Here is a 229,978-nt window from a genome sequence, read left to right as displayed (position 1 = left end):
ATTAGGGGCATGCAGCTCTCCCTTTTCAAGCAGAACTGTGTGACGTGGGGGCAGGGTCCAGCCACCTCAATTATACAGTGCCCCAGGCTTGGAGGGGGATTTCCAGGCGCTAGGAACCCCAACTCTGTTTGCCTATGAATATATACACAAATATATTTTTATGCTTGGTGTAAGTCTGGCGTGTATGTGACTGATTCAGAGCTGAAAGCATCCTGATATATGCGCTGATCTGGGTACAAACGAAAATGCTGTGTGCGCCATTTTGTTGAGTATAATACGGCAGATTTGCATCCGACTCTGAATCAGGCCCTTTGTGTGTGACATTACCATTGTGCTGTTTGGGCTCCCATCATTTTTAAACAGAAGCTGCACAGTACCACTTCTGCACGGGGAGTTCTCAGTCTCTGTAAAGGAAGCTTACCAAGCTGAGGTTTGAAAGAATATTTATTACAACATAAAGTGGTATTATGAGAGTGCCATGGGCAGAGTGAAATAGTTTCTGGAAATTAATTTCAAATGTTGTCAACTATTCCTTCTGGTTATTGCTCTGCTAACAGTTTCTCCATTAGATTAGTGAGGATTAAGCTGATAGACACTGGGGGTAGAGTGCAGGTCCCTTGAGAGTGAACATAACATGAACTAATAACGTTGTATCCCACATGCTTATGCCATCTAATGCCCACAGCTGCTGCTATAATGATGTGTCTGTTCCGTATACCTGTTCCCCCGTCATTACTAATGGTTTGTATGGAAACCAGTGAAGGTAGAGGAGCCGTTTGCTACGTTTTAATAAACATTGTATCTAACCAATTTAAAGACTGGTAAGTTATTAATTGAAATAGATGACTCTTAGGTCTAGGTTCACTTTACCAAATTACTTCCATTTTTTTTATACATGATCTATACAAAGCTAACTAGTTATTTTTTATTTTCATTGTTTAGCAATATTTTTTTTTTTTATTTTTTTTTTTATGCGTTTTACGTTTATCAACTATCGTGTCCTCACATTTTTAAGGTAAACTATGTCTTTGAAGTACATACCACGGATTTAGGAATGTTGGCTGCTGTTTAGTTTGCCTTTTGTCTTGTATCTCCCAAGACATTCTATTTAAAGGCATATTTTTCTTTAAACCTTTTTGTATTAGATTTTAACTAATTCCGCATGCAAATTCATGTGTTCCTGATTGTTTGACTGCAGTCTCGTGTTCAAAGGGATGTTGTAAATCTGACATATTTGGATGGGGAAGTTGATGCTCTTCCAGGATACTGTATAATTCTTCTGCTTATTTTTGTAATCAAGAAACTACAAAGCCACAGCCTATAAATGGTTGTACAAATAAATAGCTGTTCTGTGATGATAATGATGTTCCTGAATCCTTAGCTGTTGGGTACGGGAGGGAGACAGATATTTCCAGATTCATTTGATCGACTAGGAAATCTAGACTAGAACCCAGAGCTGCTTAAGAGGTCACAGGATAGGCGACGGGATTTGATATTAAATGCATTAATAATAGTACAATAAATACATTTGTTAACGCAGAGCCTTCAGTTCTGCAGTTAATGATGTGTAAATGTGGTACATATATAATGAAATGGGAAGTCTTTTGCGATTAATTATCATGGTAAATTAGCAAACCTTATTTGCGAAAACGCGCCGCGAGCATCTGTATGGTCACCCAACGCATTTCAAGGTGCAGTCTACTCCTTTCTCCCACTCTCGGATGAGGCCTCAGCAAATTAGAAATTACACCTAGGGTTGAGGGGCAGTGGACGAATCGGAAGATGAATTCTGTACAAAAGTATAAAGATCACATCAAGTCCAACCTCTCACGACATCCATTAAATTAAGTTTCTCATTTTTTTCTCGGGTTTAGCCTCACTGAATGCTTAAATTAATCATGTTCGTTAAGGAGACTTTGGAACTGACTTTTTGATTTGTGACATTTTTGTATGTGTAAAACTGTACTTTTTATTTATTTGGTAAATTGTGCTTACAAATGGGCTTCTTTGAAGAAGTGCAATTGATAGGTGCAAAATACCGGTACCTACATCATGCTGTACTTGGCTGCAGTATGCCTTGTCCGTGGGAGATCCTGCTCATTGTCCTGCAAGTTCTGGCCTGTTTCTAACTATCCTACCTTGTGTTTGCCTGACCTATGCCTGGAAATGGTTCTATCGATTGTCGCCTCCCTGGATTCTGGCTACTCTATTTGATTTTCGACTGTCCTGACCTCTGCCTGGACTTTGGACTTTATTTTGCCTTCCTTGTCGTATGTGAATACCTTCTTTTCTGCCAGTGTGTACAGTCCACCTTTTTGCTACCCCTGGGCCAGCGTCGTATCTATTTTTGGCGATCGTGAGCCTGGTTCATCAAAGGACATAACCGCCGATACGTGCCGTATTTTGCGTAAAATTCTGTTCATGGCCAGAAAAGGATTATACGCCAGTAAACGTTCAATTAATCTTCGAGCGCAAATGACACTTCCGTCAGCCTAAGATTTCATTTGCGGAACGAGGGATGGAAGGGGCGAATGCACTTAGACCAAAAAGAAAAAGCAGCGCTGAATGGTGATATATAGTTGCTGCCTTAACTAGTAAAATCAAAGGAAACCCTGGCAGGATCCATAAAACCAGAGATAATAGTATATATAAAATATATATTTTAAATATTTCAATAAATAAAATACATAGGCGTCATAAATTGTTAATTGAAAACCAAACATTTAAAAAACACTGGGACTGAAAGCTGTTTAAATGAAATCACAAATGATGTCTATAAACGGACTAAATTGATGAATATGTCCATGTATCTAGTATATGGTAGTTCATATAAATATATAATCACAATATAGAAATATATAATCACAATAAAATCCCTCCAAGATATCTAACAAATTGGCCCATAATTTGAAGTTATATATATATATATATATATATATAATTATAGCAATCACGGTAATGCTGGTATATTAATGGTATTTCACGTCCAGATCCTGATGGAATGTCACCAGCAAGGACTTGCATAGGAAGTAAATGATATAACTCATTTAATTGTGTCAGTGGTTCTAATGCTACAGGGGCGGACCTAAACGTAATTTCTAGGGGAAGGGGGTGATTTTGCATAATCACGCCCCTCCTTCATTCCGATTGGCTGGCCCCGTAAATACCTGCCCACCACCAGCGATTGGCTGCCCCTCCACCCGTTTTGATTGGCGTCTTGGACCTAAATTTAAAGGACTTGTACTGCTAGGGGGGGGGGGCAATTGCCCCGATTACCAACCCCCTTCCCCCCGCTGGATCCGTCACTGCAATGCTGCAGCTCCCAGCTTATGACTCCAGCCCGGCCGGGTGCTCTGGACACAACTGTCAGAGAACATTACCCAAAAGCACAGCAGTTTGCTCGCTATCAGTGATATTGGTATTAGCAAAGGTGAGTAGGTCTTCACATGAAAAAACTATAGAGATTGATTTCAGCATTGGTAGCAAGTTCCAATTAAATGACAAAATTGCCAGCACGCCTTCCCCTAGCTCTCCTCCTGTGGACATACTTTATATGGAAATGCATAACAAGGTCATGTAAAAATATTAATATGTATCCATGCTAGCTCTGTTATCTTGCCACAAATCCAGGCCTGCTAGTGCTTGGCTGGACTAGACTGGTAGGGATAACCAATATATACATCCATATAGTAAGGTCATTTGATAATTATAGGTCACTTGACATGAAGGAGGAGCTGTCCGACTGCAAGAGAGACCGACAGAAGAGTCTGCCTCTCCCAACACAGCTCGGATGTGTGAGGAACGGGCTCTTAATGTAATGTGGTTAGAAGGTGGGCTATTAATGTATGTGTGGAGTGATGGTGAGGTGAGGTATTTGATGTGGGTCTCAGTTTGGGAAAAAGGAGGGCTATTTATTAATATGAATATAAATTATTAAGTGTCAGAAATGGTTTTAGGAAATGGGTTTATTCATTACATGTAAAGGCTATTCATTTTATGTCTGGCTCTTTGGGGAGGGAAAGAAGCTTATTTATTAAATGTGTACACTATTAATCTTAATTAATTTTATATTTGAGGCTGGTTGCAGGGAGGAAGGCCTAATTATCAGAGCTGTTAGGGCGGTACGACCGCCCAAGGTGCAAGGCCAAGGGGGAGCAAATCCCTGACGACACATGCACTTATGTGCACGTGTAACGTCAGGACGCTGCATAGAGGAGCCTGTATGGAAACAAGAAGCAGGAAGAAGACAGACAAGAGAAGACAGCAGAGCAAAGGGAAGACAGAGCAAGAAGAAGCAGGAAGCAGAGACCAGTGAAGCTGAGGAGACCTAATGTAAGTATATTATATGCTGTAGGGGGCTGTAAAATCATGGGAGGGAGAGGAGGCTGTAAAGAATGATGGTAAGGAGAGAGGAGGCTGTAAAGAATGGGAGGAGGGAAGGGGCTGTAACGAACAGGGGAGGATGGGACTGTAAAGAACAAGGGGGTATTGGGTAAGGAGGCTTAATTATTAAACGTAAACACCAATGTACGGCTGGTTAGGGGGAAGGAGACCTAAATATTAAATGTAGGTGCTATTTAATGTTGGGGCTATATGGGGGGAAAATAAGCAATATTCATTAAATGTGAATGCCATTATTAAATATTGGGGCTGATTTATTGCACATAAACAGCTAATTATTTAATGTCGGACTGGTTGGGGTTAGGGTGGTCTAGTGTTTCGTCATTGCTCGGCTTTCCAGGAGTTGCATAGTATCAATCTCCCCAGACCTTAATCCCATTGAGAACATGTGGTCAATCCTCAAGAGGCGGGTGGACAAACAAAAACCTACAAATTCTGACAAACTCCAAGCACTGGTTAGGCAAGAATGGGCGGCCAGCAGTCAGTATGTGGCCCAGAAGTTGATTGACAGCATGCCAGGGTGAATTGCAGAGGTCTTTTCAAAACAAAGAGTCAACGCTGCCAATATTAGGTCACCATTGCTTTTATATCTTTTTTAGGAAGATATTCTTAACTGTGAACATGATATTTAATGGTAAGGTATGTGTGTTCTCCATAACACCCAGCTTGGAGGTGAGATTTACAGTCTATGGGCCTCATTCATCAAGAAATGCAAAACCAACATAATGTGCATTGTTTTCCTATTCAACAAGGAGCGGACAGAACAGAACCCTGCAGGAGACGTCCAACACATATGTGTTTCTTTTCAATATTAATTGAAAAGAAACTATTCAATTAATATGACTTGTTAATAATATAGGGCCTGATTCATTAAGGAACTTAGGCAAGAAATTTCTTACTTAAGTCTCCTGGACAAAACCATGTTAAAATGCAAGGGGTGCAAATTCATTTTCTATTTTGCACATAAGTTAAATAATGTCTGTTTTTCATGTAGCACAAACATACTTGACAGCTTATTTCTACTCTGAAATTTAAAGTTGATATTCGGGTGCTACATGGAAAAACTATTGTGCAAAATTGAAAACTAATTTGCACCCCTTGCATGGTTTTGTCCAGGAGACTTAAGTAAGAAATGTCTTGCCTAAGTTCCGTAATGAATCGGGCCCATAGTCTTTAATGATAATACATAAAAAAAAAAAAGGAGAAAATCACGTACCTTACAGTTGCCCAAAGCTTGAATCGGACACTGCTACCTGCGCTCCAGCTTGGCACGCCCTTACATTGACTACGTGTATACGCTCCTTCCCCTCCACGTTCCGCTCATGAAACCGTAGTAAGAGTCCTTTGCGCTCGAAGATGAATTGGACGTTGCTGCATTTTCTGCCGTATGGTCCGTTTCTGGGCATGCGCAGGGCAATTTTTGGCAATATGGGATGTATCGGCATTTACATTCCTTGATGGTTCAGGCCCCTTCGTTGTTATCAACCCAGTAGTGCATTAAGTCTACAGTTGGCTATGAGCAGCTCTCAAGGCGATAGCAATTTCCTTAGCCCATACTTGTAATATAATCAGCAAGGTTCATACTATAATTATTTTGCAGAACATCTCCCCAAGTTCATTGGAATATACAGCAAGACCTTAATCCCAAGCTCACACTTGTACTCCTGAATTTTGGAGGTCTGGGTCCAATTTGACCCCGTGCTTCGGGCTATCACCCCAATATAACCTGCCTCTACATATATCTTATAGTTCTACGCCACGTAGTGTTCACGCTCCAATCAGTGCTCTTCTGAGCAGACATAAGAAAACAGACAAACATAATTAAGTTATTTTGACAACTTCTTGTACTGTCTGATGCTTGTCCAGATTTAGTGCAGGTCTTTCCAAACAAATGCATTCCCATCGAATCTGCTTTCAATAATTGATGGTAACAGATAATGCCATCAAATTGGTTGGCAGAGTTCTAAACAATTATCTGGAGTTTTTCAAGTTCTAAGTATGTTGTTAAGCAACGGTCCTGCTGATGTTCAGATGACTAAAGCAGCAATATGTCTCTGAAGTGTTTGTTCGTGCAAATTAGGGATTAGTTTGCTGCAAATAGAATGAAAGATTCCAAGTAATTATTTTACATAAACAGAAATTTTGCACACAGGATTTTTAAAGGGGAACTGCAGTGAAAGTGTATTATTTAGCTTTAAGGTACTGATACATTTACAGATGTCTCCTTGTATCTCTCTTATTGCCCCTTTGTATCTCTCTCATTGCCCCAATTCTATCTCTCTCCTCGACCCCCTTATATATATCTCTTATTGTCCCACTTGCACATGTCCTCCGTGTCTCTCTCTTTGCTGCCCCCTCTGTGTCGCTGTTATTGCTGCCCCACCTCAATGTCTCTCTCATTGCTGCCCCTCCATGTTTCCCTCATTGCTGCTCCACCTCCCTGTTTCTCTCATTGCTGCTCCACCTCCGTGTTTCTCTCATTGCTGCTCCATCTCCGTGTTTCTCTCATTGCTGCTCCACCTCCATGTTTCTCTCATTGCTGCTCCATCTCCGTGTTTCTCTCATTGCTGCTCCACCTCCATGTTTCCCTCATTGCTGATCCACCTCCCTGTTTCTCTCATTGCTGCTCCACCTCCCTGTTTCTCTCATTGCTGCTCCATCTCCGTGTTTCTCTCGTTGCTGCTCCACCTCCGTGTTTCTCTCATTGCTGCTCCATCTCCGTGTTTCTCTCATTGCTGCTCCACCTCCGTGTTTCTCTCATTGCTGCTCCATCTCCGTGTTTCTCTCATTGCTGCTCCATCTCCGTGTTTCTCTCATTGCTGCTCCACCTCCGTGTTTCTCTCATTGCTGCTCCACCTCCGTGTTTCTCTCATTGCTGCTCCATCTCCGTGTTTCTCTCATTGCTGCTCCACCTCCGTGTTTCTCTCATTGCTGCTCCACCTCCGTGTTTCTCTCATTGCTGCCCCCTCCGTGTTTCTCTCATTGCTGCCCCCTCCGTGTTTCTCTCATTGCTGCTCCATCTCCGTGTTTCTCTCATTGCTGCTCCACCTCCCTGTTTCTCTCATTGCTGCTCCATCTCCGTGTTTCTCGCGTTGCTGCTCCATCTCAGTGTTTCTCTCATTGCTGCTCCACCTCCGTGTTTCTCTCATTGCTGCTCCATCTCCGTGTTTCTCTCATTGCTGCTCCATCTCCGTGTTTCTCTCATTGCTGCTCCATCTCCGTGTTTCTCTCATTGCAGCTCCATCTCCGTGTTTCTCTCATTGCTGCTCCATCTCCGTGTTTCTCTCATTGCTGCTCCACCTCCGTGTTTCTCTCATTGCTGCTCCACCTCCGTGTTTCTCTCATTGCTGCCCCATCTCCGTGTTTCTCTCATTGCTGCTCCATCTCCGTGTTTCTCTCATTGCTGCTCCACCTCCGTGTTTCTCTCATTGCTGCTCCACCTCCGTGTTTCTCTCATTGCTGCTCCATCTCCGTGTTTCTCTCATTGCTCTCTAACTTACCTGTAAACGTGACAATGGTTCTGGTACTCAGCTGTAGGCTCCTTGGAACACTCAGACAGTGCTCCGAGGAGTCTGTGCAGTCAGATTAACTTCTTGTATAGAAAAATTCATGAGAGTAATAGCGTTTTCTGGCGGCGGGAGCTAGGACCCCTGATGGGGCGCAGGGCATGTGCCCCCTGTGAACCTCCCCTTAATCCAGCTCTCTATGGGTCTGTTTGTCCACATAAGACATACATTGCCACTTACACAAACGCTGTTGTCCGGAACTGCCCCATATAAGTGTCCTGCACATCCTTTTCCCAGATTCTAAGTCACTTTAAAGTCTTGAATTAATCTTGACAGTAAGGGAACATCAGAACTGTTTCGGTTATGCGTTAAGTGCACATTTTAATATTTTTATTACATGGCTATGTATAAATTCACTTATCTGTACAGTAAGACTCCTACTGGCATCTCCAGAGCACTTATAAAACTATGGGATAAATGTATCCAACCTTCTAAAAAGGAAAAGTGGAGGTGTTGCCCATAGCAACCAGTCAGATTCTAGCTAGCATGTTCTAGAATGTACTAGATAAATAGCTAGAGTCTGATTGGTTGCTATAGGCAACACCTCCACTTTTCCTTTTTTAGAAGTTGATAAAGTTACCTCTATGTACTTTTGCATGGGGGAGGTGGGAGCGATAGAGGGCCTGCAGCCATCCACTAAACTGGGAAATCTTCTGAATGCACCCATTGAATATAATCTAAATATCTAGCCCTGCAAAACAAAGTCTTGTTTTTGCCTATGGGTATGTAAGTAGGTTCGTCCACAGTTCCTCCATTCAGAAAATGCAAACTATTAATAGCCACCACCTTGTCCCGCTAACCAATGCTCATTTGTGTCAAGCGGCACATGACGTTATAAATGGCCATGCTAATGAGGAACCACTAATTGGCAAATGCATTCCTCTGGGCAAGGCTGCTGGCAGCAGTTAATGTCATATAATGCTGAACAATGCTCTAAAACACATGTAAAATGGATAAACCAATAAAAGACACCTAAAGATATAAATACTTCAAGTAAATTTTGCCTAAATCTGTTCCGATGCAATCATAGTTTATGTATTCGCCTATCGTTTTAGATCCACCACCATGGACTCTTTTATGATTTTGAGAATAATGATAATCTCAAACAAGAGATCATCATTGCTCTCCGTTATAACTTTTGATGGCAACGAGTTCGAGAAATTAAACAGAACTTTCCCAACACCTTCAAACACTTCATCACTCACTTAATAAAACTTTTATTTTACTGCTCTCTGTCATAGAGCAATTTCAACATTAGGCAACGTTTTAAGCCAGGAAGATGAAGTGTGTCCAAGTATTGAAGGTTTCGCCCTTACACATTTTTGGAAACCTGCAACATGAGGAGCACATGGTCTTCTCTGATTACCCAAATCTATCACGTTCTTCCTTTGGCTTCACTCTGCTTTTCCCTTATCCTGTCTAGAACTGAAATTATGAACAGCCTTTGTTATTTCAAACATTCACCCTATACTATTTGATTCCTCTTGTAGCAAAAGTCAGGGACATGGGTCTACCGAGGCCATGGTACCAAATATGGTTAACTCACAATGCTTGTCATAGTTCTAAAGCAAAGGCACGAGTCTACACTGTTTTGCCCAAGGAGATAGACCAACCCCAAATACCCAAACACATCCCCCCGCAAATTACTACCAACATCCATCCATTGACATGCCCCAATCAGAATAATCAGTCCTCCTTGGACCTTCCCAACTCAGACATGCAAGATCTCTCTCCCTCTGTACCCTAAAATTTATCCCTATTCTCTAGTCTCTGTCCTGTCTCCTCATCTTCTCTCCAACCACGCTGCTCTCATCTTTCCCTCCCAATGGGATTTTATTACTAATTTAGTCTGTGTTTTGAGACTAGCCCTCAGCCATGGTCCAAGAACAGCTCATCATAGTCACAGGGCTTGGCTCCTCTATCTTAAAACTCCTGCATGGTCCCTCGTCCCCACACACTGTGTCTGCTCCCGTCCTTCCTTTTCCTCCGCTCTCGCCCACCCTGGCTGTGGCAGCTCCCTTGACTCTTAGTTATTACACAATGGTCCTGATTCATTAAGGAAAGTAAGGTAAAAAAATGAGTACGTTTTCTCCTGGACAAAACCATGTTACAATGCAAGGGGTGCAAATTCGTTTATTATTTTGCACATAAGTTAAATACTGTCTGTTTCTTCATGTAGCACAGAAATACTTGAAAGCTTATTTGTACACTGAAATTTAATGTTGATCTTGGACATGCCCTTCCCCAAATATAAATCTGCCATCCCATTTTAAATTGACTTCCCTCTCCGATGCAACATGGTTTTGCCAAGGTGAAAAGTTACTCATTATTCTTTACTTTCCGTAATATGTCTGGTTGTCACTCCGTGGTTCCCTGCTCCGTGGTTTCCTTCTCTGGTCTCACTCAGATTTCATCCACTCTCTCCATTGTCTCCATCGGAGTCTCTTTTTCTCTCCCCCTCCTGCTACGTCCGGTGCCAGTTTCCTCATCCTACACTATGATTACACCAGTTGTGCCCAGCGCCTCTTCTTCTATCCAGCGTATCCAGTCCGTCCCTTTATTCAGATCCTGAGATCTTCTCACCAGCTCCGCAACATAAGTAGTCACTGGGCGGTGACATTCTTAAGGAGTATCTGACTACCCTAGTTGTGGTACCACGTGTCACACTGGAACTTGTAGTTCCACAGCTACTGGAAAGCCAGATGTGTGGTCTATCTCTGGTTTGCATGGGGGTCACTTTGCTGAACTTATAAGTCATTCACCTGACAGGTGAACACACATCTGTATAGAGAAAATCCAAGACCAACTTGGGTATAGATTACAATAATTGTATTATTCCATTTGGCACTTAAAAAAGAAGTAGGTGTAGATATTGCCCACTACACCAGGTGCACACCACGACCAGTTGTATTTTTACATGAACACCATGTGTAGAGGTGTACACGTCTCGAAATACTTCCACCTTGGCATCAGCAACATATGTGCCTGTTTTATCAGTCATCATCATCATTATCTATCATGCTCAGATCAAGAGGGGATCTACAAAAGGAGAAGTAACGAAAATGTTCCCTGAACTAGCCTTTAAGATTGTCCTTCCAGTGCTCCATATTCTATGACGTTATATCATTGTTTTTTTTACAGAACTGTATGTCGTGTGGTCACTTTTTGCACATGTTTCTGCCGACAAAATTAGTACCCCACATTAGAGTAAGAAATGATCCTATCTGCGGAGAATAAAGAATTACTAAGAAAGTGTCTATTTTCTTAAGGAAGCACACTAACCTAGTTTTATAACAACAAAACATGAATTTTTACAAATACTTCTTAACAGAATATGGTGTAAAATGTTATAGTCGTTAAATCAAAGGAGGAAATTTCTGAAGCACAGAACTGCCGATCAGAGCCAGATTAAGGTCCACATTGGCCTGGGGTTGAAAATTATAAAGGGCCTATTGTGAGAAGTGCTGTCACAATGGAGGTGTGGTCAGTGATGTGTGGGTGTGGCCAGCTGTGTGTGGGCGTAGCCAGCACCATGGAGGACGTAGCTTACACTTCCCCCCAGCCACCTTCATCTCCCTTCCATAAAGAGTGCACCACCAACTGGATCACACAGCTTGTATGTAACGTAAAGAGTGGAAATGCGTCCCAGCTGTCCCTCATCGCGGGACAAGCTCCTGGTTAATCAGGATAGTCCCCTAAAATCAGGACTATCCTGATGGAATCGGGACAGTTGAGAGGTAAAGGTATGTTATTTTATTGACCGTTGAAGACAATAATACATACAATGTTTTATTATTTATATATATATATATATATATATATATATATATATATATATATATATATATATATATATATATATACACATACTGTCCATTGTGTGTTTCTATATTGATCCTAATATATAAACATTCACTGTCCACTTTATTCGGTATACCTGAACACCTCTAGTTAATGCAAATATCTGATCAGCCAATCATGTAGCAGAAACTCAATGCATAAAAGCATGCGGACATCAGGGGCTGGCTGGGCGGCAGGGGGGCATCTGCTCCCCGGACCAGTCCCATAGTGGGCTACTTTGGTTCCTTTAAAATGTTCCAAATAGGCTGCTGAGTTGAGTCTTGCCCCCCCCCCCGAGCTAAAATTTGCCAGCCCTCCCCTGTCATCAAATCCCTGTTGTCACATATCCCCTGTTAAAAATAAATTGTTCCTACCTGTTGTGTTGAGCGCTGCTAAACTCCGTCTGGGACTGGGTGAAAGTGGGTACAGCAGAGTCACACACAGCTTCTGTAGGCACAGCCCCCACTCCACTCATCAACAGACAACCTCGCGATTGGCTGCCTGTTGCTCTCCAACTACGGAGCCACCCCCTGGCAACCAGGGAAGCCGCCAGTGGTCCACCAACCCGCACCTGCAAGTAACTTGTTTTGTAAAATGATTTAATTTATTATTACATCTTGATTAACTTTGTCAGATTTTGCCGAACCTTTTTATTGATGAATGACATAATTGTTTTAGAGCACACTGTTAATTAGGATTGCTTGAGATAAACGGGCTGCTTCTGACATGTTCCGTATTCATAGGACGATTGCCAGTTTGATCAATTGAGCCAATGGTTAATGTTGAACAGACCAATCATGATAAAGATAAGCTAAATGTTTAAACAAATTTAGGATCTTGTGTAGAGTGAGGTGCAAGTCCATTTGTGTAGAGTAAAATATGAATTTTACTACTACGCGTGCGCACACAAAAAAACTCTGTATGCCGTGTAAATCGCATTCTGCATATTAGACTCCTTACACTTATAGAGGCGAATCGAGGGAGGCAAGAAGCGTAGAGCAGGTACAGTAAGGGCACGTTCAAGTGTTATAAACTGGAGGGGTTAATACACAATTAGCTAATCATCGTCATTGCTTATCTTGTTGTCATAATGCAAATATACTCCTCTTTGATAGCCGTATCTGCGTAAGTGTCCACGTCTAATTGAGTCACATTTATGTAATCACACCCTTACTGAATGCTTGCCCCCTTCTTCTCCCCTGGTGTAGGGAGACGAATGTCAACGATAACCAGAAATCTGCAAACAGGATACTATTTTTTGGAGTTGGTAATAATATTTAACGTAGTCATCCCAAGGTTGCTTTTCAGCCGATCGTGACATCTATTAGTGGGATAAAGTCTTCGACCAGGTAGGTCACACTGTTGCCAAATCCCGAGGCCAATCTCAATGCAGCTGAGGTTTCCTGTCCTTTTAAAAATAGCAAACTGCTTTACAATATTTATAACGATATTTCCCTTACAAAATACAGCATACTATGAATACAACTTTATACATCTTCCTTTTTACTTGAAGTTGTGAAAATCTGTGTTTAATATTTTCAGAAGCTCCAATATCTTGTTTCCCTTGGCTGTAAAGAGATCTGGTTTAAAGTCTCGCCCATGTGTGTAATTGTACTGGTATTTTTTAATTTTTCAGTTCTCCACAATTCTTTACAATGTCCCTGAAAAACTTATTTATCCAGAGCTCTGATCTTCCTGGTAATAACACTAATCCCTGAATCCTCTGCCTGTAAGTCAGAGAAGGTAGCACATGGGGTGTGAAGCATGAGGCATAGAGGTGGTATTAGAGGCTGAAGAAACATATTAGTTCACCAAGATATAATCTATAAAGAGAGTGAAGCAGAGAACTTAAGAACAAAGGCTTAATGAGTCTTTAGTCGCGACAAAGAGTGTGAGTGGAGGGGAGGATGTTCCAGCAGTAGAGACACTGAAAGAGCATTCAGAAAGGTAGGAGGTGAACCAGAAGATTACAATGTCACAATGGTCAAGGTAGTGGAAAGTATACAGGAGAATAGGGTGTTCAACTGGATCAAACTCAACAGAGAGGTCAAGCAGGATGAGTATGGAGAAGTGATCCTTCGGCTGTGAGCAGATCATTGGTCACTTCAGTGAGGACAGCCTCAGTGGAAAGTAGGTGGTGAAAGCCTATATACAAAGAGCTGAGGATCAATGAGAAGACAGAAGCTGTCAGATTTCGTGCTTATTCAGTCCTTGACCCTGTGGTTGGTCCATAAGTTTCATATGCTCTGACATCTACACTGCCTGCACGCTGGGGTTTCCATTTGGGTTTGCGTCTCTTTTCCTACATGGCGGTACCAATCCGCAGCCACAGACACAGGGTTTCTCATATTACCTGATAACTCTGCTGGACTTTGTGCAGTGAAACACAGGCTCGGTTAATAGGCTGCTGCATCCTTTTCATCACTTCTGTGTAAACGTGCATCAGAGCATGGACTAATGACCTGCTGCTAGTAATAAGTTGCCAGCAACTGAGGCTTCATCCACGTGTTCATGCCTATATAAGCAGCTTCCTGGGAGCAACACACTACCAGTTTATTGAGCATCTCTCCTTAAACCAGCACTCTGTATCCTGTTGTCACCTGGCTGCATTACTCTGTCTGTCCCTTGGCTGGCAGATGACTGCCCTCTCTACCTTTAACCTTTGGCTATTGAATGACTTCTTCACTGGGTTTGACCCATGGCTCTTGGACATCTACCTTCTCTGTCTCTGGATGTCTGGCTAATCCCTGGACTTGCTGCTACATGAGACTCACTCTCTCTATTTAAAAGTACAGTACCTCTTCTCCTAAAGTCTCTTCCTGTGTTTTCCTGCTACTGGAATCCAACAACCTGATATTTACAAACATACATCCTAGAGTCCTGACACAAGCCTCTCAAGTGGTTTGAAAGCAAAGGGGAGGAGAGTAAACCATCGGTAGTTGGAGACACAGGTAGGATTGCAAGATTATTGAGGGTAGGTGTAACATTTTAGCTGAATATGCCACACAGGTCTTATATGGAACTTACAACTTGGCACCTAAGACTGTAGGAATTCATCTGAGTAACATTGTTGATTTGTAACCACATCTACCTACAATAAGGACTTTAGTTGAACTTCCTTTTGGTCTTATTCAATGTTTTTATCCCACATTTTATATATGAGCTGTTTCAGGTGTTATATAAATTGAGAAATACATTTACCTTGTGATCTATAGACTGTGTATTATTGGATTGTCTATTGTTCCTATTAGCAGAAGAGACACATTTCTCTTATTCTGTGCAACACAGACCTTCAGATATGTTTATGTTAAAGGAAAATTCTATTGGATTAAATGAACTGAGGTCACACTCACACATACTCCTATCCACACTGTGGCTATTATTAGCAGTGAGCACTCACCCTGACATGACTGTGCGGCATTACTTATCCTCCACTCACACAATGACATAACCGTAACTCATCAGAATTATTTATATATGAGTTTATGTCTTGCAAATATATCTTTGACCCACTTCCGGGTCCTTCTCATGATCGTATAAAGCAGGATTCTTCATGACACACAAGTTACGTCATTTTACTTAGATGTTTTACAGCTATTTCAGGCAATCCCATTATATACTTATATCATTTTTATTAGAATAACTTTTGAAATGTCTCATACTGTATCTGATCCCACTAAACCCAAACCTTCCACTTCTTCTCTCCTCCACTTTTAAACAAAAAACGAAACAAAGAAGAAACCCTATCTAACTTAGTGCTGAAAAATTAATACTGGCTATGATAGAAAGATGTCAGTGCACACTGTACATCGCTGCTTGCTGCGTATGAGCTGCGTAGCTGCAGACCGGTCAGAGTGCCCATGCTGACCCTTGTCCATGGCTGAAACTGTCTACAACTGGTACCTCAGCACCAAAACTGGACCATGGAGCAATAGAATAAGGCAAGCCGACGGAGGCAGTATGATTCACTGGGTAATGTTCTGTTGGGAATCCTTAGACCATGACATTCATGTAGAAGTTACTTTGACAAGTACCATCTACCTAAACATTGTTGCATACCATGTGCACCCCTTCATGATAACGGTATTCCCTGATGGCAGTGGCCTCTTTCAGAAGGATAATGCGCCCTGCCACACTGCAAAAATCATTCATTAATTATTGAGGAACATGACGAGAGTTCAAAGTGTTCAATATGTCTCTCGTTGTACCGGCTGATCCCTTTTAATTGGGGCATCCTTGTTCTCCTTATTCAACTCAATGAACTGTGCCTGAGACAGCCATATCTCTGCTGGGGATTGGAGAGTTACTAGCTGAGTAGCAGAAAGGAGTAAGATACCTCTGTCCAGGTTTGAATACACAGGCAGTAGTAGAGACTCTGGTTTGATTTTGCAGGTACACTTACTTTTAGCATCTTGGATGTTGCACTAGTCTCTGATGACATTGAGAAGCTAGACTCATTGATGGCATTGAGAAAAGCCTCTACACTAACATGTCTAACAAGTTGGTTTAGTGGGTTAGTAGCTTGGAGCTCTACTGACAGCGATGGAAGAGTTCTTGGTTTGAGTCCTAAGGCAGGTTTCATTTTTAGGCATTTAAAAGTTGCACCAGGCTGGTTTAAACCATTGAGAAAAGTATCCAGAAACACTGACAGAAAAAGCTAGTTTAGCTGTCAAGAAGCCCAGTACGTACCTGGCAATGATGGAGATGTCTAGAAGCCAGGTTGTCATGGTGGAGCTTGTTACTTGAATCCCTAGGTGTGTTCTCTCTTACTACCATGAATGTTGTACCAAGCTGGTTTGTGACATTGAGAAAAGTACATGAGCTGGCCCAGCAAGCCACCACCAGTGATGATAGAGTCCCAGGTTTGAATCTGCACAAGTATTGTTTTAGTATTTAGGATATTGCACATGCTTGGTGTCATTTAGAAAAGTCTTACCTCCTAAAGATACTGTGCTGGGTCACTGGACACCCATGTGCTCTACTAACAGAGATGTTGAAGTCCTGGTTTATGTTCCCCCAGACAGCATTCTGTTAGTACCTTGGATGTTGCTCCAGGCTGGTTGATGACCTTAAGCATAATCTCTCCCCACCTTATCTAGCAAGCAAGATAGCTCTGTAGACTTGTGTCCAGATTCTCTGTTCATAGCTAATGGCGGAGCCTCTGGTTTGATCCCCAAGACAGACTTCTTTTAAATACCTTGCCTTATGCACCAGAATGAATTATGACACTGAGAAATCTTTACTTTCTATAAGCTTAAATCTGGCTCAGAGGACTTGTATCCAGGTTCTCTCCTTGTAGAGAAGATTGTGGTCTTAGTTCAAATCTGCAAACAGATGTAACTATTTTTTCATTGGACTTTACACCTGTCTTGTTAAAGACATTGAGAAAAGTCTCTGCAGTTACTTAAGTCATGTGTTGGCTCAAATGACTAGTAGTCAGCTGCGTAGCTAACATTAGGTGGCTGAGGTCCTGGTTCAAATCCCCCTTTGTACATTGTTTGGTGCACCTGGTTGGTCACATTGAGAAGAGTCTTCCTACTTACCTGAAGGATCATCTGTCTTTAGTCACACTGAGGGCATAAGTTAGTAGGCAATCAGTAAAGTGCTCAACTGACAGCAGTTACGTTCCTAACAATGTTAGGAATGTAGTTACGTTCCTAACAATGTTAGGAATGTAGTTACGTTCCTAACAATGTTAGGAACGTAACAATGTTGAGAAAGTATAGTAGCAAGTTAAGTATGTAAAAAACAAAAGTTAGTATTTTTATAGTTTGGCTGTTGTACCACAACAGCCAAGTTTATTAAACAATGCTAGACAATCAAATTAACACATCATTACTTTCAGAAGGGAACCCAACAATCAGCCCAGTGAGCAGGATGACAAGGGGGGAAAGACAGTCAAGCCTGTGCCGGGGATTTGAACTGGGACCTTCACCATCATAGTCAGCAATCTGGCTATTAGTCAACTGAGCCAACCAGCCATTACATAATGTGAGCAGCAGTAAGACTTTATCAATACCATCAAGGGGCCTGGAGCAAAATCAAAAGAGCTGTAAATGTTACCTGGTTGGGGATTCAAACTAAGGGACCCACATAAGCCATAAACAGATCACCTATCTGCTGAGCCACCAAGCTAGACCAGATGGAGCTGATATGGAGAGACTTTTCTCATGAACTTCATCAAGCTTGTTGTAACATCAAATGTGCTAAAAAAGGAAGCCACTCGGAATTCCAAGCAGAGTCTCTACTATGACTGTCCACGGGCACCTCACTATTAGGCAGCTGAGCTAACTTATACTTTGCTCAATGTCGTCATTCAGCCTGTTGAAACATTCAATTTACAAAACCTTTAGACGGACAGGGGATTCAAACCAGAGACTTCTCCATCTCTGTAAATAAAGAACCTGGCAACTAACCCACTGAGCCATTTCTTTCTTTAAGTGGTTTGGGAGATGTTGAAGTCCTGGTTTATGTTTCCCCAGACAGCATTCTGTTATTACCTTGGATCAGATGGTAGAGGGTGGTAATAGGGTAATCTAGGGAGAGTAAGATGATGCTCCAGTATGGTTGATTACATTGAGAATAATCTTCAAATTTCTCTAGCAAACAAGGTGGCTCTGTAGACTTGTGACCAGATTCTCTTTTCACAGCTAATGGTAGAGTCTTAGGTTTGAACCCCCAGACAGGTTTCTTTTTAACTACCTTGCTTGACGCACCAAGATGAATTATGACATTGAGGAAAGCAGCTTATATAAGCTTAAGCTGGCTCAGAGGGTTAGTATCCTGGTTCTCTGCTTGTAGAGATGCTTGAGGTGTTAGTTCAAATCCACAAACAGCTGTAGCTTTTGTACCTTGGCTTTTACACCTGGCTTGTTGAAGACATTGAGAAAAGTCTCTGCAGTTACTTAAGTCATGTGTTGGCTCAAATGACTAGTAGTCAGCTGCGTAGCTGACATTAGGTGGCTGAGGTCCTGGTTCAAATCCCCCTTTGTACATTGTTTGGTGCACCTGGCTGGTCACATTGAGAAGAGTCTTCCTACTTACCTGAAGGATCATCTGTCTTTAGTCACACTGAGGGCATAAGTTAGTAGGCAATCAGTAAAGTGCTCAACTGACAGCAGTTACGTTCCTAACAATGTTAGGAACGTAACAATGTTGAGAAAGTATAGTAGCAAGTTAAGTATGTAAAAACAAAAGTTAGTATTTTTATAGTTTGGCTGTTGTACCACAACAGCCAAGTTTATTAAACAATGCTAGACAATCAAATTAACACATCATTACTTTCAGAAGGGAACCCAACAATCAGCCCAGTGAGCAGGATGACAAGGGGGGAAAGACAGTCAAGCCTGTGCCGGGGATTTGAACTGGGACCTTCAACCATCACAGTCAGCAATCTGGCTATTAGTCAACTGAGCCAACCAGCCAGTACATGATGTGAGCAGGAGTAAGACTTTATCAATACCATCAAGGGGCCTGGAGCAAAATCAAAAGAGCTGTAAATGTTACCTGGTTGGGGATTCAAACTAAGGGACCCACATAAGCCATAAACAGATCTCCTATCTGCTGAGCCACCAGGCTAGAACAGATGTTGTTGATATGGAGAGACTTTTCTCATGAACTTCATCAACTTGTTGCAACATGAAATGTGCTAAAAAGGAAGCCACTCGGTATTCCAAGCAGAGTCTCTACTATGACTGTCCACGGGCACCTCACTATTAGGCAGCTGAGCTAACTTATACTTTGCTCAATGTCGTCATTCAGCCTGTTGAAACATTCAATTTACAAAACCTTAAGACGGACAGGGGATTCAAACCAGAGACTCCTCCATCTCTGTAAATAAAGAACCTGGTAACTAACCCACTGAGCCATTTCTTTCTTTAAGTGAGTGGTGAGACTTTTCTCAATGTCTTCAATCAGTAACTTAACTTTGTATCAGGACTGGCCCCTCCCAGCACCAGGGGCCCTCACAGAAAAAAAAAAATCTCTCCTATTACTGTGGATATGCCTGGGGGCCGCAGTCCCATCAGGCCCATTGTTAATCTGGCCTTGCTGCCGTTGCAGCTTTGATTAAGATTTGTCTGTGAGCAGCAATGGGACAGGGACTGACGTGAGTGAGGTCTCTGTACAGCGCTGTGGAATTAGTTGCGTTATATAAATAGCTGATGATGACTATTTTTAAAGGACAAACGAGCACCAACCTTTGCAGAGCTGTACCAAAGTAACATTTCCCAGAGTTAGATTATTGAGATGAAAGGATGGTGAAGGGCGCTATGTAGCTGTGTTCATTGCTTCACAGTCCACTTGTACTCCACAAAGGACTTTGGTTCCAACTCAGAGCAGGCGGCATTCGATCTTGTCCTATACTCTTAATGGGACCTACGCTACACCTCCATGTGGCACTTCTGCGGAGAAGCAATCTCTAGGTGCCTTCAGAGTAACGCAATAAAAAGCTACACAGATGAAAAAGTGACACATAATTAGGGAACCAACTGACTTAGGAAAAACAAGTCTGTCTGGGGATTTGAACTGGGACCTCCAGCATCACAGTCAGCAATCTGGCTACTAATCAACTGAGCCAACAAAGCCAGTACATGATATGAACAGCAGTAAGATCTTATCAATGTCATCCAGGGGCCTGGAGCATAATAAAAGGATCTGTAAATGTTACCCGGTTGGGGATTCAAACTAGAGAACCCATAAAAACTGCAAACAGATCACCAATCTGCTGCGCCACCAGGCTAGAACAGACACAGATGATATGGAGAGACTTTTCTCATGAACTTAATCAAGCTTGTTGCAACATGAAATGTGCTAAAAAGGAAGCCACTCGAAATTCCAAGCAGAGCCTCTACTATGACTGTCCATGGGCACCTCACTACTAGTCAACTTGTACTTTTCTCAGTGTCATCAAATAGGCTGCTGCAACATTCAATTTACTAAAGGGAGAGCAGACAGGGGACTCAAATCAGAGTCTTCGCTATCAGTGCAAGTAAAGAACCTGGCTACTAACCCACTGAGCCATTTCATTCTTTAAGGGAGAGGTGAGACTTTTCTCAATGTCTTCAATCAGTAAGTTTGTATCAGGAATGGCCCCTCCCAGCACCAGGTGACCTCACAGAAAAAAAGAAAAATCCCTCCTGGCTGGCCTGGGTCTAATACTGTGGAGAGGCCCGGGGGCCGCAGTCCCATCAGGCCCATTGTTAATCTGTCCTTACTGCCGTTGCAGCTTTGAATCAGATTTGACCAGTCATTTGTCTGCATTTGTACCAGTGCGTCAAGGTTTATGCCAAAGTGCATGGTTCTATGGAGCCAGATGGTGTGCTCACAGAGGAGAAGGAGTCTGCACAGAGCCAGCATGGTGGCTCACAGAGGAGAAGGAGTCTGCACAGAGCCAGCATGGTGGCTCACAGAGGAGAAGGAGTCTGCACAGAGCCAGCATGGTGGCTCACAGAGGAGAGAAAGTCTGCACAGAGGCAGCATGGTGTGCTCACAGAGGAGAAGGAGTCTGCACAGAGCCAGCATGGTGGCTCACAGAGGAGAAGGAGTCTGCACAGAGCCAGCATGGTGGCTCACAGAGGAGAAGGAGTCTGCACAGAGCCAGCATGGTGGCTCACAGAGGAGAGAAAGTCTGCACAGAGCCAGCATGGTGTGCTCACAGAGGAGAAGGAGTCTGCACAGAGGCAGCATGGTGGCTCACAGAGGAGAAGGAGTCTGCACAGAGCCAGCATGGTGGCTCACAGAGGAGAAGGAGTCTGCACAGAGGCAGCATGGTGGCTCACAGAGGAGAAGGAGTCTGCACAGAGCCAGCATGGTGGCTCACAGAGGAGAAGGAGTCTGCACAGAGCCAGCATGGTGGCTCACAGAGGAGAAGGAGTCTGCACAGAGCCAGCATGGTGGCTCACAGAGGAGAGAAAGTCTGCACAGAGGCAGCATGGTGTGCTCACAGAGGAGAAGGAGTCTGCACAGAGCCAGCATGGTGGCTCACAGAGGAGAAGGAGTCTGCACAGAGCCAGCATGGTGGCTCACAGAGGAGAAGGAGTCTGCACAGAGCCAGCATGGTGGCTCACAGAGGAGAGAAAGTCTGCACAGAGCCAGCATGGTGTGCTCACAGAGGAGAAGGAGTCTGCACAGAGGCAGCATGGTGGCTCACAGAGGAGAAGGAGTCTGCACAGAGCCAGCATGGTGGCTCACAGAGGAGAAGGAGTCTGCACAGAGGCAGCATGGTGGCTCACAGAGGAGAAGGAGTCTGCACAGAGCCAGCATGGTGGCTCACAGAGGAGAAGGAGTCTGCACAGAGGCAGCATGGTGGCTCACAGAGGAGAAGGAGTCTGCACAGAGCCAGCATGGTGGCTCACAGAGGAGAAGGAGTCTGCACAGAGCCAGCATGGTGGCTCACAGAGGAGAAGGAGTCTGCACAGAGCCAGCATGGTGGCTCACAGAGGAGAGGAAGTCTGCACAGAGCCAGCATGGTGGCTCACAGAGGAGAGGAAGTCTGCACAGAGCCAGCATGGTGGCTCACAGAGGAGAAGGAGTCTGCACAGAGCCAGCATGGTGGCTCGGTGTTTAGCACTTCAGCCTCACAGCACTGGGATCATTAATTCAATTGTCAACTATGGAGCTTGTGTGGGTTTGCTCCCATATGCCAAAGACGTAATGGTAGGTTTTATTGGTTGCTGAAAAAAATGAACCCAAGTCTTTTTATGTGTGTTAGGGAATTTAGACTGTGAGCAGCAATGGGACAGGGACTGACGTGAGTGAGGTCTCTGTACAGCGCTGTGGAATTAGTTGCGTTATATAAATAGCTGATGATGACTAATTTTAAAGGACAAACAAGCACCAACCTTTGCAGAGCTGTACCAAAGTAACATTTCCCAGAGTTAGATTATTGAGATGAAAGGATGGTGAAGGGCGCTATGTAGCTGTGTTCATTGCTTCACAGTCCACTTGTACTCCACAAAGGACTTTGGTTCCAACTCAGAGCAGGCGGCATTCAATCTTGTCCTATACTCTTAATGGGACCTACGCTACGCCTCCATGTGGCACTTCTGCGGAGAAGCAATCTCTAGGTGCCTTCGGAGTAACACAATAAAAAGCTACACAGATGAAAAAGTGACACATAATTAGAGAACCAACTGACTTAGGAAAAACAAGTCTGTCTGGGGATTTGAACTGGGACCTCCAGCATCACAGTCAGCTATGTGGCTACTAATCAACATTTGCCAACCAAGCCAGTACGTGCTGTGAGCAGCAGTGAGACTTCATCAATGTCATCAAGGGGTCTGGAGCAAATTAAAATGATCTGTAAATGTTACCTGGTTGGGGATTTAAACTAGAGGACCCATATAGACTGTAAACAGATCTCCTATCTGCTGGGCCACCAGGCTAGCACAGATGTTGTTGATATGGAGAGACTTTTCTCATGGACTTCATCAAGCCTGTTGCAATATGAAATGTGCTAAAAAGGAAGCCACTCGGAATTCCAAGCAGAGCCTCTACTATGACTGTCCACGGGCACCTCACTACTAGTCAACTGAGCTAACTTGTACTTTTCTCAATGTCTTCAATTAGCCTGCTGCAACATTTAATTTACTAAAAGGAAACCAGACAGGGGATTCAAACCTGAGATTTCTCTATCACTGTAAGTAAAGAACCTGACTTCTAACCCACTGAGCCATTTCTTTCTTTAAGCAAGTGTGCAGACTTTTCTCAATGTCTTCAATCAGTAACTTTGTATCAGGAATGGCCCCTTCCAGCACCAGGTGCTCTCACTGAGAATTTTGTTTTCCCCGTCTTGGCTGGCCTGGGTCTATTACTGTGGAGAGGCCTGGGGGCTGCAGTCCCATCAGGCCCATTGTTAATCCGGCCCTGTGCTGCCGTTGCAGCTTTGAATCAGATTTGGCCAATCGTTCATCTCCGTTTGCAGTTTGCACCAGTGCATCTAGGTTTCTGCAAAAAAGAATGGCTCTATGGAGCCTGATGCTGTGCTCACAGAGGAGAAGAAGTCTGCACAGACCTGGCATGGTGGCTCAGTGTTTAGCACTTCTGTCTGACAGCAATGGGGTCATAAGTTCAATTGGCAGCCATGTCCTTATCTATGTGGAGTTTGTGTGGATTTCCTCCCACATGTCAAAAACATAGTGATAGCTTTTATTGCTGGCTGAAAAAATTAACCCTAGTCTAAGTATTTGTGTGTTAGACTGTAAGCACCAATGGGGCAGGGACTGATCTGAATGACATATGAAACATTCTCTGTACAGCAATGCAGAATTGGTGGCACTGGATAAATAAACGATAATAATGACAACCTCAGGAGGAATTGGGCATTGCGAGGGGATTCCTTGCAAAGTACGAACGAGCACCAGCCTTTGTGCAGCGGTACCAAAATAATGTTTCATTTCCCCGGAGAGAGATTGTTGAGGTTAAAAGATGGCGAAGGGCGCTATTTAGCGGTGTTCATTGCTTCACAGTCCATTTTCACTCACCAAAGGATTTTGGTTCCAACTCAGAGCTGGCGGCATTCGGTCTTGTCCTATACTCTTATTTGGACCTGCGTTATGCCTCCATGTTGCATTTCTGCAGAGAAGAAATTTCTGTGTGTTTATCCAGATTGTTCTGTCCCTCCTGCACTTCTAAGTTGTGACCGTGTCTCCTAAACGTGGAGAGTTACTGTACATTTTGTCGATCATGGGACGGGCCATCTAGGAGCCCCAGGTCAAACCTGAGTCAGATGTAAAACTTGCCTGTATATCGTAGACACCAGGTTATTCTGGTTTAACAAACTGGCACCAGATTTCATTTCCATCCAGAGACACTGAGCCTGAGGAAATTGAGTCTTTGAAGTTTAAAAAATTGTAGTCTATTATTGAGATAAGTACCACAAGAACACTTGGGTGCATGCCATTAACCCAGGTGTCTTATGGATACTAATATTATCCAGCTTTCCTTTAGTTTCTTTCCGTGTCAGCCAAGTATTTCATACAGGTAATTTTGCAGTACTTTTTTATGTATACTTTGAAAAAAAAATGTTTTTTATTTCCAACATAACTAACTATTCCATAACCCTGATATGCGATGCATTAAGTTAACTTTGTAAGATCCAGTGTTTCCAAAAGGCGTAAGTAGCATAAGTGTAGGGTGGTGAAGCTGAGGGGGCCGCATTCTTTGTCAAAGCGCAATGTGTATATGTGAGTTTTATAGACAGTGACCCAGTGTTTAGGGAGCTGGTCTCTATTACTTTAGCATTAGGGTCAGCAGTAAACTGTGTACAACTATATGCTATGAATTACTTTGCCATACTGACAAAGTAAAAGCAAGAAGGTGTTCATGTTTGCCTCGACTGAAATACTGAAATTTGCCCATGTCACTATATATATATATATATATATATATATATATAAAGCTGTGTGTTACTAAGCTTAATAATATACATGAAAGAATTGGAATGTTTGACCCTAACTAAATATATCCGTCTTGCTCTCTGTCACTAGCCTGGAGCAGTATGCCAGTGACTGACAGATTTGCAGACTTGCTCTTAATATGTCTTTGATGTAATGATTACATAATTGTACACAATATTCTAGTCAAAAATCTTTATTTAGGAAGTGAAATGCCCCTTTTTGTCCTTGTTTAGTTCTTAAATGTGCTTTATTTCTGTACTTTTTTAAGAAAATAGACATTTTTTTTTATAGTGTTTTCTATTCTCTCCAGAAAGGATATTTCCTACATATGTAGTATGTATAGCTCACTAGCATGGAAGACACAATAACTATTCTATAAAAGTGATGTTTCATTGTGACTTTAAGAAACCACGCCCACATTCTACTCATTAGCATAACAATAGGCAGTACCCGTTATAGAATATGGAGTACAGAGAAGACAAATCTTAAAGACAAATTAAGGCAACATTTCCATTCCTCTCCTTTTATAGAATACACCTTGGTCAGGTCATAATGGTAAATGCCTGTGTTGTATAGAGATCTCTGTGCATCCTTAGCACCCGAGTGTCCTGGATTCCCTGAGATAATCGTATTCGACGGATGGTCCATTAACTCACGCTGTTCCTGTTAGTCCTCGGCTCCTGGTCCATATTTCATTATACTACGAAAGGATCATATAGGTTAAAGTGCTGCAGGACCGAAGGGGGCTTGACCTGGTAATCTGAGGACAAGGGGAGGGGTATTCTAGTTCTCATAAAGGAATTGTTGGCAGATGAGCCCCCAATAAAATATTCGGTTATCAACGGCGTCCTACTGTGTCATAGTCTCTGGCCCAACAGCTAGGAGAATATTGTACTACTAGAATATAACCGTTAGCTTCCTTAATTGGAGAGAAGGTTAAGAACCTGAGGGAAAATATGACTCACAAACCATTCCTGTTATTGCGAAGTTTACAGGTTCAGATAAATGGCACCTATCCAGGTACCTTCTGGAGTACTCCTTAAAGAGTGTGTTCAACTGCAGACATTTGTGCGCTGAACCAAACATGATGAGATTGCAGCCTATCAATCCACTAGGAGCCTATATCTCACCAGGAAGTACCTCAGTGATGTCATCGGTTCGCAGTGAATCGATAGGCTGCACTCTCATGACAACTGAATCACGCCAACCATGGTTTTTTTCCACTGTATTTATGTCATGCAGCCTATGGATTAATGTGAAACGATTAACATCAATGTTTCTATCTCAGTGATGTCAACAGTTCTTTGTGATCTGCATTCTCCTGGATATTGGTTGTGAACAAAAAAATGTCTGCCTCCACCGTGCAGCGGGTAGAGCCACAGTGATAAATAAAACACATTGTAAACACTATTAACATATCATTTTAATAAAAAGTAATCATTGACGCACAATAATGACACTATATACCACCGAAACATGACATTATAGTAATTTGAAAAATAACATACATTACAATTGAATAATTTTTCATTTCTACAGAAAGCCTGAGACAACATTTATACACAAGAATGTTTTGTGTATGTATAATATATATATATATATATATATATATATATATATATACATACACACATACACAAAATTACATAGCTTTTTGTATATATTCCTCTAAAACAGGTCACTTTCAAGCAACCATCTGATGTGTGAAAATGACGAGTCCTGAATTTAATTCTTTCAGTAAAAAAATATTCAGATTTGTATAGATTTTTAATTGTCCTCCGTTATTAGAAGACCGCTTTAATTCATATATTTATTATATCTTGGTTTATTTCACATGTTGTATACATATATATCTATATATATTATAAGGAGAACTACATAAAAATATTCTTTTTTTTTATGATTTACTCACCCCCTTAATAGCAGAACTGGGAGGGTACCATGTTTGGGGAACCCACAGTACAGGAGATGCTCCTCTAATCATTATTTCTCCAGGCATAAGAGCCTGGAGAATTTTGAATGTAGATACTGCTCGGTGGAAGGTTGTCAATGCAGCTTATTGGACAAACCAAAGCAGCCAAAATAATCAGCCGACAACCTTCTACTAATTCAAGGATGAGTATCTCCCAGATTGTGGTTGTTGTCCTGCACATGGATCCCCTGTGATCCTGTCAGCTGGTGGAGGTGATTATTAGCAAAATAAAAACGTTTTCATTAACTTCTTAAACTCTTTGTACCGATCTCTATTCCATTGTCCTTTCTAACGCAAAGTAAATAAATTCAAAATGAAACAATAAATGAAATGAAAACACAACGTGTAAAGCAGCAGTTTTATGAACAACTAGAAATCCTTCTTATTTACATCTGTCCAAGGTAAAAATTTAGATGCACAGAACTCTGGAGTAAAAAAACAATATTTCAGTGACCTGAAAATGTAGGTGATTTGCATTACAATAATGAAATATACCGTACTTTTTAGATGAACGGGGAGCAAGGAAGTTGGCCTACACCAAATGCAGTAATGGTTGGTCAGTTTGTTAAGCTGGGTGCACACTACAGGGTTTTTATCCAATAATTGGCTCAACCAGCCGACATACAACCGCTCGTTCGAAAGTCGGGTCAGTGTGTGTAGAGACACGATGGTCCAAAGTCTGCCCAAATAGACGATTATCGCCTCATTTGGTTGGTCGTACCATTCAATATTTTCCGATCAATCACCTAACGATCATGTAGTGTGTATGCACTCATGCTCACGATCTCCATAGAGGTTACAGAGTCAGGCTCTTTTCAGCCGATGCTAGCGATGAATGTCAGAGTGAATAAATGTAGAGAGTGCTGTAGAAGGAATAATTCATTTGTTCCTTCTGAGACAGAATGTTTCGTGTCAGAGACACAGAAGCTAACGAAATTCGTTAGGACATGTGGAAAGCTATAACAAGGTGGTTTTAATCATTGTGACAATGTGACAGTAGTGAATGACTGAATATTGGGCTGTCATTCTCCGGACTAGAGGACCAGATGAAGAGCACAGATCTGAAGGTAAATCGTGTCAGTGTGTATGGATGAATCGTCAGACTGATCGGACCTTCAGTCGTAGGTACAATCGTTTGAGATAGCACGTCGGTCTGAACAATTCTTCAGTGTGTACCCAGCTTAAGTTTTCAATCAAATTGGCCTAGCTTTGCACTGTGTAACCCTGATTAGACTGGTGTGGTGTTATCAGTTGACCAAAATTCATGGGCCTTTTGCTATCCATGGAACCAATATATGGCTTTTCAGATTGCATTGTGTGTAGCCAGTATACGAGATGCTTTCGATAAGTCTCAAAATAGTCTTTAAGAACAAATATATAAAGCAAACAAAAATATTAATGGGCTGTGCTGTGTGCGATATAATCCTTATTGTAATGTCATGTTGGGTCTCTTTGCTTCTCAAAGTTACCAATAATGCCAGACTTTTCCAACTAACCCACTACTATGCGTAGATATGGGGTGTTGTAGAATCCTTAGTCTCAGAGATTGTCTTAGAGGCTGCTAGGTAACAGAAATGCTCTCAGCGTATTGGTGGATGAATATACAGTATGACTAGTGATGTCATGGGAAGCTGTGCTTTATGATTTCAGCTTTTTGTACCATATCAACACCATTTTAAACATTGGTTAAGCGTCGTAGGATATGGTTTTATTAGATTGTAGCGTAAGTGGAAGCGGTACAACACTACTCTTCACTTTTATATAAATGTTTGCTTTAGAGTCATGGCTTTTTTCAAGGCGTTATGTAAACCATTATATTCTTGCAAGCATTACTTTTTTTAAAAAAAATAAATGAATATAATATTTTGTTATAAAGTTATAAGATATTGTTAGGAGATAATTCAATTCAAAAAGGGACGCAGCACATTGCTGAAAGAAATGGTCGACGGCCCCATGTGAGTTTAAGATGGGGTAAACTCGAAATAGAGTCAACTATACTTGGGTACATAACGTGTGAATTTGATTCAGCTCTTGCAATGTATATATCGCTTTTCTGTTTCAAACTATAACGCACAACAAAAATTCAGAGTACATGGCTGCAATGCTGTATTTGCTGTAATTTAACATTAATTAAAGGACACTAAATTGAATATTATTTTCTATTTATGTGTTTTGCATGCAGGAAAGTAAATGTGAAAATACTGTTTGCTTTTTTGTTATAGACATAGGAGAAAGTACGTTTTGTACATACAGCTGGCAGCCACAAGAGGTCAGCAGAGATCCATTCTGGCCCCTCCCTCTTCACTCCACTTGACCCTTCATTAATGCTTCTACTTATAGTATGGAAGAGGAGTGGCCCACATAGGGGGGTGAGGTATTTTTAACACATGTTTAGAAGAAAATCTTATCTGAAAACAAGAACAATGGTGGTGCTTTCAAATAGGCTTTCAACTGTTGTTTGTTTCTGTACATTTTTTATGGAAATCTATTTCACCATTAGGAAAATCATATGGAAAAGCTTATAGCTCAAAGCTGCTGGTAGACTAAACTCTCTTCTAAACTCTCCACGTAAAGCGTTTCCAGCAAGTAGAAAATACAGCACCATCTACAGGCTATGAGGAGGTATGACAACCAAAACGGACAACACCAAAATGCTCATTGCTGCTCCAATAAGATTTAAACGACACATCGTTCGGCACTGTCCTAATCAAGGGACGTGCAGAAATTCCGAGAATAACAATTCGTAAATGAAGGATATCTCCTGTTTAATAGCTTGCCCCCCAAAAGTGAATCTTTTCACTGTTATAATGATACTGATTTCTATAGACAATGAGAGTCCCACGAGACATGAAATGAGAACGACACAGTCATACAATATAATATCAAAAGCCAAGTCAACTGGAGGAAAAAAATACATCTTTTTAAAACTAGTCTTTAAAAACCTGACAGCAGTAATTTTTATTTTTTTTATATATATAATAACAGTCAAGCCATTAAAACAGTCGTATTTTTCAACACATCTTTTCTGGTGGTAATTGTGACGCTTGCGCATGCGTCAGCGCGACACTAAAACAGTGAAACTGTCACCTGCCCTTTCCTCTGACTTTATCTGACCATGGCTCTGACCTGAACAGAAGAGAAACACCAGGCACGTTATTGGCTATAACTGTTCAATATGTATAAGCCAGCCCAGCAGACATATTCAGACTGAATTCTGAAGATCATTGGACAACACTTCATCTACCAGACCCGGCATCGCTCTACTGGGTGCATTGTGGTACCCTTCTTGCAGTTAAATTCTTCAGAGAAAGCTTCGAAGTTCTGCAAGGACCCCATAACTCTGAAATGAGACCGTTTTGGAGGTTTAATAGAAGAGTTCATTGTGCAAATCTTTAAGTTATTTACATTTTAGCAATTGGGCACACCATACAGAACAGTTTTCTCTGGGTTTGGCCCCGGGGGGAAATCAAGACTCAGTTCAGCAGCCTACTGGGAACATTTCAAAGGGGGAAAAAATGCAGGTAGCTCATTGACCAGTAGCCCAGGGGCAAACGCAGGATTTGTAGAGGGTGGATTCCACACCACGCCGCCAGTGGGCGTGACCAGCATGCATGGGGGCGTGGCTATAATTTTAGACAGTGCTTGGCTGCTCTCCAACTCTTCCTGTCCCCATAATATACATGGGCAATGCTGCGTGCACTACTGTTAGGTGCAAGCAGCTCACCTTTTTCAAGCAGAGCCGTGTGAAGCAGGAACAGGGTCCAGCCACCTCAATTATACAGTGCCCCAGGCTTGGAGGGGGGTTTCCAGGCACTAGGAACCCCCCCCCCCCCTCAGTTTGCCTATGTAGTCCACTATGGAACCGGCTCAGGGGGCAAATGTTCCCCCATGCCCAGCCAGCCCTCATGCATGGAAACTAATTCCAACCAGCATTAAAAAAAACCTAAACAAAACAAAACCCAGAATAATTCCCCCCCCCTGCTCCCAAACACAGTTTTTTAACTAAAAGGATGCTTTGCAAAGCTGTTGTTCTCACCTGTATTTAAAGGGACTGTGCACATCCGTCTTTATAGAGTGTCTGGCATACTCTGGGCGATAAGATCCACACCACACCTGTGTACAACATGCATTAATTCGCTGCTTATGTACAAAATCCACACAACTATTACAATTACAGTCTACAGTGCGTTTGTTTCATTGGGATGGTTAGAGATCCTGAAACTGTAGGACTTTCAAATGTTCCCTGTTCTGTTAACTATTAATGTATAACTCGCATATTTAAGGCGAACTGACCCTATATTTTTATTATGTTTCTCTATATATTTGTCTAATGTAAACAGAAAGTGATTACTGTATAATTATATTCATGTAAAAAGTAAAAATTGACCTGCGCTCAAGTTCTACTCCCGGGTCTTTATGGGGCCGCTATATAGAGATTCCCAAACTCTAGCACTAAATAGGTCAAAGAAGATTTCTCAAGCGCTGCATCTGCTCAGAGTGAGTGAAAAACTGTAAAGTTAAATAGCGAGACCTTGATCTAAAAGATGGTATTGGATTGGGGCATGGTGTTGTAAACAGATCACAGGGTGTATACAATGCAGGATCTCTCAATGTGTGGGTCTGTGACAATCCATATAAAAGTATATATCTTAAACAGAGCCGTGGCTTTTCACTAAAATAGATGTAATGACTGATAATCAATGATGTAATAGTCCCAGTCCAAACTTACTAGCAGGTAATCTCTGGACTATACAGCGTGAGAGACAAACTGACCACAGTCAAAGAAGGGAAACATATGAAAAATATGAGAAAAGTAAGTACCAAATATAAAGCTCAAAAAGCAATAAATCCTATGCTGACCTATAACGTGATGCTGGTGGTCTTATCTATTACAAGTCCGAACGTTACGTAGAAATGAGAATATAGATTCCAGTCGTGCATGTAAGCTGGTCCTATGTAAGAGTCAGGAGGAAAGTATCACTCTGTGGGTGAATAAACCAATACCTATTAGCCCACAGATCGGTTACTGGGGTGAAACTTCCACTTCTAAAAATAGGGCTCCCATCTGACCGTTGTATTAGCATGAGCCCGGCTTCTTCGTTCAGGGATTGGCTATGTTGCATTACAAGTTTGCATGATGCTGACTCAGCAGCTACTACAATACCCCATACCCTGGTACTTTTTCGCGTCTTTGGATCTGAATTGAGGCAAAACGTCATTGTTGCATTGTCGGATCTCGCGGGGTTTGGAGTCTATAAGTACCTCCCTCCCCAGGAGATTCAGCGCCATTGCTCACACAGAACTAGGGGTAGCAGTGTTCTTGTCACTCTCCAGTCTCCAGTGACATTGCTCAGTGCCACTGCTCACACAGAAACAGGGGTAACAGTGTTCTTGTCACTGTCCAGTCTCCAGTGACATTGCTCAGTGCCATTGCTCACACAGAAACAGGGGTAGTAGTGTTCTTGTCACTCTCCAGTCTCCAGTGACATTGCTCAGTGCCATTGCTCACACAGAAACAGGGATAGCAGTGTTCTTGTCACTCTCCAGTCTCCAGTGACATTACTCAGTGCCATTGCTCACACAGAAACAGGGGTAGCAGTGTTCTTGTCACTCTCCAGTCTCCAGTGACATTGCTCAGTGCCATTGCTCCCACAGAAACAGGGGTAGCAGTGTTCTTGTCACTCTCCAGTCTCCAGTGACATTGCTCAGTGCCATTGCTCACACAGCAACAGGGGTAGCAGTGTTCTTGTCACTCTCCAGTGACATTGCTCAGTGCCATTGCTCACACAGAAACAGGGATAGCAGTGTTCTTGTCACTTGAAAGCGGCAATGTCGGGTTAAGTGTTTAAACACTTAACCTTAGGGGTCCCCACATTGCCGCTTTAAATTTCTATTGACAGACGTCGCCATGACATCACCCTGCAGTGCCGAACCCTTCTCCAATCGAAATCACTTGCTGTCAACATGGTGCTCCCATCGGAGATCTCCAGCATCGGGTTGAAGGTAAGTCTGTTTCTTTTCCAATCGGTTTTTCCTAATTTCGGATTTTCTTTGTAGGGCTTCTCCATGTCAGAATAGTATTACCAACGCCAATGAATGGTCATTATGAATCATTATGGTGAAAGCAAAACTTTAGATCATTGCAATTAGAGGATCTGTCTTCAGGAAACCATGCGATATCTCTGTCCTGCTATTAGTCTCGCTATGGGAAAAGCGTTGGTGCCCGCAGTTAGTGGGAACATTCATATACGCTTTAGTAACGCGCCCTGTCACCTTCTAATTTGACTAACGCTTAAACAGAACTTGTTAAAACACTATAGGACTTGAAGATACTTTATGCAAAAGCGACGGAATTAAATTTGACATTTTTAGTGTGTGAAATCTTCCTGCAAAGAACCAAGATGTCAAAAATGATTAAAGAAGAGGTTATTGCATTGTGCCTTAAATCATTTACAATTTTGTATTATTTTGCCTCTGACAGTCAGTGATGTTCCAAGTCTTCTTGAAGCATCTTTGTTTGTACAGAGTTCAAAGCTAATTATCACTATTCTAAAATACCAGCTCGTTAGTTTCTTGAAAGCTGGACTATTTATATTAGAAACATGCTGCTGCCGTTTGTTATAATTATTTGCTGGAGTAGCCTAAAGTGTTTATTTGTAGTGCTTGTAAATGAATTCACAGTGTGGACGCACATATGACGATCGGTGTAATGTTGCTACGTGTGTGAGCTTCCACTTAACAAGGGGAAAAAAAACGACTGACCGAAGACCACAAATATGTAAGTGTGCAGTCATTGGTCAATCGTACTGACTGGTTCCCATGTGCTTCTATGACACTTAATTAGCTAAATTGGATACCCAACTGATCACAGCAATCATCCAGTATTTAGCTATGGAACGTTAGGCTGGGTACACACTACGGGCCTGAGTCATTAAGGCAAAAAATGGGTAAATGTTCTCTGGGACAAACCATGTTACAATGCAAGGGGTGCAAAGTAGTTTATTATTTTGCACATAAGTTAAATACTGGCTGTTTTTTCATCTAACACACAAATACTTAATAGCTTTATTACTACACTGAAATGTAAAGTTGATCTATTACATGCCCTACCCCAACTATAAATCTGTCCCCACATTTTAAATTTACCTCCCCCTCCAATGCAACATGGTTTTACCCAGGTGCAAATGTTACTCCTTTTTTATGCTTTGCTCTCTCTAATGACTCAGGCCCTACATGTTTATCAAGGTATTATCGTCCAATCACACGGTAAACAACTGTTAGGTAGGATATCACATTATTGTGTACTCTACAACGATCATGTATTATCGTTGCAAAGCACATTGTATCGTTTGATTTGATTTAATAACCAGACTAAAAATCTCTAGAAGCGATAGAACGATGTCCGGCAAATCCTGCAGTGTGTGCGCACTAAGGACCATCAGTGTCCATAGATCTCCATAGAGGTTACAGAGTCAGGATCTTTTCAGCCGATGGTTATGACAGATGAAGAGCACAGATCTGACGGCACATCTGGTAACTCGTGTGTAGTGTGTACACAGGGATCGGCTGCTGATCGGGACTATCAGTCGTTGGGAAACTCGTTAAGGTTATTGAATCGGGAGAAATTTTCTGTAGTGTGTCCCCAGCCATACCACGACTTGGGTAAAAGTTACAACATCAACCCAGATATCCCAATTACACCAGTTTCTTCAGTGCATAGCTGCGTCTGTCCGCATCAGCAAATCTCATGCAAAAAATCTACACGCACCTACAACAGGTGTTAGCGGTTTGGAAGTCATACAGCCAGTACCAGTCTCTGCGGAGTATTTCACAGTAATATGTCCAGTAACAAGCACAGAGTAACATGCCGGAAGTAGAGATGCTCACTGACCCCTGTGAACTGGTTTTGGTTTTGGATCTGGATTAGCTTTATGTTTAGGTTTTGGCAAAACCGCCCTTGTGTGTTTTTGGTCTTGGTTTTGGATTTTATAGAAAAAATCCTAAAATATGCTAAAATCACATAATTTTTTTTTTTTTTTGTTCCTACATTATTATTAACCTCAATAACACTAATTTCAAGTCATTTGCAGGCAATTTTGACCACCTCACAGGTCACAATATTATTTTCAGACACTTTCGTACAAATACTGCAGCGACCTGGCTGGATGGTAAGCGACAGAGCAATGACACAAACACACGACAGTTCCTAGCACAACTAGGACACATTGGCGCACAGCAGTGGCAGAAAAGAAAAATGAGGGTCCGCCCTCCGTGATGTTGGATCTTAAAAAAGAATCCAAAAATCGTGAGATTCGAGATCCGACGACGTTACGATGATGTTTTGCCCCGTTTTCAAATCCGAAAAAGAGCGAAAGTACCGAGCCGGCTCAGCTCGGGACTCGGATCTGCTAAGTTCGGGTGTGTCCGGTTCTCGGGGAACCGAGCCTGAGCATCTCTAGCCGGAAGTTGTAATACTCATTAACATGCTAATAATCCTACCAAGGAATAGGAGCAATAATAATCAGTCTAGCTATATTACCTGCAGTAACAATGTTGATTAATGTCCAATAATATGTCTAATTAAATAAAATTTAGATGTAATTTATAAACACGATAATAATAACGACAAGAAGGAAATAAATAAACACAGAGCATATTGCTTCCATTAGTATCACTAGCACCAGATCCATTGAGCCAATATGTGATGGTCCATTATTGATTATAGTGATAAACACATCCTAAACCACACGAATTTGTCTTTTTAAAGATTTTCCTATGTTTACACAGGTTTAGACTGAGCAATAAACGGATGAGTTGGCAGCTGAATCTTTCGCTAACGTTCACCTTTACCTGAGCAAAATTCAGGAAGAAAAGCTGCTTGTGTGTCAAATCCAGTCCAGGAAGCTTGGGCTCATTGCCGTGTCTCTGTACCCACTTCAAATATGCCTGTAAGAAACATGTCAACACAGATATATAGTCACCCCGGAACGTAAAACAAAGAATCTGTGAAATGCAACAGTGGCCAGGGCTGTGTTAACTATACAGGCAACCTAGACACATGCCTAGGGGAGCATAGTTCATGGGGCACCTAAAATGATACCATGCTAATTTTATTGAAATCTAGAGGGCAGAGTCAATTCAGCGCGAGGTGCTGCTGGTCATCACATCGATGTTCAGATGTGCATATTGGCAGCTATTACGGTAATAAATCTCTCCTCATTTTTCTGCGCAACTCTATGGGACGCGAGGAAAACTAAGGCGACGTGTCTCCGCAGATTGTTCCGGAGAGACATTGCGTCTCCTTGCGCTGAATTGAATCTGCCCTTAGAAGTATTATATGCAAAGTAACATAGCGGTTTGCTTATCAAATGTCTTCACATTGTCTCAAAATCAACAGTGCTAAAAATGAACTCATTGTTTTCCCTCCTTCTAAATCCTCATCCCACCTTGATCTCTCCATCACCGTTAATACCACCATCATCTCTCCTGTCCTCCAACTCCGCTGCCTGGGTGTCACCCTCGACTCCTCCCTCTCTTTTGCCCCCGACATTCAATCCCTTGCTCGATCCTGTCGTTTCCAGCTATGGAATATCGTCCGCATCCGGCCCTTCCTTTCTCAGGATGCCGCCAAAACTATTATCCACGCTCTCATTATTTCCCGTCTTGATTACTGTAACATTCTTCTCACCGACCTCTCCCTCTCCCGTCTCACCCCCCTTCGCTCTATTCTCAATGCGGCTACTAGACTTATCTTTCTTTTTCACGCCGCTCTTCCTCTGCCTCCCCTCTCTGCCTTGCCTTACACTGGCTCCCTTTCCCCTACAGCATACTCTTTAAACTCCTCATCCTCACCTACAAGGGCCTCTCTCTCCCAAACCACTGCCCCATATATCTCTAACCCTCTCTCCATTCACACTCCCGACCGTTCAATGACCGTTACCTCTCCTCCGCAATGATCACCGTATTCCATTCCCGAATTCAAGACTTCTCTAGTGCTGCCCCCCTCAACTGGAACAAACTCCCTTGCTCCATCTGTCTGTCCCCTAATCTGATCTCCTTCAAATGGGTACTTAAAACCCATCTGTTGCTCAAAGCCTTCCAGCCATCCACATAACCTTCTCCGTCCTTCTTCACCTTCTCCCTCTTTCCTGCTCACGCTCCTCCTGTGCTTCATCCCCTCTACTGACTCCTCTTGTGCCTGCTGTCTGTGTCCCCCCCACCATTTAGTATGTAAGCTCTTACGAGCAGGGCCCTCTTCCCCTCTGTCTTAATTCCATTTCTTCTTCTCCTAAGCCATTGTACTTGTTATGCTTGGAGCTATTGGAGTTTTGGTTTTACTTGTCTTGTTCTGTATTGTACTCTGTATGGTCCACTGCTTGTATTGTACTTTGCAATTGTATTTGCATGGGACTGCGGAAACCTTGTGGAACCATATAAAGAATAATAATAATAATCAAATGTAGACACAATGAATAGGTGACTTTATCATTATAATTTATAGGCTGGGAAGCAGAGTACCCCATATTATTACATAAGTCATTATTGATGCCCTAAAGGCTTTTAATATTAAAACAAGAAACAGGTGCCCTTTCCAAGACACCCATCTGTTATCAAAATTGAATTAAGTACATTAAAAAAAAGCCCAAGATAGAGAGAGCCCAAGCAAGGGGACTGAATTAAGATGACACCGTAACAAATTTGCAATGAAAGACTGCAGCTTTGACCACATTAAAAAGTGTGTCGCTCCTTCAACACCATGAAGAACATTAATTATTGTGACATTTCAATGTCAGCAGTCTGCAGCTCTCTAGCAAGAGCGGAGAATGACCGACTCTACCTTGTAAGCTTGCCGGACGCCCCCGTTATCGGCAATGTTTTCTCCCAGCGTGATGATACCGCTTACCTGAAAATCACAAACCGCGTTTTAATATAATTTAAAAACCCATCTTCTGTAAAACATGCCTTTAGTTTCATCTCACGGTTTACCGGCCAGGTAAACTCACACATTGATTGGTCATCAATGCATTAAACATTTTGGCATATTTATAGCATCAAATACGGATTAGTCTAATTTAAGGCAAATTAAAAACAAAAAAATAATTGCTGTGGTTCTCTTTGTCACACATTTCCATTACAGGTGCATTTTTTTATTTCTATTTTTTTTGGGGGGGGAAATGTCTTTATTATTAGGCATAATAGAAGGTCAAAATGTCAGGTGCCAAGAATTGAGGCATTACAAGATCACTAAAAAATGTAATGAAATATCTAACGTGATTGACATCTGAGGGACTTGTCTGGAGGAAGAGGATATGATGTGAGTCGATCATGTCACCCACATTCAATAAATGGAAGTCTCTTTCGACAAGGTACGTCCCACTGCTACCAAACCTCCAATAAATATTGGAGAATTTGTATCCCCTCTGCCCCTTGGTTTTTGCACAAGAAAGGGGTAGCCTTAATGGCCAGCTGAGCGCAGCCATCTAGCTAAAGATGGGTAACACTCTTGTTAAAAAGTAGAAAACACTTACGTTTTGCCCACCAGCCAAATCCCAGGTATAATTTCCATATTGGTAGACCATGCATCGAGACTGGTCCTTGAAATGCATCGCCGAGAAATTACTCCACCAGTCGAACATATTTCCGTCCTTGTCAAAATTCCTACCTGCATAATATTGAATGAAATAGTTAAATGTCATTGTTCAATCAAGTTTCTACCATCTTAATGAAAGCAAACGTCTGATTGGGTTTCTACGAGCAATACCGCCATTTCTACACAGTTACCTGTAAAACAATCTTATTTAAATGTCCCTAGATAGATATCGCGTTAGGGCATGAGCAAAATCATGTCTGATGCCATTTTATTACCATTGTCATCAAACCCGTGAGTGATCTCATGACCGATGACCATGCCGATTCCACCGAAGTTTAATGCTTGCGGCTGGTGTTTACTGAAAAATGGAGGTTGAAGGATCCCAGCAGGAAATACTGCAAAGAGAAATACGATTGTATTCGTTATGGACTGCATTTGGTGACCATGCTTTTAAACATAATCCTGGAGATGGTTTCAGGGCCTGGGCTGACGGAACCATAGGCGACTTTTGGGGAGTGTGGGAAGTAATTGTCAGCTGATCGTTTTCCCGGCTTCACTCTCGCTCATGTTCCTTCACAGGTAGTTTTAGGGGGTGGGAGTAGAGTAAGCGCAGTGAAATCTAAAACTTTTACCTCAACACAGTGGAGGCAGCCATTTTGCTGTTTTCTAGTGCGTTCTCTTAATTATTGCTTCAACTCGCAAAATGGCTGCCTCCTCGGGGAGCAGGCAACGTGTGTACTTTACAGCCAGCAGGTGGTGCCGTAGAGCCAAACTAGCCTGCTATTTTATTACAGTCCTATAGAAGGTGCTATATGCAAAACTCATGGATGAAATTACTGGCAAACTCAATGGTAAGATAGTACTCACTTGCCTACACTCACGGAATTTCCGGGAGGCTCCCAAATTTCCCGGACTCCCGGGACAGTAGGCAAAGTTTCCGGACCCTGTAAAATGCTGAAATTCACAGCATTGAATAACGGGGGTGGGGCTTGATCGCATCATTAAGCCCCCCCCCCCCCGCTAGTCAATACCGTGAATTTTTGTATTCTATGGTAGGGGTGTAGTGACGTAATGATGTTGTCACGCCCCCTCCTACCCTCTGTCACATGATACTCCGATCTCCCGGAGTACAGATTTAAAAAGTTGGCAAGTATGTGATAGCACAGCTCCCGAAATGGAAGTCCCCGACAGTGGGGCAGGGGGCGTGGCCATGTATCGATAGGGGCGGGGGAACACTCCTAGAGGGCTGCCTAGCGCTGTAAAGTGCTAGAGTCACATCGTTCTTTAGGAAAGCGTGAGGGAAAGACAAATGCAAGAGGAAAAACTGCATATAAATACCTTTGTTGGCACCACCTCTACCTACCGATCTGATTTCGGTTGGGGGAATAGAAAGCATCAGCGACTGCTGCTCCAATTATCCAGCTACAACAGAATTACAGAGGCAAAGTCATTAGATGTCATCCTAACCCGCCTCTGAGGCCAAACAACCTATAGGTGTTTTTATCTGCGGTCAGAGCGCCTGTTGTATTCATTCTTCATAACATGTTACACAAACATATGCAGTCGATAAAGTGGGCAGGGCTAGAACAACCTGTGGCCAACCAGAGCATTGGAATGTTAACAGCAGCACAGAGAATTTTAGCCCACCTAACTTGTGTAGGATAATCTGAAGCATTAAGCCAATCACTGCATCGACTTGCTGTACTGACACCTAATAAAAGATTTTACTAAGGCGACCCTTCCCCTTAGCCCAAGGGGCTGCTCTATGCAGTTAAAGTTTCCTGAGGCTCCTCTGTTCTGACCGAAAACCAAATGGGGGTCGGGAAAGGTGTGAGCTGGAGGACCAATTATGTGATTGGTCCTCCAGCTCAACCCCCCACCCCCTCTGCCAACATTTAAAAGTGGTGAAGAAAACTGGATTTGCAGGTCCTGTATTATTTTATCCCTGCTAGGGGGAGGGGATCTTGCTAAATATTTAACCAAGTTGGTAGCACAGCTTTAAAGGAATTTTATAAATATATGCAATAAGGTTGGCGATGCAATTGCCTTTACATAATTTAAAAGAGGAGCGTGTGAAGCCTAGGGCTTCAGCACGGTGGCTTAGTGGTTAGCACTTCTGCCTCACAGCACTGGGGTCATGAGTTTGATTCCTGACCATGGCCTTATCTATGTGTAGTTTGTATGTTCTCCCCGTGTTTGCGTGGGTTTCCTCCCACACTCCAAAAACATACTGGTAGGTTAATTGGTTGCTAACAAATTGACCCTAGTCTGTGTGTGTGTATGTTATGAAGGACTGATGTGAATGAGTTCTCTGTACAGCGCTGCGGAATCAGTGGCGCTATATAAATAAATGGTGATGATGATTGTCAGATGATGCTGTGACTGACCAATCACATGTCCCCGACAGTATACATATCATGCATTGATTGGAGAAAAAAAACCACATGGGTAAATATATTTGTGCGTCGCAAAGAGGATACAAGCACTTACGCATCTTGGTCTACTGGTTCTCTCAGCTTTTTCAGACTTTTTTGTGCTCCAGCTTTTAAAATTTCCAGTATGTTCTCAAAGTATTTCTGTTCACTAAAGTTCAACTGCGGAGAGAAAGAAGAAGAAAAAAAAGAAAAAAACACTGTGTTTTATGCGGTAGACTTACGCAAGGCCATTATATTTGTCAAGCTGACTTTGGATGCCAGTGAAAGCATTGCAATTACACCGTGACCTTCCTTCTTCTGTATAAGCATTTTATGAAACCACTCAAAGCTGTCACAACTGCTGTTCACGTCGCTGCAAATCAAAGGCGCCCCGGCCAGCAGCCAGTGACCTCTGGAGGATGACTTGAACCGCGGGAGCCAAAACAAATGACACTCAGAGCTATCTCAGAATTCTGCGCTGTTAAGAGCTGTCTTTCTTACTAGGATTGTTATGTCACAATTAAAACAAATTTTTCGAGATATCTTTCAAAGAAAATAGAAGATTGGGAGAAAAAAAAATTGGCAGGACGGCTGTGACCGGCGTCTCTTACAGTTTTATGCTGAAATGCTGCTGGTTGAAGCCTCATTTCTGTCTTAGGTTGTTCCTGAGAGTTAGGGGACATCGGGACTGACTTTGTTCCATGTGTCCAAAATTAGGATCCTTCAAGCATAATAACAGCCTGACAGAAAGGCAGCCCTTGATTGGACAGTCATTGGACTCATCCAGTCAGGACATCACATGTGACATATTATTCCCTGTCGCTTTACACATTGGCAGCACGGTGGCTCAGTGGTTAGCACATCTGCCTCACAGCGCTGGGGTCGTGAGTTTGATTCCCAACCATGGCCTTATCTGTGTGGAGTTTGTATGTTCTCCCCATATTTGCGTGGGTTTCCTCTGGGTGCTCTGGTGTCCTCCCACACTCCAAAAACATACTGGTAGGGTATTCAAACTGAGACGTCTAAAGACTTTTGACGCCAGTACATATCCCTTCATTCTCTAATAACTAGGGCAACCATATCATTATTTTACATTGCTAAAGTAAAAATATTATAAAATGTCTATATTGTAGTTTTACTTTCATAAATGCAAAAACACATCTTACATCTGTTTGATCTCTCTGGCCGACTGTAAGCAACAAAGAAACAGGCCCTAACGCCTAACCACTTGGGTGACAAATAATATAAAATTCGCAGAAAATGAGACGTAATGCAAAGAGACCTAGCAAAACATACCGAAATATGAGGACAGCTTCAAGCTGGGAATTAACTTTTACAAATTTTATAATCATCCAATCTACTCTTTAAAAGGAGAAGACAGCAACAATAAACAGTCATTTGTACTGTCTAGTACAGTGATGGGCAACCCCCTGATTTATTGTCCGAATTGTTTGTTATAGCGTGTAACACTTGTATAAAATACCCGCTGATATGTAATTACAGAAAGGTGTCTCTTTCTTTGCTTAAATACATTGTTTTATCTTATTACTGAGGTTCGGACAACTTGAGACCGTATTGAAGGTGGGCCGCACCATGCAGCCCCAGAACTGTTTCAAGTACCGATCTCTGGTCTAGGAGACTGAATGTCTGATCATTATTAGAATATATAGAAATATGGGTGTCCACAGGTAGGCCATATGTGATTGTGTAGATGTCACTTTAAGCCGATATGACAGACACAGAGAGGAGGCAGCCATTGTATGGGTCGGACCAATTTTTAATTCGAATACAGCCCATGAGTTACAGCAATCTGGGTTTTACTGCTCAGTGACACAACTGATTCTACCTCTGTTTTCCTAGTAACACTTACTTGTACGGATTCCTGGTCCAGTTTATCATTCTGGTCCTCCAGAATATAGTCTGGATACCCAATCTGCTCTTTAATCGATAGTGCCTAGAAAACAACAGGCGTGTTTGATGTTTAACAAAGGCACTGGTCAGCGATATCAATGGAACACAAAGGAATTGGTTAATGAATAAAGCCAAATCTAGAGAAATAATTAAGCATGTGATTCATTTGTTAGGTTAAAATAGTCATTATTTTTAAGGTATTTAAAGGACACCAACTGTAGAATACAAATGACCTTATATAATAGCTGCTAATGACAAATACATAAATCTACAGACCGGAGAGCTCATCAGAACAAGATATTTGACACAAATTTACAATTTGTTTCCTCTGTATAACAGACTTCTTGGCAGTAAATTGATGGACATTGGATGGTCTGAGCTGACTGGTAACACAGATGCTTCCAGTGTGATCTACACCTGTTCCTGAGCATCTAAATATCCCAGTTCTACCTTTGTGACTCAGACTTATCTGTGCTCCGATCCTATAGGTGGACGGAACCCCCCAGTCTGACTATTATCATACCTCCCATTCCTTGTATTGGGACAGACAGTGAAAGGGGCGTGTGAGCCTCGTGCCCCTTAAGTGCCAGTCTGCCACCAGTGGCAGGAGCAAGAAGAGAAGTGGTACTGTGCATTTGTAGTATATCTGTGTATAGAGAATAAGAGAAGTGGTACTATACATTTGTAGTATATCCGTGTATAGAGAATAAGAGAAGTGATACTATGCATTTGTAGTATATCCATGTATAGAGAATAAGAGAAGTGGTACTATGCATTTGTAGTATATCCATGTATAGAGAATAAGAGAAGTGGTACCATGCAATTGTAGTATATCCGTGTATAGAGAACAAGAGAAGTGTTACTATGCATTTGTAGCATATCTGTGTATAAAGAATAAGAGAAGTGGTACTATGCATTTGTAGTATATCCATGTATAGAGAATAAGAGAAGTGGTACCATGCAATTGTAGTATATCCGTGTATAGAGAACAATAGAAGTGGTACTATGCATTTGTAGTATATCCGTGTACAGAGAATAAGAGAAGTGGTACTATGCATTTGTAGTATATCCGTGTACAGAGAACAAGAGAAGTGGTACTATGCATTTGTAGTATATCCGTGTATAGAGAACAAGAGAAGTGGTACTATGCATTTGTAGTATATCCGTGTATAGAGAACAAGAGAAGTGATACTATGCATTTGTAGTATATCTGTGTATAGAGAACAAGATAAGTGATACTATGCATTTGTAGTATATCTGTGTATAGAGAACAAGATAAGTGATACTATGCATTTGTAGTATATCTGTGTATAGAGAATAAGAGAAGTGATACTATGCATTTCTAGTATATCTGTGAATAAAGAATAAGATAAGTGATACTATGCATTTCTAGTATATCTGTGTATAAAGAATAAGAGAAGTGGTACTATGCAATTGTAGCATATCTGTGTATAAAGAATTAGAGAAGTGGTACTATGTAATTGTAGTATATCTGTGTATAAAGAATTAGAGAAGTGGTACTATGCAATTGTAGTATATTTGTATATAAAGAATTAGAGAAGTGTTACTATGCAATTGTAGTATATCTGTATATAAAGAATTAGAGAAGTGTTACTATGCAATTGTAGTATATCTGTATATAAAGAATTAGAGAAGTGTTACTATGCAATTGTAGTATATCTGTATATAAAGAATTAGAGAAGTGTTACTATGCAATTGTAGTATATCTGTATATAAAGAATTAGAGAAGTGGTACTATGCAATTGAAGTATATCTGTATATAAAGAATTAGAGAAGTGGTACTATGCAATTGTAGTATATCTGTATATAAAGAATTAGAGAAGTGGTACTATGCAATTGTAGTATATCTATGTATAAAGAATTAGAGAAGTGGTACTATGCAATTGTAGCATATCTGTGTATAAAGAATTAGAGAAGTGGTACTATGCAATTGTAGCATATCTGTGTATAAAGAATAGGAGAAGTGGTACTATGTATTTATAGCATATCTGTGTATATAAAATAAGAGAAGTGGTACTATGCATTTGTAGTATATCTGTGTATAGAGAACAAGAGAAGTGTTACTATGCAATTGTAGCATATCTGTGTATATAGAATAAGAGAAGTGGTACTATGCATGTGTAGTATATCCGTGTATAGAGAACAAGAGAAGTGTTACTATGCATTTGTAGTATATCTGTGTATAGAGAACAAGAGAAGTGGTACTATGCAATTGTAGCATATCTGTATATAAAGAATTAGAGAAGTGGTACTATGCAATTGTAGCATATCTGTGTATAAAGAATTAGAGAAGTGGTACTATGTAATTGTAGTATATCTGTATATAAAGAATTAGAGAAGTGGTACTATGCAATTGTAGTATATTTGTATATAAAGAATTAGAGAAGTGTTACTATGCAATTGTAGTATATCTGTATATAAAGAATTAGAGAAGTGTTACTATGCAATTGTAGTATATCTGTATATAAAGAATTAGAGAAGTGTTACTATGCAATTGTAGTATATCTGTATATAAAGAATTAGAGAAGTGGTACTATGCAATTGAAGTATATCTGTATATAAAGAATTAGAGAAGTGGTACTATGCAATTGTAGTATATCTGTATATAAAGAATTAGAGAAGTGTTACTATGCAATTGTAGTATATCTATGTATAAAGAATTAGAGAAGTGGTACTATGCAATTGTAGCATATCTGTGTATAAAGAATTAGAGAAGTGGTACTATGCAATTGTAGCATATCTGTGTATAAAGAATTAGAGACGTGGTACTATGCAATTGTAGCATATCTGTATATAAAGAATTAGAGAAGTGGTACTATGCATTTGTAGTATATCTGTGTATAAAGAATTAGAGAAGTGGTACTATGCAATTGTAGCATATCTGTGTATAAAGAATTAGAGAAGTGGTACTATGCAATTGTAGTATATCTGTATATAAAGAATTAGAGAAGTGGTACTATGCAATTGTAGTATATCTGTATATAAAGAATTAGAGAAGTGGTACTATGCAATTGTAGTATATCTGTATATAAAGAATTAGAGAAGTGGTACTATGCAATTGTAGTATATCTGTATATAAAGAATTAGAGAAGTGGTACTATGCAATTGTAGTATATCTGTATATAAAGAATGAGAAGTGGTACTATGCAATTGTAGTATATCTGTATATAAAGAATTAGAGAAGTGGTACTATGCAATTGTAGTATATCTGTATATAAAGAATTAGAGAAGTGGTACTATGCATTTGTAGTATATCCAGCTGTAATAACTAAACTGGCAGCAGATTCCAATAGAATTCCCCCTATCCCAGTGAACCTTATAGGTTAATTTATGGTGGACTAGAGAAGTGTTATTTAAGCCTGTTCCTCTGGACCCCTAACAGTGCAGGTTTTCCATATCTCCTTGCTATATCACAGGTGTAGTCATTACTGACTGATACATTGTCACAGTCTTCAGGTGGTGTAATTATTCCCCTGTCTCCTGTTAGGTGTCCTGAGGACTGGGTTTGAGAAGCACTGGGCTAGAGATCCTCCAGTGCATTGGATAAAACTGTAACCACACAGCAGTCATGTGTCATATTCAAGGGCAACACAATTGAACATCTTCCTATTGCAATTAACCTGGGCTGAGTTAATTAATTTATGAGAATGATGTTTTTAAAAATCAGTTAAATTAAGCAGCCCAGGAAAATAAATGGGAAGTTAAGGAGCAGAGCGTTTTTGTGTCAGGTCAGAAAGGGAAAGGTCTGTTTACCTTTTATAGAGGCATTTTAATTACCAACTATTGGAATAAAAACAAATACAACACAATACAACAACATAAAAAAAAAAAAACAGTTTTGGAGAGGGTCCATTACACTCCAACAGTTGTTGAAACATCAGCATTCTTCAAAATACTTCATTATTTAAAGAATGTAAACACTCCGCACATTGGGCTGTTTTTCCTTTTCTTGTTTCCACATTGTAGTTTTACTAGAATTTCCAAAACAGGACCCTGTGTTGGACTGCGGAGTAAATCAGTGTGAGCCAACAGACCACACACCAAGATCAGCGAAATGTGTTTATCCGTCACCTCCTAATCTATTAAACATCTGCATTTCTCAATCTGTAGCTGGAAGAATCCACTGACCGCGATTTAGAAATTAGTCTCTGTCCTCACACAAGAGTAAAACGTTTGTAAGTAGGGCCAAGCAGCCAATCAGATTCTAGCTCTCATTTATCTATTTCATGATAGCTAGAATCTGATTGGTTGCTATGGGCAACGCCTCTATTCCTTTTTAGAATGTTTGATAAATCTATCCCAATGGTCGTCTTGAACAAAAACACACCTAAAATGTACAGAACAACGATGGCAAAACACACACACACACACACACACACACACACACACACACACACACCTGTAAAGCTTCTAAGTTAACATACAAGCCCTCAACTTTAACGTATGATTAGCCAGAGGAACTTATTCATATCAATTTAAGGAAATAATAATAAAAATAATCTCTAAAGTACAGCATATTCTTCTTCTAATAAAGAAATTGAGGTTAATAAATAATCTATCGCAAGTTGCCATATCTGTGTTCCATAACAGTTCATGCGCGGTTATGTTCTGACACCACAGAACGACTGGATTGGTCCGATTTGGTTACCCACTTCTATCTCTGAACTCCAAAGGCAAACCCATAAGTCAAATATTATTGCTGGACAGACCACAGCACATGAGAACAGACAATTGCCTATAGCACAGGCGATGGTACACACTTCCATATATAGTGTGTTAGTCTCACCCCAACGAATGGTCCCCCCCCCCCTTCTTCTTGGAAAGTTTCCCACAGATCACTATTATACTTCGTGTACTTTCATACATTGCCAAACTATTATTTGCAGGTTTTGTCTCTCACATAATAGTAATTCGATCGGACTCTTTGAATAGCGCCCTTTAGAGAATGACAACAAAAAAACAGCCCAATTCTGGAGCCGTTTAACTCACTTTCTCTTGTGCTTTTTCTTTTGATGTGGGATCCATCCACTGCAATTCATCCAGGGTCTCAATAAAGGCTTCACGTACCTTGTTTATGAGGTCGCTGATCTAAAAGAAGTTGAAAGAGCTGAACGATAAATCTACTATTATATACATATGCACATACACAAATAATAAAAACACATACGCACGTAATATAAATAAAAATACACCTACATCTGGCAGATTATACTTGATATAAATCACATGACCTGTGCTCTAATTGTAATTTTTACATTTGACGATGGGAGAGAAAATAAGCAGTTACCCATCGGTCTGACTGTTATACCTCCTTGTGACTGAGCTGTCCTATGTTTGTTAAAGGGACAGGGGTGTAGCTACGGGCAGAAGCACAAATTTTGGATCTGACCATCTCTGTGTAACGTGCATTTCTCTAGATCCATGAGGGATCAGAGTGCCAGAAAATTCTATTTTATACATTTTTAACATGTTATCTAATAATGACTGGCAAGACAGCTACTATTAGGTCCAGTTTACATAGATCGACTAGTGCTGCCTAGACCGACTAGTGCTGCCTAGATCGACTAGTGCTGCCTAGACCGACTAGTGCTGCCTAGACCTACTTGTGCTGCCTGGACCTACTAGTGCTGCCTGGACCTACTAGTGCTGCCTGGACCTACTAGTGCTGCCTGGATCTACTAGTGCTGCCTGGATCTACTAGTGCTGCCTAGACCTACTAGTGCTGCCTGGACCTACTAGTGCTGCCTGGACCTACTAGTGCTGCCTAGAGCAGGGGTCAGGGAATGTTTTTACCTTTTACCCCCAAATATATTTAGATACGCCGACATTACCCCCTTGATTTGAAAGGAAGGAAATCAAATATTAATTATTGGAATTCAAAATTTTATTGAATCTATTCAAAATTCCTTTGAAAGCTTTAACTTCAAAACTTCAGGTTTTGGAGAAATTATGTTGCTTCATTTTTGATATGAGAGCATCAACATTGGGGCATTTTGATGTCAGAGCAATTTGGATACAGTCTTCAGCGTCCAATCGATTTCTCTGCTTTGTTTTTATGTTCGTTAGAGTGGAAAATCCTTGTTCGCAAAGATAGATTCTTGCAAAAGGCAGCAAGTTTTTGACTGCCTCCTCATGTGCAATTTTGATGCCTGTGCAGCTGTTGACATCCAAAAATTTGACAGATCTGCTTTGTTTTCAAATGCAATACATGCTTCATTATTGCATCGAGGCTCAAGAAGTGCCTCTGCCAACCCTTGAGACTCTTCTGGTACAACAGCAATATCACATTTAAAGGGGTCTACAATCCAACTGACAGCATGTGAATCGGCAGCATTACCCCCAGGAATTTCATTTTTACCCCATTTGGGGTAATTTACCCCTGTTCCCTGACCACTGTGCTAGACCTACTAGTGTTGCCTAGACCTACTAGTGCTGCCTAGACCTACTAGTGCTGCCTAGACCTACTAGTGTTGCCTAGATCTACTAGTGCTGACTAGAAGAGGAGACCTGATTCGAGTCTCCCCGACTTCTGCCGCCTCCCACTCAAGTTTTGTCCTGGTGCTGTCACCTGGTGACTTCACAAGTTGTGCCCTGCAGTTCTGCACATGGGCCTGATTCAAAACGGAACGCTAGTGCAAGCGCAACTTGCAACTGAAAAAGTCACACGCAAGTCTATATGTATGTCCACCATAATCAGAGTTGAAAATACGTTTATGTCTGAATGAGTAGCGGATGTGTCCGCTTGAGAACAGACACGCCCCTCAGACACTTCCGTCCAACTTGTGGACATGTACAAAAAAGTTTTAGTTTATCTGTTTCTATGAGGCATCATTTGAAGCTTGAATAACCTAGCTAATACAGCAGGAAGAACCTCACGACATGCGTAAAAAAAAAAAAATTGTTTTTAATCTTTGCTCGACAACCTTTGCCGTAAATTGTAATATAGGGCCATGTGACTACTAAAGTCTCAAGGGAGCCACGTTGGTGGCACTCCCCCCCCCCCCCCAAAAAAAAAACAAAACCCCTACCTTTTTGCATGCCCCAAGGGTAGGTGCACACAGCCCTTGTTTGCCGTGGTTAGTGGAACACAATTTCCCACCGCGTGCGGACAGTTGGAATGTTCATACGATAGTAACAATTACTCTACACTTAGAGGAGCGACATAAAAATAAGTTCTCTGTTCTATGGAGGATTGTGAGGCATCTTATGTTCTGTAAATGATTCCAATCTATACCATGCATGTTTGTAGATATTAAAATATCTTCTCTCCTATGTCCACAATTTATAGGATAGCTATATCTGTCTATGGGCAAATATTTTTTAAATATTTGATTCTATACTGTACATGGCTGGCATCAGGTGACGGCACCAACCCCTGTATTACAAACCACGATGCCAAGTATATCTACATGCTCTAGACCTCAAGCGGAACAAAACTTAAAATTAAACAATTTATACTGATGTTTTCTAGGGTAAAATACTTATCATTTGTACTGTATCAGTGTGCTATTGTATAATGGAGCTAAACTTACTTATAGTATAACAATAAAATAATAACATAATAAAATAATAATCATGCAATAAAATAGCATTAATATAAATAGATGAAATATATCAGTAAAATGTTCCTTTACATAACAGTCTTGTTTTTGAACATACTGAGCTATTTATACATTCCAGGAAATCCAAAAATAGAAAAGCTCTCCAAGGTGGCATCACTGTCAGGAACGTTAATGTTACCTACATTCGGAGAAGGCAGCTATTTTGTGGACGAAACCCACATCCATGAGAATGCAGCTTATAAACTCACTAGTGATAATGATTACCCTAGAAAAGGGGTTCTTTGCCCAATTAAAATTATTCTGCAAATTTACTGGAATAACTGGATATTTGAAACAGGAATTCTGCCTGAAATCTCCTGTTGAAAAGTCAGAACAACAGTGTCGCTGCAATTTGACAGATTCTTACGTGCCGACTCTCCTTAGCAACCTTTGCAACTCTGGAAGCAATCATCGCTATGTATGTTGTGATGGAAGGTCAGTTCATCGCAGACTAGCTGTCAAATGGCAGCAACATCGTGTTTCTGAGTATTTAATATGCAATTTTTTGCAGAAGTCTTAGTTGGACTCAGGAATTGTATCGCTCTATGAAAATTGTTCTACAAGTGACTGTGTAGACAAAATTCTGTCATATTTTGATTACAGATTTAACCCCCCCCCCCCCCCTCCCTCGTTACATTTATTACAGAATAAATGCTAGGGGATTAAGTAAACATACACAATTATATTAAAGTATTATTATATTAATGGGTTTTATGATTGCTAGTATCCAATGTTGTATAAAAAGTGGATCAGCAGGGGCAACCATTAATGCTTTTAGGCTGAGTTGAGGAAAAAAGTTCCTAACGTAGATTATTAATTACACCCAATGCTGCTGCAAATGAAAAAGGGAGATCAGCTCTTCTGTCCTTTATGTAGAGTGATAACATGTCTTCAAAATGATGTCTGTAACAAGGCAACAGAACTGCCAGGCAGGCTGGGTTTTGGGGCAAGAGGGCATCTCCCATAGTGGTCCAACTTGGGCTGGGTCAGTGGGCTATTTGTTTATTTTTTTCCCTTTAAAATAGGCTGCTGATTCGAGTCTTGACCCCCGGGCTAAAATTTGCCAGCTCTCCCCTGCGTACAACTCTCCTTTCCTCAAGCATCATCCAATAATTAATATAAGTTTACTGTCACGATCTGCCTGCAGCTTGCTGCTTTGTATTGGCAGCTTCTGCCTCCAGGACTATTAGACTTTATTATTGTGTGTATGCAGCAGTACCTCTGATCACCAGAGGTGCTGCTACTGTGCCTGCTTCATGTCTTTTAGGAGTTAACCTTGCTGCACTAATTATTCCTTGCACCTGGGTGTTTTCCCTATTTATACCTGTACACTCCCAGCATACATTGCTGGTTATTGTTGTTAGATCCTGTTGTTCCTGCCTTCTGGTATGCTTCTGGTTACTTGCTGCTTGGGATCTCTCCATACCTCCTGCTTCCCTGCATCAGCTGTATACCTGGTGTTTTCTGCAAGTTCATATTACTTCCTGCATCAGTATTTACTACAAACTCATGATTACCTGCTATGTGTACACTTCTGCAAATAAACATAGAGTGTTTTTCACCATATTCGTGGCTCCTAGCTGTATTCCTGTATTTAACTGTGACATTTACTAATGGTTGGCAACTTCACCCTGCACTATTGAGCACATGACAACCCTCATCGTTACGGAGATATAAAGGAATAGGTCACTGTGCCAAACAAGCACTTGTGCCATTTGTATAAAGTCCAACCAAAACCATTCCCTATAGCCACCAAGCACAAAACATCACAGCCATCAGCCTGTTTGTACACCAAAACCTTTCAGTAATTCTCAGGTTTACGGCACTAACTCGGATACCTGTATAAATGGCTTAACTTTAAACAAGCTTGGAAGAGGTTGTGGAACTTTTAGACTTCTATGTCCCGGCTTCCAATATGCTTCCTAACTTAATGTCCCTTCTAGATAACAGTCATAAACAGTTTATACTAATCTAGCGATAAGAAGCTGTTGGGAGGAGGTGGGAGAGAAAATACAGGAACAATTAGTTACCTTCTGAACCCAGGAAATGGTTAGCGATCACTTGTAAGTGTTTTCTTTCTTACTTTTCTGTTCAGTTTTTGCCTTTTGGTGTTCCCATAAGTCCCCACTTTTCCTTTAGATTGTAAGTTCTCCTTAGCAGGGGCCCTCTCACAAATAATGACTGTGTTCGTGGAAGAAATTGAATATGCTTTAAAAGCACATGAGTCTTAAATTATTTTGGGTGTATTTGCTCTCTGTAACTGAACCGTTAAAGAGGATATTGGTTGCCCCTGGACATTTTTACGTCGGAGAAGATTGATAGTCCCCGGAAAGTTATTGGGAAATCAGGATTTTAAGTACGTTTAAAACTTTTCAATAAACAAGGAATGTTTCATGACGTATTTATGATCTGGGATATTTATTTGGAATCCCCGTCATTTCTAGTTGGATAGTTTGGTAATGCAAACGTTACATACCATCCTCTTACTCTCACCAGCAAATGCTTCCTTAACATACATCGCTCCAACAGAGTTCTCCATATTACTGTTGACGTAGCTGACACATTCCCTCCAACGACCATCTTCCAATGTGGTCCCATATAGAGCCTGGAGAGAAGTCAACAAGAACTTTATCTTATTTCACAGCTGATCATCATCATCATCATCATTATTTATTTATATATCGCCAACATATTCCGTAGCGCTTTACAATTGGGGACAAACACAGTAAACTAATAAACAAACTGGGTAAAACAGACAAAGAGGTGAGAAGGCCCTGCTCGCAAGCTTTCAATCTATGGGACAATGGGAGTTTGAAACATGAGGTTAAGTCTACATTTTGCATTTCGGCCCAGCCAGACTGCAAAGGTAAAAGTGATTCGTAAGCTAAATGATCCCGTCACACAACAATGTTGGTCAGGGGGTAGTTGTCTTGTGTGAAATTGTGTAACGGGTGGTAATAGGGTAGTGTAGTGAGGCTAAGAGAGTGGTTGAGGAATATTATAAGCTTGTCTGAAGAGGTGGGGTTTCAGAGAACGCTTGAAAGTTTGTAGACCAGAGGAGAGTCTAATTGTGCGAGGGAGTGAATTCCATAGAGTGTGGGTGCAGCCCCGAAAAAAGTCCTGTGACCGGAAATGGGAGGATGTATTGAGGGTGGATGAGAGACGCAGATAGAAGATGTTATCTGATTTTCAAACCATTGACAAGTGCCGACTCATTTTAAAGTGTTATAATTTAGAGATCTCCACTGTCAATGTTAGGGGTCGTTCACACGTATTTCTTCTGAGTGCGGTCAAGCCCTAAAAGTGTAAGGGATGCACCTTATCTTTATGTTTTGAAAACTTATTGTCAGTCGGAGGCCAGCATCTTGAAGGTGCCACATTTTGCCTCTAGATTCCCACCACGCATAAACGAACAGTAAAGGCGGACGTTGGACTATGGAAGCTCTTGCGTCAAAGCTGAAGTGACCACTGCTTCTCTGCGTTGTTTGTTTATTCATAACCCACAATTGTAAAGAATATTAATGTTACTTCATTTCCAGCTTGAATGTGGTGGAAAAATTTCATCCCATAGCCCCTTGTTCTTCAGCACAAACTCTTAGTGACAAGACCCAAATTTTAAAGGATAATTAGCAATAACAGGGATTTCTACCAGACGCTCGTCGCATAGAGTGTTGTCGATGGTAAATAAGTTCAGCTACAATTAATGTTTTAAAGACCGGTATAACAAAAATTAAAAGAGCATGACCTGGTTACAAAGCAGTGAAAATTGTAGAAAGTCAAATTTCCTCAAAATATTTTGCTTCTACTTGGCACTGACCCTTAAAATTCTGGAAAAACCTATGTGAAATGAGCATAAATTGTATTGATAATTGGAACATTCATTGTTATCTGAAGAAGGTTGGTGAAAGAGATTCTTACTCATGAAGTTCTACTTTATTCTACGAATTTGCTTTTCCCGTCATGGTCCGGTGAAGGCACATTTTATGCACTTTGTTCATAATTACCTACTGTGGGTCTGAGGCAGAATTGGGCGCAAATTAGGTGTAAATCACATTAAAGAAAACTGAACGTACAAATAACATATTTATGCCCATATGAGGAGTTGTGCCCATCTTAAGATCCGTGCAACTTGGCACTAGTACCACATTCACTACAGGGCATCAATAAAACTCTTTGATTTTTTTTAAACTCTCATATACAGAAGAAACAACCACTTTAATGTAAATCAACACACATACACAAGAGCGCTAGATCTGGCCGAACAACGAAAAAAGCACCAATGAGATTGAGCAGTAAATTTACAAGCAGTCATGTTAGAACCCAGTCCATCTGGTCTCTAAAGACGAACATAGACCAGGTACAATAAGCTTGTGTATGTAAGCGGCAGGATCACACAAATCTTTCTGGGCATGCGCAAAGCCATTACACACAAGATGCGCTATGCAAACTGGCCTCAGCCCCTGTCTAGAGAGCGCCAGGTAGTAATCCCTTTTTATTGAACTTTCAGATATTCTGTGCTATCCAGACACCCTGTTCTGCCTGAGCTACCATTCATTTATACAGTACCACTAGAATTTTTCTTTAACATTTAGCACTTCGTCTTTATTACAAAAAAAGTACATTTATAATTAAATTATGTTTGCAACCTTCCCTTATAAGGCTAAAAATCAAACTTGATAATCCAAGCAGTACTTGCAACAACTCCATTGTTACAGTAATTGATTGGGTCGTTTTCTGTTACTCAAACTTCCTTTATTCAGAGCCTTGCAAAATACATTTTATACGTATTTACATTGATATTAAGCAAAAAGCTACTTTACATGTAAATATTATTATGTAAAGTTCTAATTATACATCAGTTTTAAATTAATATTATATTATTATTATCAGTGGTCAAAATGCAAATTTAGAAGGGGCATTATGGAAAATGTAATGGGAATGTAAGTGAATGGAATTCAATAGTTTTATAATGAAGGCAGTAGGAGAAGTGGCGTTATGAGATACCACCGTATACACCCCACTTTCACCACTGATTATTATACGTCAGTTTTATTAGGAATACTATAAGATTACCTTTCTGTAGTTGGCTCGTGCATCTTTATAGCGTCTACTCAGGCTGCTAACTCGGTCGATTACCAGTCGCCAAACTAGATAATTCTGCAAAGTGCTAGGGAAAAATGAAAACAGTGATTAAGGCATTAAACACAAGGCCTAAACATTCGAAAAGACACAGAGCAGTCATTGGCCACAGCAAAAGTGCACTATATTACCTTAAAACTTTAGTCCATAAAGGCCAAAGTTGACCCTTAACCCTGGCCGCACACCTTACCATGTGATCAGATCTGTGAGCAATTTAGCCGGTCACAAGGAGGGACAAGTTACACAGACTAGATTGCAAAAACATACTAGTCGGTTAATTGGCTGCTATTAAATTGCCCTTAATCTCTCTCGGTCTGTGTCTGTGTCTGTGTATGTTAGGGAATTTAGACTGTAAGCTCCAATGGGTACAGGGACTGATGTGAGTGAGTTCTCTGTACAGTGCTGCGGAATCAGTGGCGCTATATAAATAGATGATGATGATGATGCAAAAGAATATTGTCTGTAGACTGTACAGTTGTTGATCAATTTCCTTTAAATGCCCCCCCCCCCCCACCCTCTAGGCTAGATACTTGTTTTTTAATGTTGTTGTTTTTTTATTTTATCTTTTCAACTATCACAGACCCTAAATACTTTATTGTGTTTCTCCTACTGCCAGCACTAACATGTGTTTTGTTTTGCTTTTAAATGCCAGTAAGGGTGTTACTAGCACAAGGAAAATGATGCAATAATAAAGCAATTTTCACACTGCAAAGTATTTTTTTCAAAGAAAAAACACAGCATGCTGCTAGGCACGTTCGTCATTTAAATGCCACTTAAATCTATGAGAATTCATTTAAGATTACGGTTTACAAGACTTTTAGGGCTAGATTTACTAAGCTGCGGGTTTGAAAAAGTGGGGATGTTGCCAATAGCAACCAATCAGATTCTAGCTGTCATTTTGTAGAAGATACTAAATAAATGAAAGCTAGAATCTGATTGGTTGCTATAGGCAACATCCCCACTTTTTCAAACCCGCAGCTTAGTAAATCTAGCCCTTAGAGACATAGAAAATGCTTCTAAACCACTAGAGAAAAACGTAAACATGATCAACTAGTAAGTAGTAGACCGGTTACTGAGGTTTATCAAACCTTCTACAAAGGAGGAAAAGTGGAGGTGTTGCCCATAGCAACCAATCAGATTCTAGTTAGCATTTATCTAGTACATTCTAGAGATGCTCAGGTTCGGTTTTGTGAAAACCAAACCCACCCGAACTTAGGGGATCCGAGTAGGCTCGCGAGCCGGCTTGGTACTTTCGCACGTCCTTGGATCTGAATAGAGGCAAAACGTCATTGTTGCGTTGTTGGATCTTGCAGGTTTTGGATTCCATAAGTACCTCCCTCCCCAGGAGATCCAGCGCCACTGCTCACATAGAAACAGGGGTAGAAATGTTCTTGTCACTCTCCAGTCTCCAGTGCCATTGCACACACAGAAACAGGAGGGGGAGCAGTGTTCTTGTCACTCTCCAGTCTCCAGTGACATTGCTCACACAGAAACAGGAGGGGTAGCAGTGTTCTTGTCACTCTCCAGTCTCCAGTGCCATTGCTCACACAGAAACAGGAGGGGTAGCAGTGTTCTTGTCACTCTCCAGTCTCCAGTGCCATTGCTCACACAGAAACAGGAGTAGCAGTATTCTTGTCACTTGACAAAAATTGACTGGAATTAACTGGAAATTAATGTTATTGAGGTTAATAATAATGTAGAAACAATAAAAGAGCCAAATTCTGAGATTTTAGAAAAAAATAGGATTTTAGAAAAAAACAAGGATCCAATACCAAAACCAAAACACACGAGGGCAGTTTTGCCAAAAACAAAACCGAAACCAAAACACGAAGTTAATCCGGATCCAAAACCAAAACCAAAATATGGGGGTCAGTGGACATCTCTAGTACATTCTAGAACATGAAAGATAGAATCTGAATGGTTGCTATGGGCAACACCTCCAAAGCCTGATTGGTTTCTACGGGCAACACCTCCACTTTTACCTTTTATAAAGTTTTATAAATCTAATAATAATAATAATAATAATAATAGAATTATATTACACAGGGAGGATAAAAATATGTCTCCTCTTCGCTGCTTTTTCCACATTTCCACCAGGAAAACCCACCACAGTATTTTCTTTGGCATAAACTGATTAGGACACTGCCAACAAAACTATTTATTCTGTTGTTTCGTATCGTTGTCTTACACATATTTATTTTTTAATTTTACAGCTCTGTGAAAATTTTAACCGTGGTCATGGGGTCAATTCACTGGATGATCCACGCAGGGCAGATTCATTCATTGCAGTTGTAACCTTGCACAGCTACAGGGGCTGTATGTGTCATATAGACAAACAGCTTAATGTTATAGGGACAGCTAAGAAATGGTCTTTCTTACATTGATATATTGACTTTTTTCTTGTCTTTTTTTTTTTTTTAGTAACTTGTCTTTTTTCCATCCAAAGGGGGGTTGTATAGACCTGCATGAATACAAACCTCTTCTTAGCTTCACAGACAAACGTACACCATGCCAACATTGCCAGGGTGCAGCCAGGCCTTATCACCAAACTGGAGTTGACTGGCACCTGGTTCTCTGTAAGATTTTGGCCATACACCTACATAGAAGTGGGTGACCCAATGCACAAGATTAGGCTATCCGGAGCTATGGCTGAAGGGTCGGAACAGACAGGGCACCATTACGTACCTCCCAATGACAAAATAAGCCCCGCCCAGTTCCTCACAAACTCTGCCCATGTCAGGGCAAAATTGTACAAAACTCCACCCACTTTTCTGTTAAGGTCCCGTCCCTTTTGCGGCCCTCAAATTGGGATGTCCCGTCAAAATTGAGACAGTTGGGAGGTATGCCATTGGCACAGTGGGACAATGACCTTGCACCTGGCCAAATGCTGAATTCTCCTCTGCACTTTTTCTGGTACCTGAATGACGCAGATTTCTCTTCGCCCCCATAGGGGAGCAGGGAGAAATCCGCGATGTTACATTGCCTTTGCAACCGTGACGGAGGCACTCCGCAGCTAATTGAATACCCCCCTTAGAGCCACTTCTCTTGTGCTGTATACTGGAATAGATATAGCGCTGTATTCACAATTCCAGTATAAAAGCTGACGTTATTTGAACAATGAATTCTTGACGTGTTTATTATGTTGCTGGGCTCACCCTCAACCTCACCACACTCACTATTTTGCGTAGCGTACAGTACCATTTTCACACAAGGGGGCACATTTATCATGTATCGGACAAAACGAGAAATACTTATCAATCCTTATCGCATGGATAAGGATTGATGTATTTCTCAAATTTATGAAAAATGGATCACAGAGACAGCAGTTCCGAAAAACTGCTGTTTCTGTGATAAAAATAAATCATACTCACCACTGGCTCTTTGGTTGCGCTGTCTCCCGATCTCCTCCTCTTCGGAGCACTGTCTCTTCTTCATGCTACTGCGCATGTGCTGTCCGGAGAGCTTGAGGCTGTGACAGGGAGGGATCACAAGATCACTCCCTGCGCATGTGCTGTCCAGCTCTGCTCCCTGGAGCAGAGCTGGACATACCGAAGAACAGAAGTTTTACCAGCATTTCCTATGCGTACATTAACACAAAAAGTTCCCGAAAAAAACTTTTTTTTGGGACTTGTTAGATTGCGGCCAGGAGCAGTCACCATTCTGTTGAATGGTGACTGCTCGCAAAAACGATCAGGAGTGCAAAGCAGCAGATATCAATGATATCTGCTGCGATGCACCTTTAATAAATTTGCGGAGAGCACATCCTGGCCTAATTTACACGGTAAGTGCACTACCGTGCTTTCTTAAATATACCCCAAAGTGTTTTACGCTGTTCGCCTTCGTGACTGGTATAATCCTGGCAATGTGTTCATTGCCATTACACCATTACTTCCAAGCTACATTCATTCTATAAACTTCAGTACGATGGAAGTGACCTATAGAAAAATGTGCACATTATACACAAATGTACTTATTATACAAACAGCTCCACTACAGGCAACGTAAACAGCTTTGCAGTCAACCATCAAATATCTCGATAGCACCATGGTTTCATTAGTAAAACTAGAGTATCTAAAACCAGTTCACATAGTTCCATCAGCGTAAATATTGTATTTCAATGTAAACAATTGCATTCTAAATAGGCCAATTACCTTGCTGAATAATTGGAGATAATCGCTTTAAGCTGATGTAGATACGGCACTCCGTAAACAACCACTTTCTCGTCAGCATGGAGCTGGATGTTGACAGAAGACATTACTCCTTGGATGAAGCTGGTCCAGTTAAAACTCTAAAATAATGGAATTTAGAATTCTTTAAACTATTATTTCCGTTTTGGAATAGAACATTAATTTTAGGTGTTATTTTGAACACTATAAATCTGGTGATTTTTATTTCACAAACTTCTTGAGAAGTCTGACAAAAACCCACTAAATTTCTTATAATAGATCAAAATCAAAATTGTGCCCAATAGGCAACCGTCGTTATCTACTAAGGTAATGGGGTGTAGTTAGTAAAGGCAGGTTTGAAAAAGTGGAGATGTTGCCTATAGCAACCAATCAGATTCTAGTTATCATTTATTTAGTACATTCTACAACATGACAGCTAGAATCTGATTGGTTGCTATAGGCAACATCTCCACTTTTTCAAACCCGCAGTTTAGTAAATATACCCCTATGAGTCCAATCTGTGCTGGTCAGTTCCGGAGTCTGCTAGGCTAAATCCTTTAACCCATACGACCGTTTATTTCGTTTCTCTGTTGCAAGTACACATTAAGAAATTTATACAGAGATATTAAAAATTATCTGCAGTTCTTATGGGAATGCCATTCTTGCAAATAATGTCTGTTCTCACTCAGTTGCCACACTGCACATGATGCTGTATTTTTCTGTCGTAGAACTGGGTGAATGTTGACCGACCTCTAAGTTTGATTAAATGCAATTTTTGGAATGAAAGGGGCACCCACCGCCTATACAAAGCCCTGGTGAAAAAAGTACCATGGGAATCCTTACAGAAAAGTCACAGAGCTAAAATAGTTAATTACTAAAGGGACGTAATATTCCGGAGAAATTTGTACACTGGCCACGGCACTTTCCCTAAAGGAGTGGAGGCCGCCATTTTGTGAATTACTATTCACGAGAAGGTAACCAATCAGTCCACAGCCAACTGGGGACATCACTGAAATGCACAATGTAGGCAGCCATTTTGTCAGATGATCCAATATACATGGAAATGCAGCCTTTACATTCACTAGGAAGAAGTGACATCTCTGAGAGAGACAGCGGTGGCAGCCATCTTGTTTATGAGACAAAAAAGTCTTTAATTTAATTATATTCACTTGTAAATAGGTGATTTCATCATAATAATGGCTCTGATAACTGAGAATCTCTGAAGGCATAGATGAATGGACTCTCAGAATAATAATAAAGCATAACCTGGTCACACACTCATAAACTAGGGTCATACTACCATATTATTGACTGTGGCATATTATTGATTGTAATGTCATAGTGACATCAGGACGTGATGTATTGGTGACTTCTCGGACTGTTGAGGGATATTTACATCGATGGCGAACTTCTGCTGAAACTCGGTGAGGGTCATTTTGTTGTACAAAAGGGTGACATCATTCCGCTCTTCTGAGGCGGCTGTTGCCTGAAAGACAAGAAAAGGACAATAACGCTTCCGGTAGAGAGCCAATAATATCCCCCAAAATATCAGTTGTGGGGAGGTGCCTTTGTAAGTGTGTAGACATAACAGCCATACCGACAATGCAAGAACATAGACAGGGGCATAGCTTAAATACTTGTCAGGGCATCTTCCCTCCAGTTTCTCTCTTTGCCTTTTGTACCTGAGCTCACAAAAAACCACAGCGATTTTTACGTGAAACTACACAGACCTCACTGCTCAACTTAAAAGTGGAGGCGCTGGATACTATCCTTAGGCTGGGTACACACTGCAGGTTTTTCACCCAATTATCAGGCCAATCACACGATAAACGACTGTTCAGGGCGATATCACATTAGTGTGTACGCTCCAACGATGAACGATTATCGTTCCAAAGCACATTGTATCGTTTGATTTGATTTTATAAACTGACTATAAATCTCGGTAAACGATGGAACAAGGTTGTTACAATTCTGCAGTGTGTATGCACACTGCAGAATTGGAACCAATCACAGATTTCCATAGAGTTTACAGAGTCACAATCTTTTTTGCATATGGTTATGACAGTGGCACTATATGAATAGCTGAAGATGATGATACCTTTGCAATATCGGTCTCCAAGTCCATCACACGTGTCATTTCTTCCTGCACAAAGTTGTCATCTTTAGACATATTCTTGTCTTCTCGCACCATCCTGGCAATGGTAATCATAAACTGGAGGTAGGCTTGTCTTATCTATGGAAAAATACAACATTTACCATATACTGTGTTGATTGGAACTGGCTACACAGAAATAAATGAAAAACAAATGTACTATTATAAGATAGACAGCAAAAGACACAAGAAAAATTGATAAATGTATCACATTAAAAAGCTGAAATGTATAAAATCAGGCACATTTCTCATTTGACATGAGAGTTACTTAGATGGATCTTATAAACTTATAGATATAAGTAATCTAGGTCTCTTCGTCCACATAAAAAGTTCAAAACGTCCATAATACTGTAGGCAGCAAAATTGCCCCCAATCTTAGATAATAATTTTCCACTCCAGAGAGTCTCCTTACAAATGTCCGTGAATGTCCAACGTTTGAGAGAGTACCAGGACTAGAGTCCAATCAAGTTTGGTGACCACCAGTTTCCAAATCTTATATGGAAATCCCAAATCGCAAGCTAGTTACTGCTACGTTTGGATATTGGGCCGATTGGCATCTTTGCAGAAGGAGACCGACGGACTAGTAGACTGTGGTTTGCCAGGGTAGTTCCCGCTAAAGTCCGGACACTTGATAATAAATAACGTTGAGAATAGATCTTCTTACTAAGATTTGGGAACTGGTGGCTGATAATGATGCTGATGATAATGATTATCGCCATCACTAGATAAACCTCCTCTGATTTCCTGGTTGCGATTTACCCTCTAAAGCTGTTAGGTGCTTTCTTCATTGATATATATGAGAAGATTTTTTGTGCGCATTTACAAAAATAAATGTTATACATGTGAGTAAAGGCAGCTGCATTGTCAGCTTTCAGTACATATATTCGCAGTCTGTGAAAAGCCATTTTATTCTCTTATAGCTTAAAGACAGATTAGATGCAGCTGGTTTGTAAGAGTAATTCATTATTTGCAAGAACCATGCTTATGACCTTGAATATGGCAGCACAGGAGATAAGCCAACTCCCCCCTGGGGAGTATTCCTGTGTGACAATGAGAGAATACAGCAACATCTGTGTAAAGGGAACATGAGTGGTTAAAACCTTTTGGGGTGTAATTTTTTGTAATACGTGATTTTTGCTATATAGATATGGACTTGTAACTAATAAAGCAGAGCTAATTGTACACGCAAACCGTGCAGTGTATTTAATTCTCTTCAGCTGATGAGCTCATAACTGATAAACTGATACTTACAGGTGAACAATCTGATTTAGATTCGACAATCTAATGTCAGCCTCCACTTATAATTAGCTAGCAATAGAGAGCTGTTCTATAAAATATTGTGTAATATTATTAGTCTCAGCCAAACATTTTTATCACTCCACCTAGACTGGAGCGATTCTTGTGCCAGAGCTGCTTTATCCATCCCAGTCAACAGAAATATCACATCAATGATCTTGAGTTTATAATATACTAACAAAAAAAAACTTATTTCCAATCCCCTTATGCTGTAGATACTTCTTCTACTTTCAATTCTGATATAACGTAATAACTTGTCAGTAAAATGATGCTAGATGTCAGTAAATTGTATCAACTTGTCAGTAAAAATGTGTTCATGAATGGCTCGGGCCTCATTGATTCCACTTGTTCTTAGAGATTTGATAGGCTCAATACTGGCCTCGCCCACAAAATGGCTGCCTCCACTGTGTGTAGGGAAAAGTGAACACTAGGAATAGCACGTGTTTAACATTGCCCACAAGATATTTGCTCCAATTTTAGAATTTGATGATGGTTCCCTTTAATACTGATGGAATGTCTGCGCCTGCCTATCTAAATAATCTCAATACGTTCAGTAACACTTCATCAACTGCTAAGAACATTTTTTTCCATGATGAAATTAAAACGGTCAGATGAAACCAAAGACATTGTTAGAAGGTGGTTTGCTTGGCGTCCTCTGCCAGCGTGCTCATTTATCATCGACCCGAAGCACAAAAATGTTCTAGTCCAACAATAAAGTATATTCAAGACTAATTAATGATCTGCTGAGTTACACACGTTCGCTGAAAAGCCCTGTCATCCTTTCCTTGACAGTAAATTAAATGGAACCTCCTCGGTTTCTAATAATTCCCCCTGAAAAACCAAAACTAAATGAAGTTTTCATTTTCGCATTTTGTTTTTCCAAAAGTTCATTAAGGTGGTTGGGAAAAAAAAAAAAAAGTAGAATTACAGTTAATACTTTAATATTTGGGGGACATTTATGAAAACTGGTGCAACTATACAGAAGAGGAGCTGGAACCCACAGCAACCAATCCGATTCTGACAATGCTCTAGTGCAGTTTAGAAAATGAAAGCAAATTCCTGATTGGTCGATATGTCTTACAACATTTTTTCTTGCGCTTATCTATAAACTATTTGACCCCATTGATTATTATCGGCCATCAAAGCCGTTTTGCGGGCCAGCGTTTTCTAACCTACAACCTTATAGTATGTGTAAATTAGATTAATAAGGTTCAAAAGAAGCTGCCTTTAGGCCTCTACCTGTACACGTCAAGACATCAACGTTAGAATATTAACAACTTTAAAACAGCTAGTGTCCTGCATTGTAAAGCTATACTTTTTTACTATTTTGTACTTTAACAGATTAAAAGTTTAACTCACCCGCTGGTAATTTCCACTATTGAAATAGTAATCCCGGGAAGGCATCCCAAGGCTAGGCTGGTCAATCTGAAAACAGAAAAATCACAGTGTACGGGAATGATGAAATAGGGTTATTGTGCTTTTTGGTACTGAAACAAACAACCCCAAATTAGTTTCGCTCTCATTAATTGTTAGTTAAGATATTTCCTTTGAAAGTTTGGAACTAAGATTAAAGCAACCATCCAACGTCCCCATAGCCATCCCCTTTTTATGGGGATCTATTTTGGGTGGGTGCACTGAGCATGCCAAAATAACTATGTTGGTACTGCCAATTGGCATCTCCATTTAGATGTCTCTAACTTGTGTATCTCAGCTGACTGTAGGCTATAAACTATATATATTTTGGTTAAGGAACCATGCTGCTAACTTTTAAAACTCCTTAATAAACAGATTGACAATTCTGGGCAAAGACATAAAGGCAGGAAGAGTTTTTCCTCTCCAGACCTGTTTTAGACTAGATACGCTGCTATAACAGGATCGTCCTTTCTGCATATGGCAATGTTTCGGAGTTCCCATGGCTATTTATTGCAGCAGGAAATTATTACATTAGCTATAAAGTGGTCCCAGACCAGATGTACATGTGCAATGTCTGCTTTGTGGCACAGTAATGTGTACGAGATGCATTGTGAGCACTATATTAATCTGACAATCACTACAAAGCACTGTATTAGGAAATACAAAATACCTACTTAAAGGGACAGAAACAACCAGAGACCTGATTCATTAGTGTTATTACCTGCCGTTTTTTGCTTATCTTAAGCAAATCTACTCTGTGCATGCTCAGAAAAGGGAGATAAGAAGCAAAATCCGCTGCGTAAGTGAAGAATTTCTTAAGATGAAAATCCATCTTAACTTCACTCTTATCTCCCCATTTCTTCTTAAAAATAAGCATCTTAACTTTTGCACAAGATAAGATCACTAATGAATCAGGCCCCAGGACTCTTCTGCTGTCTTTTATTTTTGGCCACTGAAAATATTTAAAGGGGTTTTCACCCTTATTGATATGTATGTGACCCCCTACAACTCAATGGTAATTGCTGCTGTATTAAATTAAAAAATATATAGATAACATGTGCATAAAATATATTATATATATATATATATATATATACATATATATATATATATATATATATATATATACACGTATACATAATAAATAAATACAAACACATTGAAATCTAGAAAATCTTGAATGTGAGCAAAATATATAAAATGTAATAAATAAATATATGTTATATATGTATATATATATATATATATATATATATGTGCGTGTGTGTATGTCGCTCTCTACAAATAAATAAAATAAGTGCTATAGATTTGGCTAGTTATAGCTGAAGTTATAGCTATATAGGGGGACACTGAGTCCCCCCCCCAATAAGAAGCATCAACCTTTTGCAGACAATATCACAGGGACACCCATATCGCAGTCCCCTTTGTTATAATGTGTAAGCAACCCCATCTGGACAGTACGGGGCCAACGTCCAAGGGGCATTGAGCCTGACTAAAACATGCACATACTGTTGTGGAACTACAAATCCCAGCAAACCCTAGCAGACACCCACTGGTGCCTGTAGAACTACATGCAACCGCATCTCAGAGACAGCCAGGGCAGGCTGGAGAGTGTAGTTCCACCATAGTAGCTAAAAGTTAATAAAAACCACTAATTTTTTTATTATTTAATTAATTTAAACACTCCCCAAAATCACTTTTCCCCTCTTTACCTATAAAACCCATAGGGAATCTTATTTCTTCAGTCCTGATATAATCTAGTTGGAATACAAGTAGGAGAGCAGTGCTTCTTGTGGACATGCGGCACGAATGAACGACTTGAGTGGTCAATACACAAAGAGCCAATCAGAGCAGTTTTCTCCCGCTCCAGCCATTCAGGGACAAGCCCCTCCGATTAGCTGATGGCATCTTGACCCCTTCATTGACTTGTGTCACTGCTCAACTTGTCGTTCTTTTAGGGGTAGATTTATCAAACCTTCCAAACAGGAAAAATGGAGGTGTTGCCCACAGCAACCAATCAGATTCCGGCTATCATTTATCAGGTACATTCTAAAAAATGATAGCTAGAATCTGATTGGTTGCTATGGGCAGCACCTCCATTTTTCCTTTTTGGAAGCTTTAGTAAAAAATGTTTTATTTTTATTCAAATTGTGTTACTTCAGAATGAAAGAAAGAAGATTTGTATATTAATGAGGTAAAAACAGGATTTAGGGAGTGTTTATTTTAGCAGCGCTGATCTAAATATGTGTATAGTTTGTCTACACCCTATATACAGCCAAGTATATCGTTCCTGCAAACCTGCTAGAACACATTTTAGAAAATTATTACTGGGCATGAAAGAATATTGCAATTAATCTGTGTACATAAATGATGTGTTTGCTCGACTCCCGGTCGTCATTCCACACAAATATATCAGCGAGGACTCTTTTGTTGAATCTGTGGTTCAAGAGGGACAGCTTTTCCTCCAAATTCCATTGGGACTCTGAGAAAACGAAAGCGAGATACGGTTTAAGAAAGAATTATAAACTGTACAAAACCCTGCGGATCATCTGATCATTGCAAAAACTCTTATTTGTTTTCCTAAAGACACATTCCCTGGTATTAAAGCCAAACTCATTAGCAGGAACTACAGCGTATAAACAGAACTTTTAGGCGCCTCATAGAATTTTACTACATTTCAGCAGCTAAATAAGTGATTTGAGCTGTTTTCAGTTTAATGAGGCTGAAAACTAGAGATGGTCACTGACCCCCGTGTTTTGGTTTTGGATTCGGTTTTGGATCTGGATTACCGTCGTGTTTTGGTTTTGGTTTTGGTTTTGCAAAACCGCCATTGCGTGTTTTGGTTTTGGTTTTGGTTTTGTTTGGTTTTGTTTTGCTATTTTTTGGGAAAATCCATGTTTTTGGGCCTAAATTAACCCAATTTAGTGCTCCAACTGTTTTAGAGACAAGTAATCTAATTGTTGAGGTAATAAATCATCCAAAAAAACAGTTTAATTCTTCGTTGGTAGGCCTATTCTACACACAAAACAGATTGTCTTCCTCTCCATCTATGCATATTGGCAATGCAGCCATCGTCTTTGAATGTATATTACACCCTACACTTATAGTTAAATATGTAAAGAAATGGAAAAAGCCAGTTTGCTTTCTGTCTCTCAAGGCCCCCCTCCACTTGTATAAAATAGCAAAAAATTCAGCCATTATAGACTGTACAATATTAATTGACATGGAGAAAGCCAGTTTGGTTTCTGTCTCTCTAGTCCCCCCTCCACTTGTATAAAATACTAAAAAATTCAGCCATTATAGACTGTACAATATTAATTGACATGGAGAAAGACAGTTTGGGGTCACTCTGTCTCTCTAGGCCCCCCTCCACTTGTATAAAATACCAAAAAATTCAGCCATTATAGACTGTACAATATTAATTGACATGGAGAAAGCCAGTTTGGTTTCTGTCTCTCTAGCCCCCCCTCCACTTGTATAAAATACTAAAAAATTCAGCCATTATAGACTGTACAATATAAATTGAAATGGACAAAGGCAGTTTGGTATCTGTCTGCATCAGATCCTCTCTCCACTAGGAGTAAAATAGAAAACTATTCAGCCGTTATATAATCTAGAATATAAATAGAAATTGAGAAAGGCAATTTGGTATCTGTCTGCATCATAATCATCAACATCATCATTAGCGCCCTCGTCGCCTACACAAATCTCCCCCTCATCCTCTTCTAATTCCAAAGTGGCATCCTCAATTTGGGTATCACCGGCTACACTCGGGCTATTAAGGCACACATCAGCAGAATGCTCACGATTAGACATCCCACTGTTGGATGGACTCTCCACAGGGATTGTTGTCATTTGTGAATCAGAGCAAATATTCTCCTGTAATGCCTCACTGGTATCTTGCAGCTCAGCTTTGACGCGTAACAGTAGTTGTGCACCAATTGTAGGCTGGGTAACTTTTTGGGATCTGCCACTAATAGCCAAAGGTGAAGGCCTCATTCTCTCTTTGCCACTGCGTGTGTAGAATGGCATGCTTGCAATTTTTTTTTTATCGTCACTTAACTTTTGCTCAGTTACACTTCTTTTTCGCTTCAATACAGTAAATTTTTTTTTGGTTTTTGTTTTTTGCACTAATTTGAAAACACTCTGTTGTTTGACATCGCCTTGGCCAGATGACGTACTGGGAACACTAACATCAGGACTGGTGACAGAACCTGGTTGCTCATTTAGATCATATGTGGACTGCTTTGAATCCATTGCGTAGATACTGCTGACAGATATGACTTTTGACAGCCAGAAATATTAATGCACAATTAGAGAGGACACCCCAAAAACACTGAGGAGTGCTAACATTTATTGAGTAGATACTGCTGACAGATATGACTTTTGACAGCCAGAAATATTAATGCACAATTAGAGAGGACACCCCAAAAACACTGAGGAGTGCTTAAAATTATTGAGTAGATACTGCTGACAGATATGACTTTTGACAGCCAGAAATATTAATGCACAATTAGAGAGGACACCCCAAAAACACTGAGGAGTGCTTAAAATTATTGAGTAGATACTGCTGACAGATATGACTTTTGACAGCCAGAAATATTAATGCACAATTAGAGAGGACACCCCAAAAACACTGAGGAGTGCTAACATTTATTGAGTAGATACTGCTGACAGATATGACTTTTGACAGCCAGAAATATTAATGCACAATTATGGGGGACAACCCAAAAGCGCTGGGGAGTGCCAAATATGAAGAAAAAATAATAAACCTCTATCCTCCTCTCTGCACTAGCGATTTTGGTTAGAGCAATTGCAAGAACAATATTGTATTCTTTCTCTGTCCCTGCTCTAATTAGCCTATGACTACACCCTGCTCTCTCCCTCTGTCAAATGGCGATGGATTGCTGTGGAGGCGTGTATTTATAAAGTTCAAGTATCGCGAGAACCGAGTCCCGAGATCCGACGACGTCACAATGACGTTCGGCCTCGATTTGGATTCGGAATTGGCGGGAGAGTACCGAGCTGCTCAGCTCGGTACTCGGATACCCAAAGTTCGGGTGGGTTCGGTTCTCGGAGAACCGGACCCGCCCATCTCTACTGAAAACCCTCATGGACGGTCTCACAAGACGTGGCCTTGGGTTGGGATGACTTGATCCTCTCAGTTATGATGAATAGTATTTGAACAAGGTTATTGCTTACAAGGAGAGTTGTGCTAAGCGTTACCTTTAGTGAGGTTCCAATCCGTGTAAGCCACCGGCCACTCTCCAACTATAGGTAAAAGTTCTATAAGAGGTAACGCATCTCTCTGCTCAATCAGACCTGGGAGTAAAACACATCAGTCACCCCCAAAAAAATATTGCAATTTCATATGACGGCAATACTGGTAAGGTATCTCAGGTCTAATGTAATAACGAACAACAAAAAGAACGCGTATGTAACGGCCACAAGTACAAAACTATATCAATATTGACACAAACGCTGTGAAGAAATCCCAAAATAAACTAAGCACACTGTCTCTGTTATTATTATTTTTAAAAAGTCCCTTTTGGAAACCCAGAGGTCACTATTGAACATGGTCACGGAACGCTCGCCAACTGTGTTATAATGGGACCACACAGCAACACGTTCAATGAAACTATTCCTGTCATTGTCTTACACACAGTGAAGGCAGCCATTTTGTGGAGCTGTCTGTCAGAGATTGTTGTCTATCTAGCTAGGGCACAAGAAAGTACCACAGTGAATGGACAAAGCAATGGAAATTGCATGTAGTTTGATTGTTTATCACGGTAAACACATTTTTTTCTTAAGAGTTGTCATGAACTACTATGGTACCTCTCCGTAAGGCATATACCTGGGGTGCAAAATGGCTGCCTCCACTGTGTATAAGCAACTTGTGCCCTTTCACCCTGTTTTTTTGGCTAAGCGTTTGTTGTTTTTGCTTTTTTCTTCTTCCAAAGATATTTTTATGCTTTAAACATATAACCCATAGGAGTATCATACGGATTGGCCCATGTTTAAGTCAAGTTCCAACTAATAGAACACAATGTGAAATGACTGTTCTTGACTGTCTATCCTTCATCTTGATGATAAACATGAAATAACAGGGGAAAAAAATTGTCATCCTGGACTGTCCACTGCAATTTTATATTCGTTATTTTAAATTTTAATTGTGGTTTTAATTTTATTTACCTTGCATTTACCCCATGCATTTAGTTTATTCCTTTTCTGTATTAGTGCATAATATCATCTGACCAACGTATCAAATCTTGATTACGGAATCTTTTAGGCTGGTATGTGTCAAGGTGCCGGTTTGTACGAAGCATTAAAACCACCTTCAGATGGATGCGGTTTTAAAACACAAATCTCATTTTTTTTTATTAATCTGCGGTTTGCGTAAAATTGAATCCCATGTGTGTTGTAAGATACGCAAACCGCGTGCTGGTTTGCAAACTGCACCTCATGCAAAGACTGTTAGCACCTGATGTACCGCAACAGCCGATCGTAAGTCCATTTGCGCCGCGTCCTGTGAACACAACTTGCCCCCATGATTTGACATGTGCCTATGTTATATTTGTTGCCCCTTTCCATAAGTGCAGGACATGCAGGTTAACCATGTTACTTCGTGGAACATCCAATTCAGGGGCAAACGCAGGATTTGTAGAGGGGGGGTTTCCACACCACGCCACCAGTGGGCGTGACCAGCATGCATGGGGGCGTGGCTATAAGTTTAGACAGTGCTTGGCTGCTCTCCAACTCTTCCTATCCCCATAATATACATGGGCAATGCTGCGTGCGCTACTGGTAGGTGCACACAGCTCTCCCTTTTTAAGCAGAGCTGTGTGAAGTGGGAGCAGGGTTCAGCCACCTCAATTATACAGTGCCCCAGGTTGGATGGGGGGTTTCCAGGCACTAGAAAAAAAACCCTTGGTTTGCCTATGGAGTTGTGTCTTACACATATCTTAAGATACATTTCCAGATTTTTACTGCTACTTTTGGGAGACATTTTTACTAGCAAATCTATATCAAGCACCTTTTACGTGCATCATGTTCAAAACACAAGCAATTTGAGCAATCTAGCGAATGAGAACCATAGCTAAAAAAATGTGACTTTTTCTTGATTCATTCCACCAATTGCAGGGATCCCAGGCTGCAAAACCAGCCTCGGGGTACATGATTTTGCGGTTTGAAAATATGCGTCTTACTGTGAGGATTTTATTCCGATAAATTGCGAAAACCATAAAACTCTTCTTTTCTCTCTAAACATGTTAACCTCTTGGGAGCATATTTACTAAACTGCGGGTTTGAAAAAGTGGAGATGTTGTCTATAGCAACCAATCAGATTCTAGTTATCATTTAATTAGTACATTCTACAAAATGACAGCTAGAATCTGATTGGTTGCTATAGGCAACATCTCCACTTTTGCAGACCCGCAGTTTAGTAAATACACCCCTTGAAGTCTTACTTATATAATTTAAGCAGCCCTTCTTTGAATTGCATTAATTTTACTGGGGACTAGCCTCCAAACACAATCACCTTTTTCAAATTTTTATTAAAAGATTTTCTACAATAGGTACAAGAAAAATGAGAACAATTTACCCTCTCCGCTAGGTAAACCTACCTAACAACTAGCTCTCTATGCTACAGATCTCTATATGATCACCCACGTTCTTCTACTAATTAATTTGGCTAGTATTCTGTTGGCCCACTGTTGTTCTGTTGTATGCTTATTTCATATCAATAATGTCACATTCTAGTGATTGCACTTGCATGGATAATCCCGTACGGAACTGCCGACGTTCCATGACACTCTACAATGATGGCACGATAAAACCACACATTGGCAACTGTAAGTATTCAGCTGTAAGCAAGAAAACAGATGTACTTTGGAGCGATCTGGACTTCAAACACATAGGATGACACAGATAAGAGACAAATATGAAAATAGACTATTTACTCAATCGGAAACATATGTCGAAAAGGTAACAGCTGCAAATTTGCTGTAAGCTGTGAGATATAAGCAGCGTGGAACTAAACTCAACATAGGTGCAGGCGATATAGGACAGTATGAAAAGTGTGCACAGGGATAACGCCTTGAAAAAATGCTATAGCAATTAATCCAATTCTACCATTTTTCTACTACAGTTTAGATAACGAGAGGCAAATGTCTCATTGGTCGCCGTGGGTTACAGTACACTTTTGGAAGTCACCTGCGCAATAGTTTTCATGCATGTCCCAATGTGTTTTTAATTAGGAAATGCCTTTTTTTAAAGCAAGCATTCTACCATAAAAAAAAGGAGGAATTGGTCATTTGTGATCTATTCACGAGATTTCATGTCCATCCATATGTTTTTTACGAAATATTTGTAGAAGTGGAACCAGATTTATCAATATCTAAATTTACCCTTATACATATTTCAACCACGCACGTTAACATGCAATAAATTTTTCCTGCAAATTGTATTCAACGGTACTTTGTTTTATTCCTACCAAAATATTATTTTGTTTCAAACTAAGGGGTAGATTTATCAAACCTTCCATAAGGGTAAAAGTGGAGGCGTTGCCCATAGCAACCCATCACATTCTAGCTATCGTTTTCTAGAATGTAGGGGATAGATGATAGCTAGATTCTTATTGGTAGTTATGGGCAACAACGCCACTTATCCTTTTTAGAAAGTTTGGCAAGTCTACCCCTAAGTGTTTTTTTAAACAAATAAGGTCTAGTGGCGGCACGGCCAAACTCAGAGTAGGGGGCGCTATAACATTGGCAGTAGAGAAGGACTGCTGGTTGAATTATTATATAATTATTATATATTGGCAAAGCAAGTAATGGCCAATTATACGTTTGCAATTAGTGGTGTGAATAATGCATCCATTGAGGAATTTGATGTACTATTATGGTTGTACTTTTACTTACTTTCATTCATGCAGGATTTATATAAAGTTTTGGCTTTTTTAAAGGCATCGCGGTCATCCTGGTCCGGCATCTCTAGCAAACCTATAAAAACGAATTATTAAAAATAGGTTACTGTATATTAAAATAGTTCGCATGGTTTGGAAGTGTAGAGTGACATTAGTCCTTGATAGAATATATTGGTAGAAAAAGCTGATGTTTGCAGAGTTCATAAGACATAGGGCACTCACTTATACCTAGCTTAGTTCCTGCAGACCAGCCCTCCCTACAGGTCTGAGTTAGCACCTCTTTTGCTAGTTGTCCATAGTTACGACTTCCATAACTTTGAAATAAAAAATTGGGGGACACATGTGTGACAGAACACTCAGATTGTAAAAACCATCCCATACTTGTTTTTAGGTCTGAATCAATGTAAAACAATTATTGGAACCTGTTATAATTTGTCACGTTAATTTGGGTACACCAGGAGTGTAAGTGATGGAGAAATAAATATTATGAGAGAGATTTTGGGTAATAAAAGGAGCCTTTCCTGGAACCACCGAGAGATCTAGGCATAGTCCATGTTCGTACTAACCAGCCTTGTTGGAGCCTGGATAAAAGGAGAACTGTGACCAAACAAAAGGTCGGACTAGTGTATGAGATTTTATAACCAAATAGAACGATCTCTAAGACTGTTCTTCTATGGCTGATTGTGGTAGTGTCTTGGCCCAGTGGTTAGGATGAAGAAGACCTCCTAAGCTTATTGTCTTGATTTGCAGAGGGTGGACCGACAGGGGATGAGCTTTTAGTAGAGCAAAGAGTAGACCGTAAACGGAACTCACCACCAATCCTTAGTGATGAGTTGGGGAAACTATTACCAAATATTACCCATTCATCTTTTTTTCAGGATGCCCTTTGAATGATACCATGACTCCTAGTAAGGAACAATCATTGCTACACTGAAAGCATTCTCCGACCAGGCTACATGAAGTTCTCGATGTGTGGTAACTCCAAACTTCCTATAAGATGAATCATCTCTTGGCTGAGAATAATGAATTGTTTGCCAATTGATACTTTGGCCTTGACATTCCTTCGATGGCCATATAGGTGAAGAATAATCAGCCACCCCTATCATGGGTGCCCCAAAAATGGAGCATTCGACTCAGAGCTGGTTCTCAGAAGGTTATATGTCTTCATGTGCGATCAAAAAAGTTGCCTTACCCTTTAATATAATCTCCATCTCATCCCGAAGAATATCAAAGATGCTGTATCGGGAACTGGTTTCAGGGATAACATGTTTATTTAACCAACCACCGCAGGCGTATTGATAAAAGTCAGTGCAAGGCTCGATGGAAGGGTCCATGTTTTGGATGATTCTTGCAGCTAATGGGAAAAATATATATATATAAGAAATAAATCTGTCAAACCAATAAAATATTCAGATCACTGTGTTCACCATCATCTGTAAACCTTAATGGGGGGCTTCCCACTTCCAGGTGACTTTAAATTAATCATTGGTTTATATGTAGCCCCCTACAACTAAATACTTTCCAGCCATTTCTTTATATCAGCCAGCAAAGTGATTTATTTGTGTGTCCTTGGGATACAACGCTATACAATGCAGATACTGTGTTGTATGTCAGCCCAATTTGATAAGATTATTTTATAAAAGAAGTGAAATAATTATAAAAGGTAATACCATACCTGCGGTAACACATCCTGTTGTCGTGCATATGGTCTCTGAATAAAATAAAAATAAAAATGTATTTTATTTAACATCAGGAGATTTTGAATGGCTAAAACTCACATACAAAGTAAATGTATACACTTTTTTTTTTCCAAATACTGAGCATTATTTATAAATATATGATATAAGGTAGGGAGGTTTGACACACGTCTATAGTCTTAACTGGTGCAAATATATAACTAAAGATTAAAAGTGATGAAAAATGACAAAAAAGATGTAAACATTTTTTTTTTTCATAAATCCTGTAAAAAATAGTTTTTTTGCTTTGCATGCTGTTCCTGTAATGAATGTATTCTGCACTTTTTGCGAACTCCCTTCTTACAGAACCTTCTAACATGGTGAACTTCTAGTATGATTTCCTGGTTCTTCATTCTGTGACTTATATCTCTCCTTCCAGACACCTGAATCCTTTCCGCCTTTCTACATATTAGACATATGAGGCTAGATTTACTGAAAATTGCGTTTGGTGGCGTTTTTTGGTGACTACACATCGCCGGCAGTTTAGTGCTCCAAACCACTCCAGTTACCATAAGGCGGTTAGAAGCTGCGACGTAAAATGGCTGGCGACGTTGGCCAGATTGAAAACAGTCAAACCGCCGATGGTCTGGTCAAAACTGCCATCAAAATCGCTATAAAAAAAGACCGTTTTTTTTTTACCTGCTTCTGTAGTAAATCCAGCCAATGGGGTAGATTTATCAAACCTTCTAAAAAGAAAAAAGTGGAGGTGTTGCCCATAGCAACCAATCAGAATTTAGCTCTCATTTATCTAGGACATTCTAGAAAATGACAGCTAGAATCTGATTGGTTGCTATGGGCAACACCTCCACTTTTCCTTTTTGACAAATCCTTCAAATAATTCTCATTCAAATAATTCTCACTGCTCCTAGTATACACAACGCAGCACCTAAATGAATACGTGCATTTATTAATGGGGCTTACTTTCAACTTGTTGTGTCCCCCCCCAGTCTAAACAATGAAAACCTAACTCTGTTTGTAACCGTCTTAAATTGGTCCATATATAACTTAAAGGGTACTCATTTGCACCTCTTGAAATGATCAGATTTTAGGGCAAAGGCAAACTGAGGGGGGGGGGGGTTTCTAGTGCCTGGAAACCCCCCATCCCAGCCTGGGGTACTGTATGCTTGAGGTGGCTGTACCCTGCCCCCAGGACCAGCTACTTTGCAGCTTGTGCGCAGATTGTTTCTGTCTGCACTGTTCACAGCCATCTCTCCCCAACAAGTACTGAAAGCAGCAAGAACAGGTAGGAGAGAGCAGGACAGTCTGTCAACTGTTCTGACACACTCATCGGGACTTTGTCCTGACTGTAAGGACAGTTGGGAGGTATGTCCCGCTTCACACGGCTCTGCTCGAAAATGGAGAGCTGTGTGCAGGCAGCATTGCCCGTGTATATGATGGGGATAGAAAGAGCTGGAGAGTCGCCAAGCACTGTCTTAAATTATAGCCACGCCCCCATGTATGCTGGTCACGCCCACTGGCGGCGTGGCGTGGAAAACCACTTTCTATAAATCCTGCGTTTGCCCCTGTGTGGATTACTATTATTGTCATCTATTTGTAAGGCACCGCAGTGCTCAGCAGTGCCGTACAGTAGGGAAAACAGGACATAAACAAAACAGGGATGTACAAGGTAGACCAAATTAATGAAGGCATGAAAATAAAGGTTGTGGAAACTTGTGGGCATAGCTGAGACAAGAGGAGCAAGTTTTGCTCAGAGTGGAGATTGGGACAATATCGAGGATGTGCCAATGGATGGTGTGGTATGGATGAAGGATGTCCAAACATATGAAAGCAGAAAGCTATGTTTAGGAAAATTAAAACTATATAGTCTGTAAATTTTAGCTACATTGGAACCTTAGGAAGACTAGAGGAGATGGACAAAATGACTCTACTAGTTGATGCATTTAGAGTTGGCAGCATGTACAGTTGCATAGGGCCACCGTTTGGATGGAGGCACGCTTTAGATTGCTTAGTAGAAAAGTTTTGGTATAGAAGTATTTGTTTTTTAAGTGATTCTGTCATTGACCACGAACAGGCTGTTATCTTAGGTTACTGCCACTTTACTGCAGATGGCATCAATACTGATCCCGACTGGATTCTCTACAAGCTGTATGATAACTTTTTCATAATCATATTCTCCATTGTGCATGGCCACGAAAATACAGCCGAAAATCAGCAATAACCTTTATTTAAACTCCCAGTAATATTATATTGCCTGTATTATTTTTCACTTTAACACTTCATTTTTCATATGACTTAAAATGCAGTGGGCCAAATTCAAATCGTCACGTTCCTTTTCATATCCAAAGCACAAACTAGCACAAACTAATCAAACAACACCAGTCCAGAAAATATAACATCTCGTTTCACCAGGAATGTCGGTCCTTCAGCCCTAGTGAGATGTCCCTACCATCCAACACAAATACAACAAGAGAATTCCTTAGCTGCCGTGGCAGTAACGTCAAGTTTATTGGTTCTTCGTTATGTTGATTTAGTAGGGAGGCTTTAGATTACATTGAATTCTTTAGGTATCCACCAAGGATTTGAGGCTCAATAGTTAGATCTCACAACAATATTTGGAATTACTGGCGTACATGGGGGTATTGTAAATGATCACTGAATTGGCGTCACCAATGGGTTGGTCGATGTTGTATGCAGGTTTGGAGTAAATTCCACCACCCCCCAAACCCCAACAGTCTAGTTTTCTGTGCACCCACATACCCCACTGTACGTTGTCATAACTCAATGTATTTCTCCCACTGCATCCCATATCTGGTATGATGCACTCTATACTGTAGATTATATTAATATTAGAAGTCACCAAGAAGTTTTGTGACCATATAAAGCACGAGGCTCTACGCCAGTTTATGCATACATTTACATTACTTATTATTAGAAATACATTTAAATAAAGCAATCCTTATTCAGCCCATTGTCAAAAAGGTTATAATATGTTATTACGTTATGTGAAGTTATAAGTTATTAATGCACAACATAAAAATAATTGTGCAATATGGGCCAAGAGTGCGATCCCTACACCAGTGATATTCTAGACCTGAGTATAAGAGGTCTTTTCACAAAGCTGGATCTGTTGCAGTGCATTATAATCATGCTAGAAGAATATTTACGGCAATGGAACAATTTTATTTGTTAAATTGGCTTCTCCTATAGTGGAGTTTTCATTAGTTAAAGATACCATGTACAGCAAGAAGGGCTGTTCCCCCCTCCCTAAACCCCGACATTAACCAGAGCAGAGAGCCGGCTCCCCGTCCAATTGGGCTATGCTGCAGGGGAATCGAGCACACTGCAAAACTGTCCACAGCTCCAGATAGAACTCTGTAGAGTAAATTCCGTAGAATTCTATTCAGGGGCGGAGCTATAGCCGGTACAGGTGGTGCAGCGACTATAAGGTCTAGTGCTTCACTGTGACTCTATCAGGCCACCGTACACGGGACTGCTCTTAAGCATGTTCAGCGCTTGTAGGAAATAGACACTCCCCCGCCAAAGAAAAAAAAAATTGCTATAGAGCAATTTTTTGCAATTAGGGGGCATATTTCATTAACAATAGCTTAACTAAAGGTGGAGTTGTCCTTTAAGTACTAGTTTGTGCCATCTATTTCTTTATACTTTGTACTGCCCAGTGGAACAAATGCAGATTGGTCATTTTCAATATTTAAGCTATAAAAGTATATGTTTCTTTAACCAATAAAAAAACATCTTAATTTTTATACAATATTTATTAAGTCTGTTGTTAAGGTTCTGCACCCCTGGTGATAGTGATCTGCCAGATGTATCCATAGGGCTCTACTCAATGTAACTTCCTCTGTTTTGTGTAACAGGACATTTTAGAAAGAAGCCTTTTATTGTTTAAATTCTTTACATTTTGATACACAATTATGAAAAACGATACATTTAACAATGTAAATGCCATATTTTACTCTTCAGCAACAATTTCACAATTTCCCTTTAATGGAAACCAAAAAAATGCCTTTGAAGAAAAGGAAAAAAAACCCCCAGAACTTCTTGGGTTTTTCGTTTGAATACCACAATTTGTACAACATGGTCCCGCTGTGGATTACATTTCAATGTTTCATATTTTTGGCATGGGTGGTTTGAAACTAATAGCGCAGTGAAGTAATTATTCTTGTTACTTTTAATTGATGCTGTAGTCTGAAATTGAGCAGATCCACAGAGTGCCTGGGAGAGTGATATCCCAGTAGTATGTCTGAGGTTTCCACTGGGAGACTTGGCAGCACGGAACGATCTAAAACATTGGATTTTGTAAATTTATAGCTATAGATGTTACTGAGTTCTTGTCTGGAAGGAATTCCAAACTTGTAAAGTAAATACAAAAAAAGCAGTAATGAATATATATATATATATATATATATAAATGTGTGTGTGTATATATATCCCAATTTTAGGGCTCTGTCCCACCCGGGGACATGTTTATATAGCAGAGCAGCGATGAATGGGTGCAGTGTTTGGAGGGGAAGGCAGATATCTAATGGGTAGCCTAGTGTCAGCTCTCTGGGACCATAGTCACACCCCCATCACAACGTGGTCACGCCCCCATTGTGACATGGCCATGCCCACTTGTGTGTTGTGCCCCTCCCCCTGCCAGGGACTGAAATGTTGGGAGGCATACATAATAAGAGAAGAGCTAGATTTTAGCTCAGTGATGTAGCTCTGCCCCATTCAGTGACATCACAGACCACAGGATGGGGGCGCAGTAAGCAACAATGTTGCAGTGAGTATTTGGGAGTAAATAAAAGGTTTTTGATCAGGAAATGGTCATAGTCTGATTGCTGCCTATCACATATTAAATATATATGTACGTGAATAGTTAATGGATTTAAAACGGAGTTGCACATGACAGACTAGCACATAGGCAGGATACAGTCACAGACATTAAAAAGCATTTTCCTGTCTGCCAAATGAAAATGTGCTTTGTAACAGAGGCAAAACACGGACAAGTCTTTTCAAAATTCTTAATACATTCCTAAATTATAATGACACATGCCTTACAGTGTGAAATTAAAGTTGAGAGTTACTAACAAGGTTTTGACAGATGCCTGTTTTAATTAGGTAGCTGATATGATTATTTCTCTACAAAAGTCCACATTTGTTCATGCGGCAGAAGAAACATAAATCGGCATGGGGGGCTTTCAGAGTGCACGATCTAACTCCACTTTCTTGTAAGTTTTATTTTCTAGGAGGTTTGGTGGTATTTTGCAAATATAATCCTCTATCCTATCTGTAAGTGATTTCTATGTACACTCTCCAGCAGAGCACTAAACTTTCCTGGAGCCCAGAGTGGTGGGGGGGGGGTTTTCCAAGTGCCTGGAAACCCCCCTCCATGCCTGGGGCACTGTATAATTGCGGTGGCTGGACCCTGTTTCTGCTTTACACAGCTCTGCTTGAAAAGGGAGAGCTGCGTGCACCTAACAGTAGTGTACGCAGCATTGCCCATGTATATTATGGGGGATAGGAAGAGTTGGAGAGTAGCCAAGCACTGTCTAAAATTATAGCCACGCCCCCATGCATGCTGGTCACGCCCACTGGTGGCGTGGTGTGGAAACCCCCCCTCTACAAATCCTTCATTTGCCCCTGCAGTAGAGGGGGCCCCACGAAGACATAGCACTCGCTATGGCTGACCCACTGAAGATGGTAGGAGCTTCTGGGTAAGTTCGAGTTGCATGCACTCTACTAGAGAGTGTATATAGTTACACATACACCTGAATATACATTTCTTATATCATTGTCTTTCATCTCCGTACACATGAAGAGGTGGGAAAAGCAAAAGCAGACTGTGTAGACCTAGTACTGTAAGGAATTGTTCATATAATTACAACACAATTAGACATGTACGATTCAACAGATATGGGTTTTAGGAGGTGTCAACAATATACCTAAATTAGGCTCCAAAAGACCCTAAAATACAGAATATATCTAAGCTGCAGCTCCCACAACATGATCTGTACCTGTACCAAACAAACGGAGACCACCAATAAATAGGAGAGCGCTAAGCATAGATATCAAACTATATCCACATTTATTCATAAAACATCAGTGTATATAAATATTACATAAATGTATAAAAACCCAGGGTTATGGATATCAAGACTCCACCAAGTATGAGCAAGCAAGAAAATCACCCGACGCGTTTCTCAGCAGACAGCTGTTTCATCAGAGTCATGTAAAGAAGAAGTGTCTCTTGTAGGTAGCAGAAGTCAGGTGCAACGAGACATAATCATGTAAATCAGTAAAACCTTTTGATTGCCTAATTGCGTATTGACCCCTCCAGCTAATAGTAATTAATTATTGTTGCGGCTATATTATATGAAGTAGTGGCCAGTTACTCACAGTACTTAATTGACATGTCCATTTGGACTACCGCAAGAATAATTCTCATCCTAAAAAATTCTATTCCAAAAATTGTTTATTTTATTTATTTTAAAGGAGAATATAGCATATGTTTGTATTTCATTGCATTTGCGGCCATCACAATAATTCCGACATTATTCTCTCTTGTGCATATGACACTTAACTACATTATTATATTGTGTACAAATAGGGTAACACGATTTTAGCATTATACTGCTAACACTGTCAAGCTAAATCTCTGTGCTTTCTATATGCTATTGTGTGGCGGAAGTATCCTCACATAGGCAAACCGAGGAGGTTTCTTAGTGCCTGGAAACCCCCCTCCAAGCCTGGGGCACTGTATAATTGAGGTGGCTGGACTCTGCCCCCACTGCATACGGCTCTGCTTGAAAAGGGAGAGCTATGTGCACCTAACAGTAGTGCACACAGCATTGCTCATGTATATTATGGGGATAGGAAGAGTTGGAGAGCAGCCAAGCACTGTCTAATATTATAGCCACGCCCCCATGCATGCTGGTCACGCCCACTGGCGGTGTGGTGTGGAAACCCCCCTCTACAAATCCTGCTTTTTCCCCTGTCTCAGTTGCTACTCCTAACATACACCTGGCACAAATGCTTCTGTGTTTGACCTGGACGAATCTTGCCCATGTCTATTCCTAGGTGCATTCGTGGCACAAATGCATCCAGCTCTAAAAGACCACTTTAGTATCTTATATTTGTCGTCTATACATTATTTCTTTAGAAAGGAGTAGTCTCCTAAATTTATTTATATAACACTACTACTTAGAATTTCAATCCTAGAAAGCGTTCCCAGCCCTGTACCCACCTGGGATTAACGGTCACTGCAAATCCCCAAATCTTTATTTAAATTCTGGCTCAGAGGAAACGGTGTAACATGAAATTTGGTTTCCCTGCGTATACAGACATGGATTATCAAAATTAGACACGCAGTAGGTAGGCAAGGGTTATATTAGTGGTCAGGGGATGATTTGAAAGCCGTAAAAATAATACGGATTATTGTGACTTCAACCAAGGTAGAAACAAGAATTCTTGGAACACAGACAATTAAAGAAGAACGCTGGAATAGTCAGATGTGTTCTTACTCATTATTTACACCATGACATCACTCAGTCTGAGAGAAATCACCATTGCAGCCATCAGTCAGCAAAGCCTGAGTGAGATTGCACAACTGATTCAATCCGTAACTCAGCAATTTCAAGGACACAAATGGGCGACTCCTACCTGCAATGTTAAATGTTTCCAGCTTGTTGTTCCCAGTAAAGACGTTGAGTTAAAGATACATTTATAACAATGCATGTAAGTTAATTTATTTTAAACAAGTATTCAATTGTCTAAATAAACGCTTGGTTTGCTAATGGCAATGCAAGTGTGTAGGGCTCACACATGTCCCAATATCTCCAGGACACTCCCAGCTTTGATCACTAGATGCCATTAGAGAAGAACGATGTGCATTTTTTTATTTTATTTCTGAGACGACTCTTTTGCGCCCCCCAACTAGCGGGATCGAGGGCGGGAACGCCTATACAAACCGTGGCACCAGCAAGTCAAGGTACCTGGTTTACATTCATTTGGTTTTAGACAAAAAAAAAGAAGAACTGTTGGTCCAATGTATTTAGTTTGCCAGATTTGTGAAATATAAAAGGAGAATAAGATAGATGGCGTTTCAATGCTATTTTTTAGATCACACGTCTTTCTTAATGATACAACAGTTTGCTGAATGTGCAATAATTCACACTACTCAATGCACGGTGGCTCAGTGGTTAGCACTTCTGCTTCACAGTGCTGGGGTCACGAGTTCAATTCCTGACCATGGTCTTATCTGTGAGGAGTTTTTATGTTCTCCGTGGGTTTCCTCCGGGTGCTCCGGTTTCCTCCCACACTCCAAAAACATACTTGTAGGTTAATTGGCTGCTATCAAAATTGACCCTAGTCTGTCTGTCTGTCTGTCTGTCTCTGTGTATGTTAGGGAATTTAGACTGTAAGCTCCAATGGGGCAGGGACTGATGTGAGTGAGTTCTCTGTACAGCGCTGCGGAATCAATGGCGCTATATAAATAAATGGTGATGATGATTCATGCCCATTAATCAACACTACTCCATGCCCAGTAAAACATCCTGCCCCTAGGTTTAGTGTTTTAACCTGTCTCCATTTTCAGTAATACACACTGCGATGATCAGTAATATACCCTGCCTCCGTAGGGAAGGGAAGAAAATTAATTCATTATTTGGGAATTTTTGGGTATGAAGATGAGAGCCAGTTTGCACAGACTTATGCTAGTTCTTTCCCGCAGGAGGTGTACTACAAAGCAATCCATAATGCTTTAATAAAGCCCTGTGGACCATGTTCCATAGAGCTCCGTTATTAAATGACTATGACCAGATCAAGATCTCTGGCTCCAACAGTGTGAGCTGGTTCTCAGTTTCAGGAAACACCTATATTTTTGGGAGTACCCCCTCATTTACTATACACGGGGGTATATTTGATTAAGTAGGGGTCCACCAAAGGGCACGTTGTCCCTGTTACCAAAACACAGTGGTGGGACAGTTTTGAGGCAATTTTTGCATACACTTTTCATTTTTCCAGGAGGAACTTTGTACAATTATATTTTCTTTCTTCTCAAAATCACAGCGCTCCACAATCACTGCGAAATAGCAATGCAATTATACAGAGCTGCTATGTGAAGGCATTTTTAAGTTAATCTACTCGGGAGCAGAATCGGAAGCTCTGGAACATGTGGTTAAGTCCTATAATTGCCTAGAAAACCTCTGAATAAGAACAGGATTCTATTATGCTATCACTTGAACAAACCTGCTCTAACGCTCTCATTTTAATGTAATGTCTTTAAAAAGACATTAAAAAGGCAATTGCTTCAGAACAGATTTTAAATGATTCGTTTTGATACTAAAGGACTATTGTCTGCAGCCAGAAAACTTGGCACAGGGCTGACAGAGTCTGTTTAAAATAGGTAAAAAGTTACTTGTGTTAGATGTTCCTTCTCATACACTGATGTAAACTGCTGTTTCTGATTGTGCTACAGGTTCTAACAAATCAATTGACTGATGTATTACCATAAAAGGGGGTGGAGTCTGGTCAGTGAGATGGAAAGATTGCAATGATATTAAGCACATACTTGCCAACTCTCCCTGAATGTCAGGGAGACTCCCTGAAATAGGGGTGATCTCCCTCACTCCCTGAAGAGTCTGGCATTCTCCCTGAGGCTGAGCCAGTACAAGACGTGGTTGGCTTCGCCATCTGTGGCATGATGACACAGTTCAGAAATTGTGTCCTATGTCCATGTATTGATGCCTATGGAGTTGGCCATTTTCATGGAGACCAAGATTTAATCAAAGACTGACAGGTAAGACAACATGACTTCAGTAATGGAGACAGAAATGTAAAAGACACTTCAGTCTCTAGAGATTCATTAGCTGCTTTTCTTTAACGCATAGTTGCCTACTCTTCCGGAATGTCCGAGAGACTTCAGCATTTCTGGAAGACCTCCCGGTTTTCGTCCCTGCAATAGATAAGTGGCAGGGGGCGGGGCTCAATGACGCAAATATTGTGTGATATTAGCCCCGCCCCTTGCTGTAATTTGCCAAAATTGTGACAATCGTTTAGGGGACGGGGCCAAAATGATGCAATTTGTCAAACCCCGCCCCCGCATGCCCACCTCCCCCGGGATCTCCCTGAAGCCAACGAGTAAAAGTTGGCAAGTATGATTAAGCATTGGTAAAAGAAACCTAGCAAATTAGATGTTTAAATTGTGTTTGATACAGAGTTGCATTTGACACCCCAATCTTACACTAGTTTGACAGGAGCCTCAATTGAGCTATTGTTACCATTTAAACACTTCGTCTACACGCTAGTCTAGCCCCTCCCACTTCACCCGTTCCTAAACATGGTCATCTAAGAGTCGCCTGAACAGAAATACTCTGTGCTGCTGTTAACCTTCTAATGTTCTGGTTATCTCAAGGTTTTCTAGCCTGTGCCCACTTTCTAATCTTCTAGTACATGTATTCCCTACAAATGACTACAATAGGTGTTCTGACACTGGTCAAGTTGGTCTACAATTCAGAGAGCGCAACTGATTAGAATGAAAAAAACAACTAATTCTTAGTGTGTTACAATTAGAGATGCTCACTGACCGCCGTGAACTGGTTTTGGTTTTGGATCTGGATTAGCTTCGTGTTTTGGTTTTGGCAAAACCACCCTCCTGTGTTTTGGTTTTGGATTTTTTAGAAAAAATCCTGAAATATGCTAAAATCACATAATTTTGCTCTTTTCTTTGTTCCTACATTATTATTAACCTCAATTACATGTTGAGTGGGTTTCCTCCGGGTGCTCCAGTTTCCTCCCACACTCCAAAAAACATATTGGTAGGTTAATTGACTGCTATCAATAAATTGACCCTAGTCTCTGTCTGTCTGTCTCCCTTTCTGTCTGTCAGTGTGTGTGTTTGTCTATATTAGGGAATTTAGACTGTAAGCTCCAATGGATCATCTAATTGCCTATAGCAACATTTTGGTAAGACAATAGGTATTTTGAAGCTTATTTTATCTGATTGAACAAAAAATTCATGATAGAACAAACTGCAGGATTTTCACTACTTCAAATGACAAATTGTACTTGGGGCTCCTAAGTATGATGGAGATTCAATAATCAGAATTAGGTAAACGCATTTTATAGGGCTAATGAGGAACAGTTAATGAATAGACCCTCTGTGCAGTAAGAGTTTGAGTTCATGTTTATGGTTAGTGCATTACACTTTGTTTTGATTTGCCTATCAGTTTATTTAAGCTTCCGATCCTGTTTGTATGTTCTTTTAGCCTATTATTTCCAGGTCTCTTTTATAGTTCTAAATAATTTCCCAGAAACATAGTTGAGAGACATCTATCAAAACTGTCTCACTGGTAGCTATGCAAAACGATGCTGTACCTCAAAGCATCTAATCAAATGTTTACTTTTATAAGTACACCAGAGAAATGGCAACTATATTATGTTTGGTAACTATTGGTTATAGTACCTTTTTTGTTGCATACTTAACTGTGCACCAGTTTGCATTACTGTCCCTCATTTTGTTTAATCTATTTGAAACTTACACAGAAATGTGTACCATTCAGTCTGTTAATGCTGGCAAAATTTATATGAACCTACCCATAATGTCATACCTCCCAACTGTCCCGATTTAAGCTGAACAATCCTAAATTTTTGGGCTCTCTCCTGTGAGCCAGAAAGTTGGGAGGTGTGTCCTGTCCACTAATACTATTCATGAAGCAGCGGTGAACTTGTGCCCCTGGGGTGCGTGGCCATGAATTGGTGTTGGCAGGGTGCTAGGTACGCCAATCATTACATAACCAAGCCCCCTTTCCCAATCCCAGTCTCTCCAAAGTTGGGAGGTACGACTTGTTTATCTCTGGTGTAAATCTCAGACTTGCCCACTCCGGGAGACTTCCAGGTAGGTCTCCCGGACTCCCGGGAGAGCAGGCCATTCTCCCACATCCTCTAGGTTGGGAGCCTCTGTAACATGGTGAATTGCGCCATTTAGGCCTCACCCCCGCATTAAAAGTACGCTGTCACGTCATAGGACCGCGTGGGTGGGGCCAAAATGATACGATTCGCTGCGCCCCCTTCCGTCCTCACCTCCCAGAGGGAAGGTTTAAAAAGTTGTAAAATATTAAATAATATCTGGAAATAGTAGTTTTATTAAATTACATTACTGTTACTTTTATTATTAAAAAGAATGATATTTCTCATTTAATCCTGATGATGTCCCATTTCCCCTTATGTAACTCACCTTTATAGATGGCTACAGCAACTCATTTACTCAATACTGTGTCCTCCAAAAGACCTTGGGCCTAATAAGGACAAGGTGGTCCCCAGCTGGACTCTTTCCGGTTATTATATAGACAGAGCCAGTGGTGGCAGTGCAGAAATTTCATTTGTACTTGTATTGAACTGAAATCAGTTAGTCCCTTTAAGTTGAAAACACTCTCTAAATGCTTTTCATTTGCATAAGCTTTATCTAATTAAGCATTCAGTCTGCCATGAAAGAAACTAATTATTTTTCTCTTTGACAGAGACAAATGCAATAAATGAAGCGCACAATCTCTGAGATGTGACTTGTATTTCAGCCGTCTCTATTCTGGCCCATCAGGAATAATAATTTAAAACCTCCTCTTCAGGATCACCCATATTTTGGACATTGTTAGATAAGGTGTATTTTAAAGATAATGGAGGCGTGTCAGTAGGTTTAGGAAAAAGTAGACCAGATATTCACCAGCTACAGCTTTGTATTAAGCTGGGTACACACCTATGCAATCATACTTCAGATGTAATGTCTATAGAGATTTCACCAACGATCAAAAGTGCCCATGAGCATGACAATTCATGATTAACCTTCAGATCTGTGATCTTCGTCTCTCAAAACCATCCACTGAAAAAATTGTGACTTTATACACACTCTACAGATATCTGCCTACACTGCGTACACGAGTGAGTACACACTAACACAGATGCCCGACATGGATCAATCGTTGATCGTGATTTTTAGGAAGTTTATTAAACCAATTCAATGTGTCTTGAAAATCTAACCAAATGGTGGGGAATCGTGTAATCTGCACGATAGTTGCATAGGTGTGTACCCAGCTTTAGAATGACACATTAGATCACACTTGTCTACTCTCCCAGAACTCCTGTATTTCAGGAAGACCTTCAGGACCCCTGGAAGAGTAGGCCACTTCCCCAGATCCCACTTCTCTTTCCTGTGAAGTGGTGGGGGTGGGGCCTGGATCACGTGGGTTGTGCCATCAGGCTTTGCTTCCTCTGTGAAACGCGCAACTTGTGTCATCGCACAGTGGTGGACAGGGCCTGATGATAATTATTAATTAATTGTTAGTCTTTATTTATAGGGTGCCACATGAGGTCTGAGGGCCGCATAGAGGGCAAACAACAAGACAGTACATAACAAAAGTTATAGATAACGAGAACAGGAGGGAAGAGGGCCCTGCTCACTAGAGCTTACAATCATCATCATCATCACCATTTACAATCTACAGGGAAAGTGGCAGACAAATTGTTGACAGATGGGGGTGAGCCAATGTAAGGGGATCTGGTAAGAGATGGAGGATGAAAGAGGGTGAGATATACCACATGGTGAAATGGTTAAATGGAGGACTGGTAGGCTTTTCAAAACAGGTGGGTTTTCAATGACCGTTTGAAGTTATACAGGCTAAGGAATAGTCTGATAGAATGAGGGAAATTGTTCCAGTGTTGGGGGCAGAACGGGAGAAATCTTGGATAAGGGAGTGAGATGTGATTACAAGATGGTAGGATAGGCGACGGTCATTGGCCGACTGGAGTGGGCGGGAGGGACTATGTATGGAGATGAGAATGGAAATGTAGGGAGCAGTGGAGTTGGAGAGGGCCTTGTATGTGAGAGTGAGGGGTTTGAAGAGGATTCTGTTGGGGGAAGGGAACCAGTATAAGGCTTGGCAGAGTGGGGAGGCAGAAGTGGACCAGCGAAAGAGGAAGATATGTCTAGCTGCAGCATTAAGTATAGATCGAAGCAGAGTGAGATGGAAGTGGGAGAGACCAGTACGGAGAAGGTTGCAGTAGTCGAGATGAGCAATGATCAGTAAGTGGATAAGAGTTTTGGTGGCATCCTGGGAGAACTGCATAGATCTGAAGGTTCATCATAAACCCTCCTTCCCTGTCCCTCATAATAACACAAATCCCTTCATTGTCACATCATCATGCCCCCGTACTTGCCCCTTGTATCCACCTCCAAGAGGGGAGGTCCAAAAAGTAGGCAGATGTGCATTAGATTTAAGGCTCCGGATGTCCCTTTCATTCCACCCAAAATTTCTCCTCATTTAAGCTTCTGATGTATCTAAATTAACCGGACAAGTAAGAATCCTATAATTATTACTGGGACTTAAATGTATGTATGGGGGGGGGATCTTAAGGGCTGAACACATGGGTGTCCCGGATATATTAATTTTAAAAGTATGGGAATCCTAATTACATTGTAAGCTCTCTAGGGTATTGGGCCTCTTTCCTATTGTATTATGCTTGAATATGCTATTTTAGATCATATATACTGTATATTGCCACAACATAAAGACCAGCTCTGTGCTAGATTCCTGAAATAACTGAAGAGAAACTGTCTCGTTAGAGATTTGAATTAAACAGTGGTTGATAGAAACATTGTTCCATAAAATATATTGATTGGTTGTCATGGGTGATCAGTATTTTGGAGGGCATTATCGTCATTCTCTAATTAAGGAAGTGTATCTCTAAGTTACATCCTTCTAGAATTAGGTGGTGGGGCTTCCTGACTGACTGGCTCACAGTACACGCATAGAGATGATCACCAAGTGTCTTCTACCACAGTTACTGTGAGGAATACAGCTAAACACTTTAGTAGGAGAATGGCATGGTCACTGTGTGCGTATATATACATCATACTTTGGGTATGAATTGGTGCATCTGGATGTGTGGCTAGCCTGCCTAGCTCTCAGGATAGGTTTTACAACCTACAAGTGCACCTATGTGTGAAGCGTTCTCAGTGTCTCTCCGCTTCAAGGATGCGAAAGTATAAATGCCACATTAGTACCAGCATTTGCCATAAAATAACCTTTTTCATTTTCGCCTAAAATACAACTTGGTTTAGCCACATATGACTTAAATGAATCATGTGTGAGGGAACATTGGGACTGTTGTATGTATTACATGTGGCCCTTTTGTGTGTGAAGCCCTTTCTTACATTTTTTGGGGGTGCACCTAAAAATGCCCCCCTCTGCACAAGTGCAAGATGGATGCGCAAACCAGGTGCCATTGAAAATATAGGACGAGACCCGGAGACTGCAGGTCCTTATGCCGAGTGGAAATGGTTGTGCTCCCCACCGCATGGCATGATCTAAGAATGTGCCCTCTTCACGTTTTTTTAATCTCACTTGTTAAATACAATCTTGTTTCTGCAGTCCGGCACAAAATGATGCGTAGGACCTATAATCCTACACTTTGCCAGGGCACACTCCCTATCTCCCACAGTCTGTCTCGGCAAACTCCGCCTTTCTGCTCGGCAAACTCACGAACATCGGCGGAAGTGTGGGCATTATAATCAATTAGTGTGAATCAAGACAATCTATAAGTCCAAAGCTGGTTTTGTTTTGTGTAAATTACGTTCCATCTGCTTCCCAAATCTTCCCTTACATATCCCCCTTCCCAAATGTTTCGACCTAGGGCTGAAATATATTACAGCCTCATTCGAATGTTTCGCATTTCCATAAGATGTGCAGAATTAATATTTCCATGCAGCCGGCAGTTAGTGATGGCTACAATCTAGATCAGCTCGGTGCCCTACCTCCCTCATATCATCTTATCAAAAATATAACAGTTTAAAATTTGTGAAGGCAGAGGGAAATTATAATGTGGTGCCGAAGAATTTCATCCAGGGTAGTTTTGAAGATCTACTTGAATACTATCTCAGTTCAGTTGCTGGAACCAATGTGTTTAACTGTCATTGCTGTTGCCATCTCTGTTCCTCCTTTGGTGATCTCTACAGCCTCCCTGATGAAAGCAGCTGCTGCCACACCTTCTGTGGACTTTCGGAACAAGTGTCCAGTCTCTGTGTCCAACAGTGAGAGCGATGCCATCGATAATTACAGGGCACACAGCTCCTCTGAGCTGCCAAATGACCACAGGAGTGCGCATGCAGCACCAGAGCAAAATCCTTTTGCAGAAACAGAAGAGAAAAATGGTGATGGACAGACACGGTTGCCAGCAGCTGACTTATCTTTTATGTCTCTAACGTCTGTGCTCTCTTCTTGTAGCAACTATGCCACACCATGGGAAGCTGCACAGAAATCCCAGTCGTCAATAGCTGCTTTATTATCGGTGACTGAAAACGCTTCTGCCTCACAGTAGCCTCACCCACTCTCCCTACCAGCTAATACAACTGTTATTCCGCTACCCAATGTATCATGTGTTCCCCACATCTTTTAGGCTGTAAGCAAACCTTCTGTCTCAGACACATGTTGTTATTTAGTTGTATCCTGATCCCATACTTCTATTTCTAACACATCTATTTCATATTTGTAAGAACACTGAATTGATGACTCACTGATTGTAAGTGGAGACATAAGAACTCGCTGTTTTATGAAGGCATAATTTACAGTAGTTTATCCATATATTAACATCTTTTGTATATTATAAGTACAGTTTTTCATCAAGTTGCTTCTCTCCACATTTTAGTCCTCTTGACAGTTTTACTACAAGGAAAATGGATTTGTTACATGGGCCTCCTGCAGATTTACAATAACCGTTTTATTCTTTATATCTGATACCGCTGTGCATACTTGTAAAACCTAAGAGTCCATTCCCGTTACAGTTGTAAAAAAACAAAAACAAAATAAGTCCTCGTAAAAACACTTAATGGCGCCCCCAGGTGGTGTAACAGATATGGAAGTTAGAGAAAATTATGCCGGTGAGGTTTATATAATATGTTATATATAATTAATTAAACAATTGGTGGCTACAGTGGCGGTATATTGGATCCTGCAGTGACATTACCTAGAGAAAAGAAATAAAAAGTCCAGCCATGATGAACCATAGGCTTAACCCGGGTCAAGGGTGGATTTAAACATCCTAATGCTTATATATAGAAAATGCTCTAAATTAGGAAAGATATACTCATGTCGCACGGTCCACAGCTCCCTGTTCCCCAGTTTTCAATTTATAGAACAGGCGCTGATTAAGCAGCATAAAAATAATCACATAGTAAAGAAAATTATTTTTTCTGCTGCCTCTTGAATCTCCATTCATGAGTGGAGATTTCTGCCATTTTTGTCATTACTTTTGTCATTAATGACTATAGCATTACAGGTAACACTCATTGAATACTTAAATATTTTTTTTGTGTGTGTTCTTTTGTGACTTTATATCCCACATGTATAGGCAGGGCCGGATTAGCCCGAGGTCTAACTGGTCTACAGCCCAGGGACCTCGGGCATTCAGGGGGCCCTTGAAAGTGCTCAGCAGCATTATTGATCGGTCGGGGGCGCCCCCGGCCCGAGCATTGCTGCTGAGCACTTTCAGTGCGGTCCTTCTCCGGCGCGCTGTAGTCTCCTTACTGAGGAGATCTCGTGAGTCTCACTCTCACGAGATCTCCTCAGTAAGGAGCGTACAGCGCGCCGGAGAAGGACAGCAATGCCAGGAGAAGGAGGTAAGTGCCTTGGGGGCTGGGGGCGGCTCGGCTCACAGGGGGAAGGCCTCACCGGAGGGGGCGGCTCGGATCACGGGGGTGGGCTCTCCGGGGGGGGTGGCTTGGATCACGAGGGGGGGGCTCTCCAGGGGGGGGTCTCACAGGGGGAATGGAGGCCCCCTGAGCCCAGGGGCCTCCATTCCCTTAATCCGGCCCTGTGTATAGGACGTATCTTGCAGTCTATTGGAGCAGGGCAGACCTAGATCAGTATTCAGCAAGAGAGGTATCTTCACATCCGCTCCGCGTTGAGTATGGACGTGCGTATGCCTGAGTAACATTTGTTTTGCGTGCCTTAATAAGTCAGGCTCAAAATCTTAATAGATCTGCAGTGCTCGGAAGAATGAAGAATGAGGTCACTGCCCCATAAAAGGGGAATCAGCATCCTACTTTAGTCATAGTTCTCAGAGCTCTACAATCAGATCAGAATACAGAACTACAGAATCAATATAAAAATATAACATCAGGTTAGAAGCAAACCCATCGCTTCCAGGCAGCAATGCCGGCCAATCTTTATGTGTAACTTTGCTTCTTTTTATACAAACACATTGGAGACACCCTGTCCGGCTTTTTGATGTTCCCATCTGCATGCGCTCTGTGCAGCATTTCTGGTCAAGGATAGAAATGATTATATCAGCGAAAATTAAACATTACTTCAAAGTACTGCCTACTGTCCCATCTGGGCCACCACTGCGATGCATTGGAACATTATTTTTCTACTACTGTTCCTTTGAGCCTCATTCATGTCCCATATAACTCCTACAGTGAGAGGACATCAGGGCCATCTTCATGTCAACCGTCACAACATTTTCAGCTTCTATTTACAGTTTCTTATTATTAGATATTAATGTGCGTGTAAAATAAAATGAGCCTAGATGGCACCAAGGGTCTGATTGCAGCAACCCCTCATGTTCTGCATGACTAAATAAACCCTGCAGACTGACACTAATCCAGGAAAAATCTGCACAATGCACAATGCACAGTCATCATCTGCTGATATGCCTGGTACGCCCGGGGCAGAATTAGAATTTTTGTTTAGGGGGAGACTTCCGGCAGGTTAGGGCCCCCTCCCAGGTAGTGCTTCACTTTGTCCTTCACTTTTCATTCAACTTTAGTCACCCATCCAGCGTATCCCCTCCACACTTGTCCCTTGGACCACCCCCTTTGGGATCTCCTGGAGGGGTGGTCCAAAAAAATAGGCTGGTATGTTCCAAACCTTTCGAACCCCTGCCAGTCACATGACCCACTTCACCACTCCCATCCTAAACCAGTCACATGACCCACGTCACCACTCCCACCCTGGACCAGTCACATGACCCACCTCACCACTCCCACCCTGGACCAGCTACATGACCCACCTCACCACTCCCACCCTGAACCAGTCACATGACCCTCCTCACCACTCCCACCCTGAACCAGTCACATGACCCACCTCACCACTCCCACCCTGAAACAGTCACATGACCCACATCACCACTCCCACCCTGGACCAGTCACACGACCCACCTCACCACTCCCACCCTGAACCAGTCACACGACCCACCTCACCACTCCCACCCTGGACCAGTCACACGACCCACCTCACCACTCCCACCCTGAACCAGTCACACGACCCTCCTCACCAATCCCACCCTGAACCTCACATGACCCACCTCACCCCTCCCACCCTGAACCAGTCACATGACCCACCTCACCCCTCCCACCCTGAACCAGTCACATGACCCACCTCACCACTCCCACCCTGAACCAGTCACATGACCCACCTCACCACTCCCACCCTGAACCAGTCACATGACCCACCTCACCACTCCCACCCTGAACCAGTCACATGACCCTCCTCACCAATCCCACCCTGAACCAGCTACATGACCCACCTCACCACTCCCACCCTGAATCAGTCACATGACCCTCCTCACCAATCCCACCCTGAACCTCACATGACCCACCTCACCCCTCCCACCCTGAACCAGTCACATGACCCACCTCACCACTCCCACCCTGAACCAGCTACATGACCCACCTCACCACTCCCACCCTGAATCAGTCACATGACCCTCCTCACCAATCCCACCCTGAACCTCACATGACCCACCTCACCCCTCCCACCCTGAACCAGTCACATGACCCACCTCACCCCTCCCACCCTGAACCAGTCACATGACCCACCTCACCACTCCCACCCTGAACCAGTCACATGACCCACCTCACCACTCCCACCCTGAACCAGTCACATGACCCACCTCACCACTCCCACCCTGAACCAGTCACATGACCCACCTCACCACTCCCACCCTGAACCAGCTACATGACCCACCTCACCACTCCCACCCTGAATCAGTCACATGACCCTCCTCACCAATCCCACCCTGAACCTCACATGACCCACCTCACCCCTCCCACCCTGAACCAGTCACATGACCCACCTCACCCCTCCCACCCTGAACCAGTCACATGACCCACCTCACCACTCCCACCCTGAACCTCACATGACCCACCTCACCACTCCCACCCTGAACCAGTCACATGACCCACCTCACCACTCCCACCCTTAACCAGTCACATGACCCACCTCACCACTCCCACCCTGAACCAGTCACATGACCCACCTCACCACTCCCACCCTGAATCAGTCACATGACCCACCTCACCACTCCCACCCTGAACCAGTCACATGACCCTCCTCACCACTCCCACCCTGAACCAGTCACATGACCCTCCTCACCACTCCCACCCTTAACCAGTCACATGACCCACCTCACCACTCCCCCACCCTTAACCAGTCACATGACCCACCTCACCACTCCCACCCTGAACCAGTCACATGACCCTCCTCACCACTCCCACCCTGAACCAGTCACATGACCCTCCTCACCACTCCCACCCTGAACCAGTCACATGACCCACCTCACCACTCCCCCACCCTTAACCAGTCACATGACCCACCTCACCACTCTCCCACCCTGAACCAGTCACATGACCCACCTCACCACTCCCACCCTGAACCAGTCACATGACCCACCTCACCACTCCCACCCTGAACCAGTCACATGACCCGGCTCACCTGTTACTCAAAATCCCATTCATCATTGTAAACATAGATTCTACATTCCCAATCACTTCCCCCACCTCCCGTATCAGGTACTGGGGTGCACGCTGATGCACCGACGTCCGGCCAACTCTTACAATCTATCCCTCTATACCACACCAAGTTATGTGCCAGTCGGTACAAACAGGCCAAACTGTGTAAAACATAAGCATGATATCACAAAGCAATTAGCATTGTATCAGCGTGTACTCTCCCAGTCTGAAAGGGCCTCTGCTGAATGTTCATCTTCCCAGATTAACAGATTAATGCTCATGTCGCTCACTAGCTGGACACAGTTCATCAGTCTAAACGCTGCACAATATGTAGTGATGTTGTGATCACTGTATATCGCAGCATCGCTCTTTTGATCATCCAAGCCCAGGAATTTTAAAAGCAACTTTGTGACTCCAACGGAAAATGCTATTAATGATAAAGAAATCTTCCGTTACTATGTCAGACATCTGAGTCTGTTTATTTGCTGTGATGCGCAGCTAATCACATCTAGAGACTGCCGACAGCTAATTTTCTTCCCTTCAGAGGATAAGTAGAAAATGATATGCTATTATTATACATCAGAACAGCTGCATACCGTTCTGATTTAAGGCTATTAGTTAGAAGCTATTTAGATTTTTATCTAGAGAATACGGATAAACTTCATGACACTGACAGAGCATCAGGGATCTGAGTCTCTTATCCGTTTCTCCATCTTTTTTGTCTCTTGTTTACCTACCCTAATCTTAAATGTGACCCACCCTATTGGGGTAGGCTGGGCTGGGGGGCAGGGAGCATTTCCCCCTCTGGACCGATCCCATAATGGGCTACCTTAGGCTGGATCACTGGGCCACCTGCATTTTGCAAAATGTTCCTAATATGCTGCTGAGACGAGTCTTGTCCCCCGGGCTAAAATTTGCCAGCCCTCCCCTGCATTGTCTGCCTGTCTACCCCACTGTACCTCTCATAGAGCCTGTCTTTTTGGGACCTGTCTCCCCCTAATATCTCTTGGGGCACAGTTTCCCTCTTTCAAGTATACCTGTCAGACCTCTTTTTTGCACTGTTCTGAAATAACAGCACGGTGGCTCAGTGGTTAGCAATTCTGCCTCACAGCACTGGGGTCATGAGTTCAGTTCCCGACCATGGCCTTACCTGTGTGGAGTTTGTATGTTCTCCCTGTGCTTGTGTGGGTTTCCCCCGGGTGCTCCGGTTTCCTCCCACATTACAAAAACATACCAGTAGGTTAATTGGCTGCTATCAAAATTGACCTTAGTCTCTCTCTCTTTCTGTCTGTGTGTGTGTGTGTGTATATTAGGGAATTTAGACTGTAAGCTCAAATGGGACAGGGACTGATGTGAGTGAGTACAGCCCTGAGGAATCAGTGGCGCTATATAAATAAATGATGATGATGATGATGAATGACGGTTCTAAATCCCGCTGTGAAAATAATTTTCCTTAAGTCAATAACTTGAGTTATAAAACACCATATTCAAATAATATTTTATCAGAAAGACATGTCAGGACAGTGCATCCGATAAGGGGCTGCCCTGGCGATGGCTCAGTTTCACTAACAACTACGGGTCCCAACCCACAGATTTTACAGTGTTTAGGCCACACATGCACAGACTCAGTTTTGTTAGATAACGGAGGGGAGAGCCCAAAGCCTACCAGAGAGAGATCCGAAAAAACCCTCTCCTGCGAGGCTCTCCCCATAGAACGGCTCCCGCCATCTTCAGATAGCATTAGCCATCGGGATCAAGCTTAGCTTTTCGGCGCTTGATAAATTGTCCCAGACCTCAGTCCCTATTGAAAATTATCTCTGATTTCACTAGAGCTCCTGTTAAATTACTATGATACTAAAATAAGCCTAAACCATGCGAGACATTTCCGCTTTGTTTAAAGCTGGATAAATAGGCCCCTATCACACAGGCGGCTGCACGGACACGTACGGGATGCTTTCAGAGCGCGAATGGACTTGAGCACAAGTGAATATGTAAGGTCCATTAACATAGAGGAACGTTATTATTTCTATTTTATATGATGGTTGTCTAGTACAATATGCTTTAGAAATGGATAACCAGGTTAAACAAAAAATTAACATGAAATGTTATAGCTATTGTGGTGTTTTATTGTATTAATCCTTTTGCTTCTGTGTAATGGTCGATTCCTAGAAGTACTCAAGAACGAGGCGTCATTCATTCATCGTCCCATTCTGATCACCACCTTCATATTATCCATAGGGCCTCAGTGGACGTTTCAGCTTTTACGTTTACTAATATCTCACCCCAAGTTCATTAGAAAACACAGCACAATCCAGCTCCAAGTGCAACGCACTCACATGAGTCTATCATCATCATCGGCTATTAATATAGCGCCACTAATTCCGCAGCGCTGTCCAGAGAACTCACTCACATCAGTCCCTGCCCCATTGGAGCTTACAGTCTAAATTCCCTAACATACACACACACACACACAGTCAATTTGATAGCAGCCAATTAGGCTACTAGTATGTTTTTGGAGCGTGGGAGGTAACCGGAGCACCCGGAGGAAACCCACGCAAACACGGGGAGAACATATAGCCTATTCTTTTTATACATGGCGATTGGGTTGAATTTCTATCACCTATTGCCATAATTTATCAATAAAATCTTGCCGAAGAGAAATACTAGCCCGGAGAGGTAACAGTCAACTTCCAGAGCGGGCCAATCTGAGGGGATAGAGATATGTGGGACCTGGCTTGCCGGTTAACTCAAGTACAGTGGAACTGAAAGCCCGGACTATTTAATAATAATAATAATAATAATAATAAATAGTAACAAATATTTAAAAATATTTGAAAAAAATATTTAAACATAAATTTACAATTAAATAAATGTTTATTTTGATAATAAAGCACATTTTTCATTGGTTTTCTTCTGCTGTTGCCATCCTGAGATGGTGATAATAGAACAAGTACTTTGGCAGTAATTGTACCGCCGCTGTCCTTGGTATATAAACTTTTGGGTGCGAGATCCGGCGCATCTTACCGCAGAATAGGACTACTGCCGGCAATACCAGAGCCTGGTAAACCCTCGATTTATAGGGCAAAACAACATCTCCGAGTACAACACCCATCTTCATTGGTGATGGGGCTTTTTGGCCTACAATATATATATAACTAACAGTAGCAATTAAAATCAACTGCAATCAACTGTGTGGAGTTTGTATGTTTTCCCCGTGTTTGCGTGGGTTTCCTCTGGGTGCTCCGGTTTCCTCCCACACTCCAAAAACATACTGGTAGGTTAGTTGGCTGCTATCAAAATTGACCCTAGTCTCTTTCTCTCTGTCTCTCTGTCTGTGTGTGTGTATATTAGGCAATTTAGTCTGTAAGCTCCAATGTTGCAGGGACTGATGTGAGTGTGTTCTCTGTACAGCGCTGTGGAATCAGTGGCGCTATATAAATAAATGGTGATGATGATGAATGCCCTATTACCGATCAGCATGCCCAATGCACGCAAGATAGTGAAAACCTAACTGGACCGTGCAAACCTCAGGGTTTATATAATGCTCTACCATTATTCCATTAGTGTCCAATCATCTATTATTTCAGTATTACAATATCAACTGTTCCTTTGAGGACAAATTACAGTATCAGTAAAGGTACTTTAAAAATAAATAAACAAAATAGGATATTTCATATATATTCTAGCTATATTAATACTTTTCATTAAATAGAATTACAACAATACAATGAACACTGGGGTCTATGTTATCTGTTACACTGAAACACAGCGAGATGACACATGTCACTGATTAGGGAGACAGCTGATTACCAGGACACAGAGAAATTATTTCAAGGTTATCTTATTGTAGCTTTGTTTGTTCTTAGGAAATACAGTAAAACATTGTTGTAAAGATGATAAACACATTTAAATGTATCACATAACATGCCTGATGGTATCGTCATTATCATGGTGATGTTGCAGAATCTCAGATACCTAAGAAGTTCATGTATGGACATCTCACAAAGTGCCAGCACTGTGCTGTCTATGGACTAATCCATTATATGAGAATCGGGGACTTTCCTACTGAATGTCTAATAATAAATATATATATGAAACGTGGGCAAAACAAACCTGGTGAACAAATGTGGTAATAAAAATAGAAAGGCAAAACAAATGTACCGCAATATACACGTTGGGCAGGTTATTTATTGATCAGAGTCAGTGACTTGGCAGCGGAACAGACTGTGTATGAGTACAGTGAGCAATTTAGGAGTCATTTTCTGAGCAGTAACAGCTGTTCTTGTATTTCAGGAATGGGCACAGATCCCCCTCTGTGACAACACGAGAACGTGGCAGGGGGCCATTCCGAAGACAGGTTTCATATTATCATTATTATTATTATTATAATTTATAAAGTACCGACATACTACTCAGCAGTGAGGAGATCATGACGAACAAATTATATATAATGACAGAAAGCGAAAGGTAATGATGACTCTGACCACCTGAGCTTACAATCTATGATGTTTGTAGGACACCTGATGCACAAAAGTAGCGGAATAACAGTAACAATACCAGTACATTACTTCATTACTATCCAGTACTTCAACGGTGTCATACAGCTTTTTTCTTAACGTAATAATACATTGTATGTTAAAGCATTTTTTCTGTATAGAAACCGGCGCCCAACGTATAGGAAACCTCTCTCCCATGTTATCCAAATCATCTTTCAGCCCTGGAGAACTCTGTCCATCCTTAGTGCTTCAACAGCTCTATTGATCTGCTGTAGATTATATTGCACCAGATTCTGTAGGAACACAAAAAGTAGCAAGTCAGCTCCCCGATCCAGGTAACCGGGCTTCCTGGGGTGCACAGTCCTACATGTGGGGGGCTCAGGATTGATTAAGAAGAGTTGGCTATTTATGGAAAAAAAAAAAAGAGTCTGCAATGGTTACGGGAACATAGAATGCTGCTAAGTAAGAAAAAAGAAAGGGTAGTGGATAAGTGGAGTAGCCTCCCATCATAGGTGGTAGAGGCTGATCCAGTAGAGCAATTTAAACATGCTTGGGATAGACATAAGGATATCCTTAGAACTAAGGATCAAATAGGGTTTAAAGTTACCATAGGTTAAAAAGGGGCAGACTAGATGGACCAAGCGGTTCTTATCTGCCGTCAAAATCTATGTTTCTATATAACTATCTATCTTATTTCCGAACAACGATGCTTTGTCTCAAGTAGATTTCTCAACATAAGTTTTTTTATCGTACCTGATCTCCAGTATTTATGATCATGCAGCCTATTGATTAATTAGAAACCAGCCACAATGTCCCTCAATACCTCCAGTAATATGTATTTGTACGTGGCAAGAACAATCGCTACTGTATCCCTTTTGCTGGTACACAGCTTAGCGCACCTTTTATGCTGTGGAGTATTTTAGACATGTTGGAGTTTAACCTCGTAAAAATTTTTTTTTTTTACTTTACTTTATCACTCCACGTACATCCAAACATTATGATTATATTATAAGGGGCTCACAAATTGGTAGAATTCACTATAAAGGAAAAGTAGAGTTGTTGCCCATAGCAACCGATCGGATTCTAGCTGTCATTTATCCAGTACCTTCTAGTACATTTGAAAAAAATGATAGCTAGAATCTGATTGGTTGCTATGGCCAACCCCTGCAACTGACTAATTAAATGTATAACGCAAAAGAGTAAAGGATATCATCAGCTGAGATCTAGCCGCTGTGCAAGACTCACACACTGGTTCCAAATCAATAATACACAGTAAAAGATATTAACATGACACTTTGTATCATTATATACTTACAGTGCTGCGGACCTTATGTGGTGCTCTATTAATAAACGTTAATAGTAATAATTATATTACCTTTTATTTGAATGTTACACGCCTACAACATTCTGGGATTCTACTTCATTGCTCTACGTTTAATAACACTGTACTGCCAAGAAATTAATAGCTGGTTGCATAAGAAATGGAAAGAACAACATGGCAGGATTCAGCGACACTTCTATCCTAAAAGATCAGTGCCCAGCCCCCTGTCACAGAGGAATTCAGTCTAGACAGCGCTGTCACTTGTATAGTCAGCCGTGTCCTGTGCTTTCTCCACCGCTAATACACTTCAAATAACACCACTAATCTTAGACAAACAATACAGTCTCCCAACTCGTGGACTATATAGAGATTTGTTTCATTTTTCCTGTTTCACTAGAGAGGAGAAATCCCTTATTGGTGGACGTCCAGTTTATGCACTCAGCAGTACCTGTGTCCCTTCCTATATAAACAGTTTCCAGAAGTTTGGTTGATCTTCCTCATCAGTATTGGGGGGTTGTTTGGTGTGACAGTCCGGATTTACACATCTGCAACGGTGTGGGCTTTGTGTCACTCATTCAATCAGTATTCTTACTAACCCCCCCCTGGCACGCCCACACTGGGCACTGGCCTATGACATGGAGGGGCAGCTTCTTACGTGTAAAGCTTCCAACTGCTGCTCCTCCATGATGGTAATGGGCAGGGGGTGTGGCACTGAGTGATGACGTCACAGCCAAACTATACACTCCCAACAAGGAAAGATGATACCTAGGGGAAGGGTGCTTTGCCCCCGGGTGAGTGGAGGCACCCAGGGATCACCCACTGGCCCTACTTCTGCAGGGGAGGGCTGGTAACTTTTGGTCCTGGCTCTACAGATTAGACAATACAAAGAAATGTCTGATCATTTGCTATTTGTAAGTAAATAATACCTAAATTATTTATAAAGGTGATGCCATGCAATATCACCTTAAAAACAAACAAACATGCATAACTTTTAGTGAAATATAATTTGTGGGATTTATAAAAGTGGTGTTGGTTTTATTATTTGCATACGGGGTTAAAATTAAATTTAGTTTTATAGGCTCTGGCTCCATCTTAGTGGTTACTTTCCATTCCTTCCATGGCCAACTCTTAGCTAGGCTTGAAAACTATGTTGAATGGAACAACTTGTGATGTCGTATTCAAGAACACCTAAACGTTCTTGCAAGTTTTTATTTTTCACACTTATAACCTATACCTCCACTTTATCTTGTACATGCAGATTTCGCTATTAACCATTAATTTATTTACAAATTCTTAGGGCTAGATTTACTAAACTGTGGGTTTGAAAAAGTGGAGATGTTGCCTATAGCAACCAATCAGATTCTAGCTGTCATTTTGTAGAATGTACTAAATAAAGGATGACTAGAATTTGATTGGTTGCTATAGCCAACATCTCCACTTTTTCAAACCCGCAGTTTAGTAAATATACCCCTTAGTTGTTGTAGCATTATTTATTTTTTTCGCCGTCAACTTTTGGTTAACTTTGTATTTCTGCTACTTGATAGTATTATCTGTACTGTTCACAGAAAAATTCTTAAGAAAACAATATGTTTATTAATTTTTTTTTATTATCATGTACTATATATGATAGAAGATATTGATTTGTGATTATGTCATGTCTAGGAAGAGAAGACGTAATTTTTTATTTCCGACACAGAACTTTCATTATTTAGCCGAGATCTGGTTTATATAGTGGTGCTGGATTTTCATAAATAAAAAAAATTGTAAATATCAAAAATGATTTAAAAAAAAAATGTACATATAATTAAGCAAATAAATGTATAATAGAATAAAGAATGGAAAGCTATCATAAAAATTAAAAATTATAATTGAGCAATGGTATAGTTTTCCCAAATAATAATATTTACTTAAAAACTAAAACAAATTACTATCACTATTAATTGTTAAATATTCATATTCTGGAGAAATCCTTTGACTTAAATGCAATTAATAAATGTGAAAGTTAACACTAAAGACTGTCTGACTCATTCAATTATTTTATTAATTTCATGTTTAACATTTTTTTGTAACAATTACTTTTGTTGCAACTATTGAAAACCTTTATTATTCTTGCTACATCTATTTTTTGATTTTCCTATGTTTTTAAAACACATTCATTGTATTCTATTCATTAGTAAAATTATTTCTTTACATATTTAATATTCTGTAAAATAATATAATTTATAGTGGAGAAACGACATAATACCACTGGCAAGGATTTTGGCTGTAATATGCAAATTAACAGAGTAAACAGTTCCGGCATTCTGTTTCTGTTCTGGTTCTGCCGTTCCAATTCCTGCATTCCATACCGTTCTGGCTCCAGCATGCCTGTTCCTTTCCAGGTCCAGCGTTCCGGTTCTGTTCCAGCTAAAGCCATCTATTATGTTCTGTTCCAGCATTCCGGTTCTGTTCTGGCTACATCCTCCCACTTTTTTCTCACTACAGCATTCCAGGTCCAGCATTCCTATACCAGCTACAGCATTGTGGTTCTGTTCCGGGTACAGCATTTCTATTCCCGCTCCAGCGTTCCGGCTAAAGCATTCTGGTTATGTTCCGGTTCCAGCTTTCTGGATCGGTTCCGGTTCCAGTGTTCCAGAATTCCAGTAGTGTTTCAGCTCCAGTTCCAGCATTCCCTACCGTTCCGTACTGGACTGGATCTTCCCTGGTGTCTTAAAATGTTCTGCTGGTTCCTGAATTCTACATTATTTTGACCACCCTTAGGGGCGCTCGCAGGGGGGGTTTCTGGGTCTCCAGAAACCCCTCCCCTCCGCTAAAGAAGTGCCCCTACATAGCGGCACTTAACTATACAGCAGCTGCGGCGCTGTCAAAGAAGCGTCCGTGGCAGTGCTGTATTGTAGTACAATACAGCACCGTTGTGGACGCTTCTTTGCGCTGGCGCATGCGCAGCAGCTCTCTCGCTTTTATTTTTTTGGGTGGGGGGAAACCTCCCCTTAAAAATCCTGCGTGCGCCCCTGACCCTCTGCTCTGAACAACCAGAAAATGGCATATGCTGTAAAAATTATTATGTAAAACATCTCATTTCAAATATTTTCCTAGACAATGTTCCTAATAAAAACCACAACAATTATTTGAGGGCTGGTTCCCTTTAAAGGAATGTACTTAAGGATCGAGTAGTTGATTATGGTTTGGAACAAAGACAGATGTTGCTTAGATACAACGTAATCAATTCTACAATCACATGACAGAGAGAGCACCAATATTTAGAATACGCACTGTATGCTGGTATCTGAAATACACAAACTACATTCTTACACTACATCAGTGCTTAAAATACGATGTTGAAACTTAGCAGCAGGGACAAACGCAGGATTTGTAGAGGGGGGTTTCCACACCACGCCACCAGTGGGCAATGGCCAGCATGCATGGGGGCGTGGCTATAATATTAGACAGTGCTTGGCTGCTCTCCAACTCTTCCTATCCCCATAATATACATGGGCAATGCTGCGTGCACTACTGTTAGGTGCACACTCTTTTCAAGCAGAGCCGCGTGAAGCTGGGGCAGGGTCCAGCCACTTCAATTATACATTGCCCCAGGCTTGGAGGGGGGTTTCCGGGCACTAGAACCCCCCCCCCCCCTCGGTTTGCCCATGAGCAGGATCATTTACAAACAGCAGCAGAGGAGACTGTATGCCCTCCAGCAACTGATGAGCCTGTAGTAAAATAATAGTGGTTATTGCGCTGCCACCGATACTTTTTATAGCCCCGTATCCTGCAGTGTCTGGTCTGGTAAAGCACCCGTAGTCGTCACCACATGTATCTATAGATCCGTTCCTTGTTGACTTCAGGAATACAGAGAGCCGATTTACGCGCGGTTTATAATAAGCACAAAATGCGCTCAGTGTGCGTGCCTTTATGACTCAGGCCCATGAACATTACGCATATTACAGCATCAGTTATTATACAAAATATGACCTATACTGTTTGTATTCTTGCTTTCAGTGAAAACGTGACTGTCTTTTATGCATTGCCTTGCAGTTTGTGTGTGGTTCGCTGTGCTCCCACCTGCTGATAAACAGATGCTGACTATTTTCATCATGTAAAAGGTCACGTTCTAATGTCTTTTCCTCACTTCACCGGTGTTCTTTAAGTGCTGCAGATGTTTGGGATGAAGAGAACAATAACATGTTGAGTTTTAGTCATTTGGCAGGTGGAAGAGTTCTCTAAGCCTTTTCTGTGCTTATTTTTCACACAACACAATAAATCCTTTCTAAAAATTGTGACTTCAAATTAATAATACGCAGAATTGTCCTGGAAACCTCAGTGGTTTAAATTGTGTCACCTCCTCAGAGTGCAGGGAGCCATTTTTTGTGGGTCAATTCGATTAGTTAGGAACCCGTGACATCACGGAGGCAGAAGGCACCAGTAGCATCTGCCTGTCTGTTTGGGACCGTGCTGCACACTATGTGGAGGACTCCTGCGTACAACATGTATCTCATGTTTCTATCTGACTCCCTTTAATATCCTAATGAAAATCACTTGTTTCTTTTATATTTTTTTTTGGACAAAACAAAATTATGTTCACCTGGTCTATAAAGTGCAATGGAAAATCAATATCAGTTCCACATTCTTTACCATGGGAACCTATTAAACATTCTGCTGGAAGCCAAACCACTTTCATTATAATTCTAAACCCACCAGCAGGGGGCGCCAGGGCAATCCTCAATCTGGATTTCTGGGAAGACCCAGATCACTTTGCCTCCATTTGTTTCACCGAAATAAAATAACGGTACAAGAATAAAACGTAAAACTAAAAGACAGATTGATTAAACTAAGGTGTAGATTTAGCAAACCTTCCAAAAAAAAAAAAAGTGGAGGTGTTGCCCAGAGCAACCAATCACATTCTCATTATCATTTATCTAGTAAAATCTAAACAAAGATTGGTTGCTATGGGTAACGCCTCCACTTTTGCTTTTTAGAAGGTTTGATAAATCCACCACTAAATAGAAAAAAAAATCTGTGTATATTCATATCATACACATAGCCCAATATAAATTATATTTCTTATCGAAGGACATTATTTGGAAGCAGAAAATACATAGTAACATAGTAACATAGTTGATGAGGTTGAAAAAAGACACCAGTCCATCAAGTTCAACCTATTTTGGATCTCCTGCGATCCTGCACTTATATTTGAAATTAATCCAGAGTAAGCAACCGCCAATCTGTTTCAATTTTGAAAATCCCCCCAGACTCAATATTGCAATCCAATTTTTACCCTATATCCACTACTATCCTTTATTTTAAATTAACGGTCGTATCCCTGGATACACCTTTCCGCTAAAAATTTGTCTAACCCTTTCTTAAACATATCTATTGAATCTGCCATCACAACCTTCCCTGGCAATGAATTCCATATCTTGACTGCCCTTACTGTAAAGAACCCCTTCCTTTGCTGGTTGTGAAATTTCCTCTCCTCTAACCTTAGGGGATGACCACGTGTCCTGTGTATGGTCCTTGGGGTAAAAAGTTCCCATGAAAGCTCTCCGTATTGACCCCTAATGTATTTGTACATAGTAATCATATCCCCCCTTAGACGCCTCTTTTCTAAAGTAAACATGCCTAAACTGGCTAACCTTTCCTCATAACTTAATGACTCCATACCCTTTATCAATTTTGTCGCCCTTCTCTGAACCCTTTCTAGTTCCAAATTATCTTTTTTATAGAGTGGTGCCCAGAACTGTACTGCATATTCAAGATGAGGTCTTACCAACGATTTATACAGTGGCAAAATTACACTGTCTTCCTTTGCATCTATGCCCCTTTTTATGCATGCCAATACTTTGTTTGCCCTTGCAGCTGCTGCTTGACATTGAGCACTATTGCGAAGTCTACTGTCTACGAGCACTCCCAAATCCTTTTCCATTATAGATTCTCCCAAATTAATTCCATTTAATTTATAGATTGCGTTCTTGTTTTTGATCCTTGAATGCATAACCTTACATTTATCTGTGTTAAACCTCATATTCCATTTAGCCGCCCAATCCTCCAGGTCCCTCTGTAGAGAAGCTACATCTTGCTCTGATTTTATTACCTTACAGAGTTTAGTGTCATCTGCAAAAATATAGGATAAGTTAGTATCCTATATTTTATTTCTGTTCTGCATTTATGGTTCTTAATCTACTACTTATCTATTTAAAGGGAAAGGTTACAAGTACAACCAGTGGAATCTCATTACTCATAATGATTGGCTGTCTGAAGAGGCGGTCACATTACTAGACGTCAACTGGTCACGTGACGTTCACAACCAATCATGTAACACCCTCTCCCGCCAGGTAAGCCATACTGCCGAGCCAATTCGAGAAAAATATTGTTCGGCCATATTCATGTTTAAAAATTCTCAAACTTTGCTCTATCAGTGCAGTGACATTATATCAATCAGTTACAGAATCTTACAGGCCACTCAGTGTATTGTGTATGGTGACGGAAATTGGGAACAAAAAAAATCAGGAATATAAATACAGACACAGCAGCATGTGCTCTTTTGGAATAAAATGATAATAATTATCTACCACTTTTCTGCCTTTTCTGATTTATAGAAGCTTTCCATGATGTAGGTCGATTGAGCAACTGTCAATCATGGCTCTGCTTCCCATAAAGCAAGTGTGGATCAGTGTTCTCCCTACTGAGCATCCACTGAGAGGCAGTATCACATTCCAAGTAATTACCAACTGTCCCTAATTCATACAGACAGTCCCTGGTTTGTTGCTGTCATATTTTCCCCGCATATTGTCCCCATTTTTAAACAATGTCCAACTTTACAGTACAAATTTATTATTCTCTATAATTACTGCAACTTAAACAAGCCATTCCCTAGACTATAGCAATTAATATTTATTGAAGAAGGGTGTTTCAAATAAAACAAAATAATTATGAAAAAGTGATATGAAATGTTGTGATTGGGGGTGTAGTTCACCAAGATCAATGTAGACAGCAATGGGGGTATAAGATGCCTAGATCCACCTGCTCAACTGCAATAATATAATATAATATAATATAATATAATATAATATATATATATATATATATATATATATATATATATATACACATACACACACACACACACATACACACACACACAAGTTAACCCGTGCATGATACTCATGCATTCTAGTCAAATCAAGCTACTTAAGGTGTTAAAAAGGTTCTTGTCATGCATTTGGGCCATAGCCCAGGCCTCCTCAGGGGAAGAGCGTTACTTCCCGACCCAAGCGCCCTTTTTTAACGTGGTTTTGTCCACATGTCACCACCTCATCATTTTTCTCCATCACCTCATCCTTCATCTTCATCGCCACATCCTTCATCAAGCTACTTAAGGTGTTAAAAACTCCCCACTGTCACCCCCGGCAACCACCAACCACTCCCAACTGTCACTTCTCCTTCAAGAAATATATAGGTCAGTGTATAACTCTGCCCAGCAGGCGGCGCTGCAGCTTGGTTTGTTTTTTTTCCCACACACGCCACTAGGCATTTATATAGTAGATATATATATATATATATATATATATATATATACACACATATAGTATGAGTAGACTGCTCAAGAACCTACACTTTTGTGCCAGAAATAGGTAATATTCTTATAGATAATAATAACAACAACAACAACAACAGCAACAATAATAAATAACCATTATCATCATCATTGTATTTAATCTTATTTTTTTATAGCCTTAATGGTTCTAAATAAGTATCAATAGTCAGGAGCTGTCTGTCTGCTGGACTGTAGTGAAAACATCAGCAGAAAAATTGCAAATTCGCAGGTTGAAGGGATAGACCGGCTTCTCCAAATAACAAGTAGTATATGTATTAAAACAGCTTTAGCATGTGCTTTATTTTCACCAGATAGAAAGAGGACTAGGAAATGAATATCAGCGGTTTGCGAACTATCACTCAGCTGGCAGATAAATATAAAAAATATATATAAAATAGTTTTTCAATAATCTCTCTTTACAGATTACGTGAACAGATAAATATACAGCTTGGTTTTGGAGATCATACATAGTCACCGTTACCATACAATACTCCGTCTGGGTAAAACAAGGTGACCATATAAATGACCAAAGTACTGACTGGTGTGTAAATAATGGAGAGAGGTTGTTGAAACTTTGGGCCGGGTGTCCTAAAAAAAATTAATACATACTTTAAAGAAATCAATGACGGCTTCTCCCTGTCCAACAGAGGATGCTAGAACTAGCTTAAGCAAACTATCATGGGGTGTGATGGGACTTGTAGTTCCACAACAACTAGAATGCCACATGTTAGCTAAAGCTGTGCTAGAGACAAGTAAAATAGACCTCCTAAGGGGAGAAATTAGTGTTTTAATTTTTGTGAAGATTTATTGAATTCTTGGAATGAAAATTAATATATCAAAGGGAATTTAGTCTAAAAAAACCCATTATATACTAGATGTTACTTTATTACCCCCTGTGAAGGAAATGAGCAATCTCGTATTTGCCCCCTCCTTCCCTGCCCTCTGTCATATGTTCAATCCTTTCTGTACCCAGACATCCCCCAATGGCATCATACCATGTCTGCAGTCATGCCACACATATCCCGTGTTACTTGGCTGTGCTCACAACCTACTGAATCGTGAGGATTATCACACTCAATAAGATTGACAGGAGAGTTCTGCTTGAACATAAAGGTTCTATGGGAAAGAGAAGGCAATTAATGGCACCTCTCCTTAACAAGAGATGACACCTCTGGAAGCAGACGTACAAGCCCCCTCATAGAAAATACCTCTGAAAGGAATATCTATACAATGATCATTTATCCCTTGACTATACAATTACAATCTGCAAATGCCAACGACTAAACCCAATTCTACTGATTTATATATTGGAATCAGTGAATCCTGTCCAACCGTACTTTCATTATCATCATCATCATCATCATCATTTATTTATATAGTGCCAGCAAATTCCGTAGCCCTTTACAATTAGGACTTTATTAGTTAACCATCATAGAATCAAAGGATTAATTCTTACTATATTTAGGAAAAGGTTAGCAGGTTGCTTAGGTGATGATTTTTCTAGAGAGCAGGAAAAAAATAGAACATGAAATAACCTTATAAGTATTATTCTTGTAGCAAGAATGGGATATTTTGTTACGCAGTCAATAGTTACATAGTCTGTGTCAGTTGAATGTATGAACTTTGTGTCGAAGACAGTTACGTCTGACAATCTGACCTTCCTGATATAGTTTGACAGGAGTCTTACATCACTACTCTGTGCTCTTATTAATGCTTAGAGGTTCGGATTGGCTACATGTCAGTACGGCTGTGTCGCCTTGGAATGCTGCGTGCTGCTGTTTGCTAATGCTGCAGGTTGGAGAAGCCCCGCCCACTTCCTTTCCTGAATGTTTGTGTGTAACTAGTTTTAAACACTAAATATAATAGGTGCTCTGAGTCCATTCAAATGCATCTAAAAAGCAAGGAATATATATATATATATATATATATATATATATATATATATATATATATATATATATATATGACGTTGACATCTGGATGAAAATCAACAAACAAAATGATTTTCCAAGGAATTGTTACAAACAAGCTAAACATTGCAACAACTGGATTAATGTTGTTATATAGATCACTGTGAATTCAGAAAGGTAAATGTAACCAATCATCAGCGAACATAAAACGTAGTGTAGTTATAATGACAAAAATAGAAATCAGTAAAAACATTCTACTAATACTACTAATCAACACAAATACCGCATCCTACTAATAGTTTGGGAACAGCGTATATCTATGATCCATGGAGGCTACTAATACTTTCAGCTTTTCATCATTTTTATTATCATATGTTAACGTATCAACAGAAACAACAATTTACTTGCATTTCTATAAAAAATCTACAATAAATAGCATTTTAAGTTTTTATCTCTTAAATTCTATAATATAGATAGATGAACAAAATTAAAATAAAAATGTAATAAAAAATATGGGACCGCAGCACGATAAACCAACATAGATAAATGCAAATAAAACAAGTTGTTATTTAGTTTTGATTGCAAGTTGGAAGTTTACGGTTCTCTTCCAAATATCTTTGCAAACCATCAGCCAATGTTGAAATTCACAGAAAGGAAAATTAACGGTTCTCAGAAGTGTGTGTCTGTGTGTGACTGTGTGTGTGTGTCTGTGTGTGACTGTGTGTGTGTGTGTATATGTATGTGTGTGTATGTATGTGTGTGACTGTGTGTGTGTGTATGTGTATGTGTGTGACTGTGTGTGTATGTATGTGTGTGACTGTGTGTGTGTGTGTATGTGTGTGAGTGAGTGTGCACATTTTATGTTTTGGACAATTAGCATTAAAGTATGTTTAGTGGGCTTTAAGAAGCATTGAACGCCTGATTGTATCGCCAGTGCGTACGAGGTCTTAGGGTGTTAATTAGACAATAAATGATATCCTTGTATTATAAGCAAGAATCTGAAACATGTTCATTGTCCACAATATGCTGGTTACTGGAATATTTACAATGCATTAGCCAATTCTGTTCTGTAGTTACAAACTGCAACTCACCCACAACATAATTGAAAATAAGAGAGTTCTTTTGAAAATTAGTCAACAAATATAGCAGTGTTGTTTCAGCCTCCTTGGAAATATTTACAGATTAGCGGATACTACTGAAACAGTTGTGCCAACGGAACGCTGCCAAGTGTACACAGAAAACATATCATTCAAACTGTTTTACTTCAAGCTCTGTAGATCTGGTCGTACATGTTAAGATCTGTCTACTTGACCATATCGCCAATCAGAGTTATCGACCAATGGCTGCACACACACACACACACACACACATCAGCTTAATCTACCAGGTACAATAAAAATCCAAATGGATTTTGATCATCCTCGATGATCATGAAATCCCACCCCTATGGCAATTTCAGGGCAATACGGTCTATATCGACCACATATATTGTCAAGGGTGTGGCCAGTTTAATAGGTTAGAGTCTGCAAGCAAAAAAAAAGTAAAGTTAATCTGTCATCAAAACATCATTTTTAAAAAATATGGGGGTAAATGTATCAAGCAGCGGGTTTGAAAAAGTGGAGATGTTGCCTATAGCAACCAATCAGATTCTGGTTATCATTTATTTAGTACATTCTACAAAATAACAGCTAGAATCTGATTGGTCGCTATAGGCAACATCCCCACTTTTTCAAACCCGCAGCTTGATAAATTTACCCCATGGTGTGAAATGAAATATAGTTACCTGCTTTCAATTTATTTCATTCACAGTTTCCAATTAAAACTTTTTTTCTTTCAATGACCTCCTCTATAGTACATGTAGATATAAAGCTTACAGTCACGGATTGGAAATATCAATAGTGACATCTATAGGCCACAATACTACAAAATACATTAATAAAGCGGAGAGGTGTTTTAACAAATCAATATATATAAAAAAAATAAAAAAAGTAATGCATGGTATGTATTTTATTTATACAGCTCAAAATTGAATTAGATTTAACTTTTGTATTTTCATAGAGAATAAATATTTTCACATATATTAACAGCCATATATCAATGTAACATTGTAATAAATAGATTTATTGTATATATAGTTAGCCTAGTAAATAAATATGGAACACTATTTTCTCATCCAACATTTGCAAAGTGTCCATAACCTGCTGCAATTAGTTCAAAGTTCATTCAATCTACAAGTTCGTGGATCATTATGAAGTTGTTTGGCTCTCTGATGAGCAGAGCGGCCAGCAGTAAGGGGTTAAGGTTTGGCTGTCACGCATGATTGCCCAGTTTAGAGTGGAGACAGATTGCTTTCCATACAAATCTATAAGCCCTGGAATATTTTTTACACTAGGTGAGCAGGATCGACTGAAACGTTATTGATTTCGGGAATACTGAGCTATCGAGCGGCAGTAGAACTGATTATTAAAATGAAATCAGGGCAGATTGCCGACTCTTGGCGTCTGTCCATTAACCTGTTCAGAGGTGGCCGGGAGATTATCATAGGCTTCATTAAGTGCCGGAGAGAGAGCGACCTTACCTTTGTTAGTGGTGTACAAGACCAAGAGGGCGATCAGTCCGCAGGTCATCAGAAAGAGCAGCACCGAGAGACCGATTTCGATGATGCTCCATGACTTTTTAACAGATTTATTCGATTTTTCCACTATATCCATTTGGCTCTCAGATTTCCCCATTATTGTAACTCTTAAAATAGAAAAAAACAAGATGTATTTAGGTATCAGGGTATCGTCTGCCTGAAGCCAGCCTGGAAGCTGGTGGCAAACACATAGCAGCGTGCAGTGACTTCAAGTACAGAATGAAAAGAGAGAGAGAGAGGGAAAAAAAAAAGAGAGAGAGAGAGAGAGAGGGGGGGGGGAAAGAGAGAGAGATAGGAGAGACAGAAGGAGAAAGAGAGAGATAGGAGAGAGAGATAGGAGCGAGAGAGGGAAAGAGAGATAGGGAAAAGAGAAAAAGAGGAAAGAGAGAGAGATTGGAGAGAGAGAGAGAGAGATTGGAGAGAGAGAGAGAGAGAGAGAGATTGGAGAGAGAGAGATTGGAGAGAGAGAGGGAGAGGGAGGGATAGGAGAGAGACAGAGATAGGGGATAGGAGAGAGAGAGAGAGAGAGAGAGAGATATGAGAGAGAGAGAGAGAGAGAGAGAGATATGAGAGAGAGAGAGAGAGATATGAGAGAGAGAGAGAGAGGGAGGGATAGGAGAGAGAGAGAGGGAGAGAGGAGAGAGAGAGAGGGAGAGAGGAGAGAGAGAGAGAGAGAGAGAGAGAGAGAGAGAGAGAGATATGAGAGAGAGAGAGAGGAGAGAGAGAGAGATATGAGAGAGAGAGAGAGAGAGAGAGAGAGATATGAGAGAGAGAGAGAGAGATATGAGAGAGAGAGAGAGAGGGAGGGATAGGAGAGAGAGAGAGGGAGAGAGGAGAGAGAGAGAGGGAGAGAGAGAGAGAGAGAGAGAGAGAGGGAGGGATAGGAGAGAGAGAGAGAGAGAGAGAGAGAGGGAGGGAGGGATAGGAGAGAGAGAGAGAGAGATAGGGAGGGATAGGAGAGAGAGAGAGAGAGAGAGAGAGAGAGAGAGAGAGAGAGAGAGAGATGTTAGTACTGAAGGCAATCAAATCACAGGATCAGAGAGAAATGCAAACACAGAAAATGTGACACAACAGCACAGCAATTAGACAGACAGCAGGTTGATAGATACATCATTATAGTTAAGAGAAGGAGGAGTACGATTATATTATATAAAAAACAGTATATAATACATCAATACATTAAATAAATTGCAAAGGGATGAAAAATAATTACATATATTTTTCCATTTGATTGTCCACAGTTTTGGGGGCTTCATTTTCCATGTCCACAAAGTCTATAAAGTAATATAAGTTAGTAAAATCAAATTTCCTCTCTTTATGTCCTCTGATGTGTATTGTAGCCCCCAGGAATTATATACTATAGATAGAGGAGTTGGAGTTGCTGGCAGATTGTATGAATACAACGAGAACGATCTTCCTCCTGAGAGCACATTGAGGGCTCCTAGTGATCCTTATAATAACCACAATATCGCTGCCTTTTTTTGTGCATTTAAAACCACAGTCATTGTAATTCCTCCCTCACGCAGGATCCATGCTGGTTGCTTCAGAGCTGGGTTTTCTTCCACTATCACAGATCAGACGGCCCTATTATATATTGCATTTACAAAAAAAAAAAGAAAAATCTGTCTTTCTTGAGCTCTGCTCCTATCGGAAATACTACAGCAAAGTGTCCCTTGTTCACCTCTGCTAACTCCTCATAAAAAAACTTCTGTGCTCAAATGAGCTGTTTGGAGCTTGAAGCAACTATATGATCTGAAGTGGGTGGAGAACAAGATTTAAAAACACAGAAAAAAAAAGAGGAGGAATAGGGAGGGAGAATGCAGAAAGCTGCCACAAACCCCACTGTTCATAGTAATAATTTGGTTTTACAGTCACTTTTGCAGGATGGTCGTGTCGTTACGTTTTAACAATCCCTTTTCAAGATAGAGAGTATACTGTTTGTGATATTTATTGATAATGATCTAATTTGCATAACTGCTCAGGGTAGTCCTGGAAATCAATTAGGGGTAGTGTACAGGGCTGCCATCAGAAATTGCGAGGCCCAGTACAAATGTAACAAGCAGGGCTCCCTCCTTCCTTCTCTCGCCACACCTTCATTTTTAAATTATTCTCTACCCAACATTTGCCCTTTTCCCCGTTCTCTACATTCACCCCCCCCATCCCCGGTTCCATCTAACCCCTGCAGTAGATTACTAACCTCTCTGTGTCTTTTTGCTGTCTCCTTTCTGCTCCTCTCTATTGACAGCGCTGTGACGTTATTAATTAATCTCTGTCCGGGAGCCGAGCACCTTGGGGGGTTGGGACTGGAGCAAATAGCGGCAACTGTGGAGCCCCGACATCCTGGGAGCGGAGGCAGACATGCTACCTACAAGGGGGCCCACTGTGCATCTTTAACTACACGCAGAGGTCTCTCCCCACTCCACCTCTCACCTCTCAGGAGCAGCTGCCAATTAGAAAAGGCTCCTGCTACCTCCCCTAATTCACTGTGGAGGCCCAGTGTGGCCAAGTGTGGCCAATTTGTCTGGGCCCAGGGCTGGTGGGGCCCCATACTGCTGTACTCCCTGTACCCTCCTGATGGCGGCCCTGGTATTGTATTCTGTAAGAGGATTTATTTTGGGACGACTTGGGATAACCAGTGCTTTCTTTCGTATTAATGATGGGCAAGCAACTTTTTGCTTTGCTTAGTTGAAGGCAAGCAAATTATTTCTGCACCCTTCACCAAAAAAAAATCATATTTGCCTCCTGTTCCCGGAAAGTCCGGGAGACTACCAAATTAGCGGGAGACCACCTGGACTCCTCAGAGAGCAGGCGATTCTACCATTGAGCATTTACCTACAGCAAGGTGGGTGAGGTAAACGGAGTCACCAAGCACCGAAAGCCTCAGAAAACACTAAGGGGTATATTTACTAAACTTCGGGTTTGAAAAAGTGGAGATGTTGCCTATAGCAACCAATCCGATTCTAGCTGTCATTTTGTAGAATGCACTAAATAAATGACAGCTAGAATCTGATTGGTTGCTATAGGCAACATCTCCACTTTTTCAAACCCGCAGTTTAGTAAATCTAGCCCGAAGTGGGGAGTACAATTGTGTGCAAAGTCCCATCGGAGCCTAGGACGTTGAGGCTCCGCAGGATGCTACAGTGCTAACAAATTGTTGAGTTTTGCTCGAACTTCAAAGTGAAAGGGCGCAGGGGCGGCTTAACAGCAATATAAACCTCCGGGCAAAGAGGTGCACTGGGGCCCTATCTACAAACCACTCACATAAAAAAGTACTATAAAAGTATTATACAGTAGATAAGCTGAAGCTTTTTTTAGTGGTACCTCCAACAAAATCAGTGTTTAAACATTACAAAAAATGATGTACAGCAGAGATTAATCAGCACAAATATTTGGCCAATATAACATGAGCCTTGAAGTTGTAAAACAAGAAATTCAACATATAAAATGGTACTCGGTTGGTAAATCATACAGGTGGAGAGGGCACAGCACGAAATGACTATGAATTATTTATTGTTAACCAAGTGTTCAACACAAACATTTGCAAAATTTCTTTGCAGAGAATTACTTCACAATTTGCTTAAAAAAAAAATGTTTTGTGTTGATTTTGTCTTGCTTATGTTGGCAAGACTATGAGGTCCCCTATGTTCGTGGGGACCCCGGCAACTGCCCAGCTCTGTGCTCAGGCACACATCACGCCAGGCTCCAACAGATCTCAGTTGATGTAACCCTTTACAAATAATGACCTGTGTGGTCTGGATTGTGTTGGATTGCCCCGCTTCGCATTACATTACAAACTCCCAGTTCGTCTCCATAATGTCTTGGACTGCCCTGTATTTCTATCCCTGCCATATGACAGTAACACAAACACATGTAGATTAATGTGGATAATGGACTTATATCTCTATAGATCCAGTAATTTGTCTTGGGAGTTGTTGACCCGCTTTCCACGGAGATCATGGGGATTTACAATGCTGTGGGCTAAAGTTTCCTTTATTCAGCCTATAATTAGGCAAACTAGACAATCACTGAGACTTTCGTAAGCGGGATAAGTGATATAGGCGTGTATTTATTAATATCTGGCCATAGGGACGATTTTCTATCACCACTTATCACAGTGATAGAAAATCACCTATTGCCATAATTTATCAATAAAATCTTGCCGATTTTAAAAGTGTAAAAGAATTTAAAATTATCCATTGAAAAAAATTCTTTATTCTAAAAATAAAGCCTTTTTTCCCCCCATTGATTTTCTACTGCTATTGCCACACCGAGAAGAAGGACTGCAGCGGTAATTGTACCGCCAATATTTGCTCCCACCGAGAGCCAGCGAAACCCATTCACCCAACAATAAATAGCCCAGATCATTTTTTTGCTGGGGCGGTGTCTATAATAATTTGTATTAGTTTAGAACTTGTGCTTAATTTGGTGATGAAGTTATATGACATTGAGAGCTTTTTCTTTATTCTTGGCAATATCTATAATATAAATGCCTAGTGGCGTGTGTTAGTCTGTCTGTGTGTGTGTGTGGAAAAAATAAAACCAAGCTGCAGCGCCACCTTCTGGGCGGAGTTATACACTGACCTACTAAATTCTTAGTGTGTGGGGAAAAAAAACCTCAGAAAGGGCTGAAATTTGGTATACTAAGATGTTTTTAATTTGTTAATTTAATTTGTTAATTGTTAAAAGTGTTTATAAAGATTTAAAAAAAATATATATATATTTCTTGAAGGAGAAGTGACAGTTGGGAGTGGTTGGTGGTTGCCGGGGTGACAGTGGGGAGTGGTTGGTGGTTGCCGGGGGTGACAGAGCGAGAGGAGTGTGATACTCAGGACCGCTGAGAGAGATCCCTGTGTCTGGATAGACATCTGGATAGATGTGGCGATGAAAATGAAGGATGAGGTGATGGAGAAGAATGATGAGGTGGTGACATGTGGACAAAACCACGTTAAAAAAGGGCGCTTGCGTCGGGAAGTAACGCTCTTCCCCTGAGGAGGCCTGGGCTATGGCCCAAATGCATGACAAGAACCTTTTTAACACCTTAAGTAGCTTGATTTGACTAGAATGCATGAGTATCATGCACGGGTTAACTTGTATATATATATATATATAATCTAAAAACACTACATCAAATTCTTGTCTAATTTCACTTTCAGGCCACTCCTTTAATTAATTGCAAATCTTCGATCTTCTTCCTAAAATACTGCTATTATTAGACAGCCAGGCGGCTATACTTTACAGTACAGCGCGTACTGCATAGACGATGCAGGTCATGTGCTGCACCTCCCCGGCGCTTCTGTTACTGCATGTTCTGGGCTCCTCCAATCAGAACGGAGCACACACTCCTTTGACTTCAGGGTCTCAGCATCACATGACTGACGCTGTGTGTTGCACAGACATCGACATCGGATTATTGCCGCTGCTTGGACCTCAGACTAGAGTGACCAGGCAAACTGCCACTAATCTGTTATTGTGAAGCCTCAATTATTGTGGAACTACGAGTGTCAGCATGCTGGCGCTTATAGTTCCAAAACAATCTCAAAGCTTTGAAGCTCTGAAATATCTCATTCCACAACACATTCCGCTAATGTCTGCCTTTAGTCCCAGTACAAGGCAGCTTCCTGGAGGTATCTCGCATTGAACGATAATCCCCACCGATCTGACAAGCTCCTACCATCAGAAGGAATCAAAATATTGCACCCACACAGTTTACTGCAATCTTGATGTGCTATACCATGTATTTTCCCCCTGAAGTGGGTGCATTGGATGCACGATATCACAAATTCACATTTGCGCTACGGGCTGAATTTTTGCAACTTCGTAAAGGATCTTTGGTGACCATTTACAAAGGGTACAAATGAGAATTACATTTGCCCATGACAGTCTCGTTTTCTAAAAGATAAAAAAAATACTAACTTAAGAAAAAATGTGTTGTTGGATAGAGATATATATATATATATATATATTTATCACGAACAAGAAAAAAGAGCTTCACAGTGGTGACCTAAAATGACACATTTATTTAAATAACCCTGCTGGTGTTCCACAAAAGCAAAGCTACAAAGTCATCAAAATTATGTCCAAGCCGTTAATTATAAAATAAATCTGTCAGTACAATCAGCCAAAGTGTCTGTCTCCGTTGTGCTCGCGTTAGTAATAAAAGTCAAAAAGAATTGTAGGATTAATTGCTGGTAGCAAAAACATCACCATCTGCCTTAGTAGTAGATTGTGGTAGCAAGTAATATGACGTTGTTCTTTTATAAGGGTGTAAGTTTTTTTTGTCCTTTTATATCTTACGAATCCCCTTTTACAAAGTGTTCCTTTGACGTTTTGCCCATTAGTTTACATATTATTGCAAAGCTCCAAACATTTAGAATCTCAAAAACCAGACAAAATAAGTCCACCGATGTTCCGCCCAAAATCCGCCAACAAATGGTCGAATTTTGTTTAAAATTCGCCCCACTTTTCTTTTTTTTCTTTTGTGGTCCGCAAATCGGGACAGTTAAGAGATTTGCTACTGTAGCACAAATTGCTGAAAAAGTTAATGCTGGCTATGATAGAAAGGTGTCAGAGGACACAGTGCACTGCTACTTGCTGCGTATGGGTCTGCGTAGCTGCAGACTGGTCAGAGTGCCCATGCTGACCCCTGTCCACTGCCGAAAGTGCCTACAATGGGCACGTGAGCGTCAGAACTGGACTATGGAGTAATGGAAGAAAGTGGTCAGGTCTGATGGATCATTTTTTCTTTTACATCATGTGGACGGGTAGATGCGTGTGCATCATTTACCCGGGGAAGAGATGGCACCAGGATGCACTATGGGAAGAAGTCAAGCCGGCAGGGGCAGTGTAATGCTCTGGGCAATTTTCTGCTGGGAATCCTAGGGTCCTGGCATTAATGTGGATGTTACTTTCATACGTACCTTCTACCTAAACATTGTTATAGACCACCCCTTCATGACAGCGGTATTCCCTGATGTCAGTGGCCTCTTTCAGCAGGATAATGCGCCCTGACACACTGCAAAAATTCTTCAGGAATGGTTTGAGGAACATGACAAAGAGTTCAAGGTGTTGCCTTGGCCTCCAAATTCCCCAGATCTCATGTCGATCGAGCATCTGTGAGATGTGCTGGAAAAAAGTCTGTCCAAGGACTTAAGAATCTGCTGCTAACGTCTTGGTGCCAGACACCACTGGACACCTTCAGACGTCTTGTGGAGTCCATGCCTCGACGGGTCAGAGCTATTTTGGCAGCAATATTAGGCAGGAGGCTTTAATGTTATGGCTGATCTGCAGAGGTGTCAGATACATGCAAGTCTGCATAGGTGCATACACATACAGCCACTTCCTGCACATGTACATAGCGATTTCATTGCAGATACTCTACGCCATTGGAATTAGCTGCTTAGTGGCCCTTCTCGATAGAATCTTAGAAAGCATAGGAAAGACATTTCCCCGTAAATGTATGACCTGCCAGCGCGTTGCAGGAAGTGAGGTCATTGGCTATGCATGCTGGGAAGTTCCGGTTCTCTGTTCTGCATTGTACTAATTTTTGTCATGCTGAGTAAACCAGTTTTGTTTCGCACCTCAAAGATTCACTCCAGTCTTTCTCCAATAACATCTATATGGTATCAGAAGTTTGTAGACATGGATCAAGGTCTCCGCTGCATTAACCCTCTCATCTTTGATTAAATAAATCGCTGACAACTGGCTCAAGTTCCAGAAAGAATGGAAAGTGTACAGCATCGCTGGGCTATCTGAGAAGTCAAAAAAGATATGAGCATATACTTTACTAAATCTAGCTGGTGCAGAAGTAGCAGATAAAGCAGACACATTTGTCTATGAGGAAGGGGAGGATAATGAGGACCCCAAAGAGCTCCTAAAAAAGCGTGATGAAAATAAATCATAATCATAAATCATCATTAAAGCTACTAGCAAAAAATTAAATAAATGTGATTTTGGCGCCATCACCAATTAACTAATGGCACCACCCACCTGAGAGGCAAAAATGCCCGGCCTTTAATAAACGCTGTAACACTTGTAATACATGGAACCACTTAGCAAAATGCTGCAGATTCAAATGCACAATGGCAACCAGCCAGCCACGTGAAAAACTGAGGAAAAGGCAGCCACATAGAGTCAATAACGTAGAGACCGAGTCTGTATCAGAAGCTACCAGTGCCATATATTGTGAGAGTGTAGATCTGGTCGCTGAAAAGGAAAAAATCTTTACTAGCCTCTGTGTCAAACACAACGGAAACCACTACTTGGACTGACAGATAGCGTTAAACTGGGCTTGATACATCTGGGAGAAGGAGTCCATCAAGGTGCAGTACAGCAAGAAACTCAAGAGCTCAAGGAATTCAAAGATCTGTTCGACTGTGATACCATTGGTAAACTCACTGTCATTTACCAGTGTAGGAGTCAATTGTCCCCACAGTCAGTGCGCTCCGACGCATCCCCGTTGCCTTAAAGGACAAATATAATTACCCTGTTAGAGGAAGAGACACAGTGGGTTTCAGACATGGTCGCTGCAGTCAAACTAAACATAGACCCCGTTCACCTCAACAAAGCACTGTTGAGACCTTGACACCCATTGAGAACTGTCGAACAAGTTATTACTGACATGCCAGAGGCAAAAATCTTCAGCAACCTGGATGCTAAATGTGGATTTTGGCAGATACCACTGGACGAAGAGTTGTCCAGGCTCATCACGTACATGGCACCTGCTGGATGATATGCTACGATATGCTGTTTTGTGCACGTCTTATGGCCTGACCGCCGGCAGTGAAGTTTTCCAACGGTGCATGGAACAGCTGTTTGTAGGATACCCGTGTGATATCATTGTCGATGACATCCTGATCTGGGGTCACAGCATGTAAGAACACGATGAGCGCCTCCGTCAGGTGATGAAAAGGATATTTGCCATAAACTTAAAGCTCAACCCAGACAAATGCAGGTTCCAGGTGTCGGAAGCTCAATATGTGGGTCACCTCTTTACTGACAAGGGGGGTCAAGCCAGAGCCTGCGAAAACGGCGGCTATTCAGCAAATGCCGTCCCCTGAGGACAAACTCAGTCTTCAGCGATTCCAGGGAATGACAAACTACCTGTCCAAATTTCTTCCCAACTACAGTGAGACAACTGAACCACTAAGACAGCAGCAGGCTGCAGTTAAAAAAAATAATAAACACATGTTTATAAGCCCTCCAGTACTTTAGTACTTTAATGTGCATTTACCAGTAGTGATCTCTGCAGATGCCTCACAACAATGACTGGATGCTGTATGCCTCCAAAATAACAGCCCCATAGGCTTCTCCTCCAGAGCACTGACTGAATCACTATATGCACAGATTGAAAAATGACTTTACATTAGTGCTTGCCTGTCACAAGTTCTATTACTTTACATGTGGACGTCCTGTCACTGTTGACCATCAGCCACTCATCTGAACTGAAGAAGCCTCTGTATAATGCTTCTGCCCGCAAAAAAATAATGTATCTTAAGTTACAGAGATACCATCTGGATGTCATCTGCAAGTGTGTCCAAGAATTATTTGTGGCTGATGCCCTCTCCCGGGCCTACTTTCCTCAAACTGAGTGACCACCAGTTGAAGATGAACATGACGTCTTGGCCTGTGCAAATGCTACCCTCCAACTGAATGGATGAGCTACAGTATGAAACCTTGGCAGATGGTCGGTGCCAATGGCTGTCTCAAGTCATATCCCAATTGTAAAGCTCTGCGGAATTTGCTGGCGCTATATAAATAAATGATGATGATGATGATGATGATGATATTACATAACAGTGGCTCCAGTCCTCTATGGTGACCTCTCAAAATTTGGGCCCCTTCTTTGCCATTAGCGATGAGCTTACTCTGTCTGATGGCGTCATCCTGAGAGGTTAAAAATTCATAATACTGTGCACCCTGCAGAGGTACTTTACAAAGCAGCTCCACCAGGGGGAATTTGGGCCTTGAAGCCGTCAAGTGCAGGGCCAGAGAGTCACAAAATTGGTTCACCATGTTCAGTGACATTGAAACAGAAGCCCCCGCTATCCTCAATGTAATGGGCTAGCAGAAAGAGCTGTCAGCTCAGCCAAACACCTGCTGGAAAAATGAACACGGGATATCACTGATATTTGTGCAGCATTGGCTAACTTAAGAAACACACCATGAGATAGTTTACCATCACCTGTCCAGCGGTTATTGTTAAGCCACAGAAGGATTCTCATCCCTGTTACAAAGCAACAGTTGCAATAGGAAGTAAGAAAATGAGTGCAAACAATACTTATCTACAAGCAGCTGTCCAACAAAAGAAGTTATAGGCAGCACATTGTGTTCCAGGTCAAGCGGTCTGAACGTAAACTCCTTGTGGATAGGATAGACCTGCCACTGCCCTCCAAGGATCTGCTCCTCCCAACAGTCACATGGTACAAGCTGAAGTTGCCACCTATGAGCATAACCATCGCCACCTTCTGATTGTGCCTGAGGAAGTTCCTCCAGCAACCAATCCATCTATGGTTGACCCGGAACTCATTCACAATTCACAGGGAGTCAAGATCTGACGGGCCCATGACCATACCTTCAGACTCAAGGCTCTCACTTGACATGCCTGAATGCTCAGGTGGGCTTTTGGGCAATCATCAATCAGTCTTATCGTTAAGAGGTCTGGTCGGGTATCCAAGCCTAAGCCGAAATTCCAGGACTTTGCAGCTTACTGGTAATTCTTCCATGGTCCCTTCTCCCATTAGTTTACCACCACATCCTACCCCACAGCTACTTTAGACCTAACCTACTATCTATATCATGAAGGGGAGGATGTAAATGTATGACCTGCCAGTGCACGGCAGGAAGTGTGGTCATGGGCTATGCATGCTGGGAAGTTCCAGCTCTCTGTTCTATATTCTAGTTATGTTTGTCATGCTGAGTAAACACGTTATTTGTTTCACTCCTGAGAGTGTCACTCCATTCTTTCTATACGTACATCTACAGACAGTTGTGTCTCAAATATCTTCATTTCTGATAACTTTCCTAAACCTCTACATACACATTTGTGAATAACAACCCCCCCCCCCCCCATCTCCTCTCAAGCATCTTTCTCATAAAATGTTGTGAACTATCCTAATTAGCCCTGATAAGAAGCAGGACAGTGGCTCACCAGGTTTAATTGAATCATATCTGCTATCAGAACAACAAATTATCTTATCCTATTAGAACATGTTCATCCCCAGGACTATCCTGCCGGGAAATTGAAACCTTCATGCTGTCATCTCCAATGTGCTGTAATTCTTTTGAAGTTCTACCTCTTGCCTGACGTACAGCAGACAGGAATGACAAGAGCTGGAACATGTTGTTGGCGGATAATGGCTATAGGTCAGTGCAGGAAGGTACTGAGTTAAGAAGCAAGAATCACAGGGTTGAGGTGTAATAATAACTAACCAAGATCTATCAGTCCCTGTGACAAACTTGACAATGAGCCTGGTTGATTGTCAAAACAGACATTTATCTTGAAATTTGAAACATATCTACTAATAAAAGCATGGCTTATACACATATATGTATAGATTTATAGGTTTATGTATATGGTGCCACATAAAGTTTGCAGAACCTTACAATAAATAGGGATTAACTGCAGCTTCGCATATAGATCAATTTAAGGTTGAGTGAGTGCAATTGCAATTTGCGTAAGTGCCAACAAGCAAAAATGCAGAATTTCAGTGTAGATTTGAGGCCACTTGGAGAGGGAATTAGACGTAGGGAAAGTATGGAGTTCCAGAGGTAAGGAGCAGAAAGAGAGAAAGGTTTATGGTAGTCAGTATAGCCACTCGGTATGTAGAGGTCCAGTTTTGTGTTAGAACCTTCAGCTGGATGTTTTAGATTTAGAATTTAGGAATAACAGAGGAAAACATTTAAAATAAGAAGCTGGAAAGTTTAAAGGGCTTGGGCACAAACCCTTCTTCTACCAAATAAATGTTTGTGACATGTCGCTGCTGCAAACTATTTATATTCTTTCATTTTGCTAAACACTTTTTATCCTGTTTCATTCTTATATTTCTACCACCTACTTCCTACATGTATGGAAAGGAGTTCTTACAAATTTCTGCCGCTGTTTACTTGTGAAGATTTCTGGATTCCGTGTTTCAGTTATGTTCCTAGCCTGCTCTTTCCTAAGACTTTTCCTGTAAACGGAGGGTTTAGACAGTCATTGACGGCTAAATTGCTTCCCAGTGAACACTAACTTTCCATTAAGCAAAAATATATTCTGGACCATACGTTTCCGAAGGCCGTGTTGTTTTAATAAACCGATGAAAGGGGAGTTTGCCTCAAGCCAGCTATACAGAAGGAACTCTATTAGACTTCCCAGAACTAGGGCCTGGATAAAGAGGTTGTAAGACAGGTCTCTGGTGTCCTAGGAAGACAAAAGACACCTTGTTTTATGGAGAAGAGTGATCATAAGATCTGGGCAAGAAAAAACAACTATTAACCCCAATCTAAATCTAATCACTTTATTGTTTATTTTTACATAGCCTTAGCATTAACCCAAGTTCTAAATACCAAGTACTCTTTTCTATAACTTTACCCCAGTCTGTGTATTGTGCCAAGGAACTTGACGTGCGTAGCGCTCGATTCGGACATAGCGACGTGGGCTCGAGTTTGGCACGTCGTTCCTGTACATTGACTACGGCAAAACGTCCCTCCCCCACGCAGTTCACTTCCCTTAGACTGCAGTAAGTGTCCTTTTTCGCTCGTAAGTGTACAGAACAGAACTATGCTCACGGACGTATCTGCCGGTTCTGGGATTTTGTGTACGATATGCTCAAAAGCGGCAGATACATGCTTTGATGAATTGGGCCAGAAATCTCTAGCTGTTGTGGAATCAGTATTATTACTGATACAGAAGTGGAAGTAGCTCAATCAAGTTATAGACTCTTAGCAGGTGCTTGAATGGGTGGGGTTATCCTAAAAGGAACAAACACAGAGAAAAATCCCCCAGCACACGGCTATAGTCAGCAAAGGAGCCACTTATTTCTACTTGTACATAAAAATGCAAAAGTCTTAGTTGCACACATTTGCAAATGTATGTTGAAGCCACCCGCCACTCCACGGCGCTTTTGCTAATAGGGTGGTCCCAACGCTAAACAGTGAGAGTCCAATATATTTGGGCCATACATATATCTGTTTTTAAATTGAGAGCTAACTTACCAAGAGGTACCTCAGAAGCCTCCAAATGGCAATACAGCGCCAGCACTCCCCCTCAGCTACTGACACCAACGTGCCTCTCAAACAAACAATACAGAAGTGGAAGTTGCTCAATCAATTTATAGGCTCATAGCAGGTGCTTGAACGGGTGGGGTTATCCTTATACTGATACAGTCTTGGAGATTCCAGCTCTCAAGTTGCACTTCAACCGTATGCAGGAAAAGATACTTATTTCCATATGTTGAAGCGCACGTATCTCAAGATGCCTAAACCTCCGGACAGTGGCATTTGCGCCACATATACTTCAGGTGTAACTACTGTATATACTTACGTCCCACTATTATTATATAATAATGCCATGAAGTGTTTTATACACATGAAATAATAATGTCTTGACTGTTATAAATAAATGCAACAGTCGAATTTTCAATATAAAATGTCATTAAGTACACGATAGAGGGAATGCAAGCTCTTCTGACCAGGTGAATGCGTGCAATACACATCTGGAACAGAGGGGGCGACAGTGATCACTGCTCTGCTGGTGTTGCCTGAGAATGGACAAAGCATTTTATGTAACCCCCTTGACCTCATCAATTCTATAAACCTAATGCATTAAATAGACCCAGGTGGGAATAAACTCCTGTAAAAGTTCGAAGAAGAGCTGATTTTTGGGGGGAAAGTCACTAAAAAAAAAATATCTTTTTTTTTTTACTTTTGACTTGAGTAGTCTGTCAGGGCTGTTATGTTCTGTGAGGAACTGCAGGTGCTATCATTTACTTGTGTAATCTTGTTACTTATGCTCATCTTTTTGGAGGTGAAAGAACAGATCCTACTGTGTAAAAACATCCAACATCGTGGGCAGCAATTAACTAATTATACCTGTCATTCCTCATCTTGGAAAGGTTTTCAGTATGCTATAAATTATTTCAAGTTATAATTTAATCAACATAATCTGTGGATAGGTTTGTGCTTACTTTGTATTATTTTATGTGTCCCATAGTGCCCCCTAGTGGAATACAATTTAATTTTTATTTTATATTAAAAAAAAAAGAAGGTATTTCTGATCTTTACCAGCTCTTTCTGCTCTCTCCCATCTTACTGGCTTTACTGCCAGCAGTTGCTGAAATGTTATTCAACAGATTACCATGCAAAGTATTGCTGCAATGCATTGTTCACCTAGCAGTTTATTTTATTTGGAATAAGAACCTACATTGTTAAATAACATAATTATTATTCACTATCTGTAAATATAAGACATCTAATTATGCACAGCACAGTACAATAAGGGATCCAATCACAAACATTACTATTTGGTAACGATGGTCATTCTCTGATATATTAACTCTATTTTTTACTTTATTTTTATTTTATTTTTAATTTATTTTTACTTTCTTTCTATTTTTATTTTTTACTTTATTTTGATAAATATTAAAGCTGCACAATCTCGTAATGAAAATATTTTTCATGTGTGCTCCTCAGGGGCTGATAAATGCTTCTCAGAGCCACAGCCGAAAACCAGAAGGAGTGTGAGCGCGAGGACCAATCACAAATCGCCATTAAGAGTTTGCTTGTGATTGGTCCTTTCACTCACATCCACTCTGCCACCACTGAAAAGTGGCAAACAGCATTGATAATGGCCGCCTGGAGCAGTACATTTAATACATTTTAAAAGTAAAATTAAAACTTTGCAATGGATTTTGAATTTTTTTTTCCTGTTCAACCTTCACGAACTAAATTACCTGGCCTCTGAAAACTGATATTCGCAGAAATTCTAAATTTATTGATCATTTAGTTCATCTTTATATATAAATGTTGCTGTGTATGAAAAGGTTTATTCACTGACTAAAATCACCAGGACAATAGAGAAGAGAAGCAACAAAATCACTACAAAAATGAGCTATCAGCAAGAAAAGCCCAGGAATATCAATACACAGCTAGCTAGTACAATGACTGTTCAATTGCAATAATAACATATGCAAATAGTGTCTCAATGGAATGAAAAGTGGAGTTAGCCTCTATTATTGGCTAATAGAATTATTATAGTTTATCTAAATTATACTTTCGTATTGTGCAGTAATCATTCACAGCATAAAATAGTTGTCAGTCCTCGTCCCATTGGAGCTAACATTATAATGTCTCTATTTCACAAACAGAACATCCAGTTTTGTCAGCAACCAGCAGATTAACCTACCAGAGACTGTGCTAACGGCACAGATATGGCCTTGGTTGGAATCGAACCCATGGCCCCACTATTATCAAGCAGTAACATTAGCCACTGTGCTAACATGCTGCAACTTTCTGTCTTCCACTGAACTCAGATTGGTTGTCGGAGTTCATATCAGCTGTTGTGGCCTAGCAGGAAAGCTCTGTGTTTTCACTGTCTGACCACTCTCATTGGGTAGTTAGTTCTGCATGTTCACCAGAATATAGACTGTATTGTACACTGTCCACCATGGAATGGGCTTTATTGTGGCCTCCAGACACTGTACGCTATTTAAAATTGGGCCACCAAGGAAATTACTTTCTTTAACACCAGGCTCTATTGTAAAGTGGGCCACCAGGAATTGGGCTGTTTAATCAACTGGTCGGCCAAGGAATGGGCTCTACTGTACACTAGACACAAAAGAATAGACTGTATTGTACACTGGCCACTAGAGAATGTGTTCTGTATTATATTCTAGCCACAAGGCAATGGGTTCTATATGAATCACTAGACTATGAGCCCTGTATTGTAACATCGATACCATGCAATGGGGTCTGTATTGTATATGAATCACTAGACTATGGGCCCTGTATTGTAACATCAATACCATGCAATGGGGTCTGTATTGTATATGAATCACTAGACTATGGGCCCTGTATTGTAACATCGATACCATGCAATGGGTCTGTATTGTATATGAATCACTAGACTATGGGCCCTGTATTGTAACATCGATACCATGCAATGGGGTCTGTATTGTATATGAATCACTAGACTATGGGCCCTGTATTGTAACATCGATACCATGCAATGGGTCTGTATTGTATATGAATCACTAGACTATGGGCCCTGTATTGTAACATCGATACCATGCAATGGGTCTGTATTGTATATGAATCACTAGACTATGGGCCCTGTATTGTAACATCGATACCATGCAATGGGTCTGTATTGTATATGAATCACTAGACTATGGGCCCTGTATTGTAACATCGATACCATGCAATGGGGTCTGTATTGTATATGAATCACTAGACTATGGGCCCTGTATTGTAACATCAATACCATGCAATGGGGTCTGTATTGTATATGAATCACTAGACTATGGGCCCTGTATTGTAACATCGATACCATGCAATGGGTCTGTATTGTATATGAATCACTAGACTATGGGCCCTGTATTGTAACATCGATACCATGCAATGGGTCTGTATTGTATATGAATCACTAGACTATGGGCCCTGTATTGTAACATCGATACCATGCAATGGGGTCTGTATTGTATATGAATCACTAGACTATGGGCCCTGTATTGTAACATCGATACCATGCAATGGGTCTGTATTGTATATGAATCACTGGACTATGGGCTCTGTATCGTAACATCGATACCATGCAATGGGTTCTATATTGTATATGAATCACTAGACTATGGGCCCTGTATTGTAACATCGATACCATGCAATGGGTTCTATATTGTATATGAATCACTAGACTATGGGCCCTGTATTGTAACATCGATACCATGCAATGGGGTCTGTATTGTATATGAATCACTAGACTATGGGCTCTGTATCGTAACATCGATACCATGCAATGGGGTCTGTATTGTATATGAATCACTAGACTATGGGCCCTGTATTGTAACATCGATACCATGCAATGGGGTCTGTATTGTATATGAATCACTAGACTATGGGCCCTGTATTGTAACATCGATACCATGCAATGGGTTCTATATTGTATATGAATCACTAGACTATGGGCCCTGTATTGTAACATCGATACCATGCAATGGGGTCTGTATTGTATATGAATCACTAGACTATGGGCCCTGTATCGTAACATCGATACCATGCAATGGGTTCTATATTGTATATGAATCACTAGACTATGGGCCCTGTATTGTAACATCGATACCATGCAATGGGGTCTGTATTGTATATGAATCACTAGACTATGGGCCCTGTATCGTAACATCGATACCATGCAATGAGGTCTGTATTGTATATGAATCACTAGACTATGGGCCCTGTATTGTAACATCGATACCATGCAATGGGGTCTGTATTGTATATGAATCACTAGACTATGGGCCCTGTATTGTAACATCGATACCATGCAATGGGTTCTATATTGTATATGAATCACTAGACTATGGGCCCTGTATTGTAACATCGATACCATGCAATGGGGTCTGTATTGTATATGAATCACTAGACTATGGGCCCTGTATTGTAACATCGATACCATGCAATGGGGTCTGTATTGTATATGAATCACTAGACTATGGGCCCTGTATTGTAACATCGATACCATGCAATGGGGTCTGTATTGTATATGAATCACTAGACTATGGGCTCTGTATCGTAACATCGATACCATGCAATGGGGTCTGTATTGTATATGAATCACTAGACTATGGACTCTGTATTGTAACATCGATACCATGCAATGGGGTCTGTATTGTATATGAATCACTAGACTATGGGCCCTGTATTGTAACATCGATACCATGCAATGGGGTCTGTATTGTATATGAATCACTAGACTATGGGCCCTGTATTGTAACATCGATACCATGCAATGGGGTCTGTATTGTATATGAATCACTAGACTATGGGCTCTGTATCGTAACATCGATACCATGCAATGGGTTCTATATTGTATATGAATCACTAGACTATGGGCCCTGTATTGTAACATCGATACCATGCAATGGGGTTTGTATTGTATATGAATCACTAGACTATGGACTCTGTATTGTAACATCGATACCATGCAATGGGGTCTGTATTGTACACTAGTCCCCAGAGAAAGGGGCTTGTATTGCATACTTTTTAGGTGACTGTGCAAGTATATTACATGGAATTAATATTCCAGTACAATTTATGTGTTTTACTTTTGGTACATAGTGAGGGATCACTGCTTTTTTTTTTTTATTATTGAGTGAGTTCTCTGTACAGCGCTGCAGAATTAGTGGCGTTATATAAAAGAGCTGCTGATGATGATGATGATGATTATTGGAAGCTTCTTGGACACAAATACATCCATCTGAATTTATACCTTGTCCACCTTTTAGATCTGATGAATTGATCTGTATAGATGAAAATTTCCACTGGCTCTCAAAAGAGTTTTAAAAACATCTACCCTCTATATAAATGTGCGCTTTAGCGGTGTATTACATTTGTAGCAGTGTATAATATGGGTAATTCTGAATTGTATCTGCAAAACAGTGTCATCTTATAATAATTCTTAGGTATCTTTTCATTTTAATTATTTTAAATGTCGGGCGTAAAACTCATTAGCAGTGATAGCCTAAGGGTGCTTGAGAGGGGAGGGGGGGGGGCATTGGTTGGAGAGAGGGGAGGGGAATTAAGAATGGGTGGGAGAGCATATCGGTAGCAGCAATGTTAGATTTCTAAGCCCCTAATTAAAGATTGGTGCTGTAAATGTCTAGGGCTTCCAGCCAATCGTGTGCTATTACTTTGAGTATGGATCAAGTGATGGAGGTGGACTTTTTTTTTGACGGGGGTGTCTATATAGTTGCTGTGAAGTCCAGTAGTTCTAGTCTGAAATATCTCCGTTCCAGTGTTACTATACTACACATTCTTAACTGCGCGCAGTACAAATAGTCATTGTTTTCCCATATGAGTGAAAAAAATATATTATAGCTAACAGGAAAATGTAATTTTAGATGCCATTTACCCGTCAAAATTCATCTGTCCCTTGCGCACTGTGGTAACAGTGGAGGCAGCCATTTTATGGGAGTCGATAATCTTGCAGCCTTTCAGTTAACTAGGATCCTGTGACATCACAGAGGCAGCAAAGTACCATTTTGGGACACAGGAGCTTGCTGAAACTGTCATGTAACTACATTTAGAACTAATTGGGGCAGCACGGTGGCTCGGAGGTTAGCACTTCTGCCTTACAGCGCTGGGGTCATGAGTTAAATTCCCGACCATGGCCTGATCTGTGTGGAGTTTGTATGTTCTCCCCGTGTTTCCATGGGTTTCCTCCGGGTGCTCCGGTTTCCTCCCACACTCCAAATACATACTGGTAGGTTAATTGGCTGCTATCAAATTGGCCCTGTTCTGTCTGTCTTTCTGTGTTATGGAATTTAGACTGTAAGCTCCAATGGGGCAGGGACTGATGTGAGCGAGTTCTCTGTACAGCGCTGCGGAATTTGTGGCGCTATATAAATAAATGGTGATGGTGATGATGATTATTTATTTAAAAAGGGAGAGCAAATGGCAATTTCAGAGCATGCTATCCAAGTCTTCACCTATAAATAAAACAAGAAATCACAATAAAATGGATTTCAAGAGCAAGAATGTTTTTCATCGCTTTCACGCTTGTAATTCCTCCTCGGTAAGTACAATAAGGACATGTGAGTACTTTCCTTAAGAGTTGCAGTAATGTTTGGAAATGCTGAGAGAGAACAAAGACCCAATTCAGCGTTTGACTTCGGCACAAATATGCTTAGAATGTTACTCGTACAGTTGCGGTAAAACACATTATTATTGTATAGTTCTTTTCTACACGACCATTGTCTGGCCTCAATGTTTAGTTGCAAAACTTCTCCTTCTAATTACGCCACATTAAAAGGGCCAGAGGTAATAAATCTTTGCTTCGTAGGGTAGCGGTCTGTTATTGGAACCTTGTCATTCCAGCTAGAATGTTTTCAATTCTGGTCCAACTGAAATCAGAGATGGGGATTTAGTTGAGATGTGGGCGACAGCATTCCGGACATATGAACAGATAATGATGACATGGAGCTTGGCGTTTAATAAAGTAAATATTACATTTATATTTATTTGTATTTTTTGCAAAACACTTTTAAAAAATGTATTAATGTAATTATTTATGGATAGAGATTTGCAAGTTTCCACTGTTTGGCTAGTAGGGTGATTTGCAATACTGGGCCACTAGTTCGATTTTATAACGAATCAATTCACAAATCTGAGTGCGACTGGAATACTTTTGCATATAAAAATAATGATATTAATTTGGTTTAGTTTACCAGGGACAGGGTGGGTGGAAAACATGCCCTGGTACAATGATTATACAGCTATGTGCAGGACACCGCTGACATACTAAGCACATTGATTAATGTAGGCTACCTACCAGTGGGGCTTATCCTGACAATATAAGACGTGGAAACTTTATACATGAACATTTTACCCATTGGCGGTTATGGCAAAAGGTGGATTACAAGTGTTTTTCACAGTGATTGGATTGCATCCTGGTCTGTTCAATGCATTTGACAAAGATAAGTTTATTGGGAAAGGCTAAAGTGAGCTCCAAATGCTACTGAAAATACTAACAAATGCATGCCAAACCCCTAAATTTCAACTCTAAAGGGTATGTGGCTTAAGGATGGTGTGACAGCACGCAAAAAGTTCCTGACTCATTGTCCTACCTGCAAGGACAGTATTAGAGCTCAAAAGTTCAATACTAACACACAACGGATATTCATTTAGCCAGACAATATACAGTATCTACAGGAAATGGGGACCACAATGGGAACTAATTTTGCACCACATTATGCAAATCACTTCAAAGTGAGATACTGATCATTTGAATTGTAGTGGACATAATCAAATATTACAAAGTATTGCACCCCACCATCCACCTGAAAATAAACTACTCCATTTCTAACATTATCTATTTTAGACACAACAATATATATACAGTATATATCACAGACTCAAACCTGCATACACTCATTTACCGCAAGCCTGCAGAGAGACCATCATATCTAATGTGTGAGAGCTTCCAACCAAAGAACATTAGTTATTACATTAGTTATTAAACATATTTAAGCCCTTTAGATTCTACTAATAACAGAGACCAATTTAAAATATCTATGTCAATAAATAGGAGTTACAAAAATATCATATCTCTGCGAATGTTTCTTCTGAGCTGCTTAATCCCACGGTTAAATATTTCATCCTACTAACATTCTTCATTCCCTGGATTAGTTCCACCAGTGTAGGAGGATATACTCTAGTGTTTCCATTTTGCTGAAATTAAGATCCTTGCAGCTGTCAAAATATGCGTAGTTAAATGTCTCACCGCGGCTGAGATCTCTTTGACAGGAGAGAGCAAAATCATCAGTGTTGGTTGTCTCCTAAATGCATCATTTCCATCCAATATCCGTCTGTTATTGTTATTATATCCAAAAAATAGACAACATAATCCCTCTTCTACCTCTCCTACAATTCTCACAGGTTCCTTAGTCTCCTTAATACATTTCACTTAATTCTATTACACTGCAGTACCTTTGAACTAGTATTTTATATATACTTTCTCTATAGTGGATACAAAGAGAAGATATAGATGTATTTCTTCTGAGATTTTCCCAACTCTAAGGATAGTTCTTTGCTTAGGATGTTTCCCAAAAAAGAATACAGGGATGTTTTGGAAATCATGGCATTTTGGGCTGTGCCTCTCTGGTATGACCCTTCAAACAAAGATGGCTGTGGGAAGTCGGACAAACTACTCTCGGTCTGTATAACGCACCCTAATTGTATAAGTATCTATAGAATAATTAGACTGCAAATATTTCTCCTGCAGAGTTGAAAAAAAGCATAGAAACAGTCTTTGAAAAGTATGGATAATATTCTCAAAGTGAATTAAATGGTTCTAAATGTTGCTGTCAAGCTATTTTGGATGTTAGTGTCAGATAAAAAGGCAGTCGGACCAGAAGATTATCTAAAGAGACCTTTGCACCTATTCCAAACTTGGAATGTGCATATAATCAGGCCTAATACATCTTTAGGTTGTAGGCAGGCCCGGCGCTCCCATTAGGCAAGGTTAGGCACTTGCCTAGGGCGCCGGGCTTTGGAGGGTGCCCTCCAGAATGAAAATTACTTTAAAACTGTGCTGCAACCGCTGACCATACCTGTCACGGCCGCCACACAGCATTCAGATGCACGGGAGAGGGGGGAAGAGGCTATTGCTCACCACTGCCGCCTTTCTGCTCCGTCTCCTCCCCTCCACTTACTAGTGTCAGTGAGTGGAGGGGAGGAGACGGAGCAGAGAGGCGGCGGTGGTGAGGTAAGGAAAGACGGTGGGAGGAGGGCGCCTATTTTTGCGGGGGGGGGGGGAGCTGGGGCGCCGATTTTGTAAAAATGCCTAGGGCGCCATGGAGGCTAGCACCGGCCCTGGTTGTAGGGGTGTTGGGCCAGATCAAAAAGAAGTATTGGAATGAAATGGAGCCAAATACCATTTCTAGGACACACAAACTTTTAAGGGAGAAGCGTAAAAGTAGCACAATATGCCTTAGTTGGAATTAGGAGCAAATCCAACAAAAGGGTGCAAATGTACACCTGGACATACCACACAAGGGGTGCAAATGCAATTTTTTTGCATGCATGCAAAGAAAATACTGCCTGCTTTTGGCTGTAAGAGGCAAATATCGAGCAGTTTCATTTTTACACTTTGATTTAAAGTTCAACTAGGACACCTCTCAACTCTAAATATTTCTGATATTTTTTAATTCTGTCCCCCATTTGCGGGGCAAAAAAATGATTTTACCAAGGTGCAAAATGGCATTTTCTAACTGGATTAAACTCTGATGCCCAACATGTTAGACACTGCCAGGACATGCTGCAGTTTCTTATCTAACAAATACCTTCTTTTTTACCCTGTGTGGTCTATGTTGCCATATAAAGCAGAAGAACACTGCTTGTAGACTTTCCCGTTCCCTGGTGGCTATTGCTACAGGCAAGGTTTCATAATAATAAAATATTCTTGGTGTTAATTTTAATTAAATGCTATACAACCCCAGCATGATGTAGAATAAGTGTTCCAGGTGTCCAGATCTCTCCTAATAAATGTAAATACACTTTGGTCATTGTCGGTATGAAGCCAAGATTATGAGGTTGAGAGTTGAATTCCTAAATATGTGAGAAATTTATTTTTCCGTATATAAATTTAAATTGTGTTTTTAAATTGAGTGGAAAAACCTGAATTTAAGTAATATTTATTTTATAGCCTAAGAGGGCCCCATATACCATATAAAGGACCTGTAAATTTGGCAACGAAGTACGCGATATTGTCAGGAGTACATCGGCTAAACGGGTTTTGATTTTTGCAGATATTCTGTGCTTGTCTGGATTCAATCTTCTACAGATCACCTGAATGAGAGAGGGACAAGAGACAACCCTCAGGGGTGCCTGGATTTGGATCGCTCGCGGTAATATAAAAAGCCAACTCTTTCTTCTTGGGAGCAGCCATAAGACCGCTTAACAAAAACATAACGTGCCCCCAATTTTAAGGATGCGCCTCTTGTACAAATGCAAAATCTGCTTTCGTATTCTTGAACTCTTTGAAAGTCAAACACTTGCACCCTTTGGTATTATTTATTTATGCAGTACCAAAATATTATACAGTGATTTACAGAGAATGTTCAATCATTGACATAAGTCCCTGCCCCAGGGTAGCTTACAGTCTAAAGGCTCTCTATCTTTATAGGGTTAACCTCGTAGAAATCTATGATTTCTCTGGCATTAACCTAAATCAGAGCTTACCGCTGCCACCATAGACCTTTATGGGAGAGCAGCATTAACTAGTTTATCAAGCTGCTAAAAGGAAAGTAACACCATCCCAGGATGGCATGACTGGTCTTTTTCAATGAGATCCAGCTGAAGCCTCTCTGGCTTTGCAATACTAACCACTGTGCCATTGAGCTACGGTACTGCCCAATTGGATGAGAAAATTTTAACCATTGTCCATAATTACATAAGAATGCCTCTGCAGTTACAATAACCCCGTCCATACCATTCCATATTGGCAAATAGTGAAAAACCCTTGAGAGGCTGGAAGCAAACCTCAGAAGATTGGAGCATAATATTATATATATATATATATATATATATATATATATATATACATACATACACACACATTATTACTTACATTAACAAAATCCACATCTATCCACTGAACGATATATCACTACTAATGGTTGCACAGTAATGGATACAATGGACCATATTCGCTCCCAGAGGGTTCTGTATCATTGTTAAGTTCTAGCCTGCAAAGCTCAGTCAAACAAATGATTTTGGGGGTACTTTGGAATATTCTGGAGAGGTTCTTCCTATTAGGGAATCTCCAGGTGAAGGTAGATCCTCTTAGAGTGGGAAAGCCACGTCATAGGAAAACCGAGGGGGGGGTTCCTTGTGCCTGGAAACCCCCCATTCAAACCTGGGGCACTGTATAATTGAGGTGGCTGGACACTGCTCCAGCTTCACACGGCTCTGCTTAAAAAGGGAGAGCTGCGTGCACCTAACAGTAGTGCACGCAGCATTGCCCATGTATATTATGGGGATAGGAAGAGTTGGAGAGCAGCCAAGCACTGTCTAATATTCAGTGGCGCACGCAGGGGGGGTTTCTGAGTCTCCAGAAACCCCCCCCTGCGCTAACTAAGTGGCCGCTATAGCTGCACTGTCCTATACAGCAGCCGCTTCTTAGACAGCGCCGCAGCTGCTGTATAGGACAGCGCTGAAGAAACGGAGCTGCTGCGCATGCGCAGCAGCTCTCGCGGGGGGTGGGTTTTTTTTGGGGTCGGGGGGGAAAACCCCCCCCCCCCCCCGACAATCCTCTGTTCGCCCCTGATATTATAGCTACGCCCCCATGCATGCTAGTCACGCCCACTGGTGACGTGGTGTGGAAACCCCCTCTACAAATCCTGCATTTGCCCCTGCACGTGTGTAACATCAGATATTTATAAATAACCCTTTAATGTGATTTATGTAGGACAATATTTTCACTTCCATTTAATTTTGCTAAAACGATATCCATAAGGCATTAAAGCTATTATGAATAATGCATCATGCTTTGTACTGCTGTCTTGGCTGAGCGTAGAACAGATCAGTGTTTGGTACAATAAAACGATTGTTATAGAAAGCACTAACTGACTTGGCCGAGAGCTGCTCGTACAGTCATCTAAACGTTAAGCAAATCCAAAGACCTTTGTAATGGATATCCCTAGTGGAAAGCTGAATCCTCCCATCGATTCTCTGCCTCTGTTTCCTCACTGTTGTAATTGCTGGAGTTTTCATACTTCCTGCTAAATACCAACAATGTTAAACTACATCTTGTACCTTTTTACACATTCCATGAGTAACAATTACTGTCGGATCAGACAATGACAGATCTATCATGTCTCCAGCTAGAGAGATTATACCTGAAGCTAATACACATGGAGCTTCGGTGTACAATTCCAGGTTGGTTGCATCAATCCTTCACCACACTCAATATTTATTTTCCTAGTTTCGGAGGCTATTTAAGTTTGTTTGAAGGTAAACTGAGGACAGTGAGTATAGTTGAGATTTGAATGCAACTTCCTGGGACAAGGTGCTGTTGGTGGCACGCTGCATTCCAGGCTGAGGCCACCTGTGGCTGTCCTACTATGGGCAACTACATGTTCCAGTCTGCAGTGGCAGTCTATAGCTCTCAGTACATGCTGAGACTTGTAGTTCCACCACAACTGGAGAGCCAAAGGTTGGCTCTGTTCTATGCATACTTAGTGTACTATTCCCAGTATTCAATGTACAATCAACTTGATAATAATATAATTTAACCATCAGGAGCACTACTAGGTTCTCAAGACCCCGGGACTGGTCAAACTAGCGAGATCACCTTATTCCTTGTTGTTCTTACCAACCACATGCTCATGGTAATAAAGTTACTACTGACACCAATAAAAAGTAAAGTCCTGTTTTATTATTTTTATACGGGTGTTGGAACTACACAACAGAGGAAACAGCCTTGAGAGCATTGCTCTTGGATACAACAACAGATGAGCTTGTTGATTGGATACAGTTGTATCTACACGGTAGGTTTGTTGTTGCATCGAACAGCAATGCAAGTAAACAAATCTTTCTGGGGCATAGGATTCTCTGAAGGTGGGATTTGTGTTTATATCAAAAGGGTTGTGTGATAAAGCACGGCATTAACTGGAGTCTAACACAGCATAACCATTTCACTGTCTATTGTCAGGATGGCTTAAAAACAGTTTCAGAGGTGGTTACAGCAGACATATCTACTAGCTCATCACAATTCTTCCTGTGTCTGGCTATACAGTCGTTTCCCCTCACTACCAGCCGGTCACTAACTGGCGTTGGCCGCCCCCGCCCACAAATGCAAACTATGTTTATATACTCCACCCAAACACAAGAAACTAACCATAGCAAACAACAAATCAATTACACCTATGTGGAACAATGTGTGTGTGTGTATGTGCTGATAGAGGAGCCCAGAGAAAGCTGTGTTTCTACCTATTTCTCTATAGGAGAGGTGTGGCAAATAAGCCTCTTTGTCTCATACCCCTCCGTTTAGCATCGCTAATCTCACTGATCCTGACGAGAAAGGGCATCTGCGTTTTTGTGCATATTCCCTGGCCTATGCTCCACTGTGAAGTAGTAGGGCTCTAGCGCTAAGAACCATCGAGCTACCAGGGCATTCACCTCTTTGTTCCTGTTCCACCACTTCAGTGGTGCATGTTTGATGACTAAAGTGAACTCCCTATCCAGGAGGTAGTATCTGAGAGCCTCGGTGGCCCATTTGATTGCCAAGCATTCCTGTTCCATCGTGAATATTTCTTCTCCCTGTTACGGCAACCAGTGCGGCATAAACTTATAGAACTAGTAGCTTAGGTCTTCACCTTTAGCAGCTGCCTTTCTTTTTTTACAGTGTGATGGTGAAGTTTACAGTTTACAGTGTGTGATAAAGGGGCACAGTGTGTGATAAAGGGGCACATTGTGTGATAAAGGGGCACAGTGTGATGATGGAGGGGAACAGTGTGATGATGGAGGGGCACAGTGTGATGATGAAGGGGCACAGTGTGATGATGAAGGGGCACAGTGTGATGATGAAGGGGCACAGTGTGATGATGAAGGGGCACAGTGTAATGAAGGGGAACAGTGTAATGAAGGGGGAAAGAGTGTGATGAAGGGGGAAAGAGTGTGATGAAGGGGGAAAGAGTGTGATGAAGGGGGAAAGAGTGTGATGAAGGGGGAAAGAGTGTGATGAAGGAGGGGAACAGAGTAATGATTGAGGAACAGTGTAATGATTGGGGAACAGTGTAATGATTGGGGAACAGTGTAATGATTGGGGAACAGCAGGGGCTGGCTGGCCAATTTTAGCTCAAGGTGTGAGAATTGGCTCAGCAGCCTATTTGAAAGAAACATAAATGCAAGTAACCCAGTCCAAAGTAGCCCTCTATGGGACCGGCCTAGGGGACAAATGCTCCCCAGCCCAGCCAGACCCTGGAGAACCATGTGATGAAGGGGGGGGACAGTGTGATGAAGGAGGGGAGCAGTGTGATGTAGGAGAGGAGCAGTGTGATGAATGAGGGAAGCAATAATGAAGAAGGGGGAGTTCTGTGATGAAGAAAAGGGAATAGTGTGATGATGTAGGGGGAGCAGTGTGACGAAGAGGGAATATCTGTGATAATGGAGAAGGCCAAGGATAAAGGAGGGGAGCAGTGTGATGAAGGAGGGGAGCAGTGTGATGGAGAGGAACAGTGTGATAAATGGATTCTATTTAACAAAATTACATTTTACATATAAGGTGCTTATGACATGTTAACATCTATTGTGGTCTGTGATCATAATACCACCCTGTAGTTGCAAAACAAATGAGCTTGCAATAAAGTTCCAAATAAGTCAATTCCTTGACCAGCCAATCTATAAAAACACAAACCAGCACCGAGTTTTTTTAGCTAACCGTTAACTATGATATAGGTTTTTTTTACAACAAGACAAATACATGTCTTTTGCAGCAATCTGTAGTTTCTCTAAACATAGAACTACAGCACATACAAGCATCTGGCGGGGTTATTATGATCATAGCAGAGAGGCGAGTTTGCTGTGATGAACAAACAGAACGGTGTATTTTCTATGTTTTATGAGCCGGCAGTATTTCAGGTACCAATCGGCAGGAACCATCAATCCTTTACCTCTTGTACAACATTCATATGGTCAGGGGAAATAGGATAATTTGTCATTTAGACAGTTCCCCAGTGGAGGAAATTTTTCTCTAGTCATTTTTCTGCTTTTCAGGTGAAGAATAACTGCTTAGCGCGACCTTGTGCTTTCCCTGATCTGCTGACACTGGGGTGCTGCTATTTATCAGACTTTGTTCTTACATTTATGCTATTGCTGCTTTTAACCGCTTATCTCTCTCAAACCACAGACATCCACTGATAACCAGAAGTAAACACGAAGGGGAGTACTGATGCTTATTTTATTGTCATTAAGGATTTATTGCTTATACAGACATTAATATGTTCCTTAGGCGGTTTATTCGTGGTAGTCCTGTCGATGAATCCTTCTCAGCCTCAGCTCTGTGGCTGATTAAAACTATCTTGGTCCCAGACCTGTGCCATTGGACCCCTCAGCTGTTTGTTTACTGTGCTGTTAGGAAACAATGGTCACTAGGGCCAATTTTGGCACCCGAAGTTCTGCTCCAACCACTAAGCGTGAACTTTAAACGGATCGTACTGTAGCTCAGTGTTTCAGAGCAGAACACATTACCGTAACATTACACTGCTCTCCCACACCTCAATTCAGTTCAGCTCAGTTCAGTTTTGTTTGCCGGTGAAAGACAATAACTTGGACATGCACACTGTGCAGGAAAGGGCAGCGTCTAAATCTCTGGCCCTAGGCAAGAGCCTACTGGGCCAAATGCTGAATTTATCCCTGCTGGTCACTCATTGCCAGGAAGCTGCTAGTCTGGTGGTCTATCCTGTTTGCTCACACTGGGATTAAACTACAGTGCACTAGCAGGTATAATCATGCTTGCCTAGTTTTAGGCACTAAAGTCCGGGAGATTCCGAACAGGGGGCGTGACTAGAGGGCGAGAGGGGATGGGGCGTGGTCAATTGCATCATTTTGGTCCCTCTCCCCACGTCGGAAATTATGTTTTGATGCAGGGCGTGGGGCCAAAATGACGCATTTCACCACAAATCGCATTATTTTGGCCCGGTATTTTCTGTATGCGGGAGACTTGCCCGCTCTCCTGGGAGTCCGGGAAACCGACCCGGATTTCGGGAATCTCCCGGACATTCTGGGAGAGTTGGCAAGTATGGGTATAATGAGTAATCTGACAGACCCCATAACTTAGTCTCACGGGTGCAGGTTAAATCTTACTGTATACATTTAACTATAGCATTAACAGAACAAAAAAATTGGGGGGCATATATATATATATATATATATATATATATATATATATATAAAACTCTCCGTTTGTTTACTTTAGAACGAAGGTGCTTTAGACTACCATTAGGCGAGGCTAGATGGTTACCAATGGTGCCAATGTTTAGGGGGGCACCCATAACACTGAAACAGTGACAGAGTCAACTAAACTGAGTATACAGCTCCTTTAGCAAATATGGTTTTCAGAGTTTCAATCATTGAACCTCAGTGTAAAAATAAACTTTGCAATGTCATTAATAAACACATATGAGTAACATAACAAATGGACAGACAGCTGTATTTAGTTACAACGGTGACCAATGAGCTTAGTCAACGTCCGAGGAATTAAATAGAAAGATTTTTCACCTTCCGTCTTCTTCAGGCTTGAACTTGCCTACATTGTGTAACCTATTTGCTTCATTATATAGTACATTAACACTGCAAGCGTACCATTTATAGGACAATTGACTGTGGAACTCAGCTGCGAAAAAGCAATTTAACTGGTTACAGTGATTGATAATGCACACGGTTCCTTTGGCAGGGTGGTCAACGTAATCTTGTCTTCAGAATACAGAGACTAGGATTGTATAGATATATACAGTATACTCATACTGTGCTTCATAATTATATGAACGGTTTAGACAAAATCGGGGGGGGGGGGGGGGTAGAGCTTTGTACCCCTATATTGCACATTGTGCACACGGCTACATTCACCTGCTCCGAAAAACAAAACAGGAACTGTATGATATCACCATTTATTTATATAGCGCCACTAATTCCGCAGCGCTGTACAGAGAACTCACTCACATCAGTCCCTGCCCCATTGGAGCTTACAGTCTAAATTCCCCAACATACACATACAGACAGACAGAGAGAGAGAGACTAGGGTCAATTTTGTAGCAGCCAATTAACCTACTAGTATGTTTTTGGCGTGTGGGAGGAAACCGGAGCACCCGGAGGAAACCCACGCAAACACGGGGAGAACATACAAACTGCACACAGATAAGACCATGGTCGGGAATAGAACTCATGACCCCAGTGCTGTGAGGCAGAAGTGCTAACCACCGAGCCACCGTGCTGCCCATATGCCCATGATATGCAGCACTTTCCCAAGAAACTTCACACGTTACATGTTACACGCAACATGTCACACTCTGTTGTTATGTGTTTCTGGGTGGGAATTCTCACAATAACCATTGCACATAATGCAGCAATATTCTCATAACAATGACCCGGGAAACTTATATACACTACAATGTTCTGTGGATCTTGTGCAGAATCAGCCCTTGGTTTATATTTATTGCTCCATAGCTGACTCTTTCTGTGTTTCCACATTTGCAAACACCTCCCCCCCCCCCCCCCCCCTACACGTTTCCATACCCAGATGCATCCCATCTTTGTAAAATAAATATTTGGAAATAATAAAGCCCTAATTGAGCACATTTTATATGTTTATAATATGGAAATTATAAAGTGTACATACAAACAAATATGATGTTTAAAGAGCTGCACCGTGAAAAAGTATAAAAAAGTCACATTACAAGTCCAACCTGTGACCACATTAGCACCACGCGTTCGTTAGAATCAGCGTTTCTGTTTTCCCACTACATACTGCTTGCTTTAGTCTCTTTCATGTCTTTAATTAAGCATGGGAGTGAAGGGACACCCAGATTGTCTTTATTACATGTCGCAATTTTGTTTGCGTTATGACATTACGCGGATTGGACTCTTCACTGCAGTGCAACTTGTAGACACCATCAGGGTCCTGTTAGGAATATAGGATGAGAATTGAGTAATCGCCATTTCTGAGCTGGTCCAAAATTCAATTACTTTTTGCCAAGCGGCAATGGCTGTCCACCCGGAAAAGCCCCTAAAATATGACCCTATACGATTTGTAATAATCTCCCTCTGCAAAAGGAAATTTTGTCTTAATATGCACCACCTGGCAGGTATTTGCGGTTTATAAATGACTTGTTTTTTTTTACATTTTAAATGCTCCTACTTCATACCTGCCAACTCTCCCGGGATGTACTGGAGACACCCGAATTTCAGGTGGACTCCCGCAAGAGCAGGCCATTCTCCTATACCCACTTCCTAGTGAAGTTGACAGGATAGGAGGTTCCATGACGCTATTTGTGGTGAATATAGTCATTTGAGCTCCGCCCCCATCCAAAATGACGCTTTGTGCCATTGCATCGCATGGGCTGGGCCACAATGGCACGAATCGCTGAACACTGCCCCCTTCCGTCATCACACTGCACCTCCCTTCCAGGACCTCCCGGAGCCGAACAGTGAAGACGTTGATAGTTATGTCCTACATACTATTAATTAATATGGGATACACAATATGAAGAAATGATAAGAATTGCATAGAAAATGAAGAATAAGTGTAATTGTACACAGGGACCAAGTCTTACACAGCTAAAATGGGTAATATTACCAGGTGCACACAGTACGAGTCTCAGGAGATGGGCCACAAGGACAGAGCTCTGTATGTGATGGGGACTTTCTATATAAAAGGTGTATATATATATATAACAAGCCCACACAAAAATCCCCCAGCACCCTCCTGGTATTGGGAAGTCCTAACAATGAGACCCTATATTGGGTAACATATTCATATGTTGTTAAATTGAGAACTTAATTACTAGGAGGAACCGCAAGAGACTCCATCCTATAAGAAGCCGTCCTGCCAGGCTACGGTTAGTGACTAGATTCACCGGGAATTTGGGATCTAATTCTGCCCACTTCACTAGGAAGTGGGGCACTTCCTACTGAAGTGGGCAGAATTCGGGAGATTGCCACACTCGCCCGGGAGTCCGGGAGACTCTCGCAAAATGTGGGAGTCTCCCGGACATTCCGGGAGAGTTGGCAAGTATGATTTTAACGTATACAAATACATTCTCTGTTACCTTTCATACTGCATGGGATGTACCTTTCACTGCAATTGGTGTCATACGATGCTGACAAGCAGCAGTAACTGGCTCTGACATGACATTGAAGAATAGTCCTTTATTCACTATGATTGTATTGTACTTTTACACAATGGTAAAGGTCTTTAGACCTACTTCTCTCTATATCACTGAAAAATACACACAGTTTTTATCTAATCAGCTGCTATTATCTCTTAATAACATCATGAATAAATAATATGTGCCCTGCGTTTATGCTTGTTGTCCACTTTCAAAAGAAGTCATTAAAGTTTTCCTATACAAATAAAAGGACAATGATACATTTCTTTGAAAGGAAATGCGAGATGTCTGCGTGTTCCGTGTGTATCTGTCATCGGTTGGAATGACTGCGGTTACCTGGCCGTTTGCTTTGGAAATGAATAGCACAGTTTAGATGTGTAGAGAATAAAAAGATCTTTGTACCTCAACACAATGTCATTTTCTGTGCAGTAAATGATGAGACGTTTAGTGGGATAAGGAAGGAATGCTGCGACCCAGAGCAAGAGATTAGATAGCAGCTTTCTTCAGCCTGGTGGTGACTACAGCATATTTGTGTTACTCTATAAGCAGCAGACCTTTCAGGCTGATGGTGTGAGGTACAGGTATAACCCAAAAGGGTACAAGCTTAGTGAGCAGGAGCGGGCGTGTCCATTGTTTCCATACCTCCCAACATTTGAAATCCCCAAATTAGGGCACAGCCAGGCCTCCACCGAATGAAGAGGCATTGGCCGCACCCCTCTCCCTAAAAACACCCTTGAATGGCCACACACCAGTGATGACCAGGGGACGGTTGCCTCGGTTTGGGACAGTAGAGAGGTGTAGACATTTCCAAAATGAAAGAAGACTGCACATGTTTCCAGGGTCATTCCCTTTTGAGATGACTTTAGTAGCTTTACATGCCCTCCTGGAACTTTTATTTTTGGCTTCCTTCTGTGCTCTTTAGTCATGTATTTATATCATTAGGGATTGGGGCAGCACGGTGGCTTAGTGGTTAGCACTTCTGGTTCACAGCACTGGGGTTATGAGTTCAATTCCCAACCATGGCCTTATCTGTGTGGAGTTTGTATGTTCTCCCCGTGTTTGCGTGGGTTTCCTCCAGGTGCTCCAGTTTCCTCCCACACTCCAAAAACATACTAGTAGGTAAATTGGCTGCTATCAAAATTGACCCTAGTCTGTGTCTGTTAGAGAGTTTAGACTGTAAGCTTCAATGGGGCAGGGACTGATGTGAGCGAGTTCTCTGCACAGCGCTGCGGAAATAGTGGCGCTATATAAATGGCTGATGATGATCAGCCCCACCCCACGTTACTTAGTAAGTGGTCCATGGCTGTGACATCATAACCAGGCCAACAGCTTCACGTGTAAGAAGCGGCTAGCTGCTTCTCCATCATTTCAGCGGTAGGGGCATCATGTGAGGGCATGGCTGGGGCATTAGAAGCATTGGGGGAGTGACATTATGTCACTCTTTCAGTGTTTTAGGTGCCCCCTAACAGTGGGAGTCTTAGGCATCCACCTTGGTCCACCTACTGATAGCACCAGCCTTGCGCACCTCTAATATCAATATTAAAAGCAGAGCTCATACTTAGCACTCATTGGCAGACATATACATAGGCCAACCTGCAATAGGTTGTTACTGCAATTTTACACTGACAAAAATCATAGCGGCTTAGTAACTGAGGATAGCCATTTTGGTTTGCATAGTGTGAAGGATGCACTGGAAAAGTGGCAAATGGCAGGTTTTTGTTGTCCCAGGCTGTCTGTCTTAGGTGATTTTAAACCCCAGGGAGATTGCTGGTGTTTGGGAAAAGTTTCCCAAAGAGTATGGTCAGCTTTAGGAATAAACTAGTAAGGGTCCCCGGGTTGTAAATGGAGAGAGAAGGGTGGGCCCCATTTAAAACGTCCAGTCCGGGTCTTCTGATCTCCCAGTCTCACAACAGAATGATTAATGTTTGCATCTGCAAGGTGCTGATAAAAAGCTGCTAGGTAGTTTCCTCTGTCTTTCAGACCTGGGGAGGAGGTCGTATGTCTCCTGAGAGAGTCTGCAAATTAGACTAATTAGACTAATGACTAATTAGCTCTATGTTTTGTATGTGTGTGTTCTTCACAGCAGAGAGGGTGTTCCTGTCTGTTTAGTTAGTGCCAGGAGATGTAACCGGGTTATTGAAAAAAGTGCCAACTTGTATTTTACAGAATAAAAGTTGTACAGACAATCCAAACGCTTTAGGTCATCTGAAGGTGGTTAGTCCCTTTTATGCTTGGTTATCTCTGTGCTCATATCACACCTTGGCTCATATACTTAAAGAACTAGTATTTGTGCATCAACAATCTCATTCATTCTATGGCTGCTAAATTCCTTTCTTTTGCCATATGTTCATTCACCCTTATATTTGTTCTGTTTCTACACTTGAGTCAGTTACTAGAGGAAACAATTATTTCACTTTGCTTTAATGATACGTTTGAAACCTTGTCTGCTGTAACCTTTCCCATAAATGTTTGTTCCTTGCTGTAGAGAACAAGATCCGACATGTTCAGTTCAATTGACCTAATCAGTTCACTTCATAAGTGAATGGAAGGGAAATAAGAATAAAAAACATTAAGCTTTATCTTGGCAATATTTGTTCTGGAGACGTTATTGTTAGCGCTGTCTGTCAAGAAGTTGAGGAGCTTGTTTCGGATTGGCTGATTATCAGTATTGCACATTAAGTGTACTGGGTATTGTTGATATGTTACAGTTTAGTGTTGAGAGAATGTTGAGAAACACAAAATACAATTAAATGAAACTGAAATCACATCACCTCCTGACATACTCTGTGCTGCTGTGACGCTGCTCCTTCCACTTTATAGCTCTCATTCTGTGGCTTCTTGCTGCCTTCATTCCCCTCCTCTCATCATGTCACTGCCCCTGTTACATGCAGCCCTATACTCACGAACACATTACTCATCTCCTGATATACTCTGTGCTGCTGGAGGACCCTGCTCCTTCCACTATATAACTCTCAGTCTGTGGCTTCCTGCTGCCTCCATTCCCCTCCTCACATCATGTCACTGCCCCTGTCACATGCAGCTCTGTCCTCACTAACACATCACTCATCTCCTGATATACTCTGTGCTGCTGGAGGACCCTGCTCCTTCCACTATATAACTCTCAGTCTGTGGCTTCCTGCTGCCTCCATTCCCCTCCTCACATCATGTCACTGCCCCTGTCACATGCAGCCCTGTCCTCACTAACACATCACTCATCTCCTTATATACTCTGTGCTGCTGGAGGACCCTGCTCCTTCCACTATATAACTCTCAGTCTGTGGCTTCCTGCTGCCTCCATTCCCCTCCTCACATCATGTCACTGCCCATGTCACATGCAGCCCTATACTCACTAACACATCACTCATCTCCTGATATACTCTGTACTGCTGGGGACCCTGCTCCTTCCACTATATAACTATCAGTCTGTGGCTTCCTGCTGCCTCCATTCATATGCAGCCCTGTCCTCACTAACACATCACTCATCTCCTGATATACTCTGTACTGCTGGGGGACCCTGCACCTTCCACTATAACTCTCAGTCTGTGGCTTCCTGCTGCCTCCATTCATATGCAGCCCTGTCCTCACTAACACCATCACAGGAGTGAACAGGTCGCTACCTCCCTCAAAGTCAGCTCATCTGTTGATGCTTCGGCAATTTTGATGATCTGATTGGCTACCGGTACCATTGCTGGTAATGACTTAGACCGCCACAGTATACTGTGTATTGATTTTTCAGGTCAAACTTTTACTAATGCATCATATCTCATGTTACGGTTGTAGTCTTGTCATATGTACTTGATTATCTGTCACAAAGTTGATTGCATCAATAGCAACATAACAGTTGTGTGAATTGTATAATCCACAAACATTCAATTTCATTATTTTGATGGCAGGGGAAAAAAATCTAAAAATAACCGTGTATGCTCCTATTATCATTAAAAATGTATTAGGCATAATTGAAAAAAAAAAAAAAAAGACATTTATTTTTCCTCATTTACATTTCACTTCAAGCATCATATCAGCTTCTGAAAAAATAAAATCTGCCAGATGTAAATCTGTATTCACAGGGCAGACTGGCTGTAACTGTCATTGTCATTACAGGTATTTAAATAAAAGTGCAAAAGAAATCTTGCACCTCAGTAAAAAAAAGTAATACAAATCAAATACAAAATACTGTAAAAAAAAAAAAAAAAAAAAGACACTTCTAGGACAAATAATTATCTTATATATGTGGGTGGTTGAAATATCTGACATTAAGATGTTTGACAAACTGAAATCATTATAAAGTGTCTGCTACATTCACCATACTTGCCAACTCTCCCTGAATGTCAGGGAGACTCCCTGAAATAAGGGTGACCTCCCTTACTCCCTGAAGAGTCTGGCATTCTCCCTGATGCTGGGCCAGTACTTCGCCATCTGTGGCATGATGACACAATTCAGAAATTGTGTCCTATGTCCATGTATTGATGCCTATGGAGGTGGCCATTTTCATGGAGACCAAGATTTAATCAAAGACTGACAGGTAAGACAACATGACTTCAGTAATGGAGACAAAAATGTAAAAGACACTTCAGCCTCTAGAGATTTCTTAGCTGCTTTTCTTTAACGCATAGTTGCCTACTCTCCCGGAATGTCCGGGAGAATCCCGCTTTTCTGGGAGACCTCCAGGGCTTTCGGGAGAGCAGGGCAACCTCCCGGATCTCGCACCCACAATAGATAAGTGGGGGGGGCTTAATGACACAAATATTGCGTCATCTTAGCTCCGCCCTCTGCTGTAATTGGCCAAAAATGTGACAATCGTTCAGGGGGCAGGGCCAAAATGATGCAATTTGTCAAGCCCCGCCCCTGTACGCCCACCTTCCCCGGGATCTCCCTGAAGCCAACGAGGACAAGTTGGCAAGTATGACAGAAGGGGGGGCCAAGAGAGAGCGCACGCATGTCCAATTCAAACTCTTTTAATGTACAGTAGGCGGACAGGCGCGCAGATTACATGCAATTTTTTAAAGGCATGTTGCGTTCAGATTGCCTTCCTTAATTAATAATAATAATAATAATAATAATAATAATAAACCCTATGTGATTGGTGCTTTAGCTATATGTAGACATCTTTCTCGACTAAACCATGAACACAATGAAGTTAACGTCTGTAGGATAAAAGTTACTACGTAAATATAATAAAAACAATATAAACTTTTTTTTAGCTTTATTCTATCTCTACTATAATACATCATTTCGACATTTGCCTTTCACACAGTGATTAAATAAACTGAATAACATAGCTACATCATTTAGAGGGAGTATCAGAAAAAAAAATGAAAAAGTAGCTTCATTATATATATATTCATTAAATAATAGTACATTAATGTACTAGTGCCTGCATACAGATATTTCATAATAAGAGTATAATGGTTTAGGTTATGTAACACAAGCATTATTTACAAGCATTTTCCTTACATGGTTTTACATTCTAAGGAAAGAATAGATTCCTGGGGGATAAATGTATCAAGCTGAGAGTTTTCAGATTCTAGTTATCATTTATTTGCCACATTCTACAAAATACCAGCTAGAATCTGATTGGTTGCTATAGGCAACATCTCCACTTTTCAAAACCGCCGGAAAACTCTCAGCTTGGTACATTTACCCCCTGGTGGTAAATATACGAAGCATCGGTTTCTGTAAGTGGCCGGAAATTGGCGACTTTGCAGGTGGAATTTAAATCAGCAATGACTTTTAAAGGCAAACTTGCCTTTAAAAGCCATCGTCACTTTAATTTTCCACGCTGCTTCATACATTTACCCCCTGACCTTTAAATGAGTTTAAAGATCCCTTCCCCTACACTGGAGGGTTTACTGCAGCGGCTTTTCAGCCGGCTGCTACCAATTTGATCAGTACGGGGGTACCAGACTTTCGCGCAAGTGACCTTCTCTGCACCGCGCAGGGAGGTCACTTGCACCAAAAACGGAGGAGGAGGAAGTGCGGTAAAATAAAACATGATAATACAAATATTATAATATATTATAAACATGTTTTATACCCTTTAAAACACTCTTTGTATATTTGAACCATTAATTACATCGATTGCCAAAGATAGAACAATTGGTCCAGTATCCACCAGCAACTAATACTCTACAGGTTTCCAAATCTCTACTTGATTAATACTTTCTGGATGAGATACACAAAACCGTTATTCACCAAAAATACTTGTAGTAACATTGCGTTAACCATTTCTCTGCCCAATGGTCATTGCCAAATTTTACCTCAGGAGACCACACCGCTTTTGGAGAAGCGTAGGTTATAGATTTATTCCTTAGTTATCATAACTGTTAATTAGTTAATTCTACTCAACAATAAGTTTTAGTTTTAGATGGAATTATTGTTTCATTTTCAATTAAACTCAAGTCAGCGAGAGTCGGGATTTAGTTGATTGTTATTATCATCATCATTTATTTATATAGCGCCACTAATTCCGCAGCGCTGTACAGAGAACTCACTCACATCAGTCCCTGCCCCTTTGGGGCTTACAGTCTAAATTCCCTAGTACACACACACATAGACAGACAGAGAGAGAGAGACTGGGGTCAATTTGAAAGATGCCAATTAACCTACCAGTATGTTTTTGGAGTGTGGGAGGAAATCGGAGCACCAGGAGGAAACCCACGCAAACACAGGGAGAACATACAAACTCCTGACAGATAAGGCCATGGTCGGGAATTGAACCCATGATCCCAGTGCTGTAAGGCAGAAGTGCTAACCACTGAGCCACCGTGCTGCCATACATTGTTGGATTATAGATGAAGGGTAATCCGCATTGTGTCACTTTGTTTCACTCAGACTAATAGTCAGTTCTCTTTCTAAAGCATCATTTCCTGTCTCTTGATGTAGAAAGTGACTATGTAACTTCCCGTCCTTCAGATGGGTTCAGTAACCCCAAATAAGTACTTATCTGCGTTTTCGATGTGTGGACTTCCCGGGAACCTGCTTACAACAGTCCCACAAAATCTAAGACTACCCAAAAGGATTCGCTCACAACGTTTAGGCCAACTAATACATATAATGTATTTCCTTTGATAGATGACACAAATAAAATCTGTTTATTGCCCCATTCAAAAACAGGCTTAAGAACACTATGCTGTATACTGGAAGGTCTGGCAATCTGGCTCTGTTTGAACATTTATTAAAGAATAAACCAATATTTTTCAGAATACGGCATAGATCATTTCAATTAATCATCTGTGTAGTGGGACCTTTTTTAGGCAACCAGTAATGGGGATAGCAGAGAAATCGATGAGAAACCCAATCTAGCCATACTTTTTGAGTCCATAGAGCACAGGGAATTCTGGGAAAATAGACGGTAATATAGTTGCCCATTATGGAAACTTTCAAAGGTTTAGGAAACTAGTTTTTGTAAACTACTTTGCAGATGGAGACTTTCCTCAAAAGGACCATATCTGTCTACAGGTGTTTTTTTGTCAATGTAGACTATAGCCAGATTCTAAGACACACCAGGAAGTTCGCTAGTGAAAGCCACTTTAATAGGTAAATTCACTAATGACACTTGCTAAACGCAAATTATGTGAGCTAGGAACATATATACCCATGCTCACAGTTTTTTAACCACCAAGCTCATAATAAGAGCATGCCCAATTTCAGCTTTGTGTCCTTCCAGACTCATTATTTTTGGATAAGGCAGCTAAGTGATAAAAGTGAGAATAAAAGGGACATCAGGAAAGTCTTTTTTTCACAGGGGTTATGGTTGCATTGTTTTATGTTCTAATTCCAATGGCAGAATTGCACCTCCAAATGCTTGTGCAGAAAAAATACCCATAGTTGGTGCAAAAGTTGTCCCATCAAAAATTTAGGATGACATCCAATTACCAGCACCTCCAAGGAGTTTATTTTCTGCTACCCCAGAAATGGCCTCAAAATGCACAATCTCCACTCTTGAAGCTCGGTTAAATATCTTGTGAGAGTGCCGTGTAAGGCACATTCCTATGCCTAGTCCATGTTTATCTACGAGCCCACCAATCTGCCCGGCTCCTCCCATCAGAGGGTATAAACCTTTGCACCTACCCCCTCCACAGTCACTGTATCTTGACAAGCTAACCCATGACTTATTAATTGACCTTTACAGTGTAAGACAAAGACCCATCTAAACAGAGGTCACTGTGATGTGGTTACTCGGACGTCCACAATCTCTGCTCAAAATGTCATACTTATAACCTATCATTTCAAATTTGTTACATTAATGCTTTTAATTCCAGATAAAAAAATGTATATGAGCAATGCTGTTAAGTTGTTTCTTTAAAATTTCCCATTGTGCTCAGTCTGGTTCCAACATCCTGAGTTGTGTATTTTGTGACCTTCTTAGTAGTGTAGCAACAAGTGTTTTGTTTTATGTATTTATTTATTTTACAAAACTTTTGGATAGTAGGATATGTGGTGAAATATTAGATTCTGCAGTTGCCAAATGATGAATGAACATAAAAAGTTGGCAATTGGCATCTTTAAGACTCAGAAGGTCCCAGTACATTTTCTACCAGCTCTGCAATAAATGCAACTAATGGTCTTGTCCCTTCCAGGACACCATACTCCTTTTTTTTTTTTGCATAGGTTTATACAGTAGCAATTTGCAGGTTATGAATTTTTCAGGTCTCTCTCTAAAGATCTGCAGAACATTAACCTTATGTAATAACTCGTGAAGAATAATGAGAACAATGTATCTACTAAAGTGAACTATAAAGACACTATAAGCCACCAATGAATCGCCTCAACATATAACAGACCGAGTAATATTATACAGATGACCAGGGGTGTAACTAGCAATCAGTGTGCCCTATAGCTAAAAATTTTTGGTATAGAGGAGCGGCGATGCGCATCCACCCAGTGCTACGAAGGCCACTTATCTGCGCTTCTGTGAATACACAAGGGGAGCCCCATTTGGCTTCCACTGTGATAATTATTCTAATTCAGAAGAACACTGAGCAGATGACCACAGAACGCGTAGCCCGGACGAGCCCCCATAACGGTTGTTGCTCTGGTGGTAGTTATGCCCCTGGAGGTCACTGAGCTTTAAGGTGACCTTTAATATCCTCCTCATGTTACAGTCAGTGAGTATGTTATACCTTGTAATACTCAGGTCTTTATGTGTAACAGAGCAAGTTACTAGAATGAAAAAAGTCAATTTCATATCTGCTTTTAAATGACATCACAGCTCTCCAAAAAAATGTGTGATGACATCACTACTCACCAAATATAAGGCTCGGATATTTTACAGAATATTTTATAAATATTCATGTCCAATAGGTTATAAGCTGAGTTGGACGTGGAACTGTAGAAAAAAAATCTGTAAAATTGCACGGACTACGTGAAAAGAAAAGCAATAAAAATATTGTGGTGAGCATCTTAAAACGAGAATGCCCTCTTTATGTATTAAACCTCTGCAGTTTTAAGCCGAACTCAGCTCCTGCAAAAAATTGTTGATAGGAACTTCTACTCGATCTGCTTTTCTTTACAAGACCAACAAAAGGCACAAACTTTTCTCTGAAGGACCGCAAGGCTTGATTTACATTAATCAAACTGCCCTGTTCTTTTATGCGTCTTGGTGTTTTAAGAATCTGATAATTTAAGGTTCTTTGGTTGCTAATAATGCCATTTAAGTAAATGTATGGTGAACATAAACATAAAACAGGCACAAACATTTCTAACATAATATAAAAGTCTAAAACAAAAGTAACAAGCAAAATAATAAATATATTACATAATAAAACATGGAAAAGTCTAACATAATATAAACGTTTACGACTCACTTAAAAACCGACAACTAGGATGGAGATCTGCCTTGAAATTTTATTAAGTGGGTCACTACATCCATGATTAATAAATATTAAATGAATTACATTATATTAAATATTAATATGTATTAGAACACTAGTGCATCTGTGCTATATTTATCTAGTTGCTTGCAAGCTCAACAACCAGCCACAAAGTTAAAAACCATGAAAACGTCAAATATTAAAAGGTGGAGGAAAAATAAAGTGCAATGAAGCAAAACACATGCAGGCATTTTTCCACATAAGCATAAAAAACATACACAAAATAAGTCTGGACATCAATGTATAATCCCCATGTGAATGAATGCATTAACCTCTTTAGTAGGATCTCTGCATCAGATCACAAGAAGTCTTTTCAGTAACATTTCAATGACATCAGGTAATCTCACCTGTCTATTGTGAAGGATCTCTCTGCAGTCAACGGCAGGTACTGAATAGATGTCAAGAATTCACCTGTGATGTTTACATTTTCTTTGGGAAATCAAACGCTAATTCGCCACCAGAGCCTATTACACACAGCTTTTCCCAGCAAGATGATTTTTCACAAAGTGCTGAGATTATAGGGCTGCTTTTCTCTCTTCTATTTTTTTTGTTCCTCTTCTGAGTCTTGCAATCTCATCACACTCAGGTGCCTGAGATTACCCAATGAATTCTCTCTACTGGTAATGCACTACCAAGGTTTTCCTTACATTAACTCTTCCTCACCCAGAACAGTCCTGTGCATTCTCTGAGTTGTGCCCTTATAGGTGCAAGCTGTGTTAGAATCATGCAGTTAAAATCTTATTTTAGCACGCTCTTTAATAATAGGTCTTGCTGCAGTCAAGTCAGAACCGTGCATGTTTCCAAACTCTAGATTATAATTAGATGGTACCACTGATTTCCACAGCAAACCCTAGAAAAAATGACGCTAGGTTGGGTCTATTGAACTGTTGAGAATAGTTTATATTTCATGCTGTCAGGGAGGAATTCAATGCAAATGATGGCTATATTTATTGCAGACTTATTAAGTATGTGCATATTATATGGCAAAGGCAGATTTATGGAATATAAAGAAGATAGCACTATGGGTAATAATAAGGGGGGGATATATTGGGTCTATGATGCTTGAATAAAATGTCATATAAAATATACTATTAAATACATTTATTTTAACATTTTTTTAAAAAATATAGTCAGGATCCTGACAAGGGGTAGGTAGAAGAGACAGAAGTATTTGGTAAAATGAGGATTGTTAGAAAAGTCCAGCACTGAACGTGGTCCATTTATCTCCTGCTGAGAACTGCACAATTCTTACTTTCCATCACCGACTGCTAGAACAGTGCGAAGGTTGATTGGCCGGACGCAATGGAAAATTGCTGAGCTACTTATGAAGACGTTTTTAGGATTGTTTTAAAGTTATACAAATTAGGGTAGAAATGTGAAAAATATTATGTTTTGTTTTTTAGCCTTTAATACGCTTTTTTTTACTTCTGCGCTTGCTCACAAAGCGCAAGTTACGTAACTGGAAGGGTATGCTGGGACTTGTAGTTTCACAACACCTGGAGTGTCAAAGGTTAGCCAACACTGTTCTAAACTGTACTTAAAACGTGGCAGTTCGGATCTGGTTGGTTGGTACCAGAATTAACCTCAGACTTGACAGGTCTACTGGTTGAAAACTGTGCAAGGAGTTTTTAATTCCCCTGAGCGTAAAAGGAGGAGTCACAATGTCTTTGGAGGCGGGGTTTAGAGCAGTAAAGATGGTTTATGAACAGCTAAATAGGTCGGCATACAGAATATTTTGTTTTCCAACTGCTGTAGAAAAGACCAAACACAGTCTCCAGAGCCTGGACTGGCTCCCACTACTGACAGGGGAACCGTGATTGTTGGGTTCCATAGTGTCATAGTGGGAACCAACCCTAGCCTGGGCAGCGATGGGCGGGCAGCCTGCGGTGAGAAGTGCCGGGGCTCTTCTTAGCTCTGCCAATCTCTGGGTGCCAGGGTAATAAATGAAACACAAGAAAATGGGTAGATCTAGCAAGACTCAAAGACCACCTAATTAGGTCCTGTGCATGTTATACTACTACCATTACTACCACTGCTGCGTTTTGGATGCAATATTTATTAAGGATCCCACCTAACAGCGACCAATGTTATTAGTCACTTAGGACATAAAATCAGACAATTATTAAAGTGGGGAGTACTAAAGACCTCAAGGGTCATTTTACTGTAAATGTAACTATTCTATATCATGATCTGGTCTATATTCACCTACGGCTGTTTGTTACACATTGTGACTACTGTACTTCTACACTCATATTGTTACCACGTTATTGCATATCGGCAACACTACTTATTGTATATAGCGCTGGAACTACCCATTTTTCTTCTCTAATATAAAGGTTCGGATACTCTTCTAGAGTCTAGGAGCTAGATTTACTAAACTACGGGTTTGGAAAAGTGGAGATGTTGCCTATAGCAACTAATCAGATTCTAGCTTTCATTTATTTAGTGCATTCTACAAAATGACAGCTAGAATCTGATTGGTTGCTATAGGCAACATCTCCACTATTTCAAACCCGCAGCTTAGTAAATATACCCCTAGGAGCTTTTTGCACTATACCTGTCACTAAGACAATTAACCTGTGCGTGAGACTCCCCCTTTAAATGAATAAAAGACCCCTGCCCATTATACTAAAATAAAAATAGAAATAAGAATGCAGATTTTCTTTTTAAAATTAATGAATTATTTATTATGAGATAACACTGCCTCTTAGTTCGACAGGAAGTCTTCTTTTTTTTATAAGCAAATTGTAAGGAAAAAAACCAAACAACACGTCAGTAAGTGATTGCCACAGAGCCACGGTGCTGAATGAGTGTGTCCTCAAATGACTGCATGTGTTATTAGCTGCTCAGCCAATCACAAGTGGTCAGCATAAGGAAACACCTGTGATTGGCCGAGTGACCATTGGCACTTCCAGTCAATCCATTCTGCGGCCTTCCTGAGGCGGGGGGGGGGGGGGGTACCCAGGGAGCAGTTTTCGGGGTACCTTGTAGTTTTTATTTTATTTTATTCCAATTGGATTAAACTGTGGATCACAAAAAGAAAGATGTGTGCTGTGACTTGTAGTTCAAAAATAGCTGGAGCTCCACAGGTGGCATATAAAGCACAAACATCCTGGGTCTTCAGCTGTTGCACCAGACACTTTTTAAATGCCCCTCACAGCTCTGAGTGTAGTGAATAAATCAGAAACAAAACAGTTTAGTAAATGTCCCCCCAGAGTCTGTATAGACTGTAATGGTGCAACAAGAAAATGTCATATTTATATTATCTGACTCATGTATTGCTTCAGTCAAGGGTTAATGGCAGGAACTTGTTTTGTTTAATGGTGATGAGTTTTTCAATTGCTGAAGCAATTTATGAAATAAAATGTAAAAATAAAAAACGGGGGATAATTATTGTTGGAAACTAAAGCTAAAATAAAATCTCAACAGCATTCAACATTAATGGAATAAACTTGGAGTCAATTATGTGCTTTATCGCTCTTGTTGTTGTAGTATAAAACATGCATTTCATAAATTGTGTATTTTTAATGAGATACGAGCCAGCCAAGTAAAAGCAGCTGGATGGTGTTTTGCTTGGTCTTATTATACATTCAGAAAGATACAACTATAGAGTGACAAGAGTCTGTAAAACTATTTATTTTATATGCAACAATAAAATCCAAATGTGACAGCAGTATTCCACTTTAGTATATAGATATCAACGCGTCTCGAGCTGTCTCGAGCTTGAAGCCAGTGTTGGTAATTTTGCTGAGTATGTCCTAAGCAGGTTAAATACTGCGTGCCTTGGCAAAGACCAATTTCAGCTGGAACACAGTTGCCAGTGGTGTTGCTGTCTATGGTCCTAAGTACTACATGCGCAAACTATTGGATTTCTATCCCATATAGTATGGAACTGTCCAAAGATTAAACATGTTTGGTTGGAAGTAATTGAATTAATTTAAAAAGTTATTCAAATATTGAAGTTCCATTATACTCTTCCTCTGTTCATCTACATTACCCAATCCGTTTGAATGCTGTCAATTTTTTTTTACAGGGGTCATTCCAGAGACTGGGAAGTGGATGTACTCTGTGAAATGTGCATGGTCTTAAAATTGACTTTTTTGTGCAAATAAGAGCATTGTGGTGCCACATTTTTAGGGATTCAGAAATCACTCTTAAGCTGGATACACACCTATGCGATTATCCTGAATTTTTATTTAAAGGGGCAATGTCGGGACTCCTCTCTTAACAGTTAACCTGCGTGGTCCCGACATTGTCGCTTTAAATAAAAGTTGATTAAGGCCGCACTGACGTCAAACACTACTGCCGGACACCTGTGCATTCGGAAGAAACTTGTCACGGGCACTAGGGGTCTTGCCCAGGATTTCACCAGTTGACTGTGCTTACCAGAGAGGCGGAGTTTGCACAGCGGTCCTCTGGCTGCAGGGTGAAGAGTGGAACGTATATAACAGCAGATGGAGAGAGGATGCCAATGGAATTGATGATAGTCTGTGTCTTGCAGCTATACTGGTAAATGAGTCAGCGACTTGCAGCTATATTGGTAGATGAGTCAGCGACTTGCATCTATAGTGGAAAGGCAGGTTTGAACCACGGAGACCAGGGTGGACGTGAGCAGGTGAAGGAAGGTAACAGGAGAGTCAGTGGTCTGCGTACAGCAAGTTGTACCACTGCTGTGGTGAGAAGACTGGTCCAGGTGCAGGTAGGTAGCGGGGAAGTCAGTGGTCTGCGTACAGCAAGTTGTACCACTGCTGTGGTGAGAAGACTGGTCCAGGTGCAGGTAGGTAGCGGGGAAGTCAGTGGTCTGCGTACAGCAAGTTGTACCACTGCTGTGGTGAGAAGACTGGTCCAGGTGCAGGTAGGTAGCGGGGAAGTCAGTGGTCTGCGTACAGCAAGTTGTACCACTGCTATGGTGAGAAGACTTGTGCAGGTGCAGGTAGGTAGCGGGGAAGTCAGTGGTCTGCGTACAGCAAGTTGTACCACTGCTATGGTGAGAAGACTTGTCCAGGTGCAGGTAGGTAGCGGGGAAGTCAGTGGTCTGCGTACAGCAAGTTGTACCACTGCTATGGTGAGAGGACTTGTCCAGGTGCAGGTAGGTAGCGGGGAAGTCAGTGGTCTGCGTACAGCAAGTTGTACCACTGCTATGGTGAGAGGACTTGTCCAGGTGCAGGTAGGTAGCGGGGAAGTCAGTGGTCTGCGTACAGCAAGTTGTACCACTGCTATGGTGAGAAGACTTGTCCAGGTGCAGGTAGGTAGCGGGGAAGTCAGTGGTCTGCGTACAGCAAGTTGTACCACTGCTATGGTGAGAGGACTTGTCCAGGTGCAGGTAGGTAGCGGGGAAGTCAGTGGTCTGCGTACAGCAAGTTGTACCACTGCTATGGTGAGAGGACTTGTCCAGGTGCAGGTAGGTAGCGGGGAAGTCAGTGGTCTGCGTACAGCAAGTTGTACCACTGCTATGGTGAGAGGACTTGTCCAGGTGCAGGTAGGTAGCGGGGAAGTCAGTGGTCTGCGTACAGCAAGTTGTACCACTGCTATGGTGAGAAGACTTGTCCAGGTGCAGGTAGGTAGCGGGGAAGTCAGTGGTCTGCGTACAGCAAGTTGTACCACTGCAAGTAAGTGAGGAATCGTTCAGGTGCGGATGAGTGGAGGCATGCAAAGAGTCAATAACGGTATGAAGACACTGAGAGCACAGAGGAACTTGTTCCAAACAGATATGCAGCGTTTACAGCTAATAGTCTATAACGGTATGTATACCGCTGCTGAGTAGAGAGGCTTGCACAGAGTGGATATGCGGGATAATAACTGATAGTCAATCACAAGTATGCATATCACTGCTGAGTAGAGAAGCTTGTTCCAAACAGATATGCAGCGTAACAACAAATAGTCTATAGCGGGTATGGATACCGCTGCAGGGTAGAGAAGCTTGTCCTAGGCGGATATGCAAAGTAACAGTTGATAGTCAATAACAAGTAAGCATACCGCTGATGAGTAGAGAAGCTTGTCCACGAGAATATGCAGGCACAGCAGGGACCCTGAACGGCTGTAGCGGGTATGAGAACCGCTGATGAGCAGAGCAGGTAATCCAGAAGCCAGCTGAGGACACGAGTAGGATACAGGAGTCAGTAGCGGGTATGGAAACCACCGATGAGTAGCACAGGTAATCAGCAGGAAGCTGAAGACACGAGCAGGACACAGGAGACACCTTCAGAGACTCACAGGGAATGAGACTCAAGATCAGGCAACGAGGTAATGAGCACAGGTGCCTTAAATAGGGAGAGGTGCCTGATCCTCCAATTAGATTAAAAGTAAAGGTCATAAGTTCTTGAGTGCTGCGCATGCGCAGCACATCAAGATGGCGGACGGCCGCGGCTCAGGACAGGCGCCGGCAGGAAGGCTAGAGAACCACGCACCAACGCAGAGGCACTCACGGTCCGGTGAGTGACAAAACTGCTGTCAGTGTTCTGGCAGCGTCGGATGTACCAGCATCGGTGAAGAGACAACCACCGACCAAAACACATCACATCTGTTACTTTGGTTTTATAAACTCCCTAAAAATCACTATCGACCATGGAACGATGTCGAGCTAATCTGGAAGTGTGTACGCACTCACAACCAGCAGTGCAGGCAGATATCTGTAGAGTTTACAGAGTCACAATCTTTTCAGCAGATAGTTATGACAGATGAAGATCACAGATCTGAAGGTGAATTTTGTAAGTGTGTACCCATGAATCGGCTGCAGATCGGAACTTTCAGTCATTGGTGAAATTGTAACAGAAATTGAATCTAAAGTGAGATTAGATGTACCCAGCTTTACACTCAACCAGACTTGTTTCTTCTCCTCCTTAGATCTACATAACATATCTTCCCTTGTTCAGTGTCATGCATATACATGCCTAATTATTAATCCAACGCTGGCGCTGTTGAATTATGTATATAGTGTTTAAGCAATTGACGTGTTTTCCCTTTTACACCTAACTTCTCAAATATAAATGTACAAAAATAAAAAATAATTTATTTTGGGATAAGATATATAGTATTTTTAGCGAGTTGAACAGAGTGCACGAGTTTACCCGTTACATTTTCTCAGCTAATCCATAAACTAGCCGCTATGCTTCAATCCGTGTGACGAAAGACAGAACCTGGCGCCTCTCAATGACTTTATTAATGCCTTAATAGCGTTCAGTGTCCTAATAATTTTGCTGTCATGATTCAGCCACGGAAGAGACATAAAAGGCTGGGATTGTGAGTCATTATCCCGCCGTGTCAAACTTCAGCATATTTTGGAGAAAGGAGATTGCTGATCCAAACTGTCATTGAGTAATAGATTCAGAATATGATCACAGAACAAGTATCCAATGAGACAAACTGTTAATACCAATTGCAATTTATTAAGAGTGACCTTGTGTGTACAAGGACAGCATCTCTACACAGCCTTGAAATTGCCAAATGCTAATCAGTCACTTCAAGCTTCCCCTGTGAGTCATGCTAAATATCTCTAGTTTATATCTACTATAAGCATTCACACTTGTGTAATCAGATATAGTGTCATTTATTAACAGGGCTGAAATATTTTCATTCCTTCCCCCCACCTGGACATCCTAGATAAGTTCTCAGAAGAGACATCCAGGAATTATGTATTCTGGATGTCTTAATGATGTTTGCAGACTCATTTTCAAAATAGTTTAAACCGAGGATGACAAAGGGGGAGATTTGGGAAATGCTGCCAAGGACGAAGATGAAAGTGTTTGCGTTCAGCTCTGGGAATTGCATATTTCAATTAAACTTCTATTAATAATAATATTATCTCTGTTTTGTGCTTTCAGGTTTGCAGATTTTTTTCCCCCAAGAGAGAACGAACCTTCATGAAATGTTTATTGACAATGAGAGATATAAAAAAGAAATAACACGGGATGGGTAAAGTTAGTAATGATATTGGTTGCACTAAAAATCCTTGAATACATGTAAACATACAAATATAAACTTCAAGAAATAACTGTTCCATAGCTCTCAATATCCCATGGGAAAAAAATGAGGGCAGTAATTTGCCATGTCCCACGATCTACACGTTCATGCCCAAATATTTACCAAGTTCATAAACCCGCCTGTGTTTTGCTGCTAAAAATTTGGTGTGTGCCCTTCACAGTTTCACTAGCGAAACTGTCAAGGTCAACTGTTGACCTTCAACTGGCAGCTTCTGTATGCTGTAGATTCCATCTAGTATTTTACTGCAATTAGAACTGAAACAACTGAAATCTTCTGTGTTTATAACATTATGGGGATTTCTGATGTCTGACGTGAAATTGCAAAACATAATAGAGGAATCTCTATAATTATTATTATTATTATTATTATTAATATTTATTTATAAGGCGCTACAAGGCATCCGCAGCGCCGTACAGAGACAAACAAAATCACAATACAATGGGAGACAGCACAGTACAGTAAACACAGCAACTCAGTACGCTCAATGCACAGCTAGAGAGGGCGGGGAAAGGGGAGGGAGGATCCGAAAACGACGGGGCCCAAGAAGGAGGGCGCGGAAGACAGGGAGACCCCCAGGGGGGAGGAGGGAGCGAAAGTGGACGTGGGGTGGAGGACCTTTGAGGAGGAGGGCTAAGTAGCTGGAGAGCAGAGTTAGAAGTGGTGGAAACAGGAGGAGAGATGGCCCTGCTCAGAGGAGCGTACAATCTAAGGGGAGGGGTGGACAGACAGAGAGACGCAGGGGAGAGAGGGAGAGTAGGGGGACAGAGGCAGAAGATAAGGTAGGAAGTTAAGTGGGAGACAGAAAGGCTTTAAGAAAAAGGTGGGTTTTTAGGGCCCGTTTGAAGCTGGACAGATTAGGGGAAGTTCTGATGGAGGGAGGGAGAAATAATGAAATAATTATTTCATAAGTGAAGTTCCTAAATATTGCAGTTTCAAATGTAGTCCTTGAGCTACAAATCCTTTAAAAATATGTCAATATAACACATTGCAAACATTTACATTGTATCTTACTTTTTCATAAATGAAATGATCTTTAAACCATGTCTTTCTGTTTGGACCAATTAGAAAACGTTGATTATGTGAAAAGAGAACTATTAGCTTTAAGTTACAAAAATGTATGATATTTACTGCAGTTATCTAGACAGAGCAGGAAATTATATATATATAGATGTTCTGGTCATATTCACACTCAAGTCGTAGAAATACCCAACTTTAAGGAAATGCTTAGGTATCAGCCTAGTAATGCGCACCTGCTGTACCCCAAATCCTTCAGCGTCATGCCTTTATCCACACCCTGATCATATAATCAACAACATACAGTTTATTTGGTTTTATTTTTAGAAGTATCCCTCTTTTTTTTATTGAAAGCCAGGGATTGGTGCTTTTGTGCCCATAGAGCAAAGAAAGGTGCAAAACTAAAAAGTGTAAAAGAGTGTAGCAACTTCAGGCCTTCCTCAAAAGTGGAAAGGTCCCTCTATCCCCGAACCCCAAGACCAAAAAGTCCCTTAGAGGGCAAGGAACTTCAGATTCTGCTTCTGCACAAGACTAGGGGGTCCCTTTACCATGAGATCCACAAAGGCTTCACCCAGGGCTCGCAATCTTGCCCCGGAAGGAAGGGCATCAGAGGTTTTTAGAAGGGTGAAATCTTCAGGGCCACACCGCCTCTCCTGGAGATCTTCGGGGAATTGCAGAGTCCATAAGGGCCTACCACACTCCCTAGATCCTAGTGAGAAGAAAAACTTACAAGGGAACATGACGAACAAGGTGTGAAATAAATAGTGCCATGTGGCTACTGCTCTAGCCTTTTGGCTGGGCAAATATAAAAATTTCTCCAGCCCAGCCAGAAGGCCAGGGCATCAGGAGGCGATGCGTAAAAGAAAGTGGTTAAATGTGCAAAGGTGCCTTAAAAGTGTCATGCAGAGCATCTGTGACTTCCTGACACCCCCGGGTCTCCACTCCAGAGCCACATCTTGTCCAGTGATTTCAACGCCGCTACCGACCCCCTGGCCCCCTGGCCAGAGGACTGAGGAAAGATGTCCTGATAAGAACAGATACCACACTTGATCAAAAGGCAGAGAAGCCTCATTTTGAACTTGACCATTAGAGAGTCAAGTGGTTCTTTGGGTTACTCCACCAATGTAGTACAGTCAGTCAGTGGAAGAGACAAAAAGGTGCCGTGCAAATAACTGCGGCTAAAACACAGATAATTCGACTTGAAGTTCACAGATTTGTTTTCATGGTAGATTTTCTACACTAAAATGAACCAGGATAATTAATAAATCATTATTTGTTAAACTGGATTCATATCCAGTAGGTCATTTGTGCCATGTAAAATAGCATTTTGCATAATAATGTGACACACTGCACGTGCACCAATCATGCCCTCTTATTTAGAGTCCCTGGTATCTTGCACTCGTGGCCACATTTGGGGGTATTCACGTGCAATCTCAGTACATTAAGGTACAGTGCAGGGAGCTGACGGCGATAACTTCTACGTGCTCCGTTTTCAGTTGCACACAATGTACAGACACACAGTTAAACCTACGTTCTAGATGCCAACTCTAAATCTGTCCGCGTGCGTAAAAGGATCCCAAATAATCAAATGGAAGTAGTTTACCTGTAGGGAGCACTAATAGATTGCTTTGAATCTAGGAAATGTCGTCCTGAATCTGTCTAAAACCCCTCTCAGCAGAACACCACGAAATGATTAAATGCAGATAGCAGAGTCTCAGCAGCTGCATGAACATATGATAAAAGCAGGAAGAGCCTAATACAATAAAAACACTTTATTCCCAAATTATAAACAGATAATAAAAAACGTACATTAAAAAATAAATGAATCAGCTCATCTGTGCAGAAAGATTGGTGAAAGTAATCACACGTTTTTTCCTACAGGACATGAACCATCGTACCACGGTGGAGTTATAGGAATTCAGACGGAAGTCAGTTAGACAGTCACCCCACACTAACTAGCCAATCCAGATGTCTGCATTGGTCTGCATTGTTCAGGGAATTATTCCGATACATTGTAGCACCCCGGCATTCAATAACCCAGTTAATTAATAAGGCAACAAAAGATCGCAGCAAAAGACGTTCAATAGGAGGAAAGTTGCACATGCACAATATGGACAATGATAAGAGAAGAGGTGAGAGAAGAATATGGATATAAGGGGGTGGAGCAGTATAGATGGTCCTTCAGCAATAGATACTAGCAAGGCTTCAGTGCAATAATAAAAGGTGATATATGAAAACATTAATGATGAAATAATAAAAGCACCGGAAATAGATACATGGTACAGACTAGATCAGGGGAGGACTGGCAGATTTTAGCCTGGGGGGCAAGACTCGTTAGGAACATTTTAAAGGAAAGAAATGTAGGGGGCCTAGTGACCAAACCCAAAGTAGCCCACTATGGGAGCGACCCAGGGGGGGGGGGGGGCAGATGCCCCCAGCCCTCCCCTGCACCTGGACTAGATCATGTAAGAATATAGACAGAGGAGTGCTAACGAATGCATTAAAGGCAGAGTAAAGAGGTACGAGTACAGCAGTAGGGTGCCAGGAGTGCGTACAATGATAGTATGGATTTAAATAGTATGTTTATGATAATCCCGTAACTATCATTAAGGCCTTTGGGATATAGGGTGCGGAATTTGTAAATCCAATGCAACAATGCATCTCTCTTTTTAAGAGTATATTTGGAGGTCCCACAATTGTCTGATCGCTTTATAAGAAAGACCCTGGGGATGAGAGGGATGGGCTGCCATAAAGTGTCCAAGGATAGAATGATTATTGACACAGTTCTTATAGTTCCCATCATGCTCTTGTATTCTGGGTTTCAGTTGTCTTTTTGTCTTGCTCACATTTGTCAATCCGCGTAAAACATTCTAACTAATGAAGTGTTCCTGCAATTCACAAAGTTTTTCATTGTGAAGACCTGAAAGTTGGAGGAATCCATGAATGTTTTAGAATTATCGCGAGCAAATTGGCAAATGCTGTCCACTTGGGTCTCGTGGGTTTGATGTCAGCCAGAGTCTTTGCTTTTGTCTCGTATTAGACAGCTCGGGGCTATATGTCTTTTGATATTCCCCCTTTCTTAAACATCATTCCTCCTTTTTCAAGTACGGAGCTACCCATATGTGTATCATTAAGTAGAATGTTGCAGTGTCTTGGTAGAAATATTTCTCCTGACAATTATTTTTAGCAATAAAAGGGCAATCCTAATCCATTTAATACAGGGATGATATAATATTAGCTACCCGAGGACTTAGTAATGAGTCCCTGTATGAAAGTTTTTGGATAGTGTCTAATCTCTGAACCTATATGTATAAAGTTCAACCTGTTGTGCAATCCTAATTAGTGCTGCAGTTTCTTTATATCCTAGTTATCAATAGTAATATAGATAGCTATTTAGTTAGGATCTACTGATTTGACATAGTTCCTGGTTGTGATCTTGTTTGCTTATTTATTCTGTTGATAAACCCCTCTCTAATACTAAATTCAGAAATGTTATATGTTATTTGTTACAGATGTAGATTACATATGCATTTATCATCAAAGTAATTGATTTAAATGTAATTCATATTAAAATGCCCCAGGTTATCTTGCCAAATCATCAACATATGGGAAAGTAAAAGGATTCTTAGCAAGGACAAAGACACTCTCCCAGACTCCTGTATGTTGGTTAGCATAACTGGGAGCAAACATGATTCCCATTGCTGTCCCACATATCTGGAGATGAAAACAATCAAGTTATGTGGCAAGATAAAATCAACCAGTGCAGAGACATTTTACATATCCTTCAATAAATTCCTTATGAGTAGATACCTACTTACATGTATGTATACTTTTAATAGGTTGAATTAAAATATATAAGGTTATGATTGCCCAATAGTATTATTATTATCTTTTATAGTAATGATCTTGCTACACAAAATCTTATAAATGGTTCAGATCAGATGCCGTAAGATAAAGTACTTTTCAATAAAGACTATGTATTCAGATGCATGTGATGTTAATGAGTCAATTCCAGCAATTGTTGGGTTCAACAAGGATTTATGTAATTTATGTAAATGTTAGAACACAGGAATCACAGGAATAAATTGCGAAATATATATTTGTACTCATTGCTCTTAAAACCTCCATTATCAAGACCTTCTTCTAAAAGGGTGTTTAGAACATTTAAGATGTTGGATGTAGGGTCAGAAGTAAATTTCTGCCACGTAATCTTAACTTCGAAATAGTCTGAGTAATTTAAAATTACAATGTCCCACCCTTGTCAGCCTCTGTAATCCCTATCTCTTTGCTATCCATCAGGCTTAGAGCAATGCCTTCAGACTGCGGCTAGAAATAGATAGCATTTTAATCTTCTTTATTACATATAACACAAACAAAGGTTAAGGGGTAGATATGTATAAAACCTTCGAAAAAGGAAAAAGTGGAGGTGTTGCCCATAGCAACCAATCAGATTCTAGTTATCATTTACCCAGTACATTCTAGAACATGATAGCCAGAATCTGATTGGTTGCTATGAGCAACACCTCCACTTTTCCTATTTAGAAGTTTTAGTCAATAAACCCCTAAGGATTTTTGTAGGATATATAGGGATAATTTCTTAAACCTGGTCTACTTTATTTGACAAACAAAAGTAAGCATGGTACAGTTTTTATGGCCCAATCAAAATCCAATTCCCTTGGGTGACCTATCAAACAAATAACTTTATTACTGCCTTTATGGGCTAACGTTTTCGCTCTTACTATGAATCAATTTAATTATGCCCCGCCCACATTTCTACCTGGCCACTCCTACATTTGACCGGGTCATACCCTTGATTAGCTTGTTCCCTTTGTAAAACATAAGCACACTGATGAGCCACTACATATTTTCCCTCTAAAAATGTAAGGTTCTTATTAAAAAATACAGCCGGCGTATCAATTACATACATAGTTTTAAAATAAACCCCAAGTATGACAAAGCTTAAATTTCATAGCGATCAGTCAGGTAAAAAATCCTGTATGTCTGCCAACATCTGCACCCAATGTAAATATTACATGTCTGATACATTTCTTAATAAATGAAATATAATTAGCGCTAAAACACTCAAAATTTAATCATTAGCTCCTTGCATGTAATCAAGTAAGATGTTTGTTTAAGAATAACGTTCCGATGAAGTGAAGCGCAGTTGTGTTGCGGAATCAGTACGTCATACCCCCAACAATCTCGTTTTCGAGTCATAATCCTGAGTTCCCATCTATATAAGGCGTGTCCTCGTGGATTGGCGATACGACCACAGAACTGTGGGTGTGGTTAGTAGATTGGGGGCGTATCCTGACCAGCGATGGTGCTGTGTGTTGTATTTTTGGGATGTAGGCTACATTACAGTAAATGCATTTGGGTTGCAACTGGTGCTCCATCATATTAACACTAATGGACAATACACCCAGAAGCTTCCCTTTTAATCCTGGTTTTTAGTTTCTTCAGTTCTTGGTGGTTTTCATTAATAAGCAACCCGCACTCAGTCAGTTTCCACGACTCTTCAAACAGTTTCTGCTCAAAATATTTATGTGCGATGCGACTGAATATTTCGGACATCCTGGTTTTGCCCGGTGCATTGCTAATGACTGCCAAGGCGGATGCAGTGTCCACACTCACAGCCTTCATATACTGTCTGCAAGCGGCCTCTTCTTCCGGTTGTAACAGTAGCATGCGGCCTTTGTAACAAAAGTCTTCTACTTGTGTCTTGAGGTCATTATCGCCGTGCCTTTGGATCGCTTTATCCATATCGGCGACGGCGCGGTGGTAATCTCCAAGGTGGGATAGGCACATGGCACGCTGGCGGAGGTATTTAGGGTTATTGTGACTAGCTATAACAGCCAGGGAATAATAATCCAGAGCCTGTTCATGCTTGTTTTCTTGAGTAAGCGAGCCGCCCTCTTGCCCTGCGGTCTGCAACAAACAAAAGAAAGATATTAAGCAGGATCTGTCTGTGAAACAACAAATAGGCGTTTGTCTTGGTCAGGCCTTTGCAACACTTGGCTTGCAAGTTAATTAAGGTATGGGGAGCAAGTGTCGTAGTGGGTAACGTTCCAAAATATCTACTGGTGAACTTAGCCTTTAATTTGTATGCTTTTCATACTCTCCCCATAGCACAAAGATAGAAGCATACCTACAAACTGTCCTGATTTTGGTAGGACAGTCCCAACTTGCGGACCTCGAAAGGGGTGTGGTTTACATAAAAGGGGGCACTTCAGGGTGGGATTTGTGTAGATCGGGACAGGACTTGTCCCAATTTCGCAAGTCTAAGGAGTAGATTTATTAAACTTTCTAAAAGGAAAAGTGGAGGTGTCACCCATAGCAACCAATCAGATTCTAGCCATCATTTTCTAGAAAAAACTAATTAAAGGACAGCTAGAATCGGGAGTGGTTGCTATGGGCAACGCCTCCACTTTACCTTGGATACACGTTGAGGAACTAGATTACTGAAATATGGCTATATAATAATATGCACAGTCCCAGATATATGCACATTATACATCTCATAAATAAAGCTGCCAAATAAACATTTGTATCATCGAAAAAACAGTTGTATCTCAGAGTGCATACCTCCCAAAATGTAAATAGTGAAAATAGGGTATAAAAGGGGTGTGGCCTCACCACATTGGAGCATGACACATTCACTGAAGACGGGCCTAGCACTTCAGAAGTGCGGTTCTGTGAGTCTGCATTATACATGCAAACTTTGACTGCCCCTGATATATGAAAAAATTTATCAGTAAGTAAACAACCTATTATTTAAAAGAAGTCTCTATCTGACATTAATATGCACATATAAAGGGGTATTAGTCCGAGCACCCACATTGGTAAGGTGGATTATCGTTATGACTTATATCTACCACCAAAAAATGACCTCATTCAGATGGGCTGCTGCCTGCAGTGTAATATCAGAACAGTGTATTTAACCTTCATGGTTCATATGTAAAAATCCCATCTGTAAGCTTTAGTTTTTATTTATAAGCCTAAAGTACTCCATGATTCTGTCTGTTATACCCCTGGGGTAGCCATACAGCAGGTGGTACCCTAGATATCGAATAGGGAGTCCTGCATCAATGCCTTCTGCTGAAATGAAGTTGGAATCCAGCTGTTCTGTCTATTCTCCAGGACTCTTGTACTGTAACACAGTTGCCAACATTCTAGAACAGTATCTAGGGAGCCTTAGCTCTAAACACGTGACGCATGATACCGTCTCACGGGACCTCATAGCGGTGTCATCTCAAGTTTACGGAATGTCATTATACCAGGCGTTTTAAATATTTCTTTTCTTCAAGAAAAATATTCACTTATAAAATCCAGAAAATAAGAATTTCATTCAGCAAGCTGAGAAAATTTATTGTGCACAGTTGGTTAATACTGAAAAATAGGAACCTAGACAAGCCTGGAACTAAAAAGTGCTGACATATTACGCAGCGCTGTACATAGCGGGAATCATGACACAAACAAATTATATACAATGAAAGAGAGAAATATAAGGCACATGGCGTTACAATGACTGATTTGGGGTCTTATTTGCTTTCATGAAGAACATGCTGAAGACTGTGGACTTTTATTTTGCTTTTCCATCTATTCTCCCACTGCCGGAACCTTTACTGTACGTACAATGACTGTTACATAACAGATTAATAGACGACAGGTGCTGGATACTTGGTAAACGTTCAATTTTACTGTCAACAGCTCTTCATGCAGTAAGTGTTTGTCAGAAAACCGCCTGATTGCCCAGGTGCATTTTAAAAGCTTTTCTCCCTGTCTAGATAGGATTATTGTCTGTTTATTTAGGCTTGTCAAGTAACACATTATTAGTCCATTTTGAATGTTGCAGCAGCAGCCGATTCATTTGTGCAATAACGATGTCACTTTATTGTACATTATAGAATAAAGGTTTATGAGCATTAAGCCGGCAGAATTACTCAGTGAAAGAATTTATAGAGGCAACTGTTTTTAACATCTTATATTACATACAATATTGATAAAAATAATAATATTGCTGCTACGTCACTCAACAAACTATAGTACAGTATAAGCGCCCCCAGATTATGAAGGGCACAAGCAATAAACAAAAAACATTTGGCATGTAGGCTGCTGAAACATCTTAGAGAATTATAAAATCTGGCCCCAAGTAATTATATTATAGAGGTGCCGTTACCCATAGCAACCAGTTCAGATGTTTTTCATTTTCTAAACTTTATTTACAAAAAACAAACAAACAGATTACGTTTAGTGCCCCCAATGTGGATTGCATATAAATACCTTTAAAAATCTGAATTTCGCCAGGAAATCTAGCCATCTATTACTGAGCTTAAGGGTGATATGTGGCCCTTTTGAAGGGTCGCACCATGTGGCCCCTGTGGTGTATCAGGTTAACTATCACTACACTAGACTGTGTGAACATTGAACCACATGTACGTAATCTTTTGGGATTGGGGCTTTCTCATAGTTCCCAACCTTTGAAGACTGACCTCCGGGAGTCTTGGTGTGGAGGTGGGCACAAGGGGGCGGGGCTCCACGAATTGCATCATTTTGGCCCAACCCCTGTGACGTAATGACGCAAACTCGTTATTTTACCACAGGAGACGGGCTAAAATGATGCGATTCCGGGAGAATCGCATCATGGAGGCTTGAAATCTGCCCACTACACTAGGAAGTGGGAAGATGCGGGAGAATTGCCAGCTCTCCCGGGAGTCCGGGAGATCTACCCGGAATTCGGGATTTATAGCAGAGGATGACATCTAGAGACTTTATATGAGGACCTCTAAGCTTCAAAATGAATGTACACTACACTTAATCTCAGCAATAAGACCCCTATCTATAATAACATATCAGCAGGCATTTTAAACAAGTGCTACAAGCTATAACAAATCTACGGTGTAGGCACGGAGAGCCGCATGCGTGTGCCACACAGGATCATGCATTTTAATGTTAAAACCCTTAGAAATGAATAACTCTGCACTCGTTATGTGATAAGTTGCATCGTACAACAGCAGAACTTTGAACCTAGAATTGGAGCTGACATGTTTCCCGACTTGTCCTGTAATGCATTTCTCAGAAATAGATTTTCTGATTTCAACACCCCTGCCCTGCTGTGAGGTTTAAGTGGGGTCAGGCTACTAAGCAGAGGAGGTCACCTTTTAGCTGTCTGCAAAATATTATCGTGGTCATGTGACAGGACTGCATCGTGTATCCAAGCCAGAGATCAAACACTTGGAAACTAGAACGTGGAAACTAATGAGGACAAATAATCATTTATGTCATTTACAGTTATAACGTTACAGTTCGTGTTCTGTATTGAAAGGTCTTTTTTTCCCCCATTAGAGAACCTTCCCTACACTCCTAAATGTACGTGTCTCTAACACAGGCTCTGATTTAAATGTGAAACACATGTACAGAGAAGAGGGAATTGGTTGTTGATATATAACACTCAGCTGTTTCAAACATTTTCTCAAGAATGTGAATTATTTCATTGTATACCGAGTATAGTGGCCACGGGGATGAGCCATGTCTATTAAGGGTTAATATGTCTGTCATCACCTATAGGTCGGACTCTCTGCAGCGCAAGATATGTACCTCTGTTATTCTGTGTTCACATTAATTACAGGGCTATTACCTAAAATGCAAGTTACTTTATAGAGAAAATAAAGGCATGAATTGCTCTCCCTCTCTCTCTCTCTCTCTCTATATATATCTATCATACTTACCAACTTTTGAAAATTGGCTTCCGGAAGCCTGCTGGGGGAGGAGTGCGTGATGGGGGGGGGGCTCCAAAATTTGCGTCATTTTGGACCCGCCCCGTGACGTCATGATGCAAATGCAGCATTTTAAAGCAGGGTGTGGGGCCAAAGGCCCCACGTCGTTTTGGTCCTAATTCTGCCCACTTCACTAGGAAGTGGGCAGATGCGGGAGATTGCCATACACTCTCCCGGGAGTCCGTGAGACTCTCGCGAAATGCGGGAATCTCCCGGACATTCCGGGAGAGTAGGCAAGTATGATATATATATACAGTGGTATGCATTACCGCCACTTCTCCTACTGCCTTCATTGTATCACTATCACATTCCAGTCACTTACATTATATATATATTGGTGGTAGTGGGGGGTATACAGGGGTATGTCATACCGCCACTTCTCCTGCTGCCTTCATTGTAACACTATCACATTCCAGTCACTTACATTTTCTATACAGCCACTTCTAAATTTCCACCGCCACCACTGGATATAGACATATATTTAGTAGATTGAGTAGTATCTGTTAGTATTTCTTTTTATTCTGTGTCCCCAACTGTAAAGTAGCAAAACTGTTTTTTCCTTCTCTTTAAGTTCTCATTATGGATACTGGGTACGTAAGTTGTACGGCTCATGTAGCAATTTACGGAAGGAACGTCTACAAAACACAAAACAATGATACTGTGATGCTGATAATATAATGTTAGGTGGGATGTGTTAATTGTCACGTGTGTAACGCTGGGAACACACTACAAAAAACTTTTCCCGATGCGATATCTTTACCGATTTTACCAACAGCTGAAAGTCCCGATCAGCAGCCGATTCCTCTGTACACACTATACACGTTTTACTATATTTACCTTCAGATCCAGGGGCGGAATTAGAATTTTTTTGGCGGGGGGCTAGGGCGCGATTTAGTGCCAATCAGTGGCCGGACGGGATTCGCCTGACATCGGTTATAGAGATTATTAGTCCGTTTATAAAATCAAATCAAACGATACAATGTGATTTTGAAGGATATAACAAGATCGTTGGAGCGTACACACTAATACGATATCGGACCTAACGGACGTCTATCGTAGGATTGGCACGGTAATCAGGTGAAAAACCTGTAGTGTGTACCCACTCTAACTAAATTGTCCTTAGGATTCACAAACTAAAGAACAATCATCTTTTCCACCAAGTCTAACAACGTTGGATGAACAGAGCCATTCTTACCATGAGGCGAGAACCTAATCTCAGACACCAGAATGGGATAGTGCCCCCTTCCCCGGGGGGCAAACGCAGGATTTGTAGAGGGGGGTTTCCACACCACGCCGCCAGTGGGCGTGACCAGCATGCATGGGGGCCTGTGTATAAATTTACACAGTGCTTGGCTGCTCTCCAACTCTTCGTATCCCCATCATATACACGGGCAATGCTGCGTGCACTACTGTTAGGTGCACGCAGCTCTCCCTTTTCAAGCAGAACTGTGTGAAGCGGGAGCAGCGTTCATCCACCTCAATTATACAGTTCCCCAGGCTTGGAGGGGGTTTCCAGGCACTAGGAACCCCCCCCCCCCCACGTCGGTTTGCCTATGCTCCCCCTGAGAATATACCAATGATCATCAGCAGGCAGCCTATCACTTCGCTAGAAACTTATGACATCATTCGTGCATCACGCCTCAATGATGTCACTAGCAGCTAGTAAATTGTTAGGCTAAATATGGGTTCAGTCTACAATAAGGCAGTTTCCGCTGTGTGTAGGGGACAACTTAACGTTAACTTTAATGAACAGATGACTTTTTGGAACTACAAATGACTTCATAGGATTTTGGATCTAATTTACGTTAGCCTCTATTTTACAACATGTGTTAATAAAATTGAGTATCTTAATAAAAAAAAAATGCTGATTTTTCGTTGTGTGTTACGCAATAAAGGAAACATGAATACAACTCATTCAATGCAGCTGTTTAAAAGGAGAAATCCAAAGGAGATTAGTAAGTAACCTCTTTTACTGAACTCCGGGGAGTTTGTGACAAAGTGTCCCAGTAGTATGTGTACTATGATTCATGCACAGCTGAACAAGTCTATTGTGGCAGGGCAGGTCAATCCTAGGACACCGTTCCATAATATCCCTCAATCGTATATATTACACAATTCAGTTTCCTCTTTCCTTTCCATTTACACCAGACACCGTTAGGAAAGCTACATTAAAATCTTAGGGAGAACTACCCAGAATTCAGCAGTGACCACTCTTATCCAGAGACTGGTAGAACTCTACGAACGAACTTAATCAACCAAAGGACTTATGGAAGTGGAAAGAGCTCTAAGCATTGACAGTACATAGCTAGTGGTCTGCATGGAAATCAGTAGTGGGTTAGAAAAATATACTGCATACACTACAACAGTCTCCAATCTCAAAGTACAGTCTTGCTTTCTAACGGGCAAAAGAGTTGTGGTCTATCGGTTGGTTTCATGGCCACACAGAATTGGGGGATGTGGCAAGTTGTGTGCAGAATTTAATTGCGCAACGTTGGGAGGAATGGTAAGAACCAAAAATGTAAAATTCAAAACAAACGATCAAATTTGCTTAGCATGATTCAATATAAAAATAACTAGGGCGAGGGGAAAAAAGACTAAAAATAAAATCCTTCTATATACATCATTAAATAAAGATTAAACAGGTTTAACTACAAACAGTTCCCACGTCCGTGGGGGTCATGCCATGTCCCAACAGCCGCTGAGGGCTCTGGGTAATTATACACACAAAGCAGTCATTGCATTTTACAGATAGGACAGCACTTTTCAAAGACCATGTGAGGTTTTTTCGTCCTGTGGTCTTATTTCTATTTCAGGAATGTTTACTTCATCTGGTCTGTGGGACATTTTTTATTGCATGTCAATCTTCTGCTGACCTATTTCAACATTATAGAGATCTCCGGGGAGTGTGAAATAACTGCATGTGTGTGAAAATGATATCCAATGTCTTCGTGTTCTGGAGGAGCTGAAAATGACCCGAATCTTCACATTTTGTATCGAGTCCTTTTCACCATTTACAAATGTTCATTGTAAATGTCAGCAGAATAGGACATGATAGACAAACACACTGAATGGCCCTAAAGATTCCAGAGATTAGAATTAGTAGAAGTGTATAATATTCTGAGAATAGGTCGTAATTGTCTATTAAGGGTTAAGAACCTAATGTGGGGACAGTATGCCCCAATGGTACCGATTTAGACGGGATAGCCCCAGTTTGTGGACTTCTAAAGGGGTGGGGCTCACACAGCTTCACCAAATGAAGGCGCGAGTGGATGAAAAGTGGGTGGATCCGCATATGGTAAATAAAGAATGTGTGATCCGCCAAATATACAGATAATAGAGCACTTTACTTTGTGCAAATCTGGCCAATTATATAGCAGGAGAGAGCGCCCCCTTACCATCTGCACAGTCCTATATCTTAATTCAACTCTAAGTCAATAAAAATTAATTTGCCAGTACGATGTGAGCTACTTGTGACAACTTACTACTGCACTAGTGGAAGCTGATGATTATTCCAAGGCCAAGTGATTATTGATGATAGACAGCAACTGCACTGAACTGTCAGTTAATAAAACACAGGATAATTTTATGTGACATTGAAGAAGATAAAGAGTCATTGTGAAGTGTAACTATACCTTATTTCCATAGCTACATTTTGAAGAGGTCCCTAGACCACTGTTCTGTGATTAAAATCACACTATTCACCCACTCATGAAAGTCTATTCCATCCTACTACTCAACCTCTCATGGAACCTGTTCCATCCCACTACTCATCCACTCATGTAAACTGTTCCATGCCACTATTCACCCACTCATGGAAATCTGTTCCATCCCACTACTGACCCACTCATGGAAATCTGTTGAACCCCACTACTCACCCACTCATGGAAACTTTTCCATCCCACTTCTCACCCACTCATGGAAACTGTTGCATCCCACTACTCACCCACTCATGGAAACTATTCCATCCCACTACTCACCCACTCATGGAAATCTCTTGAACCCCACTACTCACCCACTCATGGAAACTGTTCCATCCCACTACTCATCCACTCATGTAAACTGTTCCATACCACTACTCACCCACTCATGGAAACTGTTCCATCCCACTACTCATCCACTCATGTAAACTGTTCCATGCCACTATTCACCCACTCATGGAAATCTGTTGAACCCCACTACTCACCCACTCATGGAAACTTTTCCATCCCACTTCTCACCCACTCATGGAAACTGTTGCATCCCACTACTCACCCACTCATGGAAACTATTCAATCCCACTACTCACCCACTCATGGAAATCTCTTGAACCCCACTACTCACCCACTCATGGAAACTGTTCCATCCCATTACTCATCCACTCATGTAAACTGTTCCATCCCACTACTCACCCACTCATGGAAACTGTTCCATCCCACTACTCATCCACTCATGTAAACTATTCCATCCCACTACTCACCCACTCATGGAAACTGTTCCATCCCACTACTCATCCACTCATGGAAACTGTTCCATCCCACTACTCACCCACTCATGGAAACTGTTCCATCCCACTACTCATCCACTCATGTAAACTGTTCCATGCCATTATTCACCCACTCATGGAAATCTGTTCCATCCCACTACTGACCCACTCATGGAAATCTGTTGAACCCCACTACTCATCCACTCATGGAAACTTTTCCATCCCACTTCTCACCCACTCATGGAAACTGTTGCATCCCACTACTCACCCACTCATGGAAACTGTTCCATCCCACTACTCACCCACTCATGGAAATCTGTTGAACCCCACTACTCACCCACTCATGGAAACTTTTCCATCCCACTTCTCACCCACTCATGGAAACTGTTGCATCCCACTACTCATCCACTCATGGAAACTGTTGCATCCCACTACTCACCCACTCATGGAAACTGTTCCATCCCACTACTCACCCACTCATGGAAACCTGTTGCATCCCACTACTCACCCACTATTCTATTCCAAAACAGTACCATACCATACCCACCGTTATACTGTGATTGGAGATATTTATCCAGTGGAAAGTATTACACATTTTCTATAATTTGCTTGAGGAGAGACCATCCGATCCAATATATATATATATTTATATTCTGTAATAACTCTCTGATGTAACATTTCAGATGTGCTTTCAATGCCATACTGCTTGCCAGAACTTGCCTGGTACAGTGCTCTACATATAATTTTGCCTAACATCATGTTCATTCAACAATTTCACTTCAACTTAAAACATTAATTCCGTGGCATGCCACGCCAAAGTAACATTGTACTTATTCTGGTGCCACACTATCTTGTTCCTGACAATCTCACCATAAAAGAAAATTGCAAGTTGGTAGGTCTGCAATACACAATAACATAACACACTAATAACATCCTTGTTATCTAATACAGGTCTTGTAAAACATCTGACATATTACAACATCAGAAACAAATTGTGTGCTACAATGACTGTTTCCATGGTTACCATGTTGCTTATGAAGGTTATTTATTCACAACATATCTGTCAAATGGCAGCAACAGTCTGTTTCTAAGTTTTCAAGAGGCAATTTCAGGCAGAAGTTCTATTTCAAATTGCAGGCGTTAGTCCAATAAGTTGTTAATTGGGCAACGCGATTTGTCTGGGGAGTTACCCTTTGACACTTGAATATATCTGTTCAAGGTAAACAAACTGAAGTAGTTAAGCTAAGTAATGTGCGTTGCGACACCACTAATTCTTTAGTTTAGTAAATGAGCCTTTGAGAGGTAAGAACTACAGAGTTAATTACTGCAATTCCAACAACAGTTAACTTTAATCCCCACAATGATGTCTTGTGTACAGAATCAGATATATTTAAACTGAAATATATTATACACATCTTTTAACATAATTGTCCCTTTAAAGCAATAAATGAGATAGAGGAATGATGGAGATTTTATGCAGCATTAATAGTTGACCATGGATTCAATTAACTGTCATTTAAAATAGCAAGGTTACTCATGACTAACAATCTCCCATTTTACAAAATCCAAGAGTTTTAGAATCTTTGTAGTCATCTGATGCCAAATGCCCTCACAGTTATTTTCTAACTCATTAACATAGTGATCCTTCGGGCTATAAATATTTGAGTGTGGAAGATTTTCGTGTAACCATGGAACATGGAGAATTGGCAGGAAATATAATTTTGTTTCTGACAAGTTTCCCTTCACCAATTCAGATATTTCACAATCAACAGATATTTATCAATATATTTTCACTTCTTACCTTGAGTAGCTGATAACAATGTATGGCCAAGGAAAACTACAATATGTTCTTAACGGGTCCTGTACATAAAATTATTTTTTTATGTTTTCTTTTACTTGAAAGCACCTGTTCCTCCGGCACACAAACGTGTCAGTCGTCAGTACCAGTCGGCACTTACACCTGCTCTGTAGCTGGTGCAAATGATACGAATTTATCTGACTTCCCCGGTGCAGTAAAAGTACAGATTAAATGTAATTATTGATAAGACTTCATAGTAACAAAATGATTAGCCAATGAATAGGGATCAATACTATCAAGCCCACCTATCCATTAGTATTTATCCCTATTCATTTGCTGGTATATATCTAGAATATGTCCAATTCATTGATATGGTATACTTTTTAATGTATGCTGTTTGTCTCTATTATTTCAGTATTATGGAACGATTTTAGAGTGATCACTCTTTTTATTGTTTGCGCACATCATTTACCATGTGCATTTTGTTACTATAAAGTCTTATCAATAATTACAGTTACTCTGTACTTTTACTACGTCGGGGAAGTTAGATAATTTATTCCCATTCCAATAGGAGATTGGGCCCTTTCTCCTCAGCCATTATTCCCCTGGCTGCACACTTTTCTATCAGGAAGCGCAGTTCTCCCATTATTTTATTTTTTAAGTACAAATGATACGGCTCAAATACACGCGCCTAATAGATAACCTGAGTATGAATCATCCACATGTGCGTATGCTCTCCCTGGTTCTCTCTTACTGTAAGTTGCTTTCATCCCTCCCCGTTCCACCCTTCAAATCGTAGGCAGTCAGAAGTGTAATTTTTGTGTGCGATTTTACACAAGATATGGCACATAGATGGACACAAACTCTGCCCTAAGCATCTCTGAAAGGGGCCCCAAGAAGTTGCTGCACACTGGGGTCTGATATTCCTCTTGGCATGGTATAATTGGGTATAATTGGGTAGACTTTTCCAGAGCACAACATTTATTGACTATAAATGCAGTATGTGGACCTTGTATGTATATTTATTTATATGTATTTATATGTATGTATATGTATATATATATATATATATATATATATATATATATATATATATATATGTAGATAAAATGTAAAGAAATTTGTCACATAGGCCATACCTCCCTACATGTCAGGCGTTCGGAGTGGGAAAGGGGCCACATCTCAATGGGGCGTGGGCCATCACAATGGGGGGCGTGGTCACATCACATTGGGGGCATGTCACATTGGGGGGCGCGGTCACATCACGGTGGGCGGCGTGGTCACCAGAGGGCTGCCTAGTGCAATAAAGCGCTAGGCTGCATATTATATTCCTCCCTATCCCCTAATACGTCCACGGGTGGGACAGCCCTAAAATCGGGACTATCCTTTCGAAAATCAGGACAGTTGAGCTGCATGCATACGCTGACAACCTGTTTGCCCAGACTGACCCATATTGTAGCAGGTGTTTTTCTTTTACAACCTGGTGCATTTGTCATGTCACAGAACAGTAAAGGCAATTCGCAAGGCAATCTTTACAGATCAGTACAGGGATTTACCTAGCAAAATAAAATTTTAAACAGGACAAGGAGTTGTCAAAGCCCCTCCCTTCCCTATCAACCTCCCCATCCACGTAACTGGAAAATTCACAGTGGGAGAGGCCTTGACACCCACTTTTCTTGCTTGTTAAAGTAGGACCATTACATCACGAGGGCGCTTGCGGGCTGTGAGGGGCTTTCGGTGATTGACACGCTGGCATACTGGCAGATGTAGTTCAGCTGAAGAACAACAGGTCCCTAAAGCCTGATCTACAATAAACACAAACACAATTTCATCTCTCGACTATAGGTTAGAGAAATGGATGTTTTGGCTCAGATCCATTAAGAGCACCTGGCATAGTAGCAACCTGCTTGGGGTCTCCGAAAGGTTAATTTAACTTTAAGTACCTCTCAGACAAATCCTAATGGGCAAATAAATTGTGTTTGACGAGCAACAAATTAAGAAAGAAGAACATTCACTTACACAGAGCGACATAAGATAGCACTTTAGAGAGCTCTACGCACGTCACTGGGAGATTAACGAGCTCAATGCATGCCTGAGAAGTAATGTCCACACGTTGCCATGCTATTCTTTTACATGCAGACCCCTTTCTGTATACCGGGAGAGGACGTGTCTCTATTCACACAAGTCTGGAGCTTCATATGTGATACGGAGGGAGCGGTATTTAATACACGTCCGACATCAAGTGGAAGTAAACCTGAATTCTTCAGCATAAATAGATAAATAGCGGAAGCTTTGAAAGCCTGTTTTAGAAGGTTTGCGCAGTACACTTCTTCTATCGCTATCTCAGGATGGTTATAACAAATTATATGCAAAGAAAAATGCTTTATTTATTTAAATAAAGCATTTTTTTTTCTAATAAGAATACCACCATAAATATTGTTGTTGTTATTTTTTACTCATTTTTAATGTTTTATTTTTTTAATTTTTATTTGTTGTTGTTGAAAGCAGAACAGGAAACCAGAGAGGGGGCACAAACACAGGTCGCGAATGCGACCATCGACCCAAAACTCTCCGGCGAAACAGTAAGCGTACTCTTACAGCTGCCAGCTGGTACCGCTGGGCAAGGGTCTATCGCCCAGCTGCCACAGCGACATTTTCTAAGTAAATTGCAGCGATAACCGATCTTCTATCATTGCGATAAGCGGCGATGGGAAATCTTTGTTATCCCTGACTAAATAGGCCCATTAGTGTGATTCCATTAACCAACCACAGCTTTCTGATTGCCATTAAAGAGCCCAAAGTATTTACATGTGATTCATAGTGGCAGGTGGCCATAGTGATATCTGTGAATGGGCATCTGAGAGCCACACATCTTGCCCCAGTAAAATATTTAAATAAAAAATATAATTTTAAAAAAAAACCCACAAGAAAAGACCTATAACATTTTATTCACTGGTGCTGCCCCTCTCATTTACATGTGCAGGGCTCCTCTGGTTATTAACATCACTGTCAATTCCTAGATATGGTCAGGATCACAGATAAGTTGCTCTGCTCAAGGTGGGTGTACTCTATATAGCAGGCTGGGACAACCTGTGGCAATCCAGGTGGTGTGAAACTACAAACCCCAGCATGCTTTGCCAGCTGATATGGAAAGAGAGGGCGCAAAACATTAATAAAATGGCATGATTATGACAAATATAAATAGAATGTATACCAGACAGACAATCACAGAATATAAAATATGCGTAATGTTTATAGCCCTTTTTAAGGGACACAGTGAGCATCGTTGTGCTGGGTCAAAAAACTTCAATGATAATGCTGAACCACAGAGAGAAATCCAGGATAAAAGCTTACCCTACTTGTCCCTACTCAGTGGTTCGGATAGCGAGCTTCAACAAGCTGGGTCCACACTGTATACAGTTGGCGTCCTACTGCGTATGGAACACGGAAGTGATTCAATGGAACGCAGACCGTATGCTGTGTTCCATTGAATCACTTCCGTGTTCCATAATCATTTTATTAATGTCAGTTTTGCGCCCTCTCTATCCATATTGTATTCTATCTTATATGAGGTGCAGCATTTTTATCAATTTGAGAGCGCCCTAATCCTAGTTTATTTCTATTTTGCCAGCTGATTGTTGGCAGGATATGATGGGACTTGTAGTTTCACCCGGAGAGCCAAAGGTCATCCAGGGCTGCATTAGACAAAGTACACACTGGAGAATATTCCAACCAATCGGTTATCTACAACGATTGTACCTACGACTGAAGGTCCGGTCAGTCAGAGATTCATACGTACTCACTGACACGATTTACCCTCAGATCTGTGCTCTTCATCTGGTCCTATAGTCGTTTAGAGAATGACAGCACAATATTCATTCATTCCTGTCACACTGATTAAAACCGCCTTGGTATAGCTATCCACATGTCCTAATGAATATCGTTAGCTTCTGTGACTTCGACACAAAACATTCTGTCTCAGAAGGAACAAATTAATTATTCCTTCTACAGCACTCTCTACATTTATTCAGCGGGACATTCATCTCTAGCATCGGCTGAAAAGAGCCCGACTCTGTAACCCCTATGGAGATCGTCAGTATGATGAGTGCATACACACTACATGATCGGTCAGTGATTGGTCGGAAAATATTAAACAGTACGACCAACCAAATGAAACGACAATCGGCACTTTGGAACAACGGTCGTTCACTGTGTAAATATACACACTAGCGCGATATGTATCCGAGCAGTTGTTTATCGGGTGATTGGCCCGATAATCATCTAAAAAACCTCCAGTGTGTACCTAGCCTTATAGAGTATAATATATATGCACAAGGAACCCAAAGGGCAGATACATCAACCTTTGCTCCACTTAATCAATGGCATCGAAGACTTTGCAAGTCACCCTACTGGTCTAGTCTGTCTAATTAAAGGATAATCTAATTTGTGGCAACCAGAGCATAGAGAGACAAAATACAGTAAATAATTTTTTTTAAGTTAGCAAAGAGTTGTCGGTGGCTTTAGAACTCTGGTTCTCTGTGCATCTAGCCAGGGGCGGATCTAGACTTTATGTTTAGGGGGGGCGATTTTGCATAATCACGCCCCTCCTTTGCTCTGATTGGCTGGCCTGCGTTAACCCCACCTTCCGCCCGCGATTGGCCCCGCCCCTCCCATTGTGGTAGCCGGCTGGGACCACTCTGATTGGCTGGCCCACATTTAGCCCCGCCCCCAGCTCGCGCTTAGCCCCGCCCCTCCAGTTTTAATTGGCGGCCGGGACCTAGCTTTTTGCTGCTAGGGGGAGCGAATGCCCCGATCGCCCCCCCCTGGATCCGCCACTGCATCTAGCTCAGTCTTAGAAAGAGACTGCTCAGATGAGAGTAGAAGTTCAGCACATATATTGCAGACGTGCTCTAACCTTGTCAGAAATGTATCTGCTGATCTTAAATGCTGGGAAAACCTGTTAACTGCTATATCCCAGACAACGATGAACCCTTCTGCAACAAAGATCTATGTGTTATCTTAAACTTAAGGCAATTTCTGACTGGAGGTTATTAGAAAACAAAACAAAAAAACAGAGTGAGAAAACAAGGCAGAAAAAAAAAATAGATAAAATATAATGTTTGAGTGGCAGCTTTTAGGTTTATATCTCCATCCATGTGACGGGTCATCCCTGGAGGGGATTAGATGTACGCATTCCAGTCTTTGTAGTGGGATGGACACTTGGTCACATAGTAGTCACGAATGTAGACGTTCCTAACACTCATGCAGACTCATTCCCGATACGTGAGGGTAAGTCGTGTAATAAACAACACATTTATATGGTAAATAAGATATATGAACAGTTAACGAAGGTCATAAGGGACCCGCCGGCAATCACCATAGAGATGTTTAATAGAAGACACGTTGAAAATCTCTTATAGCTGTTACGACAAGCAATAACATGTTAGAAATAAGAAAGAACATGTAAAAACTCAAAGGAATAATCTGCTACATACACCGTTTGTCATCCGTTGCCTGTGCAAAGGAATAACACATCGTTACATAGGGATTAATGATCCTTATGCTATCTGTGTTGGAGTCTTGTTTCTTAACTAGAGAAAACCAAGAGCTCACAGGTAGGGTTGGAATGTAGTTTGTGGGGCTCGTTGATGGTCGTATGGACACATCAACCACTGGGGCCTCCACACAGATCTTGCGGTACCAGAACTTCTAGGTTAACTACAGACATCTGCTGATTTGCTGGTTGTGATAAAGGTAATTGAGTATTCAGCCTCCACTTAACCCACCCACAGGAATTGTTCAATAAAACATTGGATAACTCATAAAACCGTTGGGGACCATTTGGTGAATTCACCAACATACACGGCAGCGTATTACCACAAGTCTGAGTGTGAGTGTCTGTCCCCCAGTCTATGGTTATCTGTCTGTCTCCTAGTCTTAGGGTGTCTCTCTCCCCATACCCCGAGATTCTCTGTCACTCAGTCTGTACGTCTGTTTGTCTCCCAGTATGAGGGTGTCTCTCTCCCCATACCCCGAGATTCTCTGTCACTCAGTCTGTACGCCTGTTTGTCTCCCAGTATGAGGGTGTCTCTCTCCCCGTACCCCGAGATTCTCTGTCACTCAGTCTGTAAGTCTGTCTGTCTCTCAGTCTGAGGGTGTCTCTCTGCCCGTACCCCGAGATTCTCTGTCACTCAGGGGCATATTCAACAAATCACGGTAGTGCACTATTGTGCACTTACCGTGGAATTAAAGTCCCGATGTGCCCTCCGCAAATTTATTAAAGGTGCATCGCAGCAGATATCATGGATATCTGCTGCTTTGCACTCCTGATCGTTTTTGCGAGCAGTCACCATTCAACAGAATGGTGACTGCTCTGGCCGCAATCTAACAAGTCCCAAAAATATATTTTTTTCGGGAACTTGTCTTGTTAATGTACGCCAGCTGAAGCTGGCGTACATCATCCGAATTGAAGAAGTCCACTGCTGTCAGCTCCGCTACGAAGAGCAGAGCTGGACAGCGCATGTGTGGAGGGATCACATGATCCCTCCCTGTCACTCAGCGCGCTATCGTTGCAGAGACAGAGTGGGGACTTTGTGCGCATGTGCACTGCACATGCGCAATTGAAGGAAGAAGAGGAACGAAGAGGAGATCCCGAGACAGCGCGTCCGAAAAGGGGGGTAAGTGTGATTTTTTCTATCACAGAAACAGCAGTTTTTCGGAACTGCTGTTTCTGTGTTTCCTTTTTAATAAATGTGAGAAATAGTTCAATCCTTATCCTTGCGATAAGGATTGATAACTATTTCTCACTTTTGCCGATTAATGATAAATGTGCCCCATAGTCTGTACGTCTGTTTGTCTCCCAGTATGAGGGTGTCTCTCTGCCAATTCCCCAGGTTTCTCCGTCACTCAGTCTAAGAAGGTTTAGTCTCTGGGTGAAGCCTCGGTGGTGAATTTGTTGCTAAAAAATTTCTTATAAGCTAAACCAGCAGGTTTATGTTTTACTTACATTTTTGACCTTTTTAAATTTGCATTAAGCATAAGAGGGTTTAGAGAATCGCTGCTCATGTGTTATCACTTATATCTGCATATCAATGACATCCTCTTATGCTTAATGTCTCGTTAGTTTTATCTAATGCTGAAGCGCTACTTAAAAGGGAGTTAGAAGGACCTTAGTTATTTTAAAATATTGGTAAGATGACCGTAAAGACATAAACCACCTGTTAAAATATCCTTAAACTCAATAAAAGAGCGTAGAGCCTCTGTGCCCATAACTTTAATGGGTTCACTGTTTGGGAATCTTCCGAAGGGGTAAATTTATCAAACTGCGGGTTTGAAAAAGTGGAGATGTTGCCTGTAGCAACCAATCAGATTCTAGCTGTCATTTTGAATGTACTAAATAAATGATAACTAGGGGCCTGATTCATTAAGGATCTTAACTTAAGAAATGTCTTATTTCAGTCTCCTGGACAAAACCATGTTACAATGCAAGGGGTGAAAACTAGTATTGTGTTTTGCACATAAGTTAAATACTGACTGTTTTTTCATGTAGCACACAAATATCAACTTTAAATTTCAGTGTACAAATAAGCTATCAAGTATTTGTGTGTTACATGAAAAAACAGTCAGTATGTAACTTATGTGCAAAACAGAAAACTAATTTGCACCCCTTGCATTGTAACATTATTTTGTCCAGGAGACTGAAATAAGAAGTTTCTTAAGTTAAGATCCTTAATGAATCAGGCCCTAGAATCTGATTGGTTGCTATAGGCAACACCTCCACCTTTTCAAACCCGCAGCTTGATACATTTCTCCCATTGACTTAATTAGTCAGCTTGAACTACTGCCGATTCTAAAGAATTCTCATAAACCTCATTAAAAAAAAAATCATTATTAAATAATAAGATTTCCTGACTCTTCTTGCACTTGCATGACTTTCATCAGACCCTACGAGAAATAGGCCATTCAAAACACGGACAAGAATTCCAGAAACCAAATATACAAATATGGACATTGATTGAGAGTTATCCAATGCCGTTATTACACCAGATCTCTGCTATAAACTGTGTATTTCTATCCACATCACATTATTTGACATTTCGCAATTGATTACGAGGCCCTGGTGAGCTCACTCATCTACTCTGACTGAAAAGTATGTAAACAAACGTAGCTTTATAATAAAAAAATATGTTCCAGTATAAATCAGCTTATACATGTTTTGATTTCAGTGATTGGGGTGCATGTTATAAACCAATATATTACATAACTGGCAAACATTCCATGTAGTCTGTTTATCAAATATGCACTTAACATAGTACACACTAATTTGTGGACAAACAATATTTATATTTGCATGCAAATGCAAATTTACACTATAATGTGGTAGATAGATGATAGCTGGAGGTAGATTTACTAAACGGCGGGTCGAAAAAGTGGAGATGTTGCCTATAGCAACCAATCAGATTTCTAGCTGTCATTTTGTAGAATGTACTAAATAAATGACAACTAGAATCTGATTGGTTGCTATAGGCAACACCTCCACTTGTTTGAACCCGCAGTTTAGCAACTATACCCTCTAGTCTCTGATTGGTTGTTATGAGAAACACCTCTTTTCCTTTGATAGAAGATTTGCTAAATCTACCCTAAAGTGCGGTTCTTTTGTTAATTAATAAGTCAGCATCACGTCATGCTTTGGATAATGTATAAAAGTGCTACACTGGTCCAGTCGCTCAATATTTAGTCTGCCATGGTTAGAGGGAAATACCTCTGTGACTTTGAGGGATGGGGGATTGTTGAGACATATTTGGCAGAAGCTAAGAATAAAAATGATTCAGCTTGCGGAAGATGCAGTGGTTTCTGGCATGAAAGTCAAAGGGAAATTCATCATCAAGTGTGGAGGAAAGATCTTCCGGAGTGATGGCTGAGAGAGCAGTCTTCACCAGCATTACGAAAACAGCAACTAATGGAATGTCTCATGGTAGAACAGTGTCCCATTCCCCCAATAAAGATGTAGACACATCTAGAATATATATTAAGAAGGTAGATCTATAAAAGTTTATTTGCTTTAAAAGCATTTTGTTTTTATTTTGTTCCCTTGTCCAGAATATTTACTCCCTCTTTTGCAGCATTTTAGATCCCTGACCTGCCCCCCCCTCCTGCAACAGTGCTGACGTTCTGACTTGGCAGAGTGAAAGAACATAGTTGCGGAATGAAGACGGAAAAATAGTCTTCCATCTCCCAATTACAATAGGAGGTTGTGGTAGATGTGATGCCTCAAGTCGTAGAAGGTTATTGTCGTCAGATTTGCAATGTTTTTTGTTTGGAAGTCTTGTTGTTTCCCGTTAATACGCCTCATTTTGAGACCATTTCAAACAACGTTTTTTGTGTGCTCGATTTTAAAAACTTTGATTCAATGGGCCGGGAGTTTCCTCGAGGTTATGTTTATGAGCACTTTACAGGCAATTGTGCATGATCAGCTGACGCATTTCGCCTCTAATTGAAAGCAACACCCTTTATGTTTGTGTTTTGTTTTGTTTGGTTGTGTAACCCACATGTGTTAATAAATAATAAGTTTTAATGTCTGGGGAGACTCCCAGTTCCCACATCATTTTACTCTGTAGTGTGTAGGGCCTTTATGGCGCATTTCAATGCCAATTGTGCCATCACACGGGACCCTGTTATTTCAGGAAGCTGATGGCCATCCACACTCACAGGTCACTGTCAACAGTTGATCAGATTGTCAGGCTGTCCCAATCGACATCTGGTCAATTGAAATGAGATTGGGTGGGGTTTTATTTAATTTAGTGTAAAGCCAGTAATGCTGTTTTTCCATACAAAGCACTATAGCTGGGAAGAGGAAATGGAAATGGTTACCTGTGACAGGCCCTGGCGTTGCCGTTTGTCCAAAAACTTCACAAGAATCTCCACCTCGCCGGGGTTTTTACCAGCCAACGTGGACAGTTCCTGAGCTGCTGCGAGAATGTTGCGACACTTGACATGGAGCACGCCATACCGCGCTTTGGCGCATTCATCAATAGCGCTGTTGGTGAAAGACTTCTTCAGGTGCGTGAAAGCTTCCTCGTATTTCTCTGGTGATAAAATACAAGGGCAAAATGTAATGTTAACTCCACGGGAAAGTGTGATAACGTGGACCCTCTGCTATGGATTGAATAGAACATAAAAATTAACGCAAGGCAGGCTTTTAAGTGGTCAGAGTTTGGACTTGATGTTTCCGCCTCTCCGCAGACCAGGAAACACTTGTAGTTTGCAAATGCGCCTCCCAAGAGCAGAGGCTAGACATGCACCGTGATGTGAGCACGGCATACCCTCCAGATTTACTGTAAAAATCATAGACATATACAAAGAACGTTGGCCGTGCTTCACAAATGAATAGGGGTTAGGACAGGTAGCAGGTGAGCGAGGTCAGGAAACAAGTTGAAGAACAGAGGTCATAGGCATACAGGGAAGGTCACAGATATGGAGGGTCGGTAGCAGAAAACAGACAATTAGACAGCAGGGACAGTGATGGCCAGAAATATGCCACAGTCAGTACATAACTAGTAGAGATGTTCACTGATCCCCGTGTTTTGGTTTTGGATCCCTATTTTGTTTTCTAAAATCCCTATTTTGTTTGCTAAAATCACATAATTTGGCTCTTTTTTTGTTCCTACATTATTATTAACCTGAATAACATTAATTTTCAGTCATTTCCAGTCAATTATTGTCAAGTGACAAGAACGCTGCTACCCAGCCTATGAGCAATGGCACTGAGCAATGTCACTGGAGACTGGAGAGTGACAAGAACACTGCTACCCCTGTTTCTGTGTGAGCAATGGCACTGAGCAATGTCACTGGAGACTGGAGAGTGACAAGAACACTGCTACTCCTGTTTCTGTGTGAGCAATGGCACTGAGCAATGTCACTGGAGAATGGAGAGTGATAAGAACACTGCTACCCCTCCTGTTTCTGTGTGAGCAATGGCACTGAGCAATGTCACTGGAGAACGGAGAGTGACAAGAACCCTGCTACCCCTCCTGTTTCTGTGTGAGCAATGGCGCTGAATCTCCTGGGTAGGGAGGTACTTATGGAATCCAAAACCTGTGAGATCCGACAACGCAACGATGATGTTTTGCCTCGATTCAGATCCGAGGACGCATAAAAGTACTGAGCCAGATCGCGAGCCTACTCGGATCCCCTAAGTTCGGATGGGCTCGGTTTTCGAAAACTGAGCCCGAGCATCTCTAACAAATAGCCAGCTAGCCACAGAAGCGAAGAATATCGGTTGCTCAGGCACCACATTGTGCACCCAACTGACTTATAATCCGGCGCCTGCGCTTGGCAACAGATGCTATCCTGTAATGCACTTAACAACAATGGAAATGGTCCATAAAAATAACGCCTCTTTGAGCAGCATGTTACCCTTCATTTATATTTCTTGTCTGTCAAGCAACGAGTACACACATATGTATAAAAGAACAAGCTGGCTGCAGGGCTTCCAGGAGACACTTGTCGGATAGGTAAGAGGAGGGAATGTTGGAGCAGCGGAGTCCAGGGCATTACACCGATAATTCTTACCAAAACACTGCTTGTTGGAGTAAGATGACCTTGTGGTCTTCTCTACACTAGTCACCGATTACACAAATATTACTTAGGAGTTTATACATATATTAACATCACGTGGGTTTTATATCATTATTTTCCGTCACTTACCCTTAGCAATGAGGATATCGGTGTAGAATATGTGAATCTTTGCCTGTGTGTCGTCTATTTCAACCAGAGATTCTGCAATGATCTCTAGGTCCATAAATAAGGGGTCAATCTGAAAGGTCTTATTGGCGCTGAGCAGTTCCGCTAGGGAGGTCCTGCCGTGGTCACACAGCCAATCCGTTATCAGCAGCTGAGCTTTTGGCTTCAGAGCGCGGATCTCTTGGACGACGTAACTTTTGCCTGTTCGGATTGCCAACACGATGTCACACACCGCTTCCTTTGAGATTAAAAGAAAGTGAAGAAGAAGAATTATTGGTGTGCGATAAGGACTTTACACTCAAGTCGTTAATATTGCCATTTTAATTAACCTCAGCTATAGCCCAGCACAAGTACCCGATCTACTGTTAGTGCAGCTAAATCGAGCGGTCTGACATTTGTCCAACTTCTGACGACTAGCAAAGTTGTGAATACGTCTTGTTGTTTCAAAGATAAAGGTAACGGTTATGTACAACATTTGCGTTTAATCGTTTTACTGCCACGGAAACGTTAGCTGTTCTGGTATATGCAACTTGATGTAAAGAATGTTTTATATGAAAAACTATGATACATGTACAAGCATTGGTAACTATCCTTTGCTTTGTCACTCAGAGATTGTAATATCGTGTCTATATTCGGACATAGTTCATTTATGTCAGCAGGTGATATTAGTGGATAAAACTTCTGCTTGTCTGCTGTCTTCCTCTCTTCATCAATATTAGAAAACAACAGTTTTCGGGGGTTTACCACAGAGGGAATGCTTGATAAATAGACCCCTTATCGTCTAAAAAAGACGATAAGTACATTTTTCTCTCTACCCAGTGCTTCAAACAAAGTCAGATTTACAACAGTAATACAACAAGTCACTGAAAACTTGCTAACTACAACCCAGGTTCTTATTTTCAGATGGAAAAACTGGTCCAGATTGTAAGATGCAAAACACTGGGAAAAAAAATAAAGAATGAAAAAGATGGTTTTAATTAGACTCTTAAAACTCTCATTTAATTCGTTTGTCCACAATAACAACTGTCATTTGATTAAAGCGTTTAAATCAGCATGTCGCCCTCGCCAGATAAGAGCGTTAAAATTAGCAGCAGAAATGGTTTGGATTTTAATGGAGCTTTTAGCTCTGAAAGGCAACTGGGAAACATAAAACGCAGTTAAACAGGCAATCATCACCTTATCATTATTCCGTCTCTGTGCTGCGCGTTCCATATTAATGCAGAGTTATTAATAACATATTGACTCTTTAATTGTGTTCTTTCAGGATCCACAGAGTCGTGTTATAAAGGGAAAATAGAACTGACTGTATATAACACAAGCACACAGGTATTTCTGCTCAGAGAAACCTATTTCTCCCTATATGTGTTTATTAATATACATGATAGCAGTCATACTGTATTCCTTGGCTGAGATAAAGATTAAAGGTCAGCCATAAAAGGCCATTTACTAATTGCAAATTATGTGGGGGGGGGGGATGCAATACATTTAAATTTCCGCAAACACCCCTTGTTGTTTGCTTTGCGCACAGCAGAGAGCGCTCCCAAAGAGCACGTTCACACCGGATATTGGAACTGAACCCTGTACAGATTTGCACAAGGTTTGCAGGAAATTTAGAAAGAGTAAAAATGACAATCGGAGGACAGCGGCTGTACTTGTACCTTGTCTGTCTTTTATAAATAGGCCTCCGGGGAACTATCACTGGAGCCTGTGTCAATAGATACCACCGCGATAGTCTGTGAAAGTCTTTACCGGCCAGTGGAGTGGCTTTGGTAATTAGAGAGAAACCCATACTTATCTATTGCAATGGTGAGAACTGGGAGTTCTCCCAGAAATGCGGGAGTGTCCCGAACATTCCGGGAGAGTAGGCAACTCTGCGTTAAAGAAAAGCAGCTAATGAATCTCTAGAGACTGAAGTGTCTTTTACATTTCTGTCTCCATTACTGAAGTCATGTTGTCTTACCTGTCAGTCTTTGATTAAATCTTGGTCTCCATGAAAATGGCCACCTCCATAGGCATCAATACATGGACATAGGACACAATTTCTGAACTGTGTCATCATGTCACAGATGGTGAAGCCAACCACGTCTTGTACTGGCTCAGCATCAGGGAGAATGTCAGACTCTGCAGGGAGTGAGGGAGATCACCCCTATTTCAGGGAGTCTCCCTGACGTTCAGGGAGAGTTGGCAAGTATGGAGAAGCCCTGAATCCTGTGAGAAATCCAATTGCTGCAAGGTTTAGGGCTTATCTTTCTTTAAAATAGACCCTTATATTCTGTTGGGTTTATGCTTACTGTGGCCCTGGCTTAGATCTTGCACCAAGACTCAGGGGCCCCTAGCTTCACCACTGCAGACCGATAACAAGTCTGATCTCATTACTGCACACTGGGTAAATAAAAGCTAATATCCGATTGGTTGATGGGAATTGCAGCCATTCGCACAAGAGTATTAAATAAACATCACCCCACCCATCAGCTGATTTCTTGGTCGCTCTTAGACTACATAAGTAGAAAATGACTCCTGGGCGTAAATGTATTAAGCTGAAAGTTTCCGGTGGGCTTGAAAAGTGGAGATGTTGCCTATAGCAACCAATCAGATTCTAGTTATCAATTATTTAGTACATTCTACAAAATAAAACTAGAATCTGGTTGGTTGCTATAGGCAACATCTCCACTCTTCAAACTCGCCGGAAACTCGCAGCTTGATACATTTACCCCATGAAAAGCCAACAACACTATACTGTGTACTGTGCCAACATCTCTCCTGCCAACGCGCACCTGACAGCAGACTGCTTACGTAAAGAGAAATTAGTCAAACCACATATTTTACTTGGCGTTTAACTAAAGTGTTACAAGAGGTAATTGCTCTGTGTGCTCCAGTGCAAATGAAATACCATTACATTTCCTAGGAATAGATAGATGAGGTGACAAAAAGGTTCTATATCAGCCCTGAAAAACAAGAGGAGGAGGGGGGGGTCTCTCCTCTCACAAATTGAATATATAAAAGTAAATTTCCAACAAATTCTAGTCTTAAACCTAGCAACATTATTTTACCAGCAGGAGCATAAAACTATATATGTGGATTCTATTTCTCTCTTGACAAAACGTTGTACTTCAAAAAACACAGTTACAAAGTACCGCTCATGTTTTGCTAATGGAACATTTGCCCTGGGTCTTATAATTGTATGATCTTACGCCTTTGTTCTTATAACGTTTTAAGTCTGCAACTATTCCAATTTTATTTATGATAAACGATAAATCTCTCCATCACGAGCATGGGGGTAGATTCATCAACCCTTCTACAGGGGAACAGTGGAGCAGTTGCCCATAGCAACCAATCAGACTTCAGCTATCCTTTATCTCGAACATTCTAGAACACGACAGTTAGAATCTGATGGGTTGCTATGGGCAACAACTCCACTGTTCTTTAGAAGGTTTGAGAAATCTACCCCATGGTATCTCACATTCAGGAATGAGTGGAACTGTGCACTCTAAGGATAATTACAGGTACATAAATCTACTCTACAATACATTCCATCTCTATTTCACCCTATGATTAGTGCCGTTCTTTACAGGGAAATAAGAAATGTTTTCATGTTCATATTTCAGTGGCTTAATATGTGCCTCTATCAGCGGCCGCGATTCCTACTGTCCAAAGTGCTCTTCAATTAGCCGCTATTTTACTCTCCATCTTGTGCGGTTTACAGGGATCAAAATGTCCTAACTACCTTAAGTGAAGCTTGCATGTAAAAAAAACCATTGCACTGAGAACACAATTAGTTAAATGGAACGATGAGCTGTGATTGACCTTGACAAGTGTAACGGTTTAAGATACCGCAGGGAGGGGGGGCATTGCTTCAATACCAGCCTTGACATGTAATTTAAAGGCTTTTATATTAATGCGTCTGTTTTCTTAGCATTAAAAGGCAATACAGACCTAGAGAACATCGGTAGAATTCCTGTAGAATACTTGTATTAGGCTTTCTGCCCATTTCCATCTCTCTCTCTCATACACATAATTTAATGATGGTCTTATGCAAGAAATAAAAGCATTAATATTTACTAAGCTGAAAGTGTTTTGACATATGTTACAGGCTACAAGTGGAGTAGACTTTAGTTTACAAAGCGAGGTAAACCGTGGGGCAAATGTCACCGAATAGCGAAACTATATTCAATCCATTTAAATGAAGAAAAAAAAATTATAATAAAACATGAAATTGATCATTATAATCGCTGTTAGCAGATAAACCGGGTCAGTAATAGGCTTCACTAAAGATGGCCCCATCTGTATAAAACAGGGCTTGTGTTACGTACAGTAAGAAGGGGAAATTCATGATCATGTTTAAAAGTATTTGGAGTTTCTGAAAGAACTGTGCTGATAGAGGGATGTGACCCAAGCAAACTGAGGTAGATTTATCAAACCTTCTAAAAAGGAATCGTGGAGGTGTTGCCCATAGCAACCAATCAGATTCTAGCTCTCATTTATCCAGTACATTCTAGAAAATGCGAGCTGGAATCTGATTGGTTGCTATGGGCAACACCTCCACGATTCCTTTTTAGAAGGTTTGATCAATCTAACTAAGAGTCTGACAAGAATGCAACAGACTGGCTTGGTGCCCTGGGTCAGGACTACCTGATTACTGGACTAGTTAGTTGCGCTTCCAGATCGATTTTTGCTAGCAAGGCCGCAACCCTCATTCTGTCGTCGACATATCAGGATGACGATAACAGGAAATAAAAATAAAATGTAAAAAATGCTTTATTCTACTCTACGGATGAAGCATTCATACTATTGTCAATATTTTAAAATATTCTTTTTAAATATTTTTATCTATTTGTAAACTATTTATTTCACTTATTTTTTTTTTATAAGTGGAACTGAATGACCAAGTCCGGGGTTTTCGGTCTAACTGGCCAGTTCTGGTCACGCATTCGCAAATCCAGTGAGACCGTCAACGAAGCGCCAAGTAAAGCCTTACTATTACTATTCCTGGCCAGTATCACAGAGGGAGTGAATTAGCACTCAGATACCCCGGGGATCTTTCATTGATATATGGCGGCAGTAATTGCTTTTCTATACTCATTGCTATCGCCGCTTTTTAATAAACAGTCCTGTTGGTCTTTAATGTTTCATAGCTCTGTTCTGAGAAGTAGCTGCCACCAGGCTGTGTGCAGGTTTCACGCTCTGCGAACAGCTGGATATATATCAGAGGACTCTTATCTGGCTGATAGAAGTCAGAACGAAATGTTAGAACACAAAGAGCAGGTTTCCTTTCCATCCAAACCACTGTGATTCATGGAGACATTCTGCCCTCCGTGGGCGGGTGCCAGGACTAGCGGCCGAGTCCAAAGCTTGTCTGGGAACATCGCGTTACGCCTGGATCTCTCAGTGATAAGAAAATGTCCATTTACCTTGAGAATTCCATTGTCTCCGATTCCCATAACTGAGCTGTTTGGACAGTATTATTTATAATCGTATTATTGTGGGGAACTTTGGTACCATTGAGGAGCGGAGTACGGACAATTTATCAGTTCATTTCTTAGAGAGGTTGATTAGAATGATATAAAACAAAAATCACAATATACCCACAACTGGCAGCATTTGAATAGAATCTCTAGGAATGCTACGTGTTGGTCGGGTGCCCAAATACAGTGCAGGGGCAGAGGGCAGAAGTTATCACTGGGTCAAAAAGAGGGTTTTCAATGGGCTTGTGCCACTATTACTATCTGCTATATATCACTTCATATTTTTATATGCATGGCATAAATATAATACACGCACAAGTATTGCATATATGTGTTTTCAAATATGGCAACTACAATACTACATTGGCTGCCTGTATTTCAATGAATCCAATATAAAATTCTTCTACTAACATACAAGGCCATCAACAAAATTGCACCGACATACATTTCCTCACTTGTCTCAAACTATCTCCCAACTCGACACCTCCGTTCTGCACAAGATCTACGTCTCTCTTCCACTCTCATCACATCCTCCCATTCTCGGTTACAGGACTTTTTTTCGGGCTGCACCTACTTTGTGGAATTCCCTCCCTCGCACAGTAAAACTTTCCTCTAGTCTTCAAACCTTCAAGCGTTCTCTGAAAACCTACCTCTTCAGACAAGCTTATAATATTCCTCTACCAGCATCTTAATTTCCCTAGATTATCCTATTACCACCCTCTACATATCTAACGCAAGACAACAACCCTCTGACCAAAATTGCAACACACACAGCCCACTCAATACTTTTATCTTTGCATTCTAGCTGGTCCATTGTGCAATATGATGTAGAACGTGTCCTTGTGTTTCAAACTCCCATTGTCCCATAGATAGATTGTAAGCTTGCGAGCAGGGTTCTCTTACCTCTCTGTCTGTATGTGTTACCCAGTATTGTCTTATTAATGTTTGTTCCCAATTGTAAAGCGCTACGGAATTTGCTGGCGCTCTATAAATAAATGATAATTGATGATGATGTCCTTGTGTCTGTGCAGAATAACTTTATAATTGGTGAGATGTGATGTCAGAGCTACATCATACTTGGCTACTTTGGACCTAACGGCACATAGGATCAGAATTGCGGCATTGCTGTAAAAGAACGGCAGGTCATTCAGTGTTACCTTCTGCTGGTTGAGCGTCATGTGGGTGAACCCTTTGCCACACAGCGCCTCCACATTGCCAGGATCATCCCTCAGCACGCTATTAAAATCAAATATCGCCGTTTTCTTCTGTCCCAACTGGCCGTAACACCTGGCTCTGGTGAGCAGCGAGTCCTTGGCGCGTCCCCCTTATAATAAACACAGAAATAGATGTTTTAACATTAGCAATGCAGACGTTATATTTTTACCGCTGACATCTTACGAGCTCGGTGTAGTGTTTGTCCTGTCGTGTCGCACAGATGTTTATAGAGCTCGTACATTCGTCCAGAACGCCGGCACCGAGTGCTTAGAGGACGGGACACCTTTATGGCTACCAAGATTTTCATTGTACGGTTAATAGAAGTTTATGTCTTTGTCATATTTCTATCTCAAATTAACTAAAAGTTCCAAGTACCAGTAATGTTACATTCCTACAATACAGGAAGAATGATCAGCATGTTGCATCTGGGAAGTGAATGCAGGCTCTGGCAGCGATATAAGCTGCTGCCTTGGTCAGGGCGCTTTTAAAGTACTTAAAGTGTTATTATCATGTAATTTCATTCATACTTTCCCACTTTGAAAACCGGAGGGAGGGTCATGTGACGAGCGTTTGAGGCAGCGTGGTGACGCCATGGCCCAGCCCCTGCTATAAAATGTTGACATTCACGCGATTGCATAGTGGGGACAGGGCTTGATAACGCAAAAATCACATCATTAAGCCCCGCCCCCGCACAGCCATCAAAGCCCTTGTCCCGCCCACTTCACTAGGAATTGGGCAGGATTCCTGAGGATGACCTGCTCTCCCAGGAGTCCAGAAGAGCGACCCGAAATTTGTGAGTCTCCCAGGCATTCCAGGGGGGTATACCTCCAAGCTGTCCCAATTTCGGGGGACAATCCCGATTTTAGGGGTGTGTCCTGGTGTCCGTCCGGATACATGTTTGTCCCGCAGGTGGGAACTTTGGGAGGTGCTGCGCACCTGCTAGTGGTGAGTGCTACATTGTTAGGAGGGGAAGGGAGGTATCTAAGGGGTAACCTAGTGCTTCACCAGCCCTATGGGGGAGTGGATATACCCCCATCATAATCTGGCCACGCCCCCTGCCTCAATATAGGGAAGTACAATGTTGGGAGGTATGGAAGAGTAGGCACATTATATATAGTGTATAATAATGCATCCCCTGAGAGCAAATTCTGGTTTGTGATGTCAAACGCTTATTTTAGTACAAATACACCCAGTTATATTGGAAATGCAGGATTAGAAAGCTAGTGTCTGTAAGGAGTAGGAGAGTCTACATGTAGTGATGGGAGGAGCTAGATAAATCTGGGCGGAGCAGGACATTTCTTTCCGTTTGCAGCCTAGGCGGGCTTACTCTGATGGTGTAGATAAGACTTAAATTGGGCTATATTTAGTATTTAGGAGAAAAATATAAAGGTTGAAAAAAGGGGGCGGTGATACGGAGATTAAAGACGGGAATTTAAAGCAATATTTGTACTTTTATTTCCCATCTGCTTCTCCATAATGCCCCAAAATTCTGTGTTTGGACAGATACTCTACAGCTTTATTCTTAACATTGAGTTGAGCCTTGACTTGCACCCTCAGAGCCGTAACTTAAAATTCTAGCGCCTGGGACGAGAAAGTCAAATGCCGGCCCCCTAGCCCTCAATTTTAACCAAATGAACCTAAAATATTCCTAAACTCTGCCCCCCTTCAGCGTTGCGCCCTGGACGGTCGCCCCCTATCGCACAGCCCTAGTTACGGCCTTGCTCCTAACGCTAAATCTGTCCGCACCTTTAAAATTTGACCCCCTCTCCATTCCTGCAGGTCAACATGGTTTTGCCAAGGTGAAAATTTGCTCCTAGCTCTGAAACTAGCAGCTAACGTCATGTTCTATAACGCGTTATATGTTGTTCTGTGACATGACGAGGTCACCCAGAGTTCTGACCACTACACTGGATGTATAAATTAAAAAACAGCCCCGAGGGAAGATGGAAAAAACTCCTACCTGCGCTTCTCCTTCTGCTAATTAAGAGTGACTTATGCTAGAGTTGCAAATCGAGAATTTGTTAATTAATGTTAAAATTCATTTTCATGGCGCTTTGAAAGTCTATTTCAATCCACCAGGTGCCTGAAAAAACCATCTGGAACATTAAAGGGGTCTCTTTGAAGTGCAGAGCCGCTGGTGATTTATAAGAGGACGTTTTACCTGTTGTCTCATCCATCCCTCGTTTCATACTTACAAGCTCTAGATCTTTAATGGAACGTTTATGGTTTGTTGGGAGGAAGACGTGTCATTTTCCCGGGCTTTATCCTTACAGTGTTGTTCCCTAGAAAGAATTTTACAGTAAACAATTTGGGTTACTTTACCTGAGGCAATGATAGCGAAGGATAAATAGGCGACTGCTTCTTTCAGATACGTGTCTCCTTGCTGGCTGTGTAAAATAGACAGAGCCTTAGAATGACAGTGGTTCTCCATCAATTTATGGTCGTCTTCCTTAAATATATCCATAATGGGGAGCAGGCACGACGTGTCGCCCAATTGGATGACTTTCTTTATCAGCTGAATAAACGAGAGAGCGGAGATTCATTTTACGTCCCGCACAAAAAATATATCACGTTACATTTCCCAAAGTGGAACTCCTATCTCGACATGGAAACTCTCATATATAGTAAACATTTGTTACGGAAATTTTACTTTTAAAATCTGCTTACACCCCCCATTAATACACAGTTCTAAAATATAGTGTAAACAGACCCTGCCATATTTGCCTAATTTTTGGATGGCAGGAGTTGGAGGCGTGAGGACGGGATTTAAATGATCATGTGGCCAAACCGGATGCACAATGGCGGGATCGGGAGGATGGCCCTACAACCCCAGGAGAACTCAGAGGGAGTTGGCAAGTATGGACCCTGCTTATGAGCTAGAAAGATCTGAATAGGTCGGCTTGGACACTGCTTTAAGTTACAGGCAGGGATATGTTAAATTATTTAGGTAGATTTTGCAAGGGCAAAAGTAAGCAAGCGGACAGCGTCAGGTGACAGATTTGCAGAATGCGTATAAATGTGTTATGTGGTCTGGTGAATGCAGAGACAGGGGTGAGGCGAGTGAGGTCATAGCCTCTCCCCCTGTAAAAAAATAAGATCTCATTGTCCTGATTACAGGGACAGTCATAAGTATGTCCCACGTATGCTCTTGAAGCGGGAGCTGTGTGCACCCAATCCGTCCCCGTCTGGGGCTGTACTTCAGAGTACAGCGCATACCATATAGACCATCCACAGACCTGCGCTCCATCGTCCCGCAGCTCTGTTATTACGTGCTGAGATCCTCCAATCAGAACTCAGCACACGCTCCTCTGACAGTCACATGACTGAGGCTGAGTTACATACAGTGAGCTCACAGAGCGGGCATCAGTATCTGACTGCAATCACCCCCACCAGCCCTGCCGAACAGCGAGAGCTGCCTGTGATTAGAACTAGGAGGAGCATTTTTAATAACACTTGATAGGGAACAATTTATTGTAGCCAGATTAAGCAGATCAGTGTCAAGGAACCTGTTGCTCTAAAGTTTTGGTACTACAAGCCTCAGCATGTCTGGTATGCTGGGTCTTAGGGATAGATTTAGCAAACCTGCTAACACAGGAAAAGAGATGGCAACCAATCAGAATCTAGCTATCATTTATCTCGTACATTCTATGAAATGATAGCTAGAATCTGATTGGTTGCTATGGGCAACACATCCACTGTTCCTGTTTAGAAGCTTTGATAAATCTATCCTCTAATCTGGCTCTGAGGAAACATGCTGTGGGAAATTAGGAAAAACAAAAGAATATATTTTACCTTTGGGCTTCACATATTAAAATTTTTTTTTTTTAGTGGGGTGGGTTAAATGTAACTATTAAAATTTTATATGGAGCTTTTGTTACTTAATTATCCACTTAGAGTTTACAGGCCAGGTGCTGTTACATTGTTCAGCCAATCTGCGGTTTGAGGCTGCCTTGGGAGATGCTTTTTGGCACCTTTAGAATTTTTTTGCATAAGAAATAAAGTGGATTCTGTCAATTTTGCCAGCATTGTATTAACAGTGTGCTCCGTTACTGGCAGCGTTGTCCATATATCCCCAAAGGATAAAACATTTCAGCAAGTACCATGTCGCCATCTGCTGTTGAAAATTACTAACTACATCCAGAAATTGATACATTTTAAAGAAGTTTGATTCCACTTTATAGTAAAAATTTTGCCCATGGGTACAGCAGAGGGCATCTTGCTCCGGTCACCCCGCAGAGTAAGGGATCTTAGGTAAGAGATTCACGAAATGCAAGTAAAGACAGGTGTGTGGCTATTTTTTAAAAAGTGCCAATATAAAAGTGGGAGCAAAAACAAATATTGGCAAAATTCATTTAAAGATTTGGCAGGAATTATTTGTAAACATTAAAAGAGTCCTCCTGTTATATATATATATATATATATATATATATATATATATATATGTCATACTTACCAACCTTTGGTAAGTTAATCCTGGGAGATCCCAGGCAGGGGGGCGTGGTTGGAGGGCGGGAGGGGTGGGGAGCGGTAGTTTGCGTCATTTTGGCTCTGCCCCAAATTTTGGGGCCAAAATGACACGATTCACCACGAATCGCGTCATTTTGAGGAGCAAGATGCCATACGCAGGATATTTGCCTGCTCTCCCGGAAGCCCAGGAGACCTACCTGACGTTTGGGAGTCTCCCGGACCGTATCATGTACAATAATTATGATTTTCGTCTATCTTCTCTCTCTATAAAGCCTTTTCAGGAGTAGAAAGAGGAGGAACTAAGAAAGAGGGCGTGGCATATAACTGTCAGCTGACATTCTGACTGTGACTTTTCAACTTTTCACCTTCTTGTCTGCAGACAATAGACGCATTTAAGAGTGTTTGCTAATCAGGTTTCTGCTCCACTGCCTGGAAGCCTAATTATGGGGTAACCATATGCGCCCTGATGGCTTATGACACTGAGCAAAAAAACATAAGACGGCTCTGAAGTCCCTCATAACTCCTTCAAACAGTGATGTTAAACCTACATCCTAAGTGGTGTTTGTGTTCTCCCCGTGTTTGCGTGGGTTGCCTCTGGGTGCTCCGGTTTTCTCCCACAGTCCAAAAACATACTGGTGGGATAATTAGCGTCTCACTAAATTGCCTTAAACGTATGCGTATTCGAGTACCTCCATAGGAGAGTTACATTGAAAGCGTGAGTGAGACAGGAACTAATGTGAGTAGATTAAACAGCACTGTGTAATATCTGGTCCATACATATAATAATAATAATAATAATAATAATAATAATAATATTCCTGCTAACGTGAAGTTGTTAATAAGCCCAATGCTGCCATCTGGTGGTCACCCAGACACTTGCAGACAATACCTGGTTTCCGTCGTAAATAAAACCTTTCTTGAACTGCAGCAAGGCTAATCTGGCAACCACGGGGGATCTCTGTGAGCTGCTGTTGAGCGCCAAAGAAAGCATCTTGCGAGCCTCTTCTATTCGGTCCATTTGGTAGAGGGCATCTGTGCACAGGATGCGGCAGACGTCATCGGTGGAGTCCAACATCATGAGCAGAGTGGCCAGCTGATGTACACCTGAAACGTCACTAAAGGATAAGTCAAATTATGTACGGTTAACGTCTTCCTTATCACTCCGATCACACAGCAAGTCCTGGGGGTAAATGTATCAAGCTGAGAGATTCTGGTGGGGTTGAAAAGGGGAGATGTTGCCTATAACAACCAATCAGATTCTAGTTGTCACTTTGTAGAATGCGCTAAATAAATGAGAACTACAATCTGATTGGTTGCTATAGGCAACATCTCCGCTTTTCAAACTCGCTGGAAACTCTCAGCTTGATACATTTACTCCCTGGTCTGTGTTTTAAACTGGCGTTATAAAGAGAAATCACTGTACTATTATTTATATTATTATTGTTGTTATTGTGCTCTTTGTAAAGTACAATGTCATTAGCGAACCACAAAAAGTGCAGACCTGCAATGCTTCTTTATGTGCCCAAACACATCTATTTATCCAACTAACGCGTTCCAAGTTGTACATCCACTTTCTGGTCCTTGGAGACTCCCCCAGTGAGATCGATCTGCCCCCAGTGCTGCGAATTAACTTGCGTATGGTGGGAACAGTGAAAACACTGCATCAAAGTCCAACCTACCACCAATTCTGGACCACCCCCTTTTATTTCCACTTTTCTGTTTTTGCTATAAAATTCTGCTCAGTTTAGCTGCGTTTATGTCTTACATTAATCATGACCATATTTATAATATGTCTCACTTGTATGACTGAGGGATTTTATTAAATGGAACCAAGATATGAGGTGTCCTACAAAAGAGCATCTCGAAGAAATAAATTGCATCCCATTCAAAGTTGTGGGCAGCACGGTGCCTAAGTGGTTAGCACTTCTGCCTCACAGCACTGGGGACATGAGTTCAATTCCCGACCATGTTCTTATCTGTGTGGAGTTTGTATGTTCTCCCTGTGTTTGCGTGGGTTTCCTCCGGGTGCTCCGGTTTCCTCCCACACTCCAAAAACATACTGGTAGGTTAATTGGCTGCTATCAAAAAAATTGACCCTAGTCTGTCTGTGTATGTATGTTAGGGGAAGGGACTGATGTGAAAGAGTTCTCTGTACAGTGCTGCGGAATCAGTGGTGCTATATAAATAAATGGTTATGATGATGATAGGTATGAAACCAAATCAGGTGCCAGAAAATTGATGTCCCTTTGCGGGGAGAAAAAGACCATAAAGTGGGGGGCATCCCTGTGAGTACAGCGTCTCTATAATAAACTCGTCCTACAAAGCAAAATCTTTTTTTGATGTTGGTGCAAAATTAAGTCCACTCATCAGCCGAATCTGTACCGAGCTAAATTTTACACCTGTGTAGCCATCGCGGGTAACAAATTTTCCCATAGAAAAGTCTGTGCGAAAGTAGGAGCATGACGTGACAGAAGAGCATTATGGGATTACTCTTTTGCATGTTCATAAATGACACTTACTGATACATTAATGGGGAAGGAAGAGTTGACATTTAGAAGGAAATGAGAGAATATGTAATTAATAAATGGTGTAGTATCTTCCAACAGCATTAAAAAAAAATGTTCATAGGCAAACCAATGGGTTTTTTCCTAGTGCCTGGAAACCCCCTCCAAGCCTCGGGCACTGTATAATTAAGATTGGTGGACCCTGCTCCCGCTTCACACAGCTCTGCTTGAAAAGGGAGAGCTGCGTGCACCTAACAGTAGTGCACACAGCATTGCCCATGTATATTATAGGGATAGGAAGAGTTGGAGAGCAGCCAAGCACTGTCTAATATTATAGCCACACCCCCATGCATGCTAGTCACGCCCACTGGTGGCGTGGTGTGGAAACCCCCCTCTACGAATCCTGCGTTTGACCCTGTGAGGGGTATGTTTATTAATGCAAGCACAGAAAAGAACGCAACATTCCAGAACTATTTTTTCAAGGGGATGTAGTGGGGGCATATTGTGACCTAAGATCAGAAGAGGTGAGTCTTAGCTACATGTCAAACATACAATGTAAATACGTATGAAATGTTGTCAAGACTCGAGCGTGGGGTGGGGGCCCATGAAGTACATTCAGCCCAGGGCACCAGATCTTCTTAATCCACCACTAGCGTTGACAACCAGGAACAGTTCAAATTCAAACAGCTCAATGTCAACAACTTAACACAGGCCGTTTGTCCAGTCGCACCTACTTACAAGCTGACAGATCACTTTTTGAACCTTCCCTTTCCCCCAGCGGTCAACAACATCAGGACCAGAAGTGTTGCAGCGCTGATACGGATGTGCTTTTCTATAATTGCTATGGGGAGGGGGGGGGTCGGGTCTGAATTAAAATTTTAGCTAGTTACCCTTCAAGTCTAATTCATAATTTTTGGGGTATGTTTGAAATACCATAGAATTTCTTACTTGATACTTACTCGACTCAGCAGCCTACTATGAACATTTGAAAGGAAAAAAATGCAGGTGGCCCAGTGATCCAGCCCAAGGTAGACCAATATGGGACTTGCCCAGGGGGCAGAAGCCCTCCTGCCCAGCAAGGCTCTGGTATTAGAAGCAGGGAAATAACCAGTGCCTTGGTTACACAGGTTTCACTACACGCTACAGTCCTCGAAATATCAACCTACCCTTGTTTGCCATGAATACAACAGTGATTCGCCAGTTAATCCCTGATGACCTAAAGGTTGGTCTGCATGTTACTTATATTAACTTTATTCTGTAGCTTAGTTGCAAGATGTGTTATTGTTTATTATGCTTGTAGTTGGCGGTTATGAATTACCTTTCTTTCGAGGAGACCTTGTCCTGCTCACTTGACTTTCTTCTGTTCGATATCCCATTTTCATTTGCACTAGTGGACTTTCTGTGAAGCATCTTTTCTCCTTCCTCTTGTAACACTTTGTAGAGGAGGCCTCTTTGGTTCCAAGGAACGTAGGATTTCAAAGTCAGGAAAGTCTCATCGAGTTTCAGCTTACAGGCCGTAATATAGTCCAGGGCAGTCAAGTAGGAGTTTCCACTTATCATACGGACTAGTCCTCTCCCACAGAGGGCTTTCACGCAGCTGGATGGGTGCGGAGACTCATCTTCTACAATCTTCTGAAAGTCCCTCAGAGCCTGCTGATGTTCATTGCTGTGAAAGTAACAAAATCCGCGTAGAACGTATAAAGTGTTTTGATAGGTTTTTTGTTCAGAATTGATCTGCTGGTTGCAAATGTCCAGACAGGTTCGGAAATCACCAGCCAGGAGTTTGCAGTCGGCTAGACGGACATTCATCTCCCGTCTGTTCTCAGCAGAACACTGGATTAAGAACTCCAGGGCCTTTATGATTGGTAAGAGAATCTCTGTACCTGTATCAGACCTGAGCTCTGGTCGAGCCCGTACGGCTTCTCTGAAGTCTCTGAATTCCATCTCGATGCACGTCTTGGAGCGCTCCATAACTCGAGCCACGTCTGGGCTAGAGAAGATCTCCAGAAACCTTTTCCTGGCGTGACAGGGGCTGACTGTAAAGGCCTCCGCTAAGTCCTGCACCATTTCTTTGGTACGGCTTCCTAAAGAGTAATAGGCTGCAGCCCGGTCCACCAGAAGGCAAGAGATCTTCTCTTCTTTGATCTTCGTCTCTAGAGACAAAGCCTTAATGGCCCTGGAGTAAACAGCAATGCACTCTTCAAACTTACATTCCTCAAACAAGTAAGCAGCCTGTGTTTTGCAAATCTGAAGGTCATCGGGCACCAAAGCAGCCAGAAAACTGTAACAGTCATGAAGCAGGACTTGCATGCTTCCTCCTGTGTTATTGTTTTCATAAGAAGAAATATAATCATGAAAGGCATTGATGACTTGGGGCAGATACTCTCTTTGTTTAGTACATATATATTGCTTAGCTTCTTCCTTGTGCTTTGAGAATACTTGGACATAATCGACTACCCCATTGCTTGAGTGGGTAGGGGACAGAATCCACGCCAGACCTCTGGTCAACAAAAGTTCTAGAGAAAACTGAGGGTATGCCTTCAATAAAGAGTTGCATCTGGACACAACCTCTTCGTAGCGCCCGCTTTTAAGGAACGTGCCCATTTTGAATAAGGAAGCGGCAAAGTTATTTGGGCAGAGCGTAGAGAGAAATACGGCCGCGATCCCAGGGTTGAGCGACACGATAGCCATGCCGTCACATTTTATCTTGGGTATGTCACTTTCACCCAAACACCATTGCTGTAAGGTAGTAATTACTTCACGGTACTGCGTACCGTTCAGCGACTCTACTCTTTGTAGGGCGATAGGTGCGTTGCAGCTGAAAGCCGCCATGTAAAAGGCGGAGGCCAAGGAGAATTTCTCTTTGAGAAGATGTTCGTAGGCCTCTCTACATAGTCGACCAGGGACATCTTGACCAGACATCTTTATTCTTTGTGATTTACACAGATGGATAGAATCATCTCTTCATCTTCCACTTATAAAAAGGTCAGACCTAAAAAATATAATTATTAATTACACACAATACGTTTTAAAGAAGAGCTACCAACAATTCCACTCTCATATAACTTTTGACAGCAACATCCACTTGTCCCAACTATCGGAACGGTTGAGGTCACATGTCCGAGAGTCCCATTATTTATTGCCAAATAACAGACAATGGAACTATACCATTCCGCTAGTAAGGGGTGCAGGGTATAACTGTCAAACATACCAAAGGGTTTAAGTTGAAATGTACTTTCTACCTTATTAAATAGATGTAAAGTATTTTATTTTATTTTTTTACAGTAACAATTTTAAAAAGCAGCAATAATATAATTTAATAGCAGTCTAAGGACTGACCTGCTCTTTGTAAACTAGTAGAATGTTGCTGAATCTGTCTCCTAACTCTCATTTGCATACTGGAGCCACTGACTAAAAAAAAAAAATATAAATATAAAGTAAAAATATGATATAATTGTAATAAAAATGGTAGTAAAAATTAAAGATCCTGCATTAGGCCCTTGGGTTGAATTGCAGTGACAAATTACAGAGGAGAAAGAAGCATTACTTGGTAGAAGATTCGACATCCCAGAACAGTAGGCGTGAACTGTCTGTGGCAACTGGTCAAGCAGCAACCAATCAGCTGCTGTATACAATACACACCCCCATCCTGGTTGCTTGAATCACTAGGTTGGTTTCCATGCACAGTCTAAAACTACTGTCTTTACATTGCTGTCAGACACAGAGGACTACAATCCAATTAGAATTCACTAATTTAATCGTGATGGGAGGGGGGACTTCACCAAAGAATTACATGCGTAAACGGCCTGGATAAAGAGCATATGTCAAATTACTCAGGTAGTAAAAATGATTGTAAAGTAAAAAGTAAAAAAGTCCAATGAAGAATATTTGTTTTTGTGAAGACAGTTTTATATTATCTCTCTGTACCGGCTATAAGCAAACTTAGGGGTAGATTTATTAATCACAACCTGAACATACAGAACGATAACTAACATTTCCCTGCATTTTACAAGTACCTTTAATCAGTGTAACTAGTATTTTGGGGGAAAATATGTTTCCAATAACAATGTATGTGAGTCTAATGTAAATAAAATAGATGGTAAATGCAGTGTAAAACCATATTGAATTCGCCATGCCACATGCGTGACATGTAAAAAAACATGCGTAAACAGGCCAGACAACTATTACATACCCAAAGGCAAACCGAGGGGGGGGGGTTTCTTGTGCCTGGAAACCCCCCTCCAAGCCTGGGGCACTGTTTAATTGAGGTGGCTGGAACCTGCTCCCGCTTCACACAGCTCTGCTTGAAAAGAGAGAGCTGTGTGCACCTAACGGTAGTGCACGCATCTTTGCCCATGTATATTATGGGGATAGGAAGAGTTGGAGAGCAGCCAACCACTGTCTAATATAATAGCCACGCCCCCATGCATGTTGGTCACGCCCACTGGTGGAGTGGTGTGGAAACCCCAATTCACCAATTCTCCGTCATTACCAGGAGCAGTCAGAGGATTTAAGGATCTGTCTTAGAACGATAATAACCAACTGCAGAGTAAAAATCCTCTTTTTCTGCATGTTACATTCAATTATTTTCTATTCATATCCTCTAAGTCAATATTTGTTAAAAAGTTGCATCTGAAATGCCCATCGCAGAGCAGTATTAACATATTACATAAACACGACATGATGGTAATTGTAGTACTTCAGGGCCAAGACTGTACTGCATGCAACCTGCACGCTGAGCTCTTATCTGTTATATACATAGTTATAGACTATGTAGTAAGAACAGTGAGAAACAGGGTTCCCCCAGGAGAGAGCATTTTGTCCAGCACGTTCTGTTCTACCAGGGCCAGAAGGAGACCTGTGATGTGAGGAGGAAGCCGACCGGCGAGAGATCATAACGTGCTGGACAAAATGCTCTCTCCAGGGGAACCCTGTGTGTTTTGCTGACAGAAAGGTCGGGTTTGCCAGTAAATGTTGCCTAATGTTGTCTTAGCTGTTGTCTAACCAGTGTATAAAGTGTGGGGTTTAATAAACTTTGGAATTGTTAGTATCGGGACAGGAGCGTGATTCAGCCATGAGATGTGTGACTGGGCATCAATGTGGGCATGACCTCTAGGGGCGCTTCTAGAGCCTCTGAAGGGTAGGCCGCCCCCAACCCCCTTCCTTCTCCCGAAAGCACCTTGGCACTGTGGTACGCACCAGCGCTGGTTAACATTTTCAGCAGTGGGGTGAAACGTCATAACTGTGAGGACAGCTGGACTGGACATTTGGGAGGCATTTGGGAGGCAGAGTATCCATGTTAATAGCATAGATATAAGTGCAGACGTGTACCAATGAGGGGTGCGGTGGCTATGGGCTACAAAGAGGGGCCGCCCCAATGCTGTGTTGCCCCCCCCCCACACTTTGAGGCTCCGCTGCCCCCAAGGCCTTCACTCTACTCTCAATAGAAGCTCTCTAAAGATAGGCGCTTACACCTTAAAACGCAAAGAGATTTCCTAGCTTTGCACTTTTGAGGAGAGCGGGGGCTGGTAGGTGAGAACGGCATCACTGGCCCCTATCCAGATTTTACTATGGGGCCTTGGTGATGCATTGCTCAGTCACAAGAAATAGGGCTTGTGAGAAGGGCTGCCAAGAGGAATGTCAACCTCTTAGGGCCCTTTCCATGACCGCCAAAGGGAGTGTGGCCACACCAAGTTCATGGCTCCTCCCACTAGACAGGCAGACCCGAGCACCCATATCTGTCCCTGCTTACCGCACTCAGTACCCCTGGTTGTGACTAAGGGGTATATTTACTAAACTGCGGGTTTGAATAAGTGGAGATGTTGCCTATAACAACCAATCAGATTCTAGTTATCATTTATTTAGTACATTCTACAAAATGACAGCTAGAATCTGATTGGTTGCTATAGGTAACATCTCCACTTTTTAAAACCCGCAGTTTAGTAACTATACCCCCAACATAAGAACCAATACCTCATACTTCTATATACAGTGAGGGTCAGTGATAAAAACTCTGGTCTTTATTTTGGAACCCTCCGAGTTTGGTTATAGTCTACACAGAGGGATAACACAACACTATGTGTAACACATACATTTCCTTGTGCCAGGCACAATAATACAATTTGAGGTTCCTGTCCCTTTAGGACTGGAACAAACAAGACATCCAGCTGGTAAGGTGATTGGAGGCTCCATCTGCAGTATTGTATGTAGACATCCATGTCACACCTTGTCCCTAGGAAATGTCAACACAGGAAACAAAGGTGACAAATCAAAGTGTGACCTCTGTCCGCTTACACACTACACAATATAACACTCATGGATACAATGGAGTGCACACCAGATACAAATAAATCTTACACTGAAGTCTTCCTTTGCTGACATAAATGTGTGTATGGTTTAATGCTTCTCTTACTGTCACTGGATGTTATAAGTCACTGAGCACTTCAACGGCCATATTAATGCACAAGGTCACATGACATGGTTCCGCTGTGGTTCCTCACTCACTCAGGCAGCAGACAAGATGGTCACATGATGCCTAGATCAGTCAGGTGCTCGGAAGAAAAGGCGGAGCCTCCCTGCTGCTGCACACCGCGGGTCATGTGACTGACAGCGGCAGCTACCAATGTGCACTAAAGAGGCTCAGTCAATGACCTTAAACACAGGCGGACAGTACATCACAATCTTGTACACTGTGGGGGCCGCATGGAGAAGGCCTCTGCTCTTCAAATGGGCCGCACCCTAGCATTAATCTCAGTAATAAGTTAAAACAATAAAATTAAGTGATACCTATCTGTAGTAACATATCAGCAGGTCTTATACACAAGTGTTACACGCTATAATAAACACATCTGACAATAAAGCCGTAAGGAGTTAGGGGCCGCAGGTGAAGTCTCGGAGGGCCACATGAGGCCCCAGGGCCAGTTGTTGGCCATCACTGATGACAGGTGCGCTGTTGCCCGTAGCAACTAGTCAGATATTAGCTTTTGTTCATAAAAATATATTCCTGAGTGTACACATAGGACTTAGATAAGCTTCATATTTAAATGTTCCAAAATGATATATATTAAGTCTTCAATAGGTGCAGAAACAAAGATGTCACACATCAATCTTATCGGGTAACAGTTACCTGAGAGCACCTCTCCTACCACAAACTCCACGACCAGTAGACTTTAATTCTTTCCTAAGGCATTTCTGCCGCACTTATGGAAAAGAAACTAAATAGACCACGTTTACATCAAACGTGTTTTCAGAACTGTAGATAGATGCCCCAAACTGTCTTAAACTATGTCGCTTGCTATGGGTTACAACACATCTCTGTACAGCGCTGTGTCACACAACCGTTAAACGACAGTAATGATATCTGTGCAGACTGCACCGTTAGATCACATAAACCCCACAAAGTATTTTGCACTATTAATGTCACCTAAAAAATATATACAATGGTCCAGGCGGGGATAATGCACTTTTACTAGATGTGAAAAAATGAAATAACATAACAAATATTTACAGTTAAGACCTAAATAATAACCATTCACTATTATAAATAATAATATTATTATTATTATTATCTACCTCCTCAGGTTTTCCATCCCTCTCCTCATTCTGCTGACTCCTATGGGATTCCCTGCATCAGATCACCCATAATCCACCATTCTACAACATTCATTATCCTTTGTCTCATTATCTAACTCTTCTTTATTAATATTCATATCCTGCTGAGAGCTTCTGTGTTGTGTTTTTGCAAAAAAAATTTAAAAGAAAATATTTGGTGATGAAACTTTCCTAAGTAAGAGCAACAAAGTCAAATCGATCACTGTGTTGTGTTTTGAAAATAAACACAATAAAACAAAGCAACATAAAGAAACAATGGAGCAGCTTGTTACTTTGTTTCCAGACATTGACTACTCACAAGCAAATCCTGAGTCTCCAGGCTGGTCCTAGCTGAGGCTGCATTGGGGGCTCTCAGGGCTCTTGGTGCATGTCTTGCTGGTATAGTGGTAGGTGATGTATATAGTGCATGAGAGCCTTATAGTATATAGGTGATCCTGGAGGGAGCAGCTGCTGGATTGAGCACCGCCCACGTGTCTGGTTGCCCGGGTGACTATAAACACTGGGACAAGCTGGTGTATGCAACTGGGACAAGCTGGTGTATGCAACACACCCCGTTGGTTGCTTCGTGTGTCTTGTAAAGAAATCCACTGAGACAATGCAGCAGCCTCTGTGTTACACTAATAAAGACCTGGACACACTCAGCATTTTTTTTATTTTATCACATTTTTGCAATTTTTTTTGAAGCACAAATTTTTTTTCCAAAAAAAATGTGCCAAGGACATGATAGTGCAATCACTTGTGTCTATTTGGTTAGCATTTTTTTTTGCTTTTTTTTTTTTTTTTACTTAGGGCAATATCACATTTAAAATGTGATATTTTTAGTTTTACCAGAAAACTGCTTTTTTATTTAAATCACCTTTGTGACCTTTCATTTGTTTATTTGCATTTTTTTTGCTATCCCTTTTGAAGTTTATTCTGCAGAGTTGAAAAAAAGTTAAATAGCGAGCAAAACACAGAAAACAGCAATAAAAGAGGAAATGATGTCTAAAAAGATGAAAACAAGACACTCAGAAATATAAAATAATCACATTCTCATAGTTCCAAGCCAGTAGGACTGTTTTCACGCTCATGTCGGTTTCTTTTATCCTCTGTAAATTTTACTCACTATTTTAAAAGTCTAGAATTTAAGTGAAATGTCATTTTTGGGAGTAATATCCTAAATAAACTGGGTCTCGGACGATGGGGACCGACATTGGCGCGATTCATGTGACGTGAGCCAAGCGCTGCGTATTGGAAGACTGGGTTAGCAGGAGTAAGGTGAGCGCAGATCAAGGGGTACTTCTGACATTGCTGGTAACATCGTATGATGTCATCCTCAATCCCCAGTTAAATAATTTTCTAGGACTGGGTTTAACGTTGGTTATTGCACCCAAACCTGAATTTTCCATTTTGGGTGGAGTTCTCATTTAAATATAAACCAAATTGGATTGAAATGACAGAGATATCATTAGTGAATGTATTAATATTTGCACTATGTTAGAGGAAATTTAAGGCACATGTTCATTTCCATAGCTGGTGATTTATGATCGGACAGTGTAGCTTGAGACTTGGGGGTAAATGTATCAAGCTGAGAGTTTTCCGGCGGGTTTGAAAAACCAATCAGATTCTAGCTATCATTTATTTAGTACATTCTACAAAATGACAGCTAGAATCTGATTTGTTGCTATAGGCAACATCTCCACTTTTCAAACCCGCCGGAAAACTCTTATCTTGATACATTTATCCCCTGGGCTACATTGTTAGATTTTGTCATGTAAAATAATATTTTTAACATTGCTCCTGATCTTTCCCCCCATCAATTTAAGACTGTGCCCCTTGGTCTAGGGCCAGAACACCTATTGCTTTCGTTCTTCCAGCATAGGTACACACAGACAAGGAGGCGCTAAAGTGGGTGGGGCTACAACAGCCCATAGCCAGCCATAGCTCGCTTACAACAGCAAGGTATTTCAGCCCAGCTAATGGCATGTTCGTTTGTAAGCGAGTGTGAAGTGGGAGGGGCTAGGGCTCCATGTAGCCAATCAGAGTCTCTATGCATTGACAGCAGCACAGAGTATTGATGTCAGGATTCTTTCACCCAGATTATGGTGTCAAACCCACGTCTACCTCCTGATTGGGTGTTCATCATGCAGGCCAGATAACGGGGGGGCGGGGGACAGTCTCAACTATATTATCAGTCAGTGCAATGAGCAGGGGCTGGCTGGACTGGGGGGCTGCTGAGCTTAGTCTTGCCCCTCCCCCCCCATAATTCCCCCAGGGCTTACATTTTCCATCCAGCCCCTGGCAATGAATTTAAATTATTCACATAAAATGATGATAAAGGATATACACACATATATAATAAAATATATAGATAACAATGTCCTTATTTTATACCATATATCATATACAAGTATGTACATATCATAATAATCTATAGATCTAATTCACGGAGCCACCACCTGGTCATAAAGCGTAAAATAATCAATTTTAAATTAAAAATGTAGTTCTCTCCTTTAAAAATTAAAAAAACGCTATTATTATTTAATTTACACTTTCACATCATCTGTGAAAATACCCTTTAATTAAGTTATGGAACGCACATTGATTCTTGTAAATTTCTTATGCTTTATGCATTTGACTTGTCAGTGGGAAAAGTACATTATTCATGATTAATGTTATTATTATGAGAAATAGCTGCTAATTACTGCCTGGGTTTCCATTTCAACTTAATTAGGTATCAAGAAATAAGGGAAAGTCACTGTGACTAGTATAAATTCTATGCAGCTTTGGGGGCCCTCGGTGGAGACCAGGTCCTGCTCATCTCCGGACCCCATCAAGTCCCCTCCATAGTTACACCACTGGTCACAAGCTGTAATTCTTAGGCCATTAATGGGCTTTGTATTATAGACTAGTTAGAAAATGGACTCTGCGTGGTATAGGGGGTCTGCATTGTATAGTGGTCAATGGAATAGGAATTGCATTGAATAATGTAAACTAAGGTAGGGATCTATATTACATAGTGGTCATTAGAATATGGCTTGCAGTGTGTAGTACTCACAAGCATTGGGTTGTACTTTGTTTGCAGTATATAGTACTCACAAGCATTGGGTTGTGCTTTGATGGCAGTGTATAGTACTCACAAGCATTGGGTTGTGCTTTGATGGCAGTGTATAGTACTCACAAGCATTGGGTTGTGCTTTGATGGCAGTGTATAATACTCACAAGCATAGGGTGGTGCTTTGTTTGCAGTCATCATCATCATCTATTTATTTATTTATATAGCGCCACTAATTCCGCAGCGCTGTACAGAGAACTCATTCACATCAGTCCCTGACCCAGGATTCTGTCTCCCCAGGTGCATTTTTTTTTCGATACTGGAATCATCAAATTATGACTTCCATTACTTTCTCCATTCCCCAAGCACAGCTAAGTACTTTAACATTTTAAGCTGCCACTCTGGAAACTCAAACTTATTACAAATATTCATATGATCAGCAAATCCCTTGTCTGCTACACGTTCTGAGGGTCGCGTAATGAAAGAATGGGCTGTGGCCAGTCCCCAGCCTCTACTCAGAATACAGGATATAGGAGCCTGCAGCCTATCAGTCAGCCAGTTACGTGTCTCTGTAAGTCATTCACAGAGCACAGAGCACAGGTGAAAAGCAGCTTCGGCTGACCATGAACCTCGATTTGTGCAGCGCGACTATAAGACCTCCGAGGCACCTGGGTTTATGGAGCGATCCGGCATAGTATACGGAGAAGTGTGCACAGACAGAAATAGGGAGTTGCACAAAGCGAAGGCGTTCTTAATAAAGTATAGAGTAAGTGCAACGAAGCCTCATACCCAACGTCTCCCGAGAGTGAAAAATAAGTGTGCCCATTGAGTGTGCTCGGAGGACCAACCTGGCACACTGCAATAGTAATACATTTTGTGGAATGCATGTAATAATATAGGCATTAGTGATAAACAGCACAAAATATTATATATATATATATATATATATATATATATATATATATATATATATATAAAATTTACAATTTTACCCATGAAATACATTTATTAGGATGTCCTTAATGTCTACTGACCATAAAATTTTATAGTTGCTCCTGATTGCAAACACATGCTATAGCATGCATACAAGACTGTCATCACTACTGATCAGGACTTAGACTAGCACTGTAGCTGGAGCAAGAGATACGGCAGAAAAACAAGAAACTTTGAGATGGCCAGAGCTGGATTCGGACGAGGCTGCGTGCGCTTGAGTTCGGCATCGGCTTACTGTACAGTGACTACGTCAAAACACTCCTCCCCCGGCCCGTTTACCCCCCAAATTTGTAGGCTGTGGTACGTGTCCTGTGGTAAGACGGAGCACACTGCGCTGCGTTCACTGGCGTATGCCCTGTGTCTGCATGCACACAACCCTCCATCAGTAAACCAGCGCAGTGTTGAGTCATGCAAGCTGCCCGCGGCATGGGGTAATTCCCACGACCTTGGTCACTTGACCCACATGTTGCCCTCACTTGAGAATAGATGACTGAATCATCTGGTACAGTTCAGAGCACGGAATAAAATACTGAAATAAATGCTAAACATTCTGCGTCTATCAGGATTTTTCTCTCCAAGTATTTTCATTTCACGGCTAAGATGTTTCTTTTCTTTTATGATTCTGTAAGGTTTCGTAAAAACGTGTCAGGTTCGAATGTACGAATGTGATCTCTGAAAAGGGGATTTTATTGAACGCTTGAAATAAGTGTTAGACCCATGATCACTATAACCTTGCCACATTTTGTTATTTCCTTTTTTCTGCCAAGCTTATAACAGGCAGTAACGTCGGTCTGAACAATGCCCGATAGAGCCATAACATGTCTGGCACTCGCACGCTAGACATAATATTGTAGCTGGACTTATTGCATTATTGACCAAATGAAACTGTGAATATAAGTATCACACAGTCAGCTTCCCAATATAACGTCTGGGATAGGTTAACGTCTCTATAATACTTTATCTTCTTACGCTGGATAAAATTATGAGTGTTGTTGAGTAAACGATCAAGTAATTTAATAAGTTCTACAAGTTTATGGGGCTACATCTGGGCTACCCCAAAGTAATATATACATCGTGTTTAAGGACTAATATTTGGCTAAACAGCTATAGTGTAACTATGGTGAACTTTGCTATTGTGATGTAAAGGTGCAATTAGACCAAAACTGAAAATGTCAAAGTAGGTAAATAAAACAAATGATTGCAATGATTAATTCTACACGGGGCTGATGAATGAGGTGCCCGGTATTGCCCCCCCTCACCTAAACTGGGGGCAAAATGCATTTTATGAATAAGAAAAAAAATATACAAATAAATAATTTTATTTCGGTTTGTTTATACTGGGAGGTGATCGGATTTTCCTTCCGCCTTCCGATATAATTTACTATCTGCCCATTAATATGGGCAACATCACACGGCTGCAATTGATATCGCCACAGTGCGCCGTCTGTAAAATAAACCATAGATTCCACAGCAAGTGGCAGGGTGGCAGCTTCATTTCTTTCCTTTTTGTCGACCACTATATTATTGGCTAAAACGCAAACACGCGGTACTGACCTTTGCCGATTTACTTCCTCACTGTTAGGGCTGATATTTAGTATTGTGTTTTTGCTGTTTATTTAAAAGTTTTAAGATTTAAGTCTTCTAAAAGTAGAATAATGTGCAGATCCTCAACACTTGAATTGCGCTGGTCATCGCCATATTCTCCTCTTTTTACGCATCTGGGCGTGAAAAGCGCATTTCAGGTGTTCCAGGACCTACCCCAATCTCACCATACATCAGAATGAACTGACCGCTGTGGTCGTAGCTTTATTCGCAGACTATAAATTCTGCAGAATGTGGATTAGTAAATAGAGTGCGGAATGACGAGGTCGAAAGTAGGACGTGAAGGAAGTATCATCGGAACTCTGTGAAATGTTTTTTTCCCAAGCAAAATTACAATTGTGCAAATTTTCACCAGCTACTTCGCTCAACAATAGAATATGTCACCTGCAAGTTCTGCCTATTGCCACATTTACACCACCCTCCTCAATAATACGTTTTCAGATTCCAAATACTGCTGGTTGGAGCCTGATTTAAGAAGCAAATTACTGCGCTTATCCTGCATTCTCCATAGAGTTATCCAATCTATGTCCTGCCAGATAAAGTATTTGCTCGTTACAATCATTGGCATCTAGCCTCACATATAAGTATACATTTTTGTTACACGTTCCGAGTATGAAAATGCCTAGCTTACGCAAAAACAATGACCCTCTGCTGAGGCACTCTGTCTATATTGGTTGCCTGTATTTCAACGAAACCAGTATAAAATTCTTCTACTGACATCCAAAGCAGTCAACCAAAATTGCACAGACATACATCTCCTCACTTGTCTCAAAATATCTTGCAACTCGACACCTCCGTTCTGCACAAGATCTGCGTCTCTCTTCCACTCTCATCACATCCTCCCATTCTCGGTTACAGGACTTTTTTCGGGCTGCACCCACTTTGTGGAATTCCCTCCCTCGCACAGTAAGACTTTCCTCTAGTCTTCAAACCTTCAAGTGTTCTCTGAAGACCCACCTCTACAGACAAGCTTATAATATTCCTCAACCAGCATCCTAATCTCCCTAGGTTACCCTATTACCACCCTCTACACAGCTAACACAAGACAACAACCCTCTGACCAACATTGCTGTGTCTGATCACACAGCCCACTCGATACTTTTACCTTTGCATTCTAGCTGGTCCATTGTGCAATATGATGTAGCACATGCCCTTGTGTTTCAAACTCCCATTGTCCCATAGATTGTAAGCTTGCGAGCAGGGTTCTCTTACCTCTCTGTCTGTCTGTATTACCCAGTATTGTTTTATTAATGTTTGTTCCCAATTGTGAAGCGCTACGGAATTTGCTGGCGCTATATAAATAAATGTTGGTGATGTTGATGGTGATGATGACCCCGAAATCAGCCGCACACCCAACTCTAACTGACCCACCATGGTCTTGGTGCTTAAACTGTGCACCTGCATTTGTATTTTAGATTGTGTATGGTACTTTCAGTCACAGCAGCGAGGCGTGTTTTAATGTATTTGGAAATTTGGGTACGAGGACTCACCCTCCTGGAAAGTATAGATAAAATAATAAGTCTGAGCTGCCATATTGTTTGCTCAGTAGAGATGAAGCTGAAAGCTCCCCATATACACAATATCAGTGTTAGAGAAGTATAACAACATACTGTACTTTTGTGTGCAGCCAGACTACTGTATAAATGCAATGTGCATCCTTATTAGACACTGTAACATAAGAATCTCTGATAAAGTAGCAACGAGATTAATTTCTAAGCAGGGTCCTGAAATTATACGGATCTACGCTGACTGCTAATGCCGTTTTGTTATTAAGAGCAGTGGTGTCATTAATCTTACCTCAGCTGCTGGATCCAAGAACCCCCTGTTATCTTACAGCTCAGTCCATCGGAAGGATGAAGTGTTTCTGCTCCGTACCACAGGTTACCTCGGTGTTTAATAATACAGGGCAGTGATGGTGACATAAGCCGTTGGATGAGACTCGGGTTTCAGGCTGAAGTGTCCGCTTTCTAACGTGCTCTGGAAAAGGTCTAGCAGGGAAATGAATATTACGTTAGAAGAAGGATTCCGAACCTAAAGTAAAAATGTTGCATTGGGTAGAGTGCACGAAGACAAAATAATATGCTAAATTGTACATTCATGTCCCTGGTATGGCCCCAATCTGGCAGGTACCCCCAAGGCTCTAACTGGCCAGCTCTGATACCCACTCTCCCACTGCTGCTTGTCGGATTCATAAGGATGAGGTGGTGCTGATAGATAAATGGTCAAGTCCTCCATCATGGAAATAGTAACGTGGACAGAGGGGGTCCCCCAGAAAACTCACAGCTTGTTGTTGCCATGGAGCTGGCGTTCTTTGGAGTGTTGGTCTTGTTGCCGATCCGTTGGGTTGTCCCAATCGGCTGAATAGGGGGAAAACTTTGGATTTCGAAAAACTTTTGGCCTATAGCTCACTGTAGCATTAGATTATCTCACCCCACATTTCATTCATGTATTGTCTCACTTTTCTTCACAACTTATCCTGCCTTCCTGATAATTCACAACTATATTCTATATCACTAAAATATTGATTCTTTTTAGCTTTTTACATGTATATATATACTGAATATATAGAAGTGGTGGTATGGAAAATTTGAGTGAAGGGTATTTGATAGTTTTACAATCAAAGCAGTAGGAGAGGTGGCAGTATGGCATAACACCATATATACCCCATTCCCACCAAATATATATTATATTATATATATATATATATTTATATTTATGCTAACAGGCTTCTGTCAAACTGACGCTGTAAGAGTGTGGTGCTGAATGCACATCTATATGAAATGATCATACATCCAACCTGTATTTAATTGCCTATTCTTCCTTTATTTTGGGTTTATTTGCAGTTCCCCGCTTGGCGCTTCAGTTTCCCAGCGGTCAAGATGCCGCGAAACAGTCGCAGGCCAAGATGGAAACGGGCATATAGGCAAAAGATAAAATGTCCCATCCATGTGCCGTCTACAATCACATTTGGGCCTCATCTTTTGTTAGTTACAGTGTTTCCAGTTTCCTCCTAAAATACTGTGCGTTGTGCCATACTTAATGTGACTTACATAAGAGTTTGTGAACACACAAGGGGGTATATTTACTAAACTGCGGGTTTGAAAAAGTGAAGATGTTGCCTATAGCAACCAATCAGATTCTAGTTGTCATTTATTTAGTACATTTTACAAAATAACAGCTAGAATCTGATTGGTTGCTATAGGCAACATCTCCACTTTTCAAACCCGCAGTTTAGTAAATATACCCCAAGGACTTCATCTAATCTGTCATACTTGTACTTTTTAATGTATTTATTAATGTGTTAGGTCTATATAACACTTTTCTGCATAGAATGCATCGGGGGGTGATGCAAAAGGTATCTATTTAATAATATAGGCTAGAAGCGGGGCGTTGTCTTCGCTAGCTGCGAGGACATGTGAAAACCTTGTGCTTTGGGGAAAAAAAGCCAGGGAACTGGAGATGTTCCAAAAATGCACAAACTTTACCAAATGAAACTCATTTAAATATCTTGTCACCTAGCAGGAAACCTTGTAGTTGCAGGTGGGTGCAATGCCAGTAACTGGGGTGTGCATAGCCTGAGGTGGCCACTGAAATTACCCCCTTCTCTCACCCCTTATACAAACTGCCTATAATATTTTAGCTACATGCAAATATTGTAACCATTAATCATTATGAGATTTACCAACAATGTACATGACATTAAATTAGAGTTTTGCGCAAAGAAAAGTGGCACTTTTTTTTTTTTCATTATTTTGCTTTACTTTGCTGCCCCCCAATCAGATTCTAGCTATCATTTATTTAGTACATTGTACACAATGACAGCTACAATCTGATTGGTTGATATAGGCAACACCTCCACTTTTCTTGTTTTTCTTTTTTTTAGAAGCTTTATTAAATCTACTACGACTTACACTTACCCAATTAAGCGCAATAGTTTAAATAGAGGAATATGACTTCACAAAGCGACCTTTGTCTCACGACTGACCCTTGATCTACCTGGTGGTAAGCCAGGGTTGCAGTATAAAGGGAAGAACAGCCTAAAAAGAGAGCGCTATGTGTATATATTTGTATTATAACAGTAATACACCCAAAAAAAAAAAATGTAATTAGAAAGAATAATATTTGCACAGTGGAAAAAAAATCCACCTTTCCCTCAGTCTAATTATGTTTTTTTTTTGCCTATTAAGTAAAATGTCACTATTTATAAGAGCTATGCTTATGTATGCAAACAGTAATTAACTTGGTAATGAACTCGGGACTCTAGTGCCTCTTCCTCCCAGAGCTAATTTGCATGTTAATTATCATTAGCAACCAGGGAAACGAGTTATAAACAGCTTAATTAGCAACTTAATCATTTTTACAAGAAAATGCGTCATAATTTGTTACATGAGCAAGAGTTAGATTAATTAAGCGATTAGCACAATCTTTAGGGCTTAACTTTAGAGTTTAGTGGCTGTGCCATGCTATATAGGTGACGTTAGTTTTCATTTTATTCAGCTTTTAAATAAAGCTGATTTTTTTTTTTGTTAGCACAAAAACACCTAACTTGTGCTGGGAAAGACAAGTGTTCGGAGACCGTAAGTATAGATGTAATTAATAGGTAAATGTGCACGTAGTGGCAACGAGTCCTGTGAATTTCAAAGAGCCGCTACATTAATATTAATACACTTCATTTAGCACCTGTCTCATTTAATCCCACGGGGTCTTCATTTGCAAAAGTCTGCTATTTTAGCTTATGTTTTCTTAAGACTCACGTCTCTGGAGTGGCCGTTCCGTTGGCATTAGCCGAATATGATAAGCAGGGCTGATTATCCTGTAAGGTAAATCCCCAGGTCCACAGTATAGCAAAGCAACTTGGAACATTGATAGACGGAGGGTGCAAAATTATTAAAATCTAAACAACTATATATAAAATATATCTTACTTTTATATGTAAGGTCCCTCACCCACTGGTGTGAAATATCCTGCTTTCACTAGTTTTTTTAAGCATGTATATTAGTACCAATGGTTTATTACCGACTTGTGTGCTGGCGTCTGCGGTGGGATGCGCCATAGTTATAAATAGAATATATTCAGACTTCAAACTTGGGCCTGTCCTTTTTTTTTAACTATTTATTTTGAAAAATAGCAATCATGTACAGATAAGAGTCAACAATTAGTACATTTGCAGGATTAGAAACAAAAACAGAGAACAGTACATATTGTAGGCATATATGTCAGTGAAGCTGAAAATATTTGAATAGCAAATATCCAAGATAGCCAGAGGTTGACAATAAACAGACAGGTAAGTATACAATTGTTATCCAGAATACTCAAGAAACTATAACATTTAATAACTATATAATGTGGGGGGTGGGGGGGGGGAAAGGGGAGGGGGGGGGGGGCACTGGTCACCACCGAGAATGAAAGAAAAAGAGAACACACTTCCCTTTATCCACACAGTTCCTTACCCTTATCCTTCCCTTTTAAGAAGAGAAACAAATAAATATAAGAGGGGCAATAAAAGTTTCAAAGGGGATTACTACTTTATATTCTCTGGGAAGGGAAACAGCATCGAGAGTCAGGCCACCTATGAGCAAAGGGAGTCTTTTTAGGAGGAAGGAGTTGGTACAAGAGATATGGGGTTATAAGTAAAGCCAAGGAGCCCAAATCTGGTGAAATGTATCATCCTTATCATGCAGGTGGTATGTAATCTGTTCCATGCGGGCAATAAACCAGATATAGGATCTCAGGGCCGCCAGAGTGGGGGGTTCAGCTTGTTTCCAGGACTTAGCTACTAGGCATCGCGCAGCAGCCAGGACATGGGAGGCCAATTTCGCAGACTGTCTATCATCATCAATCAAAGGGTAACAGAGAAGAAAAGACCATGGGTCTTTCCGGACAGGGCATGGAAGGAGGGAGGAGAGGAGGGCCCTAACTCAATCCCAAAAGGAGGATATTTTAGGGCAGGACCACCAAATATGCAAAAAGGAGCCCATCTGGCCACAACCCCGCCAACATAATGGAGAACTAGAGGGGAACATTTTGGTGAGTTTGTCAGATGTGTAGTACCACCTATAGTATACTTTATATGTGTTCTCCTTCACCAAAGTGGAAATAGAGCTGGTGGCAACTTGATCCCTTATGATTTCCCAATAATCCTCCTCTGGGGGGGGCAGATCCCTCTCCCACTCCCTCTCATGCCTACCGCCCGGAGGTAAAGTACATTGAGAATTAAGCTGTAGGTAGAGGAGATCATGCACCCAAGGGTGAGGAGAGACATAGAGATTCAAAGGGAGACCTAAGAGGGGGGAGAGGAGCCCCCCCCCAAGGAGAGAGCCCACAAAGTGTCGTAATTGGAAATACTCGTAGAATTTAGGATGGAGACTTGGATATTTAGAGCATAGGTCATCCCAGGAGATGAAGGCCCCCTGAAATAATAGGTCTCCGACAAATCGAACTCCCACAGTGACCCAGGGACTATAGAAGGCAGAGGAGAGCCCAGGAGAAAAGGCAGGGTTACCCCAAAGAGGTAGGACGGTAAGGGAGGACACCGGAATCTTGAGATAGGGTCGGCAGGTCTCCCATATTGCGTCTGAGAATAGAAGGGTAGGACATTGGGAGGTGAGGGGAGATCTAGTTTGTTTTGAGAGACCCCATATACAGGACAAAATTAGAAAATTAAGATAAGCGGATTCAATGTCAACCCACGACAGTGCTGGGGCCTGTCCTTTTTTAATCATTTTATTAACGGAAACGGCCTGGAAACTAAGGTATCCATATTTGCTGACGACGCTAAGCTATGTAGGGTTTTTAGCACAGTGCGTGCGGAACAGTAGCTTGTTACAGAAGGAAATAGGCCATGAAATGGCACATTATGTTTAATGTAGATACACGTAAGTTTATGTGCCTAGGCTGTAGTAATAAGGGTGTTACTCACACATTAAGTGGTATACAGTTAGGTAAAAATTACATGGAAATTACTTAAGAATACTAGTGGACAGAAAGATAAGTAGCAGTGCACAGTGTCAGGCAGTGGCTGCAAAGGCAAATACAATCCTAGGATATATAAAGACAGGGAGCAGCAGCATCCGATTCAAACTTTGGACATCTCTAAAGCTAGGTAGACACTACAGAAATTTCAACCAACTTTTTATGCCGAGCGATTTTACATGCGATCAATGGTCCGATCGCTCGGTCCATGGACTGCATACACATTAGCCTTGTTTAGGACGATAAAGTGAAGAGCGGATGTCCCTTTAGCGACTTTTTACAGCCATGTTGACGTGAGCAATGATTTTAATTTCGTACACACTGAAGCGACATTTGAGGGAAATGTAACGAGATACCAAATACATTAGCATAAAGGGGCAGAGCTTTTGCTATAGTTAACACCCAAAGCTGCATAAAAAGAGAAGGCAACACTGTCTCTTCATTCATTCATATAAAATAGAAGTTTAGTAGCATACATAAAATTTAGAAAAACATTTAACTGCTAAAGTGCAATGCAAGGATTATTCCCTAATAATAAAATCCCTTCGTATGTAATGAAATGCTCCATTCTCGGCGTGCATCATCGCTGATTGGTCCACAGCAGAAACAAACGCCCATGTCTGAGTGTATAAAATGACAGAGGAACCTGTTTGGCGCTGAGGAGCGTGAGAAGATGGCGAGTGAGCAAGTGTTAGTGGGTGTTAAGGTTGAGGAGAAGGTGTCAGTGGGGGTAGCAGCTATGGAGACGGAGACAGAGTCAAAGATGGTGCTGGAAGGGCCAAAAAATGTCAAAAAAGTTAAGGTGGTGGATGGAGATGCAACGTAGACGGAAAGGGTAATAACACACGTGCTTTATACACGTGTAATGGTCTGCAGCCAGACAGGTGCAATACACATCGATACAAAACACAAGCCTGTGATGTGTGGATACCGCACCACGTGGGACTGGGGCAGACATCAAAAAATTAACATACACACGTCCCCCAGGTCGAGGAAGTGTCGGAGGATTGTCGTGGATCGGATGTAAGTTTATACACACTACACAACGGAAACGAGATTGGAATGAAAATATTAAACGGTACGACCAACCAAATGAGGCGACAATCGTTTATTTGGGCATACTTTCGACCATCGTGTCACTACACACACTGACCCCGACTTTTGAACGAGCGGTCGTATGTCGGCTGATTGAGTTGATTATTGGACGAAAACCGTGTAGTGTGTACCTAGCTTTAGGTACATGTTTTTCAGTTGTATCGCTTGCACCAGCTACAGGTCAGGTGTAAGTGCCGAGTAATAGTAATAACGACTGTGAATGCATGCTAGAACATGTGTTTGCATTCAGGAGCAACTGTAAAAATGTATTTAATGTACAGGAGACATTCATCACATCCTAATAAATGTATTGTTTATGTTGTGGCATTAATGACTATATTGCAATGACATTAATAGTTTTTTTTTATCTTTCTGTGCGTTCTTTTAGGACTATATATTCCACATATGTATTGGAAGTATTCTGCAGTGTATTGTCTGTTAGAGCAGAGCGTGTACAACAAAAGAAGTATTTTTACATCCGTCCTTTGTTGAATGCCCGATGTTGGTTTTTAAAAAACCCACAATACGTTCATTTTGCATGCCTTAATGAATCATTATCTCTATTGCTGTTTGACCAATGAAGAGAGTTCCCAGAACGACCCTCAATGCCAGCCAATCACATCGCAGTGTGTCCTGGACTCCATTTGCGATTGTCTGAGCCGTCTGGGGCAATTCAGTTTACTGTCACTCTGAGGCAGAGCTCCGGATTACAAGAAGATCCACTGGATTACAAATTAACGAAAATTTCCATTGATTTAAGAAAATAATTCTCTTGGGTTATGTATTTTTATTCCCATGGATTACAAACTAAAATGAATTTCCACTGGGTTGCAAATTAAGTACATTTGATGTGGATTACAAGAAGAAATCTCATTGGATTACTATAAAACGATCCCTTTGCAATATAAAGAAAACGCTATTAATAAATTGCTTTGGAAGTTTTTATTTGTGTATTTTATTTACAATTTATTACTATCTTAATATGCTGGAAAGTGGTCAAATATGTAACTCCAGTGGTCCCAATATTCCTCATTATCCTGGGACACACTGTTTTTTTGTGAGGCCCCCCCATAGAGGCCCCCCATAGAGGCCCGCCATAGAGGCCCCCCATAGAGGCCCCCCATAGAGGCCCCCCATAGAGGCACCCCCATAGAGGCACCCAATAGAGGCCCCCATAGAGGCCCCCCATAGAGGCCCGCCATAGAGGCCCCCCATAGAGGCCCACCATAGAGCCCCCCCATAGAGGCCCCCCATAGAGGCCCCCCATAGAGGCACCCCCATAGAGGCACCCAATAGGATCCCACACTGCAGCTTTCTTTGTGCCAACCGGCCTAGTGGGAACCAGCTGTCAAGTGCTGGAGCTGGTTGAGGAATTTGGGGGGCTCTAGTAGGAGAGAGGAGCACAACGCTGGACATTAAGAGCCCACTGTGGGGACCCACCAGATTAGAGGCGCACCCCACCCCAGACAAGCCAGATTCCGTATATGTGACGTCTCAGTACAGTCCTTCCTATGGTTAAATATTCTGTAACACACAGAAGGTAAATAAACAGTGTGATCGCCTTCGGTA

General features: G+C 41.2%; 2 protein-coding genes across 3 annotated transcripts; both read right to left on the bottom strand.

Moving 5' to 3' along the window:
- Nucleotides 1-29,036: 29,036 nt before the first annotated feature.
- On the bottom strand, nucleotides 29,037-157,199 carry MMEL1 (membrane metalloendopeptidase like 1). 2 transcript variants are annotated; one of them, XM_075190166.1, is made up of 23 exons: nucleotides 157,030-157,199; nucleotides 114,181-114,344; nucleotides 75,478-75,513; nucleotides 74,995-75,156; nucleotides 73,798-73,878; nucleotides 70,106-70,201; nucleotides 67,243-67,361; nucleotides 64,826-64,891; nucleotides 62,117-62,251; nucleotides 61,415-61,504; nucleotides 60,004-60,140; nucleotides 55,787-55,880; nucleotides 53,190-53,318; nucleotides 48,102-48,200; nucleotides 43,051-43,134; nucleotides 41,257-41,360; nucleotides 40,130-40,188; nucleotides 39,042-39,161; nucleotides 38,705-38,838; nucleotides 38,014-38,079; nucleotides 36,027-36,122; nucleotides 31,213-31,289; nucleotides 29,037-30,516 (listed from the first exon to the last, which is right to left on the bottom strand). In XM_075190166.1, exons 2-23 carry the CDS (start codon nucleotides 114,332-114,334, stop codon nucleotides 30,417-30,419), a joined length of 2,238 nt encoding a protein of 745 aa, XP_075046267.1. In that variant the 5' UTR covers nucleotides 114,335-114,344; nucleotides 157,030-157,199; the 3' UTR covers nucleotides 29,037-30,416. The 2 variants fall into 2 exon arrangements, with proteins under 2 accessions (XP_075046267.1, XP_075046266.1); XM_075190165.1 differs by lacking the exon at nucleotides 157,030-157,199 and adding an exon at nucleotides 115,451-115,959.
- Nucleotides 157,200-169,759: 12,560 nt separating this feature from the next.
- On the bottom strand, nucleotides 169,760-210,021 carry TTC34 (tetratricopeptide repeat domain 34). The gene is made up of 7 exons (XM_075191383.1): nucleotides 208,421-210,021; nucleotides 205,488-205,713; nucleotides 202,454-202,646; nucleotides 200,074-200,240; nucleotides 193,419-193,692; nucleotides 191,583-191,797; nucleotides 169,760-171,604 (listed from the first exon to the last, which is right to left on the bottom strand). Exons 1-7 carry the CDS (start codon nucleotides 209,932-209,934, stop codon nucleotides 171,083-171,085), a joined length of 3,111 nt encoding a protein of 1,036 aa, XP_075047484.1. The 5' UTR covers nucleotides 209,935-210,021; the 3' UTR covers nucleotides 169,760-171,082.
- Between the last annotated feature and the right edge of the window lie 19,957 nt (nucleotides 210,022-229,978).

This window comes from Mixophyes fleayi, chromosome 11, assembly GCF_038048845.1.
Source record: "Mixophyes fleayi isolate aMixFle1 chromosome 11, aMixFle1.hap1, whole genome shotgun sequence".
Taxonomy (NCBI): Eukaryota; Metazoa; Chordata; class Amphibia; order Anura; family Limnodynastidae; genus Mixophyes; species Mixophyes fleayi.
The sequence above is the reverse complement of the archived record's forward strand: the minus strand, read 5'-3'. Positions and strand labels throughout refer to the sequence as shown.

Coding starts and splice junctions, on each gene's coding strand:
- TTC34 (XM_075191383.1), bottom strand. CDS start 209,934: ATGGCGGCTTTCAGCTGCAACGCACCTATCGCCCTACAAAGAGTAGAG. Junction 202,647..205,487: donor TTATTTACGACGGAAACCAG/GTATTGTCTGCA, acceptor TCGTTTATTCAG/CTGATAAAGAAAGTCATCCA. Junction 193,693..200,073: donor TGACGCTCAACCAGCAGAAG/GTAACACTGAAT, acceptor TTAATCTCAAAG/GAAGCGGTGTGTGACATCGT.
- MMEL1 (XM_075190165.1), bottom strand. CDS start 115,500: ATGGAAAATGAAGCCCCCAAAACTGTGGACAATCAAATGGAAAAATAT. Junction 70,202..73,797: donor TAAATCCTGCATGAATGAAA/GTAAGTAAAAGT, acceptor TTTTACTCCCAG/GTCTGATTGAGCAGAGAGAT. Junction 40,189..41,256: donor GAACCAGTAGACCAAGATGC/GTAAGTGCTTGT, acceptor ATTCTGTTGTAG/CTGGATAATTGGAGCAGCAG.